At 51.9% G+C, this 237,362-nt stretch overlaps 18 protein-coding genes across 23 annotated transcripts; 8 read left to right on the forward strand and 10 right to left on the reverse strand.

Moving 5' to 3' along the window:
- Positions 1 to 6,273: 6,273 nt before the first annotated feature.
- THY1 (Thy-1 cell surface antigen) lies at positions 6,274 to 11,674 on the forward strand. The gene is made up of 4 exons (XM_082070364.1): positions 6,274 to 6,402; positions 8,425 to 8,504; positions 8,641 to 8,976; positions 9,645 to 11,674. Exons 2-4 carry the CDS (start codon positions 8,468 to 8,470, stop codon positions 9,755 to 9,757), a joined length of 486 nt encoding a protein of 161 aa, XP_081926490.1. The 5' UTR covers positions 6,274 to 6,402; positions 8,425 to 8,467; the 3' UTR covers positions 9,758 to 11,674.
- A 1,421-nt stretch (positions 11,675 to 13,095) lies between these two features.
- USP2 (ubiquitin specific peptidase 2) lies at positions 13,096 to 28,831 on the forward strand. Of its 3 annotated transcripts, XM_082070241.1 has the most exons (14): positions 13,096 to 13,371; positions 14,899 to 14,972; positions 17,064 to 17,830; positions 24,893 to 24,943; positions 25,232 to 25,355; positions 25,656 to 25,767; positions 25,848 to 25,958; positions 26,090 to 26,154; positions 26,248 to 26,351; positions 26,425 to 26,505; positions 26,660 to 26,738; positions 26,843 to 26,950; positions 27,147 to 27,267; positions 27,385 to 28,831. In XM_082070241.1, exons 3-14 carry the CDS (start codon positions 17,105 to 17,107, stop codon positions 27,470 to 27,472), a joined length of 1,770 nt encoding a protein of 589 aa, XP_081926367.1. In that variant the 5' UTR covers positions 13,096 to 13,371; positions 14,899 to 14,972; positions 17,064 to 17,104; the 3' UTR covers positions 27,473 to 28,831. The 3 variants fall into 3 exon arrangements, with proteins under 3 accessions (XP_081926367.1, XP_081926368.1, XP_081926369.1); XM_082070242.1 differs by lacking the exon at positions 14,899 to 14,972; XM_082070243.1 differs by lacking the exons at positions 13,096 to 13,371; positions 14,899 to 14,972 and adding an exon at positions 16,217 to 16,447.
- Positions 28,832 to 29,715: 884 nt separating this feature from the next.
- On the forward strand, positions 29,716 to 33,939 carry MFRP (membrane frizzled-related protein). Its single transcript, XM_082070403.1, has 13 exons — positions 29,716 to 29,806; positions 29,910 to 30,021; positions 30,273 to 30,401; positions 30,756 to 30,917; positions 30,997 to 31,240; positions 31,335 to 31,465; positions 31,611 to 31,736; positions 31,882 to 31,958; positions 32,086 to 32,234; positions 32,418 to 32,548; positions 32,784 to 32,918; positions 33,057 to 33,184; positions 33,267 to 33,939. The coding sequence occupies exons 1-13, from the start codon at positions 29,753 to 29,755 to the stop codon at positions 33,489 to 33,491; spliced, it is 1,803 nt and encodes a 600-aa protein (XP_081926529.1). The 5' UTR covers positions 29,716 to 29,752; the 3' UTR covers positions 33,492 to 33,939.
- A 2,038-nt stretch (positions 33,940 to 35,977) lies between these two features.
- Positions 35,978 to 38,348, forward strand: C1QTNF5 (C1q and TNF related 5). The gene is made up of 3 exons (XM_082070287.1): positions 35,978 to 36,099; positions 36,990 to 37,222; positions 37,306 to 38,348. The coding sequence occupies exons 2-3, from the start codon at positions 37,009 to 37,011 to the stop codon at positions 37,821 to 37,823; spliced, it is 732 nt and encodes a 243-aa protein (XP_081926413.1). The 5' UTR covers positions 35,978 to 36,099; positions 36,990 to 37,008; the 3' UTR covers positions 37,824 to 38,348.
- Positions 38,349 to 43,216: 4,868 nt separating this feature from the next.
- RNF26 (ring finger protein 26) lies at positions 43,217 to 46,724 on the reverse strand. The gene has a single exon (XM_082070304.1). The coding sequence runs from the start codon at positions 46,634 to 46,636 to the stop codon at positions 45,209 to 45,211; it is 1,428 nt and encodes a 475-aa protein (XP_081926430.1). The 5' UTR covers positions 46,637 to 46,724; the 3' UTR covers positions 43,217 to 45,208.
- An 8,846-nt stretch (positions 46,725 to 55,570) lies between these two features.
- Positions 55,571 to 66,146, forward strand: MCAM (melanoma cell adhesion molecule). Of its 2 annotated transcripts, XM_082070223.1 has the most exons (15): positions 55,573 to 55,735; positions 59,802 to 59,929; positions 60,040 to 60,250; positions 60,365 to 60,435; positions 60,540 to 60,627; positions 60,812 to 60,991; positions 61,072 to 61,199; positions 61,342 to 61,504; positions 61,592 to 61,713; positions 62,026 to 62,164; positions 62,276 to 62,397; positions 62,500 to 62,635; positions 63,275 to 63,416; positions 63,818 to 63,935; positions 64,759 to 66,146. In XM_082070223.1, exons 1-15 carry the CDS (start codon positions 55,669 to 55,671, stop codon positions 64,786 to 64,788), a joined length of 1,845 nt encoding a protein of 614 aa, XP_081926349.1. In that variant the 5' UTR covers positions 55,573 to 55,668; the 3' UTR covers positions 64,789 to 66,146. The 2 variants fall into 2 exon arrangements, with proteins under 2 accessions (XP_081926350.1, XP_081926349.1); XM_082070224.1 differs by lacking the exon at positions 63,818 to 63,935 and having other exon boundaries at positions 55,571 to 55,735.
- A 1,431-nt stretch (positions 66,147 to 67,577) lies between these two features.
- Positions 67,578 to 100,420, reverse strand: CBL (Cbl proto-oncogene). The gene is made up of 16 exons (XM_082070222.1): positions 100,086 to 100,420; positions 92,905 to 93,152; positions 86,089 to 86,235; positions 84,621 to 84,777; positions 82,980 to 83,101; positions 81,860 to 81,997; positions 80,943 to 81,030; positions 80,277 to 80,408; positions 79,210 to 79,413; positions 77,590 to 77,721; positions 76,311 to 76,688; positions 75,283 to 75,377; positions 74,610 to 74,765; positions 74,024 to 74,127; positions 73,406 to 73,588; positions 67,578 to 72,005 (listed from the first exon to the last, which is right to left on the reverse strand). Exons 1-16 carry the CDS (start codon positions 100,230 to 100,232, stop codon positions 71,725 to 71,727), a joined length of 2,712 nt encoding a protein of 903 aa, XP_081926348.1. The 5' UTR covers positions 100,233 to 100,420; the 3' UTR covers positions 67,578 to 71,724.
- A 3,460-nt stretch (positions 100,421 to 103,880) lies between these two features.
- Positions 103,881 to 107,259, reverse strand: NHERF4 (NHERF family PDZ scaffold protein 4; the record flags this gene model as incomplete). Its single annotated transcript, XM_082070404.1, has 10 exons — positions 103,881 to 103,925; positions 104,179 to 104,349; positions 104,525 to 104,721; positions 104,908 to 105,112; positions 105,188 to 105,324; positions 105,412 to 105,598; positions 105,755 to 105,966; positions 106,169 to 106,233; positions 106,550 to 106,577; positions 107,244 to 107,259. 10 exons carry the CDS (start codon positions 107,257 to 107,259, stop codon positions 103,881 to 103,883), a joined length of 1,263 nt encoding a protein of 420 aa, XP_081926530.1.
- A 428-nt stretch (positions 107,260 to 107,687) lies between these two features.
- Positions 107,688 to 114,925, reverse strand: NLRX1 (NLR family member X1). 2 transcript variants are annotated; one of them, XM_082070230.1, is made up of 10 exons: positions 114,758 to 114,925; positions 114,064 to 114,190; positions 113,285 to 113,412; positions 113,024 to 113,084; positions 112,504 to 112,601; positions 111,686 to 112,302; positions 109,805 to 111,219; positions 108,884 to 108,970; positions 108,528 to 108,779; positions 107,688 to 108,383 (listed from the first exon to the last, which is right to left on the reverse strand). In XM_082070230.1, the coding sequence occupies exons 2-10, from the start codon at positions 114,114 to 114,116 to the stop codon at positions 108,065 to 108,067; spliced, it is 3,030 nt and encodes a 1,009-aa protein (XP_081926356.1). In that variant the 5' UTR covers positions 114,117 to 114,190; positions 114,758 to 114,925; the 3' UTR covers positions 107,688 to 108,064. The 2 variants fall into 2 exon arrangements, with proteins under 2 accessions (XP_081926356.1, XP_081926357.1); XM_082070231.1 differs by lacking the exon at positions 114,758 to 114,925 and having other exon boundaries at positions 113,285 to 113,432; positions 114,064 to 114,150.
- A 4,255-nt stretch (positions 114,926 to 119,180) lies between these two features.
- On the reverse strand, positions 119,181 to 127,661 carry ABCG4 (ATP binding cassette subfamily G member 4; the record flags this gene model as incomplete). Its single annotated transcript, XM_082070288.1, has 15 exons — positions 127,600 to 127,661; positions 125,761 to 125,998; positions 123,548 to 123,665; positions 123,334 to 123,466; positions 123,032 to 123,082; positions 122,701 to 122,846; positions 122,284 to 122,407; positions 121,922 to 122,036; positions 121,522 to 121,661; positions 121,110 to 121,208; positions 120,748 to 120,916; positions 120,137 to 120,237; positions 119,782 to 119,940; positions 119,507 to 119,625; positions 119,181 to 119,406 (listed from the first exon to the last, which is right to left on the reverse strand). The coding sequence occupies exons 2-15, from the start codon at positions 125,987 to 125,989 to the stop codon at positions 119,181 to 119,183; spliced, it is 1,929 nt and encodes a 642-aa protein (XP_081926414.1). The 5' UTR covers positions 125,990 to 125,998; positions 127,600 to 127,661.
- Positions 127,662 to 128,818: 1,157 nt separating this feature from the next.
- On the reverse strand, positions 128,819 to 131,412 carry LOC309448603 (complement receptor type 2-like). 2 transcript variants are annotated; one of them, XR_014185824.1, is made up of 4 exons: positions 131,180 to 131,412; positions 130,723 to 130,890; positions 130,352 to 130,555; positions 128,819 to 130,227 (listed from the first exon to the last, which is right to left on the reverse strand). XR_014185824.1 is itself a non-coding variant. In XM_082070302.1 (3 exons), the coding sequence occupies exons 1-3, from the start codon at positions 130,919 to 130,921 to the stop codon at positions 130,214 to 130,216; spliced, it is 417 nt and encodes a 138-aa protein (XP_081926428.1). In that variant the 5' UTR covers positions 130,922 to 131,146; the 3' UTR covers positions 128,819 to 130,213. The 2 variants fall into 2 exon arrangements, 1 of the variants encoding a protein (XP_081926428.1); XM_082070302.1 differs by lacking the exon at positions 131,180 to 131,412 and having other exon boundaries at positions 130,723 to 131,146.
- Positions 131,413 to 132,971: 1,559 nt separating this feature from the next.
- On the reverse strand, positions 132,972 to 138,084 carry HINFP (histone H4 transcription factor). The gene is made up of 9 exons (XM_082070321.1): positions 137,718 to 138,084; positions 137,280 to 137,506; positions 137,040 to 137,151; positions 136,429 to 136,581; positions 135,854 to 135,931; positions 135,640 to 135,760; positions 135,391 to 135,529; positions 134,969 to 135,093; positions 132,972 to 134,284 (listed from the first exon to the last, which is right to left on the reverse strand). Exons 1-9 carry the CDS (start codon positions 137,878 to 137,880, stop codon positions 133,762 to 133,764), a joined length of 1,641 nt encoding a protein of 546 aa, XP_081926447.1. The 5' UTR covers positions 137,881 to 138,084; the 3' UTR covers positions 132,972 to 133,761.
- A 2,713-nt stretch (positions 138,085 to 140,797) lies between these two features.
- On the forward strand, positions 140,798 to 147,981 carry POU2AF2 (POU class 2 homeobox associating factor 2; the record flags this gene model as incomplete). The annotated part of the gene is made up of 5 exons (XM_082070405.1): positions 140,798 to 140,867; positions 142,646 to 142,755; positions 145,923 to 145,965; positions 146,660 to 146,958; positions 147,580 to 147,981. The coding sequence occupies 5 exons, from the start codon at positions 140,798 to 140,800 to the stop codon at positions 147,979 to 147,981; spliced, it is 924 nt and encodes a 307-aa protein (XP_081926531.1).
- A 3,543-nt stretch (positions 147,982 to 151,524) lies between these two features.
- On the forward strand, positions 151,525 to 158,168 carry POU2AF3 (POU class 2 homeobox associating factor 3; the record flags this gene model as incomplete). Its single annotated transcript, XM_082070406.1, has 5 exons — positions 151,525 to 151,531; positions 153,225 to 153,319; positions 155,140 to 155,197; positions 156,722 to 156,948; positions 157,830 to 158,168. The coding sequence occupies 5 exons, from the start codon at positions 151,525 to 151,527 to the stop codon at positions 158,166 to 158,168; spliced, it is 726 nt and encodes a 241-aa protein (XP_081926532.1).
- Positions 158,169 to 158,881: 713 nt separating this feature from the next.
- On the reverse strand, positions 158,882 to 170,342 carry LOC309448678 (NF-kappa-B inhibitor delta-like; the record flags this gene model as incomplete). The annotated part of the gene is made up of 8 exons (XM_082070407.1): positions 158,882 to 161,818; positions 162,245 to 162,409; positions 166,045 to 166,161; positions 166,539 to 166,705; positions 167,102 to 167,153; positions 168,964 to 169,110; positions 169,701 to 169,854; positions 170,260 to 170,342. 8 exons carry the CDS (start codon positions 170,340 to 170,342, stop codon positions 161,747 to 161,749), a joined length of 957 nt encoding a protein of 318 aa, XP_081926533.1. The 3' UTR covers positions 158,882 to 161,746.
- Positions 170,343 to 170,803: 461 nt separating this feature from the next.
- Positions 170,804 to 182,153, reverse strand: POU2AF1 (POU class 2 homeobox associating factor 1). Its single transcript, XM_082070464.1, has 5 exons — positions 182,055 to 182,153; positions 174,575 to 174,702; positions 173,822 to 173,864; positions 173,457 to 173,731; positions 170,804 to 172,634 (listed from the first exon to the last, which is right to left on the reverse strand). The coding sequence occupies exons 1-5, from the start codon at positions 182,068 to 182,070 to the stop codon at positions 172,323 to 172,325; spliced, it is 774 nt and encodes a 257-aa protein (XP_081926590.1). The 5' UTR covers positions 182,071 to 182,153; the 3' UTR covers positions 170,804 to 172,322.
- An 18,106-nt stretch (positions 182,154 to 200,259) lies between these two features.
- Positions 200,260 to 223,654, forward strand: LOC309448679 (uncharacterized protein; the record flags this gene model as incomplete). The annotated part of the gene is made up of 13 exons (XM_082070408.1): positions 200,260 to 200,500; positions 202,819 to 202,940; positions 203,268 to 203,316; positions 203,571 to 203,614; positions 203,754 to 204,412; positions 204,994 to 205,099; positions 206,148 to 206,294; positions 206,503 to 206,563; positions 206,793 to 206,959; positions 207,042 to 207,158; positions 207,721 to 207,842; positions 221,014 to 221,129; positions 223,572 to 223,654. 13 exons carry the CDS (start codon positions 200,260 to 200,262, stop codon positions 223,652 to 223,654), a joined length of 2,034 nt encoding a protein of 677 aa, XP_081926534.1.
- A 1,169-nt stretch (positions 223,655 to 224,823) lies between these two features.
- BTG4 (BTG anti-proliferation factor 4) lies at positions 224,824 to 228,157 on the reverse strand. The gene is made up of 5 exons (XM_082070232.1): positions 227,952 to 228,157; positions 226,346 to 226,583; positions 225,668 to 225,805; positions 225,301 to 225,493; positions 224,824 to 225,143 (listed from the first exon to the last, which is right to left on the reverse strand). Exons 2-5 carry the CDS (start codon positions 226,516 to 226,518, stop codon positions 224,967 to 224,969), a joined length of 681 nt encoding a protein of 226 aa, XP_081926358.1. The 5' UTR covers positions 226,519 to 226,583; positions 227,952 to 228,157; the 3' UTR covers positions 224,824 to 224,966.
- Positions 228,158 to 237,362: the final 9,205 nt, after the last annotated feature.

Genomic DNA, 237,362 nt, shown 5'->3' on the forward strand with positions numbered 1-237,362 from the left:
TATGCTTTGCCCTGGAAAAATAACAAGTGTTTTGAAAGAAAAATCACTGTTTTATGAGAACTCTGATACAAAACTCTTTGGGGAGTGGTTTTGGTGTCATTTCAGTGACCTTTATTCAAGCTCTTTCGTTTTTGATGTGAGTGTTGACTTGCTCAGTCAATAGTGCTTTAGATACCACAGCAATATCTGAGAAAGATGACAAAATCATGATGGGAAGCTTATCTTTCTAACACGCAAACCAAAACGGCATGTAAGGCTTATCTTTGTAGGGAAATGATGGTGATACTTCAAGTTAAGAAATATTTTGATGCCAGCTTATACTTGGAAATGATAATTTGTTCTTAGTACAAGAAGAGGTCCTGAGATTTGACTATGGATGAAATGTTTTATTGGCAGGTTTTAGAAGAAGTTTACCTGGGAGTTGGTTTCTGAAGTTAAAGGCTACTAATGGGTTTAATTAATTAGTTTCATGCTAAATCTGTAGCTAAATTTTCCCAGAAACCACTTGCTGTTGATTGCATCTGTACTTGCTGGAGGGCCCCAGCCTGTCACCTTGGTGCTTGTAGTAACTTGGTGAGTAAACTGCAGACCTCTCACACCAGCACGGTTCTTCAGAGGGTGCCTGAGTAATTTCTCTACTACTACAATCAATTTTTCTCTTTCCCTTTGATTTCTAACTTTTATCCATGGCTTTGGGTTCCTCCTTACGAAAGTGCAGTGGGTCCTTTTGACTGTGCTGTCACTATGGGTTCTCTGTCTCTTAGAGACCAGTAGTTCAAATCAGAGGGTTGGTCTGGACAAAAAAAAGAGGAAGACATATCTTCAGGACATGTTTTTCTGTGGTAAAACTGATGCAGAGAGATACCAAGTGACTCACTTCCTTTTCCTGAAGGAGACTGTAGAAGAGATTAGAATGGGGGACTCTGGCTTCCTAGCTCTGCTTCGGGAGCCCCAAAACCCAATATTCTTCAGCCTCTTAAGCAAAAAGAAGCAGGCAACAATGGCTACAAAGCTGCTTGGGATGTACTTGAAAAGCTCTGCTCCAAACAGTTAATCATTACAGACTGAGAGCGATGGCTGAGTGGCCAAGGCCAGCACGACTCTGGTTGCGTGGCCACCTGGAGGGATGCTGGTGGTTGTGGCTCGATGCTGAGCAGAAGGGTAATGCCAAGAGGGCTTGCTGCGTGCTGAGGAGAGCTGGCATCATGCTCGGGGTGGGCAGTGCTGTGTCCCATGTCCCGGTGCCATGCCAGCACCACAGCCTTGCTCGCTCGTATGAGCCGCAGCGAAGGCAGGGAGCGGGGGAAGCCGTTCCTCACTCAGCGCGGGTACACACTCCCTTTGTCCCCACTAACAATGGGGGAGATGAGCAAGCGCTGGAGCCGATGACACAAACCCAAGCGTGAGGAGCAGCTGGCTGGCTGCTAAAGGGCAGCACTGTGTGTGCTGTAGTGACAGCTCCTGCCCCTCCAGCATTGCCAGGGTGAGAGCCAGGACCGCTCCTCCATCTTTCACCAGCCCTGCGGGCAGTCTGCAGCCCCAGTGTGGATCCAGGTTCTGTTCTGTGCTGGAAAGGGGCAGACCTGCCTGCCTTTATTTAACCTGCCTCTCTCCAGAGTGAGGATCTTTCTGGCAGGCTTGGGCCACAAGGGACCCTGCAGGCAGTTGTTTCTAGTGGTTCTTTTGCTATGGAACTATCTGCGAGAACCTGCATGGTGAGAGTTAACCATCTTGGCTTGATGGTTTCTTCATAAATAAGGAACGCTAATAAACAGTTTCTATTCATTACGCCTCAGCAGATAGGAATAGAAAATTCAGGGAAGCTATTTCCATTTTCTGTAGCTTGCATTATTTATCTCTCCTGAGACGGAGAGGAGAAAGCTAGGCCAGGGATGGTGAGCAGAAGCAGTGCTGTGCTGTGCTCTACACCCATCTCCATGTGCAGCATCTTCCTAGGCAGCTCCTAGGGGCTTCTCCTTTCCCACACAGCTAAATTTCCCCAAAACAAAGGGCTCTGAAGTTGCTCTGGCAATCAGCTGCCTGTCAGGGGCTTCTAACACTGCACAACCTGGCATTAGCCTCTGTAGGTATTTGCCTCGATTTTTCCTTCCCCAAGTGACAAGTCTTCCCCTAAGCTCGGCAGAGATCAGGTTTGCAGGATATGGTGCAGAAAGCAGCTCTCTCATCCCAGGAACTGTGTGGGATAAAAACAAGCCCCTGCCAAGCAGCAGCAGGATGCATCACTAGTTGCAATGCGAGGCAGTGGGGAGGAGGCTGAGCAGGCAGCCAAGCACCCCTCCCACTCAGTCTGGGAACAGATGGAGCGCGCTGGGAGCTCTGTGCCTCAGTCAACCCTCTCTCCCAGGCTGAGTTGGTTCCTCGTGTCCTGCTTGGCTCCCACAAGGACTTCCAAGTCTCTTGCAGGAAGATTTTTGTGGCTCTGGGCAGGAGGAGCTAGAGGCTGACTAAGATGGTTCCTCACTCCTCCAGGCAGACACCAGGCTGCAAGGATGATTGCTCTGCTGGGGCTGGGCAGGAGGGCTGCACTGCTGGGCTCTTGCCTGGTGGCTCTCCAGCAAGGGTGGGAAGGCAGCAGTGCCAGATGAAACAGGGATTTACTGTGCAGGATCCTACACTGCAGTGAATATCACTAGCAGCCTTCCAGAGAAGCCTCCCTTCAAGCAGGAGGGCACAACATCTCCCGTTTGAGGCACTCTTGCATGACTGGGGGGAGCACAGAGCCAGGGCTTTCTGCTAGCCAGAGCACGTGGGTGAACAGGGAGGGAGGAAGGGATGTTCCTGTTGGCAGGTGTATCACCGCAGGGAGAGGAGCTGATTCCTCACGGGCACTTCTTAGTTCTGGATCACTCTCTTTTAGACTGAGCTCTTCAGTGTCTGGGACTTCTTTGTACCCAGGACACAGCTATGAAACAGGTAGAGGGTACCAAGGACAAGCCCTGCACACTGCAGACAAAGCACCCTGGCAGAGCTGGGGCTTTGTGCCAGCCATCTCTGCTGGGCTAACACGGCTGCTCGAAGCTCAGCAGACCCCAGGCCAGCGCTGCAGCAGGAGCTGCCTGTCCCCGTTTTCTGTGTCTGTGTGCTGCATGCAGAAAGGAGGGGAACGCAGTCTCCTCCGTCCCCGCTCTGTGCAGTGGTGCCACAAAACCCAGGGGCTTTGTATCTGGGCCACGCTACATATAGCATCCATGGGGCTTCACTGGGTTCCCAGAGGCCATTCTGTCTCTCCAAACAAGGGCAAAGCTCTTGTGCAGCCTCCCTTTCTTGTCCCCCAAAGATGGGGTGGGAAGGGCCCAGGTTTGATTTAGTGCAACGAGAAGCATGAATCCTTAGCCCTTCTGCTAACTGGACCTCTGGGGCTGTGGGGGGATGTGGGGATGTGCAGGGGCAGGCGCTGCACTGTGAGGCAGGTGAGTATTTCTGACAGTCAAGCCTAGAGCTGCGATCTCTGCCAGATCCACTAGATCAATAACACCAGTTCTCACATATGCCCTCCCTCATTCCTTTGTCCAGTGACTCCCCAATGCTAATGGCCTTGGAGAGGATGCCAGCAGTCTCTTCTCAGGACTGCTGCCCTCTAGTCCTGGTGGCTGGGACCTCACGTCTTCCCTCCCCAGCAATTAGCAGTGGGGAAGCAAATGGTTGCTGGTAGGAACCGGCTGCTGTGTGGGCATCTTGCTGTCATGTTTTCAGCAGGGCCCAGAGCGCACTGCTGTGCGGTGATTCACGAGCAGGAGGAAGAGACACTCTCTTCTTTCCGTGTTTTGGGGTAGGCTGAGAGCAGGGGAGAGATGCTCCTCTTGGGAAGTATGTTCACCCACCTTCCTCCTAGAAGAAGGGCATCCCCTGCAGCAGGATGTCCTTGGCCAAGGCCGGGTTTTAATTGCTGCAGCAGCACCAGACACCCAAATCACGGTCCTCCTCAGTGCCTCTGCTCCCTGCCTGCCGCCTGCAGCTACTGGGGATGGTCCCTGAGCTACCGGGAGCAGTGATGCCCCTGACACACTCCAGTGGAGCAGAAGGACTCCACAAATACCCCCGTTGGGGGCAGTTTGGTTAATCTCAGCTCCTAAAGGGCTGCCTGTGCCCTGCCTGTCTATCTGTCCTGCTGCATTGACCCACACTTGCTGGTATCTGCACTGCTGTGCTGCACTGTTTCTGTTACCTCCTTGCCCCTGTTTGTGCTTGTCTACCTGTCTCTGCCCGACAGATGTCACTGCAAAAGTTGCCTGTCCCCCCGCTCCGTTTGTCTGTCTGTCTGCCATTGTTAGATTTTCCTCTCCCCGCTGTTTTCCTTTAGCCACTATCTGGAGGCCTCTGCAGTAGGTGCAACTTGGGGATTGATTTTCTCTGGTTTATGGATGGCAGCCAGGCTGCAATCTGCAGTGACGGGACTATTCAGCTGGGCAAACTCTGCAAGGAGCCTCCTGCAAATACCTAGGCAGGATGTTTGCTGCCAGCACTGCCCAGAAACTGCACAATCATGCCTGCCTGTACAGCATGACCAGAAAGAGATTTAAAGTGATCTGAAATCTCTAGCAATGGGACTTGGGCTACTGCATGCCTCCAAAAGCCAGTCCATTGAGCTTAAATTCCCTGGTTTCCTATGCAGTGGAGTGGGGATGCAAAGGAGACACAGCTTGGGGAGGTGTAGGACTAGATGTAAAAGGGCCCTGTGTGTGCACGTGTGTGCACATGGTTACATGTGCCCCACATCACAGCTGTGTCTGGATGCCAGATCTCATGATTGGATTTTTTGCACCCTGACAATGTGGCAACACGTCTCTTGTGTTTGTCTGTTTGCATTGCATCGATCTTCTTCCAGTTGACTTAATGGTGGCTTTCTGTGTCAGGTTTTCATGCCTTTAATCCCATCCTTAGCAAGCACTGTGCCATCCTGGGTCATCAGTATAGTTGTGTTGCTGTCCACATGCAGCTGTGTATGAGCCCACAGCCTGGGTGCATTCTATACCCAGATGCCACGACAGATAGGGTCAGGCCTTTCCCTCCTCATGGCAGCACACTGGGAACTCTGCTGCACGCTCCCTGGGCACCGGGGGCTCTCCAGCCAGCCTGGGTGTCTGGTCCTGTTTGGGGCAGCACACCCAGAGCCCACATTTTGCAGAATTTGCAAAACCGCATTGCACAGCCAGCTTGCAAAACCTCAGCACTCGAATATCACCTGGGATCAGGTTCTGCTGGAACAGAATATGGCTTTTCATATCAACTTTCACGGTGCCAGCCCTTTTTGCAGAGCCCAGCCAGGGGGTGTAGGAGGAGTTGAGGACAGGGCAGGCCATCCTGCGTGCCTCTGCTGCTTCCCAGGGTGCCTTTGGACCCAAACTCTCAGGGAGAGCAGCTCCCTGATGCTGCCCTCCTCTCCTGTCATCTCCACGTTGCCCCAAGAGCAGGTAAGAGACCCTTTTGCCAGGCTGCTTTCCAGGTCCAAAGACACTTTGCCTGTGCAGAAGCAGCTCTGCTTAGTTCCCTCCCAACCCCATGGTGATGGGAGCCTGTGGCAAGCAAGCCCTTGTTTGCATCCTCACTGTCACCAGCCCCGGGCCTAAAACTTAAGGTGTGTGGCCGGTGGCATCACAGAGCTTCAGCTGTGTCTCCCACCGTTCCCAGCATTGTTTCCCACATAGTGGAGACCTATGTTGCACAGGTCTTTGGTGACTTGGTGCAGGCTGGCCTTGTTGGGCACCTGAGCTCTACTCATGTGGGGAGAGGGAATAGCTCCCCCCTCTTCAGCAAAGCCCAAGCCAAGCTCTTCTTTCCACTTCCGAAACACCATCTTTTCCCAGCAAAACAACTCCCACGTTTCTTGGGAAGGATGTGGGCTGGCAGCTTTTCTGCAAAATGTGATGTTCCCATGGCAATGGGGATCTGTCACCCTTTCCAGTCTGCAGAAAGATGGAACCGAAACGGGGAGGGGGAACAAGGGGGCCGAACAGCACCCCCTGCACCGGTGATGCTCCGGCCGGGCCAGGCTGAGGGGCTACCCCGGCGATACCACCCATGCCCCCCAATAAGGGGCTTCCTTCCTCCCCGGGCCCCCGCACCCCGCCTGGCGCCCCCGGGTTGGGCTGAGCCCCCCGGGCTGGGGGCGGCAGCAGCCCGGGGCGGGGGTGGGGGCAGTCCCGCAGAGGCGCCCCCCCCCCCCGCGCCGCAGGGCCGGGGGCCGAGCCTGCGTGACGCCGCCCGGCACTGATTTGCTGGGGCCGCCCGCCCGGCCCTTCCCAAACTGCGGGAGCGCCGCACCGCCCACAGCCCCGCCGGGCAGCAGCGCCGCGCAGCAGCGGGCAGCACCGCGGGCAGCACCGGACAGCGCCGGCAGCCCCGCGGGCCGCAGAGCGGGCAGCACCGGACAGCGCCCAGCAGGTAGGCACGGCCCCGCCCGGCCCGGGCAGCCGCGGGGCTGCGGCGCGACCCTGCGGGCTGCCGCCCCCGCCGCACCGGCGGCCGGGGGAACATGCCGCCGGCACCGCGGGACGGCCGCCGGGAGGGCGTGGGGAGGGTCCGCAGCCCCCGGGAGAGGCGGCAGCGCCGGGGGAGCCTCTCGTCCCTGCCCGGCGGCGGGATGCTCTGCCCGCCCCTGGGCGCCGGGGAGAGGCTGGTTCTAGAGGGCGGCGGTCAGCGCGGGAGACGCTCTCAATTTTTTTGCGTGGGCACTGGTGCCCCCTTGCCTAGGAGCGGGACTGCGGCATTCCTCCTCCGTGGGCACGCCTGTGCGCACGGACGCAGCCCGCTCGTCTCGCCCTGCAAGGGGGGCAGCTGGTGCCCCGACCCCTCCGGGGCTCTTGGTTTCTTTCAGCTCATCAGTCTGACTCTCTTCTTCCCTGACGCCCCCACCACCCCCGCAGCCCGTTTGTCACCCTTAGCTTGTCCCAGCGGTGGGCACAGAGGTAGCACGATGGCGTGGTCCCAGCAGGTGATAGAGACCATAACAGAAAGCTTCGCTCTGCGAGGGCTGGAGGGTCCCTAATGCTGCTGTTCTCGTGAGTCCTGTCCCTGCGCACAGCCCCTGGGATCATGCAGGACCAAGGGTTACCTGGCCAGCTCTGCTCCCAGCACCACTGTCTGGAGGAGGGGAGGGGTATAGGTGATCCAAGGGCTCACGAACCCAAAGCCTAGACGACCCACATGCTTTTGTATATAGACGGGAATAAGTCCCCCTCTCTGGGAGGTTATTTGCACTGATCTTCTGGAGGAAAGCCTGTCTGTGACCTAGATTGTGTCCCAGAACATTCAAAGAGGAGTGGGTCAGAGCTGGGAAATGACAAAGCAAGGGACAGGGTCCAGTTTCTAGGAACCCAGAGGAAATGCGGGTAATCTCTTCCATCATGCCTTTGCCCCCATTTGCAAGCTCTTGGTTGTCAAGATCAAACAGAAAGATATTTTTCTTCCTGGCTAGGGTTTGGGGTTGTGGATAAAGGGATCTTTTACAGCTCCAGGGTGAGCAAATGTGCTTGGTATTTCCTCCTAGAACGTTATATGAAAGACCTAAAAAATGTTAAAAAGAAAAATGCAGCTGGCTGCAGTGCAGGCAGTTCCTACGTCTTCTCTGGATGCTTAGCCAGGCTCAGAGGGAGAAACCTGGGGGTCTGCTCTTCTCTCTGCCAGCCTGGAGTCCCACAGGGGTGGTAATTCACCACCCCGGCTTGGACCTGGCCCACATCCCCAGCCTGGAGGACCAACTGCAGCGCGGTCTGCGTGTCCTTCAGTCCCGGCATCTGCTTTGCTGCTCCCCCGCCCTTTCCCTCCATTCCGCATGTCTGCGGCTGGATTCCCCATGCGGCTGCTTGGCTGGGTTGCAAACCTTTAATTGATTCCTCTTAGCTGGATTGGACTGTAGGCAGCCCTAGGGTTTTCACGGCACATCTGCAGGCCCTTTACCAACACAGATCAGGAGGCAACCTGAAGGGAGACAGGCACTGGGCCAGAGACGCAGAGGGTGGACTCTGCCACCCCAAAACCTTACATCCTGTGGCCGGGCAAGCTCCACTCAGCCTCTGGAGACATGGTGCCACCTTTCGGCAGTCTTGGCTCCCTGTCCAGCTGCTGTGTCCCTCCTCGCTGGTCTTGGCCCCTTTCCCTCACTGCATCGCAATGAGTCATCTTTGGTGAGCTCACGCGCTGGAGCTGGAGAGGGGCTGGCAGGCCTGGGGAGATGCAAAGGTGATGCTGGGAGACACAGAGCTCCTGATCCCTTAGCTCGTTGCAGGGCCAGCCGATCCCTGCGCAGTGGATTAGATGTCACGATGAGGAGCAGGCTATTGAGCATCATTTGTGCAAGAAGAGGCAGCCTGCCTGCCTGTGCCATGTGTGCCTGTATCCCCGAGTGCCCGCCTCTGAGCGCTGGGGCATTGGCCTGGCTGACTGCTTCTCTCTCTCCCTGCCCAGGCTCCCCTCTCAGTGACAGCCACCGTTGGGCACCTCAGCAGAGATGAACCCCACCATCGGCATCGCTGTCATCCTGACAGGTACAGATGGCAGATGCAAATCTCTTCCCTGCTCTCCAGCGAGCTCAGCCCAGAGCAGCTGGGCAGGGGCTGGGAGGCTGCACGGGCATCTCCAGTGCTCCCCGTTCCCTGTCCAACCCCTGCTTGCCTCTCCCAGTCCTCCAGGCTGCCAATTGCCAGATGATCAAGGACCTGAGTGCCTGCCTGCTGGGCCAGAGCCTCCGGGTGGATTGCCGTTATGAGAACAAAACCAGCAACCCCCTGACCTATGAGTTCAGCATCACCAAGGACAACAGGAAGCACGTCATCCACAGCACCATCAGTGTGTCCGAGAACATCTACCGGAGCCGAGCCAACGTCACCATGCACAAGAACCTGGTGTGCCTCTACCTGCAGAGCTTCACCACCAGCGATGAGGGTGTCTACATGTGCGAGCTGAAGGCCACCAACGACTACACTGGCAACCAGATAAAGAATATCACTGTCATCAAAGGTGAGACGGGCAGTGGCGCCTGGCCTCAGCCCCTGCTTCCCATCTGCTCCTTGGCTTGGCAGGGCCAGCAGAGAAATCCACAACCCCCTATGGCATCCCCAAGCCCTCCCTGAGTCCCATAAACATTTTCCAGCCCCTACGTGCCTTTCCCACTACAAGCAGAGCAGTCAGCCCCAAAGATGGACTTACTGTGCCCCATCCTACACTGCTTACCCCTGCCTTCTTTGGGCCTTGCCTCAGGGGCACTGCCCAGGTGTCCTCCTAAAGGTGGTTGGTGCTTCATAGTCAGTCCCAGCAGAGGGGACGAGTCTGCTGGTGAAGGGCTGAAGACGTATGTTGTATGGAGCAGGAGCACAGTGGGGATTTTGCCACACTTATGTCCCACAGGAGCAGTCCTGCAGTAGCACAGCACTTCATCTTACCTGCTGCCCATCCCCTTGTCACCTCAGGCACAGAGTTATGTTTCCTAGGGTCTCTGTGCCCCCAAAAGCTTTGCTGCTACTTGGGCACAAGGTGGGAGGAAACAAGCTGGGGATGGGACTTGGTACATTTCTGTGGAAAAGGCAAGAAGCTGAGTCCCAGTACCCCTTATAACACCCAGCCTGGCCACTGTTCCTGGGCAATTTCATTGCGGTTCTTCTCTCCCTCCCCATTCCCTGTCCTCACAGACAAACTGGAGAAATGCGCCGGCTTCAGCCTCTTGATCCAGAACACTTCGTGGCTCCTGCTGCTTCTTCTTTCCCTGCCTCTCCTGCAAGCCGTAGACTTCGTGTCCCTGTGAAAGGAAAAGCACACAAACACGCGCACGCACACACGCACACACCGAGTACCCCAGCAAACTCACCTCCCCGCCAGAACGCAGCCCCGGGAAAGAGAAGCTGAACCGTTTGAAACAAGTGAAACCTCTCTCCGTGTTATCTCTATATAGCCGTATATCTAATGCTAACCACCATCCTGTGCTGAGACCTGCCATCACACGCACACGTGCCCTGCTCTGACGCATGGTGGCTTTGCTAGGCAGTGTTGCTTCTCCCATCGCGCCTCCCTGCTCGGTAGGCTGGCTGGTTTGCTCGTGCTGGGAGCACTGAAGCCTCAGCCCCACACAGCCCGCTTCTCCCACCCCCTTAACTTTTGGGGTTTGCCTTTTCTCAACTGGGGAAAGACAGCTGGACTGGCAGGTAAGAGAGGTGACGCAAGAGCGTGCAGAGGTGCGGTGTGCCCACAGCCCATGGAGCAGGTGAGGCTGCTGGTGTCCCCAGCCTGCCCTGCCTACTAGTTGGGTGACAAACTGATTTCTCAGCCTGCTCCTCTCACCCTGAGTCACCCCGAGATGCCATGACTGGGAGGGGGCATGAGGCAAGTCCTGTCTCAGAGCAAGCAAGGGAGAGAGAGGGAGCAAGGGAAGCATGGGACGATGCTGGGCCTGGCCAGGATAGGAAGAGAGAGGGGCTCAGGTCTGGGAGACACCCATCAAATGCCCCTGCCTCCTTAGGGCTCTTCAGGGGCCCTGGGAGGGGGCTCACTGCAAATGTTTTTCCTAATCTGTTTTTCACAGCTGGGCTGGAGGTGAAGCCTTCTCCAGACATCAGCTGGTACCTTTGGGCTGCTCAAGCCCAAGACACCACTTGCTCTCCCCGGACACCAGCCCTTAGCTGTGACGAGAGAATTGCTGCCAGCAGCCACCTGAGTGGAGGCAAGCAGAGGCTCTCTGAGCTAGCCACAGCCCTGCCTTTGCCCCGTTCCCTCCCTGAGGGCCCTGGAGCAGGATCCAGGCATGCTGGTGGGGAGGAGCATGACCCCAAGGTCTGCAGGCACCCCTCTGCACCGTCACCCTGTTTTCCCCAAGGTAACATCTAGGGGCTCTGACCCTTCCTCATGGCACCCGTCCCAGTGCCTGGCCCTGGGTGGGCTCAGCAGCCTTCTGCCAGCACAGTCTTCCTCCAGTCCCACCACGCTGCTGGGAGGACCCTGTGTGCCCCCTCCCTTCTCCTTTTCAGCATTTCCCTGTCTCCATTTGAGAGCAGAAAAGGTCCTAATGCCAGCCCAGCTATTGGCCACCCAGGACATTCCCTGGGGTCAGCGAGAGTGGGGAGACGGAAGCCGAGCACAGCCCACCTCTGCCAGCCCAAGCCTGCCCCATGGCCCGTGGAACCCTGGGGAGCCTGTGGGCTGCTGCATCCCCAAAGCCTGGCAGCTCCTGGGCAAGGAGCATCCCAGCCCGCTATGGGGAGAGAGACCAGAAGGCCACCGCTCCTGCGCGGGAGGGGAAGGTGCAGGCAGGACCATTGGGTCCACGGGGTGAACCGCGGTCCCGCTGAGCAGCCTGGGCTGTGCCACCATGGCTGAGAGCAATTCACAGCAACGGCTCCCCACTCCTCGCCCTTCTCCAGACACCACGAGGTGCCTCCTACCCCATGCCCATCCCTGCCTGCTCGCTTGCTGTCTAGTGCTGCTGAGGCCGTGTAGAGCTGAGGTCTGGCTGCGTCCAGCTCCCTGGGCTCGCAGGTGAGCGCCGGGGCAGGCGCGGAGCCCAGCCAGCACAGCACGGATGCGTCTCGAGTCTCATTTTTTTGTGAACATTTGTAGTTGTTTCCACAGCTTGTTGTAAAAGAAATTCTGTTAAAGGGAGGGGGGGGAAAAAAGAACCCTGTGAAAGGCAACAACAAAAAAAACTATCCTCCAGGAGTGTTCCTCTGTCTGCATGATAGAACCCTGGGTTGTGTTTTGGAGCTACAGCAACCCATGTGTGTGGCGGCAGGGCTGGGCTGAGCCTTCAGCCTTCTGGTAGGGGGGAGTCACCCTTCCCAGGTAGCCCCCACCATGCCTCCGGCAGCCTGAGCCCTGTGGAGAGAAGCCAACAGGGGCAACATGTGCTTTCCATGGGGGGCAACCCCATCCTGCCCACCTGGAGCACAGACCCTTGTGCCCCCATCCCATTGCTGCTCCTATCCCCCCTCTCCATTGCAGGGGCGCCCAGCTCCTCCCATTGTGACCTCAGGGCCGGGGCTGCCCACCACGCTGGCAGGGGGGCAAAGCATGGTAGGTATGAGCGGGCACCCTGGGGCCCAGCCGTCCTCCGAGAAGGGAATTTCCAGGGCTGGGAGTGCGTGTGGGAGCAGGATTGGATGTGCGCCTGTGCTCGATCTCCCAGCCCCGGGGCAGTGTGCCTGTCATTCCAGGGTCCTTCTTGCACACCCCTGTGCCTGGGTGCTGCCTGTGGGGCTGCCAAGGGGCCCCGCATCCTCTAGGGCAGCTGGGCACTGCTCCCTGCCTAGGGTCAAGGTGCCGCCCTAGGGGCTGGGAACCGCAGGGCATGCTCGCCCTTAAGTCTGACACCCGCAAACATCACTGGTGACCCCTTAGCAGGCTCCCAGAGTCACACCGACGCATCCCTCACGTGGCCCTCCCTGTTTCAGGACTGGAGACAGGCAGGAGGGAGGGAGATGCCACCATGATTGCATCCCTCCTCATTATACTTGGCCCGTGCTGGCTGAGTCACGGCCGCCCAGGTGCCCGTGCACCGCGAGGCTGTGCCGCCCTGGGCGGGTCAGGCGTCGGGGAGCAGCGCCGGCTGGGTGCCGCGAGGGGTGGGTGCTCCCCGCCCGCACCATCATCCTGGGTGTCCCCTGCCCACCTTTGCTGCAGGCTTAGCGGGTTCTTGTCCCTACAGCTTGGCCCAGGGAGGGCAAAACTTGGACCACCTTCTCCACTTACCTTGATCCTCTACTCCAGACCTTACTGGCAGCCATGGGCTCACCCTCGTTCTGCCGCTCTGAGCCCCGTAGCAAGTTGTGTTCCACACCACTCCCTTTCTCAATCCTCTGTCCATCCTTTCTCTTCTGGATCTCCATCTCCCTCCTCAAATATCTCCCACACTTACCCTCAGTCATCTTTCTTCATTCCCACAGCCCCTGCCACCTCGGTGGTCTCCCCACCGAGCACCCCCTTGCCATGGGCCATCAGCCCCCTTGGGTTCACGTCCCCTTTAAGCCTCCCTGAAGCTGGAATGTGAGAGTAGCATTTCGGCGCCCTGTGAGGTCAGATAAAGACACTATATTTATCTAGCTGGTAACCTGAGCCGTGAATTTCTGTGGCGGCGTTTTTATGCGGCCCCACAGCCCTCCAGCTCGGCCCCCTCCAGCCATTGCGTCTGCTCCCTGAAGGGTGGAGGAGCTGAGCTGGGGGGTGGCCTGTCCCCTGCAAAGGGTTTGGGTGCTGTCAGCCCCCCGGCATCGCTCGCTCTCCCCTGGCCCCGGGGGAAGTGCCCCGTGGCGGCTCGGCTCCTCACACTCAGCCCCGCAGGCATCGCCCCATGGCCGGCTGCTCACCCCCTGCCACGCCAGCCTCGCAGCCCTGACCAGCCACCGGCCACCTGTCCCACCGAACCACGCGCAGGTGAGTGGGGGGGTGCTAAGGGGACGCTGGCCCTGGGGAGGGGGCTGCGGCACCACAGGCTCAGAGATGCTGGTAAAACTGACCCCCCCCCTTCCTTCAGCTGGGTGAAACTACGAAGGAGAGGTTTGCAGGCTCTGCATCTCTGGAGAACAGGTTCAGAATCCATTAACGAAAACTTGGCAGCTCTGTGCCAGCAAGACCCGCTCCCCAGCACCTTCCTCACCCCCCAGCGTGGGCAGAGATGTGTGCCCAGGCACTTCCCCAGGGTCCCTTCGTTTTTCCCACCCACAGACCTCAAAGCAATAACATGCTATCGGTCTTACATTAGGGTTCCCCGGGGATGTCGGGTTTTACTGCCTGGGGGGTGGCGCCGGAGCGGTGAGTAGCAGATTCTGCAGCTGGGTGGGTATGTGTCAGCAGCAAAGAGTGAGTCCAGGGTGATGACTCCTGGCCAGCATGTGTGGTGTGAGTTTGGAGGGTTCTCAGGCCCCGTGGCTGGTAGGGGCTGGTCCAGCTGCACACCTGACCTTGGGCAGGTCCTGCCGCTCTGGAGTGTGCAAACAGTGAGGGGACAGTGCTGGAGCCGGGGTGGCTTCTCCCTGAGTGCTGGAGCAGAGCCACAAGAAGCGTTGCTGGCAGCACCCTGGGGTGCTGGGGTGTCTCTCTGCTGATCAAGAGCACCCCTTTGTGATCCCAGTCCCTTGCGGGGAGGAAATGCTTTGCAGCACATTCCCTCCAGGTCTGCTCAGGGCACTCCTTCCTAGAGGCAAAAGCAGATACCCAGAGGGATCCTTTGCCTCGTCCCCCTTGGGGAATGGGCAGGAGGCTGTCTCATGCCTCTGGCACTGTCAGGTGGACACAGAGCCTCTCTACCCCAAGCCCCTTGCAGACCGGAGCAGGCAAGGTCCTTCACGGTGTCCCCCCAGAGGGCTGGGTGCTCCCATGTAACCTCCGTGCTGGGACATTGTGTCTCAGGGGACAGGGGACACGGCTCCAAGCCTGCGTAAGCGAGAGGCAGCTGTGCTGTAACACCTTGGACAGAGCCAGCGCTGTGTAACCCGAGCCTGCCGCGGAGGGGACAGCTGCCACCGGGCCATGGCCAGGAGGGCGCCAGCAGGGGACAGCGGCTGGAAAAGGAGCGGGGTCTCGGCTCCTCTGCCTCCAGGGTGAAGGGTTTGCCTCCCAGCTTTGTGCTGAGCTTGCTGTTGGGAAGGCTGCTGGAGCTGGAGCCCAGGGAAGGACTCCCCAGCATCCTCAACATCCCCGCAGCGCTCCAGCTCCCCGGTCCACGTGATGGTGGACCGGACATTCCTGTGCCTCAGCTTCCCCTGACACCGGGGAGGATGACGAGGGTGCAGGAGGCCTGACTCAGCCATGCCAGCCCCAGGGCTTCGCCAGGCAGCAGGAAAGCTCAGCACTATTATGGGCAGGGAGGAGCCAGGCAGGCCAGGAAGGGACGGGAGGATCCGGGGTTTTCTCACACCCTGTCAGCTCCTCTGGCTTCTGGCATACTCTGCTCTCCCACAGCCCTGGGGTCTGCTCTGATGTGAATGGGGACTCCGCAGCACAGGAGGTTCTAGCAGATGCAACAGTCTTCCATGGTAAGACCTCTCTTCCCACAATGCTAAAGGGTTAGCGGCTGTGTCTGGGGCAGGTTCCCCCTCCATCAGCTCCCCCGTGTCCCCAGGGCATGTCCTGCCCTGCAGAGACCTGTCCTGCTGCCAGAAAGCACCTGCTGCCCTCTTGCTCCCCAGCCACCGTCTCTCCTGGGGGCAGAGGTGCCCTGCGCGCAGCACGATGAGCCGCTGCTGGTGCCAGCAGTGGTAGGCACAGCGGGAGGGCAGGGGTGATGGCATGAGGCTGTTCTGGCACTGAAGTGCCCGTCCTGAGCCCAGATCATCTCTGCTGGCTTTGGGGATGGCAAGCAGCAGCAGCCCAAAGAGAGTTCCTGTGCCAAGCTACTGCATGTCCCAGCAAGGCAGGCAGCCAGGTGTGGACTCCCTGGGGGTCAAGGGGCTTCATCACTCTCACTGTGGCACCTGTGGGGAGTGCCAGGCCCTTGGCTGGGGTCCCACGTCCCTCTGAGCAAAATTCCCCACTGTGCATGTTGAATCCTGGCTGGCAGAACCACTCCTGGGCTCTCCCAGTGTGGGTGACGGTGGCCGCAGCCTGGCTGGGAAGAGCCAGATGTTTCATGGAGTACTTGCCTGGGAGCAAATTATTCACCCCTCAGTCTCCGTTCCCAAACAGGTCTGTGCACTCTACCTTGCTCTTGCTTGTAAATAGTTTCCTCTCCAGTGTGGGATGGTTGTTCCTTGGGCAGTAACAACAGCAACAGGGATGCATCCAGCTGGCCAGAAAGCTGAGCTGCCAGCCAGGAGGCCACGGTGGCTGGATGGTGCTTCTCACCATTGTCTCCTATAAGCAGTCACAGTGTATTTCCGTGCTGGAGTTAGATGGGCAGGGGCGGCTGGGGGTGGCACCGCAGCCACCTCACCCCCCACCCCAGGGTTTGTGGAGCCAAGAGGGCTTGTCCCCACGATGTGTGGCTCCCTCCCACCACTCCAGTGTCACGGGGATCACATTTGGCACACAGGCTGTGGCCGCAGCAGGGAGGCTGAGGGCAGCTCCCACCCCAGGGTGCCGCTTGCAGAGCGGTCCTGCTGGCCCCCCCAGGCAAGGGGAGCAGGCACGCCTGGTGACTCCGGGGCTCCGAGCAGGAGCCTGGGTCTCCCCCAGGGCCAGGCAGGGAGAAATGCTGTGGAGGCTCATCTTGACAGGGATCTGGTGCCCATCCCCAAGCCTGGATGCATCCTGCGTGCTGTGCGAGGGCTGGGCCAGGCACCATCTCGGTCACCTCCCGGCTTGGAGCTGAGCCAGAGCCCGCCCAGCTGGGCTGGGAAAAACCTCTGAATCAGGGTCATCTCCTGGGTGACTAGAGACTCTCCGAGCCACATGAGCCACTGTCCTGCCAGGGAAGGGACACCAGGCACCCAGGGAGCCAAGCAGCAACACCAGGACAGAGGAACCGGCTGGGGTTCTGCCCATCGCAGAACCACCTGCAGCCCCAGGACAGGTAGGGGACCAGCCACCAGCCTGCCCGCATGGATGCCGAGAACAAGCTTTCCTCCGGCTCTGGACAGCCCACATTTGCAAGCACTGGAGGCTGCTGGCTGCCACGCTGCCCTGGGCTGTCCCCAGGCTGGCTCTGCATGTGCTCTGGGCACCTCTGTCCCTGTCCTCCTGTATGTTTCTCTCCTGCCTCATATGGGCGCCATGCAGCCGAAGCCACCTGCTCCCTGTGGGGACTGAGTGCTGGGCTGTCACCCACCCCTACGGGCTGGTCCTGCCTGGCTGGCGGGGACACAGCAGCCGCCTCACCAGGGGGTGCTGGTATGCTGGGTGCTGCTGGCTGTGCCCCAGGGTCCCTTCTGTGGTACAAGGTACCCAAAGGCACACAGACGGCAGTGCCAGCTGGACCCTGCTGTTCCAGGAGGGCTGGCTGGAGCCATGGCCATACTGCACCCCACAGACCCCGCACCCTTCATCCCCTGGGTTCCCACTGTTGCCTGCCCACTCCTCCCGGGGTCTCTGAGCAAGGCAGAAGGAGCTACTGGGTGTGCGCTGGTGGTGAGAACCCCGTTGTGCTCACTATGGTCTGTGGAAGCTGATCCTCGGCTCTTCTCTTGCAGTCAATGCCTCCAGGAGCGCCCTCTGAGCACCATCCTCCAGCATGTCCCAGCTCTCCTCCACCCTGAAGCGGTACGTCGACTCATCCCGCTATGCCGAGACCACCTACAGCAAAGTGCCCGGCGGCTACAGCTCCTACACCTATGGATCTACCCTGGCCACATCCTATGCAGACAGTGACAAAATCGGCTTCAAAGCCAGCTACCTGCCCTCCCCCCGGTACCGCCACACAGGGCTTCCCCTAAACAGTGGCTACGACAGCAGCCGGCTGTCCCTGTACCCCGACTCCAGCATCCACCTGAGCCCCACGTACATCCGCACCCAGACACGGTCACCTGGTGGTGGGCTGAGCGGGGGTGCGTGCTACAGCTTCTCTGGGGCTCCCAGCAGCCCTACAGGCTACCTGCCCACCACATCGTCCCTCAGCCGTTGTAAATCCATCAGCCACTCGGACCTGGCACGGGAATTTTCGGGGCTGCACGCTTCGGACAGCGCCTACGTGCCCACCCCTGGCCCCCTTAGCACCCGGAACCGCCAGGAGCATGGTGCCCTGCAGGACCTCTACCAGGCTGCTGCACATTCTGACTATGTCCGCGGATACCTGGATGGCTATGGGAGGAAAAACAACCCCAGCAACCTCCCCATGAGCCCCCTCAGCCCTTCACAAGCCGGCCTTGGCTCTGCCCTGCCGCCCTCGGGCACCCGCTGCTCCAGCCAGCCCTGCGAAAGGAATGACGGCTACTGTGACATGGCTACCCGGGACCCCATGGTACGTGACACCCACTGGGGCTGGGGGAGGAAGGCGGGCTGTGCTGCGTTATCTGGTCTGTGCCCACTTGTGCTGAGCCAGGGAGCCTGAGGCACCTTGTGTGCTCTCCCTGGGGATCTCGGGGCATTGCTCTGTGCCTCAGCACCTGCATCTGCGCCATGCAGGGCGGCTCTGACCGTTCAAACTACTCTTGCTGGCACAGCTTGCTCAGCCAGAGCTGCTGTGACAGTCATGTGCGGGCAGGTGGGTGTCCTTGGAAGGGCTGTGCTCACTGGGGGTCCCTATGGGTGCCTTGTGTGCATGTGTGTGGGACAGTGGGTGATGGTACACACAGGCAAACTCACACCCCCGTGCATGCAAACCTGCACAGGTGCACACCATGCGACGTGTCCCCACACAGCTGACTGTGCCCACCCCCCCTGCCCTCTGCTCCCTCCTGGCCCCAGCCCAATGCGTGCCAAAGCAGGCTCCCTGCTGCCTCATCCCAGCTAGAGAAGGTGACATGGCCAGGCTGGGCGCTTCCCCCACTGGAGACACCCAGCTGGGAAGGCTGGTTTGGCTGGTGCTGGGTCTGGCACAGTGACCAGCTGCCAGTCAGGTTTTTCCCTGGTGCTCTGTGATGTTTGATGCCCGGCACAGTCTATCTCTGCCTTCCTGGGGCCCTGTGCCCCAGCGCCCAGCATGGCCCAGGACAGCCAGGGAAGCAGCAGCTTCTGCATGGCAGCGGCTGCTCTGTACCATGTAACACGTGGTGGCACAGCACCTGGTGCCCCAGGCATGAATTGGTGCTGCACCATCTCCAGAGCCTCAGCCCGGGCCAGGAGCAGGCATCACACATGCAGCCCAGCTCAGGCACACAGGGGAGCAACCTGGTAATTTTCCACTCAGGTTTCCTTCCAAAATCTGGTCAGGCTCTGCTCGTGTTGTGTCCCACTCTCCAGACAGCCTTCATTTACCTACGGTGGAGGTTGGTCTGCCCTGGTGCAGGGTCTGACCTGCCCTTTGCTTCCCTGTGGCTCTGTCCCACCATCATCCGCCAAACCAGGAGGATAAGGGCTGGTGGATACTTTCCTGCTTCCCTGTGAGCATCTGCTCCTGCCTGCCATGTGTCTGCAGCTGGGGCTTAGCAGGAAAGGTTTCCCCCGTCCCTCTGGAGCACGGGCACTCACTAAAGCCCTCACCACCACCGCTAGGGCAGGGGTCTCCACCCTCAGGTGCCCAGACGCTGCTCCCAGTGTGGGTGCCAGCCTGCTGTCCCAAACCAAAGCCTTGTGATCTCCATGCGAATGTAGCTGAGGACTTTCAAGTCAGGGCTGATGGGTGGCAGAGGTGAGCAGGGCTTGGTGGCTGGGACAGGGTGCTGGGGTGGGCACCTATGCTGGGGCAGCTGGAGAGGCTGGATTGGTGACACTGGCTTAGGTTTCCTTGGTGCTTTGATGGGCACACCTGCTATTTTCCACTCTCGTGCTTTTTTTCCTTCCTTTCCCAAGCCAGGAAGCAAACATACCAATCATAAAGCAGACTCGGGTGCCTGCGGTCATGGCAGGTGCCGGAAACGAGCACAGGTTGCAGCCGCAGCACTGCCATTGGTTCTGCCCCATTACCCAGCCCTGAGGGCAGTGCCAGCAGCACACGCTCCCACCGGAGCCAGTGCGCCGTGGGGCTGGCTCAGCGCTGCTTCCCATCCCTTCTTCCCCAGTCGCCTCCTGCCTCAGCCTTACGTGAACCACCATCCAGAGGACTTTGCAGCCAGGAGGTGAGGGTGCCTGCATTTGTTCCTACCCACACCGTGACTTTGTGCCTCAGTTTACTGTCCCGCAGGGCAGCGGGAGCCGTGTGCAGCTGCAGCGAGTGGCCGTGCCTGCTCCGCCGCCGGCTCCGTGCGGGGCTGTGCTGGCTCCTGGGAAGGGCAGGACCGGAGCTGTGCCGCCCCATTAAACACCCTGGGTGAACATAGGGTCAGAGGGCTAGAGCCACCCACAAAATTGCCATCCGCTCTCTGCAGTCCCATCCTGAGCAGCTGACATCGCTGGCCTGCAGCCAGTCCCAGCCCTGCCTGCCTTCACGGTGCCAGCCGGGCCTGTGGCAACCTCTGCCCGTGGCAGAAGGTCACCGCTGCGGAGGGGACGGCTGCGGGCAGGGAGCCGGCTCTGAGCAATGCCGTTCCACTGGGGCTCCCCTTCTCTCTTGTGCTCCAGCCTTGCCCCAAGATCTCAAGTGCTGCTCTGGCTGAAGGGGAATTTGGTCCTTGTCCCAGGGCGTCCAATGTCACCAGAGCACAAGGTTCAGCTGAACACCACTCCTCTTGCCCTGGAACCGTCTCTGCCAGCATGGTACATCCCCAGGGAGAGTGCTGCACCAGCACCCTGCATGGTGCTCAGAGCAGGCTGTGCACCGGGGCACATCCCGCCCCCAGGCCACCCACCAGGCTCCAGGCAGGATGGGGGAGCCCTGGGTGATGTGCACAGCACTGGTACAGCAGTACACACACTGGAGAGCTGCGCCACGGCCCCCGGGCCCAGGATGTGACCTGCAGGTGCTGTGGGAGTGCGTTGCAGGGCACCCACGCAGCCTGCACAAGGCTGGTGGGGTGCACACCCCCACGTGCACACTGTGTCCCGGTGTGTGTACAGTGTACACACCACGGGGTGTGTATACATATACACATGCATGCACACGCAAGCAGGGATTATGACTAGCATCCCGTTGTGATGCAAAAAGCCGTGGCCCTGCAGATGAATAACGCTGCAAGATGCCTCCTCAGATATTTTTGCCGGTTCCAAAAATAGTCTCCCTCCCTCCCCGCCCCGTCAGCCCCTCCGCTGGCTGTGTTGAGCTTGCTCGGCGGACAGGGGAGGCTGCATCTGCGGCAATTAGGATTCAGACAGCAGCCACTGGCTCTGGCTGGGGGTGTATTGGTGGGGGCTGAATGGGAGAACAGCAGACTCTGCTCGGTGCCGCCAGTCCCTCGGTGAGGCTGGAGGCTCTGGCTGTCCTTGGAGCAGCCAGACCGCACTCCCTGCCTTGGTTGCCCATGGAAATTTCCCTCAGGGTTGAGTAAGACACCTGGGCATGCAGAGCAGCCTCAAGCCTCCGTCACTCACGCTGCTGCGGTCAGAGGGGTGAAACAGAGGGAGATGCAGGACTGGAACGCAGGACACCCGGGCTCCCTGCCAGACTTCACATCTGCTCTTGCTGCAGGAGAAGAGCTGGAGCCCTGCTGGCTCCCTGCCTCAGTTTACCCACTACTCAGAGGGGGGACACCATATGGGGTCTTTGCTCCACGCAGGATTTGCAGGGAGTTTTTCCCCAATGAAGGAAGCAAGGCACTGAAATACTCTCTGAGCTCGGTGCAAACACACCCCCCAGAGCAGGGGGGGTACGCACTCGCTGTTTGCTGTCGATCAGTTCCCTCAAAATGGCACTGCCTGGGAGCCTGGCACTAGCGCTATAGGGAAGGCATGTTCCTGAGAGCCCCACATCCCTCTCAGCCAGCCATCGGCCTCTGGTTACAGGCACTCCAGTCACCCACATGCTGTGCGAGTGTCCCACTTTTACTGAGCCAGTTTCAGCAAGCGAGCCCCGGCTGGGGCGAACCCCGTGTCTCGCCAAGCACCCGCTCATCTCTCGGGCCAGCACCGCGCTGGCGGTGCAGCGTTCCCCGGGCCCGGGGAGCCAGTCCCATCGGTCCTGCACCCCAGCAGGCGGGAGAGTGGCGGGGCGGGGGGGGCCGCCCTGCACTAAGTGCCCTCCTGGCCCCGGGGTGCCAGCGCGGTACCAGTGCCGGGGGTCGGGGCGGCAGCGCTGCCGAGAGCTGCCGGGCTGCGGCGTGCCGGGGGGCGGAGGGGGCAGAGGGCTGCACCGGGCGCCACCCGCGTCCCCGCCGGAGTCCCCCGGGGCCGGGGCCGCGCTGCCGCCAGCGGCTCGGCGTGCGGGGAGCGCGGCCGCGGGCAGCGCCGCCCCTCGCGGGCCCCCCTGGCCGCCGGCGCGGCTGTACCACGCGGTGCGGCGGGGGCTGGCCGTCACGGAGCCCGGCTGCCGCCTCTCCACCCATTTGATGTCAGCGCCGCTCAGGTGCCGTCAGCCCCAGAGCCGGCACCGGCTCCGGCACTGCACGCCTGAGCACGGCGCTGCTCCAGCGAGGAGGGGAGCCTGACCCCCCTGCCCCAAGCCTCAGCTGGCCCGAGGCAAGGGGTGCCCGCTCGGCACCCCCCGACATTCCCCCATCGCGGCTGGCCCTTGTCGCCTGGCTGTGCCCGCAAGGGCCATCATGAGGGACTCCTACACGGTGACGCTGCCCGAGGAGCCCCCTGCGCTCCCCGACCTTCACAAGGAACTGCGACCTCGTACCTCCATGCCGGGGTCCTTACTGGTCTCCACCTTCGTTGGGCTCGTCCTCAACAAGACCAAGGTATGAGCCCTGCAGCTGCCTGCAGCCCCTGCCCTCCAGCTGGGGGACAGAGAATGGGGCATGGGGAGGGGGCAGCCCCTGTCCTCACTGGGGAGCATGGGGTACCTCGCAGCATCCCTCTTGCTGGAGGATGGGGTGCCTTGGTTTGTGTGCCTGTCCCATCTGGCTGTGAGGCTGGGGTGCCCGGTGTCCTGCAGGAGGGGCAGGGAGCAGGTCAAAGCATGTGTCAGGACACCTGGGTCCTTCTCCCAGTCCTGCCCTGCAGTGACCTTGGCCAAGTCCCCATGCCCCATCCTACCCGCTTCAAGATAGGGGGTCCTGGCCACACTAGCCCCTTGGCAGTGTCACCAGACTGAGCTTGGCTTTTCCTGGAGCCAGCCAGATCTCCCCTGCGGGAATGGCAGCGACAGGGGGCAGGGAGGGCACAGTCTGGGCACTTATGTAAATCTATCTGCTTGGGCTCTCCTGCTGCCCCAACAGGCACTTGGCATGTGGACCTGGATGGGGCAGGACAGTCTGGATCTTGTCACTTGTCCCCATCCCCTGTCCCCGTCCTCCTGCAGTGCAGCCTCAGGGACTCCCCAGCCGCTGCCGCGTGAGCCAGCTCTCCTTCTCCTCCTCTGAGCAGTGCCGTGTCCTAGATAAAGCCCTGGACGGGCGAGGGGGATTAGCTGGAGTTGAGTCACCCAGGGAAGGGAAAACCGGGGGAGCCGGGGGGGAGGAAAGACGACCTCAGTGCACACAGGTTTGTGCCTTGGTATGGGAGTGCCTGGTTTCCCCTCACCCCAGCCCTCCGCTGGGCTTGCTCCAGGCTCTGGGTGGGCAGCCTAGGTCCTGGCCTGGCCAGGTGGTGGGTGAGTGCCAGGTCTGTGGGGAGGTTTGCACCCACGTTGGTGGGACACTCCAGTCCCTCCTAGCACATGGCAGGAGCAGCTGGATGAGCAGTGTCCTGGTGGGGATGACGGTGGCACATTGAGGCAGCTCCCAGGAGCTGCTGCTGCTACCCCCCTGACACCATGACCTTCCCTGCAATAAGTGTGGGGACATGAGCAGCATGCCCCTGGGGGGATGGCCCCTTGAAGGGATTGGGACACAGACCCACCTCTCTTGCTGCCTGCTCAGCCTTGTCTGCTCAGGGACCAGCGCCAGGCCAGTTCCTCCAGCCGTGTTGTGGCACTGCCCCACCACAGCCTGCTGGCACCCCCTGCTCAGGTGAGCCTGACCCCAGCCTGGCGGTCCTTGCCTGGGGGTAGGTGGTGGGGTTACCTGGCGCTTTTGCTCACCCCCCAGCACCGCGCGCTGCAGCGGCCATAGCTGGGGTAACCTCTGCGTGCTGGGCACTGCAGAGGCACTGCATGGCACACAGGGCGCCTGGTGGGTCTGGTAGAGCTGCGTGTGCCCACACAGGGCAGCCTGGTCCCGGTTGATGCTGGTCCCCCGTGTGGTGGGTGATGCCTGCACCGTCGCTAAGGAGCACGTGTAACTGGATCTGGGTTATTTTTGGCTGCTGTCAGGGCTGGGTGCTCAGCACCTCCCACACACGCACCAGCTGCTGCTATTTCGGAGCTGCTGGGACCCCTCCCCTCCTCTTTTCCTCCCCCTCCTTGTGCCTGGAGTGGGCAGCTGGGGTGTTTGCCTGAGGATCCTTAAAACCTGGTTGGCTGGAGGGGCGTGATCAGCAGTCTGACCCCGTAATCCCTGTCAGCCCTGGACCCTGCTCCGTGGAGATTCACCCCACCACTGTCCTCTGTGATGGGCTCACACGCAGGGCTGGGAGCAGGACCCCTGGGTTGTCACCTCTCATCCCCACCCTCACACTGGGAGTGGGGTGGGCAACCGTGTGGCACCTCAGACCCCTCTGCGCTCTCGGTGTCTCCAGCAATGAGCGGCGATGCCTCCTGGCCCCAGTGCCCGGTCGCCTGTGCCTGTCTCTTCTTGGCGTGATCCTGCCTGGCCAGGGAGTACCTGGGCAGCTGGAAGAGCCCCACGGCACAGGCGCAGCACAGCCAGGTCAGAGGGTGCTTGGGAGGGCACCGCTGGGTGTGCAGCCCCGTCCTTCAGGCTCACTGACTCAGGGCTGGGCTTGCACTTTCCCAGGTGAACTTTATCCTGCAAAACAGCTGTGCCAATGTCTGGGCTGCGCTTGTGTAGGGTGTCCTGGAGGGGACACCCAGAGTGGACAAGGTGAGCAGTGGTGGGGCACTGCTGCAGCTGGAAGGCAGGCATCAGGCACTGCAACCCCCCCGTGTCCTGGGGCACAGGCTTGGCAAGGGGAGACAGTGGGGGTGGCTGGCCTGGCCTTCAGCCCGGGGCATGGGGCAGCATTGTCACCAGGCAGGGAGGACTTTGAGCCCTGCTCATTGTCCCACACCAGGGAGCTGAGCAGCAGCAGCAACCGCGCAAGTACGATGGGTCAGGCCGGTCATGGCTTCCTACCGGGTCCTTGGCCATGGTCCTGCATGCAGCCGGTGCAGGGAGAAGCTGTGGTGCTGGCTCTGCCAATGATGCCTACAAGGGGATAGGGCTTCTGCTCGCACTGGAGGGTCTGCTCCATGAGGATGCTCCTGGCACCGTGGCCTCACTGGGCTGCCCCCAGGCACAGCCAGCCTGCACCAGGCACTGTCTCAGTCCTGTTCTCTCTCTCTCTGCAGAGCTCCAAGGCAGTGCAGGGGCTGACTGGCTTGCGAAACCTTGGCAATACGGTGAGTGCTTACCAAGGCACCTGGCTGCACAGCCCCAGATCACCCAGTGCTCTTCTGTGGGTGCATCTATGGGGCAGTGGGGAGCCCTGTCCCTTCGCCTCACCCTTAGCATCCACACTCTCACCCTGACCACTCCCTGCTGCTGATGGTGCTGGTGGAGGAAGGATTTCCCATGCTTTGCACTGCTTCATCCCCATCTTCTGCCCACCCACCCCAGGTGTCCCCTTGCCACTGCCTGCCTCCCTCTGATTCCTGTTGCCATGGTTTTTTCTCTTCTGCCTCCCCCAGTGCTTCATGAACTCCATCCTGCAGTGCCTGAGTAACACCAAGGAGCTGCGGGATTACTGCCTGCAGAACCAGTACCTGCGGGACCTCAATAACAACAGCCGCATGCGCACTGCGCTCATGTCAGGTAACCGCCAGTCACCAGCCCCTGGCTCCAAACCAGGCAGGGCTTCCGTGCCTCCCGTCCCTGCGGCACATCCTTGATCCCCTGGGCCACCCTGTGTCCTGGAGGACCCCACCCAGAGGTTGGTGCTTCTCCTCAGCCTTGCTGGGCAGGCGCTGTGCTGTGGGTACCCAGCCAGCGGAAGGACCGGGTCCCATGGGGACCGTGGAGCAGAGTGCTGGTCTCTCTGGGGGGCACGGTGGGGACATGCCACCAGGGCTGGCCGGGGACAGCTGTGCCACTGACCTGCCCCTCTGTCCACAGAGTTTGCAAAGCTGATTCAGCTGCTCTGGACCTCATCCCCCAATGAGAGCGTGAGCCCCTCTGAGTTCAAGACACAGATCCAGAGATATGCCCCCCGCTTTGTTGGCTACAAGTAAGTGTTGTCGCTGTGGGGGCGGCAGGGGGGAGCCGCGTCCCTGCCGCCACTCACTGGCTGTGCCCCATGTCTTGCAGCCAGCAGGATGCACAGGAGTTCCTGCGGTTCCTCCTCGACGGGCTGCACAGCGAGGTGAACCGCGTGCTTGTGCGGCCACGGGCCAGCACAGACACCCTGGACCACCTCCCGTAAGTGATGGCTGGGCCAGAGGCTGTGGACGAGCCCCATGCACAAGCTGAGGGTCCCTCTGGGATGGATCACAGGGTCTGGCATCCCCCGAGCCACACTCAGTACTGCTCTGTTTCCCAATTTCTTACAGTGACGACGAGAAGAGCCGCCAGATGTGGAGGAGGTACCAGGAGAGGGAGGACAGCCGCATTAGTGGTGAGCAGGGCTGTGAGAAGAGGAGGGCAGGGCTGGGCTGGGAATGAGGTTGGGAACCAGGGGTCTCACCCTACTTTGTCCCATCCCCGCTAGACCTTTTCGTTGGGCAGCTGAAGAGTTCTCTGACCTGCAGTGAGTGTGGCTACTGCTCCACAGCCTTCGACCCCTTCTGGGACCTCTCCCTGCCCATCCCCAAGGTAAGGGGTGCCTGCCGACCCCCGTCCCCCTGTCCCGCACACACTGTCCCTGACCCACACTGTGCTCCCACAGAAAAGCTACGGGGAGGTGACCCTCATGGACTGCCTACGGCTCTTCACCAAAGAGGATGTGCTGGATGGGGACGAAAAACCGGTACGGGGTGTGGGGCATGGAGACGGGTGGGCTTGCCTTGGTACAGGCTGGGCCCCTTTCCCTCCACACCTGCGTTGCCAGGACTGTGGGCTTGATGCCTGGTGGGACTGGCCTCTGTTCTCACCTTCCTGCTTGTGCTGTTTGTCTCCCACAGACATGTTGTCGCTGCAAAGCCAGGACAAGGTGCACAAAGAAATTCAGCATCCAGAAGTTCCCCAAGATCCTCGTTCTTCGTATCCTTCAAGCAGAGGGATGGGCCACGGGCTGGTGCCGGGGGGGGCATGTGGTTCCTCATGGGCTCCCCTTTGTCCCTTGGCTCCTTAACATGATCCCCAAGACCTGAAGCGCTTCTCAGAGGCCAGGATACGAACGAGCAAGCTCACCACCTTTGTTAACTTCCAGCTGAAGGACCTGGACCTCCGGGAGTTTGCCTCCCAGAGCTGCAGTGAGTGCTGGCATCTCCCAGCTGTGTTCCTCACACCCCCCAGGGTGCTGCAGCCCATGATAGGGGCAGAAGCACAGGGGGTGGGAGCCACAGACATCCGTTGTGCCGGTCCCTTCTGGCCGCAGCTCTGTGCTGGCACGTTGGGGGCACCCGGGCCGCAGCCAGCACTGCTGAGCACCCCTCTTGCTCCCCACAGACCACGCCATTTACAACCTCTATGCCGTCTCCAACCACTCGGGCACCACCATGGGGGGACACTACACTGCCTACTGCAAGAACCCCGTCTCCAGCGAGTGGCACAGTTTCAACGACTCCCGGTAAGGCTGAGCATGGGACGGGGGCAGCTTCAGGCTTGGGGCAAACAGAGACCCCTTGCCCAAGACATCCCAACGCCTCGTCCCCATTGCTCACAGCACGTCTCCCCATTTCCGCAGTGTTACCCCGATGTCATCTAGCCACGTCCGCAGCAGCGATGCCTACCTGCTCTTCTACGAGCTGGCCAGCCCGTCCTCCCGCATGTAGCCAGCCCTGCCTCCCCGGGGACGTGCTGCACCACCCTTAGAGCCAGCTCCTCCAGGTTTTGGCCATTTGCCCCCCAGGTGCAAGATGGAGGCGAAGGGGAGAGAACCTGAGGTGGCTGCAATGGGAGGCTGGAGGTGGCCAGGAGCAGAGCCCAGGCAAGGACACTCCAGCTCTGAACTGAGGAGGGCAGCCCGTGGCAGGGCAGGGCCAGGGCAGCTCAGGCACCTCCTGATTGCTGCCATTTGGTTTTTACCTTAGTTTCTTCTTCTTCTTTTTTTTTTTTTTTTTGTTGGTGTGTAATAAAAACACTGAGCAAGGGACTCTGCGGGCATGGGGCTTCCTGCCCCATTGACAGCCAGAATCTCCGCTCCCTTGGAGGAGCCCCCGATGCTGGGGACCCAGGAGAGCCTCCCGCATCTCTCCTGGCCTCTTGGCACCCCCCTGCTGCTTGGCCATCCCAGAGGATTCATGAACTGCTCCTGGCCTCCTCCTGGCGCTTCTGAACCTCCTGGCGAAGGACCCCAGCCCTGCGGTTCCTGTCTCAGGCAGCACATCCCCACCAGCTGCCCCTGCACACTCCTCAAAACAGCCTGTGCTCAGGCCCAGACCTACAGACAGGACGGATGAGAACATTTTGTGGAATTTACATGTATTTATAGCGGACTTTGCTCAACCTGGAGCGCCTCACCGCCTCCTGGCTCTCCAGGGACTTGTGCCAGCGGGTGCTTCCGGTGGATTTTTACCTGCCTCCTCATACAACGGTGCCTTAAACCATTTAGGGGAGCAGGAGGCCATTGGGGTTGCACAAGAGTGTCCATGCTGTAGAGGAGAGGGAGGGGAGGACAGTGGCTTTCTGGGACTGTTTGCAGTCGGGGCTTTCTTCTCCCTGCAACTAGGAGCCCCGCTGGGTACCCAGGGGTGCGCGTCCCCACCCACCCAGCTTCTCTGTCCTTTAGCTAGCAAATGCCAGTGGCCTTTTTAGCCTTTTCTCTAATTTATTCTCCTCCCTCTCCTGCCTTGCCTGAGGTGCAGCGGGAGGAGAGATGGGCCCAACCCAGCACAATCCCAGCCCCAGTCTGCAAGGCAGCTACATCCAATCCAGCAACCTGTCCTGCTTTGCCCTCACTGTCCCCGTGGGCACAGGCTGAGCACTCACACCGTGAGCATCCCACCGCCCCTGGAGCATCCCGGGGGGCTCGAGGGAGGGCAGGCCAGGATGGAGGGGCTGCCCGCGGCAGGTACCGGACGGGGGCAGCGTGGCTGCTTGGCAGCTGGCTTGTTTACTGTGTAAGCAAGGTGGGCAGGAAGTGTCTCAAACACGTGAGACTCACACAGGAATAAATTTTAGCTTGAACAGGGTGCTGTGTACATGTGCTTGTCTGTGGGTTGGCCGGCGAGTGACCGTGTCTCCCGCAACAGGAGGTGAAGCACCACCAGTGCCAGAGCATTCTGCCCATGCGTGGCTTCGGGGGTCCAGGGGCACCCATGCCGGGGGGTTTGCCTGAAGCAATGGAGATGTGGGTGCGGGTGGCAGTCTGTCTCATCCAGCCACTCATGCCCAGGTGCAGTGGGAGCCTTTCCTCCTCCTCTTGCCCAGCAGAGCTCCCAGCGCTCATGCTCTTCACCCCAAGCACCTGAACAATGGCCCCTTTCTCCCCTGCTTAGGGATGGAGACCGGCACCGAGGCATTAAGGGGCAATGGGAGTGCAGACAGTTGGGCTCAGGAGCTCGGTGCTGGGGAGGCACAAGGGAAGGAGGGACGTGTTCAGCCCAGGCTCCCCAACACAGCCCCTTCAGTGCCACCCTGTGCTGGCAGGGAGCCCAGGGGCAGCAGGCAAACCAACAGCCCCTCTGTGCACCTGGAAGCAGGGTCCCTGGTGGGACGGGGTCCCTGCAAGGCAGGTGCGAGCATGCCTTCCCCTTTAAGACTCTGGCTTTCCGTGCCAGAGCCTGACCTCGGCTTCCTCAGCTGAGCTGGATTAACGGGGCGAGGGGGAAGGGGCCTGCAGAAGGGACTGGGGCTGTCAGCCTCCCGGGGCTCCCCACACTTGTGGCAGGGTGGCCATGGCTCCTGAGGCTCTGGGGGGTCCAGCACTGGGGTGGCACGTGTAGGCACAGCTGGCACTGCCACCATCTCTGCCCTGCCGCATGGAGCGGGGGACCCCAAGCCGCAATGGGGGCAGCTGGGGGGGAGCAGGTGGTGGGGCAGGCGGCGGTGCCGGGGGGCAGAGCGTGCTGGGGAGGCTTTTAGCCAGGCTGCGCTGGGAATCGTCTGCTGCCATGAAAAACTGCACCGAAATCACGCTTTGTCCTGAGGCTCTGGACCACAGCAAGGTAGGGCTGAGGGTGGGGGTGCTACCTAGGGGTTCCTACCTTGCCACCCATAGGTCCCCACAGCATATTTCTCATGGTGCCACCTGTGCTCCCTCTCCTACAGACCGAGTTCTGCAACCCTGTCTTTGAGGGCGAGGAGCCTCAGGCAGCACTAAGCACGGAGCACCCACCAGACAAGGACAGGACCAACCCCAAGTCCTCCCCGGATGGCCTTGGTACTAGCCTGGGGGCTTCTATGCACATGCCTGTCCACAGGGCCAGCAGGAGCAGCTGCTGTTCTGGGAGTGGGGTGGTGGGACAAGTTCCCTGCAGGGCTCTGGGGCTGATTAGGGGACCCACTAGCACCCCAGGGACAAGAGGCTGGGACATGTCCAGCCAGGGCTCAGCCAGCCGTGCAGGGAGGAAGCAGCATGGGGGTAAGGCTGGTAGCACCCTGGCTCTGCCTGCTCTCCTCGCCTTCCCACAGGTCAGCAGCTCTGGGGGCAGGCAGGCTGGCAGTACCGCGCTGACTGCAAGTTCACCTGGCTTTGCGTGGCTCTGATGAGCGCCGTCCTCCTCTTCCTCATCGCCCTCCTGCTGGGCATCATCATCCACCGTGAGTGCCCAAGCAGGGAGAGCTGGGGGATGGGGTAGGGGACACAGAACCAGTTCGGAGGTGGACAAGGGCACAGCAAGAGTGTCCATCCTACTTGGGACCTCCTAGGGTCTGCCCATCCTGATGAGATAGTGCCCCCATGCGCAGGAGAAAGGGGGATCTCCACTTCCCCAGGATGTGGCAAGGTCACTGGCCCCTATGAGAGCTGTGTGGGATCCCCTGGGATCTGCACATGCGTGGGATAGGATGGGAGCACGGGACGTGGGGCTGGGTGGGCTTCCAAAGCCCATTCCCCGTACTGCAGCCATCTCTCTCCGCTGGCGCTGAGCTGTCCCTGCTCTTTCCTGGGCACAGAGCTGACAACCCCGCAGCTACCCGGTGCCCCAGCTGCAGCCCTACCCGCCCGCGGCACCGCTGCCACCACCGTGGCACCCACCCGGAGGGACTCCCCAGCCCCCAAAACAGCTGCCGTCCCAACCCAGAGCTGGCTGCCCACAGCCAGCACGGCGGCACCAGGTAAGTCCCACATGGGTGAGCGTGCTGGGATGGCGGTGCCCGCGGCACTAGCTCATGTCCACGCTCTTGCCCCGTGCAGCTTGCGGCGGGACCCTGCGCGGCCCTGAGGGCTCCTTCAGCTCCCCCAACTACCCCGGCCCCTACCCACCCGACGCACTCTGCATCTGGCACATCAAGGTGGGCCCTGGCCTCGCCATCCAGCTGAAGATGGAGACCTTCAGCGTGGAGGGCACTGCCTCCTGCCTCTTTGACCGTGTGGAGCTCTATGAAGAGCTGGGGTTTGGCAGCACGAATCCTACCCCGGCTCAGGGGGGCCCAACCAGGTAGGGCTCCTCGTACCCGGGGAATATGGTGGCGCAGTGGGGAGGGGGCAGCATCTCCGTGGGTGAGCAGTCTCACCCCTTGTTGTACCCCCAGGTTTTGTGGCAATGTGGCCCCTCCGACCTTCAACACCAACTCCAACCACCTGCGTGTCACCTTCGTCTCTGACAGCAGTGTGGGTGCCCCGGGTTTCAGCGCCCGCTACCGCGCCGTGGCCCCCAGTGAGAGTGAGTGCCCCCACCCAGCACTGCCGGGACTCCCGGCTGTGGGCAGGCGGGGGGTAGCACCGGGGGTCTCCCGTAACACCTGGTGGAGGGGAAGTTGCCCAGTAGGATGCCACTACCAGCCTGGCCGTCTCTGCTTATGCTGCAGAGAGCTGTGCCTGGGACGAGCACTTGTGTGACCAGGGCCTCTGCCTCCACCTGGGCTTCGTCTGTGATGGCTTCCATGACTGCACGGACAAGAGCGACGAGGCCAACTGCAGCCTGAAGCACAAAGGTGGGCCAGCCCCCTGCCTGCAGCCCAGAGCCCCTGCGGCACCTGCCCAGAGGGCACGGCGATGGGCAGTGGGATGCAGGGGAGCGGGGAAATGGTGAAGGGAGAGGGGCAGAGGGTAAAGCTGCACGTGTGTGAGTCTCTCCAGAGTGTGGGGGGCCGCTGACCGCCTTGGAGGGGCACTTCTCCACCCCAGGCCATCCCCAGCCATACCCGCACCAGCAGGTGAGAGGAGGGATGCGGGCAGGATGGAGGTGGGAGGAGGGCGAGGGCAGGCAGGGAGGAAGGCAACCTCCCACTGCGTGCCCCTGTCTGGCTTCACGGGTGTCGCTGGCTGCCTCCTGCCCTGCAGCTGTGCCTCTGGCAGATCTCGGTGCCTGTGGGCCACGTCATCGACCTGCACTTCCACAACTTCAGCCTGGAGTCACACGAGGACTGCAGCTTCGACTTCGTGGAGGTGCACGACAGCGCAGGCACAGGGGCCGCCAGCCTCATGGGCAGGTACAGCACCCCCCTGCTGCCTCCAGCCCTGCTGCACCAACCTGGGTGCACCTGGCTCCCGTGGCTCAGCTGAGGCGCAACGTGGGCTGGTGAGGAAGAGCCACGGGAGGACAGCGTTTGGGCAAGTGTTGGTCAGCCCTGCTGCCCACCCTGGCCCCATCCCTTGCCCCACAACCCTGGCAGGTTCTGTGGCCACCAGATGCCACCCACCCTGACCTCCTCACGCCATGTCATGACTGTCCTCTTCGTGGCAGACGAGGGAGTAGCAGACGATGGGTTCTTTGCCACCTACCAAGCCCGCAATGCCACAGAGAGTAGGTAGACAAGCAGGGACGAAGGCTGCTCAGAGGGGCTGTGCAGGCACCGTCCTTGGGGGTCTTCAAGGCCAGACTGGATAAAGCCCCAGAAAAAATGCTCTCGATGAAGAAGAGCAGAGACAGGGGTGGTCAGCATGGGAAGAGGCTGACTCCCAGCCATGACCAGCCTGCTCTCTGTCCATCCCCATGCCCGAGCCCATGTCCTGCTGTGCTGGCGCCTCTCATCCTACAGAGACCTGTAGCCCTGCAGAGTTCTCCTGTGGAAACGGTGAGTGCCGGGCACTGGAGTCTGTGTGTGACGGCTGGCACGACTGCCCTGATGGCACCGATGAGCTGAACTGCACTGGGGTCTCCTACCCACCCTTTGGTGAGTGCCACCCCTGCGTGCTCTGCTTGGCACTCAGCCTCACCTGAGCCCACCTGCCCTGTGGCTACCGTCTGCCCGAGGCACACCTGCTGGGCATCGCTGCTGCCATAAGAAGTGAAGCACCTTGTCCTGTGGCAGGATCTGTCTGTGAGCCTGTGGAAGTGGAGATGTGCCTGGGGCTGGGATACAATGCCACCTCCTTCCCCAACATCTGGCTGGCTATCCCGGACCAGGAGGGAGCCGCTGAGGTGCTGCAGGACTATCAGGTGAGCTGTCTGGGGGCTGCACGTGGGTCTGCCCGCACCACACCACACCATGCCATGCCATGCTCACCGCACCGTCCCACAGACGCTGATGGAGCTCGCCTGCTACCAGCACCTCCGCCTCCTCATCTGCAGCCTCTTCGTGCCCAAGTGCACCCCGGATGGGGGTGTCCTGCAGCCCTGCCGAGCGGTGTGCCTGGCTGCAGAGCTGCGCTGCCAGCAGTCCCTTGGCCTCCTCGGCATCCTCTGGCCCATCAACTGCAACATCCTGCCCGACTCCAATGACCCCATAGAGTGCTTCCAGCCCTGACCCAGCAAGAGAAGAAGAGCAGCCTGCCCAGAGCCACCCCCTCACCCCAAAATCCATCCCATCCTCCTGTTGCAGATACCCAGCTGCTGGGGTTGTCCCCATCCATAGAACCCCATTGCCTGGCTCCTCCTTGCCTGCCCTGAGGTCAGCCCCTCCGCTCAGCCCTCAGCTCAGTGCCCGGATGCCATGGGCTTGTGCTGGAGGGGCTTTGCCCATGCAAAGTCCCGCTGCCAAGCAACTAGGACAGAGGCAAGAGGGTTGGGCGCTGTGTCTCCATCCTCAGCCATCCCCAGGTGTGCGATGTTCCCAGCACACTTCTCGGCTTCAGCTTCTCCAGGCTGCGTGCGGTCTCTTCCCAGCAGCCCTCAGGGAGCTGCTAGCCTAGCAGGGGAACATTTAGTGGTCCCCAAATAGGGCAAAGCTGGGCTGAGATGAGCCAGGTTGCAGGCAGGAGAAAAGCCCAGACCTGCCTGTGTCCTGCAGCCCCAGAGCCAGCAGAATAAACAGCGTGAGCAGCTGACAAACCAGATGGAGGAGTTGGCTCATTTGGGGAGGGTCTGTTTGTGGCTTGTGCCAGATCTGAGGGCAAACTGAGACACGGGCCAAGGGAGGGAAGCCAGAGCTGAAATGGGGAGGTCTGAGCAGGAATGTAGGGTCACAGGAGAGACTGCCTGGCTACAGTGGAGAATGGACTGCTGGCTGTGCCCCTGATGGACTGGGGGGCTTGCAGGGACCCGAGAGATGGATGAGTCTTGAAGTTGTTCAGGCTGGTGGCCCTATGGTGCACAGAGGGGATCCTGTTCCAGCAAGGGCCGTGACCCTGCTGGCTGAGTTCTGGCCATGCTGGCTTCAGGCCACCCTGATGGCCGCAAGCCTGTCAACACTGCAGCCACAAACCAACTCCGAGCTGGCCAAAAACAACAGCCCCTTCACACCTTGGGAGAGAGGAGCCAGACAGCTCCCTGCCAGCGTGCAGCACCTGGGCACCTGAGGCAGGAATGGGCATCTGAGGCAGGAATGCTCGGCCAGCAATGTCACCCACACACAGAGAGGAGAAAGCCAGCAGTGCCAGAATGCTTCCTGCTGCCCTTTCTCACCCTGGGCCTGTGGGAAAGTCCCGTGCTCCAGTGGGGTTACCGGGAGCAGGACCCTCTGTGGCCGGCGCACTCTGCCCTTGCAGCCAGCACAACGCTGCTGTTCCTGCAGAGCCACCTCTGCGCTGGGGACTCGAGCCCTCCGGGCTCCTTTGCTTCCTGCATGTCCAGCTGCTGCAAGCGGCTGCAGGGCACGGGGACTCCCCCAGCCACAGCGCCGCCCCACCAGTCAGCGCCTGACCGTGTCCCTTGGATGCACTCGGTGCTGGAACGAGTTAAAAGCAAGCTGGGAGTGCCTTCGAAAGCCCGGCACGGTCCCAGCTTCGCCGTGTGCCCTGTGGTTCCCTAGGGTTAGCCCTGCTTCCCGGCGTGACCGCAGCGCTGCTCTGCCTGCCGTGACCCGCCTGCTGCTGCCCAGCGCACCCTGCCTGCTGCTGCCCAGCGCACCCTGCCTGCTGCTGCCCAGCGCATCCCTGCCTGCTGCTGCCCAGCGCACCCTGCCTGCTGCTGCCCAGCGCACCCTGCCTGCTGCTGCCCAGCGCATCCCTGCCTGCTGCTGCCCAGCGCATCCCTGCCTGCTGCTGCCCAGCGCACCCTGCCTGCTGCTGCCCAGCGCATCCCTGCCTGCTGCTGCCCAGCGCACCCTGCCTGCTGCTGCCCAGCGCACCCTGCCTGCTGCTGCCCAGCGCATCCCTGCCTGCTGCTGCCCAGCGCACCCTGCCTGCTGCTGCCCAGCGCACCCTGCCTGCTGCTGCCCAGCGCATCCCTGCCTGCTGCTGCCCAGCGCATCCCTGCCTGCTGCTGCCCAGCGCATCCCTGCCTGCTGCTGCCCAGCACACCCTGCCTGCTGCTGCCCAGCGCATCCCTGCCTGCTGCTGCCCAGCGCATCCCTGCCTGCTTGGCTCCACGCCTGCCCCCAGGCACCCCCAGCTGGCCCCTCCAGCTCCCTGCAGGCGCTCCCGGGGCTGGCACTGCCAGCCCGCGCGTGCCCTGCCATCCTCCTTGCTCAGCCCTGCTGCCGGGACAGCCCTGAGGCTGCCAGTCAGGGGACCCGCATGTTCCAAGGGCTCCCTTTTTCCTTCTGCTGCTCCAACCCTCCCTGTCTTCACTGGGTTTCCCTCCCTCGGACTTTCTCTTTTTCCACTTCCACTCTGCTGCCTGTTTTCTCTCGTTTCCCTTCCCACCATCCTGCCGCCCGGGTGCTCAGACGTGTTCAGCCAAAGTGGTTTGAAGCTCATACCTCCTCCCCCTTTGCCAGGCTGTTTGCCTTGCTCTCCCTTCCCCCTGCTTACAGTACTTCTGACACCATGGGATTATTTTTCTCTTTCCCCGTGTCTTGTAGCTTTTGGCTCCTAAGGCCCTTGATTTCCTTTGGAGTTTGGGAGGAGAGACGTGAGGAGGAGGGGGGGGGTGGAGAGGCTGCCTTTCCTAGGGCCTTCGTCAGAGCAAAGTGGTCAGGAAGAGCCGCAGCCCTTCCACGCCGAGAGCAGCCAGGCAGGAGCCGCGGGATCGCAGTGAGTGGGGCTCCCCAGCTCTGTCCGCCCTGTGCCGGGGGGAGCTGGGGCTGCTGGGGTCCTGGCTGCGGCGCCGGGGCGGAGGAGACGCACTTTTTCTCCTCCTTTTCCTCTTTCTTGCAGCCGTCGCGTTCAGGAGCGGGGAGAGAGCAGCTTTCCCTGGGCAAGGCCACGGGGAGGGGGCCAGCGCTGGCCGTGGGGCTCCGCTCTCGCCGTGCTGATGTGGGAAGGGCCGGGGGCAGCCCGGGCAGCGGGGTGGTCTCCGACACCAGGGTGGTCCAGCGCAGCCGGGGATGCTGCAGCCCGGACAGCCGTGCCCCAGGGAGCCGGCCGGGTGTGGAGCGGAGCTGCCGGCAACACAGATGTTGCCAAGGGCCGGGCCACGACGCAGCCCTGTGCTCCCCGAGCTGCCGCCCCGCCACGCACCGCCCGGATGCAACAACCCCACCCCGCGCACGGCTCGCGGCTCACCCGCTGCCCTCCGCTGACACCTCAACCGTCCCCCGCCAGCACGCCCATAGCCGGCACGCTGCCGATGTGGCAGCTAAACAGCCCGCATCTGTACGCACGGAGCTTCTGCTTCCCACTCATGCCACAGCTCCCTCCCTAGCTCCCTGTCCCCAATAACCCCACGAGTTGTCCCACGGCAGGGCATGCCGGGGGGCTGCGGGACGGTGCAGCAGCACAGCTGGCGATGGGGATGCTGTGGCAGGTGCAGCCAGCAGTCGGGCCTCACTGTGTGGAGCAGCCAAAAAAGCAAGGGAGAAAAAAAGGAGGAACTGTGCCCCACCGACCCACGGCACCCACTCCCTGCTGGGCACTGCAAGTCTGTTTCCCTGCCCTCTTCACTGAGGTCCCCAGAGCTGTTTCCCCTCTCTGCTCCCTTCCAGCCCCTGCACGGCAGACAAGATGAAGCAGCTCTTTCTCCTCTTCCTCCTTGGCCTCGTCACCAGCTCCCTGCAGATTGAAGACAACAAGATCCCTGGGCTGTGCTCAGGGCAGCCAGGCATCCCGGGGACCCCAGGCCTGCATGGGGGCCAGGGTCTGCCAGGCAGAGATGGACGAGATGGACGAGATGGGGCGATGGGGATGCCGGGGGAGAAGGGCGAGATGGGCCCTCCTGGTAAGAAAGACTGGGGAGGGGGATTTGCACATGCCAGTGCTTGTGGCTTAGAAGTAACCCTGTCCCTCTCCTGTGTGCCCCAGGAGCACCTGGTCCCCGTGGGGAGACGGGCAGCCCCGGCGTGGATGGCACGCCTGGTGAGAAGGGGGCACAGGGTGAGTGTGCGGTGGCGCCTCGCTCAGCCTTCAGCGCCAAGCGCTCCGAGTCACGCAGCCCTCCACTGGCCGACCAGCCCATCCGCTTCGATGTGGTGCTCATCAATGAGCAGGGCCACTATGACCCCACCACGGGCAAGTTCACCTGCGAGGTGCCCGGCCTCTACTACTTTGCCGTTCACGCCACTGTCTACCGTGCCAGCCTCCAGTTTGACATCATGAAGAATGGCCAGTCCATTGCCTCCTTCTTCCAGTACTATGGGAACTGGCCCAAGCCCACCTCGCTCTCAGGGGGAAGCCTGGTCCGCCTGGAGCCCGAGGATGAGGTGTGGGTGCAGGTGGGTGTGGGGGACTACATCGGCTTCTACGCCAGCGTCAAGACGGACAGCACCTTCACCGGCTTCCTTGTCTACTCCTACTGGCAAAACTCCGCTGTCTTTGCCTGAGCCTGCGCTCAGCTGCGGCTGGAGCTGGGGCACGTGCCCCTTCCCAGTCACCAGCACCCCAGGGAATGGTGCTCTGGGGTCCAGCCGTGTGGGAGCCAGGACCCCAGGACATCCACCCTGCTCTGCTGCTGCCACCCAGCGCAGGGTGGGAATACAGCCCTTCTGCCACCCCGCAGGTGGTAGGGAGCATCCCTTCAGCAGCGCTGTATAAGACATAAGTATTATCTCGTACACCCACCTCTGGGGCGAGGCACCCATGCCGTGAAGCCGCAATAACCTGGTTGTATGTTACTCGCCATAGCTACCTTGGCATGCAGATACCCCACCGGCATGGCACCCAGCCCCTGCTGCCAGCTTGTCCCCGCGCACAGAAAAGCCCGGGCTGCCTGGCCGCTGGCACGGCAAAGGGCCCGTCTGCCCGTCCTGGCATCCCCAGGGCCAGCAGTCACCCGCTCCCTGCCCTCCGGCAGCTCCGGCGCCTCCCTCTCCTCCTTCACCCTCAATAAAAGGCTCCCCAGCCACGCGTGTGCCCGCTGCGTGTGCGCCCGTGTCTACGTGCCAGGTCTTGCCGGCTCCTCGGATGCCGGGGGGGCTGTACCGGGCTCTCTGGGGTGCTGGCACCCCTCTGGGGAGGCTGCTCCCGGCTGGCCAGGGCCGCCCGGGTTGTTGGGGGCCCGGGGGATCAGCGAGGGATGCTGGCGGTGCCGGGTGCCGGCGAGGCTTCGCCGTCCTGCCGGGGGTCCCGTGCCAGGGGACGGGAGGGGACAGTCGGGGCCGCCGGCCGCTGCGGCTGAGCCAGCAGGAGCCGCTAGGTGGAAGCATCGGCATCTCTTGGCGAGGACACCCGCCGCTGCGACCGTCCCCGCGCACCCTCCCCACAGCCTCGGGAGGGGAGCGGCGATGGGGGACCCCCCACGCGGTGCCCCGGCTCCCAGCGGCGGGACAGCGGGGACCGATGCCTTGCTGGGCGTGAGGGTCCCGTTGCTTCCAGGGCCACCCCGGTGGGAGCGGGCTCGCCCGGGGCGAAGCGGGGACGCTGGTCCCACGGTGGGGAGCGAAGGCGGGGAGAAGCGCTGGCCACACGCTCCCGGGACGGGGCTTGCGGGGCCCCCTTCCTGCCTGCCCCCCTGCCAGCTCCGCGCTCCAGTGTGAACGCGGTGACCCGCCTCTGAGAAAGGTCCCTATTTTTAGCAGGGGAATGAAGAGCTTCCTCGTTCCTGCCCAAAATAGGTCCCTGCGGGGACCAGCCAGGAAGGGGGCTTTTGGCCAGTGGCCGAACTCATTAATGGGTCCTGCTGCTGGAGCATATGCTCTGCCTGACCGTGGCGTGGCAGCCGGGCTGGGCTCCTCTCCTGATGATGCCAGCAGGACCTCGCAGGTGCTCAGCAGCCCGGGACCCCCCTTACACAGCCAGACAGCCACCTCTCCTCTGGGCCGGCTCCCCAACCGTGCTGCACGGCGCTCCCAGGACTGCAACCGTGCCCATCTGGGAGGACCAAACCCTGCAGTCCTGCTCACCTGCCCCGGCTGGGAGCTGGGGTGGGCTGGCAGCAGCTGTGGGGCCAGCGCCACCCCAAAAGGGGGCTGCATGCCCCCATTCAGGGACCTGGGGCCAAGGACGTGTCACTGCAACCTGCCTGGCTGTGTGGGACTGTGGAGGATGAACTGTCCAGCAGAGCCAAGGGTACCCCCATCCCATAGGGGTAGGCGCAGGTGCTGGGATGAGGAGTGAAGCCTCGCTCCCCGCTGCGGTGCGGAGGGACTCTGCTGGCCACTTTGCAGGCTCCTCTTGCCAGCCCAGTGCAGGATTGGGTTACAGTGGAAGTGTCTGTTTGGGTTGTCGATGGCCTTTTCTGTAAGCAGAGCTGCCCAGGGGCAAACAACGCTGCAGAGGAGATCGATGTCTGGTGCTGTCTATTCCGGGAGGAGGAAAATGGCTTTTCTTGAGATGAGGCTGGGGGGAGGGGGGGTGAGAGCATCTTTTGGTCCTTATCACAACGTGGGGGAGTGCAGCTAGCAGCAGCAGCCACAGACATAGATAGCACTTGACACAGCAGTTTCTGGGCTCTGCTTTCTTTGAGATGCTCTCGGTCTTCTGGACGCTTTGTCTGGGATCACTGAGGGACCGCTGGGAAACCTCTGAGGAACATGAGGGTGCCTGCTCTGCCCCTGGGGGATGAGGATAAAGAGGAGGGCCACAGGAGACCTGGGCTTCTAGCAAGTTCTAGTAAGCCCCAGCTGCTTCTGACAAGCTCTACCAGCTGCCCATGAGCAGAGTACTTAAAGCCCCTGTTCCAGCTAAACCCAAGTTAGGAAGGAGCCAGCATCCCTTAGCCAGTGTGAGAGAGGAGCCTATGTAAGAGCCAGGCTCAGCTCACAGTGCAGCTGACAGAGGCAGCAGTTTGTGTAGGAAGGTAGGTTTTGTGGGTTTGTTTATTTTGGTGGTGGTGTTGTTTTTTAAAGAGGCAGCATGTCTTCCCAGAGCAGCACACAGGTCCTTGGTACTCCAAGGTCACAGTCCCCAGAAGCCATTGGAGCAACTCTTCCTGCAATGCTGGAGGACACAGCCTGGCCAGCCCTGAGCTGTAGAGGGTGCTTGGGGCCTCTTAGCGGGGCTGGTGCACCTGGCCAGCAGATTGTGATTGTGCAGATCTTGGAGCTGTGCTGCCAAGTGCAGGAGCTGCTGGAGGAGGTCACTAAGCTGTGTGGCATCAGAAAGGGCATGAAAAAGATCAACTGGATCATCTCTTGAGACCCTACAACATGTAGAGCCTGAACCTTCAGCTATGGTGGCAAAGAGTGTGCCTCCCAGGCTTGGAAGTGGGAATGTCCTCACTGGTGAATGTTGTGCTGGTGACTCCGGGCAGCAGGATGGCTCCTGCTCCGCTCAGAAGCCTGTGGCTATGGGATAGGTTCAGCACCCTGGTTCCTGATGACATGACACTCCGCAGTCATCTCCAGGTGAACTCTGCCAACAGGCCAGCTGACCTGGTAAGGAGATCTTTAAACTGGGAATGGCAGCAGAGGGGACAATCCTCACTCAGGTGGGGATGTGGTGGGTTGGGTGGGCAAGAAAAGGGCTCAAGGGGTGTGAACAGCAGGGACACTATTACCAACAAAACAGGACTAAAGTGGGGAATCACTTCAGCATAGGGACACAGATAGGGCAGCGGTTAAACCCAGGCATAGGCTGCACAGAGAGACAGTAGAGTCTCCATCCATGGAGATATTCAGAACTCAACTGGCCTCAGTCCTGTGCAACCTGCTCTAGCTGCCCCTGCCTGAGCAGGAGGCCGTGCTGGATGATCTACAGGTCCCTTCCAGCCTCGGCCACGCTGTCCCTGAGGCCTCAGCCCTGCTGCTCTGGGGTGCTGGGATTGCCAGTGTGTTCAGGGAGCCGCTGTGGCTCCCCATGCTGAGACACTAATGAGGGAGCAAAGCTGGCGTGCAGAAGCAGCCTAAAGGCCCCCCGTGGTTCGGCTGCTGATCATCACCTGCTCCCTCCCTGCCGGCCTGGTATCATTAGCTGCTCGTGTTGCTGTGCATCTGCAGCAAGAGTCTTTCATGCCAGCTCCCTGCTGTCAGGCAGACGATGGCTGTTGTTTCCAGGACTGGGACTGGCGGCTCATTAAGGCTGGGGTGTTGCAGCTGGGCTGACAAAGGAATCCTGGGGATTTTCCCAGGGCCTGGGGGGCCCTGGTTTCAGCAAGCTGTCAGCCCCCACCACCCCAGTGCTCCCAAACTGTTGTAACCTAGCAGCATCATGCTCCTCCCTCCTTGGGGAAGGGAGAAGGGTCTTGGCATAGCGATAGGCTGAGACCATCCCACTCGACTCATGCATGAGGCTTCCAATCAAGCTCTGAAAGGGGAGTACCACCGAAGACTCCAGATCTCATGCCCGGGACTGATCTGTGAGCGTTGCTGCTGCTGGACACCCTCCCCAGGCAGTGCAGCCCCGCACCAAAAGCCACAGTGCCAGAGCAGGCAAGTCTGGCATGGCTGACCATCAGTCTCAGGGCGGGGGGGCCCTATGCACTGCCCATCAGCTGGGAGGTGGTTGCATTTTCCTCCTGTAATTACTTGCTGCTTGGCCACTGAGCAAGCCAAGCGCACGCAGGATGGCTCCCGGGGGAAGGTTGTGTCCTTCACATCCTGTCCTTGCTCGGCAGGCTCAGCTGCGGCGGGCTGAGGCAGCTGGACACCCTCTGTGTCCCACACTGGTGGGCTGGGGCACCCTGCCTGTGCAGGAGATGGCAGACGTTCCACTGCTTGCCCCGTCCTCCTGCCCCTGGGTGCCCAGCCCGCCTCAGCTCTCACAGCCTGGGAGCAAGAGAGGAAGGCTGAGCAGTGCCTCAGTTTCCCCAGTTGTCACCCATCTGCAGCCAGACCCCCCCAGGGCTCGGGGGGGCGGATGGCATTGCCCTTCGTGCTGTGCCTGTGTCGTGCCAGCCATGAGCTGTGCTCCTGCAGCAGACGTCCATCTGTTTCTGGCATCTCCACAGCCCCCTTCTCCACCCGGTGATTTTCAGCCAGGTTGTGAAAGCATCCTGGTTAAAATTAGTTTGCTGGCGTGGCCCTTCCAAGGCAGGTGAGTTCAGGGCAGGGTGAGCCAGAACTCCTGGGGTCTCTGCCCATCAGGGTCCCAAAACATTTTTCCAAGCAATTTAAAAGGATGCTGGAGGAGCAGGGGGTGCTTGAAAACACACAACAACCTGCCAAGAGCTCAGATCGTGGCCAGGGAGCAACTCATTGTGCAGAGAATGCATCTGCTCATCAGTAGCCCAGCACAGCTGAGCCTGTCACAGCCTTTCTGCGAGGCAAGACTGAGCCAGATGCTGCCGGCTGCTCCTCAACTGCTGGTGCTTTGGCTGCTGCATCCCCAAGACAGTCAGGCTTGCCACCACCTTCCCTGGAAGCAGCAGGACATCAAGGTGCCAAGGACATGTGGGAGCAGGGATTACATGTCCCTGTGCATGCTCAGGGAAGCCACAGTCCCTCTGCATTGAGCTGCTCAGGCCCTGGGGAGCTCCAGCTCTGGAGAACCTGGGCATGAATCCCTTCGCTCCAGTACAAAGAGGTACTACTTCTGAAAAAAGACAAAGCTGTGTGTACAAGCCCCTCTGCAAAGCCATCATTGCTTCTCACTAAACTCACAAAGTGGCACGAATTAGGAGTGAAGACTGTTCTGTGCAGCAGCCTGGCTCGGGGGCACCCCACAGCACTGCTGTTCTGGATACGAGCACCCTCAGACAAGCACCCCTGGGCTTGCTGGTGGTGTTGTCCCTCCAGCTCTGAGTGCGGGGCTTCCTCTGGTTCCCAGGGCTGAGCAGAGAGCAGACACCATCCCTGCAGAGAAAACCCTTCCCAAGAATGAAGCAGAAGGCAGGTTTAGGTAGAGGAGATTTTAATTTGCTCAGTATCTAATCCATAGTGCAAGGAGTTAAACTTAAGGCAAAGCTTTCTTTTTTCCTTTTTTTTTTGTTTTTTTTTTTATAAACAGGCAGCAAACAAACAGGCCCTAAAACAATAAGCGTGACTGCTATAATATACAAAGTGTTTGAAGAAAAAAAAAAAAAACTGCAGTTCTGGAGAGGTGTCCTTCCCCCCGTAATTCATGTAGGAAATACTGTACCCCAAGATTAATGAGCTGGTTCTGAGCAAAGCACCTCACAGCCCTGGGGCAGGCCCTTGTAACACCCTGTCATGGTGAGGAGCCCAGCTTGGCCCCCCAGCAAACAAGGGGGGGAACCAGACCCTGCAGTGCCTCCCAGAGCAAAGCCACTCTCCAACAAGAAATTATCTTGCCACAGCTCAGGTTTACAGCACAGAGGCGTCTCCCAGCATGGCCTGGCCTCTCTGCTGCCTCTGTTTTGGCTTACATCACTAATCAAGGAGAACAGAGGAGGAAGACCTTGCCAGCCGCCCTCAGGCTCTTGGCTTGCAGTTCAGCAGTCAAGACTCTTTCCAGTCTGGCTCCAGCCAAAATGGGCTGTGGCACGTGGCTGACCTCAGGCAAGCAGCTGGAAAAGGAAAAGCTGTTTAGTGCAAGGCCTTCTCACAGCCCAGCAATGTTTTTGGAATGGTGCTGGTTGACCAAGCTGGGATGAGCCACCTCAGGCCCCCCCCAGCCAGGATCAGATGCCACCATTAGACTTCAGGGGACACTTTTGAATTAAACTAGCTACATTTCTGACAGACAGTAAGACAGAACAGCAATGTAACCCTGCCCTAAACAAAGCCATGGTCCTGCTACTGCTCCATGCACACAACTGCAGATCCACAGCATGGCTATGCAGAACTTGTGTCTGGAGCTGGAATGTCTCGGTGGGCTCCCAGGAGCTTTGGGGAGTGCCTTCTCCTCCCAAAGAGAGCCCAGCCTGGGAGGCAGCAAGCAAGCACTGCTGTGAGCCGCCCAGCTCCACGGCACTCTGAACCTGAAGAAAACACGTATTATCTAAAGAGGATTCTCCAGCGCTGGCTCAGATGCGTGCTGCTGCTGCCAGGGTTGCGAGCACGGGCCAGCCAGTCACCCCTCAGATTCCCCAAACAGCACCAGAGCAGAAAGAGTAACTCCCTCCAGCCTCCCCATGCGAGTAACCTGATGTGTACTTGTTAGTCTTGCATAGGTGATGCGTGGAAGCGGCAGCAACGCTGAGCTCTGCAGTCAGCCGGCCTGCAGGGAGCCCATGTTCTTCACGGCTCCTCATTGTCCTGACAAGGGGAAAAGGAAGCTGAAAAACCAAAGCCATGGTGGCTGGGATACTGAAGTACCCCAGAAACCCTGCTCTCCTCCAGCTGAGAGCCAGGCTCAGCCCTCTGGTAGCAAAGCCTAAAAAGCCTGAGTGTGCTCATTGCTCTCCTACAGCCTTGCAAAAGGGGCACACTTCTCCCTTCTCAGGCAGCTCCTCCATTTAGACGGCAGAAGGAGGAAACAAGAGGCCTGAGTGCAGTCTGCCAGGTAGTTTTCTGGTCAGACCTTGGGAAAAAGCTTCCCTTGCTTTGCACCAGCCCCTGTGATTCCCAGGAGGACACATCAGCTTTGGCTAGGAGATACCAGAGCATCTATCTGCACTCTGCTTTGGATCTCAGAACACTGCAGGCTCGAGGCAATAGGCCCTGAAACAGCAGAAGTTGTCAACAAAAAAAAGGTAAATCTTTCTGCCTGCTGCAGACATCAGTTATTGTGCTTGCTAGCAAGAGCTACAATCTGGTTACGTAGCAAATGTGGCTAGCAGACACCTCCAACAGACTTTTGCCCTTTCAGCACCATCCTTAGTTCTTTGGAAGCTTCTCAAGGCAGGCCTGGGAAGTTCTGCTTCCTGGCAAGAGGCAGACAGGGCCCTTGAGCTCCTGGAATAATGATCCAAGCCACCCGCCCCTTGGGCTCACAAGTACACATTGAGCGTCTGGAGGATCATCTGGCGGCATAGTGGGCAGTTGCGCTGGTAGATGGCCTGCTGCAGGAGGACTTCTGTGCACTCCTGACACAGGCACAGGTGCCTGCAGGGCAGAAGCAGGACTGTCTTGGTTTGGTCTTGACAGATGACACATTTCTTACGTTCCTCTTGTTCTTTCAGGAGCATCCAGGGGTCATCATCTAGACTGTCCTCACCATCCACAGCTGCTGCGTTCAGCTGCTGTCTCCTCGGAGCTTTCCTCCAGGAAGTGCTTGGCTCGTCCCTGGGAGGCTGGAGACGCTGTCCTGCTGCGGCGCTTCGGCTCAGAGCAGGCCGCGCTTGCGGTACCTGCTCCGCATCCGGCTGGTCCTCATGCTCGGCTGGCAGCTGGCCAAACCCTGCCAGCGGCAACCTGCCAGGAGCTGCAGGTCTCAGGACAGGGACAGCTGCCCCTCGCTGGTTGCTTTCCCGGTTCATTGTTCTGCCTCCGCGGCTCCAGTTGGTCACCTGCAGGCTCCAGTCCACCACCCTGCGCCAGGTCTGGGAGGCCATGGCCATACCCAGTGTCAGGACTGCCATCTGATAGAGCCGCCATACCTCCCGCTGCAGGCGGTGGTAGGAGGGCAGCGTGTTGAAATAGCCCAGCGCGTAGCCTGTCAGCGTCCAGAGCAGCCCAGGGTTGAATACAATGGTGCTGACAGCAATAATGAGGAGGAACAAGCCCAGGCCGTAAATATTTACAAAGAAGATGTTGATGAAGAGCTTTGCGACAGAGAGCAGGAGCTCAAAGGCCAGCTGGCAGGGCGACCAGAGCAGGATGGACACAGCGATGGCGCCGCTGGAGACGTGCGCGAGGAAAGCGGCCAGCAGGTCTGTGACCCTGAGGAAGGGGCCGGCGACGGAGTCCCAGAGGGCCGCGAGCAGGGTGAAGAGGTTCTGCGTGCCGATGAGGCAGACGTTGACCAGGCTGTTGACCAGGTAGGCCAGCAGGCTGGTGCCGATGGCCAGGCCCTCGCAGAGCTGCCTGGCCAGGGCCTGCCCGCAGCCCAGCAGGCCGCAGAGCCCGCGCTGCAGCAGCTCCCTGCCCCGCAGCGCCAGGTGCGAAAGGAGGTGCCCGGCCACCTTCAGCCCCTCCAGGCCGCAGCAGCAGCCCCGCAGCAGGGCGCCCAGGCCCTGCACGGCTCCCAGCGCCAGGCCGCAGGCCGCCCGGGCCAGGGAAGCCAGCGAGAGGAGCAGCCCGTCCCAGCAGGCCAGAGCCCCGGAGGCGGCGGCCGCGGGGAGGCTGCAGGCCGCGGCGAGCAGCCAGAGCAGCGCCGAGACCAGCGAGGACACCAGGAAGAAGTTGACGTCCAGCACCAGGAGCAGCAGGTCCAGGACCATCCGCAGCCCGCGGAGCAGCACGAACAGCAGGTCCATGGCGGCCGCCAGGAGCCCCGCCGGGGCCCGTACGGCGCCGTCAGCCGCGGGCCGCTCGGGGCCCCACGATGCTGGGCGCCGCCATCGCCGCCCGGCTGCCGCGCAACGCCGGGCCAATCGGCGGCGAGGGCGGTGCCTCTCCCTGCCGCCTATTGGGCGGTTCGGAGGACGCGCCGGAGGCGCGGCCGCTGGGGGCGTGGTCGCTGGGGGGCGGTGCGCCTCTGGTTGGCTGTCGCCGCCGGGACGGGCCCCGCCCACAGGTGCGCATTTAAAGGGCCAGGGGCGCGCGTTCAACCGGCGGAGCCGCCGAGCTCGGGGCAGTCCGGACCCGCTCCCAGCGGGGCGGGAGGAACTGGGGGGAGAGCGGGGCGGCTGGGGCATGGTGAGCAGCCAGCTCACCCGTGGTCTCAAGCAGCACAGGGAACACCCACAACCCGCAGGGTCCCTGGAGCCGCACATGTGGTGAGTTTGTGACAGCCTCAGCCCTGGCATGGGAGAGTTTGCATTTGCTAGCGGGGACCTGGGGAGTCTTAGGGACAGGGTCAGGCCAGGGCAGCGCTGCTCTCACCCCACCAAGCAATTTCCTGCAGGAGGTCCTAGAATAAACCCACGGCCCTGGCCTGGCCCAAGGTTATGGGCCCGGAGCATTTCCTGTCATCCCTTCCAGCTTCCTGGGCAGGCTGTGGGGCTGTCAGCACCTCTGGCCTTCACCCTGCTGTGCCCCAGGAGTCGGCCCAGCCCCGCCGCCCTGGTGCTGACGACAAGCTCAGGGAAATCCAGCCCTGGAACCCAGGGCCTTTTAAGAAAGGGGAGAGCGAGTGGAGCAGATGATCCATGGGAAAGACATCTGCAGCCCCAGAAGGCGCTGGCCAGCACAGGGCCAAGGAGGGAAGTGCTGCACTGCCAGGCAGCAAGCGAGGACTCCCCCTCCTGCAGCCACCTGCCCCATCCCCTGCGTGTTTCCCCTTTGAGCTGGGGCAGGAGCCACGGTAGGTATGGGCTGATGCTGCTTGGTGCCATCTAGCTCTCCTTGAGCCACAGCACAGGCTGAGCTGCCAGGACAGCAGATCCACGTGTGTCTGTCTGTCTGTCCCTGTCTGTGGTCTGTCCATGCCCACCTGGGGTCTGTGCTGCCGGCTGGCTCTCTGCCAGCCCCCTCCCTTCCCTGCCTGGCCGGTTTCGGCTGTGGACTCCCTCCCAGCGGGTGCCTGGATCCCCCTGGCAGTGTGTGCGCCTGTGCTCACGTGACAGCCAGGATGCTTTCAGCATTTATGGTAATGTTTGGATTTCTCATTGCCTTAGCAAACAGGAGAAGGAAAAAAAAGAGCTGAGCCAAGGCTGGGTGTATTCCACTCATTCGCTGCCTCCGGCTGTGCACCCGCCTCCCCCTCCCTGCTCCCAGCATCTGCCCAGGTCTCTGCCATGCCTGGGGCACCGTGCCCCCGCGGGCTCCCCGCCGTGGGGCCGCAGAGGGGCAAGGAACAACGGCAGGGTTTACAAGTCGTAGCTCCATAGCAGGGCTTCTCTGGTGTTGCTCCGTGCAAAGTGGAATGGGGCTCCTGGTGGAGGGGCTGTGGGCTGTGGTGAAGGGTTGGAAAATGCCTCCCTGGGGCCCTGTGGGGGGGATCAGAGGTCCCTGCCAGGGTGCTCAGCATCTGGACCATGGCCAGGACTCCTCCTTGCGAGGAGGGTCCCCCCAGCTGTCCTCACACTTGCTGGAGGTCTGGGCATGATGCCACCGTATTCCCAGCTGTGCCTGTGGCAGCTGCTGGCAGCAGGACGGGGTGGGCCATGCTTGTGTGCCCCCTCCGCTCATCAGCCTCTCAGTTCCCATTTGGCATGGAGCAGATGGGTCTCTGCTGTAAACTGGGCTTCACTGATGCTGACTGGGACCACCACAGCACATCATGAGGGTGCAGGAGCCTGGGATGCGTGTGCACCCCTGCCTGCAGACCCACTGGTGGCCAGGAGCTGGGCAGTGTACCGGCCGTGCTGGCATAGAGCCCAGCGCAGGCTGCTGCATCACGCCTTCGAGCTGCCTTCCTGCTGCTGAGCTCACCGCAGCTGGGCACCTGCCCTCTGTTTTCGGGAAGCAGGGCGGTCAGCAGCAGGACTGCTCTGCCCTTGCAGCTGCTGCATCCTTGCAGCTTTTAGCTGGAAGCAGAGAGAGGAAGGGAGCACTCCCCGGGCTGCGTGTCATGGTGCTTGAGGAGCAATCTGGAGCCCAACGTGCTTGCTGGGCGGGATCAGAATCCTGTGCTCTGGGGTCCAGGCTGTGTGGAGCCAGGCTAGCAGTGCTGGGGCTGCCTTGTATCACACCCTGTGAAGGTCCCAGCAGACTGGCTGGGAACAGGCTGTGGGTGGCAGAGGAATGGGAAAAATGAGGTGAACAAAGGGCTGGCAGCACAGCCTGCAGCTGCAGAGCAGGGAGATGGTGCTGGGGACCACCATGGCTCCCTGCCTCTCCAGGGGGATGTGCAGCTTCCCCAGCATCTTCCCCTGCATCCTTGGGCCAATGCTGCAGGGGCACGTCCTACCCTGCTGCTGCCCTGAGGCAGGAAGGGTGGTTTTGGGGTGTGGGTCCTGCTAGCATCACAGCAGCGCTCCCAGCATGCTGGCAGCTGGCCAGACAGCTGGGACCACCCCCGGGGTGCCTGTGGACCCCCGACCATGCAGCAGCCCCATTGCCTGGGAGAAGCCAGCCAGCGTGGTCCTCCTAGGCGCTGCCAGCAGCCTTACCTCCGGTCACCTCAAGATGCCCTCTCCAAGGGCTGGGCAGACGCCTCAGCGTGGTGGTGGATGCCTGCAGCCCCATGCTTGCAGGGCAGGCTGGAACAATAGCTTGTTCCGGTGCATCCGCTCCAGGAAAGTCCCCATCCCCACTCGGGCTCAGCTCCAGGACGGCGTGGGTTGCTCTTCCTCTGGCCTTAGCCTAGCGTTGAAGCTGAAGGTGCTGGTGTCCCTCACTGCACGCATCTCCGCTGGTAGGGAATAACAGCTGGCATCTGCCCTGCGTGCTACATGGTCGAGACTGCTGGGGAGAGCCCATAGGAAGTCTTGGGATCTGGAGGGTGCCCATCTCTCCCAGTGTCCCCAGCAGTGAGCACCTTCCCTGCTTTTGTTTGCCCTGCAGATAAGTGGAAGAGTGGGAGCACGAGGGCTGCCTGTTGTGTTTCTGGAGGGCTGTGTGGTTCCCCACAAAGGGAGCTGGGATATCTCTCTCCTTTGGAGCTTAGCCAGACGGCCCTGGGAAAAGCAATTCCTCTTCCATGGGAAAGTCCTGCAAGGAGAAATCCCTGCTCGGGCCGGCCAGCCCCACAGCTCCCCTGGGCCCTGGTGCTCTGGCGTGTCCTCGATGCTGTGGTGCCGAGCAAGGTGCAGGGCCAGCGGCAGGGGGATGTGACATGGGCACCGTGCCCTCGCAGCAGTGGGGATCCTTCCCCAAACCCCTCCAGAGGGATCTTGAGGCTAATCTCTCATTATGCGTTCTTGCAATTGCTCCTAATGAGCTGTCCTGGGGGAGCCCCAAGCCTTACAGACAAAGCTGGGAGGAAGACTTCACTGGCTGGGGCTGCAAGCGAGCATGGGGGTGATGCCAAGCCCCTGTGCTGGCTTGTCCTCCCTTCCTTGGCAGCAACACTGCAGCAAGCCAGGAAAGCTAGGTGAGGTAGAGCACAGGGCAGGGACATTCCTCCTCCCCATTCCTCCAGGGAGCCGCAGCGCGAGGGCTGTGGCGTTAGCGGGGGTGATGAATGAGCAAGGCCGGGACCCTGCCTGCCTCGCTCTCTGCCCAGCGGCCCTTGTCGTGGGGTTGCCGCGTGGGCGCTGACGGCAGCTGCTCCTCCCGGGGTGTCCCACTGCCAGACCCCCGCCGGCCGGGTGCATAATCCACCCCATTGTGCGGGTGAGTGCCCGGCCCCAGCCCATCTGGCGCTGAGACAATGGGACCTTTTTCCGGCCGGTGCTGGGGGGACATGAGCTCAGAAGTCTTCCAAAGGAAAAGGCCAGTTTATAAATAGCCATCCCTGGGCTCCCAGCTTCCCCCTGCTGCCCGTCAGCCCCCATCCCACCCAGCTCTAGAGCTGGCTCCCCGCACCAGGGCAGCAATGCAGAGGGGCTGGGAGAGGAGCCTGGGGCACATACGTGGCCAACCCAGCCCGTGCAAGCAAAGGGGTAGGACATGGGTGTTTGCGTGCTGTCCCAGGGCTGCACCTGCTCCAGGACGTGGGAAGCCTGTACCCCTGGGATGCCAAGTGCCAGGCCCTGAGCAGAGGGTTCCTTCCCCCGAGCCTTGGCGGTGGCTGTAGGCTAGCTAAGGTTTCCCCACGAGTGCTTGCCCCCCCAGCTGTCCTTGTCCCTCCATCCTGCAGACAGCAAGGGTCAGGCCCCCGGAGCAGGGTGCGAGGGGAGGGCTGCATGGCTCCGCAGCCTTCCTCGCCACCCCTGCGCTGCTCCCTGCAGAGCATGGCCAAGCCTATGATGTTGCTTGCATGCCACAAGCCAGCTCTCACTGGGGAGCTGGAGCTCTGGGGCTCCTGGGTCCATCCTCTGACAGCGGCACCATCACTGGGGTGGGTGCTTTGGATGGCATGGTGGGGGGTGACCCTCACCAGCTCGGGTCCTCTTTAGGGACGTGCCACTGCCCCGCATCTGCTGAGCCCGCAGCCATCTCCGTGCAGCTGCCCCAGGAGGTTGTGCTCCTCCGGTGCAGAAATCCAAATGTCACCTTCCTTCCCCCCTTCTGCTCACATCCTTCCTTCCTCTGCCTGCCCAGCCCCTCACCCGGCTCCCACTCCAGGCCCCCGCTAAACAAAGGCTCCGTAGCCATGGTTAATAATCCCAACATAAAGGCCCTGCAGAAGAGGAGAGGAAGGAGAAGGGAGACACAAAGAAGCCACTGGGCGTACAGCTGAGGAAGAGGGGGTGGAAGAAGGCGTTTTCCTGAGCTGTAGAACAGGGGCTTCGAAGAGAGTTCCCGGAGATGGGCAGGGTGGAGGTACTCCAAGGCAGCCTTTTGCCCTCATGGTACATCTGATACCACATCCCTTGTGGTCTCCTGCCCAGGAAACAGGGAGCCAGAGGTCAGATAGCACAGGCAGGTCGCTGTACTTACCGCGAGCACGATGCATTGCGTGAGCCCTAGAGCACCCCAAAATGCGGCACCAGGAGCCCGTGGGAAGGTGCCTCGGGGGTTTCTGCCCCGGGGCAGTGAGCCTCAGCGCTGCTGTGCCCCAGCGGCCGGGACGCAGCAGGCTGTTCTTGGGCAGTGTGGGAAAGCACGGTGCTGGCCCACATCCCGTCCCTTCCCTGGGGAGCGGGGCCCCTCTCAGCCCTGCCGGTGTTGTGTGAAGAGGTGCAGGCCTGGGCGGATGTGGCAGCCGCCTTCCACGCTGCACGTCTGCCTTTCATCCAGCCCGGAGCGCGCGGGAAGCCAGCGGGAGCCAACAGCTCATCGCTCACTGGCATGGGCAGGGGGCTTGATGGGAGGCAGCCGGCACACGAGAACCTGGGCACCCCACAGACACACCCGGAGCCACTTGGGCTGCTCTGGGCCCCATCAGCATGCTCAGGGGCTGGGGAGGGCATGGGGCCCCCATCCCCGTCTGGGCCATGCCGAGCAGCATGTTGGAGCATGCACGGCGAGGGAGCAGAGCGCACAGCACAGCCCTCGCTGGGGCCAGCTCCCTCCGTCAGGCCCCGGGGGTCTCACTGGGAGGGCAGGGGAAGGCGGAAGGAGCCGAGGGCCGTGCTGTGATGCAGCCTGTGCTCAGCCCCAGGCCCCACGCTCACTTCTGCACGCTGGCTGTCGTTCCCCGCTGGCTGTGGAGAGCCAGGCTCAGCCGGAGCCAAAGGAGAAAGGCAAATGCAATTACATGCTTCCAGATTGCGCCTGCAACTGGTGATGCTCAGATAACGCGTGGGCAGTCAGCCCTACCCTGGGCAGGCTGTGCCCACGATTCGCCCCATGGTCCCCATGTTTCCAGCAGAGGAGAGTGGCTGTTGGGGCAGCTCTGACCGGGCCAGCGAGCCCCTGACCCCAGAGGTGGATGGACGGCGGCGGAGAAGAGTGCTGAGAGCCATGGCGGTGCAGACGCCCGTGTTCTCCCGGCTGCTGGAGGCTGAGAGCAGCTCTGTGCCTCGGCTGGAGCTGGACCTGTGTGCCCTGACCTTCCCACCCTGGTTGTGTGTGGGACCGCGACACACGGGAGCCTAATCCACAGTTTGTTTGCGTAGCTGTGAACGGGGGCTGAAGCCAAATCCATTAAGCAAGCAAATAAATAAGAAGGCGTGAGATAGAAAGATGAAGCTGGTCAGCCTGCTGTGCTCCCCAGGCAGGGACCCCAAGCTTTCTGGGTGCCACACACAGCGTGACGGGACTATTTCATGCCGGGGAATGGGCCTTTGCTTTCAAATCCTGCCCATCTTCCCCAGAAACATTAGTTTGGTAGGGAAAGTGAGTTTTCTTCAAAGTTAAACAGTCTGAAGAGCAGAAGCCCGACCAACTGGAGGCATGGCTGTTGCAGTAATAGAAAAAGCTATTTCAGGGTGGCATGCTCCCTGCCGCAGCGGCTGGCCAGCCTCTTTTCTCCAGAGAGCAACTTTGCCCTTTCCAACTGCTGGGAATTTTCTGCAGAGGTTTTATTAGAAACACTTAGCTTTATTTTAAACACAGAATAAAAGTTAGCACCAGAACAAAATGCACGGGCTCTGTGTCATCTGAGTTCTCCCACTTGTTTGTTTGACTCGGTGGATACTTTCCCGCGGGAAAGCAGGACCCCTTGGGCCCACCTCCCTCACAGGGTGGCATTTGTGGGGCTTAAATTGCAGTGTTTGTACAAAATGGAACATCCCTTTCCCTCCTCCAAGGGGAGCAGAGCCTGAGGCTCCTCTGGTGCTGCATCCTCCCCTTCGGAGGGAGAGGAAAGTGTGAGCATGTTGTCAGGGGGTCCCCAAGGCTGGGGCATCAGCTCCAAGGGGTGGCTGTTCCCAACGCAGACAGGGGGCTTTTGCCACTGTGGCTGTGAGAGCATCCCTGCAGCAGTGGGGCCAGAGAACAGGTCGCGAGCAGCCTGCGCCTGATGGCACAGCTCCCTTGCACTTGTTCCTCCCAGCAAACACACCGCCCGGGAGGACGCCGCCCTCCTGCACGGCAAAGTGGAGGCTAAGAGCCTTATCACTGCCCAGCATTGCCATTTTAAGCAAGTAATCTCACGGGGAAAAAATGTAATCATTTCCGATGAATCATCAAGTCTATTTGGCTGGGAAAGTGGGATGGGGGGGCTGGCCAGGCATGCAACAGAGGCAGGAGGAGGGCATGGGAAGGGCCGCTGCATGGCACCGGTGGGGGAGTGGGGCTGGGGCCCAGCACAGGGCTGCTGGGGCTGGCAGCGTGAGAGGTGCTGGGGGACACCCGGGCAGGACGCTGTGGCACAGGGGAACCTGCAGCTTGGCCCCGGAGTGACGCGGGGTGGCTGGAGAGATGCAGTCCAGGCTGCCCAGGGCCCAGAGCACAGCTCACGCTGCAGGAAAAGCGAGCAGAGGAGAAAAGAGGATGTGCAAAGGTTCAGAGCCCCTGGGCCCAGAGCTGGAGGAGAACACTCTTGTTGCTCCTGGGAGATGCTGAGGCTGCTCTGGGCCTGTCCTCATGCGAGGTGAACGTGGGTCAGTGAGCTTTGGGAGTCCTGTGTGAATAGGGAATGTATGGGAGGCAGAAGAGGGCTTTGAGGGAGAAGAAAAGCCCAGTGCTTTGTCCCCCGACACAACCCTACGGCTCTGATTAACCCAGGTGCAGAACCAGGCTGCAATGGGGCAGGGGCACTGGACCCAGGTGTCCTGCAGTGCTGGCTGTGGGCAACTCGCCACACCTCGGGAGGTTTGTTGTGCTCCCCCATGCCTGCATAGGGGCCCGTGTTTGGGTTTGCAGGAGGAGAACCGTTGCGCTTGGGCTGGGTGTTTGCCCCTCTATAATAGCAGCCTTGTGCAGCCCGGAGAGCCCCCCCGCCCCCGGGCCGGCCCCCAGCCAGCCGGGCTGCTCTGGCCACCGCAACTAACGGCTTTTCCACAGCCGCTCTGTTCAACAGCTGTGCAGGGGTGCTGCGCACCACAAAGTGGGGCCGTGCCGTGGGGCCCTGCCTCAGGGACGGGGATGGCGCTCTGCAGAGAGCGTCCTTGCAGGGCTGAGGGCAGCACGTGCAGGGAAACCGAGGCAGAGCAGGGCCCGGAGCGCAAGCCCTGCAGAACTTGGTGACTTGCCTGAGACAGCACCACTGTCGTGTCCCTGCTGCTTCCTGAGGACCCCACTGTCCCCATGTGTCTCTCAGAGCCCAGGCAATGATGGAAAGTGTTTTGGTCCCCCTGTTTTTGAGTTTGCCTTTGTAGGTTCAAAGCCAACCCAGAAGCTGTGGCTGGGCTTTGGGGCTGAGCAAGGCAGTGGGGCGGTTCTGCCCCGAAGCACTGCCGGCCAGATCCACTGACCCCTGGAAGTGGGACTCTTGGGGACTGACCCCTTTCTGGCATTCCGCAAGCCTCTGTGGAATCTGTGTCGACCCCACACCTCTGCCCCCTCCCCTGCTTAATGATTTCCACCTCCAGCGCCCGGCAGTCTGCTCCTATCAGCCTGTGCAAGCCTGGACAGGCAGGACTTGGCAGACTGCAGGTCTGCAAGCAAAGCTGGAGCGAGCTCCTCCAGCAGAGCTAGAAATGCCTGAAAACGACCTGAACCGAGACGGGGAGAGCATTTGCTCGGAACTCAGAGTTACGGGACCTCCTGGCAGAGCCGGGCGCCCGCGACGCGCGATGTGTCCCCCGGGCGACGCGCGATGCCCGCGGGCGGGTCCGCACCGCGCCGGCCGCGCTGGGCGCTGCGGAGCTCGGCGCGGCGGCGCCCGGCCGGCTGCCGCTGGGGGGTGACAAGCGGCCGCGGGCGGTGGGCAGGCGCCGCACCTTCCTCCTCCTCCTCCTTCACCTCCTCCTCCTCCTTCGCCTGACGTCAGCCCGCGGCCCCACTCAGTCGCGGGCGGCCGGCGGCGGGCATGGCTGGGGGGCGGCGTGCGGCCGGGCTCGCCCTGGGCTGGGGCTGCTGCCTCCTGCTCTGCTGCGGTGAGTGGCGCCGGGCGCGGTGGGGCCGGTCCGTGCCGGGCCGGGCGGTGCCGATCCGCGCCGCGGGCGGGCGGGCGCACCTGCGGGCGCGGCGGCGCGGAGCGCTCCGGGGCGGCCGGGCAGGGGCTGCGCTGCGGAGCGGCGGGTGCAGCCGCCGGCGGGGCGGGGCGAGGGGCCTCGCAGTCCCCGGGCAGGGCTGCCCCTTCCCCCGTGCTGCTGTCGCCCCGCGGGGCGCCGGGCTGCAGCGGAACGCCGCTGGGGTCGGCCGGCCTCTGCCCTAACGCCACGCTGCGCGCTCCGAGGAGTGGCAGCCGGCGCGGTTTGCCCTGCAGAGCCGCCCCGGGGCCAGCCCAGGCAGCCAGCAGAGCTGACGCCCTCGGGGTGCTGCCTGGCTTAGGGCTAGGAATGCCAAAATTGTGGTGCCGGGGGGCCTGGGTTTGAGCAGCCCCTCGAGCTGTGTCCTCGTCTGTGCGTCCCCGGGCTTCGCGGCGGCGGCGGCTCTGGGTGTGGGGAGCCGCGAGTGCCCCGTTCTGCTCTCGGTAACCCTTTGCAGCCCCCCCAGGGCAGTGCAGGGCGCGGGATGCCGTCTGCATCGCCGGGGAGGCTGGTCCGGTGGCCGGGGAAGGTGGCCGGTGCAAGGCAGGTTCCTGGAGCCGTGCTCCATGGGGCAGAGGAAAGGGTGTGAGGGGCAGGGTCCCGGGGTGCCCCCACGTGTGTTCAATGTGCAGCAGGGTGAATTGGTCGAGTTATTAGGAAGCATCCACCCCTTTCCTTCTAAGGAGTTTTCCCCCGAGCGCTTTGTTTCTCTTGGCTTTTTTCACGCTTTCTTTTTTTATCCACTTTGCAGTCAATTTTCACCTCCAGGGCGGGGCGGGGCGGGGCGGGGGGGTAGGGAGCTGCATTTCCTGACCTGTCCTGCTCCTCGCCGCATGCCGTCCCCTCGCCGGAGTTGTCTCGGTGGGGTGGCTGCTCCCCAACGCCTTCTCACCGTGTCCCTGCCCAGCCGTGTGCGGAGGTGGCCCCAGGCGCTGGGGAAGCCTGCTCTGGCTAAGGCGTGGGCGCGGTGGGAATGCTGGACACTCAAGCCAAAGGCAGGCTGCTTCCACCGCTGGGATCCCCTTCCTCACAGCACATGTGCCGAGCGAGGTGTTTATTGGTTGGCGGCATTGGTGTGTTTGCAAGCCCAGTCGCAGTGAAAGGCTTGATGCTTTCCAGAAGAATGAGGGGCCACAGCCAAGACATCCCCAGATGGGCAGGGGGGCTCACTGTGCTGCCGGAGCAGGGGGCTGAGCCCACACTGGCGCTGCCAGTGCCACCTTGGCCCCTTCTGCGCTGCCATCTCCAGCTGTTGAGTCTCTGTGGGTGTTGTTACCCGTCTGCATGTCTGGGCTCGTGAGCCTTTCCTCTCCTGGTGCCCATGGCTGGGTCTTGTTGGAGTGGTGGAGTTTGTTTGGGTGTGCAAGGTGCCAGTCCCTCCTGCAGCAGCGCCTTGGCTCCCTCCCCATCCCCAGCACAATGAGGGTTGGGTGCTGCTGGTGGTGCTGTTGCTGCAGGGCTGGGGCTCTACGCCCCGTTTCTTCTCTCTGTGAGAAAGAAAGGGTGCAGGTGATCCCACTCCACAGGAGCTGGGGGACCTGTGCAGGGTGGCCTTGCCAGGGCAGAGGAGGACAGAACGTTGAGAGCAGGAGGGATCTGGCTGCAGCTGGTTTCTCTGAGAGGGGAGTAGAAACCTTTGGAAACCTCAGGCATCCCATGTGCAGCTCTAGGCTTCTGTGGTGCCCCTCCTTTCACAGCTCTGTGCTGAGGACTCTGTGCTGGGGACTCCGCGCCGCCAACGCAGCCGCGCTCCTCGCCGGCTCCGCGCACACCTCGGCTCCGCAGGAGGCTGGCGGAGGGGCTGTGCTGCTCCCCACCCCCTTCTCCGGCTCTAAAAGCAAATCTTTGTTCTTGTGGAGCTCTGGCTGCCGGCCGGCTGTCCGCCAGCCAGATGGAAAGGCACGGGGGCTCTCCTCCCTTCCCTGCTTGCTTGCTGCAGACGTCCTCTCTAGATCTCTAGGTCTGCCGCTGGAGCTGTGCCAGGTGCTTGGGGTGCCCAGCGCGGGCTGGAGCTCAGCTCTGCAGCCGGGCTGCTCCACGCGTAGCCGATGGATCTCCAGCCTTTCCTGGGTTCCCTCAACAAACTGGTGTCTGCAGTCATGCTGGGTGCAAGGGTGGACTGCCATGTCTCCAGAGCTTGCTATGCCGGGGTGCTTGTGCACAGTGCCCGCACACCTCGCAGGCTGTGGGGTCTTGGAGCTGCAGGAGGAAGCCTTGTGTCCCCAGGGTTGTGGGGGCCCTTGTGTCCCCAGGGTTGTGGGGGGCCTTGTGTCCTCCAGCTGGCCACACTCATGGCGCTCTGGGTGCTCATTTCAGCCTGGGGCAGGGCTGGTGTTCGGCCTGCCCTGGAGGAGGTGGGGAGCAGCAAGCCCGTGTTCCAGGCAGCGTGGGGGCTGCAGCACACATGTCCACCTCCTCAAGGGCAGTGGAGGGGTGGGAGGGACGTGCGCCTCGTGCCAGCCCCGGATGCCAGCCATTCCCCAGCTCTGAGCTCATGGTTTCTGCTGCTTCGCAGCCTGGGTGAGGGCTCTCATGCCGAGCAGGTCAGTGGGGCAGGCCAGCAACTCCCCCTGTCCCAGGGCTGGCTCTGCCTGGGGCCCATGCTGAAGGTCTAAAAGTGATGGCGGGGGCAAAGTCTGGCCTGGCTGCCTGCAGCTCAGAGGGTCAGGGCTCAGGCAGGACACAGGGGCGGCTGGGGCACAGCCCAGCCCCACGCATGCCCAAATCTGCAGGTTCCTGGTTGCACCAGGCAGCCAAGTTGTGGCTGTACAGGTGGGCAGGTACCTCCGATGCAAAGTTATCTTTTCCTGTGTACACTCAGTCCAGTTTCCTGACCCCAGTGCATGCTTATCTCTTGGGCTTTCACCTGTTTTTCCAGTACCTCCTTTCCTGTGCAGAACTTTTCTCATCCCTCTTTACTTGGTGCCAACTGTACTGTGCCTAAGGGACAAGTGAGGGCCAAAAGCTGGCTTTTGGGGTATTCTGAGGTGGCTAGTCCTTGTTTTGGGCAAAGGGCTTGTGGCTGCATTTTGGGGCTGTGACAACACGTAACCGGTCCGGACAAAGAGTATTTTATGGGCACAGCGTTGCCCTTTGAAGTAGCCCCACTTGCGATCCTCCGTGGCTGTTACTGAGCAGCGCTATCAAGGGAGCTGTTGACACAGCTGGCTTCCTCCAGCCTCTTGTCTGCAGCTCCCACACCTGGGCTGGGCCGTGGGTGCTGAGCTGGCTGAGCATGCTGCTGGGGGCCAGGCTGCTGTCCCCTCCTGCAGGGCTGCATGCCAGCCCAGGGCATGCAGGTGCCCGTTGCTTTGTTACCCGCGGGGCCAGCAGCGATGGCACTCCCAGCTTTCCTGGGGCACAGCCCTTGTCTGTGCTGCGCCCTGCTGGGGTGTCCTCCCGCCAGCCCCTCGGGAAGCTGCTCTGCTCCCTGCCCTGGATCAATAGCCATTACTTTCCCCTGCTGCGCTGGAGCACGGCCAGGATCTCCATTACTGCTGCGGGCAAGCGGGCAGCTGAGCTGGAGGGAAGGTGGAAGGTGGGGTGAGCAGGCTCCGCTCTGCAGGGGTGCAGCGCTCCCTGCCTTGGCAGTGTGCAGGAAGATTTGGGGGCTCAGCGGTCCAGCTGCCCATTTCAGCAAGGCTGAGGTGCCATGGGGAGGGCAGGTCTGGCAATGGGGTGAGTGATTATCTCCTGGTGTCCCAAGGAGACTCCTGGTGTGTTTCCTGGCCCCTCTTTGGGAACAGGGTCGGTGGCCTGAGCCTGTGGGTGGCAGGAGTGGGGCTGTGCTCCTGGCTGGAGCCCCCGCTGGGCTGGAACACGATGCTTGGGGGATGCTGGTGCAGGACGTGGCTCTGTCCCACGCCCTTCAGGGGATGGAGACCGGGACAGGCCTGGGCTCAGCTCTCTTGCTCGCTCAGCCGTGGCGGCTTCCCTGCGCTTCGCACCCCTGATGGTATCTGTCCCGCAGCTGTAGCCAGCAAGCTGGAAGTCTCCATGCCGGCGGTGGTGGAAGTGGAGAGTGGGGGCACAGCCAGGATCGAGTGCAACTTCTACATCCCTGGAAATGGTTCCTACACCTACATCAACTGGTTCTACGTGAGTGCTGGCCCGCAGCGGGGGCCGTGGCTGGTGGGCTGGGGTGCAAGCTAGCCCGTGGCTTTCTCCTGGGCTCCCTGTCAGCCCAGCTTCGAACTCCTGCCTTGCAGATTGACCGCAACAACTGGGTGAAGCTGTGTCACATCATGGACAGCAAGATCCTGGAAGAAAACCCAGGCTACAAAGGGCGGCTGTCGGTGGGCGAGGACAAGGCCCTCTCCATCAGCAGGGTGACGATGCAGGATGCCAGGACCTTCGTGTGCCAGGTTGGGGCAGGTGGCCATGGCACCGGCGAGAACCGCACTGAGCTCCACATCTACAGTGAGTGATGGGGCAGGGGAGCAGAGCGGCTGTGCGTCTGCTCTGTGGGGCCGGCGGGGGATCCCATCCCTCCTAATACATGGGCTCTCCTCCCTTGCCTGCTTCTTTTTCCAGAGGTCCCCGAGGCCCCTGAGATTGTGGCCAACCCAGGGGGCATCTCCGTGCACAGCAGTGACATCCCGCAGGTGAGGAGGGGCCCCACGTGGGGCAGGAACGGGCTCCCAGCTGTTCCGGGCTCCCCTGTGCCCACGGGGACACGCTGTGCTCAAGGCTCTCTCTGCCAACGCAGATTGCCCAGTGCGTGAGCAAGAACGGCTTCCCAGCCCCAAACATCACCTGGCACAAGAATGGGCAAGAGCTGCAGCAGGAGGACAAGAGTGAGTGTCATGGGGACGGGGAACCGCGCCTGCCAGCCTGGGAGAGGGGCTGGGGCACTTGAGCTATTGGGGCTTTCACTAGCTGGGGGCTGGCAGCCCACGGCCACCCCAAACAGCCCTGTGCTCCCAAGGGAGCCCTCCCCGCCTCCCCGTGCGCTGGGAACAATGGCTGTGTCGCCTGCAGTGGTGAAGATCACGGCCACGCGGACCCGCGAGTCGAGCGGGCTGTACACGGTGAGCAGCACCCTCTTTGCCCGCGTCACCCGAGAGGACCGCAACTCCCTCTACCAGTGCACCGTGCACTACTGGCTGCGGGGACAGAGGCACGCGGTGGAGTCGCGGCGAGTCAATGTCACCATCTTCTGTGAGTCGGGGGCTGGGGACATGGCTGCTGCACAGCGCTGCGTGACCCTGCGCCAACCCTCCCTGCTCCCTCCTCCCCAGACCCTGCAGAGCACTTGAAGCTGCAGGTCATGCCATCCTCAGCACTAGTGAAGGAAGGGGATGACGTGAAGCTGGTCTGCGAGGCCGACGGGAACCCAGCACCTGTCTTCACCTTCTTAAAGAGAGAGGTGAGGCTGGAGGGGACCCGGGCAGACAGCTTGTGTCCTGGCTGCTCCTTGTCCCCTGCCCGGAGGGCCATGGGATGCAGTGGCTGGAATGGGGGGTGGCTGCGTGGGGCTAAGGGCTCTGCTTTCTCCCCGCTGCCTCCAGCTGGAGGACAGCTGGCAGGACCTGACGCCGCTGGCGGACCCCAACAGCGGGGTGCTGAACCTGCACGATGTGAATAAGAGCAGCAGTGGCCTGTACAAATGCCAGACCCTGGACCTGGATGACATGAGACAGCTGGAGAAGGATGTGGAGCTTGTTGTGAACTGTAAGCCGGGGGGGTGACCCTTTGCGCCTCATGCTGGGTGCCCTGTCCCTCCTACTCACCCTGCTCTGGTCTACATCGCTCTCCTAGACATTGAAGGGGTCCATGTGAAGATGGAGCCATCCTCATCCCCTCGGGAAGGGGACAGCGTGAGGCTGAGCTGCAATGCCCACAGCCCCGTGGCCCTGGACTACCAGTGGAGGGATGAGAAGGTGAGCAGGCGTATTGTCGCGCTCAGGGTCAGTGAGCCTGGGCTTTGCAGCGAGCTGGGAAGAGCGAGGAGCTTGCTTCATCCCTCCTGAGAAATGCCAGGGGTAGGATTCCCCCTTGCATGGGTCTGCGTTGTATATCTCTACCTCTTCACCTCCTGGCCAGTACTGCAGAGAGGTCCTGTGCTTGCAGACTCCCTCCCTGTGTGTAGGAGGGCGGGCTGAGCCCCTTTGGACAGCAGCAGAACATGGGGAGCTGGGTGCAGAAGGGGCTGGTGTTTGGGGCTCATTGCTGGGGGCATCCCTTCCCAACAGGGCAGGAAGGTCGCAGAAGGGAACCAGCTTTTCCTGAGCAACCTCACCTTCGAAACCTCCAGCAACTTCAGCTGCAAGGTGATCGCACCAAGCGTGCCGGGGCTGGAGCAGAGCAAGCAGGTGTCCGTGACTGTTCAGGGTAAGAACGGGCACGTGTGCGGGCGTGCTGCCCTGCCAGAGCCCCATCCCGCCCAGCGTCGCTCCCGTTCTCCTCTGAGAGCTGTGGGTGTTTGATGTACCCTCCCCACAGGGAAGCCGCGGATTGTGGACATCAGTTCCCCGCTGTACGTGCGGCAGGACGAGGTGGTGAACCTGACCTGTAAGGCCATCGCTTTCCCCAGGCCCTCTGTCCACTGGAACGTCAACGGGACGGTGAGAGCTGGGGAGGGTGCGGGTCCAGGCTGTGCACTGGGGAGGATGCGGGTCCATTGCCTCAGGCACTGAATCCTTTGCTCCTGAATCTCCCCCTCACAGGCTCACGAGTACATTGAAAACCAACACGTTGCCAGCAACCTGACAGTGCGTGTGAACCACGACCTGCTGCGGGCAGGAGCCATGTGCAAGGTCTCCAACGCGCTGGGTTTCAGCGAGAAGCACATCCAGCTACTGGGTGAGTTTCAGGCGCTGCCCTCTGTCCCGGGAACCCAGAGACACGTTGGTCACCCTTGCACAGGCACAGTCGTGCTGTGCTGCTGCGGCTGAGCTCTGTCTCTTTGCCTCCCTTCCTGCTCTCCCAGTGGAGCCCATCAGGAAAGGTCAGTCCCCTCCCCGCTCCGGGTGCGGAGAGAACGTTGCCTGCTGGCTGTTGCGCTGCATCTCACTGCTCCTCTCCCCCTGCCCAGCCATGGAGACTCTGTCTCCGCCTGTTGCTGCAGCGGTGGGGAAGCTGCCCGCTTTGCCTCAGCCTGTAGACCAGCGAGGCCACCAAGCACAGCTTCCTGCAGCCCAGGCCTGCCGGGGACACAAGCAAAGGGGTGGCCTGATGTCTTGCAGGAAACACTGTAAGACATCCTATGGCATGCGAGCAGAATGCAAAGCATGTTCATGCAGAAATTGCCCGAACAGAGAATTTTTGTAATGACAGCTGCATCCTGTGGGGCACTGGAGAAGCACCAAGAACTGGAGTCCTCATGGTGCTTTTTTGGAGGAAGGGGTCCTTCTCTTGCCCCTAAGGGGGTGCGGTAATGCAGAAGCTGGAGAACATCAGGGTGGGACAGGCGTTAATTTCTTCCACTCTTCTTGTGTGTAGATCAAAAGACACCGGAGAGCAAAGGCGTGATCATTGTGGCAATCATCGTCTGCATCCTCGTGGTGGCTGTGCTGGGGTCTGTCATCTACTTCCTGCACAAGAAAGGCAAGATCGCCTGTGGCCGCTCCGGGAAACAGGACATGTAAGCACTGCTGCCCTCCCAGGGAGTCCTTGGGGCCGGAGGTGCTTGCCATCACTCATGCTTCCCATCTCATAGCACCAGCTGCTCCCAGCCCAGTGCGGAGGGATGCGATAGTGGGGGGGATGCACTGTGCTGGGGTCTTGGCAGCCGCTTCCAGCTTCCCCCAGCCTGGGGTCCGCACAGGGAGGCGATGAGGAGGACAGCAGAGTGGTAGAGCAGCCGATGGACTCCTTCCCGGGGCGGGACTGGGCAACCCAAAGCTTTCTCTGGCCTTTCTCTGCCCCGGCCCCACTCCAGAGCATCCCCTGGGATGGAGCCCCAGGGCTTGGCCTCGCTCAACTGGCCATGTGCCCTCTTTGGTCTCGCAAACATGTCTCAAAATTGTCACCTCCCTCCCCTAGCACAAAGCCAGAGGCACGTAAAGACAAGATTGTAGTTGAAGTTAAGTCAGATAAAGTTTCCGAAGAGGCGGGGCTCCTGCAGGGTGCCAACAGTGAGAAGAGACCTGCCGCTGACCAGGTAGGACAGAGCGTCGTGCGCTGCCCTTCCCCAGGGCCAGGGCTGCTCCGGGGCTGGGCGCAGAGCTGAGGAGTGGACGGGGGCGCCTCGAGGTAACGCTTCTCTCCCCTCCGCAAGCTCCAGCCCGCATGGGCCTCCATCATCCACCATCAGCGCTCGAGAGGGGCCGTGGGAGGGAGGGGAGGTGACAGAGCTCCCAGGGGCAGACCTCCCCTGCGCATGTGCCGCTCTGCTCCGTGCCAGCCCCTGGCACCTCCTGGGAGCGCGCTGCCCGTTCTGCTTGGCGCTGCCTTCTTCTGCGCTCCTTGGAGCCAGAGCCAGGGTCCCCAGGGGACTCGGTGACAAGGAGCTATACAAACATCTCTGGGCCGGAATTGGAGCGGAGGCTGCGGGAACGGGCCCTGCTCCGGCATCTCTGAGCTCTCAGTGCAGGATGAGATGAGTCTCCCAGGCCACGTGTTTGTGTTGCACTTGGGACTGAGAGCCGCCAGGGGCCTGAGCAACTGCTCACAGCATTGGTGCCAGAGCATCACTGTGCTAAGGCAGGGCTCGCGTGTCCGGCAGAGCCACAGGATGTGGCACCTGAGCTTGCAGTGGGTGTGTTTTTTGCCTTAGACCAAGAGAGAACCTCTTCCTGGTCCTGCTGCCCAAGCAGCTCCTGCTCAGCGCCTCCTGCCCTGGGCAGATCCTCAGCCCGGCCAGCAGCTCTGCCCCATTGCATTGCTGCCCATCATGCAGACACGTGCAGTGAAGGACCTGGTTTTATGTTCACCCCTAACTGCTTTGTTTTTTTCCCCTCTCTTTCTGTTTTGTCGGACTGAAGAGCGAGAAATACATCGATCTGAGAAACTAGAGAGGGAATCTACTAAGTGCTTTCTTCCTTCAAGCCTTTCCTGCTCTTGGATTGCCTTGTCCCACTCCTGCTCCAGTACCTGGGGAGCACAGCCAGAGACAATTACTGCGTCGCCGTGCTGAGCCCCGACGTGCAGGGACGCCCCACTGACTCACCTGTTACCTCAACCGTGGGCTTGCAGGTTGCAGCAGCGCCTTGGATTTGCTTACTACTCTAGAGAAGCCAACAGCAATATTAGAAAGAAATATCCCCAGCGGAAAAAGACTTTTGCAGGAAGTTTGTCCTGTACGTGTGTGGTAAGGTTTTTGATGTGTTTTAACCCAAACTTGCTCAGAAAAGCTGGTGAAACGTTACCTTTGGGATGCGACAGGTACCTTAGATGTAGTGGTGTGGTGAGGCTAGATGAGCGAAGAATGGACGTGGTGTGCTCGAGCGGTGTTTGCCAGCTGCTGGGAGGTGTTAGTGCTTTGCTTTTCCTTTTGAGCTGTTTCTTGTCTTGTTGGTGGAGCCCGGCGGGTCTCGGCCGTGCTGTGTGGGCAGGGGGTACCTGTGATCCCACGGGGGGCGAGTACCTGGCGGAGCAAGGGCAGGGGTGCCCATCTCTTGGGTGCATGCCAGACCAAGGGCTTATTGTCACTGGTTTGTAGCGTAGCCTTGCTGCTGCAAGGGGGAGGGTGTCTCCCCCCTCTCCAGGGAATTGGATTGCTTTCAGGAGGGCTTTACAGCTGCTGGCAACAGCAGGTCCTGGAGGCCCCCTCCAAATTTAAGGAATATGAGGTCAGGGCCAGTCAGCGATGTCTCAGGGTTTTCTTTTGGTTCGTTTGGGTTTTTTTGTCTGTTTGTTTGTTTTTATGCTGAATAATGACCAGCCCCAGGTAAAACTGGCTTGTTTCTGTGCTTTGCTGGCGCCTCTGGCCCCACAGCCAGAGCGCTGCAGCAGCTGAGTGGTGTGGAGGGGAGGCGGACAAGCAGCCTGCCTTCAGCTTCTATCCCAGCCTGCAACCGTGCCCTGTCCTCCTGCTCCTCCTGGAGGTATCACCCCCGCAGCCCCTCCTGGCTCTCAGTCACGTACTCCCAGCCCTGTGCTGCCCCTTGGGCAAGGGGTGAACGCGGGTGACAGGAGCGATGTCCCCGGCGCTCCCCCAGCACCCTCCGCCGGTAGCGGGGAGCACGCAGCAGCCTGCCAGCCTAACAAGCGGTGAGCTATACTCATAAGCTACAAGTGTTGTCCAAGCAAAAGCTTTGGTTTATATATATTTTTGTTGGATTGTGTGTAAATTTCCAGAAGTTTTGTCTGATACTTGCAAGGGTTTTTTTTTTTTATATATATGTGAAAATAAAGTACAAAGATCAAAGCCGGTTCTGAGTTTGTTCTCGCTGGTAGCAGTCCCACCAGGATGTCTACACTGTCCTTGCTTGATTTCAAGGCTTCTTTCCCCAGGAGCAGGTTACCAAAGCTGGGACTTTGACCTAGGACACGGGTTTCAATCAGATGCCATGTTTCTACTTGCCGTGGCTGGTAAAATAATTCTGTAGATTCTAATATCTATATCTATTCTAATATTATCAGCTAATACAGACACTAATAACTAACATTCCTAATAAATCTACTAATGTATTGTGATAGATGATTGTAGTATTAGATTGTAATATATAATTGTATTACTAGTGAGGGTAGATACCAAAAGAGTAGCACTATCAATAGAAATTAATAGACCCCCAACAGCAGAATCTATTAGATACTTATATTAATAGATACTAATATAGATACTAATAACTACTTAGAGCTAAGTCTGTCACTAGATTCTAACGGATAGATAACAAGACATTATAGCAGATAATTATATTGATAGCTACTACAGATACTAATAGATGTTAATGGATTTTTTCCCCTTAAAGAATTCCAATAGTCTATAACTGTTATTCGTATACTGTGACTCACCTGGCAGCTTTGGCTCCAGTTAACTGGATTGATGGGGCTTGAGACCAGCAGAGCCCATTTGACTCTAGTTCCTATTACTTAACCCCTCTCATCTTCCTTCGACGCTCTGTGTCCCCATTTGAACCCCTGGTGATGTCTCTGAGGGGTTCAGTTGGCTGCTGTTAACCCCCCTGTCCTCATTTGACCAGGGTTCACCCGACCTCATTTGACCCCGGTGTCCTCATTTAACCCCAGTGTCCTCATTTAACCCCACGGTGACATCTTTTAGGGGTTCAAATGACCTAAGCCAACCTCTGTGTCCTTATTTGACCTATGCCCTCATTTGACCCCATGGTGACAGCTTTTTGAGGTTCCAACGGCCTCAGTTAACCCCTGTGTCTTCAGTTGACACCTGTGTCCTCATGTGACCCCAATTAGAGCAATTAGCCCCTTTGCTGAGCAGCATGGTCGAGTACCAGAGATACCTTAGCATGGTTTGGAGCAGTCACCAACTTCTGCAATAGAGCAAGAGAAACTGGTCTAAACTTCCTCATATTTCCCTCCTGCGAAAGGCCCTTTTGGGAAAGAAAACAACAACAATTGCCTTTTAAAATGGAAAACATTTTCCTCAATCAGCAACTGTCCCAGTTTATTGCCACCTCGCCTTAAACCTCAACAGATTCTCACATTATGTTTTGAGGGACAGACAGGGCATCACCAAAACCAGGTAAAACCCTTCTGGCTCTCAAGAGTATAGGTACATATAGGTACATCAGCAATCGATGCCATAAGACCCCACGAGGCTTTACATGTTAACCATTTAAATTGTGGCCAGATCTAAGCAACAGAACCAACGCAACCCGGACAATATGCTACAACAAAGGAAATTTTATTTAAAAATAAAACTTTGTTTTGTTTTCTTTTTACTGACACAGGTGAATGAAAACCCAAACAAAGGAGCTCTTAGTGGGCAGCATACAAGAATGGAAACAATTAATAAATAACATTAGTATAACCTCTAAACATTAACAATGCATTTGCAAACAAAACGAGGACTTTAAACCAAGTGAACCTTAAAGCTCAGCTACTCTCTGTAAGAATATTTACCTTCTGTTTTTCCTTATTCTTTACAGATCTGAAAGGATTAAATACTGCTATTATATTTTATATTAATGACACTATTATACTTTTTTTAAAATATTTTGTGGAAATCTCAACATTTTTAACACTGATATCATACAAATCGGTATTTGTCATTCAAGAGAGAGAAAAACTGCTCCTCCCCCACTGGGAATTTAAAAAGAGAGTTCTCTTAGGAACTTTAAAAATAAGGGTCCTTATTCCCCACTCATTTTTAAAGCGGCACCTTTAAGAAAGCGCCCTGGGAGTTGCATTTGTTTCTTGCTCAACTGAAAATGAACAAAAAACCACGGTTACAGTAATGACCCTGCCTCAGGATTAGCTACAGTAATGCGATCAGTCTAGTGCAGGAAGCAACATGCTGTAGTCCGAGCCTGCGTGGCCCCCCAAGGGAAAGGCTCAGGGAAGGGCATGCGGAAAGCTGCTGGGAGAGCAGGTCCGCGGGGTCCCAGCACCCTGCGCCCCCAGCTCAGCGCTCGCAGGGGCACACGGGGGCCGTGCAGCCAGGAGACGCCTCATCTCAGCTTCCCATCCAGCTACGGCAGCGCTGAATGTACCAAGTCAGCCAAAAACCCTGTTCGGAAGAGACTAACTACACTTGCCTGCTTTCCACAGCTCGCTTTGGCTGGTCCCACACGTTTTGTGCCCGGCTCTGCCTGTACAAAATGTCTTTTGCTTGCTTCGCATCCCGGTTGACAGGTAGGGGGAAACCCGACATTTTTTACGAGCAGAACTTGTATTTTGTTACAAGCAAAACCAATCCTGTCCTACAATTCTACTGTCTTCACGCCAAGCTTAGTACAGCATCAATCCAGACCAGTGGTTGTTAGTAGGAACCTCCACAGCTGAAATACTCCAAAACACAGTGTCCTAGTTGAAGTGACAATTGCCCATCTTTCTCGCCCCTTCTTTCACCCCTTCCAAAGCAGTCTCGCACTCAAAGGCATCTTTACAGCTGCTCTAGTTTGGGCTCATCGTTTTCACAGGGGGCGGATACTCAGATCCAGCCTAGCGATGCAGCATTCTCTTCAAGAAAGGCACTAGACACGTTGGTTGTGGATGTTTTTAAATTAGCATCATAAAGTTAACTTCTTAAGAATAAAGATCAAGGAGGTGAAGGGAAAAAAGGATAAATCAATCTTAGGCTTACCTTTCTGAAAGAACAACAAGAAAAATACACCGTACAGAGCACAGCCATAAGACATGGTCAGGACTCTGCTGCACGTATGTCTAAAGAAGAAAAGCCAAGACTTAAGTTTCTTAAATCAGTTTGAGACACAAAAGTGCACAGAAAGGACACATGCAGAAAAATTAGTGATACATGCCACAAAGACTGCTCTCTCTAATCACTAACAACTGGAACAATACCCATAGGAACATCTCTCGGCACATAAACCCCAAAGACAGGCTTGTAACAGCTCTAGGCGTGACTTAACATTACAACAAGCCTGTAATAAAGGGACAGGGCATCACTACTCTGATCACACACACTGTGCAAGACAAGAGTTAAGGCTTTCTAGCTGGCTGGACTTGGCTCTTACGCAGCCTTGGCAGCGACGCCTCTGCCTGTGAGAACCAGTCACACTCGCACTGAGTTTACACAGCAAGTGAGAAGCGAAGTGGCTCTAACCCCAACAGACAACACTGGAGATAAGAAGAGGGAAATAAAACCATATTGCTCCCTCGCAAAAGCGTTTTTACCTGGGTCTCCAGGACAAAGCCAGGAAATATGTTTCATACAGTCGGACTGCGTGCTCAGGCTCCCAGCCGTAACGCGCCGATGTACTGAGAGAACAAGCGGAGCCGCCGCACGCTCCTGCCTCTGCAGCACCAGCGCTGGGCTCCTCTGGAAGCTCCACCAACACGCTGAGGAAGAAGAACAGCTCTTCTTCCTCGAGTGCAACGGGCACTGGCATCGCCTGCTGTGTAACTCAGCACCTTCAGCCCCTGCTCCTGGCTGTGCCTGACCGACCCCTGCAGCACCGCACAGCCCTGTGCCCGCTGACATCAATCTCACCAGTGTGCTGCATTGCTTAGTTTCAGCCCTGACCCCAAAATAGCAACAGTTGTGATGGCCTGGAAGTGTTGCAGGAGATCTCCTTACGGTTTCAGAGAACATCTTCTTTACTACAGAGAGGCAGGGAGTAAAGCTCATGCTTTTAAACTGCCTGGACCCCACCACATCAATTTATAAATTTCTAGAGAGAAACCTACACTTCACACAAACCAAGCCTTTTATGCTTAGCTCCCTTTGCTAATACTTGTTAAATCCTCTCTGCCACCTGCAAGTCATTTCTCTGAAATCCGGGCGCAGCTACGAGGTTCTTTAAAAGGCCAAAGTGCATCCAACTGCCATAACCGCTCCAACAATATTTCAAGTTGCAACTCTTTGCCTAATGACTGCTGCTGCTCTTGGATGCAAATAACGCCAGACGTGCCTCAAAAGGCTAATAGCCTCTCAGGATACACAGAGCACCCGTCTGTCTGTCAGGCTGTGATGCATGTATCCCTACTTCATTTAAATCCTCTCAAAAGGAGCCACGCACTTCTCGCACTTCAAGCACTTATGAACAGAGTCAAGGAGCTGAGTATGCAAGTCAGGTTTTTCCAAACTAACAGCTGAACACTGACTTCTAAAGCCGTGTGATCATTTCACAAACACACAAGTTTCCCAGATCTGTTTTAACACAAGCTCCGGCAATACCTTAGAGTAGTGGAAATGGAAAGAGCCCCCCATGCTGTTTTGATAGCCGTGCAGAGAACTGCTACATTTCTTTTTCTTTACTGCAAAGCAGGTTAAGACACCAACAAATACATCAGCTGCATCTACCGATTCCACAAAACAGCCCGGCACAAAGACAGCTGGCTCCCGCAAGAGCTCTCGGAAGGAGATGACGGAATGTGCGTGAAGGCCACTAGTCTGAGACAGCCACCATGCAATTAAGATAAATAAAGTATTATATTTACCACGTGCAACACTCCTAAGAGAAAGAGCGCATGGGAGTGTCCAGTGACAGCTGCTCGAGCCCAGCAGGGCCACAGTCAAGTCTGTGCATTGAGGCACAAAATGCTCGAGGCTAAAAAAGGAGAAGCAGCAGCCAGTTCTTTGCTCTCGCTCAAATGATTCCCACCTTCTCCCACCTCTCAAAAACACTTAAAACTTCCAGTACGTCTGGCTGCCTGGAATCTGGTGCTACCAGTGCTGCTGGCAAGAGGACACGTGAGAGAAATCCAACTCCCAGCACTGCCAAGATCAAAATGCCTGACAGAAGCTATCTCAGGTAAAAGGGAAGGACTTGAACCATAAGCAGTAAGTGCTATTATTACAGGCAAGAAGGAAACGCCACGGCAAACGGGAAGTAACCAAAAGATTCTTCCAAGGTCTCTTATTTATTCCCAGCAGAAAAGGACCTCCCAGCCGCTCTAAAAAGCCTGAGCCAGACACACAGCAGCAAACAGATCCAGACCCAGTACCATGAACCACAGGACATACCACACTGACCTCAAGACTTTGTTTCTCAGAGCATTCACTTAGAATTCACAGCACAAAACACTCCCCCCAGCCTCCAGGGCATCAGCTCGGGGATCCCTTGTTGCGATACCTTTCTCTGCCAACACCCTGGAAATAAATCTGTTCTCTCAAACAAGAGGTAGGGGTAAAGGACTCCAAGACATACACTGTATAAAAGACCATTCTGCTCCATTTCATTCCACTGCTTTGAAATCTGGAACCACAAAAACCTGATAACTGATTCTCGTAAGAGGCAGGACAGACCTCAGCACGAAGTCTCTAAAGGAACCCCCTTCCCCTTTGGTGCACAGCTGGGCTACAGCTGCCCAGGCAGTTGGTCCACAGAAGGTGTGGAGGTAATGTGCTATGTGGCCACATGTGCAGGAGAGGAAATGGAAACAAACTCCCGGAGAATATTCTTGGCCATTTCAATATTGTTATGTGCAATGACCAGTGCTTTCTGAATGTCCTGATATGAGTAGCCTTGGCTCATTAGGTTCTCGATCTCACTGGAGAGCTGCAGCGACGCGCTGGTCCCACTGCCGGCTCCGCCTGTTTGGCAGCTCCCTGCTTTCCGCTCCGAATTTATTCTCCGTGGTAGTGGCTTCGGTGGCCTCTCTGGAGCTTGAGAGCTATCTGCAAAGCCTGGAAGGAAAAACCAATGCATCACTTAAGAGAAGGACACGTGATTCTTGCTTGGAACAAAGCGGGAATGACATTAGACTGCCATTTGAGAAAAAGGACTACCCACTTCTCTCCCACCAATTGTCTTTTGAAATTGATTACATTTCAGAGACCATGGGTCAATTTGCAAGGGGAACTACTAGCACAGCTTTTTTGGTAAATGATTAAGAAACTAAACTGTAGCGCACAATGCGTGACAACATAAATCTGCCAAAGTGTATCCCATACTAGTCAGGCTTGCTCAGCACCAGGCTTCGGCAGTAGCCAATACCCAGTATTTCAGAAAACAGCATATGGTTCCCAGAGCAGTAACAATCAGCACCTCCACAGCACTTTTCATGAGCAGATCTCCCAATGTGACAAAGCAGGGCAACAGCACTGCTACCTCAGGGCTGGAGAAACAAAGAACGGTCAATGATTAAGCACGGTACTTTACCTGTGAGCAGGGTGTGAGCTCTTTCTGCCCCTTCTTATCCCTGTCTGCCACATTCTACAGACAGAGGGGCCAGCGTGGAGTGAGGCAGGGAGGAGTGCCAAAGCTAATAAACCTCTCTGCACTAGCGAACTCCAAAGAAGGGCAAGCAAGAAGGGAAAATGGTGAAGCAGGTGAACAGAAGACTCACTGGGACAAGTGGTCCTGGGTATAGGAGGCTGAGAAGGAATAAGAAACTCACTCCTCTTGCTTAACAAATTGTCAGGGTGTTCAGACATGCTGAAAGCCCCCCAACAGGAAGAGTTTCAGAGCTTCCTTCAGAGCTGCTGTGTAGTTGTAGGAAATAAGTCAAGCATTTTTCAGAAAGGCTCTTGGAGAGGTGAGGATTTGGGTTGTCCCGCAGAGAATGTGCCTTGCGGCCCGAAGGACAAGATGTCCTCTGCTCCCCGGGGACAAAAAGCTGACCTTGCTGAGCCACTGGGTCCCTGCTCAAAGGAACCGACAGCATCAAACAGTTCACTTGTGCCATCTGCTGGCAACGACTGTAGCTGAGACTGCGACAGAAGCTGTGCAAGGCCAGCCACGTCACCTTTCACTTAAGCAGTGATAGGCAGTCATGTTCTGAAGTTGTGTTTCACGCCCTGGTACGAAAGGTGTGCCATGTTGTGCAGGAAAGAGCGGCTTAAGGAATATCCTTTAGGCTGAGGAAAGGCTTTCCCAGCTGTGATTTAAATGTGATTTGCTGCACCAATGCAGTGCATTCCAAGTTGTAAACCAAACTCAACAACTAAGAACCAGTGTAAGTCTGTCTTGTAAACCTGATTTTACAGCTTCCATACAAAACCTTGAGGCAGAGGGAGAAGTTTCGAGCATGCATGGCAAGCCGTCAGTACCCACTACAACATGAAGAGTAAGGGTGTTCTCTAACCTGTTACAGGGTCATTTTCCAAAGACATTCGGCTGAAGGCAGGCGTGGCATTGGAGATATCAGACAGTGTGCGACGAGCAAGAACAGCTGGTAGCGGTGGTTTGGGGACATCATAACCATCTTCCTCATTTTCTGACTCTTCGGGGCCGTTGCTGGCAGCGCCTGCTGCCAGATCCCCTTCATCTGGAATAAGAGGCACGTTGTGGGCTCTGGGGCTGAACAGAGCCTCTGTCTCCCAAGGCACTCTGTTCTCCTTTAGTCCGCAAACATTGACAGGACACAGAACCAAGGTTTTGCTGCCAGCACTCCACATTCAGTGGAAGCTCTTTCCAGAAGGTAGTATTAGATGTGGGCTGACGACTGCCTCACACACAAAAAAATCCAAAACCAGCAATATTTTAACAACTGTTGACTATTTTTACAGTGCATTCCAACTGGGCTTCTCTACAACATCCCCACGTGCAGTCTGCAGCACACAGACCCAGATGTATCCATATACATCCTAGCTATTCTAACAGCGAAAGCAAGTAACAGTTAATTGAGCCTAAAGTGCTGTTCCAACTGGGACGTATTCATCGTACCTCAGTTTCTGAGTTGTTTTTTAGCACACTTACTCACCGGAGTTGTTGACAGGCTCGAAAGCAGAGGATGCTGCTTGGGAGTGGATGTTGTACATTGCTTCATACATAGAGCCATCCGTCTGCTGGTTGCAGTCTGGAACTCTGAGGGAGAGAACACACATTTCCCTTCGACAAGTGACAGTGGTCAAGCATCACCGCCACCTATTCTCTGTGAGTGAGACTGCACAGATCCCTGCTTCAAAGTCATATCCCCACTGCTCTCTGAAAGAATATTTGTTCCAGAAAATGCTCTATCAATACAGCATAACAGCTTAAAAGAGTTTAATTGATACCACCAGAATACCACGTTTTAAAAGAATTTTGAATTTCAGTTGTTGCTGCTCTCAACAGGTTACCAGCAGAAAGAGGCAGGAGTGGTTAACTGACTCCTTAAATAGTGTATAAAGATTCTGCCAAAGAGCAGCAGTCACATTTCATTTTCAGCTGGCTGTGGTAGTTTATATCTGGTGAATATCACCGGGGGGGATTTAGCGAACCGAGCAAGCAAAATCCCCACCTTAGTAAACAACTGTGCTTTCCCAGAGCTGTGACAGGAAGCACAGTTCATACAAACACAATCTCACCGTAAACTCTGAGTCATTTCCAAAGGCATTTTGATCTCTGGTTTTTGTACAGCAGGACCTGGAGGCACCACAGGCAGAGAAGATGGTGACATGTATTCAGTGTCTTCATCGCTTTCAGACTGTTCCCCAGGAGGCAGTTTTGGTACAGGCAGTGGTCTGCAGGCAGAAGAAAGAAGATACAAACATCAGAAAGTAATTTACGCCAAATCTGATTAATATCAAAGTGGCCTTTAAAATCCACAGTGTGCACAACAAGCAGTCATCTTACAGTGACTTTGTCTGAAGAAATAATGTGGCTTTCGGGATGCTCAGCAGCCCAACTGCAAGGTCACACTGACGGGCACAAGGCCATTATCAAAAAGGAAGCTGACAACATCATACACATTCTGTATCACCTACTTCACATAAAGACGAACTCAGAAGTGAATTCATAGGAGAGCTAATGGCAACTGTAGCCTGTTTCTTAGTGCTACAGGTAAGGGTAACTACCACCACTAACCACAGATCTCTGGGATGCTGATTTCACCTGCTTTCTCTACATTGTATATTTTGAATCTGTCAGAGGTTGAAACTAAGGCTGACAGAGTTGGGTCCAATTCCACCCCTGGCACCAGTATGCAGAGAACCCTATAATTACCATTCTGAAGAGTACTTTTGCTAGAAAGCAACAGACCTGGCAGCTAAGGAGTAGATCGCATTGGCAGATGAGGAGGGTTTAATTTTGGGGTGTTCACACTCTGGGGTTGTTGGTGGACCAGTGTTTAAATTCTGAAAGAAAAAATTGGAGACCAGAAATCAGAACCACCACATATACCAGCACAGTCGCAAAGCCATCAGTCATTCAATGCGTGCTCTGGGGGAATGAAGCATCTCCACTATTCTGAAGCACCTCAGAAACCCAGGAGGTCTGTGACAGTTTTCCCCCAGTGAGGGCACAAGCGGGGTTTTTCTTCTGTAGCCAACTTCCTGTCTACACAAAAACTGCAGGAACTCCTTATCTGTTGAGACTCCAACGGCTTTGGTGAATTCAGATGTAACAGACCAGACAGCCAAAATGTTAATGAGAGACAAGAAGAACAGGATGCAGACAAGCACACACATACAGAAACAGAATGACAACCATGCAAGTGCCGTTTTCTTAGCCCGTCTGGCTAAAAATGTGCTTGCTTTCAATTTTAGAAAGCTGGAGGTTTTATAAGGAAAAATTAGGGGAATGGAACGAAAGAAAGCAAAACTGCCTGGGATTTCCTTTAGGCAACAATATGTTGGACTACTAAGTTACACATCATGTCATTGGTAATAGTAACAGATCCAAATTTAACTCAGATTTACTGGGTTAAACTTATCAGAGCTAGCACAGGTTTTACAGGACTAAAAACTGAGAAGAATAAACGCCATGTTTGCAGCATTCCAACTCCCAATACAAAACATCCTCAGTTTTACCAAACTGAAGGTCAACAGTGATCATGCAATTGTGGCTCCTGACTGCCCAAACTGGTATGTTAGCCTTGCTCCCAAGAGGCACGAAAGCGCTTCCCTAAGAAGTCCTCCCATTATTCCCCTTTGCCCTGCACTCACCAGTTCCTTTCCATCTTCCCCCTGGGAAAAGATCACCCTATTCGGATGTAAACTATAAGAAGATGGCACGTTGGAAGACTTAATTCCTCACAAATTCCCTTCGCCTCCAACTGGCCTACTCACCACCGGGTTGTCCAGGCTGAGCGTGCTCCCAAGCCGATGGCTGTCAGCCCTGGAGTCCATCTGCGAGGGCAAGGAAAAGGGAAGCGAGTGTCTGTTGGACAGTTCTCTGCCAGCCCAAGGGTCAGCAGGGCTGAGAGCCACAGGGGGGGCTTTTGGAATCGGCCTGGATGGCCACAGGTCTGCCTGACGGTTGGAGGGCACGGGGGGTGGCTTTTCTCTCGAAGGACAATCTCCTGGCGTGCAGGGCAGGGGACGTCTCTGCGGTCGACCTTCGGTCCCTATGGAATGTGGCCTGTCCGGAGGTGGAGGCGGTGGGAGATCTCTGAGCGTGGGTGGGATCGGCAAAGGCTTATCCTTGTGAAGAGTCCCAGGTGCAGCCTGGAAGGCAGAAGAATGTAAAACATTGCTTAACGAGGGCAGAGGAGCTACAAAACAAAAAGGAGGGAGGCGGGTGGCAGAAAGGGTGAGTTTTGGTTTTCGTTTTATCTATTTTTACAAGACATTATCTCAAAGAACGTGGAGATAATGCTCCGCACCAGCCCCCAGAGACACCTTCTCTACAGGCCTGAAGAGATAACACAGTAATTACGTGCAGCTACAGCTGGGCACTAAACACCCTAGATTATTTTTCTTGAAGGAAAAGAAAGCTTACAGCAGCATCGGTTTGGATTCCAAACAAAGGACACCCACAATTTTTTAAAAATATTAAATAGTGGGTTACTTATGCAAGTTCACAATTCATCAGTCAGCAATGAATATTCATAGAATTGGATATTTTCTTCTGTCTGAATTTTCAAGCATAATTTAATGACTTAATCCAAACCAGCTGAAGAACCACTGCCATATCCCAACAGTCAATGACCAAATTCCACCAAGATCGCCCCTGCGAACTGAGGGCTAGTGAGAGACTGAATCCAGCTCCGGTTGGCTGCAGAGTCCAGTCCAGGACTTCGGGTGCCGGCTCTGCAGTTGCTGAGATTTTAAAGATTGGTTTTGTATATTTTGTATTATTTTCTCTATTCTTATTAGTAGCATTAGTAAAACATTGTTAATTTTTCCAACTCTCTTCTCTCTGTCCTTCTTTCCCTCCCAATCACCTGTCCTGAGTGGGAAGGGGGGACAGAGAGGGGCTGAAGGGGGAAGCGGGGGGAGAGGGGGTTAACAATACATCTGCCAGGGTTTTATCGTCACCCCGCAATCAAAACCCTCGACAACCAGAATGCCCTTCGTCCTGCCTGCCCCGCCAAAATCACAGCTGAAAGGGCAAGCCGTGTTCGACCTTTGAAGTGGTCCCAGGGCTGGAAGCCCCAGGCGGATTGGACACTCGCTGCTGCAAAAGATCCAGTCGTGGCGGCACGGGGGGCAGGGTGGCCTGCGGAGCTACCGAGAACGGAGAAGGAGGACGCTCAACCTGGGAAAGAAAAGAACGGGAAAATCAACAAACGACAACATCCAGCGGAACTCCTTTTCTCTAGAGAGGCTTTCAAGCTCTATGACTTGTGTTGGCTTCAATATTGCTACGGGTAACTAACTACTGTATTAGTAACAATCGTACACCAGTAAATTAAGGCGACTTCACAGCACGACAGCATTTGACATGCAGCGAGCCTTGAAGACCACCAGTGGACGTAGCTATGGCACACAACTGGAAATGCACACATAGCAATGGCACAATAGAAGACAAGCAGCTTGGCTGCAGTGACAAACTTGCCTCTCTGGGCCCTGAGCAGAGCGAGCTGCTTTTCTTCTCGACACCAGAGGGCACGATCTGCTGCAAATCCTGCGAACTACCTTGACCACAGTGTCACGGCTGTTGCAGCCATCACCAGCGTGCACCAAAACCTCCATTTTTTGTCCCTGGAAAGCTGTTTTTCCACCAAACAAACAGGAACAGCGCCCGTTGTTCTCTTTTTCATAAATGTTTTTTCGTAAATGTCTACAAGCGAGTCCAGTGTTTTCTAACTCTGAAAAGCTTTACATAGGTTTGAACTCCCTGCCACCAACAGAGTACCAGCCGACTGCAAACCACAACAGGATGTCATACCAGGGCAATTGCTTTGCTTCCCCAAGCCATGTATACCAAAACTACCTAAACGAATGCGGTTTACTGTTTAGTACACTATTTCACAGGGTGAAAGCTAAAGAGAAACATGACCATAGGTAAACCAGTGTAGAGGATTCTTTCTGACCAGGAAAGGCAGCTTTCTTTAGTGAATCCTACTATTAAAAATGAGGCAAATTCAAACCTGTTTCCCTATGCAGTAAAACAATGCTAAATGCAAATGTTCAAGAGCAGCAATGCATTTTTAGGAGAAAACATGCAGGGATTCGTAAAGAATGCCTGTCTTGTACACATCTCCTGGAAGGAAGTAGCACTAATGGCAGGGAGTTATCACACAAATTTATCAGACACCTTACAAAAACATGACAGTCAAATTGATTTCCTCAGCAAAATAGCCTGCCCAGTCATCCGGACCCTGGGAAGACTGTATGTCGTTGGCTGTATTCACCCCTGGGGAAAACGGATGAATTTTTGCTGATGTGGGTGAACTGTGGTTCAAAAGCAGCGTTGCTAAGCATGCAGAGAAGTGTTATAAACCTACATCTTACATTCCGATAGGTCAAGCCAGCCTTTTCACCCTTCTAAGGATTCTTTCTTCCAAGACAACACACAAAAGAGCAAAGATTTCAAAGTAGTGATCACTATTGCTTCATAGAACTAACAGTGTGAACCGACCTGACAAAACTGAACCTGAATCCCCATGTTCCATACTGAGGAAAATCTTCCCTGTTATGAGGTCTGGCAACCCTCACATGCACAAATCGCTAAGCCCACAGAAAACTGATGGAGAACATGCAGTCTTTGTACATACTGTCACATCCACTCTCGTGACCTTACTTTGGTACCAGCGAGTTCTTTCATCATGAAGAGGGAGTCATCAGCTCTGTCGTCATCATCGTCATCGTAATTAGGTGAGGGAGTTCCTTCTGCCCCTTGTCGTGACAATCCTCCTCCTCCTCTGGGGTCGAACGGGTCTACTACGATTGGCTCCGTGCCTTTGATTTCACAGCGGCAAAAGGGACAACCTTGGCCTTCCGATTCCTCCAGGAAAGAAGACACCTTTGTCAGCAACACAGACGGTGGGACTGAGGTGACCCTCAGCAAATTTGCCGACGGCACCACGCTGCGTGGAGCAGCCGACGTGCTGGATGGAAGGGATCCCATCCAGGTCCAGACGGACCTTGACAGGCCTGAGATGTGGGCCCATGAAGTTCAACAAGGCCGAGTGCAAGGTCCTGCACGTGGGCTGGGGCAATCACAAGCACAAATACAGGTTGGGCAGAGAATGGCTTGAGAGCAGCACAGAGGAGAAAGACTTGGGGATGGTGGTTGATGAGAAGCTCAACATGACCCAGCAGTGTGCACTCGCAGGACAGAAAGACAACCGCATCCTTGGCTGCATCAAAAGCAGCACGACCAGCAGGTCAAGGGAGGTGATTCTGCCCCTCTACTCTGCTCTCTCCACAGTGGGGGTGGAAATAGATGACCTTGAAGGACCCTTCCAACCCAAACCATTCTGAAACACCCTAATAGATGTTACAAGAGCCACTAAGATGCAGAAATGGAACACATAGTTAATATACAAAGAGGTTTAAACCTGCTTTTTGGCAGGTACTTTTCAATTGAGAGGAAGACAGAAAGGCAAACTGTGCTACGAATATGGAGCATTTTCTCTCTGAGGTAGAAAACCAGCTTTTAACACATCCTCGCACTTCTTGACTATTTCTAGATTAAGAGATCAGGCATCTAACCAGCTTCTCCCTATGCTGGTAAACCTGATATTACCATTGGACTACCTTATATCCACACCTGAAGGAAACCGAACAGTTGAGAAGACTATATACTACATCTGTAACAGAGCAACTAGCTTCACCCAGAGAGATGAACAAGAGGCAAGGCCTCACCTGCCATGCAGTGAGACAGGACGTGCACATCAGATGGCCGCATGGTTCGATCTTCACATCCTTGTCATTTTCAGCACATATTTTACACAGCTGAAACGTGGAGCCCATCTCGCAATACAATTCGTATTGTTCCTTGGGGAAAGACAGACAAACATGGTTGATACTGTAAAATAACAAGCATCGCTAGTCATAGCTACAAGGAACCAAACACAAGATTTGCAGGAATAACTGAATTCCAAACAAAAGAACACAGTGCAAAGGAGAACAGAAGTCTGCAAAGATTTCTCTATGATGTTATGTACTAGATACACCTGTCAAGCTCTGAAAAAAGTGGATTTCAAGTCATCCCACATTTTCATTTAGGTGTCCCCGGTACAGCCCAGGAAAGCAGGGCTCAAGACATGCTGGATAGCAAAAAAGAATGAATATTTGGCAGAACATTCTAAAAAATATTAAAATCTGTCAGCTCTGCATAAAGCTTTAGCTAACCTTTGCAATCTCCTCTGCCCATTCTTACCATTTCTGCAACTCCTGTAAAAAACAATACATCAGCCTTAAAAACAAGCCATGGGGATACCAAGTATGACAACGTTCTATAAAGAGCTAAGGAGCCTAGAATTTAGGGAGAAAGCAAGTGAGTTTGATGGGATAAAATACTTTGCTCACCTGTGTAACTTTAATGTGGTCCTGGGGTGTGGGCTCACACAGGCCAGTCAAGTCAGGATTCTGATTCCGGCCATCAGGAAATAAATAACTATAAGCAGTTGGGGAAAAGAAAGCTCTCTCTGTATGTGCATCTACACACATACATACACACACAGACACACGTACACACACGCACATGCACACATAAGGTTTCTTTTGGGAATGGTGGAGGCCAGAAAGAATGATGGTGAGAAGTGAGGGGTGGGAATCCAAGGTATTCTGAATTCAAACGAAGTTTTGGAAAAATTTTACCATTGTACAAAAATCAGACATGTCATTTTTAAATAAAAAGATGCTTGTTTTTCTTCCTGGAAGCAACTCTAATTTTTAACAGGGTGTTACAGTCCCAGATGACTCTTCTTAAATCATCCTACAGTGAGACGGTACTACCCAGAGTAAGAAAACTAATGGCATAATATCAGTTGCAGTGACTCAAATTAAGGACTGGACTAGAAAAGAATCTATGGTAAGGGGAACACTGGTCCATACTTATTGTCTGCTATTGCAAAAGCCAGTACAGCTCTCCAGTGCAAAAGAGAGATGTCTGAGCATTTCGAGTGCCAAAACAGCTACGTGCATGAAGGATCCCACTGACATCAATGGGACTATTCACACAAGTGAACTGTTTTGCTGGGTCAAGGTCAAAATAAAAAGGAAGAGCTGAGACATGTTCAAAAGGGGCTCAGTGATGTCAATAGTGATTGCTTGACCTCTGCAACATGCTGCCTCCCCTGTGAAGTAACGTGTGGTGAACCCAGAGGGTACATTTTACCATTCAACTGACTTAAAGACCTCGCCACAGGATTAAGATTTATAAAACAAACTCACCGTGAAAAAGGGCAAAAGGGCAAAAACTTCATTTGGATAAAGTTACTTACAAGCCTTCCCTGAAGCCATCAATCAGTGCTTGAAAAAGAGGTTTGTTGTGGGGGATTGTCTGGAGAATGTTCCCATCCGCAGTGACGTAGCCAATGGCCCACTGACCGAGTCGTGTGCAACTCAATCGGAAAATATAACTGAAAAAACACAAAGGAAAAGAAACTTGAGTTTGGACCGGAACAGACGGGAAAGACTGAATGTCAGGTATGCAGCCCTCTGTCTGGCTATCTCCAGACACCAAATAAAAACTGGTAGGAATAACTTGATGATTTATACCAGCTTTCCTCAGTTTACCCCCAGGCAGATCAAAGGAGAACCTTGTAATCTGATATGAAGTGAGAAAAGCAACCAAGTGCTGGCCTCCAGGTGAAATTAAACCCAGAATCCAAATCAAGACAAGCTAGCATCCTTAAAATAATTTGTTCAAATTAACTTAAAAAAAACCCATACAACAGAACCAACAGACTATGCAGGATTTCCTTTTTTAAAACCAACGCAGAACTAACAGTAGAGTAACAGCCTCCGGAAACGAACACTTGGCCGTTTCTCACGCAGAGAAATCTGTTAGCCTTGTTGCACTGGGCCAAGTTCTACCCAGGTAAGGTAGCCCAAAGCTGCTCAGGTCTACAGGCCCCCCAGAAGCTTGTGTTGCTCCCCACAGCCTCTGAAGTCTGCCCAGCGTGCAGCATTACCTTGCAGCCTACTCTGCCTACTACGCCGCTTTCTGCCAGTGCAAACACTGGTTGGCTACCTTGTCTGTCCAAAACTGGCTTCAAATGTACATACTGCTTCTGGGCACTGCAATCCACTCAGCTCTCCTAGTTTTAGGCGTATACACCAGTCATGGGACCTATAGATACTTTTGCTCCTTCACAGGCAGTGTCTGCCTCTGTGCTCTGCTCGTGCCCGAGGAAGCTGTTGTGACCATTGTGGGGTGGGCAGGAGCTAAGTCACCACATGAAGGATCATCTCCAAATACACGGCAAGCTCTGCTTTTTCACAGTTTAAATTTCGGAGCAAGGACAAAGGACAGAGAGAAAACAAAACCAATCTCCTCAGCGCAGTAACCAGCAACGTTAGCCAGAACGATCCAAAAAGCCAATGCCGCCGAGCACTAACCTGCCAGGTTTGTGAATGAATTTCTGAAGCCGGGCTTTCACCTCATCATACGTTAGGAATGCCATATAACCAGGATGAGTCACCGCGAGGCTATTCCAGTTCCTGAGCAAAGAGGACCATGGCTATAGAAACAACAAAGAAATACATTAACCATGCGCTTCTAAAAGATACCAATACACCAAATATTCCTTAAACAAAGGGATCAGTTCTGCAGCTAAAGAAGCAAGTTTATTATCCCACCTTAAATCCAGTAGAGGAACTAAACCCTACATTCTCACGCAGCAGCATTAGCGTTTGAGTTTCTTATTGATGATAGAAACGTCACCTAAGACAGACCTTAATCAAAACTCCTTTAATAAATGCCAAGGGAGACGTCGGTGAGGTCACAAGAAGACAGCTCAATAATGGTTACTAATCTGTGCTGCCTCTGCAGAGAAAATGACTCATTCCTGAGACAGGGATAAAGACAGGAGTTTAATAAGGTTATGCACAGGACCAGAAACCATAGCTAGTCTGATCTCTAACCCCAGCTTCCTATATAGCCTCAGGAAAGTGACCTCCCCTCTCTGTCTCGGTTTCATCGTGTGTAAGATGCTCATGACTATTTCTTAACCACCCAACCTCACTTGGGTGTGGCGAGGATTGCTGGCTAGTCTGAGATTTGAATAAATATACCAGCACATACATGTTAAATATTCCTTAAAATGGTGCACAAGAAGTCATCACAATAGTTTGAACGCTTTCAATCCTGAGAAGGGCTTGAGTGTCTAAATCTCATCAATTTTTCCTAATTTCTCAACCTGTCTAAAGGAAGATACCGGCTCTCCCTAAGAACTTTGCATCTCTTGGAAACTGCTGAGACTCGAAACTTGCTCTTTGTGTACTACAGCTGGAAAAAGTACTGAATGAGATCAGCTACATTGCAACACCGAACATAAGAATTTTTCATCTAGACGTATCTTAATTACAACCCACCCTATCACATGGGAAAAGGCAAGTCAGAGCCAAAGAAGTAAGTGTTTGTTCTTGTAAATACCCAACTGCACCACCAGAAGCTGTGTGTTTCAGTTCAGCACTACTGAAAACCCTGGGTTAGGGTTTTACCTACTGTTAACATCACTTCAGTAATATCAGTATTTCTTGTGCACTGAACACAGACACGTTCACAATATCCTCTCTGTGTCAGTTCAAAAGCTAGGAAGCCCGAATTTCCATGATTGTGCTCCGTCCTGAAAAACCCCGCCCCATGGAAAATAAATCTGACATGAAAGAAAAGGACAAGGAAACACAGACTGATAAACTCAGCTGCACGTTTCCTGGCCTACACAAGTTGTGTCACAACCTCAGTCTAAAAGTGACCTTTGAAAGGGAAAAACCGATTCCAGGGAGCATACTGAGCGTGCCTTACTGCTGCAGTGTAGACAGTTCATCCTCTACAACCAGAAGTATCACACATTTTTACTGCAATATTGCATCCTAAGTATTACTAGAGGTGTTCAGGGGATGAAGGGCAAGACGATCAAATCCCTTACACCGCAAATCGTATCATCTTACTGTGTAAAATATAGTTTGTCCTGGGAAAAGAGTCCAGCCCGAAGCACTGAAACACATTTCAAGTGATTCACATTCCTCAATTCTTACCTGAAAAAGTCGCGTGAAGATATCAAACTCAAATACTGAAATGTAGTCGTTGCACGTCAAGTCGATTGTTGACTTGAGGGCCATGGCTTCCAGCCCTGAACTGATCGGGTGCACCTCATGCAAGGCTTGACGGAAGCTTTTCCAAGGAACGATAGTCCTGAGGAAAACCAAGTAAATATGATATGTCTGAAGACCACCACCATGTACGTACCTTCTACTTCCGTTTGGTGAGTATGCACCTCATGATAATGGAAGAGAAGAAAATAAAAACTAGCCACAACAGATTTATTCATGTTATGCAAGCAAAGGATTTCTTGGTACTGCAGGAAATTAGCGGCCAAGTCAACTTTAGACCATTTTCTCTGCATATGCAAAATTTTGAAACGTGAAGTCCAGCTTTGCTCTCTCCTTTCCCCTTTTCTGCAGTCCTGTCGTGTCAATGCACCAGCACTTGGTAACAATATCATAATGCTGCAGCTGGTGGAGAAGGAGTTAACAGTAAGTCTTTTAGTAGAGGTCTAGACAGTAAAAACAAAGAGCTGCAAACAATTCTCTGAAGAGGGATTACCTGGAGAAGTAAGATAACCAGAAGCCAAAAGAGATGCTCCTGTTTAAAGGAATATTTTCTCTCTTTTAAAATATCAAGTGGAATAGAAACATAGAAAGAACATGCCTAACCAGACAACTGTGTTATTCATGAGTAAATACCTTATTGCGTTTTGTTCTGAAAGCTACTAATTAAACTCTTTATGTCAAGTACCTTAGTTACCTCAGTTAGAAAGCAGCACCCATTTGCATGAACTTCAATCCTCCAACGCTGTTGTGAACACGTCGACGGTTCATTTAGTCAGTGTTTTATTAGATACAAAAATGAAAGCTGACATTTTAACAGTTTACACGCAAATATACCTCGCACTTCACTTTCGTCTCCATTGTAACTTAACAAATCCATTATGCAAACTGATGGAAGTTCAGAGAAGCCCTAAGAAAGGTGACTACGTAGTTGGGAAGACTAACCGGAGGGAAGATGAAAAGGATTTAATATAATGGCTTAGCTAAAGGGCAACTAATATTGGGGGCACAGCAACCTTTGGAAGAAGAAAGCAAATCATTTTCCATAGTTTGTGGAGCTTGCTTACGAGTTAAGGAATTAAATTAAAGGGATAAAAATTTAAGTTGAATAATCGAGGGAAACTGTGACAGTACAAGAGTTTCTTAGGGAAAGTGGGGAAAGACCCAGCACCTGACATGTGTAAAACAAGACAGGACAAAGAAGTGGGAAATACAATGTAGGAACAATCCTGTATCTCATCCCAGAGAGTGGACCAAATGACTGGTAGGTCTCACCCACCATTCCATTTTAACCTGACAAAGGCCCATCTGAGCCACAAACCACAATTTTTAGAAATACCGAGTGCTATGTACAATTTTTCCCCATCTCTATTTTTAAGCACAGTTAGAAACTCACTTTTCACCGAAAGCCTTTCTCCAAAATTCTGCAGCATCTGCCTTGGTGATCCGGAACGTGTCTCCCTGGAACAGGCCGCTTGGGAAAATACCTTTGAGTTCTGCCAGCATATGGCTGAATATCAGGGATAACTTCGTCAGGTTACGCCTGCAAAGGACCACAAAACCAAACGTTTCTTTTAGAAAAGACAGTTTTAGGAAAAACTCGCTTCTTCCACACTTGTAGTCTTAGCGGCTGTGCTAAAGCTCTGTGTTAAACTCTATGTAAAGCTCTATGTTAGAACTGTGCTACGCAGAAATAGAGCTACCTTGGGAACCTCAAAGCATCCGTGCCTGTAGCAGTACAGGAACCCCAAAATAAGACTCTTTCTACTTGAAAGTCAAACAACAGCACTATTACACACTAGAGAGGCTGTTTTCTACTTGTAAATGAAAAACAAAATCTATCCACTTGCGGCACCTCTCTCATTCCTTTATCCAAACAAAGCGTGAGCCTCTTTCCTCCACTCCATTACATTCTCCAGATGCTGGGAACATGGAGTTCCTGAAGAGAAACAGGGATATTTCTAGGCCAGAGGGTTTATTTCACCCCCACATCACATACTTGAGGTAAAAGAAGGAACTAGTATCATGTGGGAAGGGACAACTTCTAAGTTAAGCTGGACAGACTTGAGATGGTTGCATTTACCAGGGGAAGGCTCAAATTCTGGGGCACAGTCACTGCTGATCCTACAGAGATGATGATTTAACTGTAAACTCACCCCCAGCCCCCTCCCTCCCACCCTGTCCCTGCAATGCCACTGGTTGACAAACACCAGGAAAACGGCAAATCAGAGATTTGGTGCCCAAGCCACCTTCCCAAAGCCCTCACGTCCATAAAATGACAGAAATGATGACGGGTTATGGCAGTGCAAGGGAAAAAAGCCAACACCACGCTCTTACGAATCATTTAATCCACCTACAGCTCAAGCAGAAAAGAGACAGGATTTGGATTTACTGAGTTTATAAAAACAGAGGCTTGAGGAAAAACTGCTCATTATTTTACTACACTAACATGGAATAAGCAGGTAAGAAATTCTGCATAATTTCCTTGAAGGGTTAGTGTGCAACCTTAGCAGGTAAAGTGGCATCCCGCAGCCGTGCATTAATGCCAAGTGGCTTCCACAAAGTCAGCAATGCTAAAGCTGTTCAGGTCTATGGCACACAAAAAATCATGACTTCTTTGTGGAAAAATTCTAAGCACGCTTGAAACTCACATCTACAATAGCAGTAGGTGGAAGGAAAGTCTTTTCAGGTGTACACTCTCCTATTGCTGTGAAAATATGGGTATGACCAACAAACACACTAATGCGCTCCTGGCCCTGGGACAAGCGCATGGTTTACACAGAGCAGTTACTGCAGGAAGACAAGGTAGATTCCTAAGTCCAGTTGCTTATCTCTTCTGCCATAGCTGATTTCGGGAAGTGCTTGCACATCATTTCGTGAGAGAAGCAATAACTTCCACAGGCTTAGGGATGGATAAACAAATGATTTCACACACGCGCTGAGGGAATCCATTTCCAATAGTTTCCGACACCTGAACACTTTCAATTCTTAAGGTCATAATAATTTTTTACAAATATTCAGCTGTATCGTAGGTAAATAACAGCAAAAACACAGGAAGTGAACATAAAGAGCAGGATATTTTCGTTTCTAATGAGCTTTTACATAGAGCAACGAGTTACCCATCCTGTGCTAACAGAACATTTTCTTTCATCAGCGCACTCCTTTATTTTACAAAGCCAGGTTGCACATTTGTAAATTAACAGAGACCAAATAAAGCTTGCAGATCTAGTGAACATTTTTAATTGGCACATCAAAGTTTAGTGATTACGATTGCATTTTATTTTCAGTAACATCAGCAACTGCCCTCATTGTCGTTGCTTCAACTAAACAGAAGCAAATGTTCTCAGAGAAAAAGGGTGATATTTTCAAAGAACATTTAAGTGACTTAGACCAGCGATTCCCAAACAGTTTTAGCCACAGACCTCCAGCAATCCGCCAAGTTTATGTAGACTATGATGGCCCCGTTTCAAACTTTTAGCTAAACACAGCAATGAACACAAATACTGTTACCAAGAGTTGCACTAGGGGAATGCCAACCACAGTTTGGGAATCACTGGCTTAGGCACCTAAATCCCACCGGCAGTCAGTGGAATTTAAACACCTGTCACATAAGCACTTCGGAAAACACTGCCCAGGGACCACAGGCCACATCAGTCGGCTCTCCCCGCTGCTTCTAACTGAGCCGAAGGCAACACCTGCACCAGCTTCAAAAGAAAAATGCCAGCGTGTTTGTGTTCGGTGGCGACATCCACAGACACAGCAACAGCTACAGTTCAGGTCGGATTTCACCCTGCTGTGAGCGCTTTCACACATACATGCAAAGTATTCAGTTTATTATTAGTGAATCAACAACATAGGTAAAAAGTGAAAGCTTAGAAAGCCAAATATTTTTCCACTCTATACAGTAACCAAATATTTTTATTAAGAAACATCTGCAGAAGCTCTGGAGGCTTTATTCCTTCTGTACGCACGATGTTAACACAGAAACGTTTCTTTAACAACGCAGAAACATCACCAACTGCAATTACATCCGCCTGCAAAACTGTGCGACCTTGCTACTGCCAGGGCTCTAAAGACGCATGTCTCAAGCAACCACTGTGGGGAACAAAAACCAGCATGAAGCAAGAGTGTTTCTTCAGTTACCCAGAGCTTATTAATCACCCGGCTCGGCCGGGCCGGGGCCGCTGGCGACCCTGCGGGCTGAACAGGCCTGTTCCTCCGGCCTCCTCCTCCGTGCCCCCTCCACTGTGGTTGTGCTGCTTCCTTCCTGCCCCACGGCCGGTTTTGCTCCACACGTCTCAGCGGAAGCCGAAAGGTCGAGCAGGCGCTTCCATCCGCAGATCTTCGCTGCAGACCCCGCGGGCCGCGCTCCAGCTGCTTTCTGGTGCTGGTGCCTCCTCCAGACGTAGGGAAGAGGTTTTTTTCCCCTTTCTAGTTTCCTGTTTGCTGGACAAAAGTGGTTTTTTTCCACCGTATAGGTGCAGTCTTGCCAAACCATTAACAGCAGAGGATGGTTTTAATCAGAGCTTTGCCTCTTCCAGCTACATGGACATGGTTAGTTAAATGAATTCATGTTACAAAGTCATACAGCACATAATGCGCTTCACGACTGAAATGCCGTTCTTACCTTTCTTACCTCAAGGCAACGTTCACAGCATCCCAGAATGTCAGGGACTGGAAGGGCCCTGGAAAGCTCATCCAGTGCAATCCCCCCATGGAGCAGGAACACCCAGATGAGGTTACACAGGGTCTCTTTAGTTTGGAGGAGACTGAGGGGTGACCCCATTAATGTTTACAGATATCTAAAGGGTGAGTGTTAGGAGGATGGAGCCAGGCTCTTCTCGGTGACAACCAGTGACAGGACAAGGGGCAATGGGTGCAAACCGGAACAAAAGAGGTTCCACTTAAATTAGAGAAGAAACTTGTTCCCGGTGAGGGTGGCAGAGCCTGGCCCAGGCTGCCCAGGGGGTTGTGGAGTCTCCTTCTGTGCAGACATTCCAACCCGCCTGGACACCTTCCTGTGTAACCTCATCTGGGTGTTCCTGCTCCATGGGGGGATTGACCTGGATGAGCTTTCCAGGGCCCTTCAACCCCTGACACTCTGGGATTCTGCAAGACAATGTTTAGGTGACGGGGTCAGCATCCACCACAGGTAAATGCAAGCTCCAGTACTTAAGCAAAACAAAAACACCACCACCCCAAGCCACAGTTCTTGGGTCCTGCAAACAGCCAAACTTTTTTTCCCTGTAACTACTTTACAGTTTGACATTTTAAAGATCTAAGAGCTAACAAAAGATAAAAATCAGCTCTTTTAAGGATTCTCCAACAAGTAAAACACACCTTTCAGAAACCACAAAGGTGTGAGGTTATCATACAACACATGCTTGTCAGATGTTATGAACTACACAGCAGACATGAGCAGTTCAACCCAATTTCAGGAGATAGGTGGCTGCGTCTGGTTCTAAAAAGAACTGCATCTTACATCCTTCTACTGCATCAGCAAGAAGATTTCTGCATGCTCCTCATCTTAACCTCCAACTGCAGCCCAGGCATATAGGCAGTAAGTGGAAACACTTGAGGTGACACCAAGATGTCTTTTGTGACTCTGAGACAGCGCGGAGTCCTCTACACACAGTAACCAGCTTTAAAAATAGAAACAGCGGAACTACTTTCAACAAAACTTGCAACACAGGAAGTGAATGAAATTCCATTTAACTATTACTGGCTCAACAGAAGTCACCTCACAAAGCCATGCAGGGCCGCTGCTCTCTGACATCGACAGCACTTCCACAAGCCAACTGATATAGCAGAACAGCAAACCAGACGTTTTAGAATCAGCAAATAATTTGCTGGTACTAAAGAATTTTACACCATCAGCTAATGCTACATTGATTTTGTAGACCTTTGGGAAAAAGGAAACAAGCACATAACGTTTATCACCTCTTGTTAATTGCCAACTCCCTCCCTCACCCTTTTTTACCAATTAATTATGTCTACAGCCAAAAATGTAGTAAACTGGTGAAAGGCATTCGCTGCATGCAGTACTTCTTTCCATTCTAACGGTTTTTAAACAGTACCAATCGTAGCTTTAAAGAAGCAAGAAATTCTATAGGCTAATTCCTTTATCAGGGCTTTAGAGATTACAGGACAGAACTATTACACAAAATAGACACGTTTCCTTACACTCCTGTGAATCCTGGCACTTTTCAACTCACACACTTATGTATTTAAATACCTTGAGTTCTATAAGTAAATGCCAATCGGTTTAAAGTGTCACACAAAAGGTAGAGCAGACCACAAACCTTCGGCATACTCATACGGTTATGCGGATGGATATATTGCTCCAAACTGTTGGGAAGGAGCTGGCTGAGCTTTGTTCAGTACCCTCCAGCAAGCTGAGGCGTTTTCCAACACCACCTTATAGTTCAGAAAAGCTTCCACGCACCAAAACACAACCTGTTTTCAGGTTGAAAAGGCCATGAATGCAGGCTTCGAATTCCAAAACACGGCATCTTGGCCCTTAATACACAAGCCAAGCACCCCAGGAACACGGCACAGTTGCCAAGCAGTAACGCATTTTTGCCAGCATGGAGAAATGTATCCACATTTCAAATTACTACGAACTAAACGGCACACTTGCGCTTTCATCCACAACATCGAGTCCATAGAGTTAGTCCTCTATAAAACTCTACAATTTTATAGGCTCTGAGAGCAAAGAACAACAAAAAAATTGTACTACTTTATTATCCGAAAGTGTACATTGCCTATAAATTGATTTTCAAGACAGTGGTGCGATTTTTGACGGAAAGGAAACTAAAATAAGTGCAAGCTTATGCCAATTACGCTAAATGTTACTTAAGTTCCACAACTAGCAATTTAAATCCAAATTTAAAAGAAATAATTCGCATTCCTCTCCCCAACAACATTTAAATGATAATGAATTTCTGCTTGGGTAATAAGCAGTTAGTTAGTGTTCATATGCTGAAGCCTGGCAGGGAAACCTTTCTTGTGGGCAGCTTTGGAGCCAGTTCTTTTCTTTACGATGTTCTAATTTAAATGCAGATGTAGACTCCACACTAGTGGGTTTTGTTTAACAAGAACCCAAGTCTTGGCTGTATTGGGAGGAAGTGCCGAGAGGACCCGCAGACACACGCACCGCTCGAGCCCCACAGTTCATACCGTCTCTTTTCACTGGACAGGAGTACGTGCGAGCACTCTAAAATATGAGATTAGAACACTATCCCCGCCCCCCCTCCTCCCAGAGGGCTCTTCTAGCACAAGTGTTTTCCAACTTTTTCCTCTTTAAAAATATATATATTTTTTTTTTCCCCAAGACATTCTTCATGCATTTCCTTCCCCTTTAGAGATATGCATGGTCATTTCCAGTAGACATTAAATATTGGTAGCTTTTTCCTGAGTAAATGACTAAGTCTTCACATTGGAGCTGGAGAAGAATGTGAAATCCTGCTGAGCCAGCATCCCATGAGGCTATTGTCAGAAAGACAACAGTTAAATACAGACGAGCTTCCCAAACCTTTTTCGCAACTCCATGTTCTACAGCCATGGTTTATGATATTCCCTGCCTCTCCCTATTTTCTCCTCTACACATGTTAGTTTTGTTAAGCAGGTTTGTTAACAGTTTGTTTTCCACGAGTAAAATCACTTGTGCTGTTTCCTAAGCATCCAGTCCACATCCCGAGCGACTATTCTCCTCACCCGTCCACCCAACCCCGACCCCCCAGCTTCCACAGCTGCATTCTCATGTGGAAACACTCGCAGTGGGCTGATTTTATTTACAAAATAAGTTTTCTGGACTTTTCCTCATAATAAACTGCTTTAACATAAGCAGTAAATTTGATTCACTGGTGGGAAAAAGGACTCTTGAGGCTAACCCATCCTTTCCAAAGTAACAGTCTACTGATCAACAAGCTATTTTTCTCTCCTGCCACATAAAGTATAAGCTATTTACACAACTGCAAAAAAGCTGCTGCAATGAGAAATGTATGTAGTGGGCAAAACTGAAGAATGACAGCTCTTCTGTGCAAGGAAGAGGCCTGGAGAAGCAAAACCTTTCTGCAGCAGAAACAACACTTGGACTTAAATCTCTTCAAAGTCTGTTTTCATGTACAGACAACGTAACAACCAGCAGATATTTGTTCCAGCTCTTGTTCAATTTATATGGTAAATATTTGAAAACATTTCTCGCCGTTACCTAGGCTGAGAGTTCTCCTCGTACATCCGCTCCTTCCCCTCCTTGAAGAGGCTGATGGTCTGCTTGGTTTTCTTCATCAGGTTCTCCATGAACACGCGGAAATACTCGTTTTCTCCCAGGGTCTCCATCTTCCCCTCGTAGCGTGACAGGATGGTTCGGAGATGCTGGTAGGTATCAGGCAGCAGGTCTAGGATATAGGGTGGGCTGTTCTTCAACGCCAGTTTCGGGTTCTGACACAAACGCACCACCTACGGTTAACGAAGAAAATACCATCTTGAAAACTTAACAACAGCAAGTAGCGATCAGTCACTTCAACACAACACACTGAAATGTTCACTCTCAACAATCCGCTGGTGTTGTTTAAGCCCAGCAACCGTAACATAATCCAGTCTATGGACCGAAGTGCACGCAGACTGATGAAACTCAACGCACATATTATATTTCACGAGGTTGCGTTTCACTCCAAGTGCATTTTCAAAAACGGAATTCGGGAAAATTCAACATGGAGTTTGTGAATGGCAAGGAAGTAACTTAGGACATACATGGCTAGCACTTCCTACCACATTTCAGGCTCTTAACATGCCCATAGACAGAACTTTACCTGCCTAACTGCCCCGATTTTGGCTGCAAAAGTGACTATTCGCAGCAACCCATATATTTGGGACAAATATGCCCACTGCTGCAGATATTACTGACGCTAGTAAATGTTCCCAGGCTGAAAATCTTTTGAAGGCAACAATGCTACAAGAATCTCTTTTTCTTCCTCCTTGAATACCTACAAGGACTAAGAGGAACCATGGATTTGATGGATGACAATAACCATCAAGAAAGAATGAATGCAAAGGCATTTTTCTGTGCAAGAAAAACAAATAAGCTGGAGCACAATGGGAACAGTGAGGGAAGTCGGGGTGAAAGTTTAGTGCACAAGAACTTGTGTCCCCAGTTACACGTCAACTTTGCTTCTAACTTCTGTTAGATAAATCTCATAGCAAATTAGATTATTCGCAATCATTTCTGGGGGTTTATTGTGGTTTTGGTTTTGTTGGGTCTTGTGGGTTTTTTTTAGTAACAACACACCCACAGTGACACTAGTAATTAGATTAAAGGGTTATTAGATGACCGCAACCTGTCTTCCACTTGGCATACAACTAAACATCTAATTTCTCTTCCTTCCCATCGACATGTTCTCTATTTATTATTTTAGCAGCGAGATCACATAATCTCGAGGACCTTGAATCTATCAAGGAAATTTTTGCCATATGCAGCGAATGTATTGGATCATCAATAAAATAGCTGCATTTTTAGGCATTTAATAATTTTGCATTACGTTGTTAAGGCACAAATAACAAGTAGAAGATTCCTGCTCAGATCTCACTAACAATACAAGTGTTATACCTGCACACGAACAAATAAAGATGCAGGATGAACGTAATATAGGTCTTTAGTGTACATTAATGTAGAGCTTATGTGACAAAAGTTCATGATAGTAAGTTTATGTGATAGGGGACAATAAAGGAAGTGACTTCACCACCCACCACAGCCAAAATTTTCCATTATCTAGACTGAGCAAATAAGAGGGAGATACAACGGCCAAGTGGCAATCTCAAAAACGGCAGTTATAAAAGCACACGAATGGGGTCTGAAGCTAACGACACGGCTGGGTATAAAGGTATTACAGATATCACAGAGTACTACTGCAGAACGCAAAGCTTAAGGGAAGTGGATAACAACAGGTAAAAGAATAATCCAACATCCTTTTGTAGTGCATCACTTCCACAAAATCTTGTGAAACCTTAAAGAGGAATCGACCAGTTCCCTACAACGTACACTTAAAAACCGACTTCCCTTAAACACATTCATGTTGATGGTAAACAAAGTCATTTATTCTAAAACGGTGCCTTAGCATTTAACTCTGCCGTTCAGGGTATATGCAGAAAGCAACCTTGTCAGTTAAGTGACATCTCCAGTTACACCTGACTTAGATTAGTGCTTCTAATAGGAGCTGACTGAGAAGGACTCTGTTCCAGTGAAGAGAAGGGCAGCCCAGAGCATCAAACCTCAGGCAGAAAAATCTGACTGCCATTCAAAGAACTACATGCCCAAAAAAGCCCCCGCAAGAATACATGGGGAAAGCAAACAAACAAACTACCAGAATTTTCCTTCCGTTTCGGAGAGACTGCCAAGGATTAGAAGGTCTAGATAAGGAGATGGATCATCAGCCAACTGACTTATCCAATTGATTCTGATGCCTCAACTGCTGTTCCTTGGAGCCCGTGAACATTGTACAATGAACCATATCAACAAATTGAGTCAACACGTTTGTTCCCCCAATAAAACAAGTTTCACTATGCAGCATAAACAGGCTCTAAATATCCTCCCCAGATGCAGCTGAATTATGTTATACATAGCAAAATCCTTTCTTCAACAGAAATTGTTTATTGCATGGTGAGTTTAAAGCCTTAATAAAAACACAGTCAGCTCTTAGGAGGAAGCCACATTAATCAAGCATAGAAGTCAGAGTATGCGCTTCTCAGTCAGCTGTAACAGAAAACAGTTTGGCTGTTACCCTTTGAACATACCCAGCTATAGAAGCAGCAGACTCGCCTGTGTCAGGAACGTAACAAACTTCAATAACAATTAGAAGCATTTCCTCACAGCAGAGGCGAGTTCTGCAAACCACTCATTCTCACAGCCTCCGTAAATAACTTCCCAAGAAGCGACCTGCTAACAATGAACAGCAAGGCCAAACCTGCTGCCATTTGATTATCAAATGAGCTTCTTTATTTACCAAGTAGACCAAAAGTAGCTAAGATAAGCACTTAAACCACGCAACTAGGAACTGCTGCCTCTTGAGCAAAACTCGGTTGGTTTGTAAGACAGCAGCAAGAGTCGCATTGTGCTTGTTTCTCTCCACATGCACTTGCAGCACCACATCAGCATCAAAAGCAACGTTCCCAGGGCTGGGACCCGCTGCCAGCTCCCCTGCCCTCCACAGGGACCGGCAGCTGGAAGGAAAATGACCAAAAAGCAGCAAGTATTTCTGAGTAGGTGTGATGGCAACAAACACAAGCAATCCATGTTTCCAAACTCTTATCCAAACTTAAAGCTGGCCTGGCTTATGCTTCATTCTCTCCGGAACAAGCCTTTTACAGAGACACTTGAGCTTTTGGAAATACCAACAAAGCTTTTCGAGCTTAGCACAAGGATTCCAAGAGGTCGGCCTGTGAAGAACCCTAAAAAGTGACTTCACTAATTTTCACTTTCCAAACTCAATAGGACAAACCAATCAAACCCCAGTTTCCTCCCTAAGTTTTGAAGAAATAAACCGTTTTCTCATCTCTTACACAGAATTTCTAGGCCTGGAATCAAATCTCTGCCCTCAAGATTCTGCAGCTTGCCTTGACTGATCTCTGAATTGAAAATACTTCTCTTCAGCACCACTTCGTTAGGTTTGCACAAATAGAGGAATGGGGTAGCCAGCGTAGGAAAGCAGTGACATGATATAGGGAGTGCTGTCACAGGAACAACCTGAGACACAGCGCAAGAACCCCTTTAAATACTGCAGGCAGGTAATGTAGTTGGATTAGGTACATGTTAGTAGAAGCAAGGAAGAAGCATTCAGGAAAAATAGCTAACTTCTTCACTGAAATCACATCTCATCTCATCTTAAGCCAAGAGCAAAAAAAAATCTACTTGAGCTTCTCTTACCTCCTGCTGAATTTGTATTTGGGCTCTTTTCTGCTCACAATGAGGGTGACCTACAGTGGCATTTCTCTGTAGCAGTTTTGGAAACGGAACAGCATCAGTAGGCTGTTTAGAGAAGCTTTATGTCAAAGCTCATCCTCCTCCTCCATGTCTCACTACATATACGCTGCCAATCTCCTGCTACATCCCTTATACCTCATCCTGAGCAGCTCAGGACCGCACCACCTATTCTTCAAATACCATCCACAGCAGCAAAGCCAAGTGGTCTGCATCACCTGCTGCCCACATCACATCTGCAAGAACTGATTTGTAATCTCATCCTCATCATTTTCACCAGCCAATACACCAAATGTTTTCTCATACTAAGCAGTGCTTTATTTGCTGAAGACAGCGATGAGATGAGCAAGCACAATAAAAACAAACTAAGAGCAGTTCCTCCTACTTGAAGCAATCTACACACTTTACTATGTTTAGGACACTGCAAGTAAATGACTTTGCTGTTTGTCACTGCAAGCTAACAGGCTCACAAGACATCTAACGTGTGCAGCTCTATTCCGCGGATAAATACATAAATGTCACCTAATTCAGCTGAAGGTGAACATCCTGCTGCACAGTGCTGAAAAGGCCTATTCTTGGTCCATAATATATGTGACCACACGTAACTGCAGAGAGGCTGGTTAGTACTGACAAAAATTAGAACCTCAGGCGTAAGAATCTGAAAGACAGGAATATATCAGGCAGCTTATGGAGAACATTATGGGTAAAATATTTGCATAGGAAACTCATCAGTCACATCTGAAAACAGAGATGCACAAATGCTTTGACAACACCAGCTAATTATGCAGACTAACCAATCAGGTTGTGAATGCACCGTATGCACACAGATACAGCACACGTTTCTGAAAGGCAAACACATCATCTATTAAACATGCACACGAGTGGCATTTTTTATTTGCAACAGTAATTTTGTTTACTTGGCCCAGAAAACTAACCCATTTTCAACAACTTCCTTTAGCCCTTCTCACCACTGGTTTCACAAGCACAGTTTTGCCTGTCAGTTTGCTACCCTAAAAAGATATCTGATTCAGAGGCGTTCTCCTAAGTGTGCGTAAGCATAACCAAGGTCTAACTGAAATCTGAAAGGCTTTTCACAGCCAGATCTTTCCTCCTGTACAAATGAGACTCAATAACTAACTCTGTAAGACCTCAAAAATTAAGCCTACATCTAAAAGCTTTTGAACGCTGCCCATGAGCAAAACTATGAAGTCAGTGCATGTTTAAAAGAGGTTACTTTAACTTGTGACAAATACAATAGTAGCCGTGGCTTTTCTGTCAGTGATACCATGGTGTAGATGGGCTATGGAGATCTGAAGCTGTGAAAGTATATCCCCCAAAAACCATCCCACTGCAAGGTAATCCAAGTTTTACTTAGGCCGACCTTTTCCTTTGAACAGATCAGGTTATGAGGTCAAACACAGGTTGACATTCACAACTATATCACATGCACCAGAATGAAGATGTGCATTCTTACAAGTTGTATGTACAAGAGGATCACGTTTCCACGCTCAAACTACCTTTCCCACATTCGCACTTATGCTTGCCCTCAATGTTTTCAAGAGGGCCACTGGCACTTCTCAAAAGACTTTTATCTTTATCCCAATTTCTCTCTGTAGAAGGCGATCAAAGCTCATCACAAGCACACCAGGGCACAACTATAAACCATGTCTTCTGTTGAGCCAGCCAACACAAAGTGATTTCTTGGCATGAACATAATTTAATATGTCTTTTAAAAAGTCATCTACTCTGCCTGCTTTAGCATTTACTGCAGGAGATTCAGACACTGCATGCATAAACAATGCAGTGAAAAGCAAAAGGAAAGTGGAAATGCATAAGCCTGCAGGGTAATTGGATGAGGTATGCCCACCAGCCCAGCCTGCTCTGCTCCCAGAGGGGAAGCAGCTGAGGAGGTGACATGCCCCAAGGGCTGCAGGCACCTTTGGCGATGCTCTTACTCTGCACTACTTTTAGGGCCCTGAATCCAGCATTATGACATGCACTGCACATTTCAGAATTCAACATGTCAAGCCTAGCCTCGTTTCTCAGAGCTGAACAGCAATAACATTAGAAAATCAATCCAAACCCTGTGAAAAACGTTAGAAGACTTTTATTTTATGCCCACTTACTGGATGACTCCATAAATAACGCTAGCATCCACTACAGCTCACCAGGATTTCTTAAAACAATGGATTTACCAACACACCTAGCCAGGCTGGTAAATAATTTGCCATACCCCATCATACCAGCAGGCCAAAAGGTCTGGTGTCCAGCCCCCGGCAATAGCCATTTCCTGGCGTTTTAAAAGGTGGAGGAGGGGACAGCCTTAATGACCCCAGAGTGCAGTGCCCCGCAGAAGGCATGGGGCTGGAAGGTGGCCTTTCCAACTCCCATACCACAGGTTTTTGTTGTTTAACATTACATTTTGTACTTCTTATATGCAAAGGGTTTTATTCAGACCTTTACCAGGCTCCCAGTTTTAAGGAAAGGCTTTGTACTGAGCTCAGTAATACATCCTTATTCATTCAGAAAAGAATGACCTGAACTGCCACAAGGCACATGCTCAGCCTCATCATCCAGTACCCACACACCAGGGTCTATTGCAGGCTGAGGCTCATCTTCAGACAAGCAAGTCCTAGATTCCTCCCTCATACACAGGTAGGACCTGCTGACACTACCAGGATGCACCTGCAGCTCCCCAGCAGGCTCTACCCATAGCCAGCCTCTCCCCCACCAGCACCACCAGTGCCCACCCCAGCATCTACAGGAATATGATGGTACAAACCCCAGATCCTCTTGAGCATCCTCCACCCCAAATCTTCCCCTCTTTCTCCAACCTGTTCCCCCCACAGCCCTGCACAGAGCTCATCCCTTGCAGCGCTGCTGTTCACCCTCCACGCTTTCCAATCTTCACGTCCCACTCCCACCCTGCCCCTGGCCTCTCCTCCACTGTGCATCCTTCTGCCAGCTCCGGCATCCTTCCTCCCAAAACGCTGCATCCTATTCTCTGCCCCTACATCTCTCGCCCCCCACTCAAGCATTTCCCCCCAGCCCCACCCCGGCCCATACAGCTCTGTCTCCGCCAGCCAGCCCTGCAGACCCTGCAGCTCCCGGCTGACCCTGCCCCACAGGGCCACGCCACCGCCCCGCACCCTTCAGCCCACCCCTACCCCAACCCCACACAGCTTTATCCCCCCTGTCCCCCACTGCCCTACCCCAATCCCGACCCTGCCTCCCCAAGTGTTTCAGCCCAGCCCCCCACGACTCCAGGCCCTCAGCAGCCCCTCTACCCAGCCCGAAGCCCCTCGCCCCAGCCCCACCTGAACACACAGGGCCCGCTGCCGCCCCAGCCCGCTCCCCCAGAGCCGCCCCACAGCCCTGCTCGCCCGCCCGAGGCGGCCCAACGCTCCCGCCGGGCCCACCTTGTCCATGAGCTTCCAACACTTCTCCACCATCTTCTTGTCCACGGTGCCGGGCTGGTGCGGGCCGAGGTGGTGGTGGTGCGGCTGGAAGGCGTCCTTCATCAGCCCGATCAGCCCCCCGGGGCCCTTCTTCAGCGGCGCCGACATGAGGGCGACGCGGGGGCGGCCGTGAGCGCGCCCTCACCCAGCCCGTCGCCCCCGTCCGGCACCGGGCCGCGGCCCTGCAGGACAAGCGGGCGTGGGGGCGCTCCCGCGGGCAGGGCCGGGCCGGGCAGGCGGCGGCAGCGGGAGCCACGGGCGGTGGCGGCGGCGGGGGCGCCCGGCTACAGCGACGCTCCGCCCTCCGCCCCGGCCACGCCGCGCGCTGATTGGCCAGCCGCCCCTCCGCGAGCCCGGAACCGCCCCGTCCGCCGGGGAGGAGCCGGCGCCGATTGGTCGACGCCCTCTCCTGGAGGGGGGAGTAGAGGGGCTAGGGGCGGTGCGGCGGCGAGGTTCCGTCCCGCCGCGCCAGCGCAGGCGCACGGCGGCGGTGAGGGCGGCACGGCGGCCATGTTTGGTGCGGGCGGGCGGGGCGCGGGGTGGGGCGGGGTCGCCGTGGGAATGGAAAGGGCGGCGCCCGGGACGCGCTGTCCCGATCTGGCCGCTGCCGGGGCGCGGAGCGCGGCGGGACAGTCCCGGGAGCGGTGGCGGATCGCTCGGGCGGAGCACCCGCCCGCGAGTCCCTTTCCCGGGCCCGCAGCGCCGGTTTCGGAGGTTTGCAAAACAGGGTCGTTTCCCCTTTCCAGCAGCTGGGTTCCCTTTTCTTCGATGCCCAGCCCGAAAACGGGGAAGCGGCGCCGGGAACTGCGTTCCGCCCCTGCCCCCGCCCTTCCCCCGCACCGGGTCGGCAAAACGTCCTCGCCCTGCGCGGCTTCACTCGCCGCAGCCGTGGGAATCCAAGAGCCGAACCCCCGTAGGGGCGAACACAGCACCCCAGACGGGAGCCCTCGGCCCCGGGGCCGCCAGCCACCGCTGCAGAGAAACCGGCCCCGACCCAGCCCGGCGCCCCCGGGACAGCACCCGAGCGCGCTGCCTGCGGTGCAGGGCGCAGCGGAACCCCGGGCACCGGCCCTGCTGCGGGGGCACAGCCCTCTCCTGCAGCTCTGCTCCTCTTTTCAGCTCTTTACCAGGCAGAAAAACACTTTATTTGTGCAAAACCAGCTGAGGCTGGTACAGCGCTGTGTCAGTCTCACAGCACAGGCTTCCTGTGTCAGTCTCACAGCACAGGCTTCAAGGAGGAAAGAAAACAAACTGGCAAATACTACAGTTTCGCCAGTGACACCTCAGGGAGTGTGAGCGCCCAGAGACTGGGCTCAGGCCTGAAAGCTGGACAGCACAGCCTCTGGGGAGCTGGGGTCCACACGGGAGATGAACCCCTTTGCTTCCCCTTCGCCACCGTCTCCTCCTGTCCCTGCCTTGGCTGCACGTGCACGTCATACATTGACCTGCTTGTGTCATGGCAAAGCACTGTGCTGCCCCACACCACAGCGGCTCCGGGGCTGCTTTCTTCCACAAATCTCTGCCCGGGACCCAGGCTCTGTTAGCTGATGGCTCATGATGGGTTCCTGTGCAGCACACAGCTTGCTGAGGTGTCAGATGAGCCGGACAAGTGGGAAGCAGCACGCAGCACTAGGTATAGCAAGGGAGTCTGGCATAGATTGGTTATAAAACTCCCTGTCTTGATTTTACTGCCTTTGGTAAATATTTCTGGGATGGGCGATTCCTTGTCTGGCTTTAATTACCTGGGCAAATTTTCCTAAGGATTATATTGACCTCAAATATGTCAACATTTATTGAGCCTGTGTTCCTGAGGCTTTTCCCATTAGATGCTAATGGATTCTGGCTAATAGTCAAGCCAGACTGACCACTGGAGGGTACCGTAGCCAGCTCCAGAATACCACAAGTACCTGGGGAGTGCGCTTGGGAGGGTTACACCAGTTTTGTCAAGCCAAAAGTAAAAATGACCATGGCCCCAAACCAGAGGGATCAAGGAACATGCTTGAGCAATTACATTCCCAACTATCTGCTTCTTTGGGCACGATTCACTCCGAGTCATGGCTATATTTATGTGTGAGACTTCAAGCAAAGGCTGCTTTTGCTTGGGATGTGTGCTCCCCTTCCCTCCTGTGTGTCCAATGCACCCCAGTTGCCTGCGCTCAGCACAGGCAGAGGAGACCACAGAGTCAGAGCCTTCTTTGCCTGTAAAAGTCATTGCCTCGCTGTTTCCGTTAGTGCTCAAGAAGGGGCTGATTTTAGTAGAGGTTTAGCCAGAGGTTTGCGGTCTTCGCCACATGCAAAACTCCGTGCTCATTTTCACTCTCCCACGCTCAACAGAGAGGTAAAAGTTTCCCTCCAGGGCTCCCTCCTGCCCCCACCCCGGCACTGTCACAGCCCTGCCAACCAGGGAAAGGGTGCACGCACCGTTGCTTCTGATGCGTCACCCTGCAAGGGGAGCCCTCAGGTCAGGCCTCGCTGGAGCCCCTGCCTGGACACAGGTGATGGGTTCCGAGTGCAGGGACCACCTGCTTGTGCTTCCTACAGTCACCACGTTTGTCCCCTTCTCCCTTCCCTGGCTCCCAAAAGGACCCAGCAATACCAGGAGCTGCAGAAGCAGACAGCAGCCCACAGCCTGTGCTTGGAGGTCGAGGTGAAGAGCCTGCAGGAACAGCTTGGTAGGGCTCCCCAATATGCCTGCCCCGCTCCGGTGGGTGGGGATGGGGTTCGCTCCAGGGTAGCAAAGTGCATTTTGGGTGGAGTGAGGGGAGATGGGAGTCATTCACCCTGTGCTCTCAGCACAGCAGGAACTGAAGGACAAAGCCTGACCCTGTTCCCAGGGTCATCCCCAACCTTGGGAGATGCTGACTGTACAGGCGATGCTGTGATCCCGCCCCTGTCCCAGAGCCCTCTGCCATACCAGGCTCCCGTGCCTATGTACTCAGAGTCCCCTGCATCTGTCCCTGCACCCGACAGCCACTGGGCTCTGGGAAAGCCAGCAGAGCCAGGAGGCTGCCACCCAGGCGCTAGCAGAGAGGGACAGGACCATCACTCAGCCGCAGAGCTCGGGGATGCACTGCTGAGTCACAGTCCTCTCCATAACATCACCCGCACCAGCAACAGTGTGGATTTGTCCTTTAATCGCACCCCGAGTGGGTGACACGGGAACAGTGCTATGGTGGGAAGCAGACACTCACTGCCCCCAGGTTCACAGACAGGATGAGAGGAGGAACACGAGTGAGATGTCCGTGCAGGTGCAGACCTGAGCCAACAGGCTGAGGGGTGAGGGGTTTCTGAGCACTCTCTTGGCCTCTGCTGCTCCCCTGCCCTTCACTCAGCAGCCATAAGGCCAGCCCTGGGCTGAGCCAAGCCTCAGGCTCCCCCTTCTCTGGGTCATGGTGTGGAGGGCAGTGCCTTGGCTCTCCTGAGATCTCCCAGAGCCTGGAGCTGGGCAAGGGCTTCAGTGCAATGTCCCTACATACCAACAGAGGCAGCCGGGCAAGCAAAGACACAGATCTGTCTTCAGGGTAGAAGCCACCACCACAGTTAATACAAGCTCGGCCAGTGGAGATGACTCTCTTGGAGGTGTGATGCCACAAGCCTCGCCGTGGGCATGGAGACACAGCAGCTGTGTGTGCAAAGGCCATGCTGGGCAGCACTGTGCTCTCCAGGGAGCCAGGTGGGGGGCACGATGGGCTGATGTGGCCTGGGTCGAGGCACTATGTGGGGGAGCCTGGCCAGAGGCAGGACACGCCTGGGCTGCTAGAATGCCTGGTGCAGCCTCTTCTTCTCCACCTGGCGTGAGCTCTGCGGGGACAGAGTGGGGACATTGTGGGCAGCACACGTCCACCCACCCCACCACAGTCCACCTTTGTCCCATGGGCAGGTTGGAGGGGTCTTTCTGCCTGGCCCCTATGGCCAGGGGACCGCACAGCCCCCTCTTTCCAGCATCACAGGTGCCAGGGAAATATTAGGACTGGCAGGACAGGAGGGTGCCAGCACCCAGAGCAGCTCTGGGCTGTGAGCAGCACTGCCATGAGGGCCTGGCAAGAGGGGTTACCTGTGTGATCTCTATACTGTTGGCAGCAGACATCAGCCAGGAGACAGGTCCCTTTGGTCCCACCTCAACAGGACAGAGTCCAGGGGAACCATTGGGAGAGGGCAGAGAGGTTGTGCGGGAACCTGAGGCAGGGTCATTGTCCTCCACGAACAGCGGAGGGGACAGCCCAATCTGGAAGAGCAGAAGAGGGGCAGCTGTACAGCTCCTGGCCCTCCACAGCAAGCCAGGTCCCTTGGGGACCGCATTGTTCAGTCCTGGAGACAAGGCACCTGTCCCATCATCCAGTCTTGCAGCACCCTGGGGCTCCCCAGCCAGGGCAGGACCACGCTTGGTCCCCGAAACCTACCGACTGGTAGAACTGATCACCAGCAGGGTCGATAACCATCAGTGTCACCTGGTCATCATGAGCACGGATCCTGAGCACTGTCTGCTGGTGGTCCAGCCCCTCGATGCTCTCACCGTTCACAGCCAGGAGACGGTCCCCTTCCTTCATCCCCGCCTGCTCGGCTGGCAGCCCGGCATCCACGTCCCACAGGAACTGGCCTGCCGCAGCGGGACAGAGGGGAGGTGGGGAGATGCTCACAGGGGCATTCGCCAGAGGGGACCTGGCACTGCTGGCCCCTGTGTGCAGGTAGGAGCAGGGTTCCGCCATGGGCACAGGGCTTGCGGCTATTCCCAACCCTCAGACAAGCCTTGCTGGGGTACAGACTGCCCCCTCAGTCCCCTTACCTGTGGTCCCCGAGCTGCAGTCATCCTCTTTGAGCAGAAACCCGTAGCCAGCTGGACCCTTCACCATGTGCAGCTCCCGCACCTTGAAGGGAAGCCAGGAGGTGTCTGCCAAGGTAGCTGTGACCCTCAGGCCATGCAGGCGGTAAAACTCCTCCACAGCGCTGGATGCCACCAACAGTGTCACCTTGCTGCCGCTCTGCTTTAGCTGGATAGAACGTGCAGGGCATTCAGTGACGTTGCCGGCCCTGGTCTCCCACCCACATGTGCCAGGACCACACACCTTTCGAGCAAGCTGTGTGTGTGAGTAGTTCTTCACGCTGGCCCCGTTCAGCTCCAGGAGCCAGGAGCCGGGTGGCACTCCTGCTCTGGCTGCTGGCCCGTCCTGCTGCACCGACAGCTGGAAGGTGCCCCTCACACCTGCAGGGTGGAGAAGCAGCAGTCTGGGGAGAGCATGGTGCTGTGTCGGGGAAGCTCACAGCACCAGCATTCCACTGCCTGCTTTACCTTCTGGACTTGACACACTGAGGCCAAAACCGCTTTTGTCCCGCACGATGTGGCAGAGGCGTGGGCGGACATCGGTTGGCAGCATCTGGGACAGGTCCCTGCCCAGGGCTTTGGCTGCTTCATAGGATTTGCTGTCCAGCACTGCCAGCAGGACCTGGTTCCCACTGGCCTTGATCTTCCGCACCACCTGGAAGGACCCAGGCTGTGACCCCCCAGGCAGGGAGCCCCTCCAGCCACAGCCTGTGGGATCAAAGCCCCGAGGGCAGCAGGGTCTCACACTCTCTGTGCCCCCAGCTGGGGGGGACCTGGGCATTCCCACAGCCTCAGGGTGCTCTCAGCTTACCTTGTGGTGCTCCATGTCGTCCACAAAGTGGCCATTGACCTGGAGGAGCCGGTCTCCATCCTGCAGCCCCCTTCGCTGAGCCAGCCCCCCCAGTTCGACCTGCCGGACAATGTGGCCCTCGCAGCCCAGTTCCTTGTGGAGGCAGAAGCCGAAGGTCTCTGTGCTGTCCTTGCTCAGGAGGTAGAAGCGGGGCTCCCACACACCCTCGCCATCTGCATGGGGCACAGCCCATGAGTAAGTTCCGGCAGGGATCCTAACGTGGGTTCTCTGCCCCATCCTGGGCTGTGATCTCCCCATGTCCTCTGCCTTACATGTTCACCTCCTCGCCATGAGAGAGCCCAGGACCCCAGTGATGCCCCGCTGTTAGAACCCCATGCTGACACAGGGACACCCTGGGGTGATGTGGGTATTTACCCGTGTCCTCAGACAGTGACAAGGCAGGGTTGTCTATCCCATCTTTGGGGTTAAATTCAAATTTTCTGAAATGATAAAGGGCAGGAGAGAGCACATTAGTGCAGCAGCGTGGCTTTCCTCCCACCCTCCCCAGCCCTGCTGTGAGAAGCCCAGCCAGGGCCACAGCTCCAGTGTCTCCTCTTCCCTGGGGAAAGCCAGGAGGAGATCTCTCCCTTGAACTGTCCCCACGTCTGTCCTGAGCTGACAGCTCAGGGAACACCTTCCTGCAGCACACGGCTGGGACTGACAGCCGCAACCCGCACCATCTCAGCTGAGCATGTACCCCAGCACAGCCCCGTGTTGGGGCCACGAGCCCCCGGCCAGGGGGAGCTCAGCACTTACATGATGGACTTCTTGTCACCCTCGAGCCCTGCAGAGTGAGAGGAGAGGTCAGTGCGGGCGTTGGCAGGCTGGGAGCAGACCCGATGCTCTCAAGCGCTCGGGGCTTGGCCATTCGCAGGCTGAGCGTGCCACGCAGGTGAAATGGCTTTGCCAAGTCCATGCAGCTCCCCTGGCCCCTCTGTCCCCCAGCTACACCCCATGGCCAGGCACAGCTCAGAGCTTGGTCCTGATACCTGTGTCCTCTTGCATTTCAAAGCAGCAGGACACCCGCTGCTTGGATCCAACAAGCACCCACTGCCCAGCCCAGTGGGGTCCTGTAGCACCAAGGGCAAAGTAGGGCCAGGCAGTGGTATGCACATGAAGGTTAGTCCTGGGGCTTTTGAGTGAGGGATAAGAAGGCTCACCAGGGCCCCAGAAAGTTTGCTGGAGTCAGGAGATGGGGGCAGAGCCTTCCCCTGCTCACCTCCCCACAAAACCCCTCCCCACCTCTTCAAGCACAAGGACCCCCAAAACCAAGGAGAAGGAATTCCTGCCAAGCACCCCCACAATGTCCATCTGCATTTTCCTGGGTGCCTCTAGCTCCTTTCTGTGGCCTGCGATTGGACATTGCCTTGCTCTGTGCAGAAGCAGGTCCTGGACCATGCATGTGGGGAGGGGTCTCCACAGGAGGAAGCCCCACTGCCCTGGCACATACCTTTTGTTTGCTTCATGGCTCCAGGGAGTGCGAGAGGGAGCAAGGTACAGGGTGAAGTGGCAGGGAAGCCAGTGTCCCCGCCTCTTCCAAGACGCCCCAGGTTTAATGGTTAAACAGCCCCAATGTCTCCCCTGCCCTCCCAGCTCCGGGACACTGCCAGCCCTTGCCCAGCAGAGCTGGGAGCAGGGACCGGCACCCTGGGACACCCAGCCTGGGAACAGATTCTGGTGTCCCAGCTTTCAGCTGCCCCTAAGGGCAGCCCATGGTGGGGAAGACTGGTTCGGCATGGGCTGGAGCAAAAGCGGGCTGCCTCGTGCTAGCCCTGTGAGATGGGGAAGGGCCAGAGTCCTCCACTCTGCTGGAAGGACGGCTGCACCAGGTGCCTCCACATTCCTCCCCCGAGGACAGACCCACAGAGGAGATCGCGTCTTGGCACTCGTGTGCTTCCGTGGAAACAAAGTGGTGCACTTTAATGCTACAAAAGGTTTCACAAGCAAGTCTGAGTCCTGCCCCTCTGCTACTGCTGTGGTTCGTGGCTGGGCTAGTATGGCCAGTGTGCAGGGGTTGGGTCTCTTCAAACCCAGAAGAACAAGTCCCATTTGCTCCTTGCATGGTCTCTGTACAGTTGTCCCACACTTCAGCCTTGCCTGCAGAGGAGGGCTGAGCCCCACATACTCAGCACCTTTGTCCACTTTGGTAGCACTGAATCGTTAGACAACTCCAGGCAGATAAGGGCACAGGGGATGTGCTGCTGGGACACACTCTATTGTTTTTGCCCCAGCAGCTCTGCTCCCTCCCTGGCCAGGTGCATGGACAGCAGGTTAGAGGGTCCCATGCTGCAGTTTCCCTAGCATCTTCTTGACCTCACTCTCGACTCGCAGGAATTTGGCTTTCCTCCAGGGGTTGGCAGTCTGTCTCCGGCTGCTCTCCAGGTCCTGCAGGATGAGGGCAAGGTGCTGCTGAACCCGCTCACGATCCCAGAAAGGCAGGTTCTTCTGCACCACGTTCAGGATGTTGGACCAGTAGTCGGAGACATCGGTGCCTGCTGTAAGGAAGACCAGCGCTCTGACGCCATCCCGGTCCATGCGCAGGCTGTGAAGCGCCCGCTTGCCATCCTCACTGATGTCGTTGAAGTACAAACTGCAGAAAAGGAACAGGAGACATTGTGAAGGCTGGGGACAGGATGCAGAGGCAGAGAGGGACTTCTCACTCACTGCCATGGGAGGGACACCTGCTCAGAGGCATCGCCTGCAAGAGGGAAGAGATGGGGCAGAGTGAACTCACTGCACTTTGTCCAGCGTTGCGTGCTTTTTGGCCACCTCCACCACATGCAGGGCAGCTGTGTCCGTCAGGGAGTTGTAGCCCAGGTTGAGTTCCTGGAGGTGCTGGTTCTTGGCCAGGTGCTGAGCAATGACTTCAGCACCCCGGTCCCCCAGCGCGGTGTGCAGCAGGGACAAATGAGTCAGCGAGCGGTTGCCTGCCAGAGCCTCAGCCAGGTATTGTGCCCCCTGCTCGCCCACGGGGTTATTTGCCAACCTGTGGACACAGGAGTTTAGGACGATGCCAAGGCTGGACAGGGGGGCCGGCGCACATGGTAGGCAGCAGAGGCAGTTTAATGCAAGGACAGAGGCAGTACTCACCGCAGGCTGCTCACCACACACTTGTCATGCAGAAGCAGGTCACGGATTTCCTTGCAGGCGTCAGGGCCCAGGCTGTTGAGCTGCAAACTGATGCAGAGTGAGACATGGGGGTGGCAGGACTGAAATGGCTTTACCTGTGGGGCTGGCAACCCTGCCTTCTCCATTTTTCCTGGTCCTCACTATCACCATCTTCCCCGGGTTCCCCAGATAAGGCCACGCAACGCTTCCTCTCCAAAAGGAAGCACAGTGAAACTGCACCAGAGCTTGGGTAGCATCAGCCAGCAGAGCCATCACCAGGGAGGGAAAGGAGGCGCAGGGACCACAGTGGGTGGGTGAAGGTCTAAGGAGGAGGGATCAGGAGCCCACCAAGCCCTCCTGAGCATCTGGATGAAAGAAATGGTGCACAGCCCTGCTGCACAGTGAATCCAGCTCTGCTGAGCAGGCTCGCCACCCCCTGGGCAACAGGAACATTGCAGTTCCACAAATGGACTGGAGTGGAACCCAGCCCTTTGCACAGTCCAGACTCCCACCCTTGGGCTGCATATCTCCTACACAGAGTTAGTAGCAGCAGAGACAGCTACAGGGCGATGCTGAGTGCCAAGCAATGGGAGAACCTGAGTCTGCTGGGGTGACGGCAGCCCAGCCGGTGGCACCAGATGCAGAGAGCTGCCCAAAGAGTCCTATGGGAGGGTGTGTTGGGAATGCAAATCCCAGCATGCAGTGCCCTAGCAGGGCTGCTTGAGGAATTTCGCATGTTGGAAGCTGTAGTCCCCTAGGTCTGCACTGAAGATAAGCAAGGGCATGTATGCCATTCCTTTCCTTTGCCACACTCGGGCTCCTAGTGTCTCCCTGTAATGGGCAGAAGTGAGAGAAATACCGATTTTTGAGCTCTGCGCAGAGGCAGAAGAAGGTGGTACTCACTGCAGCGCTTTGCATCGCAGCAAGACAGGGAAGAGGATCCTCAAGCTGCTCGTGTCAAGGTTGCAGGAGGTCAGGTTGAGCTCCTCCACCTCGTGGCATGTTGTGCCCATGACAGATGCCAGGACAGAGCACTTGAGAGGGGTCATCTTGACAGACGAGAGGTTGACAGTCCGGAGGGAGCGGACGGCCTCAGCTGTGAAACGCTCGTTCTGGAATTCATGCAGGAAGAAGAGGTAGTCCATCAGCTCGGAGGGGGGCAGCCCCTTGCGGCTCTTCCTGATGACTGTCTTCTTCATGGCCTTGGCAATCTCAAAGGCTGCCAGGTTCTTGATGGAGCATCCCAGCTGCTCCAGGATGGCGCGGTTACGGCGGGACAGTATCCCACCCATGAAGATGGGGAAGAGCTCAAAGACCTCATCATCAGGGGCCTCATCAGGGTGGCGCATGGGGCCCTCCACGCCCAGGATGCTGAAATTTATCTGGTCCAAGACATCATCATTGTAGTAGTCCTCCTCTTTGAACATCTCCTCTGCCATGGTGTGGGCAATAGCATCGCGGTCCCTACCGCTGAGCCGGGAAAAGTAGCGAGGGAAGATTTTGAGCAGGTTGAGGAGCACTGGCAGGAAGCGCAAGGGCAGGACCTTGGAGATGATACTCAGAATGACAGCAACATCTTCACTCACCTTCCCAATGACCTCTGACAGCTCTTTGCCCACTCTCTGTGCCAGGGTCTTCTTCTCACCCAGCACCACATACAGGGCTGCCAGGTACTCCTGCATAGCAGGGATGGTGAAGACGAAGGTGTGCTCTTTCCCTGGCTGCACACATGGAGTGAGGAAGAAGCGGAAGACATCACTGCGGAAGACCTCCAGGAGGTTGAGCTCGCTTTCAGTCTTCATCTTCACCTCAAAGCACTTCTGCAGGTCGTCCTCTGAGAAGCAGGTCTTGCGGGACATCACCCCTTCGTAGGCCAGCTTGCCCACTGTCTTGGCCACATACTTCATCATGGAGATGTTGGTGGGGTCAGTGCTGTCCAGCACCTCCCCGCTGAAGTTGAGCCTCAGGAAGCTGGTGTAGATGCCGGTCAGGGTCTGGCTGGGAGGCACCGTCCTGGTGAAGTAGAGGAAGTGCAATGTGGTGCACACCAGCCAGCAGTAAGAAGGCAAGAAGCAGGCAGCTGCTATTTGGTTGTGGCGCTCCAAGTTCCTCGACAACATCTCCACCAAGTTTTCCTGTTCACTTGAGCTCCTACGCACACTGTTCTCCCCACCGCAGCCAGGCTGGCTGAGACGCATCTGGAAGTACAGCTTCTGTAGGTTGGTGTCAGAAAAGCCACAGATCTCGGCGTAGCGGCCCACATACTTGCCAGGGATCCGGCGCACTGCTGATGGGCGTGTGGTGACAATGATGCTGGCCTGGAAGCAGAGAGCTGGGTGAGTTTGGAGTTGCTCCCTCTGTGGCTTTGCGCTAAGTTCAGCAGGGTCCCAAGCACATAACCCACGTACAGGTGCACAAGGATCCTACCACCCAGAGGATGGGGTTCAAGAAGCTGCTGCCCAAAGGCTGTTGATTCAAATCTGGCCCAAGCAGAGAGGACGGAAGAGCTGTCCCCATCTCCTACTAGACACATATCAAGTCTGGAAGATCACAGCCTAGCAGACTGTTGTCTTTGCCTTACCAGGATTCCCAAAGACACCACAGAGACAAACCAGTAACACTGACATGAGGCCACCTTGGTGAGTCCCTCCAGAAGCGGAGACTGCCTGTTCACTCATGGCCAAACTGGACCACAAGCAATTAGCACAATGGCCATGCCTGCGTTGCCCCAGGGCTCACCCCCAGCCTTTCTCCAGCATGAAGGAGCTGGAGGGAGACACTGACCTCTGGCAGGAGGTATTTTCGCATCAGGTTGACCACGATGGCAGAGGGAGGCACTGGCTCATTGGGGTCACAGCACAGCTCCGTACCAGCCAGACGGAAGTCCAAGTTGAGGCGCTCCAGGCCATTGAGGATGAAAAGCACCTTCAGATTGGAAGCGCCCAGCATCGGTACCACATCCCGGAGGTGCTGGTACTTCTTAGTTATGAGGCGCCGCAGGGAGATGGGGGCATGACTATGGGACAGATCCTCGCAGGAGAAGGGTATCACCAGCTCAAAGCTGGGCAGGCGACCGTGGCACCAGTCCACCACCATCTTCTTGATGAGAGTGCTCTTCCCTGTACCCACAGTGCCATATAGCACCACGTTCTTCACTTGCCGTCCACAGGCATCTACATCAAAAAGGTTCTGGAGGCTGATAACCTGCCTGCGGGGCTGCTGGAGCTGATTGTGGATGGTCAGGTCAGGTGAGGGCTTCAGGATATCCTCCAGGGAGCTCTCCCGGATCACTGGGTCCACGTGGACGGCGCCCAGTGAGAAGGAAGGGCCGAACTGCCTCTCTTCATTGGGCTGGTGGCTGAACCACGCAGACAGGGTCTTCTGGTGTTTCTTGATGGCGTCTGGGAAGCAGAAGGTGATGGAAAAGACCTCACTGGCAGGGACTGTGGATGTTGCATGCCCCAAGCCACTGCAGTGAGGTGGCTGCAGAGAGCAGGACAGAGTGTAGTCCTTGCTAACCCTTACGCTGCCCAGGACAGCAGCTGCCCTCAGCCCGCCATGTAGGACCCTCCATCCGCTTCAGCACAGGGCTGTAAGCTTACCAGAAGAGGCCACGTTCCTGAGCTGGGACAAGCCATGGCGAGAGGATCTGGGCTGGACAGAGTGTTCCTGGGACCCCCCATGGAAGCGAACACAGCCCCTGCAAGAGGAGGAAGAGCGTCACAAGGAGGACAGGGGCAGCAGCTCCAAGCGCTGCCTGGGGCAGGGTGGGCAGATCACAAGTGAGTGCCATGGGAAGCGCCGAGTAGAGCCAGCTCACCCCTTCCTTCCCCACAGCAAGGGAGGGCGCAGGGCTGGGGCAAGGGCAACGACCGAGAACCGAAGGGAGGTCAGCAAGCCATGCACCGTGCATCCCCAGCAAGCCCGTGGTGAAGCAGAGATGTTGGGCTGAATTCAGAGTAGGCAGAGAGCTGGGTCTGGGTTGTTTTCTACGTGGAGGCAAAGCAGTGTCTCTGCCCACAGAGCCCTGATGGTCCCAAGGCAGTCAGCTCAGCTGCCCAGGTCCCATGGCAAACAGCCACAGGGCAGAATGGACCAGGCCCCATCCGTATGGCACTGTACCTGGGGAGGGAGATGCTGCTTGTGCAAAGGATCTTCCTGAGGAAGTAGCTGCCTGCAGTACCTGGCAAGAAGAAGAATTCCTATGGTCAGGGATGGCCTTCTCCAGCCCAGCAGAGCGATCACCACCAAGCTCACTGGCTTCACATCTTGCAGAGGGGACCCACAGACTACACAGGCTCCACTGTGCAACTCAGGAGGGATGCGCACCAGGGACAAGGCAGATTCAGAGTTACAATCCCACAGGCACAGAGCCCAGCTCACCCGTCACTGAAGCAGCACACAGATACACACTCCGGCTCCCCCTGCTCCCTGGCAGGGATCGGTGCAGCTGCGTCCAGCTGCCCCAGGGCAGGCAGCTCTGACATTGCATGGCCCATGACATCCTTTGCCTGAAAGAGAGGGGACAGCCCTAAGGCAGATTGGGTGCCTGGACCTGCTGGTTCCATGCTCCAGCCTAGCTTTGCAGCCTTAGGCTGTACCTACCCCAGCCCAGGGATGCCTAGATCAGGAATGACCCAGTCCCACATGTGACCCCACAAAGCCACCGGCCATGGGAAGCAGCGGTGCTCTGGCTGGCAGGGTGGCCGGAGCAGAGCACATCCCACCTCAGACTCCACATCCAGCACCCTTCACAGACCTACCTGGCCGCTGCCGGGAGGTTGTGGCCAAGAGGGCAGCAGAGCAGAGCCCCAAGGGGGTACTGACCCTCCTAGGCACGCCTGCCTGCCCCCCAAAACCGCCCCTCCAAACCACCTCCCAGTGCCTCGGTTGGGATCAGCCACCTCATTCACTGGGGGCACAAGGGCCAGGGGATGGTCTCCTTTGTTAGAAGCTGAAACTCACTAGCCTAGACTCGGCTGTAACAGTACAGCTATGACAACTGTGATAACCAAGATAGCAGAGGTGGACAAGAGGTTCAGCAGCTCTGGGGTGCTCGGGCAGCTGTCCCACATGGGCTCGGCTCTGCGGGATGGAGCAGGACGGGGTCTGCAGCTCCGATCCCCAGGGATGTAGCCCAGCAGAGTGCTGCCCAGCCTTACCTGCACCGATACGGTCCAGTCTGGTAGAACTGGCTGTGCCGGAGATGATTCATCCTCCCATCCCAGCTCAGCAGGACGATCCTTTGGGAGCACGGGTTGGGCTCACCGCCCCCAACATCCTGAGAAACTGAGGCACAGAAGCAGCAGGGTATAAGCAATCCCCAGCATCTAGGAAGGGACAGCATGCAAATCTCTCTGCGCTTGGCCTCCCCCAGCAGAGTACAAGCAGGGCAATGGCTTGCTCACACCTCCCGCAGCCCGGGCTTTTTGCAGTCCCTCATCGTGTTATCCAGATGGAGAAACTAAGGCAGAGGAGTGGAGGACAGTGGAGCTGACCTTGAACCTGGGTGTCCTGGCCTCGAGGCCTTCGGAGCAAGCGAACCTCGATGTGTCCCATGCCCAGGTCACAGCACCCTCTGCACCCAGGGCATGTTGCCAAGCAGAGGGCCCTGCGCTGACGCCTGCTGGGGTCCCCCTTCAGGGACCCCTGCTGCACGACTGGCCCACACACCCTCACTCTCTGGTTACTGCCTCCGCCTCCCAGCTTCCCCAGCTTCCCAGTCCATGTCCGAAGGGACAGGGACAGCACCGTGCCTGAGGCACCGGCGGTGTGGGCACCTGGAGCACAGGGCAATGGGGAGGCTGGCGCCGAGCAAGGCGAGAGCAGCGGCTGTGCCGAAAGCGGTGGGGTTACCTCCAGCAGGACTCCTTGCCGGGAAGGATGAGCCCACGTCTCCCTGTGCTTGCGCTGCCAGGTGCTGAGCCTGCGCAGGAGAGCTCGGTGGTGCTCAGCCGCCTGCTTCCATCCCTGTCACAGGTAGAGGCTCCTCTCCGGAGGCGGCTGTTTTGCAGCCGTAACTTCCTGCAACGCCATCCTGTCCCATCACACCCTGCGCACAGCAGCCGCAATCTCCGCCAAGCTGGGTGGGGAGAACAGCCACGGCCCCTCTTTGGGGACTCACCGGAGGCGCTGGCAGGCACGACACCAAGGAAAAACACCCCCAAACATAGGGACACATACAGTATGGGGAGGGTCTTGGGGGTCTTACCAGCAGTGCTGCAAGGGGACGTTTCCTCCAGACACATCTGGTGGTTCTGCATCCCCAGCTGCTGCCCGGCTGTGCAACAAGAGCCCGCGCAGACAAGGACTGCAGAGCACGATGCAGGGAGCAGGACAAGGGCAGACCCACCGGGAAAAGAGCCTGGAGGAAGCCGTGCTGGCCGGGCAGCCCAGCACCGCCTGGCTGTGTAACACTCACATGGCCATGCACACACACACATATATATACCTACCCTCTCGCAGCTTGCAGATCTGCTCTGGCAATGCAATTAGACGGTGCTGAAACCAGAGCCAGTGGTATCTGTGTGGCTGCATGGACTCTGCTCAGTCCCTGGGGGCTGTCCTGGAAAGTGCCAGCCCACCCCAGCCAGTGCTGAGCCAGGGCTGCTAGGGCACAGGGTAATCCCAGAGACCACACTTGCACCCCAAAGACCTGCACAGAACCCACAGGGGCATGCATGTCCCTGCACGCATTTCAACACACTCAGCACCTGTCCCCTGTAATATGTGTAGCCACCTGCCCATGTGCTGCCCCCCAACACCCGCTTTCACACCCTGAGGCAGGGATGCCTGTCGGTGTACTCAGAAATGCACATGTCCTGTTGCATGCGTGCTCTTTGGCTGCTCATGGAGGGGAGGCATCCAGGCAGTACACTATAAATATAAGTTTTATTGATGTGTGAAATCCAACGAGTACAGTTGGCATCTCAGAAAGACTGAAATAAGCTGCAACATTTCTGCCTGCTCAACAGCTTCTGGGGGTCTCCAGACACCGGCGAACACCAGCAGCAAGCTGGGAGCTGGCACCCTGTCCCTGCAGGGCACTTACCTGCATGTGCAGCACAGCCCTGAGAGCCATCAGGACCCTGCCAGCAACGCTGTTGTCCTCCCAGAGCCCAGGGGCTTCCCCTCCACTCTGCCTGGCTCCCACCAGGCTGCAGCTGTGGGCAGCAGCGCCCTGGCTCACCTTCCCCAGCAAGGCAGAAGGACCCAGGCACATGCTACCCACGCATGGCTACCACGGCAGAGCTGCGGCTGTGCGAGCAAACTCCCTCGGCCTTTGAGCTGTTATCCGCATCTTATTTTGGCAAATGTCCCAGGAAAAAGGCAGCTCGCCTCCAGTCATGTGGGAGCACGGGTTTCAACAGCTGCGCCTCTCTACATGGTCCACCCCTGTCCCATGTCACACACGGAACCCGTTGTACAACCTCCTCTGAACATGTGGAGAAGGCGAAGGCTCGAAAACCACAAGGTCCAGCATGGCAGGGATGCATGAAGAGATCCCAGGCAGCTGCAGGCTGCCCGCGGCACAAGGAACTGCCATGGCAAAGGGACGGGACAAATGGTGTCCACACACAGTGAGAATGAAACACTGGTTTATTGCCTGATTTGAGGGAGGGGTGAAACCCTGGGAGAAGCCACATCCCCTGTTTGCACTAGCTCAGTCTCCCCTCCAAGCAAACCCTAGCACCAGCTGGGTGATGATATATTTGCGCTTCTCATGTGTGTGACAAAGGTGGCCTGGACATGCGTGGAGGTGAGAGCCCATACCCCTGCTTGCCTACCTGCATTCACAGCACGCGCGGGGGAGAGGCAGTACCTGATGCAACCATGCCTGTGGGCTGAAGGAGCCAGGCTAAGGGGCTGAAGAAGTTTCAAATGGGTTGAGGTTCAACCAGTGCTCCCAGGGAGCTGGAGCCACAGCCTCAACCACATCACCATCCATTCAAAGTGCATTGCAAAGGAAGGCAGGGGGCAGGAGGGGAGAGGAGGTGTGGGGGAAGAAGCCTGCTCTCCTCCATCACGCTCCTCACGATTATCCCGACGCGTTCCCTGGTGGGATTCCTGTAGCCAGAAGCACCCGCAGCCCTGCTCCCCTGCTCCGATAAAGTGCATCCTCACTGCTGCGTGCCAGCACAGCACATGGGTGCTGCCCACCCATTCAGAACAAGCCAAGACCCAGCCTGAGCACCCCTGGCCCCACACCACAATACAACCAGTGTTATTGCCAAGTGGTCCTGCCACAGCCCAGCTTGGTGCCCATCTTCTCTGAGGGACACAGCCATCCTCCATCTCCAGAGCCTGTCCCGGTCCTCTGCCCCGCAGTGGCCACGTACCTGGTCAGCTGGGACGCTGCAACCCATGCGCTCACTGGCACAGGAGGCACAGGCTGTGCTGAACTGCCCTGGAGATCCTGGAGGCGCTGCCACCTGCCCTGTCCCAGACAGGCTGGTCTGAGCAGCCACCTGCAAAGCTACCTGCCCCAGCAGTCTCCCTCTGGCCACACTGAGCTCGGGCAGCCTGTCCCGTGGTATTTCTCTGTGCCCCTGCGGCTGCAAGTTGGCAGCGTCATGCCCAGGAGACTGCAGCCCCCCAAGCTGGCCCAGCTCCATTGCGGACCACGGCGCAGATCTGTCAGTGAAGGAAGATCCGTGAGCAGAGGGGAATTTTGTATGGGACAGCAGTAAGTCAGACAAGAGCCCCTGAGGAAAACCCCAGTGCTCAGCATGTCCTGCTCCCAGACCCTCTGTACAGGAGACCCCCATGGCTACAAGCTCCTCTCAGCAATGCTGCCCAGGCAGGTGAAAAAACAACCTTGCTGAATGCCCAGCATCAGTGCCACAATACATTTGCCATCCATGTGCAGGCCAGCCAGACCCTGCTGTGTGGAACAGTCCTAACACAAGCCAGTAAAAGCAAAGAGGAGTCTCCCAAGGGTTTTGCTGACATCTGGCATTTGCCCTGCAACCCCCTGCTGCTCAGAGCCTGCCAGCAGCAGCGTCTCACAGACTGCACTTGAACCATGGTCGCCCAATGCAAAATACCGCTCCAAGATTTCAGCTGCTTTCCAGTTCTGGCGCTGCTGGGACCCCCTTCTGCACAGCGTTACCCTGGGAGGTTTGCAAGGCCTGGGGCTGGAATCCCCTCCTTGCACCAATGGTGCTGAGCGAGGCTCATCCTCGCTGTTCTGCTGAGACAGCCACACAGTTGTGCCAGGGGGAGAGGAGTGAGGAGGGACATGGTGCAAGGGAAGGGCTCAGGGCCAGCTCTTCTCCTGCAGTAGAAGGTCCGGTGATGGTACGACTGAGCCTGGCCCTGCTTTTCAGCCACCTGGTACTGGCCTAAATCCTCCCCAGTCTGTGCAGCACTTAGAGGGACCAGTCACTTCTCTCCACATTTGTTGATTTTATCCTCTTGGCTCAGAACCCAAAGACAATAGGGACTGAATGTGAGACTTGCTAAGGTCTGAGAATACTGTCCCATTCCCATAGACCCTGACACATCCCAGGTTTGAAGATCCCATCTCTGAGGATGGCATCTAAGCAGAAGTCTGAGACAAAGCTCCAAGTCCTTCTCTGCCTGCTGGCTCCATTTCCACTCCATGCAGAGTGGGAAGCACTGGGGATCATTAAAAAAATAAAATAAATTAAAAAAAAAAAAGGGGGGGGATTTACGCAGCAAGAAAAATGGGATGAAGCAATTTCTGTGGCTACAGAGACAGGAAACACTAAAGCCTTGTGCAACTTGACCTACTGCATCTTTGGGCTCTTCTTAGCACTGACACACATGCTGCCGGCCAGGGCGAGCCACGGGCTATGTGCTGCGCTGCTGATCCGAGCTGTGCAGATGTCTCCTCCGCTTCAGCCCCAGGCTCAGGCAGCCCGGGGTGATGCTCAGAGCAGCCGGCTCCTCTCGGTCTTGCTGTCAGACAGCCACCTCCACGGGACTGTCCCTGGGGTCCCAATGCGTTTGGTAGAGAAGGTCAGTGCCAGGCAGGGGTGACAAGAAGGGACCTGAGCTCCGTGGGGCTCAGCAGTCCTGGGGAGGGGATGGCACATGCCAGGGCTGTACAAAACTTTTGCAATGAAGAGTGTGTGGAAAGGTTAAAACAGTTCCGAGACGTCTCAAAACCTTTCTCGACTGAGCCAGACATGACTGGCACCTACCGATGCGTCCACCATTGTCCGTGACCTGCTGGGAGCACTGTGTCCCTCTGCAGAATGTCTCTCACAACAGGCCAGGCCCGGGAACAGCACCGGGGGGTCCCATGGCTCCTTTATCTCTCTGACTTGACTTTGTACCTGAGGACCAGGTAAGCCAGGAGCCGCAGGATGATGAAGAAGATGCCCAGGATGAGGAAGTCCAGGTAGAGCTTAGCCTCTTCCACATCCAGCTCCTGCAGGATCTTGATGGGTTTTTGGAAGGGGCAAAAGTCCTCGAGGCACTCCAGATCCTCGCGCTCCATAGCATAAATGGTAAGAATGACACCCTCAAAGCCGTACCTAGGGCAGAGCACACCATGAGAGTCACAGTGTGCCCCAGGTAGCCCCATCCTCTCCCCAGCCCATGGGAGCCCAGGACAGAGAGCTTCTGGAGTCCCACCTGACATAGGAGACGTAGGAGCTCCACTGCAGGTAGGTGGGGATGGTCTTGAAGCTGACGAAGAAGCCCGAGAAGAGCAGGACAGGGATGGCAGTGACGGGTCCCACAAAGGTGGCCACCTGGGGAGCAGAGGCCATTAGGTGTCACATCACTGTCCCCAGGCACTCACACACCTGCCTATGGGCAACACTTCCCTCTACCCCTCTTTGTCATGGGATCCTCTGCAACTCTTCCCCCATCTCCACGTAACAGGTAAAGTTGGGGGCCCATCTGACCTGTGGGGAAGTGGAAGCAGCTCCAATGAGGAGGCCGAGGGACTGGGCCACCAGGGCCGTAGCAGTGGCCAGGGCGGAGAAGAGGAGGAATCGTGTGGCTTCGGGCGGCTGGCCTGTCATCCAGTACACGATGCTGCAGTATGCGATGGGGCAGATCACCTGGAGAGGAGCAAACAAAGTGACCGCTCTGCTGGACCCACGGCCATCCCTCACCCCACAGACCTTCCCTGGGGGGTGGAGGGTTGCAGGGACCCCTCAAAGGCCAGCCTGGGTGATTGGGGCAGCTGAGCAATTGGCTGTGCCAAGGAAGGCACATCAACATCAGGGCCACACTTTAGTCCAGCTGAAAGCTCACCTGGAAGGGCACATCTGCCATGGTCTTTGCCAGATAATAGGCTTTCAGGCTGTACCAGTAGTTCAAGTGCTCTCGCAGAAACACAGACATCTCCTGGGGGACTGCGTGGAGACAAGAAATGAGCAGCCAGCAGTGCCCTGGCCTGGGCTGCTCCAGCCCACACTCCCACTGGTCTCAGCACGGGCAGCGATGCTGCCCTGGCACAGAACACCAGCCTCCTGCCTGCACCATGAGCAGCTGCTCACAGCGTCACCAAGGGGAAAACTCGGTGACCTATGTGGGAACTTCCTGCATGGAAAAGTCAGCTTGGCTGGGGGCTTTCAGGCAAACTTTTTGAGGAAGTGGAAGAGGGGTGAAGCAGCTGAAAATGCAGCTTTACAGACATTTCCTCAGCAGTATGTTATAGCCAAACATTAAACAAAGGGTAACACTGCAATACAGCCATAGAGAAGTTTCCCCCCTCTTCTTTGTTAGAAGTTTTTTCTCTCCTTATTTCCCTCTTTTTGTCCAATTCATCTGGCCCCAGCCTACACCACCCCACACATCTGGAGCAACCCCGCTGCCCCAAGGGTTGGGAGCAGCGAATGGGTGCTGGGGAAGGAGCTCCTTACAGGTGAGGATGGTGGGCATCAGCGCAGCAAACATGAGGAAGAGCATGGAGAAGAAGAGAAAGCCCGTGTTGTTGAAGACTTTGCCCGCGTCATTGCCAATGTGCAAGTAGAGCAGCCCGATCAGCACTCCGATGCAGATGTGGGACATGAACCGCAGGTGGGTCAGTACCTGCAGGCAGAGAGGGTACAGGGGCTCAGCGAGGCAGGGCTGCACCCCATGAGCACCCCAGGGGAGCAAAGGACAGCCTGCATGCCCCTAAGGGTGAGCCCCACGCCAGCCTCAATTCAACTCCTGTCTCTGCCTGTTCCCAGTGACCAAGAGGCCCCACCCTCAGTGCTGGCCCAGCCACCCCCATCCTCACCGTGTCCCTTAGGATGCAGATAAAGGTTCTCTTGAAGAGGATGCAGAACTGGGTTGAAGTGCTGGTGGCAAACGTGTGGCTCTCAATGTGGTCCACATCCTGCAAGACCATGGGCATGGGTCAAGTTCACAACAGGGGCTCCCGACTAGGACGGCACCCAAATGCTCCCAGGGTGCCCCTTGTGAGCACCTCTGGTGAGAACTGGCACTGCCAGCCACAAGCACATAGCTGTCACTCAAGGCAGGTGGAGGGCGAATGAACACCTCCATACTCCTCACCGTGTCCAAGAGACTCTAGGCATCACAGGGTATCTGTGCGCTGCAAGACAGGGAGGACTGAGGTGTCCCTGGATGGGCACCCTATTACCTGCCACTCCCTGTCACCACCAAAGGCTCTTCTCATCTGCACTCACCGTCACACAGTGTGCCGGGCATGATGGATCTGCCTTGTCAGGGCTGCTCTTCTTCTCAGCCATGGTGCACATGCCATTCTGGACAGCGCGGAACAGGACAGGGTTGAGGTCTCCGTACTCTCCTGACGCCACCTCGATAACTGTGGAGGAGGACAGGACCCCTGAGAGGCACTGAGCCAGCCCTTGCCATCACTCTGCTTGGCCAAGACCACTGTGGAGCAGAGGGGTGGGAGCCCAGCACGACCGCCACCCCATGATACCCCAACCTAACGGGAAGGGCAGCTCTGCTCCCTGGGAAGCCCACGGGAACATCATGCAGCCCCTATGGCTTGGGCACTGGGATTGGACCCTGTCACCCTCTGCTCCCCACCATGGCCCCAGCTGCGGCAGGGCCACTCACTGAAGTCGGCAGGGTTGTGGTATGTCGGGCAGTGGAGGCCAAGACCCTTCAGGTAGGGGATGAGGTTGGTCACGATGCCTTTGAAGATGCACTGGCCCTGGCTCAGGATGTACAGCTGCAAGGAAAAGCCAGAAGATGGCAGGTGCAGAGCAGCCAGGGGTATTGTCACCTGCTCCTCCCCACCTCCCCATCCTAGGGTGACAAAAGGCAGCCTTGCCAGACGCCAGCCATAGGGGCTGTGTGCCACACTAGCCCCAGGCCAAATGCCTGCAGCCCATCCCTCCCGTGGCCTTTCTCCTGGGTCTTGGGGCCAGAAGAACCCCACACCACTGAAAAATCCTGTGTCCTAGCTCAGGCCAAACCTTATCAAACATCTCAAAGAGCTTGGCGCTGGGCTGGTGGATGGTGCAGATGATGGTGCGCCCACCCTGAGCCAAGGACCGCATCAGGGAAACCACTTGGAAGCAGGAGGCACTGTCCAGACCGCTGTGATCATGCAGGATGGAGTGGAGGAGAAAGAGAAAGCAGAGAGAGAAGTGGAGAGTTAGGAGGAGAAGAAGTGCATCTTAAAGATGCCCCCGCTTGCCTCCCCTTGTGGGCACCCTCCTCCTGGGTCAATGGAGAAGAGCATCCCTTTGCAGCCCCAGCTCTCTTGGAGCCCTGGTGGGCACAGTCACATCCCACCCTCAGGTCTCGCAGCCCTCCAGAGGGTGCCAGAAACCCTGGTGCCCCCCAGCTGGGCAGGCAGTGCTGAGGAGCCCCAGCCCCTGCGTCCTCACCTTGTGGGCTCATCGAAGAACATGACCGGAGGGTTGTTCACCAGCTCCAGGGCGATCGCCAGGCGCTTGCGCTGGCCCCCCGACAGCGAGATAGTGCGGGTGTAGGAGCACTCCAGCAGCCCCAGGGCCGTCAGGATCTCGTTCACCTGTGAGACAGCTTCATTCACCATGGGCTCCCATGGACCCTCATCCCATTCCTGCCACCTCCCTTCAGACCTCCATCACTGGGAGCGCCCTGCTACCCCCTGGTCCCCTCAGGACCCTCCCTTCCCTATTATCTCTGCCTTGGGGAGAGATTATGGGGCCTGGGCCCATTCTCCTCTGCACTTACCAGCTCTTTCTTCACCTCCTGCTTCTCACTCAGCTTCAGGTTAGCAGAGACCTGCAGGAAAAGTATGGGCAGGGAGACACAACTCTTTGGTGTAGGGAACAGAACTGGCTGCACTGTGGCTCCATCACTGACCAGCCAAGGGCTGTGCATGGTGGCTCAGGATGAAGGGAGCGAAAACAGCAGGATTTTGTACCCACGTCCCAGAGCCCTTGGAAATGGCTGATGTCGGTGTGGGCTCAGTGCCTGAGGCCACAGGATGCCCCAAAGAGCACAGCAGGCTGCCTGACTCCCTCATCACTCACCATCATAGCCTCCAGCACAGTGAGGTGTGGCAGGAGCATGTCGTCCTGCATGATGTAGCAGGACATCTTGCGGAAGGTACGCAGGTCCCGTGGCCGGCCATTCACCAGGATCTGGCCCTTCATGCCAGTCTCCCTGCAGGAAAGAGGCGTGGGGAATGCAGCACAAGGCACTGAGCCTGCACCTCCAGACCCGCTGGCTTTCCTCCAGTCTCACCTGTAGCCAGCCAGGATGTTCATGAGCGTAGACTTCCCAGCACCTGAGGGCCCCATGATCCCAATGAGCTCCCGCTGGCAGAACTTCCCTGACAGGCATTTAAGAAGAGTCTTGTAGCCTGGAGGGAGAGAGCAGCACAGGTTTGACTTTCCGCAGTGCTACAGGGACTGCGATGCCAGCCCAGCACCCGGGGGACCCCAGGATGTCCGTGCATCATGTCAAGGGCTGCATGTGCCTGCAAACAGTCTCCATCAGCGGCCCCTGGGCTATAGCCACAGCAGCTGTCATCTCCAGCATGATCCCTCATCCCGGTCCTTGGCTGGCCCCACCTATTTCCAGTGCCAAAGAGACACACGTCCCAGATCACAGCAAAGACCAAGGAAATCCCTGGGTCAGGGCACATAGCTGCTGAGAAAGATTACCGGGATGTGACATTGGTCCTGGGCACGTTGTCAGATCCCAGTCCCTAGGGCCGGTGGACAAGGGCAGCAAGAAGCAAGGCAGCATGGGGCAGGCAGAGTCCCCAAGCCCACCGGATGCTCAGCTGTTGCCTTCATTGGCATTCAGGCTGTGACATCCAGCAGCAGCCACTGCTAATCAGACGTAGAATTATCTCTGCTTTAGATGCAGCTGATTAGCATTTTATGGCAGAAGGAAAATTATGTGTTGGGAGTAGGGAACAGGTACAGCCTCAGGCTCTCAGAAGCTGCCCCCAAAACACAGCCATGGCAGGACAGCAATGGCAAACAGGGTACTTGGACCATGCTGAACCACAGACCTGAGCATCTGCCTGCTGGAAATATGTCCCCCCTAGCCCACCCGTGCCAGCAGCTGTTGCTGGGCGAGGGCAACACATCCACCCCTTGCCCTCAGGCTGGGGCAAGCCCCCAGGCCAGCCCAGCTCACAGAACTCCCACCGCACTAGGGGTGCAGCTCCTCTGACCTGCCCATCCCCAGAACAGGGGATCCAGCACTGCAAGCTCCCAGTTCCTCCTCCGCATCCCTCAGGGTCAGGCACCCAGGCACGGGCGCCACCGGCAGAGGGGCAGCAAGGGCTGGAAGGGGAGGGCAGGGGGCTGTGCGTGACGGCAGCAGAGCGAGCATGCCCGGCAGCGCCCCCAGCACACGCACCCAGCACCGCGCACGCACCCAGCACCGCGCATGCTGCTCACGTCGGCGCCACTGCAGCTTGCGCAGCGGTTACTCGCGTTCATTGACTGCCAGTAACCTCCTGCTTCAGCAGAGCAGGGCAGCCTGGCCGGATCCTGGGGGCTGTAGCCAAAGGCAGCAGGAGCTCCCCGCCAGCTCCTCCACCTGTGCCTGGTCTAGGGGAGAGGAGCCTCCCTCCCACTCCCACCCTGGAACCCCAGCACCCCTCAGCATGCTCCTCTTGGGTCCAGCTACCCAAGCCTTTCCCCCTCCCTCCAGGGCACTGGCCCACCAGCAAGCAGCTGGTTCCCAGGACTACTGGGTGCTACAGTACTCTGTGCCCTGGGGAACCCATGGTTGTGCCATGGCTCCTCCTGGGATGCTTCCTCAGCATCCCATGCAAACAGGCAGACCTCACCTAGGGGGATGTCAAGGCTGGTCCCGCTGTCTTTCAGTGCCTCAGCTTCCCTAGCTGCAGGGCCTGGTTGGGGCAGGGTCAGAGGCCTCATCCAGCACTCCTGACTGGCAGGGCATTCCACTGAGCAAGCCCTGTGCCCTTGTTGTGCTCACTCCAGGCCCCCACTCATCCCTGCCTGCCTTCAGCTTCTGCAGATCAGCTCCCTCTCCATCTCATAGGGCTGCCTGATTGGCATCCCATTAACTGAGAGCGCTAATTAAAGCAGACTACCACCCACCAGCTGCCATCTTCCTCCCTTTTCCCCTCCCTGAGCTCTCGGCCAGAGTCACACACAGGAAAGGGGACCATGGCCTCAGCTGCACAGGGAGAGGTTAGAGAGGAAATCCCCTGCAAACCACACATATTCTCCTTGCCAAGCTCTGAGCTGGGGCACCCTTTGGAGTCTCCTGCTTTTGGCACATCACACACAGCCATCATACCCCAAACAACAACACTGGGGAAACTCATCCATCCCAGCTGTCCCATCATCCCCATGCAGCTCTGGCCAGGTGGGGACCTGGCTGAGATCAAGGTATGCAGAACAGGAGAAGGGTGAGATAGCCCTGCAGGTCCCCTCCCCTTCCCTTCCCCAGCCAGCAGCTCCTACCTCTCTTCCTCCACCAGGAGCCTTCACGCACAGAGTAGGACAGGTCAATGAACTCAATGTTGACAGCCGAGCGCTTCGGGAGGTGGGAAAACCTCTGAGCCTCTGTGATGTGGTTCTCCACCTTCTTCAAGTGGGTGGTGAGGAGTGGGGCATCTGGGGGGCTGGCATGGCACACCGTGTCCTCCAGGGCAATGGAGACACAAGCGGGATCCATACTCTTCTCGGCCATCCTGCTGATCTGTGGAAAACGCACGTGAATTGACTCCAGTGGGCCCCTCTCTCAGGGTCGGAGAGCGCAGGGGCCAGGGTCCAGCCACAGCAAGTCCTCTCGCACCCTTTCCTTCTGGCTCCAGGCTTCACTGCCCTCCTCTGCCCTGTGATACGCTGCCCAGCTGTGGTCTGGCAGTCACATCTGGATGGACAGATGGACCCGGCCAGGGCAGCCAAGCCTGCACCAAGGGGCTCACAGCAAGGAGCAGCTGATCAGCTCCACAGTCGATAATTCAGGCACCTCCCCTGCTGGGTCCAGCTCTGGCTGCAGAGCCGGCAGGCTTTTCATCTCCCCTGGCCCTGCTGCTGCTGCTGGGACGCCTGCCCTGCTCCTGTCTACTGTGGTGGGTGTAGGATGGGAGGTGGAATGCTTGGCATACCCAGGGTTTGCAGGACACAGGTATGGGGTCCCAAGCAAGCAGACGGTTCCAGCCAGTTTCTTGGACAAAGCGTGCCGTGCATCACCCAGGCTCCCGGGGCAGAGCAGCCCTGGTTAGCTTAGACACTCACCTGGTCGCCAGGGTCTCCATGGGCCTGCTGGGACAGACTGAATAGAACACAGAGGGGGCACTGCTAGTGCTGATTGTTCTCTGCCTCATTTGGCTCTTTTCACCTTCCTGGCTCTTACCAGTACAGTCTCTGAGACCAGGCCAGTACTGAACTGGGGCCATTACATGATGCTAATACACACACCTTCCCAAACGCACTCCTGCTAGGCACTATCTTCTGCCTGCAGTCCTCCCCACAGCTGGCTGCAGCACAGTCAAGCTCCTTGCATCTCCACTTGGCTTGAGGACTCTCTGCAGTGCTAGGGGGGGATGCTAACCCCAGGTCCCACCGCAGCACCAAAGACTGGGAGGGGGTTGGGGATCCCCACAGCACCAGCAAAAGGAACCTAAGCAGTGCCTGAGCAGGCTGGGCCCAGCACGCACCTCACCTCCGGGACTGGGGTCCTAATGCTTTGCTAACCTACATTTTGCTGAGGCACAGGCTGCAGGCAGCTCCTCGCTACAGCTGCAATGCACACACACGCAATTCCCCGAAAGGGGAAGCCGACCTCGCGAGGAGCTGCACCGAGATCTTCCCAGCCCTCTCCCCGTTGCAGACAGATCCCTTTCACGGCTGGAAGAAGGCCAGCCCCAGCCCTTGGGAAGGGGAGGTGGGAAGGAGGGCTGCGGGATCCCAGCGCTCAGATCCCCCATCTCCGCAGCCGCGAGGTCTGGGGCGCGCTCGGCGCGGGGGTTCCGCCGAGGCACGCAGCCCCAGGGTGCGGGAACGGGGGTTCGGGGGGAGGCAGCAGGCACAAAGCGCCCTCGGGCTCACCTTGACTCCTTCGGCTGGGCGTTACAAGGAGCGCTAAATCCCGCAAGCCGCTCTCCCCGGCTTAGCCCGTCCCCGATGCGAAGGGTGGGGAAGGCAGCTTTGTCGAGGATGTTCTTCCTTCATCCTGGCTCCCCGCCGGCCCCCTCCCTCCCTGCCTTCATCCCCGGCCGCCGCGGACGCCCCCAGCCTCGCACCGCTCCTTCTTGGCAGGGGAAGGGGCGCCCGCAGGCTCACCCGCCGGCTCACCTGGCAGGCTGCGGGCGCGGCGGCTCCTCTCCCCGCCGGCAGCGACCGTGCCCCGCAGCCACCCTGCGCCCAGCGCCCGGCCGTGCCTCCGCCGCAGCGCCCTCCGCCTCCCTCCTCCGCAGACAAAGGGGCGATGCCCACGGCGGGGGCTGGGGGACGGCGCCCGGAGCCTCGGCCGGGCAGGGAGTGGCTCGGTGGCGGCCGGTCGGTCCTCAGCGGCGGGAGCCAGGCTGGGCGATGCCCCCGAGGGTCCCCAGGCGGGGTCTACTCCCCATCCCTCCGCAGGGCTGGGCTGGACAGCGCGCTGGGCTGGGCTGGGCAGGCAGCGCGGGGTTCTGTGCCCCCAGCCCAGCAGCGACTAGCAGCCCCCCGAGCCCGGCTGCCCGGCGGTGGCCGTCTCCGCCAGCTTTGTCCCTGCTGCTGCTGCTGCTTGTCAGGGCGGCAGGATGGGCTGCCCAGGCAGGCAGCACTGCCAGGCAGCGAAAAATCCTCTTAAAGGGACCGGCCCTATTTCCTCTCCCTGCAAACCAGAAGGCCCTGAGCATCCCCACCCTACAAACCTGGTGTTCGCCAGCCCTGTGTCTGCAGCCCCCCAGTACCCCTTCCCAGTGCCTGCTCCTGTACACATACGGGGCAGAGCCCACTGCAACTCCTTCCATTGCCACCTCCACTCAAAACCCCGTGGGCTTAACACCCTCTAAGTATACCCCGCCCAGGGTGGTCCTGCCCCTGCTCAGCCCTGCACTGACCTGGGACAGGGGCCACACCACCACAGAGTCACCCCAATGGGTCACAAGCTATGTGAAGTCAGGGCTGCAATGCAGAGGACTTCCTGGGAAGCCCACACCAGGCACCAAGAGCCAGGGCTGGTGGGGTTGCAGCTGGCAACGAAGGAGCATGCCCCCCCTACCAAGGCTTTGCCCCCAGTATACACTCCTTTCCACAGCTCTTCATGGGGGACCTGCCATCCCCCTGCACCCCCCCCCTCTGCAGCACCATGCCTGGCTCCATCCTCGCTGTTACTCACACCTCTCACCCACCACAGCTCTTAAACATGAAAGACATATGGAAATGGGTGGCACTAACAGGAGTATTAATTAAAAAACCATCTGTTGAGGCAAGGAAAGTTTTCCCCTCCCACAGCCGCCTTGGGCCAGCACAGAGCTCAGGGCAGTGATTTTGCTCCCTTGGCGGAGCAGGATCCAGCCAGAGGAGAGACTGTGGGGCAGGGCAGCTCGCAGGCTGAGCACGTGGAGGGCACAAGGAGGTATTGTGGAGCCAAGCTCCATAGTGACATCTTAAGTCATCGTGGAGAAAAAGGCACACCGGACCAATCCAGTTTGCTGACTCCCATCCCCATGAGCACAAACAGGGTCTGGGATGCTAAAGTCACTTTCTTCTCAGCTGCTCAAGACTGGGTCAGGACCAAGCTGGTGGCCATACAACAACTAGCAGTTCCTGCTGTGGAGTTATTTTGAGGTGAACAGCTAGCAGGCATGGGACTCCAGTGCCCAGAAAGCAGTCCAGTGCCCATGGGCACATTCAGCATTCATGTGGTCCCCAGCTAGGACCTTCCTATGGTGGCCTTGACCATACCTGTGTCCCCATGGTAGCTCACGTGTTCAGGAGAGCATCAGTGGCAGCGGGAGCCTGTCCTGGCTCTTTTATTTATGTCCAGGACTCTAGGGACAGAGCAGGCAACAGAATCTCTTTGCATGACTGGAAAACCTGTGTGATTTCCTGTAAGCATAGTTTAATTACCCGCGGTGGTACTGTTGGTCCTCCAGCTCCACCAGAAATCCCATCATACATGCTCCAGACCACCTTCTCCTTCCCTGGGGGAATACAAAGTCTGGCTTTTCCATTGCTGCCTCAGAGGGAGCCAGGGCAGCCCCAGGGAGCACAAGGTTGTTCCTGAATGGAGTCAGGAACTGGCATCAACATGAGTGCAACTCTCTGATCATTTCCCCAGTGAGAAGTGAAGGGCCAATGGGGAGAAAAAAGAGTTTAGGGAAGGGAGGCTGTAGGGTGGTTTGTCCCACTGTAACACTTGATTCCTCAGCAATAGGTGGTGCAGCCTTGGCCAGGCTGCTCTGCCCTGCGTGCCCTGCCCATGGCGTGGGGATAGCAGGCGGATCCTGCATTCCAGCCCTGACAGCTGCAGCACGCACACAGGAAAGGTCTATCTCTCAGGTCAGGGACTTGGCCAGGGGGAAATCACAACCTGCAGCACAGACGGTACAGATATTTCTCCAACAGGCACAGGCACACATGCTACCTCCCCGCTAAAAGGGGATATAAGCCTCCTCTAGGAAGTATCTGGGCAAATGGAGGCTGAGACACCAAAGCCCTCAAGCCCAGCTGCAGGAAGCACATGCAGCGCCCCAGCGCCTGCTGCTCACAGAGCATCCCCTGCTGCTGGGGAGCCACAGGATGGGGCCAGGCAGGAAGGGAGAGAGTGAGTCCACATCTCCTCTCAGATGTCAGCCTTGGGATGAACAGGGCTTATGGAAGGAGTGCAGCACTGGAGACACGTGGCAAAGGGAAGCAGACATCCAGGGTGGAAGCCTCCCTTGACATGGGGCCAGTGGCCACAGCCCTGGACCGCCCAGCTCTACCTGGAGGAACCTGTAAGGAGAGCAAGAGCAGCAGATTTTGAGCTGTTTGGCAACCCCCAGCTCTTGGTCACCCCTTCCCACAAAAGAGTGAGCCAGGCCCTTACCAAAGGTGGGCAGCCGCTACTGGTACTCACCGCATGGGACATGGCAGTCGCACTCACAGATGTCACAGCGCAGGAACCAGCGAGCCCAGCCTGAGTGCTTGGTGACACAGGCTGAGATCTTGATGCAGCCATGGTTGAGGAAGGCTCCCAGGTGGGCCTGGGTGCTGCACGACGAGGAGCACCTCCCAGTAATGTCCCGCTCGCTGATCTCGATCCGACCTCGCAGGCAGATCCCTGTAAGAGCAGTGGGCACAAATTGCAGGGTGCCCACCAGCTCTACAGCCCTCCCACAGTGGGCTGAGGGAAAAGAGACATCCAGGATACACCTGAAGCCCTCCTGCCTGCTCCCCACGCAAGCAGGGTGCCACCTCAGGCTCCGCATGACCCCCAGCCATACTCACGGAGGCAGCTGGGCTTGGGAGTCCAGCGGCCGTCGGACTGGCAGGCGCTGGCCGGGTCCCCCAGCAGCAGGAATCCGGGCCGGCAGCTGTACCGCACCACCGAGCCAACCCACCAGTCGTTGCCATACACCACTGAGTTGAAGTCCGCTTCGGGTCGCCCGCAGTTCACTGGGGACAGGGAGGTTCCCGTGGGCAGCATGGGGCTAGCACCCTGCACAGCCTGCTCAGCAGAATGGCAGCCCAAGGGAATGCACCCAGACAAGGTTGTGGGGCCTGGGTGAGGACCAGGGTACGGGGCAGAATCTGTGGGTGCTCCAGGGCTGCGTCCCCTTGTGACCTGGGGACCGGGCTGCTGGAGGGACTGCACACACGTGGCACAAAACCAGCCATCCCCAAGCTGGCTGTGCAAGCCCTGCAGCCAACCCCAGGGCTGCCCCAGTCCCCCCTCTGGCTGTACCTCTGCAGAAGGACTTGTAGCCCAGCCAGCAGCAGCTGCCATTCCCACACTGGCTCCTCTTCAGCTCCTTGTGCTTCCCCTTGCAGCCCCCCAAGCAGATGGGTGCTGTGCCAGACCAGTAAGTATCCAGGTCTCCTGGTGCCGCAGGGAGCAAGGCAGAGCAGGGCTGGCCTGAGTCAGGGGGCCCAGGACCACCCTTCCCAGCAGCTCCCCAGCCCCGAAACACCCACAGGGAGGTGGTACCAGCCCAATGACGGCTCATCTCAGCCTCCTCCCTCACCCCTGCTGTGATAAGGACAGTGCCCATTAACAGCCCCCAGCTCTCCTGCAAGCCAGCCCCTCCCTGTGCCAAGCCTTGGTGCAGGGATATGATAAAGGTCTTTCTCCCTGCTGGGGCAGACCCGTCCAGCCAGATTCCAGCAGCTCTAGGGCACCCTGTAAGCCCCTCTTCCCCCAAACGCACCATTACCTTCTGGGTCCTCACAGGAGATCAGCGTGGCCAGCACAGCGAGGAAGAGGAGGGCCAGTCCCATAGCGCACACTTTGCCCTCCTCCCCTTAGCCCTCAAATCAAAGGCCCCACTCTCTGCTCGGTCAGGAGAAAGTGAACTTGGTTTCCATACACACAGGACAGGGGATGCTTTAGGACATGGGCGAAGGGAGGAGACATTCCCTTTAATCCAATCCTCTGCCCATCAGATAATCTCTGGCAGATTACCCTCCCCGGACCCCGTGTTTAAAGGGACAACTCCTCCCAGCCACCACAGCCTCTCCTGCAGTCCCAACACCCAGCACTCATGTAGGGCAGGAGTGCGGCAGCCCAAGATAACGCAAGCACAGCACGGCTTTGGCAGCAGAGCCCGGGGGCCTGTGAGTTGGAAAGAGGGCCAAGCTGGAGGTGCTGCGAAGGCAAACCTGGCAGGAGGCTGTTCTCTCGAAGATGTCCTTGGCCCAGCTCTGCCAAGTACCAGGGAGCAAGGACCAGGCAGGCACGGGGAAGGCTGGGCAAGGCTCGGCTACATTGCATGCTGACAGCCCAGGGATGTTCCCTGCAGAGCCAGCAGCATCCTCCTGCAGTGCCCACTGCCAGGGCTGCGGGGACAACCAGCTGCCTCCCACCCTGCCTCACCCCATCCCAAGGGCACAGCCACAAATCACACCCCCAGTGTTTGTAATTAGAAAGTGAGCAGATGGCCAAGGGTTTAGCATAAAGTGATTTCCCCCATTAACCTGGAATTCCAACAGCTTTTGCTGAACTGCTTGAGAAAGGAAGTGAGGGGGAAAAGTCAGCGCCCAACGCAGGAGATCAGCAGGGTGCCTCCCTGCCTCCATCTGGGCACATCACCTCCGTGCACAAGGCAGCGAGCGCCTGAGTGTCACTCCAGGGACACCAGCTTCACACTGTTCTCATCCAAATCACTCGACGAAGGGCAAGCTGGCTCTGCTCACAAGGCCAGGCTACTCTCTATATTAAAAAAAAAATGACATTGCAAGCAGCTGGCATTCACGTCCTGAAGGAAGCGGCAAAAATCAAACCCACATCAGGGCAGCAGGGAACAAGAGTGCTAGAGCTAAACCTGGCCTTCCAGTGCCACCTCTGGGACGTGGAACACCACGCTCTCCAAAGCAGTAACCTGCTACACCAAGCAGCTGCCCATAGGGTATGTCAAGAGATCCTGGCAGCTCTTCAGTGCCCACTCCCCATGATGCAGCCCCGGGCAACTTGGTATTATCCTCTCACCACAGCAGCTGGCCGGGATGGGGCTTAAACAGACACCAAACACTGGTTGACCTGGAAGTCTGACTTTTATTTGTCTTGCCAAAGTACACTTTGCCCAACTAGGAACCCAAGCCCCAATGTGGGGAGGAAACCCAGGGAAGGACAAAAGCAGTAAGATGCTCCCAGTCCCCCAGTGCTGCAGGGTAGCGGTGGCCTGTAAAGGACAGCACCTCCAGCCCTCTCCTCCCAGAGATCAGTGGCGCAAACACCAACAGCCACCAGCTGAACAACCCAGGAAAGATGATGTGCAGGGAGGTGCTGATGAAGGCAGAAGTAGAGCGTGTCGTCCCTTGGAGAGCAAAGTTAAGGATGGGGGAGAGCAGGCCTGCTCAGGGCCATGCATCTCTCCAGGGAAAAGGCTTTAGCTGCTGGGTCTGCTCAGCACCTCAGCCTGCCTGGGCAGGTCCCAGCTGAGGACCTGGCTCAGCAGGGGCTGACAACTTCGCTGCACAGCAGCAGGGACCACATCACCAGTGAGTGACCAAGAGAGGAAGGCCTGTGCCAGGCCAAGGCCAAACCTCCTGGAAGGGTGGGAGGCTTGCTAGTCCCTAATCCCCAAAGGGAGGAGACAGACAGCTCTTTACATCTCAGATCACTTGACCCACAACTGAGGGAGTCCTTCCCTTCTCGCCATGCTGACCAGAACCAGCAGCCACTGAGGCTAGGGCAGCAGAGGGGAAGCTAGCCAGCTGCAGGCAGGTGAAGACAAGCCAGCCCTCTCCCCCAATCACTTCCCAGCCTTCCCCACCGCTACATCCCACGGAGGCCCAAGTTTTCTACATGCAGAGAGTCAGGTGAGCAGCTCACACAATCTGGATGCCCAGCTCCTCAGCCGTCTTCTGCAGACGGTCCATGACATTCTCCTCCTGCTCTGTAGTCAGCCCACTGGGTGCTGCCACCTGGTCCTCTAAAGATGTGCTAGCCATGACATAATACACAGTCTCACTCTCCCCATGCTCATTAGTCCGGTTCACCACACGGATGATGGGGTTGGCTGGGGTGCTGGGTTCTTGCTCTGATGACAGTGCTGCTCCTGGGATGGCACTCGGCTGTGCTGGCTCAGGGTTGTCCGCAGAGCAAGCTGCTGGGCGCAGCAGGGCCCCTTGCAGCTCAGCAATACTGTTCTCCACCAGGGGAGCCTCTTCCGGCGCTTCCAGAATGATGCCCTGCAAGTTGCCCTCTCCCTCAGACAGCACCACGCACTCTGTTGAGCCACCTAGTGCCTCTCCCCGCTTCTCTCTGTCCTTCAGTAGCTGCTCTGTCAGCTCCACACTCTCATAACGCACCAGCTGCAGCCTCATGTAGCCATCCTCATGTTCCTTGTACCTGAGCAGAGAGAGGCAGAGTTGATGGAGCCAGTCACACTGCAGCCCCTTCCCAAGAGACAGGTAATAGTCTGAAGCAGCAGCTAAGGAAGCAGCACTATATTCTGAGTTCCAATGCCCAGATGATACCGGGCAAATAAGATAAAAATCCTTCAGCCCTACCCCTAAAAACACATTCTGTGGTGGTTTCTGAGCTTTCTCCAAGGCCTCTATCACCTCCAAAGACCACCTCCTTCCACCACTCTGTTTCACTGGGTGCATTTGATGTCCGTGCTCTTCCCAACCCAGCTTTTAGGCCCTGGAAACACTTTGCAGTTTCCTAGGGAGCATGCAGAGGTATCTGTAAAGAGACTGAACTGCAGCAGCTCTCTCTACAGTGAGACACCTGGACCTTGCCCCAGGCAAGCTCAGAAGCCTCCCACCACATGCAGTGACGATGGTGCCACTGCTGCCCTGATCTCTGACACACTGTTGGAGCTGCCACCCAGCACTGCACTGTCACTGTGCCAGACCCCACCAAAAGCTTTCTGTGCAGCACCTCTCAGCCGCTGGGAAATGGGTCTTGAGTGCGTTACAGGCAAAAGTCAGAGCCAAAGCACTGCCGGGTCTCTGCTGCAGCAAGATGCAGCTCCAGCTGTCTCTTGCACTAGAGAGGAGGTAGTAAAGAGATAAGGAGAAGCAGTACCTGAAGCGAGGATGCCCCGAGGGCCATTTGAATTGGTGTTTCTTCCTGAGGTGGACAGTGAGGTTGTTTCCACGTGTGAAGCACTTGTCACAGACATGGCACTTGTACCGGGGCTCTGAGTCACCCTGAAGGGCAGAGAGAGGGATGTGAATACTCCATGAGCCTGATCAGAGCGCCTGGCACCCACGCACATGCACGAAAGGAAGAATCAGGTGCTCTGAGAAGACTGCCATGCTGTATCATTGCAGCAGTAAGACAGGAATGCAATCTGACCTCACATTCCTACAGCCCTCCTCAGTCTTGGGCACTTCACACTACTTTAGCTTTCTTCCTCGTGCTTCTGTACAGCACGTTGCACTTAGTGGTTCTCAGCCTCATTGGGAGAGAGTAGAAAGCAGAATAGCCCTCTGCTCCCTTCCCACCTCATGGACTTTGCGGTGGTGCAGCTTGATGGAGCAGAGGGAACGTGCAGTGAATCTGCAAGCCTCAAACTCGCAGCGATAGGCTGGCTCTTTGCTGTGCGTGTCCAGATGTTTCCTCAAGTCAATGAGATTCTTGCAGCTAAAAGGAAAATATAAGGAAAAATGCTGAATACTGTGCAGCACACACACACACGCCTCTGTCTGCTCCTCCATCACCAGTCTGGGAAGACAGAAAGCCCTGGTCCTTACCTGTAATCACAGTAGTCACACTTGAATGGCCTCTCCTCGCTGTGCCGGAAACGAATGTGATTGCGCAGGGAGGAGGGTAGTGGGCAGGTCATGTCACACAGAGGGCACTTGTAATGGTTCACTGTGCAAAAGAACAGGTGGAAAACATCACCACAAAGCAGGAGACAGCACACGCTCTTCACAGCCTCACTTGGGAGAACAGGCCTTTACTCACCATGGTTCCTCATATGGTCACGGAGCAGCCTCTCTGTGGCAAACCTCTTGGAGCAGTGAGAACACTGAAACCTCTGTTCTGCATCATCAGGGCCAGGGAGAAAGGGGAGAGGGTGGTGAGAAAATAGATCAAAGCAGAGAGAACAGCACAAAGAGCAGCAAACACCGACTAGAAAGTCAAACAAAAATCACTTGCAAAGACCAATCTGCCTCCCCTTCACACTGCCTCTCTGTGCCGCCAGTGCAGGAAGCGTGGAGCAACCATCACACACGCACAGTCCGTGCCAGCGCAGCACAAGGGAACTCAACAAGCAAATCTGAGTGCTGCTGCAGCTGCCCAGCTGCTCTCTTTGACCTCAGCCCCGCGTCCCTACAGGAGGAACAGCTCTGGCTGCAGCAGTATGAACCCTGTGCAGACTTGTCAGCCTCCAACCCTGCTGCCTCTGCAAGAGGACACTCCTCAGAGATTCATCAGCGTCTGAGTTCCCAGCCATCAGAGCAGCTGGGCCATTTCCAAGAACACCCAGGACAGAGGACTGCTCACAACCCACTACTCCCCTGCCTGCAGGAGCTTACGGTCCAGAGCAGTCTGACGACGGATGTGGTCGAAGAACTTGGTGTTGTTGGCGAACATCCCCCCACAGGTTGGACAGGCCACCACCTTCTCCTGCGTGTGGCTGCGCAAGTGCTCCCGCAGTTTGCAGCGCCCCTTGAAGGTGCAATCGCAGTCTAAAGGGAAACAACAGAACGCCATTAAGAACCTTCACGCATGGGCCACGATCCACAACCTGACTGAATACAGGCTTCTTCTGTTTTGACCAGCAAGGATCAACTCCCAGCTCCAGAAAGCCCACAGAGCAGGGTTACAGCAGGATGAGATCACTAGTGTACAACCGGTACGGGCTCCCCTCACTGCAAGCAGCTAAGGTAATTCACAAATACAGAAGAGAGAAACTATTCAAAATATTAAACTGGAGCATTTTCTTCTAGGTACTAATTAAATATAAATGAAAAGTTCAATATTAAGCACTCAGCTGGATCCCCTGAAGGAAATTCTACAGGAATATTTCACTGTTGGGACCATACAGACATATTTTTGAAGCTCAAGAAGCTCTCTGAAACCCTGCCAAGGACTGCAGAGTTCTACCATACAACTTTTGCAGGTGGCCTTGCATGCACCCACTAACCTTTCCAGCCACAGAGGACCACGTGGTTCTCCTTCCCTCCTGCCTTGTACTCTGAACAGAAGCTGTGATCCTCCACGTGTCGATAGAACCACTCAGGATTATCAAATGATCTCTGTTGGGGAGCAGAGACAGAACAGGGTGAAAAGATCAGCACGAGCTGGCATCAGCCAGAGCACATCAGATGCCTTCACACAGGTACAAACACAGCAACAGGCAGGCACGCAGGTGAGCCGTTCTCACCTCGCAGTACTCCCACAGACACAGAAAGTTTTCCTGGATCTCGGGAATGATATTGCGGCTCTGGAAGTCCAGCTGGCAATGGCTCACATCTGACTGGCTCTGCAGGGCCCGCAGCCCCCACTGCTTCAGCTTGGTGTGGTAGCAGTGGAAATACACATGGCGAACGAGGTCAGCCGAGCTCTCCAGGGAACAGAAACCACATTCCTGCCACAAGCACGTGTATTCCTCTGCAACACAAACAGGAGACACGCAGGCCATAATGGTCTGATGGACACTCTCCAAAGCTCAGGTTCCTGCAGACAGAGAAGCATCATGGCTTTTTCCACCCCCCACCCCCAGGAGATTCCAGTCGTGCAGCAGCTCAGGGAGAAGCGGGTTCTCTCACAATTAAATATCCCGGAGGGCTCCTGAGCCGCAGCAGTCGAGGCTGCTCCTTACCGAGAGGGTCCATCTCGTCCTCCTGCTTGGCGGGAAGGTGCTGCTGCAGGTGCTGGGACACATGCTCGCAGAACTCCTCCATCTTCGAGGCCACGTAGGTGCACACATCCCACTCGCACTGCAGCACCAAGGCCTCCTTGCCGCCGGCCTTGGCGGGCGCCATGGCCGGGCTGCCGGCCCCGAAGGGCGGGTCGGAGGGGCCGCGGGCTCCCCGCACCGCCGCAGTCCCCCACTGCCCGGATCCGGCCCGGGCCCAGCGGCAGCGAACCGGCGTGCGGGGCAGCGAACCGGCGTGCGGGGCGGCGGGAGCCGCGGGCAGAGCCGCCCACGGGAGGCCGCCCCACGCACCCGCCCCGCAGGGGGGCGCCGGAACCCAACGGACCGCGCCCGCTCGTCCAATAGCGGCCGCGGCCGCCGAAGCGCCGACCAATCGCCGCGCAGGAGCCGGCTGCGCGCGTGCAGCGGCCGAGCGGGGCCGCCGGGAAGCGGCGCCGGCTCGCGGAGGTTCCCACGCTGCTCGGGGCCGGCCCGCGGCGTCGAGTCGCGCTTGGTTTGGGGACACGCGTATCCCAGGAGCCCAGACCGCTTTTGGTATTTATAGGAGGGGGCATGGGACCTGGCTTCGCGGTGCCGGAGCTCAAAGCCCAGCACAGGCTTTGCTACTGCCACGTATGTCAATTTCTGGTGCCTCCAGAACAGCTTCTCACTTAAACAAGAGCCCTTGCAGCCAAATCCACGCAATTGGGCATCCTGGACAAGCACAGAACAAAAAGTCTGTCGGTATTGTGGTTCCTTCTGTGAGATAATGCAACATGTTCTCTTTACTCAGCAATGAGAAGACAAATTGAAATGACAGCTTGGAATAAACAAATATATATTTACTATTATGGCTGCTGTTCCAGGCTTTTGTAACACAAAATGGAGAAACGATTCTCATAAAGTTTGCTTCGGCACAGATAAATGCCATTTTAAAACCAAATGGGACTGTATGAAATGTGCCACAAAGTGTGCCTTGCCAGTACACCATTATTACTATAACTCCTGTCATACACACTGGCTCCCCCCTCTGATGTGAATGGAAAGTACACACCCAAATTCACTAAACTATATAGAAAATCTGGGTCTGATGCTTTTTCAAATGAAAATGTAAGGTAAGAGATAGATCTTATCTAAAAGAAGACTGAGTTTTTATCTCATCTCTGTTTACTTGTTTTCTGCAGGATCCATTGTTGTCAATGTGATTATTTTGTAGTCAGTACAGAAAACACCTGGACTGGCTAGAGAGCGCCAAGCTATTAGCTTGAATAAGGCTGGGATTTAACTGGTATATTCTAACAAAAGTATTGTACATAAATATCCAGCACAGGAGACAAAACCATCCGGGAAGCCTGCCAGGAGACAGGTGGCAAACTGAGCCTATTGCTGACAGAGCACAGACTGCCCTCTTCTGTTGTGACTTTACACCTGCCCACGCTTCACCGACCCGCCCAGTGCTTCCTGCCCATTCTATTACCTGTTAGCCAAATCCGAGACACCTGTGGGTACTAGGAAGGGGGTGGCCAGGAATGGACAAGCCAAAATAGGACTTGTCTTATATGAGGGCACATATACACAGTGAAAGACTGTATACAAGAGCACAAGTCATCCATGAGTTTGATCGTGCAGTGTCCTCTTGGTCCTGAGCTCTGTGTCTGAGCAGGCAGAATACTGGAGTCATTCTGCAAGTTAAGAATATTGGGAATTATTCAGGATGTGATTTCAGCTCTGCCTTCCCCACTTGCCTCAATGGCCTGAGCAGATGCAGCTTTTGCCAGCTGCTGCTCTTTGTATTTTATTTTTCTTCTGAAGGAAATGAGTATTTACACTTTAAAAACCCCAATAGCCTTCCCCAGAAAGGCAGTTCACATGACAGGCCAAATTAATCTCTGGGCCGGTGCTGGGGAAAGCAAACAGAATTACAAAGAGAGATGGGTCTTACCTAATAAACCCACAAGCTGGCAGCAGACTCCACAAGAGGAGAAATATTTAATTATGAGAAACATATTGGCGCCGGTCTTGTCCTGCTCACCTAAGATGAGCACAGCAATGCTCCACGCCAGCCTGCTCTGCTTGTACACAGAACGCTGCAGAGATCAGCTGCCTCACCGTGGCCTGTCCTTACCATATTGATAGGTTGTGCAAATGTGCGTATGTTTCACAAGCAGAGTATAAACAGTGCTTAAAGATGAATTTAAAGGCTTAACTCTGCTTCTTGGTTCAGATATTGCAGGAACAGACTTGCTACAATTTGGAGGCTGGTAACAGAAGAATGGCTATAGCAAACCTGGCCAAAGTTCCCTTTAATCTGGGTCCAGCAGGAGCGTAAGAACGGGTCCTCTCCTGGCACCTCACTGGAGACTAACCCCAGACCTTCAGAAAGGGGACACGTCACTTGATAGCAGAGACCCAAACCCTGGATTTCTGCCCCCCCAGGAGCACGTGGGTTTGCTAAAGGATGCTCCTGCCGGTCCCATGAGCGTGCTGTCCCTGGCTGAGCATTACTCGTGTCCCCACAGGTGCCTCCTGGTTTCACAGTGTCCAAAGATCCAGTTTTAACTGTGTAATGCACAAGCTAGCCTGTGGGGTCCCAGAGAGATGGTGCTACCCTCCCAGGTAACATCTGCTGTGTGCATCTTCAACAGCACATGGGTATCATCTCACACCTACACAAGAGGATACTCTTGTCTCAAAACTTGTTTTTCTAACTAGGTTCCTCACCTGTAAGGAGATGGCTTGTCACTGCAACACTTACCAGCCTTTCACGTTAACCAAAGATTTTTCTGTTGGTAAACCTCAACCTCAGCTCAGTTTTCATCCATGAAATGTCAGCACAGACAGGAAAGAGGCTCTTGGGAATGGTCCGTACTGACCATGCAAATTGGAGTGGAACACACATCAAAAGATTTGCATTTAATCAAATTCCAAACAGGTATCGTGGAGACATCACTAAATTCATAGAAAACACATTTCCATCAGGCTCAGCTGGAATTTCCAGTGCAGTATGAGCTCTGACTTCACTCTGCTCAGGGAACTCATGACGGATGGTCCTTCTCCAAAGTCCTGCAGAATCTGAGAACTGGGACTCGTCAGCAGTGACGACAATGGAAACGGGTGAGTCTCAGCACCTTGACTTTTCACAACTGTAAAGATGCATCTTCATGGAAATACCAGGGCGAGAACATACTGTGCCGTCCTTAGGCTCAGATTAAAAAAAAAGCAGAAGAAATAATTGTCTAAAATCAATGTGGCATCTTTAATGTCCCAAGAATTTAATAATACCTATTAGCATGTTCAGCCTTCTCCAGACTGAAACGATATTCCTTCATAATGCAATATTTTTCCAAAAGGCAGTTAGATCAAAGTGGTGTGAAATATTATTCTGTTTGCTTTAATTTGCTTGAGCTCAGGCCTAAATTAGCATTCCCTTCCCGATGCTGCCAATAGCAGAATTATCTGGAGTTTTAATACCTCAGCATCAGATCCTGCTGAATAACTCAATGAAAGCAACAGGTTTAGTTATATGAGGCTGGACTGCTAAGTTAGAAACAGGGTTAGAGGACAGAGGCACCCCGGGTACCCATGCTTCCAGCTGCACTCTGTAGAACAGCCCTGAAAAGGGACTATAGGAGGCAGATTTCTTTGTTGCAATTGCTATAGGTCAATAACAAACATTTGGGGTAACCCCAAGCCAGCACTGAGATTCTGTGCTATTTAAACTCTCTACTCTTCCCTTTCTAATCTCTTCATGTGTATGTACACCTGGGGACACAAGACCACATGAACGAGTGATAAATTGAGCCAAATGACACATCCCAAAAAGCAGAAGGGCAAAACAATAGATCACAGATTTAGAGATCAAGCACATCAGCTGTGGAATGGCTGTTTGTTTTCTCTTGGCAGAATATGGCTGCATGTTTTCCAAGGGATTAGCTTCAAAGTTAAGTTATTCTCTGGAAGGTTTCAATGAAAGCCCATATGGACACTCCTCTCCAGCTGCACAGGTGCAGGTTCTCTGTTCAGGCACAGTCAGGAGAAAACAGGTGTGCTTGGTATTGTACCTTGTACTTCTCTGCCCTCGTTTGTGCCAAAACGTCTGGACACAAGGCAGATCTCGTAAAGCTTTATCCAGGCAGAGGAAAAAACAGATGTCTCACACCAAAAATCACACAGACCCTATGGACAGGTTGTGCTGTGTTCCAGGCAGGTCAAGCAAATGCAGCCAGGCCTGCCATCAGCCTCTTGTTGACATGGCTAAGACACTGTACCACTCCTTGTGCCTTCCCCCATAACCCTGATGAAACAACAGAGTTCTCAAGTACCTCCCTGTATTTGCTGTGGATACAAAGCAGGCTGAGCAGTCAGCTCCTTTTCCTTTCCCGAGATCCGCACTGCAATGCACGTCACCTTTCAGAGGTGCCACACGAACCATTGGGTGTATTTCCACCTTTGCTGCACTGAAACCAAAGCTCACAGAGCGATGTGCTGAAAGCCAGCAGCTCCAGAACGGCAAGGAGAGGCTAAACCACAGCATCCCTGCTGAAAGCAATGGGGATTGTATGGTTAAACCAAATTTTGCTGGCCCAAAGGGGAATTGTAGGATCCTCCAGAGCTCTCTTGGAAAAACAAAAGCCAGAAACCATCAGCCAGCCATATCTGGCACAGAGGGAGCTGCACAGAAGCCACATGGCACCTCAGTCTTTGTTCTACACAGATGAGCAGCTTTCACTGTTGGGCTCCTAAGGGATGATTCTGTATTCATAATAGCAGTCTTATGTGCCTCCTTCCTAACTTGGTGTACAAAGGCCATGAGTTTGCTTTTTGTGTGACAACCTCCTCCAGCTGCTCTGTGCTGTCATTGAACTCCTCTAACGTTCATTTCATTCCCTCAGTCCCTACAAATTTTAGCAAACGGGTGTACCAAGGAGTGCGAGTGAAACACACGGTCAAGGATCTTCTTGCTGAGAAACGATCCAGGGAGAGCAGTGGCTCCCGCTTCAGTGTAAGTCACTTCCCCCCACCCCCACTTTTCCTTTTTAAGCAGAAAAGTCATGTCATGTAATCCTCCAATTTAAAGAGCATTTATGTTGAGTTCAGGGCACTGATGCTACATTTCTCATTCCTTTCACATCCTGCAGATGACACATTTCCAAGTCAACTTCCTTTTTCACTAGATACACTCGAACAACTCAGTGCCACAAAAATAGATGCTGTTCCATGAATGTTGTGCTCTTTCCAGCTCCTTTCTGGCATAGTAGAGTGCCAGGGGAGATGCGGTGATGTTATGGTCTGGAAAGAGGCCAAACACCAGTTTGTAAGAGATGATGACTTTTTAAAGTGGTTCTATAGCAACAGGAAACTTAAGTTGAATTATAGTATGCTACATTGTTTTTTCTCAATTATTAGGCAGAAAAGCAAAACTGTGTCCAGAAAGGAAAGAGCGAAGAGCAGAGATCTGAATTACTGGCAGCAGAAGGCACATGTTAGGAGTTTTGATGCTCTTTTCCTCACAAGCCGTTTGCCTTTAGCAGAACAAAGAGACCTCAAAGGGATTTACAAGTATTTTTCTCACTGTTTCTGTCATGCATGTTAACTCTGCGTAACAAAACAGGCAGCAGAATAGCATGGGCACCACCAAACAAAGCAAGACCTAACCATAGACCTCTCCAGGGCCTCCAGCTAATGCAGAGAGGCAGAGGACACCCTGAGCCATGGGCAGTGGCTGGGAAACACGTGCTCTCACCGGACAGGCATGTGGAAAACTGCTTGGGCAGCTGCAGGAAGCAACTGCTGTGTTGGCACTCACTGAGAAGACACATCCTCGATGATGATGACTATCACGCTCTACCTGCTTCAACGGCAGCAGCTTCAATGGCTTCCTAGGAACTGTGAAAGGCTTGCTGCTTGCTTTATTGCCCTTTGGTTTGTATTCCGAAGCCTAGCAGTTGTGTGTCTATCTAATCAAAGTCAGCCCTGTTGCTAATTCCCTATGAAAGATAAAAACTATTGTGCAGCGCAAACATCCGCATCATGAAAAGAAGAGCTATAAGCACAGCTCTGTTTATCTGGCATAATATAATCCAGAATCAAAGCAAACAGCAGATAACTGAACACTGCTTTGTATATTTATGATGCAGTGTAATTTAGCTGCATTTTTTGTTTGAACGTTATATTTGCTCCAAAATCAGTTAAGCCTTTGTTGTGCAAGGGGAGGTCTATGGAGGAGGATTGTGCTGCTATGGAAAGGTCATTGCCCATCAGAGCTGAGCTGCTGGGCTGTTTAATGAGGCAGCAGAAGAGCAAAAATGTCATGATAGCCAGACCGGTACATATTAAATAGTAGTAAACCAGTGCATACCATGATGAAAAACCACAGGGCTCAGGATTCTGAGTTCCCACCAACTGTGGGGCAGAAAGACTTGGTCCTGGGCTTAGTGAGGGTCTGACATTATCTCCTCTGGCTTATCCACCATGTAGGTATGAACCAGCAGTTCCTGTCTGCGTGATAAAAGGATTATCTTGTTTTCTCAGGTGAGAAAACGGATAGATACACAGATGAATCACTATGCCCAGCAGCACTCAGAGCCAGGGACAGATCATTCAGCAAACCAGTGAGGTGCCCTGCCCAGATTAAGCTTTGTTTTTATTATTACTTTTTATTATTTCAGCTACTGTGCTACAGATTGCGCCAGAGAGGAGATACACTGAAGCCAAAGTCCGATTAAAGCCCATCACACATTCCCTTTGCAGGACCACGTCATTATTTTGACCTGGATCCTTACATTTATTCCCCCAAGGCAACCTTGTAAGCTGAACGATGCTCCTGGGTTATCAAGGCAGTGAAGCAACACATCTCTCTGGAGTAGCCCCAGTATCTCTGCCCAGTCATGTGTGAGGCAGGCAGAGACCAAGCTTATCAACAGCTGAATACGCTGTGGGCTCAAGTGATGCTAAACAGACACAGAAGAAGATCCAGAGCACTGAAAGGAAGTAATGCAGGGAGGAAATTAACTAATGGGCTTAAATTAAGCTGAGCAATTCATCACCTGATAAGGAGCCTGAAGCAGGAGAAGATAATACTAAAGTGACGAGGATGCTGAGAGAGGGGTGTCTGCTGAGACCAGATTTGCATGTGGAGGATTCGGCTTTGCAGGGCAGGATGCATTACCAGCGATGATCCCCACTGACTGAGGTCTGCAGCCAAAAATGGCCCAGATAGAGATGAGTGGAGGCCCCAGCCCTGACCGTGCAATGTGAACACTCTGCCTGCAAAACCAAGGGCTCCTTCCTGACACCTCCTACAACTCCCGAACCTGTGTGACTTGTGTGGGCTCAGAGCTCATTTTCATGACGGAGCAGGGAGCAGCTGCAAACCTCCCTCGGCAGTAAAAGGAAGTCCTAGTATTGGCAAATTTAATTCAAATCTAAACCTCTAAATTTGGTTGCTTGCTATGGTAGGAACCTCCTGTTTGCACTATGCAAACTGGAAGTAGCATGCCACCGTCACTGGCCAGGGTGACAGCACAGCTGAGGTAAATGCAGGACTGTATTTCTGCTTTTATGGGTCTGCAGATAGAACTCAATGAAACTCCACGTACAAGCTTTGTTCCAGAGGAACAGATGCCTTTGCCACAGTGATTCATAAAGAATTAGCCACCATGGGTCACTCAGAGCTAATTCTCCCTTGCCTAGGGACTAGGAGGAGATTATTGTCATCAGTATCGCTATAGCACCAAAACAGGAGCTAGAAACAACATAAGGCAGCTTTGTGGCTGGAGAGCTGGGCTACAACACAGGAACACAGATTCTGACTGTTTTGACCAGCCAAGGACTTAGATACCACGTTTTTGAGATCTGTCTCATGCCAACACCAAAATGACTGTTCAGCATTATGCCTGTATTAGGGAACCCTCCAGTACCTGAGAAAGCAGCCAGTTATCTTGATATTTCTACTGTTATCAGCTCTACACAAGACCTTCAAAATCTCAGTCTACATCTGCTAACATCTCAGAGGCCTCAGGCTTGAAATGTTGTAGTTAAGCTCTTCATATTCGTGGTACCAAGGCTGAAATAGTGCATCCGAATTATGGAAACATCTTCCCAAGCTACAGGCTTAGAGAGCTGCCTTGCTTCGAAAAGACACTTTTGTAACGTCTTTATGTTTTGCAGGGCAGCACCAGCACATCGCAGTCACCATTTGTCCAAATGCCAGGTGAGGTTTTACTCCCCTAATAAATACCTTCAATGCAGGTTGGACAACTGACATTGCTCCTGTCTCTGGCCACCCCTCAGAGAGAGGAAAGTAGTTGAAAGAGCCAAACCAGAAATAGTAATAATAGAAGAAAGGCTCCTGTAGCCTTGTGTGAAATTCCCAAAGAGAGGTAATCAAAGCAGTTCCCCCCTCTTTTGATAGAATTGCCACACAGAACTCTTCCTTTTCCCTCTGCCGCTTCTAGTTGTACCTGAAGATGAAGAAAGAAAGTGTGAAACCAGGAGCTGCCCTGTTTTGTTCCATAAGCTCAGGGAAAGGGGAGTGAGGCTGGAACAGGGGCAGGTGGTTTGGCAGCTGTAACCCCATCCTCCTGCCCAGGAGTTGTAGCAGAGAGCAAGGAAGAAGCAAAGATCAGCAAAGCTAATCTCCATCGCCCGGCCTCATACTTGAAGCTTCCCAAACCACATTTGGTTTGCTGCGGATGGAGGTCATCAGCTGGATCAGGGCAGCCTGAGATGCTGAAAGCACTTGGGCAAACGCACCTGTTCCAAGATGGGATTGACTCATGCCCTGGGCAATGCTAGAGAGAAAAGGACTCTACTTTGCACCTGCAGAGATGCTAATAGCTCTGATGCTCCCCAGGTGCTGCTGTTATGGTTTCCCTCTAGCCAACCCTTTTTTCTGACCACCACAGGCTCACCTACCATGGCGGGTTACTACGGCATCAAGAGATCCTTCACAGCTGAGCTGGATCTTCACAACACAAAGCAGTTTGTCAGCGATGTCTACTCATCCCCTCTAGGGTCCAAGCCCTTCTCTTGTGATTCTTCTGCCCCTCAGGACTACCCGACACTTCTGGACCCATACCTCACCAACCAGTATGGGGATTACCGTGCTGCTCCCCTCACAGCTGGGACCAGCTCCTTCTTCAGCCCTTCTTCTGTGCCCCCTCTCCCGCCACCCTTCCCTAACGACACAGCGCACTTCCTACTAGTGAGTGAGTCTACAGTTCTCAGTCACTCAATACAAGCTTGCCCAATTTAAAGCTGGGGTTAAGTCAAGGGGACTTGTATGGGAAGGATGTGGCTGTTACGGGGGACAACCACAGCAGAGCACACAGCAGATGGGCCCGAGCTGAGGGAGAACTGTTTTTCTCTTTGCTCCCATCCTCCATCTAATTGTCCTCTCTTTCTGTTGGAGATGAGCTCCTAAATTAACCGCCTCTCCTGCTCCCAAAACAGCTACTCCATGTAGTTCCTTAAGTTTCTAGAAACACCCTTTGTTGGCTCCAGGCTATTGCCTATCCCTATCTCTGCCGCTTCCCGGGAGCCAGCTCCATTCACACCCCCAGGACAGAGCTCCTGAGCGCTGCAGGGCTGGCCAGTCCCAATGGGAGCCTATTTCCAGCCTTGACCACTATTTACAGCAGGGATGTTTCCTTTCAACAGTTTTAACACCAAATACAGCTCCAGAGCAACAGAAACTATTGAGTGCACCTAGCTAGGCTCTGGGGATAACTTGGCTCAGTGAAGCCAAGCTAGACATGCTGTTACTTCCAGGACAAGCTTTTGTTCTTAAGGGTCTTTCTTGCCTTCTCTCCGCACTTCCACGCAGAGAGAGCCATGGGAGCAGACCTCACCCGACAGCCTCAGCCAGCCGGACGGTGTGTGCTCAGACCCCCTGCAAGCACTGCCTGCCGGCGCCAGCTGCCTTTCCTCGCAGGAGTCCGGAGGTGTCTCCCCCTACCGCAGCTCGGGCTGGACCCCAGCCGTCCCCGGAGCACAGCCCTGCCCTCTGCGGCCTCTGGAAGATGTCCACTACTCGCCCAGCTATGCTGCCACCTCACCCTACTCCTTCTCACCGTTCATGACTGTGTCAAACGAGGTTATCTCCAGGATGAGCCACCTCTCGCCAGAGCAGTCCTCAGAGATGCTGCCCCTTCATGATAACTCAGCCTGGGCAAAAGAGGATGGAAGTCCCATCTGGGGGACTTATGAAGGACGAAGAACTTATTGACGAGAGATAAGAGCTGGAGGAAAGGAAAAATGGACCATTATTGAAGAAAATTAATTACTTGTATGCTTTTTCCTAGAACTGGTCCTTCAGAGGATGATAACAATATGCAATGCTTTACTCTCTGTTTAGAGATACAGTCACTTGGATTTACCACATTTAGCTTATAGTGATGTCTTCTAGCACCTTATGAAAGTCATTGCTCACAGTCCTGCTGTGCTGCAAGTAAAATACACAGCCTGAAAAATGTCTGCACTCTATGGGCATTTCCCACAAATAAGCATGTCAGGTACTTCTTTTCAGATGCTGAGAGAATAGGTTGTTCTGAACCTTAAGCTACATCTACAAAGCGACATTACCAGAAGAGATTTGGGAAGGCTGGGGAGCAAGGCAGGAGCTGAGGGAAGCCCTCCTTGATAGCACGGAGTCTGTATAATGGTATCTGGCTACCCAGTGGCATAAACCTACATCCCTACCACTGGTGTGCTGTGAACATGGCATTGTCTGGGGCGACAGTTATGACCAGAGTAGCAAAGGCATGGTACGTTTGAGCCTTCTGCACAGAAGGTTACAACCAAATAAAGCTCACCACACTATACCATGGCCTGGCAGACAGTGTTGGCAGGGGCTGTCGGGGCACCATCCTGCCTGCTGATCTGCACATGAGGAAGCCTCACCATCTCTCCCACCTGCAATGCACAAAACACACCCTCCCCAGCTTCCCTCTTGCCCTGAAGAAAACACAGAGCTGTTCCCCCTCTTGCCTGCCCCAAATCAGAACAAGTGATGCGATTCAAAGCCTTGTGTCAGTGGGCACAAGGCAGACTGCTCCCAGCCCCTTGCCGACAGACACCCACCTGGGGCTGTAATTGGGAACAAGGCTGATTTAAGTCCCAGTGCCAGGCCGGTCCCCATGGCCACTAGAGGTAGCTCTGCACACATAAACACACACACAGGCGTCCTGCGCAACCCTCGCAGATGCAGCCGAGTCCCTTGCTGCCTTCATCCCCGGCACAGGGTACCCCCTTTGCCCTGTCTTGTCCCTCAGCCTGGCACCCACAGAAGTTTTTGTTGCAAAAACCTCGCTGGGGAAGAACAGGAGCTTTCCAGGGCCTGAGAGTGTCTAGTGATGAGATGTTTTAAGGTCCTCCTTGACTTTTGTCCTCAAATCCTGGGGCTGATGGGGCATTTGGAGCCTTCTCAACAGCCTAAAGGGATCATAAATTGCACCAGGGTAACAGGATCGGGCCCAGAGCATCACTTTCATGCCATGCTGTGTGCAGGCACCTCTCTGCGGAGGGAAGGTGGATGGGATGCAGTACTGGACCTAGAAACAGGCAGCAATATCAGGCCCCTGTAAGCAACAAGTGAGACAAGTCAGTTCTCTACACAAAACTGTTTATTTAGAGGGGTACCACCTAGTACCAATGCTGGCACGCTCCGCCCTGTAGCCCAGGAGTGCCTCTGCACCTCGGTGTGCACGCACCAACCATACCCTTGCTCAGCCCAACTCAGACAACACCTCCCTGGCTGTTCAGACTCGCTCGAGCAGCAGGTGTGGAGCATCCCAGGCTGGCACCCGCTCAGCCAGAGCTGCTTCTCTGACCACGGGCCAGGGCAACGCAAGGAGCCCCCAGAGAATATCGGGGTGTGTGCAGGTCTCTTTGCCACACACCCAGCCCCTGTGCCCCCAAACCTGAGGCCTGCATGAGCCTGCAGCCTTGTTCCACACCACAGCTGATAACGTCGTTGGGCTGAACTGGTGTCCATAGCTGCTGTTTGACAAAGTGGCGAAACAGTCACCATCAGCTATCTCGGTTATAGCTTCTTCAAGGGCCTTGCATGGATGGGGACACCTGGGTCAGTCTGGCTGTATTCTCATCAGGCTCTGAGAGAGAAGCATGGACAGAAAGCTTTTGAGTTGCCTTGGAAGTGATTGAAGCACTCTGGCAATCAGCTCTTAACCAAGGCGGGGTCTCTGTGAGTCTGAAAACGCTCCAAAATCCAGGACATGCAGAAACACCCCAAACACGGGTGCTTCATGTTTTCTTTAGGCATACAGCTCAGTCACGACTGAAGCTGAGCACCCCGCATGCTCCGCTCTGTGGTCTCTGGTTACAGAGGTAAACATGACCGGAGTGCTGGCTCCCCTGCACAGCACCTGTGCCATCAGCACACTCTGCCCACCCACCACCCATGTTTCAGTGGGGAGCAGCTCCAGCAATGCTAGGGCTTCAGGTCCCAAACCAGGCAGGGCTGTGACCCCCTCCCCTGTAACTCCCCCAGCACAGCATGCTCCTTTTCTTGATGCATTGCAGGTGGGAGGAGAGAGCTCCTCTGCAGAGGAGCCTGTGGGAAGCACGGAGCAAGGCTTGGCCTACCAGGAGCTGCAGAGGCACGATTCAGTGCAAGGAATGGCATTGCTGCTGCGACCACTCCCCACAGAAATCAAGTGTGTTTGTTCAACTTAAAGGAAAAGGAAAGATTCAGCTGTGACAATAGCCAAACTGAACTGCTAGTAGATTATTAACAGCCTGGCCTGCTTTCTGCCTCAGGCAGCTATTCCTGGGGCACAGCAGAGACTGTGGTGCCCAGGGAAAAGTTTAAATGCAATGTAAAACCCCAGCTACATCAGTATTGTATAGCGATGGAAGGTTACCCAAAAAATGTGTCATCCTACCTTACACTGAAACCCCAGCACTTGCAGCATACAGGGCAGGCCAGCACTGAAGAGTGTAGGGAGAGAGGGGCCAATTTGTGCAGCAAGAGCAAGTAATCTGAATTAGGGGATAATGTAAATAAGCTCCAATATAAGGCCAGCATCTGGGCAGATGGTAGGGAGTGCTGTGGGAAGTAGTGGGGTTCAGGTAGCTTCTGCTACCTGGGTGCCCAGGGCAGCCTTGTTGTTATGCCACACCCACCCACTGCCATTTTGGCCCCTAAACTTTAGTGTTCAGCCTTAAAATGTGAAAAAACGTGCAAAAAGCAGCCCAGTCCCTTGCAGAGTCCTCTCTGCAGTTAGCAAATGAAATATGAGAGGGCTGGAGCCCAGCCTGCGCGACTGAGGGGAAAATACTGAGCTGGTTGTGAGGCATCTGCTTTGTTTGGGGAGAGATGGACAAAACCCTGCAAATGTCCCAAAAGCAAAGGGTGTGGGGGGCTGGCCCCACCAAATCTTATTCCTCCAGACCCTCTGCTAAATGGGGATGTGCTCAGTTTCACAAAAAGATAGCCCATTTTGTGGAGCTTTTGAATATTCAAATTGAAAGTATCGCGCAATCATTGATTGTCAAATCATTGGTTTCTAGAGGTTTTAAATACTTGGCATTAGGAGAGAAAAACTCAAACTTATACCCGTAGGGATAAAACAATAATATTGTCGGGATCCACCTGGCATTGCCACCGGGCAAGCAGGTCCCTTCACCCCCAAATTTTACGCCTGTTTCCTCTTGCCCTCTTCACCTGCTCTGGGGCCGGGGCCAGGGCCAGGGCCACCCCTGCCGCTGCACCGGGCGCCCGGCGCGGTGCTGCCCGCTCCTGCTCAGGATGTCCGGTAAGCCCTGCCGCGCTCCCTGTCCCCCGCCACCCTATTTTGGGGCTGTTTCGGGGTTCGCCGGGCTCATTTCGAGAGTGAGGCAATCTCGCCTCCCAAGCGTGGAGGAACCGGGGAGGGCGGGGAGGAGGAGGCAGGGACGCGCTCCCGCTGGCCAAGTGCGGGGCCGCCAGCGGGGCCGGCGCGCAGCGGAGCGGGGCGCAGCGGGCAGGGCTGGCCCGGCGGCACGGCCAGCGGGGGGAGCCGGGGCGCCGCACCCCGGCCCGGCGCCGCTCGCTGCCCCGGCGGCCATCCCCGTGGCTCCCGGCGGGGAAGCGCTGCCGTCCCGAGCCCTGCGGCAGCGTGGGAGACGCGACCCCCGCACGCTGGTTCCCACCTCTTCGTGCCCTCGCCAGGCTGCTCTCGACCTTCTGTCTACCACGACCCCCAGCCCGCCCTTGTCACCCTGCTCCTGACCCCCAGCCCGCCCTCACCATCCTGCTCCTTGACCCAGAGCTCCAGCTTCACCACCCTGCCCCTTCCATCCACAGACAAGGCGGTTCGGCAGAGCTGGTCGTGCTCTTGATGCTTCAGCTGCACGCAGACCGCCCTGGGGCCTCGGGGTGCGAGAAGAGCGGGATTCTTGAAGCACAATGCTCTAGCGTGGGAAATGGGGGTGGGGGCTGCTGCCTGCCAGCCCGCCCCTGAGTTAGAGATGCATCCATACCTCACCTGCTAATTTGTCTATAAGTTGCTCATAGTGTAGTCCCTGGCACTGTCTGTGCAGACCAGAACCTAGAGGATGTATGCGGTACAAACCTGAACTTGCAGAAGGGGCTTCTAGCTCAGCACCCTCCTTGGCTACAGGGAGGCCTTGTCAACACGGTGTTCTCATTAAACCCAACCCTTCCCTCCACTCGTTTTCCTCATCTTCAGTTTGTCGAATAGAAGGAAAACATTAAAAAATGAGATGAATAATCTCGCTGCTGAGAGCACAGCTCGGCAAGCTGCCCTCGAGGCAGACCCAGCCAGAGGCTTCTGGCGTGAGTACGGCAAGTAAAAGTGATTTTTCAGAATAGGTAAACTCTTTACCATTTCCTGTATCGAAAATCCCTCACCAGGAAGTGACTGACGATTGCTGATGGGTTTTGGCTGGATTTCAGACATCCTAAGTGCTTGTTTGAAATAAATGGGAATTGTACAGAATGAGCAAAATGAGATAACCTAGGTTTTGCAAGAAATGATTCATGAAAGCAGTAATTTTATTCGTGTTTTGTTTAGCTCTCTGGATAACTGCCCACATATTTCTATTGTTTTACTCCTGGTCTTTATCTGCCAGATGAAGTGCTTCCCACATTTATTTTCAGGTCCTTAGGGTGGCAAATATGATAGGAATTTAAACAAATTCAGCAGTAGCACCAAATGGAGCTTGCGATTAGGAGACCTGGAGGGTGTGATAGAAAGAGATATTAAAGAACAAAACAAAACGTATGATTACTACATATAATCAACACAACTTTTTTCATAAATACCTGCTTGTCATGACCTTGACTAGCAGGTGTCGAAGAGGGCTATAAACTGTGATTACAAGTGACTTAACGGTGACCAGTTAATCATCTGTTTAAGCAGACTCCACGTAGACCATGCCTGAGAACACTCTGGGCTTGCTGTGTGCTCTGAAGGTCTCCTATCTCGTCAAATGTTTTTCTTCCAGGAAAGCCTAAGGTGTATCAAGGTGTTAGAGTAAAAATTACAGTGAAGGAGTTACTGCAGCAGAGAAGAGCACGGCAAGCAGCAACCAGCGCAGCAGTAAGTCAAAAATCTTTCGGTCTGCTTTGTCTCTTTTAATCTTTTTTACTAAGACTAATCTCTGGGCCAAGGACACTGCCAAAGTCTGAGCGTAGCGGGCTGGTGAGGATGGGAAAGAGGAATATTCAGCCAGGCTTAGTGCAACAGTGATCTGAACAGGTGACAGTCTGAGCCATCAGTGCAGGGAGGAAGCAGAACTGGTGCTCCAGAAATGTAACTTGCTCGGGGTTGGAAGGAAAAATTCCCACACGGAAAAATTCACGTCTCCAACATTTTCAGTCCCCCCCGGGCAGCTCCTACCCCCAGGAGGAAATAGAGATCTGTGCGTGTGTACATACACACACACGTGCACACTCTCAGTCACTTATCCAGTCTTTGTGGGAGCCCTCTAGCTCCAGCCACTCTAAGGATTTGCATAAAGAGGCTGGTAACTCATTACTTCTTCCTGGTTCATGACATTATAGCTTTGGATGGTGTTTAGATTTCATCTCCCACCTCGTTGCAGCTGATTGCACAAAAAGCTCATCAGCCCACAAGCCACAGGCAGAGAGACCTGGGTGAACACAAAAGTGCTGGGCTTTGGAAATGCGGGGTCACTCCTTCCCTGCAGCCCTAACAGAAGCAGCCAGGTGGCACAGGGCTGCGCGGAGCTGGTTTTCACTTCCCGCAGCGAGTTTACACAGCTCTTGTTTAGTCCACATAGGAAAGAATGAAAAGTGGCAGCGCAGGAGTTTACCTTTGTGATCTGCAGAAGGTGCACGTTGTTCTGCAGAGGCCCCAGGGGCTGGGGCCGGCAGGATGAGCTGCCTCCCTGCATTGAAAAAAGCTGAACCTGAAAACTTCTGCTGGTAGTGGCCTCTGTCTGCCTTGTTACCCATTCACAGCCAAAGAGAAAAGGGGTAGTCCTACAGACACTTCAGCCCAGAATAGGTGCTATTCAATGAATTAAATGCACAGGGATGTACTAGGAAGCTGTTGCTAGGGAAATGAGCCACTAACTTGGAAGTGTTTTGAATAAAGAAAAATTAAGTGGAAGTTTGAATGAATTAAAACTGGGGGGGGGGGGACCCAACCAGAAACCAACCACACCACACCAGTATTTGTGTTTGCAGAGTAAAATCCTGGTCCCAAACAACAAGCACCAAAACTCCCACTGCTTTTATTCTGGATTTCTCCCCCTCTAGCAGGTCAGGTTCCTAGAACAGATTGATCTGTCTGCTCCAGATTGCAGCACGCCTCTGAAAACGGTGCTGTCCATCTTCAGAGAGGCACGTAGCTGCGTGACACTGGGGAGGGATGTCAGAGCTGGTTGTCAAATGACAGCAACACTGAGCACAGTGACCCAGTCCGATGCCCAGCCACGGCGATTCCTGCAATTGTCTTTAGCCACGTTTCAAGAATTACTGCTTTTTTAATGACTCCTTTTCAATCAAAATTATCCTTACAAATTCTTTGGGATCCCTCCAGTGTGGAAGTCACGGTCCTAGAAATTAATACAGGTTAGTTTCAAAGGCAGCCACATCTCTGCTGAATTAATAGTAACAGCGCAGGAGGAGGAATGCACTAGCCAGGTTGCCAGTGGCTTTACAGCAGGTTGGTGGTGTCCTCCTCCAGCGCCCTTACAGGCTCAGGGGAAATCATGTTATATACGTTAATCTTGTTTTGTCAATGCTAGGGAAGTTTTCCATGTCACAGCTGTGAGGTAAAACAACCTTACACAAATAGGTTGAAGCGAAATCCTGACTTACCTCAACAAGCAGAAAAACGCTCCCCTGTGTTACAGTGTATACAATTCCTTTCCTTCCCTTCTCTTTGGTCAGGTTTCTTGGGGCAGCAACAACATCCAGTTTTCAGAGTCTGTGTCTCCTCCTTACCCAGGTTGGTACGAAGCCCATCCACATGTCCCTGCCCACCCCCTTCCCAATTTTTTCCCACAGCCCGGAGTCTTTCCAGCCCTTGGTTGAGGCAGGCGCTGCCAGATAACCGGCAATGCAGCCAATCAGCACCCGAAAGCAGCCCGTGAAATGCAGATGAGGATGCCGTGAGGCCAGCAGGGTACATATTACCGTGTCCAGGAGCATGCTCACATGCTCTCATTTGTGCAGGTTATTTTTCCCACAGCAAGGAGCGAGATCCCCTTCAGGAAGGGACCCTCGTCCCCTGGGGAATAACACCTTATCCAGGCTGTTGTCTGAGGGGCAGATCACCCTGCAGAGCCCCAGCAGAGGTGGCTCTTCTTGCTCTCCTGGCAGCATCCGTAGGAGCGAGATGAGTGTCAGGTTTTCAGCAACACAAAGAGATTCTTCCTCCTGTATGTGACTATCCAAAGAAAGGGGAAAGGGGTGGGGGAAATAGCACTTTAGGCTCACAGATCCTTCAGTTATTCTGCAGCCAAAGCAGAGAGACTTAAAGGGTTGGGGCAAGTGTGAATATATACATTGTATGGACGAGGAAATGATTAAATCATCAATATTTGGGAATCCATTTGCTTATGTTAATACAGAAATGTGAGACATACCAAAGCTTTTTCAGGCTGGAGAGTCTCCATCTGTTTATGTATTTTGAGTTTCCTCCCCACATCCAGCTAAATACTGCCACCTTGAACCTGCAAAGGATTATGATGCTGACTCTGTACCTATGTGTAGTTCTATTGCCCTCAGACCTGTGCCCCTCCGTGTGGACAGAGCTTTGATTTTAGCCATATTTGAATACAGCAAAAAGAGATAATTCAGAACAGTCAGCTCTGCTGGGAGCTTTTGTACCCACAGCAAGCGTACAGTGCACTACAGTGCACTACAGTGACAGCCTGACCCTAAGAACTTGTGCTTCCACCAGTAACACTATGTGGACACAGTGCTACGTTATTACTGACTTGCTCCATTTTGTCTCCTCTCTGGCTGTTTTGAGGATAAAAGAGCAAATTATTCTTCCATTCTGCCCTTTTTCCTGCAGATGTAGCTACCCTGCACCTGGAGACTGGGGGAGGGAAAGGTGTAAAGCACCTGCCAAGCTGTGAAGCATAAATCACTGCATGGCAAGCTTCTAGGCTTGTAAACAGTTGACATTTGAAGGGAAGCCAGAGGGTGAAGAGTCTGAGGCATTTACAGCTGGATCCCTGTCCAAAATGGCTGGAGCCAGAAGAGTTTTCAGCAATATTTAAAGAGCTGTGGAGTTTTCTAAGCAGACTGAAGTCCCCAAGTTATTTGCTTGTTTTAGAGCATCTTCCTTCTCGTGTCTGCTTCCCTAGAAAATTCACTCTGAACCCGAAGGACCTTTTTCCTTATCTAAATCCATAGGGCTGCTGAACATATGAGAGTACTAAAACCTGACCTGGGGTGACACTTGCCCTTTGTGAAGAGATACTGAATAATCTGCTACCATCTGGTTTACCTTCTCTCCTAGCACCTTTTGATTCAGAACCCACCTCTTCCGTTCCCAACTATTGTCCATCATGGCAGTTTTCCAACTGCCTCTCCTGTGAAGAAAGCCCTGGCTATCTGGAGCAGCTGGTGGATTCCTGTCTTCAGAGCGATGCACCCTCAGACCCAGCCTTCAGTGCTTTCCAGACGTCCTCACACTGCACCCCAGATGCCTTCCAGCCAGCCCCGCTCTGCTTTAACCAGAGCCTGGTAAGCTTTGTGTCCAAGGGAGCAGCCGCAGGTGCACTCAGAGGGAACATGGGGATGGGAGTCACATCCCGGGGCAGAACACCACAAGCTGACTTGGAAATGTCACTGCTTTTAGGGGCACGGAGTACAGCCACAGCAATGCAGGCTACCTGTGAGTTTGGGCCTCCAAGGGCTGAACCGTCTCACAGAATGACAGAAAGTCAGGGATCGGAAGGGACCTGGAAAGCTCATCCAGTGCAATCCCCCCATGGAGCAGGAACACCCAGCTGAGGTTACACAGGAAGGTGTCCAGGCGGGTTGGAATGTCTGCACAGAAGGAGACTCCACAACCCCCCTGGGCAGCCTGGGCCAGGCTCTGCCACCCTCACCATGAAGAAGTTTCTTCTCCAATTTAAGTGAAACCTCCTGTGTTCCAGTTTGCACCCATTACCCCTTGTCCTATCATTGGTTGTCACCGAGAAGAGCCTGGCTCCATCCTCCTGACACCCCCCCTTTAGATATCTGTAAACATTAATGAGGTCACCCCTCAGTCTCTTCTTCTTCAAGCTAAAGAGCCCCAGCTCCCTCAGCCTTTCCTCACCCGGGAGATGCTCCACTCCCTTCAGCATCTTTGTTGCCCTGCGCTGGACTCTCTCCAGCAGTTCCCTGTCCTGCTGGAACTGAGGGGCCACAACTGGACACAAGATTCCAGGTGTGGTCTCCCCAGGGCAGAGCAGAGGGGCAGGAGAACCTCTCTGACCTACTGACCACCCCCCTTCTAATCCACCCCAAGATGCCATTGGTCTTCCTGCGAAAAAGGCAATGGTGTGTAAATTCTGGCTGCTGTCCACATTTCCCCAAATGACACCCTGGGTTTTTGTTTGTTTTCTCTTAAACTCTAGGCTCCTGGATCCCCCAGTTCACCTGACCTGTCCAGCCCATTAAACCATAGCTGCTCTCCTCCTCAGCTACCGCCTTTCACCCCAGTGACCCACAGCCCACCCTCTGCTCTGGACACCAAGACCTATGGCTGCCCTGTGGAGGAGTGGTCCTGCCATATCCCGTCCCCATACAGCCCCTCTGCCTGCTGCTGTGCCACCTGCGGCTCCCAGCACGGGGACAACAGGCTTCCGCAGTACTTCCACTGCCCCAGCACGGACTGCATGGACTATCTACCGCCCATGGCCATGGCCGACGACTTCTTCAGAAGCGATAGGAGCTGTGACATCTGCTATAGCTAATGGGGACTGTGGTTTTACACATCCACTGTATCCAAATCAGATTAATTGCCCATGAACTATGCAAAGTTAAGCTGCCTAACACAGTCCAGTTTATTCTTCACTACTCATACGTTTTCTACACGACATTGTCACTACATTACTCCTCCTGTCTTGTATGGTCAGGGGTATTTTGTCATTGTGGTGGTTTGGGTTTTTCTCATTCTCTTTGTTTTTGTTGTTGTTCTTTAAAGAAATCCTAAGCTGCCTTACCAAATACATGTGATTAAGCCAGCTCTTTTTGATACAAATAAATAATTTGGTATGTATGCTGAAGTCTGTTCGTTCCTCATGTGCTAAATATCAGCACTTTTCTACTAATGATCCAGGATCATTATTGAATCTATGGCTGCTGTTGGGACAAGGATATTTCCAGCATTTCTACGCACTGGGCTCTCTGAACTCCAAGAGCTTCCAATAAGTAGCTCTGTCCTCCCTCTCTCGCAGCCTCTTCCTATTTCTCTGCTCCTATTTCTCTTCCTCCAGTTGTTTCGCAATCCCCTGTGCTAGGTACTGCAAACATGTTTCAAACACTGATCCCCACCTCCATGTCAATAGCTCCAGGTGACATGCAGGGCAAGTAAAAGCTTGCTGGCTGTTGACACAGTGATGTCTTGTTGACACAAGAAAGGAAAGACAAGACGGAGGACCTTTCAAAGTTCAATTGTGTATTTTCTGGCTATAAGGAAAATATTCTTTACCCCCTTTATTCCCTTCCCACCTTCTCCACTCTCCCACTCTTAAAACGAAAAGGAAGGGGAGCTTAAAGGAAAGTAGATTGGGTTTATCTCCAACCCAGCTGGTACAGCACTACTGAAACACTGGCATTTCATCAGTCCCTGCCAGGTGAAGTTCTATCGACCTATGTAACACACATGTTTACACAAAGCGAGGATCACCCTGTTCTTACCAAAGCCATGAATAAGCAGCCAGAAGTAGCCCGCAGTTATAGAGAAAATAAAAGGTTCTTTTTTTTCAGACTCATTAGCAATTGCACAGAGTGTTTGATCAAAAAGCTTTCCTTGCCAGCCGACTGGCTGCTTTTCTATGGTACCACTTCAGGACATTTGTTTGGTGATAAGATGCCTTTGTTATTAGCAACTTATCCAAAACCACAGGTGGGAAGAGATAAACTGTGCAAATAAAGGGGTATCACACATTGCCAGTGCTGCTAAGGTTATAAAAGGTACATTTCCCATGAAACAGTCATAAAAAAATGAGGGGTTAACTGTGAACTAAGATACTGCTCCAACTAATGGAATTCAACCCAGCGCAGAAGATTTAGCACTTAGGCCACCTCTGAGACTTAAAAGGGAGTTTCTTGATCCAGAGGCCAGGAGCTGGCTGGCTTGGCAGGGAGAGGGAAAGGTGCTTTACATGCTTTACAGCAGCCTCCAGCTGTCTCGTGGATCCACTCCAAAGACAATATGTACAGCAGGTCTCTAATGTCTGAGCTTTGGGAAGTTCAACACAGATGTGCCTGTAGAGAGAACAAATCCTTCCCAGCTCCACCATGGGATCTTCCCTCTGCAAATCTCATCTCTCAGCTCTGAGTAACACAGGCTGCCACAGGGATGCTTTGAATGAAGCCACATCCATCCCTCCCCAGACCGATATTCTGGACGTGGCGATGTTTACAGACTAAAGTCACTGATGGCATCACTCTATCAAATGTCCAACAGCAGGCAGATGACACAATAAAAAGATAAGCCACTCATGAATTTTTTTCACTTGTTGCAAAAGGAATTCTCTTATCTCACAGGCATTTCTAGATGGCAAAAAGCTTCTTTACATTTTCCCTAGGGCCACATGCTGCTCGCAGTTTTACAGGTTTGTTGCTTGCAAGTACAATAAATTAAGATTTTATTGTCCATTTTGTCTTGACACGCAGTACTAACTCACTAATGCAGTTATCACTCGATTCAGGGCTTGTTAAAACAACCCTTAAAAGTAAGAAAACACATGCTTTCGCTGGCCTGTGCCCAGATACATGCAAATTTATGCAAACACATGCAAACATGTCGGCTTTTTTGTCAGTGGAAGTTGGCAGGCTTGGAGATATGATGTAGTGAGAAGCAATAGCAAAACAGTAAAGAGGAGGGCTGAGAAAGCTGAGAAGATCTCTGCATTTCCCAAGAGCTTTTGTTCAAGTTTGCTAAACAGTTGTTCAAACAGCCCAGGTCTGCGAGACTGACAAATGCTTTAGAAAACCCCTTTGAGTTAGTCAGTGGGGGTGATCAAGGAAGTTGCTGCAGTGATTTGAGACATCTGCCCTTCATCTTATTGTTCAGTCCTGGTAGAAAAAATAACGTTTGCAACATTGAGAAATCAGCAAACTATAATGTGGACTGAAGATGAGACACCCTCTGTGAAAAGGTTGTCAAAACACGGCTTTCACTCCCTTCAGGCATCCACCTTCAATCCTATTGACCCTGCAGAGATCCTGTTGGCAACTGATTGCACAGCAATTCACAAATCATTTCACAGAAAGGATAAGAAAGATCTATTAAAATGCACCCTAAGATAGGATTGGGAATTGTAGAGTACTTACCACACTGCACTCTGACCCTGCAGAGGTTTTCTACCCTGTCCATGCCCAAAAGCTCCTAAGGATCCAAAAGAAGCCTCTGCCTCCTACACAGGCATTAGCTCAAGTGAGGGTTTAGCTCCGCACTCTGAGCTGCTTCCAGAGTTATTCTTTGCCAGCAGAGCTGGAGACTTGGATTGCATCAGATGTCTCAAAACAGAATCTCTTCACTAGGAAACACTTAAGAGACACACGAACCTGAGAACCTGCCCCATGTACTTGCTCTTACAAGCATCTGTTTTCTTGGCTTGGGGTGGGGTGAGAGACTCTGGCAATGGACAGCTGCTTCAGCTTTCTTCAACAAAGTGCTAAGAAATGGGGTAGTAGCAGCTTGCAGGAACCGTCATGTGGGGTTCTTGAGTTGGGATGACCGTTCACTCAGGTGAAATACAGCCATGGATGACCCCTCAGGCTGACTTGTCCTCTTCCATCCAGTCTTTTCCCTCACCTCAAGCCCCTGCATCCCCAGGCTAGCAGGAACAATGGAGGTAATTGCACATCACCAAAGCTTCGGCATTTCAACCAATACCTCTGTACAGGGCCTAACAAGAGGCACAGTTCAAGCATGTCTTAGGGCAGTATTTCTCAACCTTTTACAGCCAAACTCCCATCTTGTGTTCTGTCACCACTGTGGGTTTCAGTTGCCACCAAATCAAAGGTTGGCTGAACGTCAAACGTTTCCTTATTTATGTAGCAGCCATTTGGTTTGCTTGCCTCCTCGCTTGCAAGCAATGCTTGGGGTTTATTAGTATTCTTTGTTAGGAAAATCAAGTTTTCAACCATTCTCATCTTTTGATGTCTTACGTGCTACTTGTGGTCCACAGGTTGAGAAATGCTGTCATCCCACCCTGGTTTAAAGACTCTAGGAGCAGGGACATGTCATTTAGCCATCCCCACAGTGTTTCTAGGAGGCTTTGTGCAATCAGGTGAAGCTGTCCCAGAAATTGCAGGCAGCCTAGGCTCTGGCTTTTTGGCGACAGGAGATGAATGCAGATGCAACTTTCCCTTTCTTCAGCAAATGCCTAACCTGCCAAAAAATGTACAAGTTCATAATGTACCATCCGAAACTGTGCATGCAGACACCCCAATACATACTCACACTTATATGCATGCATATGTGTAAGTAAATACACATATAAACATATCAGATACTACAATGAGCTCCAGGAGCCTTTTTACACCTGTAGGCAAGAAACCTGATCAACCCTTGAGATATGCTGGCATTATGAAAGAACTATACATTGATACCTCCCCAGACGCGTTTGGAATACCAGCTAATGCCTGCTTTGTGCTCTTCAATTACAGATTGACCGAAGCAGGGAACCCCCAAGCTTACATCACTGCAACATCAGAACCGTGTCATACAGCTTGTCCTCACTGTTCTCCTGGTAAGGACAGACAGCTGTGGTGTGCACAAGCACATCAGGAAACAGCAGCAATGCAGATCACATACCTGATCCCCAGCTTTTCCAGAAGGAGCCATATGGATTGGCTGATCATTGTCTAAGTTTCGGATGCTTGGGTCTGCCCCATGGTCAAGGAGCAACTGGACAATCTCCTTCTGGTTCTTGTCACGAGGCAATGCAGCTGCCATATGCAAAGCTGTGTTGCCATGTGCCTAATGCAGTGGAAGAAAAAGAAAATGAAGGTGGGAGGAGAGAAGAGAAACTCCCTGATAAGCTGTGCCACCTACTCAGAATTGTCCTAGAAATGGAGACTTGTAAAATGAGAACTGAAGAAGCCACATGACTACTTACTGGGAGGTGAGGGAGTATCCCTGCTCTGTTTCTCCCATGTATGGCCACTCATGCAGGACATTTGTGGATTTAGATTTTCCTCTCTGATACAGCACTACAAATTGAGGGGCTTTAATGCTTGGGCTAACAGCTAACAAATAGTGCTGTATCAGCAACATCCCTCATCACTCTGCAACTCCCTGCTAAATCGTTCCCTCAGAGACCTGAGGAGGTATTTGAAAAAGAGGAGGATACAGGCCACATAACATGCGTATTTATCCAGTAGAAACAACAGGAGCTACTTCACTGGGAAACATTTACATCAGCCTAAGCGACACTAAACACAGTATGATGCGTTACCCATCACACATGGGCTATGCAAGGATCAACAATCGCAGACCCATTTGTGCTCCATGCATCTCCACTATTCCCTTTTACAACCACTTGCAAGTGCCAGAAAGTTGCAAAAGGACCCTGACACAAGTGAAAGCCAGACCTAACTGTGTATAGATTATATGTGAGGCTCAGACTGATTCTTTTGGATACCAGGCATCTCTGACTTTAAGAGTCCCCCCCAGTCACCACACTCGTAGCACTAAAGAGGTGATTTGAAAGGTACCAAGCTGTCCCAATGGTCCAGCTGAGCCAGGGGTCCAGAAGCCTGTGTCTCTTAGTGACTTCGTGTACTGTGGACCAAGCAGGGCTTGGCTGTGCAGCACACAAAATAAATCCTGCTGGGCTCCAAACCTTCCCCTGGGTCCTCCCCGGAGTGCTGAGGGTGGTGCTTGGCTTCATTTTCATGGCGCTGTCATTAAGCAGGGTCCCAAGGTGAACAGCCTACTTAAACATATATTGACTCCAGCTCTTTCAGTAGCGGGATTTGCACGGAAACGATAAACCCAATTTGTCGTGAAGCCACGGGAGGGCGCAGGACAGAACACGCTGCTGTTGGTTGCAGAGAAGCCGTGCTATCACCGAACCGTGTAGCAATCTGTGCCCCTGCCTAGTCAGGTATGACTGGTAACGGTTTTAAATGAGAAAAACCTAATAAGCAAATGCATAAGGCAAGATTTTTTTAGTCTGCAAAAGGTATAATTTAGGCAGCTGTATATTTTTTTCTGTCAGAAACGTCACAGGTTTGTCATGAACTTGGAATGCCTGGACACATATTGCAATGTGCTTTACTATTCCAGTTGTTTAAAAGAATACGTATGATTTTCAGGTCCTATTTACCACTGAGACAAAAGGGACACTGAAGCACAAAACAAAATAGCAAAATCTTAACAACCTCAGACAAGAGGTTTTTTACAAGCCCTGAACAAGCAGATCCTTGTCAGTATTACCATCCCATAGAGTCAAGGGATAGTTACAAACTCTTTATAGGACTTCTTGTTGAAATGGAAACATCTGTATTTGCTGCATCTTTGTGGCAAGAGCACTTGACAGCTTCCATGGGGCTAAGAAAACAAGGCAATCTGACAATGCCCGATCTTGAAGCCTCCCATTGAATTTAATAGGGCTTATGCAAGACAATGGTCCAGAGCACCAATATTTGGGCACTAGGAATCCTTCGGCTGAAATATATCTCAAATGCCTCAATGTTTTTTGCATTGTGAAATCCACAAGGAAATGGATTTGGAATGAGACAACCACAACAAGCAGTGGGTGAGCCAGGGAAGCCAAAATAATGGACTTCTTAATCTCTGGGTCTTTTTGTCATCTTCATACTTGAAAGGACTAAAAAGTCAGGATGGGTATCAGACAACCTTGCCATCATATTTCTCACTGTCCAGACAGCTCAGCAACAAGACCGAAGACTCCAAGTGATCCTATCACAGTAGGAAGCTCTCGCACTATTGCGATAAAGAGACAACAGTAGACTCCCACAAACAAGCTAGCGCCTGCCTAATGGGCCTTAAAAGATACAGAAAGAATGTAGTGAAAAGGCAGCGTAAGGTCCTTCACTATACAGAAAGAGAGAAACACAGCGTTATTATCTGCATGCACAAAGCAAAACACGTTTCCTCCAGTCCAACTGAAATCTGTAGGGGAAAAAGAAATGTGAAGCTGCCCAGTAATCTGCTTCCCAAGTGAGCAACTGAGCTGACAGAAAATATTTGATTCCTTTCTGATGGTCACAAGCACATGGATGCACTAGGGAGTACAAGCAAGGCTGAGAGAACGAAGCCGTTGACGTGAAAAACTAATGCATTGACACTCTCAAAACAGCCTTAACCTCGACGTCCTCTCCTGCTCCAGGATGCCCTTCTGCAGCAGCACCCAGAACCACCCACCAGGTCCTGCTGAGAGGGGGCAGATGGTCAAGAGCCAAAGCTCTGAGTGATGGTACAGAGCAATTTCTCAGCTAAGGCACAGGAATGCCAGGATTTTTGCTTAGGAGGCTGGGTGAAGCTGATACATCTGCAAGATAGTGTCACTGCTTGATATTTGCTCAGAGGTGAAGCAAGGGGCAGCAAGGGGATGGGCAACACAACAGCAGCACTGGGAAAGTTTCTAGCTTGCTTTATACAAAGCCAGGAGTGGCTGGGCCTCCGGAAACCCTGCAGGGAGAAACCAACATTAGTAAAACTTCAGCTCAGTAGGGAGGGTTGTATAGAATACCTAAAGTGTTGTGCCCTCAGAGTCAGAGATGGTTTACTTGCCATGGTGCTGAGGCTCCCGCTGCTCAGCAAGGATGCTGCCTTGCTTCAAAGAGCTGGTTTCCCCATGGTTCACCTGCCTGGAAGTGTCAGCCGCCAGTTCACTGCCTATAGTGCATGTCTGTATTCTGTTATTGCTCCTGGCAGCTGTTAGGGCTTGGTGGGCCCTGTGGATATTTTGATTCTCCAGGTTCAATCATGCAGGCAGCATCACAATAACCAGTTTGTGCCCAGGCATAGAGTCAGAAGGTTTGCAAATAACATTTAAGGCAGAAAGAGTCACCATCTCCCTTAAGTGAAATAGGAACTTCATCCTGCCTGCAGAGAGCAATTTTGATATGATTTGATATGATATGCAGCTGTCCTAAACTAGTCTTTCAGTATTATGTTGCTGCCAACAGCAAATCATTGCATCATTGCAGATCTGCTTTCTCAATCTTCAGCCTAATGTAATAAACTTCAGGTTCCTCCTCAAGTAACCGCTTCCCATGTTCTTTCTCTTCCCTGGCTGTCTCACTCACCCTGACAGCTTCTGTCTGCTGGGAGAGGGGCCTGCACTTCATGATACAACTCAGAGTTCAAGCCAGGCACTGATTTCCAGGTGAAGTGTCTATTTACTAGAAAACGCAGTTTCAGGTTAGAGGGAGAGGGAAAGTTCATATTCACAAACTCTTGTTCTTTCCCTCCAGAAAAAAAGTGTGTGTGGGATGAGAACAACTGGTTTCTGTGGGACCCCATGGATCTAACACCTCTGTCCGCATGCAGCATCCACTGCAGCAAAGCTCTCGCGCTGCTCTTGGTGTCTCCTCCACCCGTGGATGTGCACGCAAACCCTGTCCATGCGTGGCCTGACTCACCTTGTTGTTGACAAAGTCCTTGGACTTGAAAGCATTCAGCTCCAAGAAGTATCTGAGCAGGGAGATGTTCCCATCCTGGACTGTATAATGAAGAACTGTCTTGTTACTTTTCACATCCTATTGAAAAACAAAACCAAACCATAAAAAACCAACCAAAACCAGAAACATTCTGCAGAAAAACCTGAAGTTGTCATATAAATCCATCAGACAAAAGTCGGGGACATCTCTGCAGCTAATGTGGAGCACCTTCTTCCCTTCAGTCGCCCTCTTACTGTCCAGTGTTTGCCTCAGACTGCAAGCAAGTAACTCCAAAATGCAGCAACTGACCCTGCAACCAGCCACTGTCCCTTGAAAGGGGAACAGGCTTGGTCCTTCTACCTGCAGTTTGTTCCTTCTCCAATTCTATAGTTTGAGCACAGGACAAGCATCGGGCAGGGCAGGGGAGAGCTCCCATACAACCACTCGGCATAGGGATAACGGAGCCGATGGCTCACCCGGCTGTAGATGGAGGCTCCTGTCTGCACCAGGAGGTGGATACACGACTCCAGCTCTCTGCTCTGGTGCTGAAGATCTTTCCGCTGCTCTTCTGTCAACATCCGGCATCCCTGCTCCCGGAGCAGGGTGTTGTGGGCCAGAACTGCACAGTGGAGTGGGGTATGGCCTGGAAAACCAAGTACAGGAGGAAAATCATGGTCTCAACAAAGATATCAATGTATAGAGAGGAAGAGAGGGCTGGTGGGGAGAACTGATGCATCTCTGCGCTTGTGTTGTGAAGACACAAGCCTTTCTCTGGTTTCAAAAGGTGCTATATTGGACATATGGACACTTCATGGGGCACTCCACCATGCGCTCGGTTCCAATCGTGCATTGAATCATCAGCACCATTGAGTTCTGTGGCATTTGAGCGGACAGCAACAACTCCGCCCCAGGCAGTTGCTGAGGCCACTCTGGCCTCCTAGCATGCCAGCAAAGACCAACAAGCATCAGTCAATGAAACAGCCAATACAGGTTTTCAGTTTTTAATACCACTAGAAAATATTTGTGCAAAGGTTTTTACCTTCAAAATCCTTCATTTCTAAATCAAGAGGGAAACCTAGAGACAGGATAACCTAGAAGCAACAGAGAAACAAAAACATTTAGTTGAGCAGAATACTGCCCAAGCCAGAATCAGTCAAAACTAACAACACGTTAAAGCAAAACGCACGATCAGATAGTGAGCATTTAACTACAAACTAAGCCCTCATTTGACACTCGGTTTCAGTGCTGTGAATCTATTTCCCAACAGGGACATTCAGGGATACACAAGATGAAGATGTTCGCTAGTTTGCTAAAACCCACTTAAGTATGGTACCCCATTAGATTCTCAGTTTAGAACAGTCACATTAAGTCACTGTCCCCAGCACAAGAGAGCTGGCCTCCCCACTTTTACCTGAAATTAAGCAAAGGCACCAATAACACCAATTCATATCTGTTCTGGGTTATCCTTGGCAAAGGCAAATTAAAATCTCTCCTTGACCTGTGGCTCCTTGTCTATATTGTTACAGATAATACATTTTTGCTCTTGATTGAATAAAGCAAGTTGTTCACATTCAAGCATCATGGCTGAGGATTTTTGCAGTGTAGTGGCTCATTTAAAACCTTGCCAAGCTGGACAAGGCGCAGGTCAGAATCCTTCTGCTGAAAGAGTATCAGAACGGCTAGGGCTTGTATATTTTTCATAACGAGAATATTAATACAACGTATACAGATAAAAAACTAGTAGCTCTGAGCTGCCTGATGAGTAGAGATTAGGTGTTTAATCTATTAGGAAAAACAAACCAAACCACAACACCTCCAAAACAACAAAAACAACCAAGCAAACCTTAAAGCATTTAATGGCTGTAACTGCAGAGAGGGGCAAGCCTGTGTGCATTTGCCCTTTCTATGGCAAGGGAAAGAAAAAACACACCAAAACACCCCCCAAAACCAAACAAAACCCCCCAAACCACCACAAGGCACTCTGGGAGGGTTTGTTAGAATCATCAGGCTGTGAAACACTTTCCCCCACTGAATGCAACACCTGCTTTCTGAAGAACTGGCGATGTTACACATTAACTGCCTGCTCATGACACTTTCATGCTATGAAATCCCTTCCAAAAATCCCCACAGTGACTTTTCTAATGCGCTAATTTTCTCTTCGGGGCTGTTGGAGTCCAGTGGGCACACAATTTAGATGTCTATAGAAAGATCTGTGAAGCAACAGGAAAGCAAAGATCTGGTCATATAAGTCACAAAAGCTCTAGTAGATTCTGGCCATACAGGAGTGCCTAGTTTTTCTCACACCCTTGAAAACCTTTGCAATGGATTTTGGGTTTGCCTTAAACGTGAAAAACGTGTCTTATTTTGAAGGCTCTCCCTGTGCTGGCTCTGTCTGCAGTCACGTCTGGTCTCCCTTCAGCTGGCTGGATTCTGGACACGATTCGTTGCTCCTGTCTGGATGGCACTGACATCAGGAACAGGGTTTCACACTGGTATTATTGCTTCCTCTCCTGACACCCACAGCTTTCGTCATCCTCTGGGGAGCCCCATCCAATGCAGGATCCATACAACACTGGGGGCTCAGGCCAGAGCCAGCCCCCTCTGCCTGACCTGCCATCAGCAGATTTAGAGCTATGATCTGCACAAGGGATTTATTCCCCCGCCCAGATACGTTAAAGCCATTTCCTCTCTAACAGGAGGTTGACGTTAGCTGCAGGTATAGCCCTGAAATAGGAACAACCTCGGAAGTTTATTCCCAGCACAATATAGAAGGAGACTTTGACCAGCTTTCATTGCTTACTGACATATTGCCTTCTGAGCAGATTATTTAAAGCCACCAATATTGAGATTTTAATGTTACTTTATATTGTTAGCAATTAAAACAATAAAAGCTTTTCCTACCTGAAGAACTTGGGCGTACCCGTATGTTGCAGCAAGGTGTAAAGCTGACTGCCCTTTGTTGTCTACAGCGTTGACGTCTGCTCCTGTCTGGATCAAATCATAGACAATAGCTGGCTGCCGGGCAGTGACGGCCACCAGCAGGGGAGTCTGAAAATAGTAGTATAACAGATAAAATGTGAGAGTCGAGAAGCAGGTGCTGTCACAGAATGAGGAACAGGGAAAGGTAGTCTAGGATGAACAGTATCTGGAATCCCAAGGGTTGTGGTGCACAAATGAAACAGCTCACAGGCAGATTTTGGATCCTGTGTATTAAGACTCATGGCATCACAAGAATGGGGGCATTTCCCAGCTCCTGCTGAACTCTCTTCAACCCTGATCTGGACAGCAACCCAAACCCAGCATTTTTGAAACGCTGTTTATGTCACTCCTGGCATAAATCTGTTGCTCATAAAACCTTCAGCCTCAAAGACTACTGCCCACATACTCATATTTTCCTGGACCAGTGTTGTCTTAAATCACTCCATGAACCATGGGCTGAAAAGAGAAAAATATCATTCTCATCCCACCTAATTTTAGGATCCTGCCAAGGACACCCAAGTAAGTCATATCAACGCTCAAGGCTTTTTTTGCAGTAACAGACAGAGCCGGATTTTCGAGGGCATCAGTTGCTCTCAGTCATGCAAAGCCCATGCCCATCCCAAATACCACTGTTTGCAGGAGAATGTGGTTCACATTACCTTTCCTCTGTGTTCCTTGGCATCAAGTCTTTGCAACACTTTCATGCGTTCTGCAGCTGCCAATGTATACGCCCTCATACCTTTAGCTGCATAAATATGTAGAATTCTAAGACAGTAAATAAAGACACTGATCACTGCTTGGCTGGGAACCACTCTGGAAGCAAACAATTTTATGGGGCAGCATAGCTATTTTGGGGGTTTTATACCCAGTGTTCCACAAAACCATGCTATAACCCTCAAAGGGCTTGACCCTGAAAGCACCCACTCCCATGGAAAGGCCTTCCTACCTTGAAATAACTGCAGCTTTCAAGAGCCCCCAGCACTCCCCAGCTTTGATGTGCTGTAGTCTCCTTTCTACTTCAGGGCTTTATTTCAAGTGAGATGCACCCTCCTGCTTAGAGGAATCTAAGCCCTTCACAAAGCCTAATGCTGGGGCCCAGTCTACCATATCATTATATATGTATCACTTTTGGGGGTGATATAGCCTTGTATGCATTAGTGAGAACTCAGCATCCAGGGTAACAAACCGCCTCTTCTAAATGGTGTATTTGTAACCAGCCTGTCAAGCTCTACTTCTGTATCAAAACTACTGGTGGGAGGGACCGACTTCTCATCTTGCGCATAAGAGTTGTCACAACCCATAGCGGTTATGGGCTTAGGTGACATGGCCCTTAACAATGGGGAAAATGCTTCAGTGCTTCACTTGGGTTGCCTGGAACTGGAAGGGATTACACAGAGCTACTTGCCACCTCCATCCTCCCACATCCACGCATCCCCAGGGATGCCAATAGAGGATAACAGCGATTGAACTAACAGCTGAGCTGCAGGAATGCTTTTGTGAGTGAGGACTGCTTGAGTTCATAGTGCCCCCAGGCCACACTTGGATCAGAGTTCCTCCTTAGTGTGCCTTAATGTGAAAAATTAGCAGAAAATCTAACAGTTAATCTGTGGTTCTAGGCTGTACATATGTTATCGAACTGATTGATTGCTAAACCAATGCTGGGTTACCCTCTTGGATAGGAAATAAAACACTCTAGGCATATGAAAGTTACTGTAGATCTTTATTGAAAAAGATTGTCTTTTTCTAACCAGAACAACCCAGAAAGAAATTCTGAAACAGTTCATCATTGTTTTATGTTCACACACAGAATTTACATACATTGAAGTGAAAGAAATTTAAAAGCAATCTTAGCAACCACAGGCTTGATTCACAACTGCATTGTTCCAGTTTTACCTACTGAATATCTTTGTTCTTATAAAACTGGAATAAGCAGCGGCAAAGTAAGCTCCTTCTAATTAATTTCTTTGCTGGGTTTTTCTGCAAATGTAAGCCACTAATTTCAATGCACCTGAACTACTGCTGTATTCAAATAACTTTATGATCACTTACATGATCCATTGCTTACGTCTTTCAGATTTGTGAATATTAAATAATAAAACATGCTTTTAAAGTCCTCAAGACTTTCAACCTGAGCTTGCAAACCTCACTCAGGCATAAACCATAAGGTCACGTGAAATATTGTCTGGATGGCAACTGGAGCACTGGACACCAGGCAATAAGAATGCAATGAATTATTTCACTGTTAGTCTTGCAAATAACAAAATCACCTGAGGATCCTGGGCTTTGGAAAGCAGAAAAACCCAGAGAAATTGTGTTCACCCACCAAGAGTCCCTTGTTTATTAAGAAAACAAATAAACAGAGTTAGAAGGGGATATATCTCCTGCAAATATATTTGCCTGTGGCATGGCACTCCTGAACATCAACAATAATATTTACAGTCGCATCAGAGGAAAAGGTAAAGCTGCTCATTGTCCAGGAAAGAAATCAGAAAGCTATAAGGAAAACGTATGCGCCTGCAGGCCTGGGAGACTACAGCACGGAGGAACTTTTGATAGCAGTGAGCACAAGAGGGGTCACTAAGGTTCCCTGGCTCAGCACAACAAATCAAAGCACTGCTGGCTGGTAGTAACGCCATGAATTACTTGTTAGACTGAAGCCGAGATATTGGAAGACCCTGTCTCCTCAAAGATCTCCTGATAGAGTGCCATGTCTTGCAATCCTGACTCAGGCACAACCCCCATTGACTTCAGTGGGACCAGGACCCATCCATTGGTAAAACATGCAGCATTACCAGCCAGCTAGAAAACCATCCCCCCATCTTGAAGGTGGATATTTTAGAGTTCAAAAACATTCTGCATTTACTCTGAGCTCCGGAAAGCAGTCCTGTTGAACTGGGTCTTGCCAGTATTTGGAGGCAAGTGTACCCCCACCAAATGCTACAGTTGACCATGGCTACGCTATAGGATGTCAATTTGAGACCATGCCCCGTGTCTGAGGATGAAAGTCGCCTTGTGCTGACGCTGAGCACAAGAACTGTGGACTATCAAAAGCCTACCTGGGAGAGGTAGCAGAAACCGTAACAGCAGAGAAATCTTGTGCTGGGCCCCAGAACAAAGCAAGTTTCACACAAGATGCATGTCATGGTGTGCTAGAGGTGGACAACAAAACCGTAAATAGACTTCCCATCCCACCCTCCAGCCTGCTTTCCTCTGTACTCAAAACCCGCTGTGGTGCCAGGTGGAGTATTGAGTAGATGAGGATCAGGCCCCAGATGTGCAACTTAAAGCCCTTCAACGGAAAGAGCATGGTTTAAAACATACGTATCATTGTCTTCATCTTCTAGAAGCAGCTTCTCAATGGGCAGCGTGCCGATGACTCGTCTGGCGTCCTCCAGCTCCTGGGGGGCTGGTTCGGGAATGGAGATCGGCAAGGGCACAAACTGTGGCCCGGGAAGCGAGGAGGAAGCTGGTTGGTACTGCAAAGGGGAGGCCGGCAGCGCGGAGAGGGGCTGAGCCCATGGGAAGTACGTGAGCGGGGGCTGCTGATCCGTCACCTCCAGCTGAGGCACCACGGCAGGGGTGGCGCTTCGGGGCTGTTAAAACAGAAGAGAAATAAAATGCAATAAAATAATTGGCCGGGTGGGGTGCGGGGACAACACAGACTAAGGATGCTCAGTCTCACTTTTAACATCCCTTTTCCTGTCTCTCTGGGTAAAGCGCTATAGTGAGTGTGACAGTTTTCCTACGCTGACTCCCATGAGGGTGGTGGCCGTGGGTGTCCCAGCTGCTTGCTGCTGCCAGTAGCTCACACATGAAGTTCCCTCTAGCTTTCTGTTCCCTCGCTGTAAGCCCATGAGACAGCTACACCCTGTGCTGAAAGCTGCCTTCTTTGGCAGTGTCTCTTTCAAGGTGCATGGGCACAACTTTGCTGCCGCAAGGCTGAAGGCAGCTCCTGCCAGCTTTGAAACGATAGCCCTTCCTCACCGGTGAAGACCACAGGATGGGCCTTTGCTGCTCTGCTGTGTCGGGTTCAGCAGCTGAACTGAAATGTTAAAAGGAAAATAAGCTGCCTGAGTTCAACTGAAATAGAATTTGCTGCCCTTCATGTTGGGTCAGTAACATGGATTTTGTCCAGCCTGAAATCAAACACTCTGCTACACTTGCGTCCTATTTTGGCCTTGGTCTTCCATCCTTAAATAGCGATTTTTGAGAAATTTATTGACAAGTTGTTTGTCCTGTTTCACCTGGAAAATGTGTTCCCTGGACATGGCCAGTGCTAGAATGAACACGTGGCATAGATGCAAAGACATACAACATTATAGTAACTAAATAAATTATACTAGTTACATCTGGGACTCCCCATGGCTCTTGTAGGGAATTTGCTGTCATTTATACCTGGGTACTTTTTGACTTACTGCAAAATTGGTGATCAGCGGTTGAGAAGTGTAAGTCAGAACAGATGAAGGTCCAACCAGAGTGTAACTGGGACACATAGGCTGAACATACATATCTGCGGTGTATGGACAGCTGACGGCTTCGTGGGACACATAGTCAGGGTAAGTGGTCCACTGAGTTAAGGGCTGTAAGGATGTGGGAGAGGGTTGGGAGATCCAGCCAGAACAGAGTGCTCCTTCATCTGTGACGGGCAATGCAGGCGTAGCAGCAGCATCCATATCAATGCAAGGCTGGCCTGAAAGTCAGGAAAAGATTAAAGGTCAGTTTAGCATAGTCTTCCCTGCAGCAGGGCTGGCAAACACTTAGAAAGTTGGGGAAACATTACCCATTGGTGAATAAGAAGGAAGTGGCTGATGGGGCAAAACAACCTAGAAGAGAGAAGAAAAATGTCCAGAGATTAAGATCACAAGCATTAAACTCAACCCTATCTGAGAAGCACTGTGGGACAGAGCATACTACCTAATACCAGCTGATCATCAGCTACTACTTCAGTGTCAGTGCCTGGATGTTCCCACCTGCCTCTGCAGAAGGGCCAGGAGAACCGAGCCTGGCAGCCAGTACATGTAATTCCAGCTCTGTTCACAGCCCTGGCCAAAGTCCAAGTGCCTCTTTGGCTCAAGTGGGTTTTAAACAGTATTTAAGCCTTGTGTTGCAGGGGGATTTCCTCCTCGGAGAGGAGTCAGTCGAACTGCAGCCTCCAGGGCAGATGGGGAGAGGTAGGCTGAAAGTGAGAAGCAGATAGCCAGGGATGGCCCTGGCTGATCTCTTTTTGTGCTCTTGAACAAGCTGCTCAACTTCCAAGCCACTTTCTGCTCCCAGGAGTTAGCGCCTGTCAAGTGCAAAGCACTTTAAGCCTTCCATTAAGTCAATGGCGACTGGAGGTACTCAGCACCCTAAAGACACTCCGTCTGAAGATATATTTAATGGTGTCTGCAGGTAACATAAGGCTGCATTGCCTTCAAAGCGCTTTAGAGATGCAAAGATTTCTCTCATTGCCAAAGTATTGCCAGCTGGTGACAGGGCTGGCCAACCATGTAGCTACTCAGGGAGAATTTTCCATCTCTTTTTTTTGTCCTACCGTCGTGGGTGCTGTTGCACTGGCATTATGAACGTTTCCCCGTTTCCTTTTCAATAGCTCCTTCACTGGTTCTTTGACTCGGACGCCTTGATAGGGCCGGGGCTGTGGCTGCTGTTCTGGAGCAGAAGCTGAGAAGAGGAAAAAACAAAACCAAAACACACAGGTGACACCTATTTTCCTTCCTTGCCATTTGCAGAGAGCCAAAGTCTCCGCAGCAGGCTGCTTGTCTGTACTAGTCACACTAGTCAATATGGCTGGAGCCATAAACATTTTTTCCTTAGCTAATGGTGTCTTTTGGCCCGTATGACTTCAGATGGCATAGTCCTCCCTCTACCTTTGCTGCTCAGATGCTGTGATCACATAGATGGATCGCAAGGACAAACTAACCTGAAATAAGCATGCTTGCAATTCTCTCCAGCTGTTAAACAGCTGCAGCAATACCAAGAAACTCACCCTTTCTTTTTTTTTTGCCTCCAGAAGAGCATTTTATATGATTTACAGCATGAGAGCTTGTGCAGGACTGAGAGCAGTGATGGCCTGCAAGCCAGAGCTGGCGGTTTCCCTTCCAGACCAGCAGGTGTTCCTATGTTCTGCAGAAGCCATGCCCTATCAGGCATGGGGTGCAATGAACACGTTCTGTTAAATAAATAAGTGTATTGCTCTAGACATTTATGAAAGCCAGGGAGGATGTATGATAAGGAAAAAGCTGTTGCTGCTGTAACGCGGCGAATACTCCATTCCTAAAAGCAACAGCTATCAACAGACTTCCATTTCCCTATGGGGACATACTGTATAGACAAGCAAAATAAGAGTAGTAGTAAGCCATACAGTATGAAGTGACCCGAAAAAGGACTTAAAAACTTACCAGCTAGGTAGTCAAAAAAGAAAAAACACAGAGAGGTAAGAAATAAATGCTGGTGTTCCCACTGTCTCTAGATTAAATCTTTCATTTCTTTACAAACAATAGACAGTGTTTAGAAGTACTGTGGTGTGAGCTGTACTGAGAACTCTGAAAAGGAGCTGAATGCTGGGCAGGACATCTGAAATGAAGACCATCACAAATGTGTGTTCTCAGCCTTCGATGACATTCGTTTACATTGGGAAATTGTCTGTTTGTACTTTACTGAAAAGCTCTTCAGAGTCGGACATTGCTGCTGTTGTTTATGCTGCATCAACCCCACCAAAGCAAATAGGAGCTGTGCTACAGACGGCACGAGAGGCAGCGATCTGCCCCTTGGGTGGTGTCTTGTCCCTGAGTCATCACACTGATTTCAAAGGGCCTCCTTGCAGAATTAGGGTGGGGAAGGATGGCAGTTTCTGGCTCCAGGTTTGGGGGATGGGAAAGAAGAAATTTACTGTAAAAGCTGACAAATATACCTATTCAGAGTTTCCGGTGTAAGCAGAGTACCAAAAAAAAAAAAAAAACAACAAAACCCCAAAGTCTGCAGAACATATTTCGGTTCCCCCAAGCTGACCTCCAGAAATAAAAATAATGATAGCACAGCTGCTTTTCCACTGTTCATGTGTGCAGCAGATCTGAGCATTACACATGAACCATGGCAAAACTGCTTTTGGCTTCAGTCTACAGTTCTTCATAAAGCTAAAGCAATATGATCATTTAAAAATAAAAACGTTTTGAGAAATAATGACAATTTAAATCACCTTGCCAAGGAAGTACCTGGGTTTAGTAGCCTCCAACTCTTCATACAAGCATTGTCTTAATAATCTGTGAACCCTGACTTGCACTAAGTTTCAACTATATGTTTAAGTCATGAGCTGCAAAAACACCAAGGTCCTCATGCCCAAATTCCATTCAAACAAATAAAAGGAACAACAACATTTGTGCTCAAGTGCCCACTGCGTTCTAGCTTGTCTAAGGCAATTCAAGGACCACATGAGCCATATGCTGTTCCTTAATAGGCACTGGACCTTGATTTGCAACTGGTCTCTGAAAATGGAGCAGTATGAAGCATCAGAAGTCAAGAAAGAGGGAATCTAATCCAAACAGCAGGAAGCTTTGCAATAGTTTCTACGTGTAAATATATTTTAGCTCATTGCAATGCCATTTTCAGGCTGCCGTACCAATCTGTGGTGTACATTTACACTCAGGCTCCTTTCAATGTTATCACACACTGTATTTGTTGAGCGTCGACAAAAGCCTAGCACAAACCTTGAAGACTTGAGTAATCTTTCAAATTGGATGGGTAACACACCAGCTAATGAAAAGGTACCAAATGCAGCAGTCCCACTAGCTCTGAGTATCAAATGACACCAGAAGAAAGCACATCATGATTTTTGTTTCCAGACCACTCTGTAACTCGGCCTGAAGGTGCCCAGAGTGCACAGACAAGGTTGAAGGTTCGGTGGACTCTGGATGAAGATGAGACAACTCCATCAGTATTGTTGTTAGGGTTTTCCTTCTGGTCCAAGTTGTGCTGAACACAGCAGGCATAGCCAGTGTGGATCTTGCTGTTTGCTTTTGAGGAGCAGCTCCAACCCCAGCTCATGGGCTGCCAAGAGCTTCAGCAACACACTTCACAAGACCCCTTCCCAAAGGGGAACCAAATGCTCAACAGATTAACGCGCTGGGAGATAAACCTATAAACCCTGCCTTTCAGTTGTTTGAGCTTTGGAGAACCTGAGAGGTATCCACAGCATCATAACAGCCAACAATATCCACTTTTAACATGGTATTTGTCATCCCCAGGTTTCTGTCAGTATAACATCAATGTATGTCCTTTTAAAGATTCCTACTTATAATAACATCCCTGAAATTCTGGTCTGAAGGAGAAGATCAGACAGGGAAAGCATGCCAAGACATTGCTAAACAATTAAACCAAGCCAATTCAAAATGCACCTCCCTCTACATGTTTATTTAACCATTGCTGAAACTGGAGGGAACATAATGGCAAAACAGCCCTTGGAAGACTGCAAGCATTGAAGCATGACAAGTTTCAGATCACTAAACTTCACATGAGCACCAGTGGCCTTCACACACAAACTGCAGATCAGTTTAAGCTTCACCCTCTCAAACAAGTCAGAATGATTTCCCATCAGGCCGATTTTCAGTTTGAAATACACTGCTGATCTCTAAGAGTTTTCACACCAACCTGCCTGCAAGAGCAAGTGACACACTTGTCTTTGTTTCAGCAGATTTACTGTTTCTTTGCTCGCACACTGACGTGTGATAAGCTTATCAACTGATCAGCGTTAACAGTGTCAATATTTTTCTCTTTTCTTCTTTCAGCTCCAATATAATAAAAAAAATAATAAAAGAAAAACAATAGAAAACTTTTTTCTTATTTGCAGTAACAGCGAAAAGCAAACAGTGACTCTTGACTAACAAGGAAAATTCAGATTTCAATTCACAAACTAGTGAGTTTCTGGCTTGGATATTGAAGACTAAATTGCATTAGGCAGCTGCCAACGTTTTTATTGCACACAGTAAACTTTGGGTAATAAAAGTTAAAAAGTGGCTTAGCTTTGTGTACACTACTTGATTGCTCAGACTCTAATCAAAGCCTTACAATAAGACATCAATGCCCATTTAGCAAGTGATTAAATATTTCATGATGCTTGTCTGCATTTTATGTTGACTTCAAATACAGACCTCTTCAAAAATACTTCTTTAAATGTATTAAAGATACATTGGTAAAGATATTTTGGATCTGCCACTGCTTTGGAAATGAATCCTGTGGTTGGAGCTGACATCAGAACTGAAACGGCTGGTTCTGTGACATTGATAATGTTCTATAGTACATCATGGACTGAACATGCGGCTCTTTTTGCGCATCTGACACATCCCAAATCTCTTTTGAAATGTTACCATTATTTTTTATAGACAAGCCTGACAAGCAAAACTAGACTGAAGTGGATCGTTGTCTGTACTGTTTGCCACACTACGGGTGGGTATTTCAATAAAGATTTAGTTAAATGCAAAGCACAAAGTGGCAAAGGAGAGTTGGATGCATTGGCCATGTAGTGGTGAGGGCTACTAAAAGTTATCAGTTTCAGAACAAGAGAACCCCTATTACAAAGGGGAAGCTGAGATAGACAGAAAGTGTCTTAACCTTAAGTCTCACCCGCACGTCCTAATTCCTCCCAGCCCATAATACTCTTTCCATTTTAGTAATGCAAGCTTTCCATTTAATTGCTTATGTGGTCATTCGTAGAGCCTGCCACCTGCTTCGTAAAGCATGGATGGGCTCAGCTTTCACACTATCCATCTTTCCCAGTGGGGTTTTACCAAAATTAAAACTCACAAGGTGCAGTGTATCGCAGTTTCACCTCTCAGTCTCATTATCTGATACTTTCAAAAAAGCTGTACAGAGCCCCACATCTGTTGTGGGCAGAAAGGGCTTGATGCACGTAAAAAGCATTTGGGAAGAGGTTTTCAAAGGTGCAAATTCACGTATCTCAGTTGTATGGGAATCCAAGCAGTCAGCAGAACTATGCAGACGTCCCACTGGACTGCAACAGGAGCTGAGTGTCCAAAGCATCACCGAAATGTGAAACTCTTGCAGAGTTTCAACCTGCTTGCATACCCTCTTGTACCAGAAAGCACTTGCATGAAAGGTACCTTCGTTTTGTTTTCGAAATACAACATGAGGGAGCTATCTGCGTAAAGACACATGGGAGGAAAGCAGCTGATGCTGCCCATCAGAAACTCCCCACCCTTGGAGGGTCGCTGGGCTGCAGAGCGGCTCTGCTTCCATTCAGAGAATCCTGCCAAAAGCTGGGAAGCCCCAACCAGTCACTTCGCTCCTGCCGTGGGAGGGGACGCTTTCGGGCTGAGACACTCTCTGGGGTTTTGCTGAGCGGAAGCCCTGGGCCCCGCTCCTGCACAGCAGCGCACTGTGCCGTGACGCCGAGGGAGCGATCTCCAGCGCGCAGGGCCAGCCATGCGAGACCCCCCGAGGACAAGAGCCTCTGGCCATGGCAGCTGAGGGCAAGCTCTGTTAGTTTGCTTTCTGTTCCTGCACGGCTTTCTACAGAAGCATCCCCTGAAGAAGCAGGGGAACTGCCCTTCAGAAAGCACCCATGGGAAGTGCCCTCTGGTGAGGTCGCACCTATTTAAACGAGTTCTTGAGTCACTCTTGGGCTCTCAGTGTAGAGGAGAACTTTATTCTTTGCCGTTTTGTTGTTGTTTTATTTTTATAGCTAGGGAAAGCATATGTGAATCATACCATTCCTTTTGAAACCTCCTATCTTGCTAAAAATAAATAAATTAATTAATCCAAGTCAATAATTTCCAAGCAGGATAAAGGTCTCTCTCACATGTGCCCCAGTACATGGTCATATGCCTCTCTAGTCCGACTAGTCCATAATTCAGCAGTTTAGGTCACAGGAGAGCAGTTTACATGCCAGGTGAGAAATGTCAAACCCTGATACCTGTTCCTGGGAGCGTCAGCCTGTGTCTCATTCACCTGGCTCGTAAGCACGGTACCACAGGCACGCAAAGCAAAACAGGTGCTCTTGCCATGATTAAAGCCATCTGTCTCTAGAGCGAATACAGGATGCTTTATCCCATTGCTTGGGGAAAATCTTCACTCCTCAGAAGCTTCCCACAGACTTATTTATTGCCAATCTATTCAGGATGCCCTGTTGCCAGAACACCTGAGTAAGTAATTTTGGTTTTAACTATACTGAAACTCTCTGCATGGCAGAGGAAAGCTCCTTCTGTTTCTTTGGTAGGAAGCGAAGCAGGGTTGTTATGCTCTCCCATCAGCCTAGGGTTCACACAAGCACATACCAAGCCCCCTGGACACCCACACAGCCTCTGCATCCGTTTATACTGTAGAGCAAGGCAATAGCTCACATGGGAGCGCTGGGACAGCCATGTGGTCACAGGTGGTTTGAACCAGACAGTGCAGGAAACATGAGGCCACAGCTGGTCACAGCAAAAGGAAATGTAGGTGCACCGGAGACACCAAATGGAGACCTACAGAGATACTGAGAAACCTAACGGAAGCCTTTGGGACCTGGCACGTGAACACCTGTACTGACCTGACCCATCTACCTACAGTCGCAGGGGAGATCTCCAGCAATTGCACCCGAGCTGCCTACATCCCGGTCATCAGAACATCCTTCTTGTCTACCTTCAAAGCCAAAGTACATCATTCATTATTGTAACGGTATAGAAAAGAAGCAGGGTTAAGAAGATAACAGTTGCATGTCGGTAAAAGGAACACTAACCATGCAGAAGTTGGCTTGTCTATAAACTATCAACGGGAAATGGCTCACATCAAGATAGAGGTTTTGACCTCTTCTCTCATTCCTGCTCACCTTTGAAAGCACATTAAAGAAAAAATGCAAAGGAAAAATACCAATTCAGTTAGCAATTTTATTCTACCTAAAACATCAGGTTGTTATTATTGCTTTGTCATTGGAGAAAAAAATAAGGGACTTCCGAGATGGAAGATTAGATCCCAGTTTTGAATCGAATCATCTTGCAGTATTCCCTACATCATACACCTACTGATTCTGAAAACAGCACGAGATAAAGGGGGAAACCAGGTGTGTTGCCGTAGTGCTCCGCTTGATGTTTAATGCTTGTCAGACAAATTGAAACGTGATTGAATAAACAGTCAGAGCTTCTTGCTACAGGGTGTTACAGTCTACAATATAATTGCACAAATATACATTTGGGCTTCCAAAGCATTCAACTGAAAAAAAATAGGAGAAAGGTGTAACAGAGAAAACAGACTTAACTGCCAATAAGGTCAGAAAGGTACATGCATAGCAAACCAACCTCTGAACAACCTGCAAGCTATTATATAAAGAAGATTAATGTTAGTTCCATATGAAATAAGTCCCTGGCAATGCTTAAGAAATCATCTTCTTCAATTCAGGTGTATTGTATTATTCCAGGTTAACAGAACAACATGGTGAAATGCAAGGATGGCAGTACAGTTGCAAAAATGAGCATCATCTCCAGATCCATATAGTGAGAATGAAAACTTGCAAGAAAAAAAACACCTACCTGTATTATGATCAGCAAATATTTGAGCAAAGGTGGGCCAAGAGGAGTGAAATTATCTTGAAAACAAGAAAACTGATTTCCTGTAAAGTCATAACTGTATTGCCCTCAACTGCCCTGTTCCTTATCTTTTTTATTAGTTGAAAAAAATACATATCTATCAAAAAAGGCAGAGAAATAAGATTTCTCACAGGTTTCACTTTTAAAAAGGAAAATTTTCTGGTATGTAACCACTGTAACCTTTGATATAATACCTGCATCCTGTTATTGTTTTTATGAATCATAGTCTTCCACTTGATTCATAGCGATGAATGCCAGCAAAGCAGCGATGCCGCCCTGCGTTAATATCCCTGCTGGAAAATCAGCATCATACCTTATCACTTATCTCTCTTGAGCCATGCATCTCTTCACAAGTATTGTCTCCCATGCTATGCTAATACTTACACATCACAACCTTCAGCTTTCATTGCAGCTATGAAAAACAAATCAGAGCTCACTTACATTTTTGCCAGTGCATATTCTGTGTGAGGACGGAGTCTTTATTTTCCTTGATGAAGATAGCTTGCCTTTTAATAGCTAACGTGTGTTTGACTCCTTTACGGGGATGTGACAACTGACTGTCAGGATGTTTCTTTCAGCTTTTTAAAAGCACCATGTTCCCGCTGAACCCTGTGATGTCATCACATCCTCCAACCACAACCACTTCTATATTTTCCCTTGCTCTCCGTCGTTCTTCATCATGGTAAACAGTTCCTTCAAGAGCAGTGAGCTCTGGAAGGTATTATGCACCAAAAGGCGTTTGATATCACCATCAAACCTTGATATCGCCATCAAACCTTGAACCTGCCACTCATAGGGCTTTTACTATAGATTTACAAAATTAAGGCAAAAGGTTGTATGGCAGAGAAAACACAAGGGGCTTTTAGGAGGATTTTGACCTTCTTTGGCACTAAGAATGGTCCTGCTTCACATAAGGCAGAATTCTGCTGCTTCAGATGGCTCCGTACACCTCGCTGGACTGAATCAGCCCACACGCCGTGTCTGCCTGGCCCTTTAAATGCTCAACGCTTAAAATACAAAACTTGAGTGTTTGCTCCTGCCTTATGAGAATCTCAACTCCCTGGGGCCACTAAATTTGAACTTATGAGGAAACACCTGTAAACACTTCAAGCCTCATTAAACGAGGACATCTTCCAGCTAAAAAAGAAACCCTTTTTTCTGTTTTGTTTTTATCAAAATACAACACTTCCCACTGAAGAAGAGATGGCTCTTCCAAAATAACTTGCAAAGCCAAAGCAAGGCTGAGAGTTACTTGCCATACGAGTTCAAATAAGTTCTTAGCACTAATAACAGCACCATTATATCCTACCTACTCACACTGTTGTATGAACATAACCTCTTCAGCCTCTTAACATTCTTTCTGCTAAAATAATCAGACCATCGTGATGACTTTTCACAAGTAACACTGATTTCAGAGCTTCATTCCCAGAGAAATGTTGTTTGGAGGCTGCACACTATGTTTGGGATTCCACCATTCCTATCTTCCTATTGGGTTTCTAACCACTAAGTTTTCATAATCCCAGTCTGCTCTCACAAATTTGTCTTCCCATACAAAGAACAAGGCAGGATCTGGTCAGTTCATTGGCCAGGAGCCTATTGAAAGAAGTTCATCCTTTCACCTCTAGCACGTAGGCCCATCTGGGGACCATTTCGTAACATACCATTAGTGTTGCGTTTAATGGAAAAACACAGCCCCAAAGCAAGCAGAGTGGGAAGAAATAAGGAATGTGCACCTACAAATTGCTGCCCTCCAAACCAGCACACACCTCCTCGGTCCTCAGGCACAAGGGCATTGCTTAGCCATGTTTTGCATATCTGCATTAATGCTCACTACCAGCCAACAATATAACATCCTCTCTGCTGTTGAAGTGCTTAGTAATAGCAGACAATGTTAACTAATACTTCATAGATGGACAGGTAAGCTAGAGTCCAATAGAGCCAAATGAAGCGAGGAAGAATACTGAATCTGTCTAAAGCAGAAGATTCTGGAGTTTGGTTAAAGTCAGAGCGTGAGACCATGTCAGGGAATGTTTAGAACTGTGCTCTGTTGTAGTTTTCTTCTGGAAATACCTGAATTCTGACATCACAGAGCATGATAAATCGAGTATTCAGGCAAATTTCTGACAGGAATAAGACCTGATTTTTAAGTATGAGGACACACTCTGTCTACATTTGTGCTATGCAGAGTAGTAGAAGTGCAATTTGAGAATTGTACGCTCCAGGTCTTATGTATACATGAAGGCAGACTGCATAATACACAAAAGTAAATATACAGGCTCATATTAAAATAATCTATATATGCATACCTTCTCACCTTTAACTATGCTTTAATTGTGCTTAGAAAAGCTGTGGATAACATGAAATCACCCAGGATTAAACTGCTTTTAAGGTCTTGATATCAATGCTTCACAAATACTAAACAAGGCAGATAAAGTCTTGATGTAATAAACATCTAAAATGAGGAAGTTGCAAAAAGAGCATGTTTTCCACAGATAAACCAGCCAGCACTAGGTCAGTGTCTGATACCCATGTCCAGATTTACACACAGTTACCAGATAAACTTTGGACATACTAACAAAGAATCACTCTCCAAAATGTAACTTCACAGTTACACATTAAGATGTAAAGGGGTACAATGCGTAGCTTGGTGATCCCACACCATGCCAAGCAAAATAAAAGCTCTGTCAAGTATAAGCTGCTTCTCATTTAATGCATTTTACAGAAAAAAATGCAGTTTGGTTAAGGACTATTTTGTTATAAGGTCCAAAGGAAGAAACAAAAGCAGCGAGAAAGATGAAAAACATCGCTTGGCAAGTATGCCTCTTCCTCTGACGACCGTTTGCAAACCATTATTCAAGTTTATAGTCTATAAATATGGCTAAAGCTCAGGCTATTGTTAGATGATCAAACAGCACCGGGAGCAGAAAGGGAGCTGCACCTTTAAGAGACACACAGAGCATGAACTGCAGCCTTTGCCACTAGATGACTAGATGCAAATCCAGCTGCCCATGGTCATGCCTTGACCTGTTCACCATAAAACCAAAGCAGCGAGCTCTGGATCAGGCTGCTTGTTAGAGTCAATCAAATCTTGGTTTGGCAAGGAACATCTCTGCCCTGAGCCAGGGTACGATTTATCATGTTCCCGGTGGCTGCATTTGGAGTCATGTCCAGAGAACAAAAGATTCACAGGTAGCATTGTGATTTGGTCTGACCACCACACACAGCTGTTCAAAGCATAACCTGAAATCAGCTGAAACGCACACGCAGAGCACCTGTACACTGTGTACGGTGCAGAACCCCTTCCCTTTAGCCCTGCGGTGAGACGCGTTTCTCCTAAGCAGGGCTGGTGGCTCTACATGCACAAGAACTGATCGAGGGTTGAAGCAGATCCCAGTGGATCCCTGCAGCTGATCTCAGGAGGATGGTAAGAGCAGAGTGCGAGCGTGACTCAGACTGCAGGTGCCTTATCTCCTCTTCCAGCCAAGACGATTCAAGTGTAGAGGGGAGATGGCCAGCATCAGTTTTCTTCATTAAGATATGAGATGTGTACCTCATCAGACAATACCAGCTGGAAAACCAACCCATCAGCCACAGCAACCAGAAATCCCCTGCTGGCAAACCACCCACCACCAAACAGCGGGCAAGACTTTCATTTGAACACTCAAGCTGCAGACAAATCCATCTGTCATTCTTTTACACTGCAAAGACTGCCTCTGTCTCCCCTCTCACCCAAATTCACGGCAAATGGCAGAATAGGACAGCCTCTAAAGAAACCTGTTGCTGCTGGTTCCCCTCACTGCAGAAATGCAGGTAAGCAGGATAAACTGAAGAAGTATACACATCAAGCAACACTGACTAAGGCAGCTGATAGGAGCTTCTGCTCAATGTCATAGAAGAAATCTGTGAAAAGGGGCCAAACTTTTGGGGATGGCCCTGTGTATGAGACCGCTCACTAATCATGCTTGCTGAGGGGTGTTCCACCTTTTTTAATAGTGCAAGACATATTGGAGCAAGTACAGCACAATAAACTCAGTGTTGTGTTTTTGTGGGTTTTGTGTTTGTTTGTTTTGGGTTGGTTTTGTTTTAATTCTTACATGAGCCTCACACCTCCCACTTCACCCTCCGAAACAGGTTGATTCATACCTCAGCTTTGATAAGGAACAAATGATGCAGCCTTCGCATATGCTCAGCACTAGAGATTAAGTCTGGGCAGCGTAAATCACTCACCATAGCCCTCATGACCTCTCAGACAGTGAGGATCTGAACCCGGGACATTCCACATCCACTCTAAGGTTACTGCACATATTTTTTCATACAAAGAAACGTCCCATACTGATCAGGCCTAATATCAGCACAAAATAGAGCATGGAACCCTTCAGAACTTTTGCACACAGATGCCTAAGTGATTTCCCTCAAGAAAGTTCTGAGTTCTAGAGTAAAAGTTACAAAGCAAACAAACCAGCCAGCCCTATTTCTCACACTGAGACCATGTCTGCACTTAGAGAGGTGAGAACTTCCTATGGACAATCACTTGTGTTTTCTAACACACACTAAGTTGTAGAACAAACCTTTCCAGGGTTTATTTGTACTTTGTGCTCTTTAGGAGATGATCTGGTCTTCAAGATACCACTGGTTTACCCCACTTAAAAAAGTCTTGAAAACAAACAGCACAACAAACCCCACATACACGCACACAAAACCAAAAAACACCAAACCACTGCACCACTTCTTAAAGCCAAATATTGCAAGCTGTTTGTAGTGGTCACACACGTAAGCTCAGACCTACCCTGTCCTCGCTTCTCCCTTCGTGCTGCTCACACACACGGCGTGTTCAGCACTGTCTGCTGGCAGCTCACCCCTTCTCCTCTCGCACTCAGGTGTTAGTCTGTGAATGAGTAGCAGTCACGTTTAGTTCAAGTTTCTGGTACTGAGTCAGGCAAAGGGAACAATAGCACATAACAAACCCTGTGTCTGTACTGCAGCTGGAAGCGAGATGTGAACCAACCTTGACCAAACCGGCAAGAGGGCCAAGAATGGTGATGATCCCACAAGCCTAGGCTTCTGTGCTTGCTCATAAAGCCAGCCTGGGACCACGGGCATGCTATGGTGTAGCTAATGCACACTGAAGTCCTTGTTGCTGCAGGTTCTTGCTGCAGCTGGGTGTTCAAAGTGGTTTGTGTACACCTGTGCATCTCCCAGGCTTAGCTTGCCAGATGAGCTTAGGTGAGCCGGTGCTGGGAGCAGTCGCACAGCCTCTCTGCTCTACCAGGTCACCAATGGCTGCTGAAGCAGATGGTGCTGAGGGGAGCAGGCATCTTCGTAACTTCCCCACCTACATTAATACCAGTCTGGTGACTTGCTGCCTTCCAGAGCTTGTGCACACCAACACAGCAAAAACCACCCATCCAAGCTATCTGTTGAGAAATTACACACAGAAACACCCCCAAAATAAACCTGAAATTGACAGAAATCAAAAGCAGATCTCAAATGATTCACAGAGGAAAAACAGGATTAAGAATATCATTGAATGTTACGCACATAAATCGCGTGACTAGCTCTGGAAGTTGGCAACGTGAGACATCAAGAAAGCTTGGGTTTTATTCAGTTGTGAAAGCAATGCAGCATAAAGGTTTGTTCCATGTTCCCACTGGAGCCTCAGACGGGATTCCCTTTGCAGTGGCTCTGCAGAGGAGCCAGTAACACGCTGCACTAAAGGCTTCAGTCCTTGTTTGTCGAGTCTGCTAAAGCAAAGCCCTTCTTTGAGGAGATCTTACCAGCACAAATTTGTTTGCTTCTCGGCAGATTTGTATTACTTGGCTGAAACTGCCACCTGCTGGTCACCTCGCTGTCGATCTAAATAGGGTTTAGGGCTCCGCTGTGTTACCAGAGTGACAAGCAAAGATTTGCAAACGCTGCCAAACTACTTCTCTGTACACCGTGTGGAAAAAATCACCTGCTCCCAAGAAAAGGAGCAGGGGATGCAGGGGAGATACAGCATAGTCAGCAAGGAAGCAAATCTTTCCTCTGCAAATGAGAATTTGGGAATAAGTTCAGAACATCTCAGGCACGGGAGATTTTCTCTTAGTCTCACGTCCACTGCCAATGCTTCTGTAAGGGGAATAATAAGGCCCATGGCTCTGACTTAAATGGTAAAATCAGGGAACAAGCTCAAAAAATAGTTCAGAGACAACCCCTTTTGTTTCCCTTGATCCCATACTGTACATCCATTAAAAATTTCAAGTCATTATTTTGAAAAGGAAGCTATGCAGCAACTGGTTTAGCCAAATGTGGATGTAAGAGCAGCACCATTCTTGTGCAAACTTATTCGATGTTCTGCTCTGATTTTTGTTAAGGACAGTCAGCTAAGCTGCTGTATGTCTAGGCAGATTTATGGCACATGGCTATAAAACAGAAACACTGATTGCAGACATGAATTTTCTGCTATACATCTGTCTATAAATCTTTTATCTCACCCTGATTAAAAAAATGGAGATGTAAAATATAGCAGACACTTAGAAGTTTAATCAGCATAAGGTATGTAAGTAACATTAGCAGCAGAGAATGCATCTGAGTAGAATGCTCAAACCAGACTTTCTCAGTTAAAATACAGCATTAACTGCTGTCTGACCATCTGCACTACACGTTTTTGAGTAATCCCTCTCTCACCCATTGCAGTGCAGAAAGAGAAGACTATTTTCTTTAACTCCAGAAGCACACAAGGCAGTTAATTCACACTGGCAGTTCCCTGGAAATTTAGGGGCTTTCCTTTATAGGACTCAGTTGTGAAAAATCCCTGCTCTTTTCTTTCAGTGACTGGAATTCTCACTGCGTGATCTTTCATTGTGTTCAGCACAGGTACAGAAGCCAGCTGTTCCGGTACTCGATGATTCTGGTGCAAGTACCAATGAAAACACTCAACTTTCCATTTAACCCTTTCCTTTGTTTCTCTTTTGTTTTCCTGCCCATAGTTTTGCACACTAGTTTTATTTATTTTCCACACAATTTCACTTCTTAAGGTACTTTGAGCCAGGGAAAAACTAATGTTGAAAGTTTACCATGGGAGAAAATCAGGCCTTGGTAATCCTCACCTGTAACACGAGGCTTGGCTATCAGAGTTCATTCACCTCATACTCTTCTGTAATGCCAGTCCTATGACCAGCTACTGTGTGACCCAGTCTCTCCTCGATAAGACACTACGGCTACCACAATTCCATGGAGCTTTTCCGGCTTGATTCTACAGAGGAACTTAAAATGCATTTTAGGAGCTCCAGCTGAACCCTGACAAAATCTGATAAACCTCAATGATTACACTCTTAGTGCAAGATACAGAAAGCTCAGGTGTTATGGCTACAACAGTTACGTACCCATTTGCACTCTTAATTGTTTTCTCGAGAATAATGTTTTCTCGAGAATAATGTTTTCTCAAAATAAGGAGGCAAATACAGCCAGAAATATTTCTGAGTGTGATCGCTGTACAATGCACAGCTAGTTTTGAAAATATTAGCCAAAGTCTCTTTGGAAAAACCTGCTTATAACACAGCATCTTGGAGCCGCATTTCCCCTCCGATAGCTACCGTCCCCTTCCTAATCGCCTGCTTGGTCCGAGTGGTTCAGCAACACATTGCTGTGTATCTCCACCTGGCAAAGGGCCACACAAAGATAGTTAACAATTAATGAGTGTAGACGCATTGAAGCTGAGCTCAGAGGAACAGCTTTTCTTCCAGTGAACACAAATCCGAAGGGCAATACATTTGCACAAGTTCTGCAGAAAGAATTTGGGGATTTCCCCTCATACAATCAGTCTGTGAAATGCTGAATCAGTAAGAGAATAGAATGAGACTGTAACAAACCTAGGTTGAATGCATTTCCCACCCCCCCTCCAGAAAACAACACATAGCAGAGAAACACCAGTTGCAGGATCCCCTATTCCTGTCTTTCCGTGTTGTGTAATGTGTCAGACTTACCAGGGATATCAGCATGGCAAGAATATGAAGGGAAATGACAACATATATGGTCAAAAGAGGAAACAGCTTCTGTGTGCATTAAAATTCAGGGTTTTCTTCCTTGCAACTTCATGAACCGAGGTCACTGAAAAGTTCCAACATCCCATTAAAACACTCACTATCAACTGGCACACAGATTGTCTCTCTGCCCAGTTTTGGACCAGTACTGGTTGTAATTGGAATTGTGACCATTTGGGAGACCTATACTCAAATATGAAGAGAGTCAGTTGTGGGTTTTCTTTCAGATTAGACAGAGCCAGGTGATTTCCAAAGAAAGAATTTTAAGTTGCTTTTATGTTTACAGAAGGGCAGAATTTTCATATTGGACTGAGCTCCGCATGGTCTGGATTACACATTAAACAATGTTAAAATAATTTATTCCTTTACAATTGGTAACAAGAGCACAAAGCCTGGGTGTGCTGGAGTTCAAGTGCATTGCACAGATGTGTGCCCAACGCAGGCACACTATGGTCAGGTGAATAAGTTCATAGCTTTCAGGATGAAGGTTGTTTTTTGTTGTTGTTGTTTTTTTTTATAATGTCAGGGATTGGAAGGGACTTGGAAAGCTCATCCAGTGCAATCCCCCCATGGAGCAGGAACACCCAGCTGAGGTTACACAGGAAGGTGTCCAGGCGGGTTGGAATGTCTGCAGAGAAGGAGACTCCACAACCCCCTGGGCAGCCTGGGCCAGTGTTTCTGAGGAGCCCAGAAACGGACACAAGATTCCAGGTGTGGTCTCCCCAGGGCAGAGCAGAGGGGCAGGAGAACCTCTCTGACCTACTGACCACCCCCTTCTAACCCACCCCAGGTCCCATTGGCTTCCTGGCCACAAGGGCCCAGTGCTGGCTCATGCTCACCCTGCTGTCCCCAGGACCCCCAGGTCCCTTTCCCCACACTGCTCTCTAACAGGTCATTCCCCAACCTACACTGGAACCTGTGGTTGTTCCTGCCCAGATTCAAGACTCTACACTTGCCCTTGTTGTACTTCATTACATTTTTCCCTGCCCAGCTCTCCAGCCTGTCCAGGTCTCTGATGGCAGCACAGCTTCCAGTGTCACCACTCCTGCCAGCTTGGTGTCACCAGCAAACTTGCTGATAGTCACTCTATTCCCTCATCCAAACCATTGATGAATATATTGAATAATACCAGCCCCAGTACTGACCCCTGAGGTACTCAGCTAAAAATCCCCTGTTTTCTATGCCTGTGCTCCTCTGCTGCTGGTGAAAATGACAATCCCGGCAGTGCCATTCACCAGCAGAGCTGAGCGGGCGGACTGCAGCCGCCTTTCCTTCGCAGAAACCAACCTTTCCAAGGCACAGGGTCAGGGTGCAGGGCACAAATATCTGCATTATGCTGGTGGTGCTTAAGGCTCTCCAGAATTTGCATAAAGTTTTCTGTTCTATCTGATAACACCACAGAGAAACAAAACAAATCAGATCATACTGTTCCAGGCGTAAGTTGCTACGACGAGATAAACTTGGACTTTCCCAGCTAAATATCTCAATATTGTGAAAATATTATGACTCAATTATTCTGATTTGTTTCTTCTAACTTTGAAACATATAAATGAAACATTTGAAACAAATGAACAGAGATGCTAAATATTTCCATATAAGGAAAAACATTGTTTTCAGTTTCCCTTCCAAGCTTTGTCAGTGCTGAATGTAGTCAAAACTAAATGTATTTTCTTAACAGCCACGACAAATTGAACATTTCAGCCCTTTAACTGAGGCATAAAGACTTAAAGCACAACAATAAATCCTGCCCTGTCGTTAAATAACTGAGTGCTCGGAAACGCATTACCTTTTTGATTAGCTGTATCACACGAACTAACTAACAAACCAAACCCAACACATCCAACTAAATGCCAAATTCACAGGGTATGGAGTTCAGGATTCAGGTAGGAAGGGTCCCCAGGAAGGCTGCATCCTGTTCGCACCCTTAGTGAGCAATTAGTTTCTGAAAATGGTTCGATACGTTTACTTGTCCCCAACTTGGACAAAAGCTCTACCATGCCATCTACAGGCACTTTCCTCCTGCCTGGAATTGCTCTCAAGCATCAACTACCAAATAAGGGGAGACTTTTGCTGTTTCATGTATGTTCTGTGGGAGAATAATGAATTAGATCTCCACTAATATTAACACTGGTCCCACTGCCACACAAAATTATGGAGCTTTTGCAATAACACTCATCACCTTATGCGATGAGAACCTTGCTGGAAATTAATGCAGGCTAACAAGGTTTACTGTGTATTTTATGGTTTCCAGGACCTGCATCTATTCTGGCTCAAAGATCTCCACCAGGGGACTTCTGCTTCTGAAATTGCTAGAGCACAAAGCACCGAGCAAAGCCTGCAAAGTATGCTGCGCATCTCTAGGCATTGAAAGCCAAAACAAAGCCAGCTGGCCACAGAAAATAAGTGAGGACAGACTGTGCAGACAGAGGAAGGGCCAGCTCACCATTCCTCTTCACCAAGCCACACTTGAGGTTACCACCCCACCTACATCCCCCACCCTGAATGCCTTTAAACCTTGGCAAAAATAAACCTAGTCACTGTCTAACGCTGGATTCACGTTCACATCAGCTGCGCCTGGCTCCTCCAAGGGCCATGAAATCCACTGCCCAAAGTTTCTTGGTTGCTCCATCCCGCCTAGAAAGGCAGCGGTCAGCACCTCCGGAGTTTGCACTGGAAGCAGAGTAAGGCAGGACACAACATGTTTTATGGGGACCATCACATTTTTTCTGACCGCCTGGATTTGGCTCAAGGCATAAGCAGCCTGATGAAGTGCAGCTTGCTGTTGTTGACTCATGCTGAAAACGACCACTTGTCCTGCAGGAAGAGTAAGATTTGCTCAATCTCTCAGGAGCAAGTTTGCAACTCTGTGAGAGAAGCGAGTGAAACAGTATGAGCAAGTAAAATGCCTCTGAGATTAAGTTTTAGCAGAAAAACATGTCTCTTAAAGCCTGCCATGTACACCAGCACGCCCTCATCTTGCCCAGCATCCTGCCTCTATTTGCACCCTCAAAACACAGAGACAGAAGCTCCAAGACTAAATGAAACCTTTTAAGAGCTGAAATTGTAGGGGCAGTAGCTGTAGCATAAGGAAGTAGTACTGGAATTCACCCAGCAATACAAATGACAAAGAAGGATTAGATGGAGGTTGGTACTCACGGAGAAATTAGGTCAGACTCCACAGAACGTGAAATGATTTATGCTAATGAAATATTAACTCACAACATGAGTGAATATGTTGGCACTTTCATGGGAACTTACTGCTCAAGGAAAAAAAATACACGTGGCAAGAAACCAACCCAAACAATCACCAGGTAAGACTGGTTTGGTCAGGAGCCTGGTCCTCAAAACGTGGCATAGCCTTCATTTATTTATTCATGGCTCAAGCAAATGTTATGAATTATAGCAAGAACAATTCTAAAGTAAATCTGTCCTATCACCAGTAATTATATTTACATAAAACAGAACTACTCAAGAGTAGCAATTTTCTCATTTGTCCCCTTAGATTTCCAGGAGATATCAGTTGCACAGAATGAAGATTTATTCCCAGACTGTTATTGGAGGGCTATGAGATACAGGCTATTTTCCTCACCTGAAGTGTGTGCCGTGTTTTACTTGACAAAGCTTATTGGGCACAAGCAATTGTAGACGACAAAAGTTGGTGTGGAATGGAAGATTTCTCTAGGAGCTAATATCTGCAAGAAAGAGGTTTGAATTTTCTGGCAAGAGAGTCTGAACCCAGGTTATGACTCAAATCCGCTGGACAATGGCTCCACAATTCTGCCTGTTCAATAACTGTGGCCAAATGCTGTCAAGCTGTCGCTGTGTGCCTCCTGTGAGGATTCTGTAATTCAGAGCTATACAACTGCTTGAGCACCTTTGAAACAGAGCTACCAAATGCTTTGCAAGCTGCATGCTGAGACACTTTGCATGCTTGCAGCACACTGTGTTTTCCTTAGGCTATGGCTACTGCCATCATTTCTGGCTACCTTTAGGCTGTTCTTGACTCCAGTGAAAAGGGAGGTTCTAAAATACAAGGGGAAGACAGTCATTGAATGCTTAGCACATTTTTCTCCCCTTCACCAAGCACTGTAGCTAATTAATCCACTTCAAATACACCCAGAACTATGTTACTCCTTGTCAGTTCAGTAAACTGTTTCAGCGCATGCTCAGCTATAGCGACAGGAATAGGCCCCATGAAGATCAGCAAGAGTTCTCTTAAAGTTCTGAACTGAGACTAATGTTCTCTTTACCATCCTGTATATCTCACCAGTCTTTGACCCTTGTGAGATCCCTCATACATCCTCGTCTCACTGTGACATTTCTCCTTAAACATTGTGCCAAAGCTTAATAGGACATAAAGTGTTAGTTAATAAAGCTATGTCACAGAGCTGTGCATACATAAAACTCTTTAGGATTAGTTTATTCTATTACAAAGGAACTGAATGCTGCTGAATACTTTCCATAGCCTTGTTGATTAATACAGTGTACTTCCTTATTTTTAGATAAATAGTAGATGTCACAGTTATTAAAGAAAACCAAAAAGGAATACTATACACAGTGTTGAACAAATAAAGTAGTTCAGCAATCCTGGAAACTCTACAGGATTGTTTTTCAGAGTTCTGCTCTTATTCATTGTGTTATTACTCAGAGATTAGCACAGCAATGTCTGGATCAGATGTCATAATTAACTGTTAATTTCAGCTATCATCAACTTGATTACCCACAATTAGATGACTTCTGTTTGCTCTGTCTTCTTGGGCCAGCCGGAATCTTATAATGACAATTGAATAATGACAATAGCTCCAGCATCTCTGTTGTTCCCACTGTTGGCTGTAAGGAGCCCATTTTATATCCACGCTCAGGGCAGGATTTTTTGGTGTATCTCAGAAAAGCGTCATACCCTTCCAGACACAACCAGCACAAACTGGATGAAATCTCATGGAGCCTAACAGGTCTAAACTAATCAGTAAAGACCCTGCATCACATTTCAAATAACCTCCCCAGTGCAAAGCACTTTCTGGCTCTTCCCTTGCTATGTAGTCCAGGCAGAACTGTGCCCAACCATATACAGAATAAGCAGCGTTTTCAGGTCTGCACAAAACCACTTCTCTCTTTTCTTATGTGGCCACGGCAGGACTGCATTCACTGACCTCAGTGGAAGCTGTTTCCCTGAAGCTGAAAAAATTTGGATCAAAGCCGTTGGGTGTGAAATATAATCTCAGCGTATGGGAAAAAGGCTCTGAAACCTGACCCCAGATTAAAAACCATTGTTGTCTGTGACTTCCAATGTATTTGCTCAGAAGGGAAAAATTGATTTAGGGCCTTTATTTTCTTATCCCCACTTATGTATTACTTTAATTATTAACCCTAAATAAGCAAATTTTTAATGTAACTAGCTTGCAGTTAATAGGAGAGTATTTGCAATTTGGTCCTTCTTAAGTCTTACTTAATTCAGCTGCTCTGGCTTGTTGAAGGACCTCTTGTCCAGCTCCAGAGCCCCAGCTCCCTCAGCCTTTCCTCACACGGGAGATGCTCCACTCCCTGCAGCATCTTGGTGGCTGCGCTGGACTCTCTCCAGCAGTTCCCTGTCCTGCTGGAACTGAGGGGCCACAGCTGGACACAATATTCCAGGTGTGGTCTCCCCAGGGCAGAGCAGAGGGGCAGGAGAACCTCTCTGACCTACTGACCACCCCCTTCTAACCCACCCCAGGTCCCATTGGCTTCCTGGCCACAAGGGCCCAGTGCTGGCTCATGGTCACCCTGCTGTCCACCAGGTCCCTTTCCCCTACACTGCTCTCTAATGGGTAATTCCCCAACTTAGACTGGAACCTGGGGTTGTTCCTGCCCAGATACAAGACTCTACACCTTCCCTTGTTCTATTTAATTAAATTTCTCCCTGTCCAACTCTCCAGCCTGTCCAGGTCTCTGGATGGCAGCACAGCTTCCAGTGTCACCACTCTGCCCAGCTTGCTGTCCCCTCGCCGATTGCTGCTCTGTAATCGATCCAGTGGAGAATCACTGAACTTTCTTTGCGCTTGCCAGGATCGCGTCCGCGTCAAGCCCAGCCAGATGAACTCAGTTATTCAGGCATCACATGTCTTCGAAGAGAAAACTCGATACCTTTATAGACATACCCAGCTTGATGTCAAAACTGGTGTACCAAGGAACTTCATGGAATATTTCGCTACCATAAGCAAAACAGTGCAAGGGCCAAATTCAAATAGCACATGTTTCTGGTTAATGACAGGCTAGCATTTAACTTCCTGACTTAAGTGGTTTACTGAATCCCTGCCAGAAAAGGGAAACCAAAGACAAGGACAAGATAAAACATGGCAGAGAGCAAGCGTGTATCCTTAATGACATTCTCCACTGCATCACCATGAAGTCTGAGATTAAGCAGAAAAAGAAAACAGAGTATTAAGCATTTCATAGCCATCTCAGACAAGAATAAGAATGAAGAGAAAGGATTTGAAAATAAAAATAATATGAAAAATTAGGGATTTGGGGCTCAACTTCCCCATCTTTGTGCGTGTGGCAGAACTCACATCTCCATGTAAGCAAGAAAACTGCTCGAGTAGCACCAGTGTCCCAACAGAAGAACAGCTGATCCCATGTGCTTTTGTCTGTCAGGGAAGGACTCAAAAGGTGAGGGAGACAATATTGTGAAAGAGTTGGAGAAACCAGGTACTTCGACTGGCTCCCAGCCATGTCATTGTATTTCAATAACTAAGCAGATAAACGATCCTTAAAAAGGAAAAGAAGAGGCTGTAAATAGAGAAGACTGCTCAAGTACCCAGGCTCAAAAAGAAAAGGTGTTTGCGGCTCTGGGTCACAGACACGAAATATTAACCCTAACTGTGCAGCCTCAGATTGAGTCTATCCTCTGCAGAGCCAGCAGAAGTCCTCTGTTTTACCCAAGCGTTGTTTCGGTATGGATTTACAGGCCTAAATTAAATTCACACCAGGTAACAACCCCCTATTAATCTGCAGGGAGACAAAAAGGGACGTTTTCAGAGGCAGGAATGCCAGGAAGCAGAGTAGTTCAATCTTAAGATTCAGAAACAAAAGAGAAGGCAGGGAAAAGGAGGAGTAGCTGTGATATTTATAGCAAGAGATTATAAAGATATTCAGAGTGAAAGCCGGCTGCCTTATTATGTGCATCTTGTGCTTGCTGAAATGCCTTTGGGTACCCAAGACTTCTGCAGGGACCTGTGACTCGTCACTCACAGACCTGCACCGGTCAAGGGGCTGTGGGACATCCAGCTCCTCTAAAACAACAAGATGTTTATGCACATGAATCAAGCCACAGCTCATGCAACAGAATCTGTGCCACGTAGTCACTCGTGTTCTACACTTCTAACATTTAAATGCTACAGTCTGTGAATCCTTTGAGATTCATTATTTCACCTGATCTTCCATCCGGGCTGTTCTGACTTAGTTCCTAAGACCAGCTGCATTTTCGGAACTGCGCTGTCCCTTTCATCCCGAATTGTAGCTGGAATTGACAGTGACGCTGTCAACCAGCTCAGGAACCAGCACGAATGTCCCCCAACTTTGAGACACCGATTTTGCAGGGGGGGGAAAGTAATAAAAATGGTATTTGTGCCATATTCCTCACGGATGTGCATTTTAAAACAACATTGGGTAACTCTGTGAAATCCTTTTAAACCAAATTCGCTTCAACACGAGGCTTCGACACCCTTATTTTCCCCTTTATGCTCCTCCTTGCTGATCTCTTTCTGTATCCGATGTGTTTTGTTTGCCAGTGGGGGTTTCCCACAGTCTAATTCACAGCACCATCTGGTGACGGGACTTGGGATACCGAGAAGAAAACTATATTGCTCACTTTCCAATTTCTAAGCTCCGGTTTGGGTTCTGTGGTTTTCGTTTATTTGTTGGTTTTTTTTGTTTAGGGGTTTTTGTTTGTTTCTTTTGGGGGGTTTTGTTTGGTTGGTTTTTAATTGTTGCACATTAAAAGGATGATGAAAAATTGCATATGAGTAGATTCTCAGTGAGAAAACCTCTGGAAATCTTTTCTTGCAATATCTGTCCAAGGTCTGAGCCAATAAAAATCTTTCTTACAGGAATACTGGTTTTAAAGTGAGAAGCACCCAAAGGAAAACCCATCACAAGTCTCCAAATAAGATTTTTTTCCCTTTCATCTTTGTAGGCAAATTAGGTCCCTAAATTTAAATTTACCTTCAGCTTAGCTGGATATTTGTGACAACTATAGGCTGGGGAAAATCTATGCCAGAAACAGCTGAATAAGCGAGGTTAACACCTTGCCTGGCTAGTTACTCTGAAAGCTGAGTAATGTTGCATATAGTTTGGCATTGGGTGACTAATTCCATAGCAGAGTTGCCAAGTCAATTTGATAGAAACATACACCACCGACAACCCATCTGTGCCCATGGGAGGTCGCTGTTGCTTCGCAGAATGGACCAGATGGGAAGAAGTTTCTTCTCAAATTTGAGTGGAACCTCTTGTGTTCCAGTTTGAACCCATTGCCCCTTGTCCTATCATTGGGTGTCACCGAGAAGAGCCTGGCTCCATCCTCCTGACACTCACCCTTTCCATATTGATCCCCAGGAATGAGTCCCCCCTCAGTCTCCTCTTGTCCAGCTCCAGAGCCCCAGCTCCCTCAGCCTTTCCTCACACGGGAGATGCTCCACTCCCTCCAGCATCTTGGTGGCTGCGCTGGACTCTCTCCAGCAGTTCCCTGTCCTGCTGGAACTGAGGGGCCACAACTGGACACAAGATTCCAGGTGTGGTCTCCCCAGGGCAGAGCAGAGGGGCAGGAGAACCTCTCTGACCTACTGACCACCCCCTTCTAACCCACCCCAGGTCCCATTGGCTTCCTGGCCACAAGGGCCCAGTGCTGGCTCATGGTCACCCTGCTGTCCCCAGGACCCCCAGGTCCCTTTCCCCTACGCTGCTCTCTAATAGGTCATTCCCCAACCTACACTGGAACCTGGGGTTGTTCCTGCCCAGATTCAAGACTCTACACTTGCCCTTGTTCTATTTCATTACATTTTTCCCTGCCCAGCTCTCCAGCCTGTCCAGGTCTCTGATGGCAGCACAGCTTCCAGTGTCACCACTCCTCCCAGCTTGGTGTCACCAGCAAACTTGCTGATAGTCACTCTACTCCCACTTTTCCCAGCCCAGCTTTCACTGGGTAGGAAGCTAAATAATTCTGTCCCTAGCAGAAGGAATCAAGAGGTACCAGTATCTACAGATCCTAGAAAGCCGTATTTGCAATCTCTCTGCTTGCTGTGCATGTCAAAACTTGCCGTGCCATGATGTATACAGGAGGTCAGGATGTAGCATCATTAGCAGGTCCAATTTTAAAATTACTATTGAAAAAACAGAGATGACACTGTAAATGGACAGCTCACTTCTGGTAGTACTTGTTTATAGAATGAAGCTCAAAAGAGTAATTGAAATTAGAGTAACAAAGTGTTTGCTTAAAATATTAGGTACTTATTAAAGTTGGAAACTGGAGAAACACAAGATTCCCCATTAAACAAATACAAAGCCTTGGAGACAGTTTCTTGCAGTGGCCACATTCCAAGGTTTTTGTTGCTAGTTTTGGAAATCTGCTTCTCATGGCTACAGGGATGCACTTTGGTCATTTCTGTGCCACAAACCCAGGCTGATTCCTGCCTTCACTGTGAATGTGATAGCATATTAAGAACAAGCAGTGAAAACTATCCAATATGTGGGTTGGAGTATGGAAGAGAACAGAAAGATGAGGAGTCTCCAGTGTGATTTACTGCCCAACAAATGCGAGGATTCAGCAAGGTAATTTCCTGTTTGCATTAGGCCAAGTTCTCCCAACTATACCCTATTCCCTAACATACTATATATGTTGAGTAATTCCTTAAATGGTGCCTCATCCTATTGATTTGAACAGTATCATTTACAGAAAATCATAATAACAAATAGAAACAATATCCTTAATGGAGCTCATAGAATCTGTGGAGAGAGAAGCGCTAAGCTATGCAAATTGGAGGGGATGTCTTGCCTTCGGTTATTTATTTTTCCTTCAATAGCAATAGGTCGCCTTGCAAAAATCTGCCTTTGGGGGGGAGGGGGGAACGAATTCACAAATCATTTACTTTAGGATCAGTTACTTGTTTGCACAACGCTGTTAATTGGTCTGATTAAGTCCAAGGCGGCTTTTTCCCTACTCAACGCCATTTGCGGTAAATCAACCGGACTTTAGCTCTCAGACCTAAGGAAAAGCATTTTTCAGCTTGTACTCAATCTCTTCTCAGGAAAAGTCATTTCTTCATCGGCCGCTGTGGATTGTGAGGAAAGAGGGTGGGGCCGTCCCAGGCTCACATCCCTCCAGCCATACCCGACTATAAAAACGGGGTGAGAATTGCAGCCAAGAAACTCCCCAAAGCCGTTCCCAGTGATTCCAGCCTGCTGGCTTTATTCTGCAACACCTCGCTGCTGAACAGAGGAGGGAAGCTGGACCCAGCTCATTACGCTGGAGAATAAAATACAATCACCATGTTCTCAATGTGAACCTGGATTGATTTTTTTTTTCTTAAACACGACCGAATAAGCTTTTTCGCTCCGCTTTTATTCTTCACTCCTTTCCTGCACCCGCGGTGGTCATGTTGCAAACAGTCTGCACGAGTCCTGAGCTACTGGTCCATCAAAACACCAGCGAAAATGAGATCAGTGTCTACAGTCCAGCCCAGGGATCTCCACTGCCTGGAGAAACCGCCAGTCCCAAAAGCTACTGCCAACAGAGCCCAGCCTTGCCAGACTCTGGATTAACCGAATTTAATGTTGCAAGTCCCAAGATTCACCCTTCTCCTTCACGTAAACCTCAAGAGATGTCTGCTCCCACTGGTAAGATCAAATTTTTATTCACATTTTCTATTTTATGTAACACTATTATGCTTCTTTTACAAAACAAAGTACACCGACTTGCAGCTCCTCTTGTGCTAAGCAGAGAGCTGAACTAACAGTGGCACGTACTGAGCTCCTGTGGCAATAATACTGAAGATTTACAGCATGCTCTCCTACTCACATCTTGTTTTCATTTTCTCGTGGACTGCTGCTGGAGTCAGAAATTACTCTGTTTGTAAAGGATGCTCAATATTCCATTATTTCTGTCTATCATTTTGCTGCTCATTTACATGCTGAATTGCAAGTTTCATTCTGAATCCAACAGCAAGTTAATAGATATGACCTGACTTATTAACATTACAATGTTATGTGAAAGTGTGTTTGATGAATCATTGCTTTTGCTGACTTCTTCAATTTCAAGGATACATCTGGGCATGTAATCTGATCTGTCATATAGCGTTTTTACTGTAAAATAGCTTGAAATATAATAATATATTAGCAATTCTGTGTTTGGTTTTTAATAAAGCTTTTGAGAGGCCTTTCAAATACTCTACAAAGACTAAATAATTCATAGCCAAAACAACAGTCTAAAAAGGAATTATTGCCATTTCTAGAGCAGTTTGAGAAATAAAGTGTATTTTTTGAAGTCTCAATGTTTTAACTATTCAGCGATAGATTAAGCATTCAGAAATGTCGGAAATATTAGCACAAAATGACAATTCAAGAGATATTCCAAATGCACCGTTTGCTCCTTGGGATTCAACACCCTTCTGCCAAAGGGGCGTCAGTCTCGTTGCCTGGAGCAGGGAAGAGAAACGCTATCGCGCAGCTAGAAACCGCACCTTGTGTGGCTGCTTTCTGGGCCAATATTGCCTGCTCTGAGACACCCCAAGTTTGGGGCGGTGTGCTGTTCCCATCTGTTGAGCTCCTACCTGCAGGACTTAGCCAGCCAGGCTCCAGCAGCGGCCACAGAGCACAGAGCAGGTTTCAGTCGGTAGGAATATTGGTACAGGCACCCCGTGTTGTACTGGGTGCTGACTGCTCCTGTGGCAGCACCTGCTTGCCCAAGCTGCGTACATCTTAACTTTAGGCTGCTGTTTTGTTTAATCACAAGTGTGTTTTAATCACAAGTGCTGTTCTCTTTCCACATATCACAAGATTAAGACCTTAACTAACGCGATAAAGTTACCATTTTACAATGACAATAGCTGTTACTGAATGCATTCTGTATAAAGATGATCATTCCCAAGGCGGGGGATGACACAGTGTTTCAAAAAAGGTATTTCAAAAGCAATGCATTTAGGCTCCTAATCTGGGCAAGTCTTTCAAATTTGGGGATTTGAGTACAAGATGCAAGAGGACCTAATGCAAACAATTACAGAACAGCTTGTTTTGACAAAGACAAGCTTGTTGGGACAGCTAGAGATATTCTCAACTTTCATTTCACTACAGAAAATCATTGCTTCCCTTTGAATCACATCACGTTGACTTCCAAACACAGCAAGAACCATTGGAGAAAGATGGACATAGCATCACTATCTCATTTCTGAAACAATTCTGGTCCTTATTTTTCCACTGATACCAATACAACAAACCACAGGAAAGGAAACTGCAAAGACAGATTTACTGCAACAGATGAAAACACGAACATGACTAAGAGGGGCAGTAATTTAACCAGTGTTGACATAGTCCCCCAAAGCAACCGTACTCTAAGCCAGTATGGCACCCCTGAGCTGAAGGGCACCAAGAAAAGCTGCCCAAGCCCAAGTCTCAAGACAGTGAGTTTATTTCTTGCGCTTCTGGAAGGTTTAAACCAGAAACATCTGAATAATTTTCCTTCTTTTTCCCAATCATCCATCTCAATTTCCTTCTGCATTGTTACCCTGCCCCTGTTGTCCTCTTTCCAGCTTCACTGGGACATTTACACCTGGGATAGTCTCTTGGCTCAGAACTGGAAGTGCCCCATCACACTAGGGCTCGACAGAGCCTTCATGTGATAATTCACAGTTTAACTTTACTTATGCCTTCAGACTGAAGATCCCACAGCCAGCTTTGGGGAATGGTTTTGTCTTGTTTCTTAATAAAATAATTCCCTTTGTGAGGCCACACAGTCTGTTGTAGCCCAAAAAGCAATGCATTCAAGTAATTGTTAAATAGCATGCAGGCCAGAACTAAGGAACATGTAAGGGAAAATTTCCCATGATTCAGGATGAATATCAGAATCATAGGCCTTCTGTCAGGGTGACCACATCCTCCCACTATTCTATAACAGCTCAGAGAATTACGTTACATTAAGCATCATGTTATGACTTTTCCAGACTCTGGACTTAGCTCTGGTCCCCCTCAGAAGTGCTACATGGGAGTGAGAGTAAAGATGCCAGTACGAGAATTACTGAGGAAAATTCGGCTTTCCAAAGGTCTGGACCCAGCTCACAGCAAGGTGAGGACTCTCGGGTTCGGAAAGGCTGCTCCCGAAATGTAGCATCCTGGTGCTTGCCCATCACACTCCCACTCTGCCGGTGTTCTGGAGCGGTTACACCTACAGCTGCTGCTTCTCCCATGCACCAAGTTAATATTTTTGATGAAGGCAGAGAATATACCAAATTTTAACAGGCTGAGGGCATGGAAATTTCTACATCTACAGTCTCTGCTTTGCAAAGCGCGTTGCACAGAACACAATTTACTTTGCTCATGTTACAATAGTTGCCATTGTTTTGTCTTCTCTTATGTGCAAAGCATCTCCAATCGGGTGGTTTTGTCTCCCCAGGAAACCTCATTAATGAAGATGGAAACCAAAGGATCCTCACGAAAAACAGGTTAGGAAACTCCTCTCTGGTGACAGAGCCTCCTTTTGTAGTGGGCAGATCGCTGCTAGGTACCCAAAGAGCTGGACCACTTTCTCCCGTGGTCAGTCACCTATACTGCTTTCTAGTTCCCCTTAAGTTACAAGAGGAGACTGTGTTGTCTGTTATCTGGGACAACATTTCTGATGAGAGTATCTTCTGTATGTGTCTCCCTCCCACCCATCCCCCGATTCAAAATAGCTTATTTCTTCTTTTCTTTCCAACAGCAAAGAGAAGAGTTCACCCTTATACAGAGAAACAGCTTAGACAGGTATGCATAACACCTTCGACTCTGTGCTGCCAGCCTCCTCAGGCATATTTCATGTTATATCACTGAGTGAGAACAGGACAATTCATGTCTGATTTCCCTCCCCCATCTTCCACCCTCCCCAATTTTGTTGCTCTTTCAGAGCAAGCAGAGCGTTGGGCAAACACTAAAAGGCTTAGAGGACCTTGATATCCTGGTGGAGGTACTGCAGGAAGATCTGAACAAGAGCCAGCTGAAGAAGGAGTCTCTGCATTCCGTGCCCGATGGCTTTTGCCAGGGCTTCTCTGCAGATCTGCAAACCTCTTGGTGGGAAAGTGGAGGAAGCAAGCAGGCAGCTGGTGGCCCGCAGGAAAGACATCACACCTTCACTAAGCCGCATTCGTACTGCTGTCTTAGAGATTCCAACTCAGTATTGCAGGGAGAAGTAGAGACTTCTTTGCACAACGCTCAGAAAAATACGCGAGAGTCGAACTCAGCAGGAATATGCTCAAGGACAAGCGAGAAAGAGAGTGCCTGGTGGGTACAGGATGCACACACGAGTACCCAGGGAGGTTTCCCAAGGCATTCTGCACAGGACACATCTCCACACGTTAACCCATCAGGAGGCTGTTCAGAGGTGCTTCTGGAAGCTCACACAAGCTCTCCAGACTTTGAGGGCTATTTGAAGTCAACCCAAATTTCTCTCACGCAGCAGGATCTTTCTGCCATCTCTTTCTTCCAGTTCCAGCTACACAGGGAAGAAAGTTTACTGAGAAATATCCCAGCGGACAAACTGCTCGCACCTGATGAAAATGGCAACAGGTCTCCAGTTTTCCTATTGAAATACATTGCTTTCTATTTCCTGGGGCATTGCTTGTCCCGAGGCTTTGCTCTAACTTCAGCTGCTAGTTTGGGTCACTTCCGTAGCAAAGGCTTCCATGCTTAATGAGAATCCCAAACTTGTCTCAATACTTCAGCAAATAGTAAGAAAAGATTCCATATGTGCTGTATTGCCATATTACAGCTGACATCATGACAAATTCAGAGTGTTAACAATATTGAAGACTATAGATAATTACTTGCATTATCAGTTGGTAATAAAAAAGGGTGGGATGATTACACCAAAACATACATACGTTGCTAGTCTAGAGCATAAACTTCCTAAGAACTGGGAGCAGCTGATAGAAGGAAAAGAGAACCAAGAAATCCTGGCAGACAAAATCAGCAACTCCATTATTAATATCTCGCCTAAATAAATAAAACTCTTAAATATCCCAAGACTTTGGCATTTGTGAACCTTAACATTTCATGTTTTAAAATACATTCTGTATTTTTTTATATACTTTGGAGTATTTTAACCCCTACTTTATATTTTAATTGCTTAAAACTATGTTCTGTTCCAGGCTGCTGCACAAGGCTGTTGCGCAGGGAAGAAGAGCTCTGACTTACGCTCTTGCACAGAGATTCGCATCCTTAAATAAGATCGATGAGAAGGATGCAGAGAAACGGGTATGGTGCTGACTTACCAAGAATAGGTTTATTTTCTATCACACACAAACATCTTTTAAACCTCAGTCAAGCACCGGGCATCCTTTTGGACAAGGTGTGGCTACTGTCATTGCGAAGAGGGGAAAACAGGAGCAGGGAGGAAGCGATCTGCACAGGCCAAGTACAGGCACAAGTGGGAACAGAACCCAGAGTCCCAGCTCTGCACTTCATTCCCTGACAAGCATTGTTCTTCTAAAACTATTTTTATGGGAAAAATTTAATGAAATATAACAAGGGCAAGTGTAGAGTCTTGAATCTGGGTAGGAACAAGCCCAGGTTCCAGTATAAGTTGGGGAATGACCTATTAGAGAGCAGTGTAGGGGAAAGGGACCTGGGGGTCCTGGGGACAGCAGGGTGACCATGAGCCAGCACTGGGCCCTTGTGGCCAGGAAGCCAATGGGACCTGGGGTGGGTTAGAAGGGGGTGGTCAGTAGGTCAGAGAGGTTCTCCTGCCCCTCTGCTCTGCCCTGGGGAGACCACACCTGGAATCTTGTGTCCAGTTGTGGCCCCTCAGTTCCAGCAGGACAGGGAACTGCTGCAGAGAGTCCAGCGCAGCCACCAAGATGCTGCAGGGAGTGGAGCATCTCCCGTGTGAGGAAAGGCTGAGGGAGCTGGGGCTCTGGAGCTGGACAAGAGGACACTGAGGGGGGACTCATTAATGTTTACAGATATCTAAAGGGTGAGTGTCAGGAGGATGGAGCCAGGCTCTTCTCAGTGACAACCAATGATAGGACAAGGGGTAATGGGTGCAAACTGGAACACAGGAGGTTCCACTGCAATGTGAGAAGAAACTTGTTCTCAGTGAGGGTGGCAGAGCCTGGCCCAGGCTGCCCAGGGAGGTTGTGGAGTCTCCTTCTGTGCAGACATTCCAACCCGCCTGGACACCTTCCTGTGTAACCTCAGCTGGGTGTTCCTGCTCCATGGGGGATTGCACTGGGTGAGCTTTCCAGGGCCCTTCAACCCCTGACATTCTGGGATTCATAAACAGTTCCTCCCATTTTTCTCTTAGACTGCATTACATCTTGCTGCAGAAAAGAACCAACACCTGATGGTGAGTGACCTGATATCCCTAGGAGCGAGTGTCAATGAACAGGACAGCTTGGGGAAAACTCCACTCCACCTATGTGCAGAGAATGGATATTTGAAGGTTTTAGAGGTAAGTTGGTCACTTACATTGTACAAAAAGTTGTGCAAACATAGACCAAACACAGCAAACACATGTTCTCTGGTTTAAAATATGCAAGGGTTTCCTATACCTGAAAATTACCCTTGGTCTGATGTTGTTAAAGTAAGATGGAGCTGGGAAAAGGGGGTATTTTCACACTGCCAAAAATCAGGACTAAAATCAACCTTCTTCATTTCAGGTTTTCAAAAACTGCAAAACCAACGGCATATGTGTGGAAGTGAATCTGACTGACCATTATGGTGAGAGGAAAAGCATAACCATATAAATGCTTAGTGTTGACTCAAAGTTTCAGAATACATATCTTATCTAGGCCAAAGAATGTTCAATTTCATGTTTGAAAATAAAAGGTCTAGGAGGGGAGCCAGTCTCAAGAGTGCACCCCCTTGCAATTAGCCAAGCATGAGCCTGTGGACTCCAGCCAGGCGTTCGGACGCTGGGTTTGATGTTTCTGTGCTCTGTTCTGTCCAGGTTTAACCCCGCTGCACTGTGCCGCTCTTGCCCACACTGTCTTAGCTACGGAATCTCAAAAAACTGACATTGATACTGACATTGGAAGGTTTCTCAGATTACGCAAAGATCAAATTCTTGAGGGCATTCACTGCTTATTACAAATGGGAGGAAAACCCGAGCTGCAGGTGAGGACCAGTAGTGGGCTGTTCACCCCAGCCTTAGATTTTCTTCTTCTTTTGCAATCACAGGTTTCACTGTCATTCGCAGGTACTAAATTCACGACACATTAATACTACGTGTTTAAAAATTGAGGAGAACAGAGAACTCATGTATTTGCTTCAGACTCATAAACCTAAGACTCATAAGCAGAACATTCTTCAAGAGGTAAGTATCTATAGCTACTTTTACACAGGCTCTAGCATTAATACCCAAGAAACAAAACCCCAATACCGAAAAAATAGAAGCTCGAGTGCTTAACAGAGGACTAAGTTTCTAGGGTGCAATTCTGCTCTGTTGAAATAATATTGGCCACAGATCCCAGGATTCTTGTCTGAGATTAAGCAAATATTCATTGTTTTAAAGTTACAGCCCTTTTACCTTTTCTGTGGTCTTTTTGTCAAGTAAGAGTTCTCACCAGCGTACATGTACGGAAACCAATAACGCAATAAGATTTCAATTAGAATTGCAGACTTAACGACACATTTGAAGCCATTTAGGAAGATTTTGTTCACAGTTATGTTCTGTAGGAGAGATAAAACACAGTAGAAGGAATAATTTCAATCCAGCTCTTTACTGACTGAACGGTTAAACATGCCGCCCTCTCCAGGCTTATGGTAAGGGGATGAATCTATGCTTTGCATGTCAAAACCAGCGCAACCTCTCGACACAAAGCCTGGGTCACTGTTAATGCTGGAAATTCACTTTTTCCCTTTCTTCCTCTGTGTAGAGTTACAGTTGGCTGGATGCTCCAAGAAAAACGCCCAGTCCGTCATCATCAGATAACTTCTCTGAACCTTTTTCCATGTCATCTTCAGACCACTTTGACATCACTCCTAAAGGTATTTCATGGTGGGAAATGGATTTTGCCTAGTCAGGGTCTTTAACTCCACAGCTGTAATGCAGCAGCTGGCTCCAGTGCCTTCCCTGCGTTGCTATAGAACATGTGGAACTGATGGAAGCAAAAACGGCCAGTGATTAATAACAGACTTTGGATTAACTCCAGAGTTCCGCACAGAATCTCCTTTGCTTGTAAAACTCCTTACTCATCCAAAACCAAGTGGAAAATAGGGCAATAAATAAGTGGCATAAGAAGGAACACTCAGCACATAGATTGAGCTGAATATTTGTTGGTTTATTCCCTTCCAGGGAAACGCTGATAAGGCTCCTTATCTGCATCTCATGGTCCGTGTGCCGCAGCTGTTGCTGAAGAAGAGAGCGAACAGAGAGCAAAAGTCTTCAAATGTATTATAGCTTGAACTGACTGTTGAAAATGTCTCCTCAGTGCCCAGAATTAGAGAGTAAACCCGTAATTGGGAAAACCCTTGAGCCAGGTTTCAACAGTGTTAAGCACTCGGTGTTAGATGCTCCAGTAAATGAATAGGTCTTAATTTTCTCACAGAGCTGAGCACCCATACTTCTCTTCTGAAGTCTGTTTAAGCCGTACATGTTCTTGTTCTATGTTCTAAAGCTTTGACAATTTTAACACATGGGCTATGGGAACCCAGAAACTGATGAGCTATATTTAATATTTCCTTCAGTCCTGCCCTTTATGCAATCAGAATTTGCCACCAATAATAGATTGTAGGTGAAGTCTGGGTCAGAAAGCGTTTTGAATCAGTTCTTTTCACCCCGAGTGATCCAACAGACTAATATACCTTTATAAAATTTAAGTATATAACAAAACTTTACAAAAAGCACTTTTTATACTAAGCAATTTTGCAAGTTAGAAAGATGACAAGGAGCTTAAATCATTCTGTGCTGCCACGTATCCAAGTATTCAACAGAATTCCTAGAAACTAGACAATTATTGCCCCCCCAACCCCATCTTTCCAGACTTAGTGTCATTTTATTTTAACTTCTGATTGTGAATTAGCTGGTTTCTATGAAACTTCCCTGTTTGCTACATATGGAGCAATCTACATTTACATAACCTACACAATGACTGATCCAGCAATCATCTCGCGTATGTACCTCCCGTTGAACTAAATGGGAGATTTTTCACGTGGAACCATTGCGGGATCTGGTATTAAGTACTCAGAATGTTTGGGGAATGTGTTTTAAATGAATCCTTTGTGTTTTCTTCTTGTAAAAAAGGTTACTTTCCTCTTAGTGGATATCCTTAAGTGTTAAGCTCCAAGAGCTACATTGCACAACGTGAACTATGCTTTACTGAAAAGTGACAGTGTTTAAGTTAATTCCACTGGGATTTGGGTCATATCCTATGTTTCTTATGCCCTGAACAGCTAAACAGTGTTCTGTATTCTCTCTAGTCTGAATGAGACATGATACTTTAATACTTTTAAGTATTTTATTAAAAAAAAAAAATATATAGTTATTCACTTGCTGACTTGTATAACACTATGAAACATTCATCCACCTCCTTCCATAGACACCCATTGTTTTAATTATGTGAAATCTTTTATTTTTCCTTTTCCATCCCAGGTTTTACTTGGCAATACAAATACTTCCCTCTCTGATGATTTTTCTCTGTCCCTCCCACCACTTCTCATTCATCCTTCACGTTTACATTTTAACTCACGTTTGCGCTCACAGAACTTGCTATTCATTTGAAGAGAATTAATGAGGATCTTCTAGGTTACTCAGCTTCCATTTGTGCGATTTAAGGATCAGATCCAACACACATTGGAGTTCAAGACTCCTTACGTGCAGTGAAAACTGACCGAGAAATTCCACATCACGTACAGAACGAAGGAGGAAGCAGGATGGAGAACAAATAGACAAGTGCATCAATAAGCATCCTCAGTAAAGAAAAATGAATTTGACCACTGGATACCTTAAAAAGAATTTGAAAAGCAGTGTAGAATACTATAACAATATAATACTAATCAAGCTATTTTAGTCACATGGAAACCATTCGGATGAAAGGACAGGAATCTTAAGCTATTAGTATGTATCATTTAGTCAATATACTCAAAGCTGAACTAGCTTGTAAAGTATATTCTACAAGAGTTATGTATTAATTGCATTGACGTTAGTAGGTGCGCTTTACGTTGTTCTATTGTTCCTTCTTGTCAATAAATATATTACTTTGTGCAGTATGTAACGATCATTTGTATGTACTGGTATAGCCATAGGATGCTCACAACAGGAGTGACTGTCATGAGAAGAGAAAATTAAGCAGATTTTAAAAGCTGACGAGTATGTAAAAGGTTGACAACCAGTGACAGGACAAGGGGCAATGGGTGCAAACTGGAACACAGGAGGTTCCACTTAAATTTGAGAAGAAACTTCTTCCCGGTGAGGGTGGCAGAGCCTGGCCCAGGCTGCCCAGGGGGTTGTGGAGTCTCCTTCTCTGCAGACATTCCAACCCGCCTGGACACCTTCCTGTGTAACCTCAGCTGGGTGTTCCTGCTCCATGGGGGGATTGCACTGGATGAGCTTTCCAGGGCCCTTCAACCCCTGACACTCTGGGATTCTGTGATCCAAATCTGGAGAGATCTGATTGATTTCCAACCCTGTTGCCCCAGTCTGGTATCACACAAGACTGACCTCAGCACAAAATCCACCTTCTGCTTTGTTTGTATCCTCCAAAATGTGTCCTTGAAATGATTATTTACTGCATATACACCGTTATTGCATCAAACACTCCCTGAGGCTGCTGCATTTTGCTTAAAGACACTATAATCTCTGAGATTCCAAAAGCTTCACTGAGAAGCACATGAACTGTTGCCCACTAAAACAGATGTTAAACAGAGAACAATGCCATGATTCGAAGTAAAACATAAGAAAACCAATTACATTTTAAAAAATCCTTCTAAAACACAAACAGCAATAATTCAATCTTCTATGAGGAACCGAAAAAAAAACACCCGGGGGGAGGCTTTACCCTGAAGAAAACCTTCCAATGCCCTTTTGAGAACGTGGAGCAACGTCTGCCATTCAAAAAGAAACACTGACATTTCCTCTACACTGCTGTGCATCCCATTTCCCCGTAATTCCGCACGATGACAACAGGGCTGAACTGCAGGCAGGGCTGGGAGAGCCAAGTTTCCGAGCCAAGCGGGAGGGAGAGGCTGCTGTTGGCTGATTATAGAACAGTCTCGCCCATCAAGTCTTATTTTCCTGCTTGCTTTGTGGCTAGAGAAACTTGGAAAGCAACCGATTCAATTTAAAACATGTTTCTGCAGCTGTGCTGAACAGTACAGATGAAAAACTTAGAGAAGGGAGTCCCACTAACCGAAAAAATGGAGCGTTTCAAGTACTTTGGGGAGCAGATGCTTCATCAGTCTGTTTACCCAAAAGATTCACTTGTCCTGAGGATAAGCATGGCATGCAGCTTAGCATTTAGGATCAGGCCTAAAGAAGTCCCTTCTATCTTGAGAGTTCAAGCAGGCTTGAGTTTGAGGCATCCCTGCTTGTCCTAGTTAGACCAGGCTCATTTTTCTGGATGTAACGACATCTCCAAACGCAAATACTGAAATGTGTGTGGTGCGATAAGTACACGCAGAAATCCCACCGTTACCTCCGTGACGAGAATAAACACAGAATAAATACTTCAGATCTAAAGGAAAGCACGCAGCATGGATTAATACAAAAATGTAGTGGCAGATTTTAAAGATTAAGGTTGGCTTGCGTTTGCTTTGTTTTAAATAAAGCCCTCTAGATACCTTTGCTGCTGCTGAGTAACTAGTTTTTGAATCCTTCACAATCCTTCTAGAAAGGTATTCACAGCTAATTGTTCGCTAGCGGCACAGACATACAATAACCTGCCTTCAAAGGTCTACACAAAGACCAAAAAAAGACCAATTTCCAGCCTCACAAACCCTGAGACTTAAAGCATTTTAAGGTCCACAAAACACAGCCCCTTAAAACTTCGGTTTCCGTTTTCTTTAGGCTCTTACGCATCTCTTCTGCTCCTTCCATAAAGCTTCCTTAGGGAGCAAAAGGTACATTTACTCCTCTACTCAGGCCATGATGAAATCAGATTTCATTTAAGCAAGAAATATCTGCCTGCCAGAAAGACTCCCGGAAACACCAGCGAACAGAAATTCATCCCCCAGCTGTTTAGGTAGTTGGGCAGTTTCTGATTTCATTTTCTAGTGCTTCCAGGTGTATGTGTTTTGACTCCTAGTTAACGTGACCTTTCCATTTCACTGGAATTATTACTCACACACAAAGGCAATCCCTTTTCTGATATATAAAAAAGATAAGCTTCTGCAGAACCCAGCAGTTCTTTGGGTTCACAGCCAAACAGTGTTTGCTAAAGTGAAGCACGTACACTATTAAAGTCCATCTTGGTGACACTTATGTATGTAACAGAGGTCATTTTAATAGTGGATTTGCAGACTATTTCCCATAAAATACTTGTCTATTGTAAAACAAAAACCTCAGCTACATTCTCTTACAGATCAAAAAACCCTTTGTGTTTTAATTCCCTGAGGAAGAAAAGACCATGCACTGCTATATTCCCCACATTACCTCCCCTCCTAGAACCAGAGCTCAGCTACATAGATGCTAATTTATATCCTCAGGGTTTTAATCCATCCAGTTATAAAACATTACTAGTGCAAAAATACAGCTACAGAGTTGAAAGAAAAAAGACCTGGCAACTTCCAGTCTCTGCATCGCTGGGAATTGAAAAAGAATCTGAACTTTGTCCTATATCCTTGTTTAAATGTAAATTATTATTCAGATGGCTTTTCAGGATTATCCCAGAACAACCAGCGTTCAGGTTTGAGTGGTGTTTTGGTTTTAATTCCAACACAGCAATCCAAAACCAAAGTAGAAAGCAGTAAACAGCGAAGAATGAAGAGAAATAAATCATGGAAACAAGCAGGAAAATAGAATTAGACTCTTCCACACGTTGCATCACTTTTGCCACTCCAGTTCAGCGTTTGTTCTTCTGAAGGTGACAAATAACGCTACACATCTCCAGGCTGTGCTATCCCATGCTTGTATTCTACGAGGAGAAGATCCCTTCCTTTTTGGCAGGGATTTGGTCCATTTTGGGAGGGGCAGGGCTAAAAGGAAAAGGAAAGGGTTCAAGGTAACTTGCAGTTTTTAGACCAGTAAGTTCTCCGAGAGTCACTTGTGGGTAATGCCACCAAAAAGACATCAAAACTACCTTGGCTTGGCACCAGCCATCCCTGCCCAGCCTTTCCCTGGAAGCCTTCAATACTATTGCAGCATTTGCGTAAGCTGCTCTTCAGAAAACTCATACGATTGTAAACCAAGTGCTATGTAAAGGTAACTGGCCTTTTCTTTGCAGAGTCGAAGGCTACTGTGAACACTGTTCGGAGAATTAAGTTTACACGGAAAAAAATAACAACATGGCAAAAGTGTGGGGTAGGTTGGTCAAATATTTGCGGAACGTCATCTAGCACCTGTGGTGGTGTGAACACAGCCTTCCCTTGGTTAGAAACATATTTTCAGCTTTACAGAGAAATAAAAATCAATTTTCCTTGCCTCCCTTACTAAATATGAGTCTTGCAAGCGTATTAGTACCTATTTATTCAGATACCATGCGATCAAAATAACAAATAGTTCTCAAAGCCCAGTGCCCAGGAAGACAAATGGCTAACAACGATGTGCTGCTTGTAACATAAATCTGTGTGGCACAGAATGACACCACCAGGCAATAAGTTCAGTGAGAGGGGAAAAGTAGCACTCCCAACCAAAATAATGACATGAGTTAAAAACCTGTGTGCGTGCCAGGGATGTTTTTCCAAATTCCATAGCAGAGAAGAACAGCAAGAGGCTGCTTTGCTTTCATCAGGAGCTATACGAAAAGCTGAGTAATCTCTGATTTCTGCGTTCAATACTACCGTGCTTTTAGAAGCTATTTATCCAATAGCCTGCTCATTTTTCTATCTTCTTTACAAAATAAATAGAAAAAAAATGGAGTTTCTTGTACTTAGTCTCTCCCTCTTTTTTCTGTGCTTTTGCTGGACTGAAAAGTTGAGAGAGGCAATGACTAAAGGGTCACCATGTCAGCCAGGCCTTTGAGAATGACTCAGGTACTAATTCTTGGTCTTGATTACAGTCATGAGACATTTATGGGGTTATTAAATTCCAATCCCTAGCTGGGAAATGACAGCTTGACAGAGAGAGCAACACCGTATGTCAGTTCTGTGGAAAAAGGAAGTTGTGTATCTGCCTATAACTGAGCAATCACTAACCTGACACTCAACGGGGAAAAAGCAATCACAAGCTATTTATTCTAGATCCATCACCACTGGGCACCAGTTTGTGTAGCAAATAGCGGTCAGATACACCACTATAAAGAGATGTGCATTGACACCTCTCTGGGAAAGGAGTTGAAAGTACATTTCTGTGTGATCCTTCCAGCTCCTACAAAGAAGAAGAAATGGCTGCCCTTAATTTGGCAATTACCAGAATTTACTAGGTGTGCTCTAAGACTAGGCACCAAAGCAAAGCCCTGCAGGGGACAGGAGAGTAGGCAGGATCACAGCTAGTTCCTGCATTCCAATCTGTTCCAGGCAGGACCTATGCACAGGATTCCTCCTATGGGGGCAATTCCAGGCATGCTCAGAGACAGAGATCTCTGTGCTTGGGGAATGCAAACTCAAACAAGGAGGGGAGTTCAGGCACTTCCAGCATTAGGCAGCCACTGAGTGGGAATGCTTTGGATTGTAATTTCAACTGCAGGCAATTCAGAACTAAGTAAATCCTACTTTAAGAGACAAACTGCTTTAGTGGATACCCTCTTACACATTCCCCATGAACACTGCCAATTCAGATGCAGTCCTAACTTTTGAAAATTAAAATAATAAAATAAATCTTCTCTCTGCATGCCCCTCTCTCGCTTCCCACTTTTTCCAGGCTGACTAGCCAGTGGAACAATGACTGCCATTCAAAACACATCTGGAATCCACTCATTTATTGCATCCCTAGAAAGCCCACCCAACTACAGCTCTTTGAACTGGTAGTTGTGTGGAAGATCTTGAAATAAAATGTGCATTTACTAGAGGCACAGAAAGTACAAAGAGGGGACGGGAACGGGAAATGTCATCCAGAAATACTCTTGAATATTTGATTTCATATTTCACAAGAAAATGTGCTAGATATACAAAACTTCCTTCATGATACGCGCAGGTAGGGGGCTGGGATATGTGCCTTTTAAACTGCTCATCGGTGTAAGCTGTGGCATTAACTCCCCTTCCGCTTGATAAATCTGTTTCTTACGTGCCGTCGGGAAGTTTATCGGTTCCTCGTCCACATGGGGAATAGCTGGGAGAGTTTTATGGCAAAGCGAAGGAGGGGAAGCAGCGCGGTGCGGCGGAGCCCGGCCGCCCTCTGCCGAGCGAGCGCAGCCCCAGCCCGGCCGCCCTCTGCCGAGCGAGCGCAGCCCCAGCCCGGCCGCCCTCTGCCGAGCGAGCGCAGCCCCAGCCCGGCCGCCCTCTGCCGTGCGAGCGCAGCCCCAGCCCGGCCGCCCTCTGCCGTGCGAGCGCAGCCCCAGCCCGGCCGCCCTCTGCCGTGCGAGCGCAGCCCCAGCCCGGCCGCCCTCTGCCGAGCGAGCGCAGCCCCAGCCCGGCCGCCCTCTGCCGAGCGAGCGCAGCCCCAGCCCGGCCGCCCTCTGCCGAGCGAGCGCCGCCCGGCGCGCAGCCCCAGCCCGGCTCCCCCGCGGGGGCTCAGGAGCATCGACTGGTTTTGCCGCCTTTAAAACCCCCGCGGAGAACGGAAAAAAGCAGAGAGCGTTCAAAAGCAGGTCCCTGAAGTGCATTCTGGGATCTGCCACGGGTCTCTGTGAGGAACGTTTAACCAAAACCTGCTGTTTTTACATCACTGAGGACCTGGCAGCTGAGCACAGCAGACAAGACCCCAAGGGACATCAGACTCTGAATCCCTAACGTAAAACACAGTCCTTTCCCGGAATATATACTGATACCTGTATGCATACTGATACCTGTATTTACAAGTTAATTTAGGGCACGTGTAGCCAAAGTACAAGGAATCCACACCTTAAATAGATTGATAAGGGGAAGGGTATTGTGTTTGTTGGAATAGTCTGTAAACCCTGAAGTACCAACCAATGGGGAACAGGGGAGGGGAATTGTGGCTGGGATTTGGGGGATATAAGCAGGGGGTTTTTGCCCTATTAGGTGTCCCTGCCTTTAGGTACAACACCTGCTCTTGTAAAATTATTATTAAAATATGCTTTGCTGAGAGATCCTGCCCAGGCCTATTATATTTGCAAAATAATTGTTTCCTACATCTCGAAAAGCTCAGAGGACAAACCAGCCATGGATAATTATGTTGCAGTGTCTGCTCTACAAAAAGACAACAATTGCTCAACCGTTTTTTGTTTTATACGCATCAGAAACTATGCAGCCTATCCCCAAAATAAAAGACAGCATATCCCATGCTAACTGACAATCCCTTACGGTAAATCAGGATTCACGGACTTTGAAAAATCACGGCTGTTGTAGGGACCTTGAGAACTTCAGATTACAAAGTACGGTAGCAAGTTGTCTACAGTCCTAAATAACCACGTCTGTGTGCTGCAACAGTTATATTTCATATGTCAAGTCTTTAGATTGGATAGAGTATAGCTTCTGTTGTATGAGCTCTAGGGGAGTACAATAGGCTCAGATAACTTCCATAAATATTTTACACAAATACGTTAGCATGTTTTAACTTCCACTGGCCATAAAATATTCAGTGACTGAAAGGAAACCTCTTTATGCACGTCTGTCACTTACCCACATTTGGCAATCGGTGCCACTCAGTGCAACAGATAAATGACCCTCTTCTTGTTTGTTTTCTCTATATTTTCAAGCTTCCCTTGTGACAATGGGGAACTACAATTTGAAAATGATGAGGACTGTCCAAGTGGAATTTACTGCAAAAGAAGAGAACAGAAGCTGCCTATTTGTCCAGCAGGTATTTGTAGATGATTTACCAGGGATTGTTAGTGTCTTCAGAATGCTTCTCACTCACACACTGCTCAATAAAAACACAGTCAGACTTCAATTTTGCTGGATGCTACAGGAGCTTTTAGATAATCAATTTGACTTGCTGAAATTCATATTGTAAAAGGTAAGCAAGCGTAAGTAACAAGTATAGAGCATTCAATTTTATTGTAATAAGATTCAGGTATCAGAAGACTTCATTTCCGTACTACATAGGAAAACAGTATTGAAATGCGGAATATTTTTAGTGAAGCAAGATTCATTTAACTAATTGAGGTATTATGACATAAATAAGCTACAATATTTAGACCGGAAAAAGACTAACTTGGTCTGATCTACATAGTACAGCTGCATTATATTTAAAAGAAATATTGACGAGCATTTCTGTTGTTGTTCCCAGGCTTTTTCTGCCCCAGAGGAAGCAGCGCACCAGTGCCGTGTCCGCCGGGGACTTTCCGTTCGGAAGGAGCAGCGCTGATAGCGCCCGGCTGCTTGACGTGCCCCGTGGATTTCTTTAACCCCCTGCCCGGCCAAAAAGCGTGTCTGCCCTGCGGCTCGGAGGCCACGCAGCCTGCAGAAGGGCAGGAAACATGCGTCTGTCTTGGGAAAGGTCAGGTGTTTCAGGTACAGGAGAGACCCAAGAAAGCTGTTCGGTCTTAACGCACGTCAGCATCACTTCATGCTTTGTTCTTCATTCTCTTTTCCTCGCCCGCACCGCCCTACTCAGTCTCTATTTAGTGCCGATAGCCTTCGCTCCTACACCTCACTTCCAATTACACAGACACACAGGGAGGGGGATGGGGACACTGGATCTACATATGTTCTGGGTTTCTTCAGGGTGACATCAACCGCTTTGCTGGTAGGTAAAGGGTATGTGTACGGACATTAAGGTTCCATCTGATCTTGGTCACAAGGGAGCAAGGTACAGAACAGTATCTGCGTGAGACCACAGGTTCCTAAGCAAATATCTGGTTTTCCTTCCAGCCTCGCGACGCTCACTGCACATGCCTGCCGGGTTACCGGAGGTCCTTAGGTGATGGAAGACATTGTGTCAGACAATCATACGATATCTGTCGAGATTCAGCCTCCCGAAATCAGGAAGGACAGTGTTTAAGCAAGAAAGGATGGGTTCATTATTGCTCAGAGAAGGTATTTCCATTTTTGCTTTTGTTAAATCCAAAGACCAAGCAGAAACTGCCCTAAAAGCAGACTCCCAAACTCTTTCTTCAGAAGGCACAGATGTCACAGCGACCAAGCGTTATTAGTGTTTTCACAGGAGGCTCTGCCTCTTCTTCAACCTGAAATAGGAAGCCCAGATCTCCTTTCTTGCGTAAGGAACACCTGGACATTACTTGTATGACTATGATACTCCTTTGTGTTCCCCTCTGCAGGTTTGTACTGTCCCCAGAGACTATCAAGGCTACGACAAGGTTCTCGGCCTCTGCATTTGTCAGACTGACAGTCTGGAGAGCGTGTGCAACTCTCAGTGTAGGAGACAACAACAAGACACTCTGCAGGTCACCTGTACAGGGAAAACTGCTCAGCTGTTTATCACTTACAGAAATGGGAGCAAGGTAAACGCTGCAATTATTTTCACAGCCTACCCATTTTTGCTGTGCTTTCAGTGACCTTCTACCCAAAGAAAACCCTCATTCCTTTGCTTTTTCTTAGAAAATTATAGAAAGCAACAGGCAAAGCCCCCAAAGACTATTCTGTTGTATGCATAGCATATTTCTGTACCTGGTCTTACATTGCAACTGTGCAAAAAATTAATGTAAAACACAATCTGAACTCTTCTTCTATTAGACTGCTGTTTCCTTAGGAGAATTAAGAACAGTCCTACTAAGACCATACTTCTCGTTAAAAGATATCTGCACTTCAGAACAAAGCAAAGACACCCATCCAACATACATCGTGGAAATGAGCGGTAAGGGAAAGAATAACCAGAGCTACAGTATTATCTGGGTATTAAATGGGTTTTACATACAACAAGCTTTTCCATTGTATTTGTAACACAAACAATAAGAAATCTTGATGCTTATATCCTGATAGTACGAAGTAATACAACTCCATCACCATGCAAAATTCATGCCACTCAGTCCTAGAACATCAATCTAATATCTGTATATTTCCAATATTACAGAAAAGGACAGATATTCAGCGACATTCCCCCCCTCCCCAGTTCCCTACGTTGCGATAAACAGAGTTGAAAGATATCTTTGCTTGTGAATAACTCTTTTCTCAGGTCCTAGCGATTTTAATGTACTTTTACTAAGTAAAATCAGCTAAACAACTATTTTTTCCAGGATTCCACAACCAAACCACAGGCCAATAGCACTATTTGCACAACCGCGCGAAAACCTAGTAACAAAAATAGGAGACAATCATTTGCCTGTGGTACCTTTGCCCAGTTTCATTAACTTCAGTCCAGTTAAACCAGTTACTACATAGGAAACACGTCTTGCAACACAAAGCAAACCCCAGACACTCTGAATAAGGCCCAAGCATCTCAAAGCACTGTCCCAGAGTAACGTACTAAAAAAGTTTACACTTTTAGATTTTGTAAGTCTTACTTGGGGTCTTCGGTGAGCTGATACTGCATGAAGTAGGAGGAAAACCAAAGTCCAACATACTGAAAACCAGAAGTGACCAATGCTTTCTATACCACTCCAGGGAAAGGATTTTTGGGGGTGTATAATCCCGACCCACAACTGCTTTACAGTTTCATCATGCTAAATGAGGCTTCATCACATCGTGAAAATAGGGCTCCTTCAGCAACAGCTCCAGGTAAGCTCTCCTGTAAAAAGTCCTCCTGCAAAGCATGTCTTTAATATAACTGCTCTGAGAATTAATTGTGCTTTGCCACATCAACCACCTGCAGTACCAATAGGACAACATTTAAATCAAACAGGCCTCACCATCCTCGCATTCCTGAAGGAGCTGTTTACACCAAGCATAGTGAAGTCAAACAAAAAGCTTTACCTTCTGCACACTGCAAGTCAGAACCTCCACAGCCCAAACCCACAGGTCAGCAGAACACTTGTCCTTGGCTGCTCCTTTGGCTGGGGCAACGAGGAACAGCTGTGGGCAACTGCCAAGTGCCTACAGCTGTGTGCAGATTATAGGGCACACAGCCCCCCGTGCTGCTGCCACCACCATGGCCACAGGTGTGCAGGGAGGACAGAGCCCAGAAACAACTATCAGACCTGAGCTTCTCTCATTTCCCCGCACATCTCTCCTTTGGCTTAGTAGTCCTGATCTGTAGATCATTCTTCAGGTTTAGCTCATTCTTCAGGTCTAACCTACGCCATCCTCTCCTTAGCTTTGGGCATTTCAGGCCACTTCCTTATTATTCCTCCCATTATTCCTCTTGGAGAGCAGGACTTGAGTCCCTCTTTAGTGTCTGCAGAGATCTTTTCAAACCTGCGAGCAAGCCAAATCCCACTTAAAATAAAGGGAACAGATCCCTTATAAAGGCTGCCCATTTTGCGAGAAGCGCTTCTTCTTTATCAGATGCACCTCAGCAGAGTTGTTGCAAAGAAACCCCAAGAAAATGTGGTGCACAATGATCCAATGTCAGGAAATGCCAGTGGTGTGTTTGCATGCTGTCTTGACAATAAACTTTATTCTAGAAACCAAATTTGTGTGTATAACCCTTAGTCATAAAGATGAAAAGGAAATACTATATCCTGCAGTTGTTCTGCAGGCAGAAAATTATCAGTAATGATCCAAATCTAATGAGGTCTGTGCTTTTACAGTTAAGCCTGACCATGGAGAACGTGGGTCTTCCTGGGTACAAAGCCTGAGTCCTTCAAACTCCACATCAAAATTAATGGTTACCGGCATCTTAAATCCTACCGCATGCATTAATGTTAACGTTACCATCATGTTCATTGTCTCCAAGGAGCATTACCCAGTTTACGATGTGTAAGTACAAATGGTGAACTAGAATAACTTAGCTAATACGCTTTCACAGAAGTTATGGAGAATAAGGCTGATCCTCAGTTATTTAGTGCTATGGATGAACCTTGGGTGACAATTATGCCGTCATGAATCTATGTTGTAATTGTGAACCTCCACAGAAAAGGGGTAGTGACAAGAACTGATTTGTAAACTTTTGCTCCTAGGAACAACCTGTACAACACAAATGCTGAATTTGACTGGGGAGACTTTCGAAGCCTCAGAGAGGAAGTAAGCCAGGCCTCCCAAAAACTCCTCTTCTTCTTCCAGTTCCGGTACGCCGGTACCTATGTGCTACGGCTGGGTAGCAATCCACACAAAAAGATGGTTTGTATCAAGGATTCCTCTCTTTGCATCTGCAATGATCCTCTTAGCAAAGCATGTCTTGTTCCATATGACGTGACTGGCGTTTCTATTTCTGCTCATTTATGAAGTACGTTAGGGTCATGCCGCTTGGAGGACAGTGCTATGAAGAGGGGCCGTTCTTCCCCACGACGCCTCGATATGCTGTACAGGTGGGCATTGCAAAGAAGCCAGACCTCCTCCTGAAACCGGACTGGACAGCAATCACTGGAGTCATCACAGGACTTCTGGCATTGCTTATTGCATCTGTGCTATTGACAGTAAGTAATGATCACCCAAAATTTCTTTTTAGAGGATATTAAAGTTGAAAATCAGAATAAATTGCAACTCAACTTTATGTTTTATATATGGTGTAAAATGCAACTCTATGAATTCATCCAGCATCACTGAAGCCTCAGTATATTTAGCTATTATTTAGGCCACTTAGAGACACTCAAGTTATAGGTGAATTTAATTTCTGTTTTCTGAGTCATTAGATTGAACCGTAATAAAATTCTTTGCAACTCACAACTCTTAGGGAAGGAATGAACTCACCAGTGCAATGATGTAGATGTAGGTGTAGATGTAGATAAATCCTGGAAAACCATTATAAAGAACTATCAGTCATGAAGAAGTTTCTCCAGCGCTCGTTCATGTGATGTTCAGTTTTCACTCCTTATTCAGACAAAAGTCCCGGTGACCATAACACACCTGAGCTCAGAGGTGCTGGTTCACAATTAAAAGAAGAGATGACCCTTCAGACTGTTAATCTCCCAACCAACCATTCCTTTATGTTTCTAATGTGTTTGAAATCAACAGGCTTTTTCTGCAACCAGACTACTGAGGTAAAGATAGAAAGTGTAATTTATTCATCCAGCACATCCAAACAACAGATAATTATACTTCCTTGCCCTTGGTTTCAGCTTTATCCGCTGGGATTAATAATTCTTCTGTTTTAGAACAGATCACTTAATGATGTATTTAGAAAACCAGCCCTCCGGGGCTTTGACTAACGGGTGATGATGCATCTTGCTTGTTGAGTGAATAATGTGTGAATCACGTAATAGAACATGTCAAAATAAGGAAAGGAACTGATTTGTTTCATTGTGTGGTGCTTTGCAGCTCCTTTGCCAGGGACCTCGCTGGTCACAAAGAGGCACCACCTGCCCCGCATTTCGCAGGCAGCAGCTGAACTATAATCTGGACAGCTATTGCTCCAAAGCATCAACAGTGTTTTCCATTAAAAAACGTCACCCCTTGTTGCAGAACAAACATAGTATGGATGGTGACACCGAGGGAACAGGTGAGATAACAGAAACACTGAACAACAGTGGGTCTACCTGCTAATTGCATATAATGAAGCCAGAATTCCACATTTAGCAACGTGCAATTGCCGCTAAGTTCAGTGAATTACATGTATTCTTTGCCTTAAAAACAGTCATAAATGGAAAAACAAAAGCAAAAAAAGCACCATGAAAACAAAAATAAAAACCCAACCAACCAAAACGCAACCAACCAGACAATAACCAACAGACACCACAACCTAATACATGAATATTCATGTTTCAGCCCGCTTCCTGCAAAAGGGTGATATTTGGGAGCCTGAAGAACAGATAGACCTTGAGTCATTTAATACCAATGTTTTCTTCGAACTTTTGCTGAGACAGTCTCTGTCTGTCACAACCAAACTGGGCCACTTCAAGGATGAGGTAAACTGTGTTCTGTGTTATGCAGAAAGCCTAAAACAAGTAACTTCACTCATTATCATTGTTTCATTTGGCTGTTAGGAACATGCTTTATGTCAGCTTTCATCCTTCTAGAACACTAAATGCTTATATATATCTCTGTTCTTAAGCATGTTGTTTATAGCATGTAATGCGGGAGGAAGAATCGTGATCTTAGGGCAGAACATTTTGGTTTTCTTATCGTACTGCACTGAACCAACACCATTTTCGGAGGGTGGCTTCATCTTCCAGTTTTCGTCTGTAAAACGAGAACAATATGGGTTTCCTAGTGAAACAGCTGAGTGCTGTAGGTTAAATTGGGGAGAGATGGAGATGAATCAGTGAATACACAGTGACACAGATCTGGAGCCTCATTCTGTTATTTGAAATGGATAATAACCTCTCAGCTGCAATCCATGGGATTGCATTCCGCAGCCCTAATGATGAGTCTGCCTGTAATATACTCATGTAGCTTCATTTGTGGGTTAAAGGACAGCAGAGGGCCTTACAGCATGCGGTTAACAAACGAGTAGTCTGGGGAAATCACCATATCCTAGATCGGAGATGTGTTTTAATTACATGGGGAGGCATCCATTTGGAGGAGAGACTTCACCCTCTCCCAATTATCTCTTATAGTCCTGTTTTTTCCCCCACCTCAGGTAAAAACTATGTATCAGGAGCTTACAAGAGAGATATCTTCAATGAAAGACCTTTGGATGAAGACACTGAGCATCCCGGATGAGACAGGGGCCTGTGAGACTTACTTAAACCCAAAACAGCAGGTGGAGCTCAGTTCAGCAACAATTACACATGGAAAAACAAAGGAAATTCTCAGTAGCCTCTTCTCATAATTTTAGGCATAATCATAGGCATGTAAAGGCTCATTTTTAGAATTGTAGACATTTTATAGGCTGTAAAACAACTAAAACTGTACTTGTTTTTATTGTTACAAAAGTTCCAAGAACAAAATGATTTCATGTTTTGAAAACAGAAATACACTCTTTGTCTCACTTGGCAAAAGGTGTGTGCTGCACAGTAAGGAGTTGCAAAAGCTAATTCTTTCTTAAGGATTTATTAAATCACCTGTTAAAAGGATAGCCTAAGTTATGAACTTGCTCAGATCCAGATACATGCTGATGATCAAGTGCTAACTAATTGTAATTCAGAATTTTAGCCCCATGGCGTAACCAGCAGACAATGAGGGAGTAGGTGGCAAGCAGAGTCAGTAGGAAAATATACCATAAGTTAACAGAACAAAGTTCTGTTGATGCTGATTGCATGAGGCCACATTTTTTTTACTCAGCCCTGGAACCAATATAGTTTTGAAGCCCAGTAGTATTCCTGGGAGTCTCCATCTGTCAGGAGTTCTGCACTAGCTAGAAGACAATTTGACCCAAGTGCCCTATGGGCCACCATATTGCTTACTTAAACCTAACAGCTCCATCATTCTACTAAGCAACACGCTAGCTTACAGCTCCAAAGCTACACCACCATGCTCACCCGTCTCCTGCCCACAAGACTCTGTTCTTCCGACAAGTGAGCTGTAGTCTAGAGCCAAGAGCCAAGCTGGCACTCTCGCACAGCTGCATATACCAAAACCTCACTCAAAGGGAGCATGGAGAAAATCCTGCTCATGATGTGTAGGTGTTTTGCTGACAACACATCTCAGAAGTACGCTCCTGCCCTTGCTACCTTTGCCAGAAGGAAGCAGACTGTCTTCCAAAGCAGCTTGGAGGATGCTTTTGTCTTCCTTGACTTGCTTGCCTTTTCACCAAAGAGCTTTTTAACTTCCTTCAGGGCACAGATAGCAGATCAGATGGCTTTAAAAAACACAAACAAAACAAGTAGGTATATTGATACACACATTTCCTTTTTAACTTACAAGTCTCACATATAATCTTCTAAACATTTTATTGATGTTAATCAAACCCAAAAGTTTCAGGTGTACAAAAAAAGAGACAAGGACTAGACAGTAAGAGCTTTTTGTTTTTGTGAGACTTGCAGTGCCAGCCTTCATCCCACAGCTCAGTGTTTCAACAGGTGCAGCCACAGATCTACCACTTGGTATTGATCCAGTGGTATCTATCAACACGCGGTCCTGTGAAAGCAGCTGTTGGCTTGCAGACTTTGTAACCCCTGTGCTGGGCATAGTGAGAGCCATCGGTCATATAGGTCTTCCTATGAAGATACTGAGACCAGGGCTGTATGGGTGCCTTGCAGCAGTCACTGAACTAAACAGCAAGAAACAAGATAACATTAAGATGTGTTTGGGAAAGAGGGGAGATGAGTCTGGCCATCAGTTTAAGTCTGTTGTACTCCCTCGTGAGTGAACCTGGAGGGCAGACGCCAGCTCTTACCAAAAGCTACCTGCCATTTCTACACGCTTACCTGATAGATACTGTTAGGGTTGCTGACAATAGGTATAGCTTTTGGCTCCTTGAAGTTCTCCTCATCTGAAGAAACGTCAGAATGATAGTCTAAAGCTGCTCTGTCGGCAGCATAGCTGATCTGCTGAGGAAGCTCTGGGTTCTCCTCTCCTTCAAACTGCGCAATTGTGAAGGGACGGTTCTTCTCACCATATCTGAAAGTGACTGTGTTTGTATAACGCAGCTCTGCACTAGTAGTATGGACATCTGTTAGTCATCAGCTGACACTAGTAAGTACACCTCAGACACCAAAACTCTAATAAAAGGCTTCGCGTTGATCAGGTTTGTACAGAACCTTTGACATGTGTTATCACAGCTGCTCAACTCACCTGCAACACACCTCAAATGGATCAACCCACAGTGTCATCTCTTTGGGCAAACCAAGCTTATTGAAGTCCACATTACTCTCCACACAGGCTTGCTCCAGCAGTGGATCTCTTGTCTGGTGTCTGTTTATCCTTATACACCTAGATAAGAACAAAACATAGGGGGATTTAAGATTTCACTGCAAGTTTTGCTCATTCCAAGGTAGGCTTAAGTTCACTATTGACTTTCTCAGCATATTTAGCCTGTTGATGCAAGATCTCATAGCCCCAACCAGCAACTTAGCCTAACATGCTGATTTATAAAGTCAAACAAGTTTTTGTTTGGAACTCAAGACAGCAACTCACTTCACTGGTGATTTGTAGAGAATTAAAAGCAGTTACAACAATTCCACAAGTCAGCTTAAGATCACTTGGATTCTGCATTCAGTAAGTCAGAGGGCTACACAAGACGCTTTGTGTGTATTGTCTGAAGATGTCTAGTCATACCTACACAGGCACACACTGTGAATCCGCTTTCAATATTGATGCGCATTTACCAGCTAAGAATGCCGCTTCTCTCTAAATTGTCCTCTTTCAATTTGTGTCACTTACATCCAATTTAAGGCCTCCAGGCATGGTAAGTGTACTCACTGCCTCTTGAATGTCATGCAGAGGCTCCCTTTCCACTAACGGTCCCCTTACCTGAAGGCTTGTCCTCTGGATGGATTGTCCAAGTACCAGTGATTCTTATACTTTTCGAACAGTATTGTCGTCAGCTTAGCTGCAAATTTCTCCATTTTATGTTTGCTCAGCTTGTCTTCCCTTTTCACCAGCTTCATGATGAAGAAGACTGTGGCAGCAATTTCATCTTTCATTTTAAACAGAAGCGCACAAGGTGCTTTGGCTGTTGGATAGTCCTCAGCAGAGATGAGACACTACGCTAGAGAGATTTAACAATTAAGGTACTATCAAGTTCCATGGACAGATATTGCAAAACCTGCATAAACCCAAACAGATGGAGCCTAGATAAGCCCAGTTGCTAAACAACTGATCAACTTAGCTCTGGGTAGTGAAACCAGTTTAATGCATTGCTAGAAGGCACTCACTAAGCAAGTTAACTGGGTGTATATATATATATATTTAAAAAAAAAGGAGTTAAAAAGATAGTACTCCTTGTTACATGGCACTTATACACTACAGTCAACAATCAATAGTTCTTACAAACACATCACTCTTTTATATGTAATGAAGACCGCAAATTTTACCTTTGCAGACCAGAACTGTTGAAAACCCGAGATAGACTTTATAAACAGCTACAGATAGTCACCAAGGAAACAGATCAAATGCTACAAGAACCTATGTCACTTATATAATAGAGTAGGAGAGAAAAGAACAGAAAAAGCCAACACCCCACTCTCCCCTCACTCTTCCTGTAGGCTGGCTTGCTTGGGGCTTATATAGAACAGGACATCACGTGGCTCTGAGGAATGTAACGATATTCAGGTGTTTACCATTAGATTAATGAACATGCTGCTGTGAAGGGTATTTCCAATCTACTCGTTCTTGTTCCAATATCAGCTCCTTTTTTGGGGGTATTTTTAATTGCTTCAGTACTGTAGTCCGTTGTGTCCATCAGTCTGTCTCACAAAGGTCTGTGCAATGCTTAAGTGAAATATTTGCCATGAGAACAATATGCTTCACTCCCTTCAGCATCTTGGTGGCTGCGCTGGACTCTCTCCAGCAGTTCCCTGTCCTGCTGGAACTGAGGGGCCACAGCTGGACACAAGATTCCAGGTGTGGTCTCCCCAGGGCAGAGCAGAGGGGCAGGAGAACCTCTCTGACCTACTGACCACCCCCTTCTAACCCACCCCAGGTCCCATTGGCTTCCTGGCCACAAGGGCCCAGTGCTGGCTCATGGTCACCCTGCTGTCCCCAGGACCCCCAGGTCCCTTTCCCCTACACTGTTCTCTAATAGTCAAGATAAAAGAACAAATTAAGGCAAAAAGACCTCAGTATTTAAACTGGCTTTTAATTTGACTGTAGATGTTGCAGCCAAGCAATTCAAGTGCTTGCATTTCAGTTTTGTGATAAATTGCGACACAAGATAGGGGATAAGGAAAATAAAGTGTGACGGTGCACATTTACAGAAGCACATGTCTGTGCAGAAGTGTAACATAGACCATGAATTTCAGGCTATTTCTGGAGCTCCTTTCTCCTCCACTCACACAGTTAATCTAACTATTGCACTTTGCAGTTTCCTTCTGCATCACAAAAAAAAACCAAAACCAAAAATAAAAACAAAACTTACCAGGCATTGAGTAGAAATTCTGATTTTAGGGCATGAGTAGTAAATTGCCAAAAAAAAGTCCTCTCTTTCTTTTTCTCACATGTCAAAATACTTCTGTAACTAATGGCCAGCCTTCAGTAATCACCCAAATGAAAGAGAATCGAAGTCTGAGACAGACAATGAATGTTCAGAAGAAGCATTCGGCAGTGCCAGGAGCCAAGCTTTAATATAGGACACCAGTGTTTCGACCACAAGAGTATCCTTATCATGTGCTCTGCTCCGCACTTGGTTGCTTGTGATGACACATCAGGATTTTGTCCCATAAACAAGCCATGAGTCACTCCTTCCCTTTCTCATCTGCCATAAGAGGACAATGGTAACCTGTTCTATGCTTTCTGGAGAACGATGCAGGACAACGGGAAACAGCTGCTACGCATTGCTGGGAAGAAATCCCCTACAGCGTAGTTTAGGAGTCGGTTAACCTCTTTCTGTGCAGCCTGTGAAGAGTTTTATTTGCTGCTGAAGGCCTCCAGCACACCAAAATTAGCAGCAGTGTTCTTGAACTGGCAAACTGGATTCTCATGTCTGAATTTGATTCTAGAGATTAAAACTAGGAGCAACTATCACATATCTGGAGCTTTTAAACTCTGCTGACAAAACGGCTGTCCAGGAAAATATCAAATTAGAGTAAGATTTGCCACCTGAAAATTATGAATAATGCACATAATTATGGTTTTTTAGGTTCTTCTCAATAATAGTTTAGTCCGCTCAGGGTTTCATGCACAATCACAGCCATATAGACTGTGACTCCTCTAGGGATGATGCTGTCTTTCTCAGCAAAGTTTAGTAAGTTGCTACTTAGTCTGGTTTCTCTGCCTTCGTGTCATTTTTTCATGATATCATATTATAATCTAATAAAGGATACAACTTCTTCCTATAAACCTTGTTCTCCTTTTGTTCTTGAACTATCAAGGCTAAAATAACAGCAGCAGGCATCCCAGGGAGTCCATCCCCTGTCCTGGAGCCCATAATTCGATCATAGTTTCCATGTAGGATCTAACCCTGACACAGTTCAGCCTCGGGTATGCAGTTACCATCTTTTCCTCAATAAATGGTTTGGATCAGTAGGACACGAATTGATGGGGCATTGAACTGTTTCCTGCCTTCCTACTTTCTCCAACTTGTCCAGACAAGCCCCGTGAGTTGGGAAATTCTGTGCCCGGAGAGTGAATTGACCAGACAATCGAAGAGAAGCCTGAATCCCCACAGCACCTCCTCTTGTTGAGTTACTTGTTCCCATAGTTAACACACAAACTTCGAGTCAGCAGTAAACAAACCCTCCACCTGAGAAACCAGATTGCAGCCGTGCAATCAGTCGTGCAATAAGGTGAAGTTTCTTGGATGGCAGGAGGCAAAATCCAGGCAAAACTGCACACACTTTGAACAACAAACATAGGAAAATTTCGGCTAAGTTCTTGGCAATTCAATCAGTTGACTCTAATTATTAAGGTTGTCACTGATACAGAAGTAAGGTGGTGAGAACCTTTTATCTTGGTGTTTTGAATAGCATGCAGTAGTTCATAATTATTTCTGTTAATGACTAGAATAGCAGAGAGTATTTCTGGGGTTCTATTTAGGTGACAAGAAAAACCGTCTCTCTTAATTAGGTAGATTAATTGAACTCAAATCCTTCGTAATCACTTATCACTGACTTGAAGAAAACATAGCCCTGAGTACTCCATTTGGATGATAAGAAGCTAAGAAACAGAATGTCAAAACCAAAATGTGAACAGTCCTTCCGAATGTGAGCTCCACTAAATAAGAGTCAATAAACTGTGCTCCCACTCATTCCCGGTCGCATCCAAACAGAACCTGTTAGCATCCCAGCAGATTCTGCAAAGAACATGTTCTGCCTGACATAACGCATGAGATAAATGAGTAGGCATCTGCACCTCTTGTTAAATGGTGCTGCTGGGTTTTAATCCTTATAAGGATGAGAAAGAAAACAAAACAAAACGAACCACTGAACCCCCTTGTATTACAGTGCCTGTGATCCAGAGCTCACTGAAATCAATGGAAATCTGTCCAGAGACTTCAGTGCGATGCAGATCAGGTCCCTCACTCAGCACAGGCATTCTTAGCCAGATTAAATTATGGGTCTCTTGGGTCACCAGGCAAGCCTGGACATGAGCAGGGAGAGTCAGACCCAGTTTCTCTAGTAACTGCGGGCCAAACCAAGAGCAAACAGTTTCCCTGAACACTCTACTGGCAAGAGTCACCCCTGCAGAATTTTTTATGCTTTTCTTGCTTTAAAAGATGGAGTCCATGGAGCTACCAAAACAAAGTGCAGCAATCTTCCTTCTACAAGCCTTTTGGGTTTTGTGGATGATGTATGACAGACAATTTCTCCAGGTAAGCTGCAGAAGTTCGTAACTGTTGATATAAAAATCAGTAAGCCTGACTTATTTCCATATGGGAAAACATCCTGGGTGTCAATCTTCTTGAGGAAAGCACTTTGCATTTGCTTTGTCAGGCTATGTATTGTCCTGGTCACATTCAGAAGTATCATGTGAGAGCAATGTACAATGGTAGCGCTGCATGGGCACAGCACCCATTGACTATGCCTTTATGTCGGAGGGCAGAAGAAACCTCATATCTGGATGTTTAAAACTTAAACCTTTATTTAAATTGTGCAGTCTCTATGCTAAGAATTATTTTTGACAGAAACAAGGCAGAAACTGTTTCAAATCAAAGCCACAAACTAAAATCTTAGTACGTTGCTTGCTCACAATTTTTTCCCTTTCAGATATATAACTAGGCAATTTCTGGGCTTGCTGAAAGGGCTTAAGAATAGGTATTTCAGAAATGAACCGTATTCTAATAAAGGTTTTCATCTTTACTTGATTCCTTATTTACTCAGTGGTTGTTCTGTAAAAACCTAAGTGATAGGTACTTGCAGATAATTGCTCTTGATTTTGCCATGAGCACTGTGTTTCATTATGCAAAGCACACGCAGCCGTGTGGCTGTGCTAATTACACTGATGCAGAGAAGCCTCTTGCCCAAGGAAAACACTCACTGGTGCAAAAGTTGTTTGATTGAAGGTCTGTGAGAACATTCACGTCGTGCAGGTAAGCAGGGAGACCTCGATGATACGACAAAAGTGTGTCATACGGGGCAGATGCAGGAGATAAGGAGGTATATTACACAACTGTTGAAGATGTTCTCAGCCTCAGTTGCCGGTGTGCCTAGTATGGAGCGAAGGACAACCATATGGGCTTATCTATCTGCCTTCTGCCCCTGCAAATGTAAGTGGCAGCAGGATGGGGTTGTGCTGGTGGTGACTGAGAGGAAGAAAAAAGCGAAGGGTTACTTATAGAAACAAGACCTGAAATGCAAGGGAGTGAGATGACTGCAATGAGCTGGACAGGCCAAGTGCAAGCATATGGAAATGGCTGGCTAGGCCTCCAAGAAAAAGGGAGAGGGGTGGTGTGGGTCACCATCGGGGGAAGATGTGCAGCCTGAGCCTCCCACTGCAGCCCAGCGCCAGGATCCCAAGACATTAATTCCTTTGAGCTGTTAGTCTGTCTTTTTGGGGGCCCCCTTCTATGGCAGGCTGGACTCCTGGTATGCATAAAACCAGGCTGAAGCCCCGATATCCAGATATCAGCTCAGAGGCATGTTCCTGGACTGACACTAGAGCCCAGATCACCTTCAGCATCCCTGACAAAACCTGTAGCCATTTGTCCACAGGAGCAGGGCGGAAAATCCTTGTGCGCTCCTTGTTGACTTTGCCCATAGAAACCTCTTTTGCAACAAAGCTAGCTATGGCAAGAGCCACCTGCACGCTCCGAACCAACGGTCCGGTCTCTGCACACAAGCCCCAGCAGAGCGACCATGACGACAGGGCGTACACAAAAGCTGCGGCCGTGGGGCTGACCCACAGCCCAGACTGGGGACACTGCAGCCCAGGAGTCCCAGAGGAGGAGATGGGGCACCCAGGGCCAGCTAAGGAACCATCCCCAGAGGCACCTCTGCCCATGAAATGCTTCTGGGTGCTCAGCAAATAGGTTGCTGTGTTAGCCATGGAAAAGGGAAGCAAAGGAAGAGTGAAGAAGCTAGCCGGTTTTCCCTTTCCATTAAGTCTTTTAAAGCGTTTTATTATAAATGCAGTCCTTATCAGGATTATTACAAGGTAAGCTTCTTGAGGGTAAGTCCTGAATTCTTTTCATGCATTTTAACAATAAGGCATTCATGGGCAAAAGCTAGCAAAATCGCTTAATTTGCAGATAGATGTATCCTTGTAACCTCGCAGACTGTGTCTCATTCCTCATTTAGGAATGGCCTGATAAATACATAAGATATTTTTATTACATTATTAATTGCATACACACATATTCAACACAAGGCATAATTGATTAGAACTACTTACGCATATTCAGTTTTGTTCTGCAGAACAGATTTGCTGATTTCTTCAGCTACCGCAAGCTAGTGTGAAAGGTTGTTTGTTATAAGTGCATTTGAGGAGATAGAGTATGTTAATATAATGATTGGGAGTGCTTTCTTTTTTTCCAGGTTTGAATGCCATGGCCCCATCACAGGAGTGGTGCTTGGTTTGTAGGCAGTGTAGTTAGCTGATTGTAACCACTGCTCCGCAATCACTACCCTCACTGCCATCAAAACAAGGCACAGGATTCCCTGCTGCAACCTCGGCACAGAAACTCCCTGCACTACAAAACTCCCTTACGACTTCCTTACTCCTAGTGCATCAGTTTATCTGTCAGGTATTAGGAAAATAACTTTCATTTAGCTTTCTTATTTAAGCATTCTCATTTAACAAGCTACTAAGTGAGGGGGTTTTGAGCAATGAACTCGCCATATGCCATAAATGCTTTTTAGTCTGGCCACTTTGCCTAATGTTCAAGAATGTTAATAATGGAAAAAGTAATTAGGAGCGGGGGTTGAAAGGGAACTCTCACATCAGCCTAGTTACTAGGCAGTGTAGTTAGCTGATTGCCAAAAGTACCAATCACTAGCCACACAGCCAGGTAAAAAGGCTTGGAAGATATCTCAATGGAGATCAGAGGCACGAGAATTTGAACAGAAGGCAGCCAGACTAACCTCTTTGCAGAAGCATCTAATAGACAGGCAAGCCAGTGAAATAAACCAGGGAAATATACTGGATTGCCCCTCACGCGTGCAAGAGACATCAGTGCGTTTGTCAAGCCAGTTTAACTGCACCCTACTGCGTGATACACTTCATTCTCAACTGGTTTGCATACAGGACACTAAAAAACATTAGAACAATTTGTAAGGGTTTTTTGTTCCCAAAATTTGCAGACATCAGCTCCCATTCTGCTGGTGCTTGTCTCGGCCTTGCACTTGTCTAAGGCCACTGTTTTCACATGTACCTCCATTCACTCTTGTTGCATAAATAAAATTGAGGCCTGTGGTGGCAGCTATCTCCTGTTCATAGAGGGGCCCACGGCCTGGTGACAACGGCCTGAAGACACTTGAAATGAGATATACAATGTGGTCAGCCCTCTGGTCTTCCACATTTACGCTGACAGGCACTGTGTCTGTTACTGTGCAGCTGGGGCTCCCCTGCCTGGACCCAGCCATACAAGAGCAGGTGGGACAAGGCTCTGAGTAACTGAATCTCATTGAAGATGTCCCTGCCCATTACAGGAGGGTTGGACGGAATGACCTTTTAAGGTCCGTTCCAACCCACACTATTCTATGATTCTATGATGCAGCCCCATGCAGCGCCATGGGGACAGAGCCAGGGGAGCGCCCGATGGCTCCCAATGGACCCCTTGTCTTTGCTTGCTCAAGCCCAAACAATGTGGCCTTCGCTCGCACCTTCTGGACCTCAGTCATGCTCCCGCCGCCGCTCGAGTCCCGTCTAGGCCCTGCCACCCTACAACGTGAGAGGACCCTGCCCAGGAAGGGACCCTGCCCTATAGCAAAACCCTGCCCTATAGCAAAACCCTGCCCTTCGAGGAGACCCTGCCCCATGAGGAGACCCTGCCTGTAGCTTTGCACCATCTCTGGGTGCACACAGCACTCTGCAGGGTCCTGAACCTCACCTGGGGCCTCAGGATGCTCCTGGGGTCGCTCTCCAGAGCCTCACATCTTTCCTGGGGTCCCTAGTCCTCCCCTGGATCATCACACATCCTCCCACGGTCCTGTGCTCTCCCGGGGTCCCCACACCTTTTCCCTGAGTCCTGCGCCCTCTCCAGAGCCCACACACCTCCCCAGGGCCTCATGTCCCCGCTGCACCACCACCCCTCACCTTCCCAGGCACAATTAATGTGATTTTACTTTCCAGAGAGCAACACTGCTCCCCAGGCCTCACAACTTCCTAGAAGTAAGTACGAAGTACAGTGTGCCCCCAGCTTGCTAAACCCTTGTTGCCTAGGTTTTGGAGAGGAATTAAGTCTCAGGAATGAATAATGACTCATTCCAGTGAGCTCTGAATGACAGAAGAGCCACAGCCCCTACTGTGCACAACAGAGATTTCAGCTGATACCTGACGTCTTGAGATCCAGACACTGGGAAAACTGACCTTCTGAACAGCCCCAAAGGATGGTTCAGTTGCCCTCTGTAGGACAGTGGCAACAGGAGCACTTGGTTACTTGCCTCTCATTTGTCTGATTTAGAAAGTGAGAAAAAGAGTGAGAAAGAGAGAATCTCGGAAGCCCAAAGCATGGAGAAACGTAAAGTAAAAGAAAAATGTCTTCAGCAGGTAAGAACCACCGAACCCAACCCTTTTTTTGTAAATATTTCCATTCACCATGTGTCATTTGGTGGAATACTGCAACTTCGGAAATGACCTGATGGACAATAATGCGAATCACCTGGACCGGGCTCGCTGTGTGGTTGGTGATGCAGCCCATTTTTGATGGATAGCTTAAACTTAACTCCCAGTTGGGCCATGCTGGCTTGGGCCAGGGCTGTGTACTTCATTTTTTCGCAGTAAGCACATCATGTCTGTTCTGATTTAGTATCTAAAAGCAGCCAGCTGGGAGTGCCCAGATCCAAAAGTGGAGAATTGGGGTGGAATTTGAGTGCTGCATGCATTTTCACACACCAAATCCTGGCATAGAGACATTAAAGCACAGCTCAAAGGATCAGTTTCTAAGTTGTCTTAGTTATTAATAGATCTTCTCCTGCGCCCAGCAGCAGCTGGTGCCAAGGGTTCATCGAGTGAGAGATCCGGGAAACTCGGTGGTGGGCGGTTATTAAATCAGCTTCAACAGAAATGCTTCTACCTTGGCCTGTGTCTTAGGGACAGGTTTAGATTATATTCTTAGAGTGGTATAATTCAATAACTGCCAGACCGAGCCATTTCAAATTTTGTGGAAACTACTTGGCTGCAGCACAAACTGTAGATTTTAGCAGACAACATCAAAGCCGAGTTTATAGCTGATGCTGTCTTTCCAAAGGAAGGCGTAACTGGGACACTGCAGGGCCTTTCAGGCTGGATCCTTCTGGACTGCACAGACTTAGTGGAGTTTTACAAAAGCCAGCACAAACCTGGCACACAGCTGCCCACTCAGCACTTTAGCTAAAGGTTTCTGTAGTCTGGAAGTGGTGTATAGGATCAATAAAATTTAGCATGCTATGCGATGTATATATACTTATGTTTATGCCCTGACTCAAGCATTAAGTTGGCCATGAAAAGAAGCAAAATAAGTGACACGTTATCTATATCACTGCGGTTCATCTCCTGCAAAACACTGGGACTGGACCATACATATAGAGCCAGATGAGAACAATCTGCAAGGGGTGCAGAAAGGTGCTGAGCTCTGCAAGTCTTTCCTACAAGTCAGCAATCCTCCTTGTCCAATGAACAATTCCAAAATGCATCTCATCCATTACCATCAATTAGCCTTCTTTCTGAATGCTGGCTGAAGCTAGCAACAGTTCCCTGAATCTTCTGCTCATTTTTAAAACATTCGGTAACAATAGATGATAGCAAGGTTTTGCAGCTTTGGGCATCTGGCAGCCATAAAGATGACTGATTAATTTCAATGAGTAAATTACTTTTGGTCTTGTTCTCATTTGTCTGTCTTTAGTTGGGCAGTTCTAAGGTGCCACCACCTGAGCCTGACCTGGGAACTGCCTCTGCTGTTCACTCTAGTCCTCAGCTTCAACGAGGGATTTAAAGTTTACAATCAAGTTAAGTATTACTTGTTTTTAATTCAATTTTCTGAGTTAATTGTGGTAAATATATTTCTTTTCAGGCCGGGAGAAGAGAAGAAATACTAGCTCTCCTGAGGAAACAGAGAGAAAAACGGATTGCAGTGAGTATGATTCCTTTTTATTATGGATGCATCTCAAGGTTTGTGCATCCTTAGAATATGAGCAGCATCCAAAGGACCATAGTCCAGTGGATGAGGATTCATGGGGTGTTGCAAACTATACCATGGTACCAGTCTTGCATAGCAAAAGCACCTCAGTTTGAACTGACTAAACATGCAGAAAAGTTGACTTTATTCAACAAATTCCCTAAGCAAAGAGGATCCTGTGGCTGTGTGATTCTGAAAGTCCAGTCCCCCATGGAGCAGGAACACCCAGCTGAGGTTACACAGGAAGGTGTCCAGGCGGGTTGGAATGTCTGCACAGAAGGAGACTCCACAACCCCCTGGGCAGCCTGGGCCAGGCTCTGCCACCCTCACTGAGAACAAGTTTCTTCTCCTCTTTCAGTGGAACTTCCTGTGTTCCAGTTTGCACCCATTGCCCCTTGTCCTGTCCCTGGTTGTCACCAGAAGAGCCTGGCTCCATCCTCCTGACACTCCCCCTTTCCATATTGATCCCCAGGAATGAGTCCCCCCTCAGTGTCCTCTTGTCCAGCTCCAGAGCCCCAGCTCCCTCAGCCTTTCCTCACACGGGAGATGCTCCACTCCCTGCAGCATCTTGGTGGCTGCGCTGGACTCTCTGCAGCAGTTCCCTGTCCTGCTGGAACTGAGGGGCCACAGCTGGACACAAGATTCCAGGGCAGAGCAGAGGGGCAGGAGAACCTCTTCCGCTGAAAGGCTGAAACTCAGTTCATAACAAAGTTATTAACCTGGCTGCAGGTTTCTCATGCTCTGCTCCCTAAAAAGCTCTCACAAACTAAATTTGAGCAATAAAAGGAAGAACTCCATTTAGGGATTTTTGTTATTATCAGTAGTGAACTTTAGATTGAATGATTTATGGTGGTTTTGCTTGGCCTGGCCGGACGTTTATCAGGAGAAGAAAATTCAAGAATAAGAGGTCTTTATTATATTAAGGCACTGCTTTCCTTCAGTTGCAATTCACAAGATACAAAGCAGAGATGGATGAGTTTTTAACCCATATAATGTTAAACATCTGTGCTTCTGAAGAACTACATATCCTAACTAATACAATTTCATTACTCCATAGTAGAGAGGAGAACTGAAATGTTA

Source organism: Streptopelia decaocto (assembly GCF_964273445.1).
Source record: "Streptopelia decaocto genome assembly, chromosome: 21".
In the NCBI taxonomy this organism is placed as follows: Eukaryota; Metazoa; Chordata; class Aves; order Columbiformes; family Columbidae; genus Streptopelia; species Streptopelia decaocto.

Excerpts from the sequence above, each read along its gene's own strand:
- THY1 (XM_082070364.1), top strand. The coding sequence starts at position 8,468 with ATGAACCCCACCATCGGCATCGCTGTCATCCTGACAG. Across the intron at positions 8,505-8,640 it reads CATCGCTGTCATCCTGACAG|TCCTCCAGGCTGCCAATTGC; the intron begins GTACAGATGGCA and ends TGCCTCTCCCAG. Across the intron at positions 8,977-9,644 it reads GAATATCACTGTCATCAAAG|ACAAACTGGAGAAATGCGCC; the intron begins GTGAGACGGGCA and ends CTGTCCTCACAG.
- USP2 (XM_082070241.1), top strand. The coding sequence starts at position 17,105 with ATGTCCCAGCTCTCCTCCACCCTGAAGCGGTACGTCGACTCATCCCGC. Across the intron at positions 26,155-26,247 it reads GGAGGACAGCCGCATTAGTG|ACCTTTTCGTTGGGCAGCTG; the intron begins GTGAGCAGGGCT and ends CATCCCCGCTAG. Across the intron at positions 26,352-26,424 it reads TCTCCCTGCCCATCCCCAAG|AAAAGCTACGGGGAGGTGAC; the intron begins GTAAGGGGTGCC and ends GTGCTCCCACAG.
- MFRP (XM_082070403.1), top strand. The coding sequence starts at position 29,753 with ATGAAAAACTGCACCGAAATCACGCTTTGTCCTGAGGCTCTGGACCAC. Across the intron at positions 29,807-29,909 it reads AGGCTCTGGACCACAGCAAG|ACCGAGTTCTGCAACCCTGT; the intron begins GTAGGGCTGAGG and ends CCTCTCCTACAG. Across the intron at positions 31,466-31,610 it reads CGCCGTGGCCCCCAGTGAGA|AGAGCTGTGCCTGGGACGAG; the intron begins GTGAGTGCCCCC and ends CTTATGCTGCAG.
- C1QTNF5 (XM_082070287.1), top strand. The coding sequence starts at position 37,009 with ATGAAGCAGCTCTTTCTCCTCTTCCTCCTTGGCCTCGTCACCAGCTCC. Across the intron at positions 37,223-37,305 it reads GGGCGAGATGGGCCCTCCTG|GAGCACCTGGTCCCCGTGGG; the intron begins GTAAGAAAGACT and ends TGTGTGCCCCAG.
- RNF26 (XM_082070304.1), bottom strand. The coding sequence starts at position 46,636 with ATGGACCTGCTGTTCGTGCTGCTCCGCGGGCTGCGGATGGTCCTGGAC.
- MCAM (XM_082070223.1), top strand. The coding sequence starts at position 55,669 with ATGGCTGGGGGGCGGCGTGCGGCCGGGCTCGCCCTGGGCTGGGGCTGC. Across the intron at positions 59,930-60,039 it reads CCTACATCAACTGGTTCTAC|ATTGACCGCAACAACTGGGT; the intron begins GTGAGTGCTGGC and ends CCTGCCTTGCAG. Across the intron at positions 60,992-61,071 it reads AGTCAATGTCACCATCTTCT|ACCCTGCAGAGCACTTGAAG; the intron begins GTGAGTCGGGGG and ends CCTCCTCCCCAG.
- CBL (XM_082070222.1), bottom strand. The coding sequence starts at position 100,232 with ATGTCGGCGCCGCTGAAGAAGGGCCCCGGGGGGCTGATCGGGCTGATG. Across the intron at positions 80,409-80,942 it reads ACCACATTAAAGTTACACAG|GAACAATACGAATTGTATTG; the intron begins GTGAGCAAAGTA and ends TCTTTCCCCAAG. Across the intron at positions 74,766-75,282 it reads ATCTACTCCTTAGCTGCCAG|ACCACTGCCTGTACCAAAAC; the intron begins GTCTGTTGCTTT and ends TTCTGCCTGCAG.
- NLRX1 (XM_082070230.1), bottom strand. The coding sequence starts at position 114,116 with ATGAATCATCTCCGGCACAGCCAGTTCTACCAGACTGGACCGTATCGG. Across the intron at positions 111,220-111,685 it reads GAAAATACCTCCTGCCAGAG|GCCAGCATCATTGTCACCAC; the intron begins GTCAGTGTCTCC and ends CTCTGCTTCCAG. Across the intron at positions 108,971-109,804 it reads CTGCGATGCAAAGCGCTGCA|TTTGCAGCTCAACAGCCTGG; the intron begins GTGAGTACCACC and ends ACTCTGCATCAG.
- LOC309448603 (XM_082070302.1), bottom strand. The coding sequence starts at position 130,921 with ATGCTGCCCACGGGAACCTCCCTGTCCCCAGTGAACTGCGGGCGACCC. Across the intron at positions 130,556-130,722 it reads TCCCAAGCCCAGCTGCCTCC|GGATCTGCCTGCGAGGTCGG; the intron begins GTGAGTATGGCT and ends CTGCTCTTACAG.
- HINFP (XM_082070321.1), bottom strand. The coding sequence starts at position 137,880 with ATGGCGCCCGCCAAGGCCGGCGGCAAGGAGGCCTTGGTGCTGCAGTGC. Across the intron at positions 137,152-137,279 it reads GTCTGTGGGAGTACTGCGAG|AGATCATTTGATAATCCTGA; the intron begins GTGAGAACGGCT and ends GCTCCCCAACAG. Across the intron at positions 135,094-135,390 it reads ACCACCGCAAAGTCCATGAG|GGTGACTCAGAGCCCCGGTA; the intron begins GTGGGAAGGGAG and ends TCTGCCCTTCAG.
- POU2AF1 (XM_082070464.1), bottom strand. Across the intron at positions 173,865-174,574 it reads GTGCAACAGCACCCACGACG|GTTGTTTTGCCCCATCAGCC; the intron begins GTAGGACAAAAA and ends TCTCTCTTCTAG. Across the intron at positions 172,635-173,456 it reads CGCTGATCACCAATTTTGCA|CCCCGAAGCGCCACCCCTGC; the intron begins GTAAGTCAAAAA and ends CTGTTTTAACAG.
- BTG4 (XM_082070232.1), bottom strand. The coding sequence starts at position 226,518 with ATGAAAGATGAAATTGCTGCCACAGTCTTCTTCATCATGAAGCTGGTG. Across the intron at positions 225,806-226,345 it reads TCCAGAGGACAAGCCTTCAG|GTGTATAAGGATAAACAGAC; the intron begins GTAAGGGGACCG and ends GTTCTTATCTAG. Across the intron at positions 225,494-225,667 it reads CCATTTGAGGTGTGTTGCAG|ATATGGTGAGAAGAACCGTC; the intron begins GTGAGTTGAGCA and ends AGTCACTTTCAG.